This window comes from Anoplopoma fimbria, chromosome 13 (genome assembly GCF_027596085.1).
Source record: "Anoplopoma fimbria isolate UVic2021 breed Golden Eagle Sablefish chromosome 13, Afim_UVic_2022, whole genome shotgun sequence".
NCBI classification, from domain to species: Eukaryota; Metazoa; Chordata; class Actinopteri; order Perciformes; family Anoplopomatidae; genus Anoplopoma; species Anoplopoma fimbria.
This window is the reverse complement of record NC_072461.1, coordinates 8,683,530-8,927,322: the sequence shown is the minus strand read 5'-3', so window position 1 is coordinate 8,927,322 and position 243,793 is coordinate 8,683,530. Positions and strand designations below refer to the sequence as shown.

Here is a 243,793-nt window from a genome sequence, read left to right as displayed (position 1 = left end):
CTGATAATAGATTACTGACTGACACGTGTATTGGACCCGAGTTCATCATTGCAAGACATTTAGTACTAGGCCTGTTGAGTCTATCATATTTGAGAGCTATCAAAATACTCTTCTTGGTTTGGACACACCCCACCTATCTAGCAGCCAAGGCAGGCTGAAAATCTAGTTTACCCAGGTAACAGGTAACCTCTACCTCTAACAAATAAATAAAGCGTAGGCTTTGCTCTACTCATTCTAACTGTAACTCCCTTCAGATTGCTGGCCACTGGTGAGAAATATAAAAGAACTGGATCAAGCTACAGGGTAGGAATCTCAACTATGGTGTGCATAGTGAACAATTCAAAAGCAGCGTTCCAGGCTGCTAAAACGCAATTCCAATTAACTTTTTTCCCTTACAAAAAGACACATATCCTTACAGTGTATAAACTGGAATAAGCAAATGATAAATCAATTCCCAACCCTGTGTGTGGCTTTCAGCCCGAAGCCCATTGGTTCCTGCTGAAAAAGCAAAAAACTTTAAAAACAGGTAAAATAAATATGATTTCTGAAAAATAAAATGGCTACTGGGAAACTAACATTTGTTCGCATTCAGCAGTAACTTGAATTAGAAAGTTAGAAACACTTATTCCTCCTAAACTTAACTTACTGATATTTTAATAGCATTTGTGAATTTCATAATTAGTGTGTGTAACAGCTGCTTGTGTGACAAGAGTTTTGTTTTGATCTAAACATGCAATCTATACTCATTTCTTCTCTGGGAAAAGAGTTCTTGAGACTTAATGAACAAATATAAAATTGGTGCTCCTTTGAATATTTACAGCAGTAGGACGGTGTACTTGGTAATGATTGAAAAACGTTGGATGTTCATAGTAAGGAAAGGAACAGATGATATATGCACATTGCAATGAAACCACAGTAAGCATTTCAGTTTTTAAAACTTTTTTATTGTTTTTAAATTTTTTTGCTCATTTTTTAAATTATTTATATTATCTACAAAGTAAAAGTTTTAACTTAAAAGTTACATAAGGGTCAGGTGAGAAGTGGGATCTGATCACCTCAGCCATTATAATTTCATAAATAACATTTCTCCTGTCCTCTTGGCTGCTAAAACATGTTTATTTCACAGGAAGCTTCTTGTCATGTTTCTTTTTTAGTTTGGTTAGAAACCTGTCATGTAGTCTGGAAACAAACGCAGCACATAGCAGCAGCAATAAACAGTAAGATTAATACTGTCTAAATGTTGGAAGATATTTTTTTTTTTTTTTAGAACAAGGTGCAGACAAAATACAAGTTCCAGTTTAATTTTCCTCTCCACTCTCACTGATTAGTTTCTCTCATTCTCTCTTTCACGTCTTACTTGGCAAGATGACTCAAGTTGCAATTTGGGAACCCTGACAGCGTGTGTGTTTTTTGTTTGTGTGTTTATCTGTGTGTGTGTGTGTGTGTGTGTGTGTGTGTGTGTGTGTGTGTGTGTGTGTGTGTGAGTGTGTTTGCAGATGTCTGCATGTGATTGGGGGCTGAATGTGAGCAGTCTTGCCTGTTAAAACGCTCTAGCTTGTTGAAACATGTCACTGCATCAACCTGATGAACATTCTCTTATTGCCTATTCTGGGAGGGAAAGAGGGAGGGTGGGGAGGAAAGAGAAAAGCTGATGTGAAGCATGTCTGGTAAGGATGACGAAAGAGAGGAGAGGGAGGGCTCTAATTCTCTTCATCGCCTGGTTATGAAGGCTCTGTTTGAGAAGCGTGACGCAGAGCGGGTCCCTCAGCTCGCTGGTGCCCTCTATCTACAGCTGCTGCTGATGATGGGCTTGCACTGCAGAGACGAGACAAAATGGGGAAAATGCAGAGTTCATGGATTTAGAGATCATCCACAATCAAACAGCTAAGGATTATATGTTGGCGATGTGGCCAAATGATTACAATCGGGAGGCATCACTTTAAGTAATAGGTTCTCACTTGTAAATGTGTGTCTCCAAGCAATAATCATACACAAATATGAAAGATGAAACAGCTTTTACTTGCTGTAATCATTTCTCTGGATCATACTAGACATTAAGAGATCTTATAAATTAGGCTATGGATAGGTACAGACTGTAAAACCTTTTGTTTGGTCGTAAGGAAATACTGCCAGCACTAATTAGTCTTTCTTCAGTCTGTACAGGTGATTGTTAGATCCACATCCAGTAATGACAGACTCAAAATTGTGGCGAATCAGCACTTACTGCAACTTTTCTTGTTACAGGGACTGTCATGTCTTAAGACAGCTAATTCCTATTAGTTATATATGTTATATTACATTTTGAGTAAATGTGTGTACATTTAAATAATTGATTTTAACAAATTTTTAACTTTGTGCAAAAACAAATATTTGAAAAAAAAGAAAAATGTGTGTGTGCGTCACCTGTGACCTCTTGCGTCACTGGGGCCATGGGTCAGAGTCTGTTTGCATACTTTGACCTCAGAAAAATGGGCGCATGGTCAATCTTCCTGAAAGCAGCCAGTTTTGAATGGCGTGCAGACGTGATCCAATTAGCAACACATATATTCCTGACTCCACCCTGTAGCAGTGTGTTACTTGTTACTAAATAAACATACCTTGTGGATGTGCCAGGTAGGAGAAATGTGTGGTGGAGGAAACGGGTATGGGGTTGAGGGCAGTCTGGGGCATGGGTTGCTGCGGACCCCCTGGAGGACCTTGGGTAGCCATCAACATCATGGTGGGGTGAGTCTGCCCCGGATGGTGAGACTGCACCATACCAGACTGCATATGGGCCTATGTATGAGAGAAAGTGTGTATGTTTGTTTGTGACAATGAAACAAGAGTGTGACAGAAGGTGAGAATGACGGGGAGCATCGATACCACAACATCCACAGCTCCGGCCTGTATGTTACTGACAGGAGCAGCATGATTGGAAACGCTTTAGTTATGACCAGGGGACGATTTCAGGGTGTGGAGGATGAAATAAGGCATTAAGTACAGCATCCCTCTGACAAACACTATTCATCCCTGTTCAAACTAACTGAATGTAGAACTTAGCTCAAACTCTGGCTTCTAAATAAAGTAAAGGAAAGTTGGCGGTCGTTCTGCTGTTTTATACCCACAGAGGGAAAGATGCTGTGACGAAAGCTGTCTGAGGAATTTCGGCTTCAGTTAATGACATAAATACACGGTCTGAAATGATTCCGACTAAAAAGTTTAAATTTGTTTAAGGTACATAATAAAACTACAATGCATTTTTGTGCCACGTGCCAAGCTATAGCCTGGGTCGCATAATACGGTCAGTGAGCTCAGTGAGTTGCTATTAAGGATCTCTGTGCAGGCACAAAGGCACTAAATCTGGCAACCTCACTGATGACAAGACTCTGGGAAGCTGCACACAATCACTCTGTGCGACTGTTTGCCAAGAAATAGTAATACTACGTAAGAAACTGATCACTTGGCCTGAGCTAGTGTGGTTGTCCAGCAAGCTGAAAGCAGTTTGTGACCTACCTGCTGCACGTGTGCCATGTGATTGTGGTTGTAGCCGTGCTGCACCTGCTGTGGGTGGATATAGACAGTCTGCTGGGCAGAGGGGAACGATGCCTGGGGAGACTGGGGATTGGGCCCCGGGGTCATGGAGGGGGGAGTGGGGGCCAAGGCAGAATACATCTGCTGCTGTTGGGGCTGGTTGGCCAGATGGAGGGCCTGGGCTGCTGCTGCTGCTATGACACACAAAAACACACTAATAGAAACACAATACTACTACACATAATACTAGCGCTCCATTTGAAACAAGGCCGAGGCCAGATTTATACTCCTGCAACTGTGCGCCTATGAGCTCTGTGCGGGGTTGGTGCGGGCATCTCTAGCACCAGACGGTGTTTGCCAGGCCGTCTTTCCTTAAATTTGATTGGCAAGTTAAGTTTGGCCAAACACTACATAGCAGGAAAATAATTCATGTAAGAGTTGGATGTTGATGGGGAGCTGTTGTTGTAACTGATGTAAAAAAAAAAAGAAATCACTGTCGGATTTGATGACCATCTCTGCTTTTCTGCGCAAGCTTTGATGCAGAAGTATAAGTGTAAGGCATTAGGCAGGAATCCTCACCTGCTGCTGCCTGCTGGTGTTGGTGCTGTTGGTGCTGGACTGGGCTGGCAGCTGGGTGGTTAGGAGGACCCCCATGTTGTTGTGGACCACCCTGCTGGCCTTGGCCTGTAGGAGTGGCAGAGGGCTGGGGGTGCTGTGGGTGAGGGTGCAAGGTGGCGTTGTGGTGGGCGTACTGCTGAGGCATTGGCCCTTGAGACACTGTGACAGAAGGGATGAAACGTTTTAAACGGTACAAACTAAATTAGCTGCACGTTCTGGCCCTTCTGCAAATGAACATACACGGATGGTGTGCTGACTTACCATACATGGTGTGTGTCTGTTCTGGGTACTGTGTGGTGGAGGAAGAGACGAGCGTGGGTTGGCCGTGTGTGGGTGGCGCCATCATCCTGGCACCGCCCTGCATTACCGGACTGAACACATGCTGCGCCTGGAGAACACACAGACAGACAGAGTGACATCAGCATTAGAGCCCATGTGTGTGTAACCAAGACATTTAAACATACACTTCCCAAACTAAGGCATTTTAAGGAGTAAAAAAAAAAAAAAGGTCAATTATTTTTGTATTGGAACCAAACCTCAGCTTTTGTATTGTGTCAATAATAATTTACATATCTAGCCTAACTCAGTAGGCTTTGATGATTTTCTGGTGATTTTTTGTGCTTTGATAAAGTGCAGTGAAATTAGTACCTAATTAAATTGTTACCGATTAAGTTTAAATCTCTTTTTTCCTTCCCCTCTCATTATTTCATTTTTAACTTAATTGTAAAGTCAGATTCATTGATGTTGGGGGCAATAAAAACTGAATTCAATTCTCATCTCTTCTTAATATGTGGTTATTATTTTACCCTTAAGCAGCCTGAGTGTGTTCCTGCACTTGTTATATCACGGCCTACTTTCAAACAAAGGTAACAACACTTCAGGTCTAAGAGGAAGGAGCCTGCAGTCAGCTCCACAAATCAGATGTGATGACACACTGGCATTGTGCTGGCATTCTGTCAAGCTGCTGGACCGCGAGCATCTGTTAGACAAATGGCTGACTGGTGAACAGCTGGTAGGGATAAAGACTGCCAGAACTAACGGACTGTGCCAGAGTAAGTGTTATGGTTACATGTATTTCTTAACAGAAGAGCCTATTGTGGGGAGAACTGCTGAACAAGTTGCTTAAGGTTGCTCTGTTACAATACAATCTTACCTGTGACTGGTAATGTGTCATCTGCTGGACCAGTGGCTGACTGGTGAACTGCTGCGGGCTGCAGGTGAAGTACTGGGCAGAGTAAGCAGGGCTCTGTGCTACAATAGGGGGTCCTGCTGCCGACGCCGGGTGCATCATGGTGGGCGTGCCTTGCGGGTGGTGCTGGTCTGACCTTTGCTGGGGCATGTTGGGGACTGGAGATTCATGTAAAGGGATTTTATCAACACCCCTTAAAACAGCACTAAACAGAATCATGGAGGAGTCTAAAAAGGTAATACTGGTTTGAGGCTATTCTTTACTGAATATAAGACGACCCTTCTTTTTTTAAACTTGTCTTATGATAAAAGAAGAAAGCTGTCTGTAGATGAGTAGCAGTTGGTAAGATGAGTCCTGATGGGAAAATTTAGTGAGCTTATTTCTGTAGCCTCTCTCTTGTAAAAGTGAAAGTAATTAATGCACCCAATTTAGGTGCAACTATTTCTTCATTCAGTTTTAGCATTTAACATCAGTATCTAATACTTCTTGTACTTGTGGAAGCACTGTTGGTGCATTACTGCTGTATGTCTTTCTTCTGCCTGGGTGGTATGACACCATATATTCTGCCCTGTGTCTGACTGCTGCTGTGAATGTGTTTACTGTGCATGCTCAAGAGACAGAATGAGAGTGATAGAGGTGGGAGGAACATGAGAGATAGCAATGGTTATTCTCACCTTTACCTGGTCTGTAGGGTTTAGACTGGCTGACTGTCATATGAGGCATCTGAACCTGGTACATAGCTGGAGACTGGAGTGAGCAGGGGAACGAGGATGGCAGATGAAAAAAAAATACAAAAATACAAGTTTATATTCAATCTTCTCAAGACACTTCAGCATCATTTTCACAAGAATGTAAAACCAGCCCTCGACTAAAAAAAAAGGTGCATTATTGGTTATTTGTGTGGGACTACTCTTACAATCTGTGGGGCTGGACACCAACTATTCAGCTTTAAAACATTGGTAGCCAACCCCTCACCCAACACATACAAAAAGCATATATCAAAATGACTTGTGCGCATGTGAGATTGTGGGAATTATCTCTTACCTGGGACACATGCATTTTCTATGCCCGTCTATCATTGAGCAGAAACGGGTGTTTTACAGCTATGACCCAAACACTGCATGTCATCCTCCATTCCTTAACTCTTAAACATTGTACACCATGCATTTATATTACAAACAGTACTGCAGCAGAAACAAAAGAGGCTAAAACTCCCATTAGCTTTCAGCCATTTGTTTGTTAAACAGAAATAGAAATAAGCCAATAGAAATAAGATGAAGTTATAAGTCCTTCTGTGATGACAGTTTAGAATGAATTGCAATAAGAAGTTGGCAAACCAACATCTGATGGCATTTATTCAACAAGCAAGAAAAACATCTCAGTATTGATTGGGCTTAAATAAAACAAAAGGATTTAAAAAATTCACAAACCTTCCATATAATGCTTTTCTAATGGAGCGAGAGAGAGAGGAGGAGGGGGAGAAAAGGAAAAAGAACCACTCTTTAGTTGTTAACCAAGGTATTTTATCGTTTACACGTGTCTGATGTTGGATCACCAAGTTTTTCTTAAAGCAACACAGGAAAGAATATAGATTTACGACTAAAAATGTAATAGCTTTCATCCAGAGTATGCTAAAAACCTATGATGAGTGCTTTGAGAGTCTTTTGACATCATGATGTATACATATTCCCTCCTTTCTTTCAACATTTCTATGCTAAATATTCCACTTATAAACCTAAACATTTTTAATAATTCAGACAAATAACAGTGTCTGGAAGATGACACAGGAAAGAAAAGTGAAGTGATGACGAAGGGTGCGCATGTGTTGTATATTAAAAAGGTGCACAAAGAAAAGGAAATAACAAAATAATGTGTGTGAAGCCTATTAAAATGGAAATAAGGAAAGACATATGTTGGCATGCATTACAAATGAATCAAAGCCAGAAAAGGAGAGGAAAATACCAATGAGGACAAACATAAGCAGCCATGTTGGGAGACCTCATGGTGATGGTTGTTAGGGATTTGTTTTAATGAGCTTTGCATTTCATACTGATACTCAGGGTGATCTGCACTGAAAAGAAAGAAACGCATTCGTCTTGATACAACACATTCAATCATGCAGGTGTCTGTCTCACTTGCACTCCAGGGCTGACCGGTGTGAGAGGATACATCTGGGGGAAGCAGACCGTCTGGCCGTAGACAGTTGGAGGCTGCTGGACCACGATGGAGGGGCTGGGCTGGCCCTGAGGCCGGGGAGGCGTTGGGGTGTTTGCTGGTTTGGGCTGATGAAGGAGCACATAAATAGAGACAGGTATAGAAAATGAATTTAATAACAATCTCAAATTGTTGTAATTGAATGGTGTTGTCTGGCGGCAGCAGCAGGGCGTACTACTGACCTGCGCATTGAACCTGGGTTTGAACTCATTGGCATTTGGGTTCAAGGTTGATTTTCTCACTTGACTGCAGGAGGAGAAAAAACAGTTCAGTTGATTTCATTTAAAGGATCGGTCTGAAATTATTATTATTATTACAATACTCTCCTTGAAATATTCATAATTTTCCTTCATAAAATACTTAGTTAGGATCAAGCCTCTGTTCGTTTTGGTATCACAAGATTTATCCTTTTAATATACGTTCAGTCTTTTCCACTCACTCTTGTACTGCCTCCTTTTTCTCCTCCTTCTCTTCATGCTTGGGTCCACCGAATGAGGACGTGGCTGTTGTCTGAACTCCCTGTGATGTCACATCCAGTCCCGCCCTCTTTTGGTCAGGTGCGGATGGAGACGGGGACAGTGCAGCGGGGCTGCCAGGCTTACTGGCGTTTGTGGTGGATGGAGCAGGGGCACCAACGGGGGTGCCAGAAGCAATCACTACAACACCGTCATCAGTGCCCTCCCGCCCCACTGTGGAGGCTTTGTCCAGGGCAAGGTCTTTAGTCTTGTCTGCTGGATCTCTGGGAGGCTTGGTCATCATCTGGTCAAAAGCAGGGTCTGGGTTTGAACTAGACTGCAACTGAAAGCAGGAAGATGAAAACAAGAGTTTGAGGAGGCACATATAAGCTCTAGTGCCTTTAAAAACATGAGGTTAGTTATGTCAGACTTCCAGCACACTTACCCTAAAATCGACACTAAATTTCTTTAAATTATCTATTTGTATTCTGTGGTCTGCTGCAATAGAGGGTCCTGTAAGGTATGTAGAGAGAGAGAGATTAATCATTTAGGGTTTCAGTGATTACCAAATAGATTCTGTGAATACTGCTACCTAGTGTATACTGTACCTTTACAGACTGTTCTGGTGGTACTAGGTGAGCTTTCCAAGGGCTTGATGTTCTCCTTGTTTGCAGTGGGGGATGTCTGTCTTGTCTCCTGGACACGACACTCTTTTGCTGCAACAGAAATATTGCCTGTTGACTCCCAGTAACAATACAGAGCAAACAATTTGTGAACAGTTCTCCTACGCTGCAATGTCAAATCCAAGTACACTACAAACATACTTAGCAGTCCTCATTCCCTAAATCAATCTCAGTGAAAGTGTGGGTTAACTTTAACCCTACCGTCTCCTGAAGACGAGGCGACCATGCTGGGGGCGGGGCTAGCAGCAGTAGGAGAGGAAGCTGATGTTGCTGTAGCAACAGTTTCCACAGGAGCTGTTCCGGTCTGGGGTGCTGGGAGGGAAGAGGCTCCGCCCATACTATTCTGTCGGGGGGAGCGAGGTCTGTGAGCTGAGGAGAGAAAGAATTCATTATATTTCGGTGATCACATAGTGTTACACACAAACCAATTTTACAGTCTTGATTTACTGGCCAACATTAAAGGTTAAGTAGTGAAATGGTTAGTCTTTGACCCATGTTTGCGCCCATCAAACTATAATAAGGTGCTTTTTTAATGTCATGCAAGGCATAAAAAGTTGTTTTCAACCGCAATCCATGGCCCTTCAAAAAAGACATCGAGTGGTGCTAAAACAAATTATTTCTCATCTCATTTGCAAATTTGTTACTTTGTGCGACATCTTAATGAAGTAGAAATGTTAATGCAATGTATCAAAATATAAAACACACAAAGTGGAGAGAAATACAAATAAAAAGTAAGGAAATAACAAATTTACCTCCACTGACCACCGAGGACCAAGTCCCTCCAGAGGAACTGCTCCTGGTTGGTGGAGTCACTGGGACCTCTCCAGGGGCATTGTGGGAAATCATATCCACTCCTGAAGGGCCTCCAGTGGTCCTGCAGGGAGGCACTCTGTGAGAACGAGGCGTCCGCTGGGACTTTGGAGACATCCTGGGTGGGCCTGTAGAGGAAGAAAGACATACGAAGTCAGACAGACAACTCCATACACAGACAGCGGATGTGAAGTAAACACGCTGATCAGCATGTGTCTCCTACAATCCTGCAGTGAAGGTTTCTCTTTGAAACTCATCTGTGTCTCACAAAAGCTTAAAAAAACCCAACCTCTGCACTGATTCCATTTAAAAAATGTTTAAATGTCACATCACACAGTAATGTTATTTGGTGACATGCTTGTTAGTGGAGAAACCGCACATGATCCTGTAGAGTGATCAAACAACACACCACACTTTTCAAACCACAACCAGGTGAAGTGACAGATGAGAAATGAGGAAATAGATAGAAGGTGAGGTGAAAACCGTTATTTAAAGAATTAACTGTTAAGCAGAGTTCCTACAGTTACAAAAACTGTGTGTCTTACAGGTGAAAGCCCAGTGCAAAACCGACCTTTGGCTAAACATTAGTTGAATATTTTGCCATTTCACTGTAAACACATTTGAAAAGTATAAACATCATCCATAAGTATTTGGATAACAGCAGTTATTTTTAGCTCAGTACTCCAGCTCATTGGATTTAACACAGAACAAGGACTAAGTGTATAAAGGGTTCACTTACAGCTTTAACTGTTTGAGAGTGAACATAGTAGGATTCATTACTATGTTAAATAGTGCCCCGCCCAATTTTAGGACAATAATAAGAGCATCATCATGGAAGGTGGTGGTGAGTCTAAAACCAAAACACACCTTCTGATGTTTTATAATAAATTGGACTTAATTAAAGAGCAACCAAGTACTCCAGTGGTTGTTGTTCTCACCCTGCTGCACTAATGTGAGGCTTTCTTTACAGGAACAACAGACCACACTTGCTAAATGTCAGAGATGCAACAGACTTACAATGTTTTAAGAAAAATGGGTCAAACAACTAAATTGGAGATTGAGCAGTTATATAAAAGAAAGTGAAAATTCCTACAAATACATCCAATAAAGATATAATTAAATTATATCAAAATAAAGCTCAAAGCTGGTATTTTACCCTCATCTTTATTGATATTATTTAAAATCGAATGCGCTGGACTACAGAGCCAACACAACAGAAAATATCACTGTTAAGCACTGTATGTGAGGCCCAACTGATTAAGTTGTTTTACGTAATGAATCCTCTTTTAAAAATTGCCAATACAAACTTTTGCGTGCATCTTTCCAATGCTTCATTCCTTACTACACATAGTTTTGTATTTAAAAAAATAAATGCACCAACGTTGCAGCCTTTGAAATGTATGTGGTTATTATAGTTTTAGTCAAATTTGTTTTTCAATCATGAAACAGTCACAACATTCATAATGAGCTAAAATACTATGCCGTTTTAACTTGGTGTTTTAACTCTTGGTGTTTTAACTCTTACTTGACAGAAAGCACAGCACACATCATTGTGCAAACACATGTCAAGGTGAAACTGCCTGACTCACTGACAAAGGATCAGCTTTAAAAGGAAATCCTCACAAAATACATTTGTAAGGAAATTGAAAATCTGACCCCAAATCAGTCTGAAAAAGCAACTTCACCCAATTGTTTTGTTCCACACTAGACCTGGGCAAATTTATTTCTGAAAGTAGTTTTCTTATTTTACTTTTATGACGCTTCTAACATCTTTCAATCTGATTATTATGGGATATCACTTCCATATTGAGCTCATGCCTTTGCCCAGGTCTACTCCACACTGATGTGGGTACCTTCTGAAGACATGCGTTTGGGCAGAGTGGAGGCTGGCGACGTGGGCCCATGGTGGGAAAAGGAGGATGAGGAGGAGGGATAGGAGGGGTGGGATGAATGAGAGGGAGGCCTGGAAGGTCGAGAGGGGGGTCTGGAGGGTGGCCTGGTGGGCGTGGTCGCCCGAGGAGGCAGGGAGGAGGGGCCAGACTGGTAACGAGAAGGGGGGCGGGAGGAAGGAGACGGACAGGGTGAGGGCCAATGGGATGAACCTAAAAGAGGGAAGGACAAATGATCAAGGATGACAAACGGCAGATAACAACCAGTTAAAGTGGGGAAACAAAGGTATAGCAGGAATATAAAGACGGGGGATTAATAAATATGTGAAAGAATGGCAAGGCAGAAATAAAATAGGTACATAAGACACAAGCAAAATAAGATAAATAACTAAATTAATAAAACAGCAACAAATATAAACATCCCAGTTACCGCTGGCTTTAAATCTGTTACACAATAGAAGATAACAGAGGGGGAAAAAATCTGTGCCTCTTCACCTCTGCACGCATTTTGTATATAGGGTGTAGCAAGTAACCCCATAGTGTTGTGAGTGATGTACTTATCATACCTCCGTTAACTACCCTCTGGTCGGCCCCAGAGCTGGGGCTGTAGTCGTGAGGCCCCGGTCGAGGAGCTGGGGGTCCAGCTGAGCTCTGAGCCAGACGAGGTGAATTCTGACGTCCCGGTCCCCAGGACATCGCCTCCCTGTTCCTCTGACCTGGAGGAATGTACTTGTTCTCTCTACGCACACACAGACACACAAACAACACAGGCAGATGGTTCAGTTAAATATATCCAAGACAAAAGTCAAGATAATAAAAGGGAGAGTAATTCTACAGTCTATTACAACTAAGTACTTCTCATTAGCCAAAATGGGCATGTTTTCTTTAATTACCAAGGAAGTATTTGTTCTTGGAGCAGCTGCTGACTTACTAAATTTGCTGGAACTACTTTGTCTCCCTTTAAGGCTTGAATATGCTTCTCAAGCTTAAGCTTTTCTAATGCAGACCCACGCCATCTGCAAGCACTATGAACATAAATTATGTACTTGTGCTCTCATCCTTGCACTTAAATGGTTAGAGCTCAAAGTCCCTCAATTCTGATATGTGGTGTATGATATGCTGGAACAAAGAACATCTGAATACATATAGTATAGGCCATGCTGGTACATATTTTAATCTCTATGTAAAGTTTATGTAAAATACCAGGCTTTCCTATTCAAATAGACCTACAGGTGATGAAGAACAACATGGACCAGCCCCGTGAAATTGCTGTGTGCATATTTAAAAAAACAATAATAATTTCAAGTAGAAACTAAGTCCCAGTGTTTCCCATTTACAGCCTAGATTGTAGTGGCCCGCTTAAGTATTTACAGTGTAAACTATCTGCTTTGTAAAGATATAGTGGAGTAATATCTACCTGAGCAAAGAAGTAAAGGAAAATACATTATGTTGAATGGCCCATTTACAATAATATATTCAACCCTTTAACTACTTTATATTATAATAAATTACTACATAGTACTTAATAATACATCATAGTTTTTTAGTTGATTTATATTTTGTATTAAGAATTTGAATCTGCAAAGTAGCTTTACTGGTAACTAGTAACAAAAAAAAAATGTATTGAGGTTAAAAGTACAATACTTCCCTCTGTAGTGGTGTAGAAGTATAACATTACATAAAATGGAAATACTCAAGTTAAAAACAAGTACCTCAAAATTTGTAGTTAAGTATAGTACTTGAGTGGCCTAAATATACTGAGTTACATTCCACCACTGCTACATCAAGAGCACAAAATTGTTTATAAGAGCACAAAGTTCTTCAATTTTGCTCTTAAAGTTTAACAGACTGATATGTTTAACTTTAAAATAAATAAATATATATATATATATATATAATATAAAAAAAACTGAAGTCACATTAAGGGACTTTTAATATTTTAGTGTTGCGTTGCTGCTTTTTTAAAGGAGCGGGCCTTGCAGCACAAACTAAGAGCCAATAACCAAAAATGAGAATTAATGAATTTTGATAGAAACATGCCAGTTATTAACACAATCTGCAAGTAAATAATTACAAGAGCTGCACTGACCAATACAAGAACGATGTATTTACCCTGTTTGTGTGTGTCCTGGTCTCACCTGCTCAGTGTATGAGTCTCCCTTTCCCCTCGCACTACAGCAGTATATTTCTCCTCCTCAGAGCGTTCATCGTTCTCCAGGGCCACACGGGCCTTATATGTGGCGCTGGCCTCAATCTCCTCTGCCAGCTGGGCAGCACGGGCTTCTCTCTTGAGGTACTCTTCTGAGTTGTCTCGCTCCAGGGGGACCCTGGGAAACAAGCGCAGGTGAGACTAGAGCATCAGGCTGATGCAGTGTCTTGGGAAGACCTGTTATAAATGTTTTTCTTTTGTCACGTGAGGTCACCCAACAGATTAAAAGCATAATTAATTATTACCAGAAATATTCTAAATATCTTCAATAAACACATTCTTTAAAATTAAATAGATATGCTGTATGAGTGGTAGTACGTGTATTGTATTACATTACATCTATGCAGGAAAGTGCAACAAAAGTGAACATATTCCAACAGAGTATATACACAACGTGATGCGTACAGAGAGAAACACACATGAACATAGAGAAGCTTACGTATATGTGGACAGGCTGCTGTCATATGTAGACAAGACTCCATACTTCTCCTCATTGTACTTGAACATGTCATTAGGGTCCCAGCCATTTGACTGATATGAAGATAGAGAGGAGCAGAGAGAGAGAATTTCACAAAAGGGCCATTAACAGATTATCAATACTGTGGATCAGATGGAACAACCCTTGTTTACTTCTTTATCGTCAAATATAAAATCCTTCGTGTGAAGGCCTGTATGGATTCTATGTGCTCACAAGTGCAGCATCAATCCGTTTGTTGTATATTGTTTTCTTACCACATCTGTATCCAGAGACTCAAGGCTGTCAGAGTTGTGGGTCTCTCCTCCATCCCAGGGCTCTAGATCCTTCTCTTTATGCTCGCCATTGATCTTACCGCTCACTGCTGCATCTGTGAAGTTGTCTGCGGCACACACAAAGAATACATATTTATGTACAGTACGCACACAAACACACAGAAGCTCATGATGGTATGTAGTCAACTGGCTGCACTCTCATGCCTCAAGAGCCACAAGCTCTCACACTAAAAGGTCTATATGGAGGTAGTGGTGGTTCACCAGGCACACCCACTCACAACCAGACATGGGTCCGACTGGATTGGGGAAAATAAAATCCTTTCAAAAAAATTGAGCAATTCCTTGAGCAGTCCTTGGTAAAGCTAACAAGTATAAAATGTTCTGACAGTGGGAGCAAGATTATGAAAACAGCCTTGGGAAGAAAAGCAAAAAGCAGATCCGAATAACTATCTTCGCCAGTAACAAAATGTGCTAATTAAATCAACAGGGAGCCCTAATATTATATTACATTATCATTTTATTTTTATAGTAATTATCATTAAGATCTAATTTTTTTTGCTGGCAAACTTTCATCCCAAATTAAATGAAGGTTTCTTAATGCATTTAGTTTACAATGTCTGTCTTTTCCCCCAAATGTATTACACGTCACTATGGCCGTAGAAAAGTCTGGGGCTGATATTTGTCCATACTTTAAGGACCATTCATTGCAACTAAGAAAATGTTACAAAATACTTTGGTTGGAAAACTAAAACCAGGGACACTCAGAGAAATTACCCAATTATATTTGAAAGGACATCTTATCACATGTCGGCCCAGGTCTGCTCTCACATTCTTAGAACTGGCACCAATGGACTGCATGCATGAAGCATATCAGCCACCTTGAGTAAGCAGAACCTAGCCACCCCAACTCATCCAACAATACAAAGTGCATTTAAGCATTTCCGGCACCATGCAGACAGTTGGGCTTAAAGGCCTGAAATATATTAGTAGAGGTGGTTGGTATGCTCTATACATTCTGTCCATCAAGGAAATCATACATTCAATAAGGAACATTTACAAATCAAATGTGGGCAAAGTGAGGGGTAAACAAACATGCATTTAGATTTCAGTCAACTATATAACCTCAAAGGGCTTCAGGGGCAAACCAAATTAAAGATTCTGACATATCATTTTGAATACAATACTCAGAAAGCAATTGAAGGTGCTAGTGCTCAATATGAGTTTTTAATCTGTTGCTTTCAATGGAATCGTACAAATACCCATTTTCTATCTAGCTCCGATCCTAACTGAGCTTTGGTCCAGTAAGGTTGTAAATCAAGCAGAATGTCTAGGAAAATAACACAATGCTCTGAAATTTAAGTCAAGAAAGAAAAATTAACCATATCCTTCCTTATCATTGCTGCAATGGTGCCATTGCTGGCTGGCTACATAGAGGCTGCAATTGTGCTTGGCCCTAAGCCATCAAATAATTAGTTTAAACTATATATATAACGTGTTAAAACATAACTTTAAATGTCAGCTTAATACCAAAACTACTGTTAAAAAACATATATATATGTATTAGTTTACTACTTTACATTTTACACCATTAGCTGTACATCTCTCACACATGAGATTCCTCAAACGTGATCATAAAGCAATACATTTAATGTCCAAGACAATGATCACAATTGGATTTAGTATCAGCTTAACTGAGCTGTGTATGACAGAGAAAGTGGAAACTCCTCCACCAAAAGCAACATCCAGTGAAAATATAACAAAAGATCTGGTGAAAAGATGTAGCAATACTGACTTGGATCAAACATTTGATTCATATGTTATGTGAAAGCAGTGATCCCCAAAATTATATCATTAAATTGGATTCAAAGCAGCAAAAGATCAGACCCAAGCCTAGGAGACTCACAAATTTGTTTGAGTGCATACAGAGTTGTGCAAGATGAGAAAACAGACATATTACCTGTGTCAGAGGAGACTAGACCATTGGAGAGGAGAGAGACAGATGACAGAGTCAGAAGGTGGACTGACAGAATAACTGACTGGCGATCACACCAACAGTCGATCTTGTTTTTTACAACTTTAGTGTGGTATAAATGGATTTAGTGAAGCCATGTCTAGCAGACTCCCCACATATCCGTATTTCTAAGTTGATGAAATAAAATCACATGTACCTTGTAAACAAAAACGGCATTTCTATCGGCAGAAATAAACATACCTAAGTTAACCACCTTGTTGACTTCATAACATAGGATCACTAAAATTAGCAATAGTGCTTTAGATGTACTTTTCTGCTAAACATAGTGAAATTTCTAGTCAGAATTGTGAAATTTAACAACTATGTTATTTTACAAATGGCACCGGTGCACTCTTCAAAGCATGTGCCGAGACCTTCAATGCTTTTCACCTGTTCATTTTCAGAAAATAAAACCCTTCAGTCCATTATCATTCAAAGAAGAATAGTATGGGTCAAGATTAAGTAGATGAAGACTCCTTCAGCCTTTATTGAGTGTCCTTTCTGCGCCAGGGCAACCTTCGGACCGATCAATAGATCGCATTAGTCTTCAATGACTGGCCACTCAGAGCAGACACAAGATTTAACTCACGGCCAAGCCTCTGTGACAGCAAGGTGGTGAATACAGACTGAAACGGATCAAAATGTTGTGTGTATGCACTGGTGGACATTCACTCTGGCACGTTGATTCTGAATGTGCAATTAAAAGAAATGGACAAACTTGCCTATTTACATTGTGTGCTACATGGGTTTTCAGTATGTGCACGATTAGGTGTATATAAAGACTGCTATTCATGTGCCTAGATAATAATATCTGTCAACACAAAGGCCCTTAGTACCTTTCCTGGCGAAATTCAGGTCCACATCTTTGAAGGTCACCACTACGACATCTGAGGCCTTGAAAATGATGCTCTCCACAATATCCTCTTTCCTGGGAGCAATGCTTGGCTCTGGGCTCTTTCTGTGGGCTGCATCCAACACCAGGTCACACTAAGAGGGAAAGTTATGTCTATTATTAAAGGGGAATCTGAAATACAGCAAAAGCCAAATGTATCTACAGAAGTGACGAGCAACCATGGGACATGTAGGACATAGATTTGTTTGCGTTTAGTCCTAATTACGTTCCACAGTAGCTAGACAGACAGAAAATGATTTGGCAATAATTGAAATAGTCCATTCATTTTTCAAGTAAATGTTTCAAGCAAAAATGCCAAATGTTATCTGGTTCCAGGTTCTGAGGGAGGATTTGCTGTTTTTTCTACATTATAATATTGTGAGTTAAATATCTTTAAACATATTTATGAATATGAATTAAATCACTAATTTTGCACTGAAAAAAGGAAGAGGTCACCAGGGCAGACTTTTTCCCCACTAATTAATTTAAAAAAAAAAAGGGATAGATTAATGGATAATAATCCTGATGAGCACCATTACAGAAAAGAGGACCAAAATGATTAAATCTGTGTTAAATTGAAATATAAAACTTGCAATCTTGGCCCAGATGGAGGAGCTTGTGACCTAAATTTCCCCAAAACAAGAAGTTTTACAACAACTAGTACAATATTATAAAAGAAAATTGAAAACACAAGCCCTGCAACAAAAATACATTGTTGACAAAGAGTCAGTGTACAGAGGGGTTGTGAATATTTCAGAGTCTTTGACTGTTCAGCTAGCACACACTGTGGTAATAAAAAAACAAATGTGATACTTTGTTTGGGACTCAAAACAAAAAGGGGTGCGTTTGCCTGTGCAAGCACCAACTCTAGTCTATTTTGAAGTATCCTGCCAGCCTTATTCACATTTCAGTCATACAACCTCATAAGAGTCGGGAGATATAAGAGTCTGGTGTTAAAACCAGGGATAATGTATGCGTTATTGAGATCCCATCAAGAACTTAAAACCAAGCTTCTGCCAAGTGAACTGGACAGAAATTTCTAGCATTGCTCTTGTTAAGCTGTTGACGCAAAATGAAATTTCCCCCATAGGGCAAACATTGGAGAATATTTCAACCTAAAAAGGGAAAATGAAGGGCCACATATCTCTCCTCCTTGAGAGAAAAGCTGGAAAGGGCAATCTTTGCCCACGCCACCTTGGGGATGAAGCTGTTACTGAGTGCTGGCTCTGTACTTACTTCCCAGCATACTTAACCTTAATCAATAATGCTGCTACTAACGTCATTACACATCTAGCTCCATACAAGCACATATAAAGAACATTGTAGTATGTGTGATCCTTACCTCTGGACCGTACGTCTTAAATACTCCTTCATAGACAGCTCCATTTTTAACCTTCAGCTCACACTTGGTCCCCTATAAATAAATAGGCCTATCATTAATCATTGTCTGCAACCTTCATGCAATTAAAAGTGCCAATGTCAATTTACACATTCAATAAACAAGTTCAGGAAGCCATCTGCTACAAAAAAAGACAAATGATCAATCAATCTCTGCTTTGTTTATGCAACCAGCTGTCTCTACAGATAACACAGGCTTTGCTTATAGCAGCGTAGACATTTTGAAGTAACAGCATGTGGTGAAAGACAGTGCAGTACATACTGCTGTTACAAATTAATATACAGTAAGCATAATTCACATGTTTTATGCAAACAAATGTATTTCAAATTGTGCTTATTTCTCTATTCTTTATTTATATTATACAGAAGGAAAAAATGTTAACAGTTAACATACCACCACTGAAGTCAAGACATGGACCATCCTCATATTTGCATATACACCATTGAAAATGACCTAAAGAAAAAACACAGTTAACTTCTGATGTTCCCCATTTACAAAGAAATAAATGTGCCAAATAGGCTCTCAAATGTATGACACCTATTGGACATTTGTTCCATTCACAATTTATAACAATTAAAAGATATCCAACCACTGGATTTAGGCTCAGAGGCTTCTCAGAGGTCCATTATGTGAAACCTTTACACTATATTACATGCCTTACAAAAACAAGGCACTGTATTCAAATGACTGTCAAGAATTAACAAAAATAAATATTAATCCAATGTCGGGGGGGGGGGGTTCATAAAAGAAGCTTCCCCTTTCTGATAAATTACAGCAATCAGGTTCACTAAACTTCCGATGATACATGCCTTTGTTGTATTAAAGCTATTTTACACTGATTTATGAGAGTTAACCGATTACTTACTGCTGCTGGACCTTTGCCACTGTGTCTTCCCCTGAAAGGAAAAAATGGCATTGTTGTCAGACTTGCCATCATCATTAGTACTGAAGTTCTTGCTAGCATACTAACACAAGGCCCTCTATAATGGAGGCAACTGTAGACTGAATGTCAGAAATCTCAGGAGATGGTGGTGTAAATCTAGGATGGTGTTGAACTGCTGTTTCACATGTTAAAAGGGGAATCCCCAGAATCATCATCAACACAAATGATCCTATTGAAGCTACATAGAAATGTCTTGCATTTTTGAATGGAATGTAGATTCTGACATTTCCAAAAGACTCCAGCATATTTTTGCTGGATGGAATAATGTTCAATGGGCTGCCAGCCAAACACAACATGGAGTAGCCTACATCTTTTCGAAGCATGTCCTAAAATGCACCTTGTTCAGCAGCTGGCACAGGGCCAGGCCTTCACACTTAATTCAATGTAGGCATCGGCCACTCTCCCTACATCATGTCCGTTTAGTAGATGTGCAACGTGCTCACTTAAAGACAGACGGCCCTTCGATATTAAAATAAAACCGATCCAAGTAATGTCGAAATGAAATAGGTTGGTTTTGTGTGTCCAACTGGTCCAATGGTATTTTACTACATATCTGCCCGGCCCTAATGGATGAACCTACGCAATGAATGGGACGTACTGTCCTAGTGACCGGTGAATAGAAAGCCAGACCAAATTAACGTCACCGAAATGCACGATACGCATGCAGCTTCTGCCCTGACAGTATGCGTTGGCTTTATATCAGGACGACATGAGCAGAAATGTCATGCTTCAAGGACATTATTGCACGGGCAACAACGGCAACGTCAAGGTTGAAAGCCCGTCGGTCTACAATTCCCCCTTCTTCTCCTCCTCCTCCTCCTCCTCCTCCTCCTCCTCACCCGCCCCATTCCTTCATGCGCCCACACATTTATATCAATTCCTTGACAAACCCTTTGCAGCAATGTTGCAGTAACGTACCAACCTGGATGACTGTAGCGTGAAAACAAACCCCTGTTTTATCATATACCCCCTTCAATTGACAGCTCGCCAGACTGCCCCGTTAGCCAGCGTTAGCCTCGGTAAAAACTGAATTAGGCAAGTGCATTGAACCACCAGCCGGGCTGTCAGACGGCTGATCGCCGCTGTTAGGACACCGACACGGGCGACCCGGCCACCCGCCCCACCGCGACACGCGTCTGTGGGGACGCGTGTGTCCACTACACATCTCTAAACACACAACCAGAGCCCGGAGCATGGGTGTTGTTCAACATGCAGGAGGAGGTCGCAGGATGCCCACAGGGGCGCGTTACTGGGGAAAGAGCAGAAAGGCCTCGCTAGCTCCGCGGCTCCGCGTTACGCCAGAGGACCAACACGTCGCAAGGCCCTCACACCGTCCACACACACGTACTTCTGCCGGACCCTTAGCGGGAGTGTCATCTCTCCAAACGACCACTGTGGGGAGCAGCAGTGTGCGAGTGTGTAACACGAGTCACGGTAGCCCTAGCTGCTGTGTTTTTATTTGTCTAAATCGTCGTTTTGAGTCCACAGACCTGCCCAGGCTCTGTCGTCCCCCTCCGCTTCCTCCGGCACCGGAGGCGGCGGCACCAGAAGAGTTGCCACCGCCGGGCTTGCTGCGATTTCCACCGGCCTTCATTGACATGGTGATCCCATAAAACACGGCGTGTTAAAACGACCAGCTTCACACCGCAACGTCTTCACGATGTGTGTTGTGTGACAGCTCGCCAACGTTAGCGGTCCTCAGATCAGGCCAGCTAGCCGGGTAATGTCAACGTGCCTCTGGAGGGTGGTGCTGCGCTACGCTACGCTACGCTATGCTAACAAGCTAGCGTGCTAACAGATGCTATCTAAATTAGCAATCTGTACAATTCCTATTAAAACGGAAAAAAATGATATTTTAAAAAGACAACAAGCGCCAATTACTCTTCCAAACTAACCAAGGGTGCTAAACCTCTTGTCAATTTGTTGTGTAATCGTAACAAAAAAAAAGGTTTATCTCAAAATAGGGTTTACAGCTATCTCAGGTTCTTCCCGATGCTAACAGCGAAAAGACCAAAACAGTCTGAAAGGGGACAAAAAACAGCGGAGGGATATATGAAAGGCGTAGCGGCTCATGACATACAACGTTGACCAAATATGTATACACTGTGTCCTTTGACAACCACCAATCTGCTAAAAAATACAAACGTAGTCATATTTAATCTAGATCACCAAATAAAACATATAGATATTCGTTTGGCTTGTGAAATTATACATACAACATGGCACTATTTTCAGGAAGTCCCCGAATCATCGACGGCTGGTGGAATCCACGTGAGCCGGCGAACACACTACACACACAGGCGCGCACGCACAGCAGCCGTAGAAACACACAATTTACATGCTGCTTGTGTTTGCGTATGATGTCGATTCATACGTTACAGTAGGACTGCCTTATGAAGAGGAGATTATGTAAAAGGTTTAGCCATCTTGCAAATAATTGGTCTCACCTCGACAATCCTGAAGAATTGACGTAGAGATACAAGTAGATGGATGCACAGGGAGATTAATGAAGAAATAAATACTCATTGATGATTTTGTCTATACAAGATAAAATGTGTAGTTGTAAGAAAAGTAAGGAATTGTAATTTGTTGTAGGATCCTTTTTATTCACTGAATGTCAAATTAAATAACGTGACAGTTATTCCAAAAACATCAAATAGGCATGTCAGGCTCCTGATATACTTGATTTTAAAATGTATACTTTGTGATTAAATCTAAATCTAATCTAAAAACGAATTTTGTCAATTGTTTTCCCTGTCTTATATCTATATATATTTTTTACTGTATGTCTATGGTGCCCACTTTTGATGTTTCTCTTTTTCTTTAAAGGTGCTGTACATGGCATTCAGAGTATTTATATAGCACAACAAAACAAATATGCTATATACAGATATAATGGAGTTATGTCTACCAGAGCAGATATTGAAGTCACTCTTCCTATGTGAGTGTTGTTTTCGCAGTTTCTCCTAGCTTGGTTGACATAGCTGGCTGTGTGTACTTTTAGTTAATATTCATACATATGACCGTGCCCCTCTAGCTAGCAAATTTCCCTTACGCTAACATTTTAAGCACTGTCAACATTTTGCTGTAGTTTGCACTGTTAGCACAGTTAGCTGCGAGCCGCCGGCTTAGCCCAAGCTATGTTGAGACCTATTGAGAGGCAATAGAAAAGCTCCCAATGCTGGGTTTAGCCCCTATAAAGAAAAACTTTTAATATATTCTATTAATCATACAATAATCTTGTAATATATTAAATACATAATTAAATAAAAAAGGTCCAATTCAGTGACAACATGGGTCTACAAGCCTTCTTTTTTCATATGATCAATATTCCATTGTCCCATTCTAAAATTTCTACTTGAATGACATTTTCCACACTTCTTCCATCACTTCTCCTGTTTTTTTCAGTTAGTCTTAATTTAAGGATCGTATTAGCTGCACTTTGTGAAGGAAAAAGGCACACATGCCTTTTATAGTTTTCCCATTTATTTCACATCACAAGCACTACCTGTAACATAAATGTATACATTCAGTCAATATTTGTAGTAACATGAGACATTTAGATACCTACAAAATAAAATACCTACAGTGAGTATTTACATTTCAGAATGGACAAGCCCAGATGTGACCCAAACATACGGTCTATGGATTAGAGTCCGTAGATTCCAATCCAGACAACTTTTTCTTCTTTGCTTCCAGCTGTATGCTATGTTCACTGTCCTGTTGGAAGCACCACCATCTTTGGTCGGTGAATGCATTCCACTTGCAACACACATCCACAAATAAATTAAGTAAATTTTTCCAATGCTTCTGCCCTGATTTGTATTTTAAGTAAATAGGAATTCATGTCAATTCATGACTGTCCCCATAGTGAGCTACCAAGTTATGCCTATTAAATCGACAGTTAAGCATTGGGTATACGATTAACAAAAAATTGAAAGAAATTGAAAAATGTAAAATTGGTCCAGATGTAACTAAAAACTAATTTAAACATATAAATCTTGATTTGATTTGATTTGGAGAATTACTTGTTTTTTTGTCAAAAACTGCAAGCACGGTAGCATAATTATATTGATTTTAATATTTAGATGGTATGATCAATATTACATTTCATAACAACCGTTTTTGGTTTGGTCAATGTTTTCATGGAGATCTACAATAAATGGGTGTTATTGTGATTGTCTGGTATTGTGACTTCATGTTAAAATCTCACAGAAGCTACTTTTGTATCGGCAATTACTTTTTAATCACAACTTGCTGCCATGACACCTCTCTAAAGCAACAGATGTGTTGTGCACAGGAAAAAACAAACAACTCAACATTTCGCACGTGATATGATTAAACACTAAAATATTTTACCTTGTCATGTACTTATATATTTGCTTCCTGTGTTACTGATAAAGATGCTGAACTTATGATTAACTAATGAACCAAACATTGTTTGTCCTTCCTAAAACAAGATTTATCATCACAACTTTATACTTCATCATGTTCCAACTGTTTACCTACTGATTTGTTTTTAACTTAAAGGCAAGGCACCACAAACTTGTTTATTTCAATAAGGTATCCTACTTACATGTGTGTGTGTGTGTGTGTGTGTGTGTGTGTGTGTGTGTGTAATGCATATATATCAGGCTGGTTTGGGCTGTACTGTAAGTTAAGTTTGCCTTTCGTCTGTTCAAAAGGAAACTGTTAATAAAGTTTATTTAAAAAAACTGGGGCCTAATAAGGACCCAGTAGGGTCTGACCACTTCCAGACTTATTTCATCAAAATGTAAAACAGTTAATTTAAAAAATGTACAGACCAACACACTGTTTATATTTATAACAAAAATACACACCTACTTACAGAAAAACAATACAAATCCACAGATCGTCAGACTTTACAGAACATGTCGATGTTTTTCATCAGGCGTTCACCTCGGGGCCCTGGTTGTGTACCCCCCTGATACACAGTCCGTGGTATCCCCTCTGACAAGCAACTGTGGGATTAGCTAAATAGTGCAGAATGTGTGCATCTCCTTGGTCACCTCTGAAAACATTCTCCATTGACCCTTTCCACCTCTGAGACGGTGTCACAGCTCCGTACCGGCGCCGCTTTGTATCAGGCCCGCACGGTCTACCGGAAGCATGTTATCGTCTGAGGCTTTGAGTGGAGCTGGACCACGAACTTGCCAGCTAAGCTAACTCGCTAGCCCGTTAGCAGGCTCGGCTCGTCGACATAACAGGCGGCTGTGGGAACACCGTGTGCTCGTCGAGTCAGACCAACCCGGCGCTGGTCGAGGACCATACCGGCGATCTGCAGAGAGTGCTCTCGGGTCTGCTTTGTCTCCGCCGGTGGTCGTCGTAGTGTCATCGTCAGCCCTGATCCCGGGATGGAGTGTCACTAGCCGGTGTCTTCGCAGCTTTAGCAGAGCACTGCTCTAATTGCGCTGGCTAAAAATACACTTTGTGTCCAATGCTCGGTGTGCCTCCAAAAGTGGTGGCCTAGCCCACATTGGACTCGTCTTCGCCTTTTCCATTCACCTTGCTCGGAGTCTGGCACTCTACATGGTCACCACACTGAGTTTAGGACTACTGGAAGAGCGAGTCGGACCCCGAGGTTGTGAGCCCTGCTGGCCTGAACTAACGCTGCATCGCACGGGCTGGTGGACGTCAGGTCCCCGAGTGAAGGAAGCTCTGCTCTGGTTGATCGGTGGCCGAATATCATTTCGCACAAATGGCCTTTTTCTGTCATAAATAGTAGTATAAAAAGCCTTGGTCCAGCCCAGGGTTTTCAAGACCGAAACTGTGTGAAGGTCAGAGGAAAACCGCTGTGTGTCTGTCAACTGTGCGATTGGCGAGGCAGACTTCATCTGTCCGGAGCACAGCACCATGTCGGAGGATAACAACGCAGACAAGTTCATCAAGGTAATTTTAACAAAGTCAAATGTGAGTGGACAATGCAGTTATTTATACGTTTGTAGCAGTACTCGTCTTTGGTCTTGATTTTAATTAAGTTTGAAGTAAATAAGTGAAGCTGCAATCCAATGATGTTAATGGTAACCTTTGAAAGGAGACATTATTGCAGAGCTGGAGGCTGACTTCAATTCGATTCCTTATATGTTTTTGGTTTGGTTTGGTGTGTGTACAACATGATTGTCAGTGTTACTTCTTGCCAATTGCTATAGTATAGATTCCAATGAGGACTGCACTAAAAAGTACACCTGATATATTGGTATAACACATGGCAGCACAAGAGTTTTTGTGTAGCTTACTAGTAGTATAAATGTGAATCATTAATGTCTTATGTAAAGTTTTATTTTTGATAAACATGACTGTGGAACCATGAACTATCTAACACAGTCATGGTCATTATATTTCCATACACCCTGGCTCTGGGATTTGTTCCAGGCCAGCTCCCCTCAGTGTGTCACTGCCCAGGCATTTGTGAAAGCAGTAAAATGTGATCCCAAGTGGCCCTGGCCCCCTGCTTTCATAGTGGGGTCAGAATGTAACTAATGCTGAGTGGATGTCACCGAGAACTGGAACGCACTTGGGCCTTTATCGTGACGAAGGATTAGAGGGTTCGTTATCTAACTTTAGACTTAACCAAACTCTCTGGTATCAAGACCCTGGCACTCCAAACAAATTGTTTAATTGGTAAACACCAGCTTTGTTGGACCAATTATCCAAGATGTGTGGCGTAGTGAAGTCAGAACTTTCAAAGATATTAAGTTTATGGTACGACTACTGGGTAGTTGTGAGAGCTGAGATGCCCCGTCACTATATTACGTAATCATCATGAATCCCGATCAGTCTCTGTGTTCACAAGGACTGGACTGGTCAGTGACAGGGAGGAAAGAATATGGTGCCTGTTGGCAATGGCACACAATTTACTGCATTGTGCTGGCCAAGACCAATATATTCCCAGAAAAGGGATAATTTAATATTTTTCTGATCCTTAGTTTGGAGAAAGTAACTTTAAAATATGAGTGTAGGTTTGTTCACTTAACCATCTTTACTCAAATACAGCAGAAAGTTGGAAATATTTACAAAAAAACCTAACTATTCTAATCAAGCACAAGTCAAGTGCAATACTAAGAATTCCATTCTCATATTTATTAACAACTCAACCTACCCACTTTTTAATAATAATTTAATTTGTATAGCACCTTTTAAAAAACAGAGTTTACAAAGTGCTTTGACAGACAATGCAGCAGAAGTAACCAAATAAAACTACAGAAAGCTCAACAAGCTAAAAACATCAAGGAAATATTTTAAGCTGAAGTTTAAACTTATAAAGTTGACTAGTCTAAAATAAAAAATAAAAATGCTCAGAAAACTTTGGCGTTTGGACCCATCTTCGGCATCACTTATACCATTAGCGTTCAAGTGTGCAAGTTTGATTCATTGAGCTAGCTAGCCCGCCTTGTTGATTTGCACGCTAGGTCACAAGCTTTAGTCTTTAACATACGTGCTTGCTAGTAAACTAGTTTCAGTCGGTGTGCTGCTGGCCATCCAGTCGAAAGGGAGAGAAACGGACTGACTGCTAAATCCAGCCGCTCTTTGGGAAAGAGGAGAGGGTGGCACAATGCGGGCAACAGGATGGCGATAGTTGTGAGTCTAGACTTTGACTTTAGCAGTTTAGAAACGCCCATCTGAAAATGGATGCACGTGGGTCACCTGCCCAACAGGCCAGAGACGGTAAGGGCAACAGAGGATCCATTATCATCATAACCTCCGCACTGTTGGTTAGAGGTGTCCCTCTGCCACTTCATAGTTGCATGGATTGGTACATAATGCCGAGAATTGCCCAGAAATGATCAGCCAGGGTTCGACTATTGCACCATCTCCTCTTCCCAATCAAGTCGGTGTACATTGCTTGAGGAAGGAGGCGAGAAGTTACCTTCCCCCTGCAGCCAGATGAGAAGTTTTATTTTCAAAGGCAGATTTTTCTTTGCCTCTTCTTGTTTGGTTTTAGCTCTGCGAAGTGAGAACAAACTCATTAACAATAGATCAAATCCTCACAACAGACATTTTGTGTTAAGGTCAAAGCACTAAATGAACTCAGTCATCACACGTCATGTCTGAAGTAATACAAAAATAAAGAACAAAGAGAGGGAGGCACCAAATATAGCCTCTTATTGAGTGAAAGTGATTACACCTGAGGGGGGCGGTTCCTCTCCAGGCAGGAGAGTTTGTCTCCATCCTCCCAGGTGTGGTCATGTGATCTCTTCTTGGGAACTTCAAACAATACCAGCCCTGCACAAAAGTGTGTTTCCTATTTATTTTCAAACATCACTGTTTGGTGTGTTTTCTCTTCCCGACAGGAGACATCCATTCTAGACGAGTACAACATCAACTGGACACAGAAGTTGGGAGCCGGCATCAGTGGACCTGTCAGGTGAGTGTGAGAGTGTGTTTCAAAGTACTTTTTCTCCATGGTCTTCCTCCAGTCCGAAAATATTTTCTTTTCTACTGTGTTTGTGCTATGTCACGTTAATGTCAAACTTTTGCTGCCAGAACAGTGTTGCATTTGACAGAACTGGGAACAAAAAGAAGTCTGACATGTTGGGTTAAGCCCAACTGTGAGAGCAGAGCCAGCGTCAATTGAGATAGCTTTCTAGTTTTGTTTAGATCTGAAAATACTATATTGTGAATCCCATGAAAGGATTAAAGGGAGAGATAAATATGGATTTATTGCCCAGTCGCTGCAGTGCAATACCAAAACACAGTTGCGAATGCTGATATATATATAGTGTTGTTTTAGCCACACTTTGATTCAAGTATTATGTCAGAGCAGATGTAGAATATTTGCTAACTGAGCTGTCAAATGGACAAACTTTGACTGCTGCCAAAAAAACCTTCGTACATGTTACTCCTCCTGTGGTTCTATTACATCGTGTTCAATGTGGCACCATTTCACCAGCACAGTTTGACTTTATCCTTGACACATTAACACATATTGAGGATATGAAAAGGCCAGATGCTTGTCACTTGATGGGGAGTTCACTGACTGGACCAACCACTAGTGGGTAACCAGGGTCTGAAATGAATTATTTTCCTCATCTGCCACTGTGGCAGGCCACTGAACATTTCTACAGGCAACTCAATTCTTTTTACTGTCACTTCTAAAATCTATGTAGATTTAACACTTACACACTTTAAATGAGAAATGAAAATACTGAGTCAGCAGTACAAGACAGTAGAAATATGGAATATATCTTTCCCCCTATTTTAAACTTTTGTATATATAAATGATGTTTCTTTATATAAGAGAAATCTGGTATGGTGTCTGGTAACTCGGATTTCTTACCTGCCACAGCCAACACTTACCCTGTGATGGGCAGGTGTCAGATGCTAATTTCATTCCCTGTGCGTAACACCGTAACAACTCGAGGCTTAATATTGAGATGTTTGGCACCGGTTCTATTGTTTTTGTAGTATGTGGGGGCTCATTTGGCTCAGACACAATCCATGTGACTGTAGCATCCTGGGATTGAATCCATCCAACCCAAAACATTTTTGTCCCTTACCCTCCTTGAGTGGAAACATTTGTTCTTGTGCAAATGAATACATGTTAAGTGTATTTTTTTCCATTTCCCTCAGAATTTGGTCCACTTGATGCTATCGGTGAAATTTTGTTCAAAGCAACTACCCTGCTTTTGAGAAGCTAAACTCAAACCAAACAGTAGATTATTTTGGGTTGCATGAGAGATCAATGATACAACTCAACAGTTTCCAATATAACTTTGAACCCTTCACTTCATTCTTCACTCCAGTCTTTTCTACTAGAGCAAACATTTCTAAAATACTTACAGTAAGCAGCAATGGCTTTTACCCATTAAAAAACTACTTTTAAATCATGTTGTGAATCTAAAGCACAGACTGAGGAAGTCATCAGGCTTGGAAAAAATACTTTTGTCTGTTGCGAGACGGCAGATGCTGGCGACGTCACTCTGCTCTACACAACCAGACTTAGAATTGTTAGCCGTATCTGTTTACTCAGACATTAGCCAACAATGACAGCATCATGGTTTCACCTTTTAAACTGTCTGTTTGCAAATGTTGACCTCCGCTCTTCTTTCCTTGGCCAACAGTGATTATAATCTCTTCATTAGGATAACTTCTGTTTGTGTTTATATTCATTCAGTTACTGCTAAACGTTATAGAGGCAGTGGCTGCTCAAACAGCTTTTTAATTCTGTTAAATGCTATCGGATATGCTTCTGTCTGACTGCCCAGCTGATTCCAGCTAGCTTCGGGCTGTAATATATCAATTTGTGTCACTGATTCCTCTTCCACATTCTGCACTTTGAAGCTATCATAAGTCTGGATCAGTCTGTTATTTCCTAACGTGTAGTTTTGGCCTCAAGTGACAAGAATACTGAGAAATTGACTCATCAGTCCTCCATGTAAACACATTCTTGAACTCTATGTTTCTTTCTGGGCAACTATGCTTGCCTCTTGTTTTTCTGTTTCTGTGTTTCACCGTTATTATGGAGACTTTAGGCTCATATGAATCTTTTTTGATTCTCCTCCTCATTGAAAAAACAAATCTGTGATCCATTAGGTAAGTAATGCTTGCCAGTGAAGTGAACTTTGGCCGAAGCAGAATGTTTCTCGCAGTAATGCTTTAATAGTGTAATCTGAGTTTAAGGGACAGAGGTTGCTGTTTCAAGTAAATGTTTAAGTCATTGCTGCTGCGGGGATGAAGAAGTTGATGGGCTTTTCAGATAACGAAATGTATATTTGTGCAGTTCATATTTCATGTGTTCTGCTGCAAAACCTAAAAAGTAGAATTGAAGACGACCATAACCAGGAAAGAGTCATCCAAAAAATTTCAACCTTGAATATGAAATAATACCGCTCAGATGGCTTTACACTCATTACAAAGATGCAGACAAGATTCATATGTCCCATAACAAAGTGTGATGTTGACAAAATACTGTTCTTAACTCTATCTAGTTTGGCTGCTTTCTTGTGTCTCTGTTTATATCAGGCCAATTTTAACTTCACAGCACTTTCCCCTAGACTTTAACAACAGTATAAAGCATAATAAAATAAGAATAGAAATGAACCCCTAAACAAGCACCACAAACTCATGTTGTGCTGCCAAACATCATTCAAACTGTAGTCTTACTTTGTGACCAAGATAATTAGTAAGTAGGACATTTAAAAAGTAAACTGGCCAGCTCTCTCTGGTAGACAAACTATGTAGTGGAGACACTGTTTGTGAATAACCTTAAATGTAGTTGGACATTTCTGTACTGCAATTTCTTGTAAGTTATCGGCTGGCGTACAAAACAATGCTGATAAACGGGAATAAGCTAATCTTGGCCGATATAGCTCTAGTTCAAATCCCCAGAAATATTATCACTCAGCGTAAAAATCAAATGGCTTCAATTGAGAATTGAAACAAGCTGAGGCAGAATATACATCATACTGGCAGAAGACATGATTTGTTGTTTTTGGGCTGCATTAATAACATTGACTTGCTTTGACGATGCTCATGTTTCTTTATCATTAACGAGAATGGTGGCTGGCTGTGTATTTTCTAGTGATAACATTTTAGAGACAAGGATTCAGAACAGAGTACTCTGATAAGCCCAACATCTATGACGAACAGAGCAACTGTTTGGTGACCGAAACACCAGAAAATAAGAAAAAGCCCTGCCAGACTACAGAAACCACCTTGTTTAATCTTTGCATACATGAATCACATCTGTGACACAGGTCGGGTTATCATATTGACTGAGATGTTTGTTGACTCTTGTTTCCTCCCCATTAAGGGTTTGTGTGAAGAAGTCATCTCAGGAGCGCCTGGCCCTGAAGATCCTCATTGATCGCCCCAAGGCCAGAAATGAGGTTAGAGTTACTGTAGCGGTTTTGATTAATGCCTGTTGTCTGTGGCTGTATCAATATGCTTTGTTCTCTCTGCCTGCCTTTTATCAGTCTCTATTAATTCCTGTTCTTCTTTCCTCGTCAATCTGTCTCCTGTGCCTCCTCTGTTTGTTTGTATGAGTGTCTTTGTTCATCACATTGTCTTCCTGTGGTGAACGTGGTATCTCGCAGCCTCTCCATGTCATTAGCAGACTTCTTTTTTGATCAAGCAGCTTACATAGCAGTGAGACATGCAGTCAAAACAATCAGCACAGACTTGCTTCACACAATCTTTCGCCGCTGAACTGTGAAAGCTGTCACTGATGAGCAAATACACACAGCTTACTGCTAAACAATGTATTCTTCAGGCGCTTTTATCATCTTTTTAGAGGAGGGCTATTACTCACACATTAGTTGACTTGTGCGCTTAGTAAACCTAGATGATCCATAAAGGCATATAGCTACGAGGTGAAACAATTTCACATGAAATGTTGTGTAATCTTTGCTGTACTATAAACACACGTATCACTCCCTGTGGGATGCTGTTGTAATTATTTAGCAAAATCTTTAAATGAAACTCTAAACATATTTTAGTGAATTACAGTACGGTGTGTTTGATTCTCCTCCATTCAGGTACGTCTCCATATGATGTGTGCCAACCACCCAAATATAGTGCAAATCCTGGAGGTTTACGCCAATAGTGTCCAGTTCCCGCATGAGTCCAGCCCGAGGTAAAGAGCTTTGTGTGGGGATTTTTTTTTTTTTTTTTTTTGGAATCTCATGAATTTCTTCTTTCTTTTTAAAGTGTTTGTCAGTCTATTTCCTCTCTTTTGCTCTTTTCCCTGATTATCCACCCCTCCTCTCTTGTTTCTTACAGAGCGCGACTCCTGATTGTTATGGAAATGATGGAGGGTGGCGAGCTGTTCCACAGAATCAGTCAGCACAGGCACTTTACTGAAAAGATGGCCAGTGAGGTCACTAAACAGGTAAGTGAAGAAACACAGACTTTTTTTTTTTGTCCTCTGAATTAAATGTTCTCAATATTTAATCCTAGTCAGTCAGTCATTGACCACTAGTGTCTGTCTCCGTGTTGAACGTTTCCTCTGTGTGTAACAGCCCCCCCCCCATGTCATTACTGTCCACTGCTTGGATAAAGCAGCAAATGAGGTAGTTGAACAGTGAGAAGCAACACGAACCAGCTCAAATCAAGTGTTTAAAGGGTTACACACACACACACACACACACACACACACACACACACACACACACACACACACACACACACACACACACACACACACACACACACACACACACACACACACACAGAGAGAGAGAGTGGTGTCTCAGTCTGATGTCTCTTCCCCCTGTAGATCAGTCAAGCCTTGGAACATTGTCACTCCCTAAATATTGCACATCGCGACCTGAAGCCAGAGAACCTGCTCTTTAAGGATAACTCTCTGGTGAGTAGCTGAAGTTGCAGACATAAATACTTAGAAGTCACCACAACTGATGCTTTTGCTACAAAGGAAACTAAACTTTGCTGGACTCTGTGATTCTGTTTTTTTCCCCACAGGATGCACCTGTGAAGTTGTGTGACTTTGGCTTTGCCAAAATTGATCAAGGAGATTTGATGACCCCTCAGTTCACTCCCTACTACGTAGCACCTCAGGTAATAAAAGCTAATAGAAGTCATCCAAACATGCTTGTCAAATGTAAACACACAGATTGGGACATCTTAAATGCAGCAGTGATGAAAGGATTATTTTCACGACTTTTCCCTTCTGCTGTTATTTCTGTTCAGGTACTTGAGGCTCAAAGAAGACACCAAAAAGAAAAGTCTGGAATTATACCTACTTCACCTACTCCTTATACCTACAACAAGGTGAGACCCAAACCTTAACATTTTGCATGTTTTTAAGCTATGAACTAAATATGACTGTACTTTGATGAAACACATCAATGCTGGTGTTATTGTTGACAAATCTACGGAGGGACTGCAAGGTTAATTTCTTGTCTCATTTGTGTTCTGATAAACTTTAAATCCATCAAATTCCATCAAAAGTGGGCGTGGTTTCATCTCTTACCCTTTGCCCACTTTTTTTTGCATTTTTCTAAATTATGCCACATGTGGATTTAGGCTCAGACTTGGAGTTTAATAAATGTTTCTTTTCTCTTCTCAAACGTTCTTCAGAGCTGTGACTTGTGGTCTCTCGGTGTGATCATCTACGTGATGCTGTGTGGCTATCCTCCGTTCTACTCCAAGCACCACAGTCGCACCATCCCAAAGGACATGAGGAAGAAGATTATGACGGGCAGCTTTGACTTCCCTGAAGATGAGTGGAGCCAGATCTCTGAGATGGCCAAGGACATCGTACGCAAGTGAGTCATTTTCTTTGTCTCTGCGGTTATCTCATCTTGCTGCAGTCCCAGAACAAAGCATTTCCTCACTGCTTTTCTATAACATCAGTCATCCATCTTTTTTGACTGATAACGTGTTCTGCCTCCCGTCCTCATGGGCCCCCTGCAGGCTGCTGAAGGTGAAGCCAGAGGAGAGGCTGACTATTGAGGGAGTCTTGGCTCACCCTTGGCTCAACTGCACTGAGGCCCTCGACAACGTGCTGCCCTCCGCCCAGATGATGATGGACAAGGTGGGTGGGAAGTTAAAAGGTGCAAATTCTGGCCAATGTTGGTCATGCTGCTGTTCCTGAATGAATTGACCAGCTGAGGCCACTGTTGAAAGTTAGTCCTGGTTCTAGGATCCTCTCCTACCGTCTGTCCTTTCACCTTCCAGGCGGTGGTCGCAGGTATCCAGCAGGCCCACGCAGAGCAGCTGGCCAACATGAGAATTCAGGATCTGAATGTCAGCCTGAAGCCTCTAAACTCTGTCAACAACCCAATCCTCAGGAAGCGGAAACTACTTGGGTACGGTTGCTTTTTTGAGGTTTTTGTGTCACGTTTTCTCCGCATGTGTTTTAAAAAGTTTAAAAATAAAATAGTTTATTTCTGTGTTTTGAAGTTTAGATACATCACACTTTAAATTATGATTGCACTGATTATTCGGTGCTAAATCTAAAACAAAAATCTCATTCTCTTCATTTGCTTTTCTCCTAAGTGGGTCAAAGATTGAAATGTGTTTTGTTGTCAATGTTGCAGCCCCAAGCCCAGTGACGGTTTCTTCATTCATGACCCAGAGAACGGAGGGGAAGACTCCAACGTCGCGCTGGAAAAACTACGAGACGTCATTGCACAGTGTATACTCCCACAGGCTGGTCAGTAAACACACGCTGATGTCGAAATGTTAATTAACTAGACTAAAAGAAAACATAAAACTAGCCTTTTGCTGAATACATACTTTGTGCATTGTATTTATTGCATATCAGTAAATACTGGTTTAATTTGCTGAAATATATTACACCACAGACGCCTTAGAAGCATTAAGCAAGCAACAACAAAACAGGCTATAACTGAACTTTTGATAAATTATTATCAGTCATGCAGACATAATGACTAAGTGGGTAAAGGCAAATAATTAAATGGCTAGAACAGAAAATGACATCACTTTACTGTAATGCAGCCTTTAAAACCAGGAAAAGTCTACACTTATGTCATATTAAGATTAAAATCTATGATAATATCTAGTCTCGTATCACAATATCGATATAATATAGATCTATTGCCAAGCCCTAAAATTAGCTGTATGAATATGTGTAATGTAAAAAGACATTCTTTTTAAGTTGTTCTCTTGCCAATGTATAATAGCTCTGAGAGAAAGAGAGTAGCTTCTGAAGTGCCTGTTTTTGTTTGTCCAGGAGAAAACGAGGATGAGAAGCTGAATGAGGTGATGTATGAAGCCTGGAGGTTCAACAGAGACTGTAAACAGCTGAGAGACGGTCTGCAGGGGCTCAGCTGGGACGGTCAGTACCATTTAGAAATCTTTTGTATTAATTAAACCTTTAAAAGCAAAGAAGCTGTTTTTACACCTGGAAGAAATCTGTTCTAATTCGCTGTTGTTGTCATCCATTTTTAATTAATCTACATAATTTATTTTACATTTTTATTTTCCCTCACAATGTATTTGTATAGCTGTAATGACGCCCCACATTATCCAGCCTTTTTGTTTTATCTGCCTGCCAAAAAAAGCTGTTGCAGTTACAAACACAGCTCAGTTGTCCATCCGAAAACAAATAAAGTTGCCGAACATTGCACTGCAGTTCAAACAGGAAGTGATCTCGAATGGCCGAGGACTGATTGGTTATCAGTAGGGCTTTTCTTTGTTTTATGAGATAACACATTGAACATTTCATTAGTTTTATAGACCAATTGATATAATAATTTGCAGATTAATCAATAATATAAATAACTGTGCAGCACTGATTATTGGAACCAACATTTCTCCGTTTTCCACTAAACATCAACAGTAAACAAATGTTGAATATACTCTATTTTGAACAGTGAGTCACTGTTGTTAAAGCCTAATAGATAACGGATAAGGTGAAAAAGACAAATGATAAGTTTGAGTGAATTGGTTGATCAATACAGTCTTGATTTATTTATTTCCAGGTAAAAGCAATAAACATTTACTCATTTATCTGTACCTTTTTGGTTGTTTATGTAGTTGCCAGGTGCTTAACCACTAACTTTTTCATTGCAGGACGATCTTTCTCTGATAAAGTCGACCGCTTGAAGTTGGCTGAAATAGTGAAACAGGCCATCGAAGAGAAGACGAATCTCCAAGAATCTCATTAGCGAACGCTGTCTTTCTATCTTCTTTTTATATTGTTTAATATGACCCTTTTTAACCCATATCTGTAAAGAGGCTTTTTTATGTAAACTTATGCGCTAATTTTTTTTTTTTTTTCATGAATTCACTTGCAAGACCTATTGTACAGCTGTAGATATATTTCAAAGAGGACTCATTGGTACTATAATTTTTTTTTAAATGGACACTTGCAAAGAACATTGAAAAAAACTATATTTTCATTTTTGCAGAAAAGAAAAAAGAAGAGAAAAATCCATTTAAGAAATTATTTTCTGGGAGGGAATTTTTATTAGCTGATTGTCCAAGGCGTCACATGTTTTATCCCAGTTCTTTCATTTTATTCTGTTTTATTTTCTTTCAACCATCCTAAGTCTAATTTAATTTATTTAATACAGAGTTTCCATTATTTTATACCTCACTTGTAGCCTGGCAATGGGCTCTAAAGTCAAGACAAGCTGTCTACGATTGTTCTTCCACACACACTCTGATTCTGAGACTGCGTTTAAAATACAAGAATCTTGTTTTTGTGTAACTTTCCCATGACCTTTTTGTTGTGTAGAGGTCAAGGTAGACTGGAAATAGAGGTGAAAGAAAGTTTTCACGAATAGACTAATTGCAGCCCCAAATTAATTTTGTCACAACCGTTATTTTTTTAAGCTGGTAATAGATGGCACTTCATATATCGAAGCAGACTGAATGGGCATAAACACTATGGCACATTTAGATCAATGTGTTATGACAAGACCTTAACCTAAGGTCCACTTAGTAGCTTTTTTTGGAGCTTGTAACTGCCTCAAAATCTTCTTCAGAAGACGCAGTTTTTTAAAGATATGGCTGAACGCTCCAGTTAAGTTAATACTTCGTTGTCAAACGGTTTCAGAGGTCAAGAATGAAACTTTCAGGCCCAACAAGATCCATGTAGGTTTCACAAACTAGTTCGACTCCTACACATGAAGTGATGATGCTCCTGAAGTTTGTGTCGGGAAAATACAATGAAGTGAATTATTTTATATAAAGGCTTTTTATATGTCTTCCCATTTCTGATGTGATTTTGAAAGGTCTTAAGTTCGGTCTTCAGCTAATGTTTTTGAGCTGTGAAACTGGCACAACCGGAGCTGCTTTGACTTACAGTCGTATCTACTGGAATTCAGACCAGAGTCAGTTCATATTCAAGTCATTTTAAAAAGAAGACTGCTTGCTACTTGAGCCAACCGAAACACAAAAACACATCCTTTAACAGGTATATTTCATTCTGATAAAACGTGCAGAGCTATTGAATGTGCAATAGGGCAATAATTTAATCATGTATTCATAGTGTATGCATGTACATGGTAGTGAGATATGATCTATCAGTCAGTCAGTATTACGGTCTTCATTTCAATGGTCTGAATACCAGCAAATACTCCCTCCCTTCACTCATCCTCATCCTGTAGTTGTAAATAATGTCATTGGTTAGCCGGAGTGACATTTCCGCTGCACTGTTTTGCTCTAGCGCTCCATTCATATCTGAGTTTATTCCTCCAGGAGGGGTTGAAAGAAGGGACTCTTGTTTAGTGCCTGATTAGTTCTTCAATAAGGTTTTCTGTTTGTTTTGAAAATCTTCAGAAATCATGAAATTACCCTTTCGTGAGGTCATACATTTCTAAGGAACTTATTTTCATGTCAAGATTACCACATCAACCATTTTTGACCTTAATGAAAATATGTGTCTATTCTGAGTCATTAGCAAGCATTGGAACAATTTCTTATTGCTGTCCAGGAAAAAAACTTAAAAACATAAACTGAATAATCAGATGTATTTTTAGGGGTTATCCTATTTAATCTAAATAAACCATTAAAAGACCTATTATCTGTAAAATGCATGGTTACATAGCTAAAAATAAATGGCCAGTTCATGAATAAGTTGACACTGGAGACACAGAACAGTGATAAAATGTAAGCTGATATTTTTCACATCATCTGTAAGGGCCATGAACGAAAAGTGTTTTTCTTATTTAGGTTCAGCTTAAAAAGATTTTGCGAATATTTAATAATTACTAATGTGATTCTGAGGGTTTATTTTTTTTTATCTGTCTAATGATGGTTTTTCATTCAGCCTCCCTTAAAGTCTTAATGATAACCACGGCTTGTGTTTGAAAAGGCCTTGATATCATATTAATACAAATGTGCCTTGTCGATGGGCTGGCATCTTCATTCTTTACTGCTCTTATCAGAAAAAATGAATAACAGGATGAAGGGGACAGAATTATTGTATGTAGGGATATTAGTATTTGTCATTTTGGCTTTAATTGGCTTGTTTTCATGTAATGAAATGAAAGTCTTTATTCCTCAAATCATAGTAGCCTATTGGTTTGGCAAGATTTTGTTGACTGAATTTATAGTTACATATCTGGTCAAAAAAATCTGTCCTCTGAAAAAGGAAAAGGTTTATTTTTTGGCTTGTGTCTCAAGACAACACCTTATTTTACTACTGACACATTAGGGGAATAGTTCAACATTTTGGCCAATGCCCTTATTCACTTTCCTGCCGAGTGTTAGCAAAACTTGCCAATGAGCTGTAGCTAGCGGCCGGTTAGCTTAGCTAAACATAAAGATGGGAAACAATTGGCCTGGTAACAAAATGAGATCTCCAGCACCTCCATCACATTAATAAACACATAATCTATCAGTTTTTATTTATTTTTCTAAATCCCATTAAAAAATTGAATTGTCGTTACACAAGTTAGTTTTTTCAAGTTCCAATCTAGAAGATCTTCGTTTGTTATTTTTGGCCACACCTTTAATGGTGAAAAGCGGTAATGGCACCCCGACGCGCGTGCAGTGCGAGGGCCCGATCATCGCTGCTTGCAGCTTTAATTGTTTTTGAACTCAATTTGCAGTGTTGCCGATTGCGATTTTTCACGGTAATGCCACCACAGACAGCCAGTTCGTAATAGGCCTCCTGCAAATGCAAGGGCTTTCATCAGTGGACCGTAGGCTCAGTCTCCATTGTGGTATATAGTTTCAACATATGACAGTGAGATTTTTACATTTACAAGTTCATTCGTGAGTTTCAGAGGTCCTGGTTTCTTATATTTAACGTAAAGGTATGGTAGCGGTGTAAATCTTGTCCCCGCCACAAAGAAAATTAAGCGTGTTTGTCGAAATGTCAAACTCTTGTTTTAATGTGCAGCCGTCAAGTTTGTTAAAACTTAAACACAGATTTGCAGAATCAGCCGAGCTCTTTACTTTAAGTATAGCTAATGCTGTCGTTTAGTTTTGCCTTGACCATATCTGTGTGTGGATGTGTGACACTATGTAATTAATTGCCTGTGTGTGTGTGTGTGTGTGTGTGTGTGTCAGTATGCTGAACCTACCTTGTATTACTGGAGGCCTATAAATTAATCAGAACTGCTTCCTTTCAATCTCCTGCTGCACCCACAAATAACAGAATCCTTTGCTACCATAGTGAGCATTTTCTGTTGAAGGGCAGTGTATTTATTAGCATTTCGTACTGTGAAGTCAAGGCATAAATCTTGATATTGATACTTCTAACAATGAAAACCCCAAGGGAAACATACAGCTGTGCTCAGTCAACATTTAGACTGCTGCTCAGTCTGGCTCAGTGTCACTAAAAATCCCAGAGGGGCGGTTGGTTTTGAAAGTGCTACCTCCCTCTTCACATCCCTTTACTGAGTAGGTTCTGCTGCAGGATGCGCTCAGTATGACATTCAGACATATTTCACAAATATTATAAAAAACTTCAAATAGTCACTTCCTCTCTCATATCTGTTCAGTGAAGAGAGATCAGGTGTCTGATTTTACACCAGGAGAGGTTTCTTGTTCCCTACATGGATGCTGACTGAGGATAAATATAAATTGTCCTTTTTTGGTAAAATACCAGCACACTAACAATTACCTGAAAGGCAGTAAAACGGTTTAGTCAGCACTTGCTCCTCTTGATAAATACCAGTTGCTTCCGTTTCCTCTGCTGTGTGTGTGTGTGTGTGTACTCGTAAAGTATGGAGAGATGGTTTTTTATATTTTTTGAGCCATTCCTGGTAATGTAAAGTCAGGATGAAATGTCGAGGACATCGTTTAAAGGTTCAGAGCCTTTTTCACTGTTTTCTTTATTTCTCTGCTCTGGCAGTGATGTAGCATGTACCTGAATCCCTCGTGAAAGACTTGCTGTATTTCTGGCTATTATTTTGCCCTCTCTGCCTTCTTTGGAACATCATGAACATGCTGACTTTGTAATAAAGGAATTCTTTGACTTTTAAACAGACTTTTTTTCAATCGTTTATACTGTGCATTCCTACCCTATTTTATACTCCTCCACATATCAATTGAACCGAGGCCACGCCCTCCTAATTATCGGGGTCAGTTATGATCATCAACAAACACCAGAGAGCAACATATATTCATCCTGCAAACAACAGGAAGAATCTCTCATCATAACCAAAACGAAACTCAATACAAACATCATGCAACTAAATGAGAACAAAATTAAAAACGGTGACGCTAGAGGTTTTGCTACTTCATGCTAACCACAAAAATGTGTCAAGGTGAAAGTCGAAACTCCAAAGATTCCAACAGTATAAGTGTGATCACCCTGCGACCAAAACTCACAAACTTCACTTTATATAGCCCTAACCATGAATTATATGTCTTACCTTTACTGTTTTGTGATTAAAAGTTGGGTTCAAGAGAACATGCTGCTAGTTGCTACTCCGATGTCTCTGGATTGCCTTTGAGTAGATCCAGCCGTCTCTACTCGTTTGTGTTGTATGAAAGAGCATTTGCACACAGCTCTCCTGCATCAGGGAGGCTGTCATCCTCAGCCTTGCATGTAAAAACACGGTGTGTGTCTCGATCTCGCGGATTAATTGTGGTACAGCACCCATACTAGAGCTGTCCACATGGACCAATGGGTGGAACTCTTTGAATGGCCAGGTGTGCAGAGGTATGATTGATTGATTTTTTTCAAAACAAAGCCAAAAACAGTTGTAATTAGATGGAATTAATGCCTACAGTGACATGTTTATGAAATTAAACGAGTTTTAGAGTTAGTTGAGAAAATTTCAAATGGTACAGATTGTATCCATATGTACCCAAATAGCCAGTATGAAGATTAAGCCAGGATTAGCCTGTGCAATTTTGTACACCTTTTTTGGCCACTTACAGTAATGAGTCACGTGGTGTTTGGGATTGCAATGGGGAGATCAGCTGTTCACTAGTTCAGTTTGGTGAGTGGAAGGAGAGGGAGTCTTGTTTTTTTTCTGACCGCTAATTATTGCTATTTACTGTTGTTTGGACGCTTTTGACACTGTTTATCACTGTCGATCGCCTGTGTACAGTTACGGAACTATTCAGAATTTTTTTGAATGTGTGTTATTGAGCACACGTGTTTGTTTCCTGCGAATAAAACTACCAAATGTAGCTACTGGATCTGTGATTCATTGACAGACAGCGCGTCCACAGGTTAGTCTCTCCTACTTAGCCTCTCTGTGATTAGGTTTAAGTTGCAGATAGTCACCTACAAAGATCTTGACTTTAACAGTTTTGTTCGACGGGAATTAAATCTTTCATCAATGCTGTGTTCCATCTTCATTTACCTATAAACAGTAACATATATACTAAAGCGTACACCTCTGCAGAACTCAAAAGTGCTAACTTTGTTCAATATCTTATCCAAATAGACCTTGTTGTTGCAGAGATTCACTCTATTTATTTTTGGCATGTTATTTTGAGCAGGGGTCTGAGCCAGAGGGTTTAATAGTATACAGCCCCCAATGGTATTACTTTACATGTCAAAGGTTTGTTTGCACACTTGGTTAGTAATGAGAGGAATTTGGCTTACTGTGGAAAGCTTTGAGTAAAGGGTGGCTGTGGCGTAGTGGAGAGCAAGGTAGTTCTCCAATCAGAGGGTCGGTGGTTCGATACCCGGCTTTGGCAGTCGATGTGTCCTTGGGCAAGACACTTAACCCCAAGTTGCTCCTGAAGGCATCGGTGTGGACTGGATGTTGCATGAATGTTAGTTAGAGTCTGATGGTGGCACCTTGCCTGTCATCAGTGTGTGAATGGGTGAATGATATGTAATATACTACTGACTGTAAGTCGCTTTGGATAAAAGCGTCTGCTAAATGACTGTAATGTAATTCATTTATTTTTACACTTGGCTGGTGTGATATTTTGTAAAAAAAAAAATTCAGATTGACATTTTAAGTTAAAAATCTTTTATTGAAGACAGAGCAGATAGATATCTAGAAAAAAATCATCTTTAGAAATTCACAACCTCAGAAGACAAAAGCATGTTCACATTGATACATAACAAAGACAAACTTTCTGTCACACATATTTAAGGCATGTTAATATATCTCTTTATATATTAAATGTGAGGAAAAGCAGCAAAAAAAAATGAAAATAGCTCCCAGGATGGAAATCACACCACCAAAAATATGAAAGATGAAAGAGTAATTTAAAGTCTGTTTTACAGGAGTTGCATTTTTTTATTAAACTGAACTGATCATTAATAGCAGTGTAGGTGTTAGAACAGTTCGAAACCTGAAATAATGAAATATTAAGGCCATACATTCCCCCTATCAGGCCCGTTTAAAGCAGATAACACAGAAAAATATCTCATTGGGTCCCTCAGCAATTTCCATTTAAAGAGGAAATATTAAGGTTAAATACAAATGTAGCATTGCCTCCCAGATGTACAATAACAGATCTAAATTGTGCTTAGTTGTGATGACTGTAATGTAATAGCGCTCCAAGCTGTAGGACATAACGCATTTCCAATTACTTTTGGGTGATTTTGTGGTTCTTTAATTCAAGTGGAGCATTAAAACTTAACTAGAGACAAACCAGACCAATCTTTTAATCTGCACTGGCACTTTAATGCCCAGTGTAAATGGGTTAAACACAATCTGTATGTTTGGAATGCGTTTCTTAGAGCTTTGGCGCCTTCTCCATTACAACATATATTATGCCCCTCCGTCCCCAGTGTGCAAAATCCAAGACAAATCCCCTGCAGGTTGAAATGCATATGGCAAACTGTAAAACGCCTCAATTCAAAGCTTTGAGATTGACACTGAGGCGATGCACAAAATAATGGAACTAAAATGGAGTTACAGTTGGAAAGAGAGCAGCAAATCCATTTTAGGTCTGTAATAAAAGTCTCCGAGCTCCACGAAACCCCTCCCCCCCAAAACCAAACGGAAGACAGTGATGATGTTTTGACAGGGAGGGCTCAGTCCGAGTCCTCATCGTCCAAATACTCTTCAGCGTTGCTGTGTGTGCGTGTGATGTCTGAAACAAGATAAAATGGACAATTCATGACAGGAATATTGTAATATTTCAGTGCAAATATGCATTTGCAAAGCCTCTGCACTTTGTATTATTAGGGTCCGTTTGTCTGTTACATCTTTGGCAAAATAAGTTCCTAAGCATGAGTGGTTTTATGGAGTGTGTGGCCTGTTTTAGTGAAACTGTATGTGTGGGTGCTGCGAGACTGCCCCCTAGTGGCAGCTGTACTTACTGTTTCCCTGCTTCTTCTTGAGGAGTGAAGCACACATTGGGTTGGTGGACATCTCCAGAGCCAGCTTATTCTCATTGTTCCTGATGTCTGTCCTTGGATCTGAAACAAACATATACACACTTAAAGACTAGAATACTACATGCAGAAAGGCACAGAGATAAAATGGTGTGCATGTGAGGACAAACACAAAATGTGGACAGTCAGCTAGTTTTTGTTTCCTCAATTTGGAACCACACAGTCTCCTTTTATGGTCTGATAAAACCCTTTATGGAGCTTTGTCTCTGTCTTTTCTCTGCTCTGTTTCGATATCCATCCAAATAAAGTAGATCACCTGCTGGCCCAATTTTGTTTTTCATAAAACCAAATATGAGACGTGGATAGATACTCACCCTTGGTCAGCAACATTTCCACAATGTCAGAATAACCCTTCCAGGCAGCAGCATGCAGAGGGGTGTCCCCAAGTTTATTCTAAAAAAAACCAAACAAACGCTAAACTAAGATGTGAAACCACACACAAAAGGTGTGACCCAAACCACAGCTATATGAAACTAACGGTTGTTAGATGCCTGAATACAGATAGGGGACACATGCAAAAGAAAAAAACAACAAAAAGTGTCTAAGTAATACGTTGGGCACATTAAAGGCTCCAGAACAGCTTAAATTCATCTTGTCATGGAAGTTTTTTTTTACAATTGATCTAAAACATATTCCTATATTTAGTGTGGTGATGATGTTGGTGGAGACGTCAGTCAAACAATTGAGTGATCCCTTATGTGCTGTATGGGAGTATCTTCTTTATGAGTGTGGGAATTCTTAATGTTAAATTTCACTTTTTCTAGTTTGAATTTAACTGCTCAACTTCTCTTCTTTTTTTATTTTTTTAAGTGACATAAGATAAGATAAGATAAGATAAGATAAGATAATCCTTTATTAGGATTATCTTATCTTATCTTATCTTATGTCACTTAAAAAAAATAATTGATGATGACATGATTGAGATATCCAACATTACAGAAAACAATTCCTTCAATTTGCTTTGCTCCACATTACAGACTGTATATCACTTGGTAAGTATATTGTCAGGGATGTTTTTGAAAGGTTTGTACTCATAAAAATAAATCACAAACGACAGTTGGCCGATATAGACTATCAAGCCTGTGGGCTACTTCTTGCAGCTGTTAAGGCAACTGTATAGAATAATTGTATAAATAATTTATAGAATATTATAAATAACTACTGCATTTGCAGGAATATTTTAATCCTATTTTTAGAAATGTAGTTCATCATATTTTCACTTTCTTGCCTTGTCCTGTACTCATGTGGACACATAGGAGATGTGAGCATACACAATAAAACAAAAGGTTAAATGTTAATTTAAAAATTGTAAAATCTCCCTTTCTGTAACATGGATAGCTCCACTCGGCCAGTTGTTCCAAAACACTTATCCATAAAGTTAAAGAATTAGAATAATGGTTTAATAATCTTAAATCGTAATAGTGTTCATAAAAAATAAATAAATAGGCTAAGTAAAGCCCAGGCCTACTTGTCAGACTAAAAGAAAACAGGCGACAGTGAAAGTCCATTTTTGATTTCATCGTTGTTAGCACAATATTTGTTCTCACGCTGCATCTCTTTTATTAGATATCATTTTTAATTGTTTTATTTCAGGTATGTTCTATGGTCTACTGATAAAGTAGTTTTAATATGAGTGTGGCGATACATTTGGTTCAGTTCATTTGCACATTTTAGGATGAGAAAATAATTGTATTAAATCACCATAAGTCCCCATTCTGCAGATCTTGTAATAAGAGATGGGCTAGGAAATCAGGTAACAGCATCTTAATGTTTTCCACCCATTAGTAAATCTACTTTCATGCCTGAATGAGTTTTTAAACCCCACGTTACCTGCTGGTTGAGCTCCACATTGGGCTGGCTTAGCAACACCTCCACCACATCTGATACAGAAAGAAAAGAAAAAAAAAAGAGAAATTTGAGCAACAGATTGAGTGAAGAGCTACACATGTATCACATAATCACGTGGGAACAACGGAGGAACACAGAAAAACTGGAACACTTTCATAGATAAAGTTCCTGTTTTTCTGTACTTCACGTAACATTAATATGCCAGTGTGTCACAATTCAAAATTTATGGGATTACATTGAGTCACTGACTTATTAACAAAGTACTATAGACAATCTGTCAACCCAATCATCACTGCTGCCAGTCTGAAAATAAGGAGTTTGTTAAAAGAAGCTGTCATTTTTAGGGTAAATCTATTTTATGTTCATATCAAAAAGTAATTGTTAACATGTTTTAAGCACCACAATCATTGTTACCTTTATGTCCTCCGTGGCATGCCCAGTAAAGCGCAGTGTTTCCAGCTTTATCCAACCCGTTGATTCCAACCTTATTTTCCACACATTCCCTCAGCCAGCTCAGATTGCCTGTTTAAATACACAAATATGAGCACACATAAACCACACGGAGGTAAACAGAGAAGGCTGCCAATAATGCAACAGTGTAACACGATAAAGGTCGATGTTGTTGTTTTTTTTCTCCAGGAAGAGGGAATGTCTCGGATGCCTTTGATGACCATGTCGCAAAAAATAACTGAAAAAAACCAACATTGAAACACTGCGATGTGTAGATAGTTGTCGCACCTCGTTTGGCTGCTTCGTGCATTGGATTGTCAATAGACTCTGCCTGCTCAGCCACTAAAAAGACAAAAAGAAGACCATTAGTGCATTAACCTAAGATTCACAATAACGTTTATTCTAAGTTGGTCAGTCTATATTGCCTTCTCACCATAGTTACTTGGAATTAGTCCTGTCCTTCCTCGGCACGTCCCCTTCCACCAATTACTGTCACTCTGAGGATAATAGCAATGCAATATTCTTTTTATTTAAAATCAAAAATCACAAAGGCAAATGAGTGGAGACGAACAGGACAAAGCAACAAAAATGTAATGCAAGGAAAATAGTAGTGAAATAAAGAGGAAGAAGAAAGTGCAAATGAAGGGGAGGATATTTTGACTGAAAGGTGGAACATTGACACACAAAAAGGGAGACACAAAATGCTAAGAGTGCAACACTGAGATTCCAAAGAAAGAGGAAGAAAAAGTGCAAATTAAGTTTCAAACTGAATGGGACATGGAGAGAAAGACAGCCGCAAAACCTCTGAAGCTCTACTCACTGTGTCGGAGATGTACAAAAAGTCTCCTTCTTCAAAGAACAGCTCGTCTGGCTGAAATAAAAAAAATATACAAAGTGACTCCAGACTCATCAGTCAGTGTCAAACCTTCACAGTATTCTAAGACTTACTTTTTTGTTGCATTTCATCCCCTCTCTTCCCCTTATTGTTCGACATTAACTTAAACAATTGTGACTGCCAAATTTGAATGTGGTTTAACCTTAGCTATTGACAGAGGACATACAAAGAGGGATGAGTGACACAGTTTATTGGATGAGGAATTTTATTTTCCTTTCTGTTGTTTATATTAACATTTTAATATAAATGTATGATTTCAGTCATTTATTAATAAGCATCTGCGAATTGCATCTTTTTTTTCTTCTAATTTTTTAAAATCAGATTTGATAGCTAATTCAAGATCTAAAGGTTTTGGGCAATTGATTGATGTTCTTTTTTGGTGTTATTTTTGACAATTCATAGACTAAATCATTTAAGCTTGTGTAGGAAGTATGTTTTTGGCGTCACCATAATAACATTAATAACCTTTCAGTGTATTTGTAATATTTCATTGCAAACTGATCACACTGATTTGAGGCTCTAGCTAGCCAAAATATCTGCGAAGTGCTTCAGAGACGGAAAATAAATGCTAATAGTTTAGCCTGATGCTTAGTCGGTTGCGGCTAGCTTACGCCTACAGTTAGCTTATAGATATATATACAGTTGGCTTAACTATTAGCAACCTTTTCTTCGCTTCACCAATACTGACCAGTTTTATTGCGTTTATTGTCAGATTCTTTTCTTGATGAGTACGTCTAACCTGTGATTGTTTTGTGCACATTGAAAGTCTGTTCAAGCCCCTGTTGATTTAGTTTGTGATTTAGATTGTTTTGTGGCTTTTATTCTGCACAGCACTTTAAATTGAAATGCTGGCAAACAGGAGTTAGCAGCTGTTTCATATATTAATATCCATGGAAGAGGTATGTCAAATTAATAGAAATTGAAAATCAGCCTAGAAAAGGACTCAACAAAGGGTTTTCATCAATCATCAAATATTAGAAAAAACAATCCATCTAAACCATCAAAACTCTCTTACCGTTCTGGGGTCAAAGGTGAACAGTGCTCGGAACACCTTGACTTGGCCTAGTCGAGAGAAAACAGAGATTTCATGTTGGATTAATTATTTGCAGACTGTTATTGGAACGTTAACCTCATCCTTGTATGCAAAAGAGTGGTGAACAGAGAACATTGTACTTGAGAATATAAATAGAGAAAGTGAGGTAAAACCACACATGCTGCCATTGCACTGCTCTGTAGAATAAACAGCTTAGTTTGAATACAATGAAACCACAGGCAAGTGCAGATTGTAGCCATTTATGTGGTAAATTTCTCTCATGAAAGCTCAATAACTCTATAGACTGTATGAAGGAAGTGTGCCGTGGTTTGAATCTGCCAATCGCAAGTCTATTTTACTCTGATTGGGACCATAGTTTACTAAATGAACATCATACTGTATTGAAGAAAGTTAACTAGCAATCGAGACCATAAACTCATGTTCCCAATGTTCACTGAGGTAATAAATCAAGTGAGAAGTAGGGTGATTTTCTCATAGTTTTTCCAAACAATCAGACGTATTTTCATCCTCTGATAGCCAATTGAACGAATGCAAATTTAAGGCACTTCAACATTGGCTTCACTTTTCAGAAGCGGAGGTTGCCGACCTGAATTAATCAGATGAGTGCCAACACCATCAGTCGCCTCACTCAAGAGCCATTTGCATTCTGCCCTGCCTGAGCAACGCAACCTGCACTTAGACACAGAGCTCCTAATGTCTGCTCTCGAGCGCCTGTGTCCACCACAACAACTCTGCTGCAGCCAACAATAATACACATTTTTACATGCAGTGCAGGGACAGAAGCACTCACTGCTCCTTGTTTGTGCAACCCTTAGGTAGCTGCCCTAATGGGATGTCCCGCCCTAATGTAATGTGGCTGACAGCTGAACTATTTCATGGAGACCTACAGAAGAGCTTAAAGAGGCAGTGCCACGTTTCACAAATACTTGTTTGTTTAAATATTTCTACCAACTATTGATTTCTGGGACCAAAAAAAAGCCTGAAGTTCTTTGCAGTACTGTATATTTACTAAATATAATCAAGTTTACTAAACAGACTAGTGAGCTGGATACAGCTTTTGTTTTCAGTCAACTCCAAAAATGTCTGATGTCTGCAAATTTCTCTGATTTGTATCGGTTTTGTAGATAAACCTCAAATAAACAACTGACTTCCTTTTCAGAGATTTTTTTGTTCCGCAGTGCCTTGTCCATAACAATCACACATTAAATAACCATGCATAAAATCTAGTGAATCTCTATAGCAATTTTTATCCCGAATATGTTTTATCTTTTTGTTTTAGATATCTTAATGTGATTTTTTTTTTTTTTAAAGTCCTTCGAAGGATGAAGGCTCCAAATTAGCTTCATATATAATTAGCCTACATTATTTTGAAAAATGTTTTATTAGGTGATGCTTTTATATGCTGTAGAGTAGTTTTATTCCTCTTGTGTATTCTAATCAAGTTAGATAAACTAACAAATAAATAGACAAACATGTTCAAAAATGAACAATCCTCACAAGCTAGAATTTGAACAAATACAGAGTGATAAATACATGAAAGGTGTCCCCCAAAACAGATGCTGATTTATTTACTGATAATATGTGAAATGTTTTGATTCTAGATACAAAAGGCTGGTAAATGCTAATTGCTTGAGCTAACAGGCCTAAACATTGGTCAGCTGTAACACCTCTCTGCTGTTAGTCAGGGTTTCTGTTTAGCTAGCACACTGTCTCAGTGTCTCAGAATGACTGAGGCTGCACAAGCTGAGCTCTGTTCAACACACCAACCATGTCTGCTCTGCAGGCCCGGTCACGTCCTCTAAAACACACACAGAGTCCTGTGCAGACTAGTCCACGTTCTCTCTATCTAGAAGCCTTAGGCTCATACAAAGATTCATTCCAGCAACAAAAAAAACGAGAAAAAAAAGGTCCTCAGAGTGAGCAAAACATTGTCAGTATATTTTACTTTGCTTGTGGGCTTTTGACGATTTCCAGCTGTGTTATTTAATTGCAAGAGCAACTCCACAGTCTAGTCTTTGCCATTCCTGTGCAAAGCCCAACCCAAAAACCTAACCATCAAAGCCTCCAAAAATACGACACCAAGAGCAATTAGCACAGACACTATAATGTCTTGCACCAGAGAATACACACAGATCTCTAGTATTGCCCTCTGCATTCCTGGTTAACCCCACAACTGACACTACTCCTCTTACAAAGTACAAATTAGACAAAAGAAGGGGACATAAAGAAAATAAATGTACAAGCCAGGACCTGTTAGTTAGATTACATTGTTCTCAGTGTATGTGGCCATCCAACACTAAAAAAAGTGATCATGATCAAGATCTCTTCAAGTACCCACTGAAAAAAAGATTTTAATTGATCTTTGAAGAGATATTCTATTTTATCCTCAAAATGTCCATCAGAGGGACAGTTACAGATCAGAAAGGAAAGAAAGATGAATTCTAAATTATTTTAGAAGAATAAAAAACTGAACACATAACGGCATTAATAAATCTACTGTATGCCGCTCACGATCCAGTAAAGCTCATCAAGGCGGTGAATCCTCAGCCATGCACGTGAATACCGCATATATACATAAAAACTACATCAGTTGTGACCATGTGAGGCTCTGACTTTTCCTAATATAACTGAAGGCTCCCCCGCAGCACACCAACCAGCCATCTGTCAAGACAGACGGGGACACACGAGCTCACCTGCCGACACAACCAGGTGTGGTGTCATGGAGCTGACTCATGAATAAACATTACGAGTATGAATGATAATGACGCATCTGTCGTTTGAGTTTTGTGATCTTGTGTTCATAGGGCCACAGCTAGCAGGATAAACATGACATAATGTGCAGATGACTGCAGAAACTTGCCTGTGTGACTTCAAAGCATGCGTTTTTATATAGATATGCCCATTCAGATTCTTTAAGTTACTCTCTGACATCCCGTGCTACAAGCTTTTACTTTCTTTTTTTTAATATCTGCCATTGCCTTATGCACTGATGCATGTGACCTGAAAATAATACACGCAGCTGCCAGTTTACGAAGTACACTTTAGATAAGATCAATAGGGTGTTATACATCGACCCTGCAATAAATCCTGCCTTAAAGAAGTTTGTGATGCTCAGTTTTTTGTTTAGGAACTGTTTAGAAAAGTGTGGTCATTTTGGTCTGTTTCTAATATTTTGTCCATCTCCTTTAGTGTATATAAGTGAAGGTAGACTGAATACTTGGTGTTAAGAACCATATGTATGCGTATGTGTGTGTGTGAGTACCTGATAAACTGGCAACGGAGCATAGGTTTTACAGCAGATGTGCAGATGATATGTTGTTGTTGCTTCTCATATTCTGTTTATATAATTTTTTTACACCTGCCACGACTTGTGATAACACTTGTTGCACAGAAACGATCTAAAGAAATCAGATTTCTAACAAGGTAAGTGCTATTCCTTCACATTAATAGCCATGCACACAAACCATAAATGTGCTTTGAATTCACATGAGATTTTTTTTTGTGAGTAATAGACACATTTCCTAATCTCTGGGATGGAGTTACCAGAATAGCAGCACAGACTGATCTTGCAGGAAGTAAGGCTGATGTCACTGGGCATGTGGACTCATCGTCCCCAATAACCTAGGACCTAAAGCCACTGAATGATTGCACGCTTCTTGCATATGTGATGGAAATAGGGAAGTCACAGAGGCCTGCTGCTAAGAGTTGGGTCCCCCTGTCAATCAGCAGTGAAGGCACTTTTACCAACTCCACTGAAGTCCTGGTCCTCTCAGTAATAAAGTATATTTACATTAATCAGAGTTTATGAGCTTTCTGCACAATGTGTCATGAAAGTTTAACAGAAAAAACGACAGAAATCAGCATATTTCACTCACTCTTTAAGTGCTCACCGCCCGCCCATTAGGCTTACATCGCCAACAAGGTGTGTAGTCCTCGCAACAGACAGAGCTTAAGTTTGGGCTAAATTTGTACAACAAACCTTGGTAGGTTGATCTTACCTGGCTTGGCCGGCTTGGGAGGAGGCTTCGACATTTGCAAGGCTCAAAAGATGAAATAAAACGAAACCCGCGGTGTGTTATTTCTGTCTCAAACGTCGCTGGTGTGGGAACACTTTGCTCTCCCTGCCAATGAGGAAGTGCATGTAGCACTACAGGCTAGGCGGAAAAGTTATGTTGCGCATGCGCACAGCTAAACCTGTAAACGTGAAATACGTAAATACGTTTTTAATGCATTGCTTAATTGATGATAGATAGATAAACAGACAGACAGATAGATAGATAGATAGATAGATAGATAGATAGACATTTTATGTAAACTCTGTACAATATATTGTATTTGTTATATTACTTTCTCTTTCTTGTCATTTATCAAGATTTATTCATTTAGTTCTATCCCAATTTTATTAGGTTTTTGTAATCATCTTCTTTTAATTCATTTTACTCTTCATTTGATTTTATCTCATTATTTATCACTATTTATTAATGTATTTCTATTCAATTTTGTATATTTATCTTATATTTTTCTTGGTGTAAACTCTGTTAAATGTATTGTGCACACACACACACACATATATACATGTATATATCATCATTATTATTATAATTGTATATATACTTTACATATTTGAATGTGAATCTTGAACTTTTTGCACAATGTATTCTATCGATATTATTTTACTGTTTAATTAAGTTTTAACATTCTTTCACTTAAAAGGGGTTTTCATCAATAGAACCCTGTTGTAACACTATTTTTACTGTAGATCATGAACTAAATGTTGTGTTTTGACGTAACAGCTCCATCAGCGAATCAGAGCGTTCGACAGCGGAATGGCGTGAGTGAGTAGCTTACAGAGTTTTTGCAGCAGCAGTAGCCACGAACATGCCTGTGTACTAGTTAAGTCTGCTCATTCACTTGTTTTCAGCAGTTTAACATATGAAACACTGAAATGAAGACACTAGTCGTAGGAGTTGGAGGGTAAGTACGTCCTGAGGATTGTAAACATCAGTGTGTTGCTGTGTTGAGCTGAGTGCCCTGTGTTGTTGCCTCCAGATACCCTGTTGGACCTCAGATAACATTTTGCATGCTGTAGTATTTCACACCACATTTATAAGATATAAAGTGGAAACACTGCTCTTTGTTATTATTTCATACATACATTTAACATTCAGTTTTAGACTCTGAAATGTTGTTTGGTGGTTTATTGTGGAAGCCACGTGAGAAATGCAGGGAGACAAGACAGCATGACACAGAAAAGCACCGGGGAATGCGCACGCCCCCTTTTATTAAATGACATGTTAATATACTACATGCTGTCGGTCAATATAGCACGTGACACCATGTGTTAGATGAGACTTATGAGAGATGGTTAGGCCTACATTGCAGAGAAAAAGTATCGTGTGTCTAATGTGAAACAGAGTACAGAGAGTCAGAGAAGTGAAATTATCAAGGTTTTTGATTATTCTGACATTTATTCACAGACGTGCTGGCAAGTGTTAAGGCAGTGAAGTGTTAATTAGACAATAGGTTTTTAAAGGCCCTGAATCATTTTTTTTTTTTTTTTTTGCAATAATAGTTTGTTTGTAAATGCAAACATTCAGTAATAATAATAATAATCAATCCTTTATTAGTCCCACAATGGGGAAATTATTTCTCTGCATTTAACCCATCCCAGAGGAGCAGTGGGCTGCAATGAAGCGCCCGGGGAGCAACTTGGGGTTAGGTGTCTTGCTCAAGGAGACCTCGGCATGTTGCCAGTAGAGGGGTTTGAACCACCAACCTTGTGGTTACGGGACAAGCGCTCTACCTCATGTGCCACAGCCACAGTAGAAGGGGCACACAGATATCAGCTCATTCACACCCAGCAGACAGATGTGTTGATAAATGAAATGAGGGTGCCGGATGAAGGTCAATGACCAAGATGTTGCATTTTTAATAGATTTAGAGCAAACTGTGTGAAGGATTTCTTAACTTTAATTTGTAATATTTCCCAATGTTCAACTAGTAACTCAGCAGGTTGAAAGCAGTGCTCGTCTCTGGTTTGTTCTGACTACCGCCTTACTGATTTTTAAGGCAGATACATATTGACATTTGAGCATTTATTTACCAAAATATGTACTGAATGTGACATTTTACAATAAGAAAATAAACTTGTACCGTTCGAGTCCGACCGATGTAGGGTTTTTGAGCTGACACCAATGAGTACCGCTATAATGAGTCTGAGTCAGCCAATATTCTGTTTTCTTTAAATAAAAATAATAACATAAACACATTTTTTTGATGATGATGTGGGTTTTCTGTAAAAAAATAAATGTGACCTCGATATGGACTGGGCAGGACATTTCACATTTAAAAAAAGAAACATTTCTGTGCAGCAATTTCTTATTATTTATTGGCTGGCACATACGCCAACACTGACATATCTGTGAGAAGCTGATAACGGCTTATTGTTTTTTCTTTCAGGATGACCAATGGGGGAAAATCTACTCTTTCTAAGAGTCTACATCAGCTGATACCCAACAGCTGTCTCATTGCACAGGATTCATATTTTAAGGTGGTTACTTTAAATCATTTCATCCCTTTTATACTTTGGCAGTTATGCTTGACATATGAGAGCTTAAGTGTTCACAGTTGATGCACTTTCTGTTCAGGATGATTCTGTGGTTCCAGTGGACAGCAATGGGTTCAAGCAATATGACAGTAAGGACACTTTATTTAATGGTTCAAGCAATATGACAGTAAGGACACTTTATTTAATGATTTGTTCAAGACATCAAGATATATTAGGTGCAGTTTGAGTCTGTCTATTCATCTAAATAAAAGTAGTGGATAGATTTATAGATGAATGGGGGGATGCAAGGGAGTAGCTACCATTAAGAACACTGCAGCATAACATTTCCAATCATTTTAATGTGATAACTTCTAGGCCAAAAATAAATTTTAAAAAAAGATTGAAAGATATCTCCACCATATTTGGGGAAAAAAAGGTATTTGAAACAGTATTTAGACATTTGTGGTGGAAAATAAAATAAATGTAGAGAAAATATATAAACAAATAGTTAACTGAATAAATAAAATAAAATATCCCTGATATACAAAAAAGGGCCCCAGCTAGTGACTATTTTCATTGTATCTATATATTCTTTTTAAATCAATAAACCTTTTAAAATAATATATATACATATACAGTTGCAATCAGAAATATTCAACCCCCCAAAGATTTCAAGGATTTATCAATTAAAGTTTTTTCAAAGAGCAAGATTCTGCTTCAGATGACTTCTTTATGTGTGTAACAGTATATTTTGTTAAGCTAGCCATGTCACAATTATTCAACCCCTATATAATATTGTTGTTTTTAAAGCTGTCTGACAGTTTTTATGGCCTAAAGTGGAGTTGAAACATAATGAAGCCTTTAGGAACTCTATAATGATCCTTCATTTGCTTTTGTTAGGGATTCAGTAGAAAAGGACCCACTAGCAGACACACAGCTCTTGGTTCAGAGTAGATTTAATTTAGTTCTCAAGCAACAATCCAAAGGGCAAAAAACAGTCTCGTAGTCAATAGGCAGGCAGAGGTCAAAAATCCAAAAAGTCAGAACAGAGTCCAAGGCAAAGGTATCCAAAACACAGAATCCAAACAGGGCAGGTCAAAATCAGGCAAAGGTCAAAAATCACAGGCAGACAGAATATAACAAGATTAACGGAACGCTGGAAAGGCTCAAGTATTAACTGGCACGATCTGGCAGAGACTCCAAGGCACACCGGACTTAAATACCCACAAACCAATCACCACAAACAGAAATCAGGTGTGCACACAAAATGGCGGGAAAACAAACAAAGACAGGGTGGAGTCAGGGCCACATGACTTTTCAAAACAAAAACAGAAAACACATGACAACACCACATGATCAAAGTGTAAACAAAAAGCACATGTTGCTGGAAAAACAAAAACTCAACCAGCACAGTTACTAACAGCTTTAGCTGTGATGCATATATAAACCCCACCCATGAAGGTATTCAAGGTGAGCTGCAAACATGGGAAAGACAAAGGAGCTTCCACAAAAGCTGAGAGAGGAGATTATTTCATCACACCTGAAAGGCCTTGGGTATAAGAAGATTTCCAAAAAATGGAATATTCCAAGAGACACCATTGGAGCATTATAAGGAAGTTTAAAACTTATGGAACAGCTGCAAACCTGCCTGGCCATGGAAGAAAGCCCAACATTTCATCAAGGGCCCTTAGCAACTTAGTCAGAACAACTAAGAGGAAATCCCTGTGTGACTGCAAGACACCTACAGGATGACCTGATGAAGGCTGGTACTAGTGCTTCAGTGGCAACTATAAGACGTGCACTGAATAAACAAGGACTTCATGGCCGGACTCCAAGACGCACTCCACTCTTGACTACAAGGAACATCAAAAGTCGACTAGAATATGCCAGGAGGAATTTGGATAAGACTACAGAGTTTTGGGAGACAGTTCTATGGACTGATGAAACCAAACTGAAACTGTTTGGACATATGGACCAGCGGTATGTCTGGCGTGCGAAAAGCCAGGCTTATGACCAGAAGAATACCATCCCCACGGTCAAGCATGGAGGTGGGTCATTGATGATGTGGGGCTGTATTTCTGCGGCAGGAACTGGCAATCTTGATCGTGTACCTGGCATCATGGATTCCCAGAAATACCAGGCCATTTTAAAGAGGAAGGTGATGCCTTCTGTTGGCAAATTAAACCTTGGTGATCATTGGACTTTCCAGCAAGACAATAATCCCAAGCCCACCTCCAAGTCAACCTAAGCTAGGTTGAGAAAAATATCCTGGAACGTCCTGGAGTGGCCTTCTCAGTCACCAGATTTAAATCCGATTGAAAATCTTTGGTGGGATTTAAAGAAGGCAGTTGCAGCACGGAAGCCATCAAGCATCACTGAGCTAGAGGCTTTTGCACATGAAGAATGGGCAAAGATTCCGATCGAGAGGTGTAAGAAGCTTGTCAGCACTTACCGAAAACGTTTGTTAGAAGTTATAAAAGCTAAAGGATGCACCACAAAGTACTGAAGCTGGGGGTTGAATAATACTGCACATGCACATGTGTTAAAAGAGTTACATTTTTCATTTGAACTTCAAAGTTAAGTCAACTTCTGTTGTCAAAATAACTCAGATATGTATCAATAAATATTTTTTGTTGTTTAATGAGGTTTTTTTTTATCATTTGTCATTATCTTTCATCCACATCACTATAATGTCTTTTGAGGTGAGGGGGTTGAATATTTCTGATTGCAACTGTATATATAAATAAAATAGTGAAAATGATGTATTGCTGTTTGCCAATAAATGTTATAAAAACAGGGAAAATGTGCGAAGCTGGAACCACACAGTGATTGGCATTTTGCTGATGAATTACGTTAATATTTATTTTAATCTAATTTATTAATACTACATGCACATTTGTGACTGGGCAAAGAAAACCCTTCTCTTTGCATTCTGTTGAAGTGCTCGATGCTCTCCACATGGACACATTGATGAGCGAGGTCGACTCATGGCGAAGAGATCCGGAGTCGTTCCTGAGGCGGCAAGGCCTGAACCCAGAGCGCACGACACCATCAGTGGAGGAGGAGGTGTATGTGCTGATAGTGGAGGGCTTCCTCATTTTCAACCATAGGTACACGAGGGAGGTTTTAATAAAAAAAATTGTGTTTGTAATTCACGCTTTACCTTACCGGCCCATGAATTTCTAGAAAGTTCCCCAAAAATAACTATGTAACTTGATCAAACTTCTCTCTTAATAATAATAATAAGATATTCTAGGTCATAATGCTGTAACTAACTTGTATTTTTGTGTGCTTTACCTTTCCAGGCCTCTGAATGAGCTATTTTACAAAAGATACTTCATGGAAATACCTTACGATGTCTGCAAAAGGAGACGAAGGTGTCAGATTTTATAATCAATACACAATACACACTTTTCTTACCTTTTTAAATGGATTTTCTTTCAGTTTCATTTCCATGAGTTATGTTTGAGCTGCAGTAACCAAAAAGGAGAGAGGTAAGTTTGCCTTTTCATTTTGTTACATCTCCTGCTGCCTTTGATTGACAGTTCAAGGGTGTACACGCCTCCCGATCCTCCTGGATACTTTGATGGACACGTGTGGCCAATGTACCTGAAAAACCGGCGGGAGATGGAGAACATGGGGTCTGGATTTTGTGAGTGTCCAGTTGATAATGCCACATGTACAGTGTTTGATGCTGATGGGATAAAAACTGTGAAATATTGGCGCAGTTAGGGTATTTATGTGGTTGAGTCCATAAAAAGTATGTTAAAATAATAAATCTATTATCACTGTAGCAGATTAACTAGTTATTAAGATGAAATGACTGATTTATCTGTTTCTTCTTAGTATTTCAGGATGGTCTGAAGCCAAAGGAAGAACTGCTGGCCGATGTGTATGAAAATGTTTGTCAGGAAATAGAAAGGCTCAGGGGTAAGTTACAAACTATATAAAACAATACACCAACAACAAATCCTACTTGTTTTAAATTCAATGGTATGAAAATGAATTTGGATTAAGGAGAGACAGGCTAAAACTGTGCCCAAGTCTTCAAGACACTTTTAGTTAAGTTACTTGAAATACTGTATTTAAAAGAAAAAAAGAAAAACTTATTTTATTTTGTGTATTTTGTTTGCAGAGAAAGACTGATATGGTCTGAATTTAATTTGTTTGCCGTTTGAAGATGGTGACTGCTGCTCCAATGGATTTCAGTTTATTTTAAGATTATTGTGTGACTGAAAGGACCACAACAAGTGTTAATGTCTATGTAAAATGTACAATAGTTAATATTGCTGACAAAAAAAAAAAGAATCTGAAATTGTTGGTGCTGTAGACTTGACAAAGACCGGATGACTTTTAAGTCATAGACAGTATTTTAAAGTTAGGATGCACTCTGGGAAACTTAAATATGTGACGTTTTTCACAAGTTGATGCTAAATACAGTTGACTGATGTGATATCTTACAATGTTTTATATCTCTCTGCGTTGTTTGTATGGAGGATATTTACTCTTTTTTGTTTCTTTAAATCTCACATGTACATACTGAGTATATATATATATAACAATAACTTGTGATGTAACTCCAGTTAACCAAGTACAATAGTGTGCATCATTGTCAAATATCATTTCTCACTCATAGTTAGTATAACAAATAATAAACAACGATCATTTCATACTGTGGTTTGGTAAGCATCATTTTTTGTTTTACATGATTTGCCAAAGACTACGACTGTGAATTTGTACCATTGGTGGCATTTTGTCTCCACCTGGTGGTTCATTGTGATAAACTGGAGACAGACTAGGAACACACTTAAAATTGTTCTCTGAACAGTACGCTGAGACCTGAATACAAAGCTCTATTAAACTCTCATAAAATGTAAACGATAAACAAAAACACATCACAGCAGAAAATCTTTAACCCTTATGTTGAACCAGACATTTTTACTTTATTATCATAAAACCAGTTCAAATAAATGGTGTGCCTAATCGGCATGCCCCCAAGGCCCTCATTGACTCTCCCCCACACACAAAGGTCACCCCTTCACCTCCAAGTTACCATTAAGTACTGTGCACACAGCAGACTACACATGGATGCAGAGACCCATTAACAACCAGTACCATACTGGAATAACATTTTATAGAGTCAGATTTTTTTGCTGTAATTTGATTTCTTATTATTTAGGAATACGCACCATGTGAAGATAATTACAAAAATAAAAATATATTATCTCCTTTGAAAAACAGGGCCAAAACTTTAGTTAATAATGCAGGACCTGTGCGTATCGTACTTTAACCCAGTTGACATGCAGCTAATCTGGGACACCCGGGGCCGTGGAGGTCTGTTCATGAAGTCGTTTCCCACTCTGCCCAGTTGATAATCCAGCCTTGGTTAAAAGGCTTGCAATGATTTTGTACATTTAATGAAAAAAGACCAGATCTGACATAGTTTTTTGCAAAATCACTACAGTGACTGTTACCCTGTAGAGGATTTTACTACCAGTCGTGTTGAAGGTTTCATGGACTTGTGTTGTTTCACACTGGTGCTCTACCAACAGACCCACAAGGACCCACATATCTGCTGATTCAAGGTATTGCACTGTTGCATCTCAACGTGAAAACAGACTTGTTTGCTGTCAACATCATATGTGTAAAAATCTGTCTCTATTGCAGTACTTGCATTGGTTCAAGTTTTTTGTTGTTGTTGAAAGTATTACATTAGTGCTCGCCATTTTGCTCCCCTATGAAGATATGCACACAATGTTTCTGAAATAATAATAGATATTTTAAATATCTCCATTCATTCATTCATTCATTTAAAAAAAGACAGAAACCCCTGGAGCGATGTTTCAGCAGTCTTTGGACAGCAGAGCCAGAACCTTTTTAGAAAGTTTGGCCTCAGACTGCGCAAAACGCTCCCGTCCTATAAAATCCTATAAATAGAAAGCCATTTCCAGGCTGAAACCTGTTTGACGGCACTTTGAAAACTCAGCGTGCCGTGAGAACCAAGAGCTTCTTTCTGAAACGCACTTGTAATTTCCCTTAACTTTTGCATAACCCTCCTCTGACTAATGAAGCTGGGATCGTTTCCCACCACAATAATTGCTAAAAATTTACCAAAAAGTCCGTGCTGTCAGCAGAACAATTATGTTTACCTCAGCAGCCAACTTGCATGACCTGAATGTGCACTAGTGGAGTCATCACATGTAAATCTGGACATTCCTCACTTCCCTGTACTGACTATATCCTCTTCTCACTGGATATATATATAGATCTGCTGCAGCTCTCTCATAAGTTAACACTCTCTTAACCGCCTCATGGGATCTTCATCATATGTGCGTTTGTTTTTTGCCTGCTGCTTGTGTTGCATCAGAGCTATGCCGACTAAACTCAACGTGAACGACAGACCTGTGATCGGTGAGTGAAATGCACCACTAGAGATAAAGAGAAGTTCAGGGGATACAAACATACAAGAAATAGAACAAATGACTTTATCACTGCTACATTTTCACAGCTGCTGTGTTTTTGTCCCACAGGTATTTTGACGCAGATAGTTTCAGATGAAGTCATGAAACCGTTCGGGACGACCTACATACCTTCCTCCTATGTGAAATTCATTGAGTCTGGGGGCAGCAGAGTGATGCCTATCAGGTGGGTTGAGTCTTCTAATGCTGTTTATGATTATAAGGATAGACCACATCATACCATATACATTTTACAGGAGCTTTTTGATATGTCAAACAGTCAATTTAGGCACCAAAAGCAATGGCAATTATAGGAACAGTGGAAGATGTATTAACACCCACCTTTTTAATCTGCAGAATAAAAATGTGCATCCGAGTAACGTTGAGTTATGTAAAGGTGCAGTATGTTCGGAAATGTATACAACATGTGCATGGATTTTTTTGTGATTTTAACTACTGATATATTGCTTTTGTGGAAAGAAACAGGAGGAAGAAATAAATAAATGGATTTTCGGTCGCCTTTGACTTCTGTTCTGTCTAAACAATGTACAATAATATAGTAAGGAAGCATTTATGGTTTTGTTTGTCTTTCACAGATTGACTCTTAAAACCACTGAATATGAAAAGATCTTCAGGAATATCAATGGGTGAGCTGCATTTCTATCAATGAGTTGGAAGTGGAGGATACGATTACATTTATATCTTAAATAAATACATTTACATTGCAGTTTTCCTCAGATCTCAGTGGGTCACTGCTCTAACTGTGTGATGTCTGTTTAGCTTGCTTTTCATCGGGGGAGCAGCAGATTTGGAGACATCAGATTTTGCCAGGGTGGCAAAGATTTTCTACAGACTCGCTCTGATGGTTTGTTCAGCAGATCAATAATTCCATTGTTTCTCCCTCAAAGTGTGAATAATTCAGCTTTTACTCTACTACATTAAAATGGTTACTACTTGCTTTGAGTTCTTAGTTTATAAATACAAATTTGAATGCAGGACATTTACTCTTAATGAAAAGTAGTTTTTATGCAACAGCATAAGAAAAAGTTTTTGTTTATTGTTTCAGACACAAAAAAGTGACTGTGTGTGTGTGTGTTGCAGGCCAATGATGAAGGGGACTTCTTCCCCATCTGGGGTACGTGCATGGGCATGCAGCTGCTGACTGTGCTGGTGGCCGGAGAAAATCTGCTGGAAAGAACCACAGCTGAGAACGTAGCGCTGCCCCTCAACCTGACCACAGGTTAGAGCTCACTGCATTGTTGATGTTTATGTGAAGGTCTTTTTTATTTATGGCATTTAGTGAATCTGTTTTAAATAGATGGGATAGATGGGAACATTTTCTAGAAAACAACTTGTACTGAATCGTACCACTTGGTGTCAGTAAAAGCAAGGAATGTGTTTGGTGTTTTCATTTTATAATTTGAGTTTTCTCTAAAATATATTTCTCCCTGCAGAGGCCAGCTCTAGCAGGATGTTTGAGGGGTTCCCCGACAGTCTTATGAGGGCTTTGACCCAAGAACCACTAACTGGCAATTTTCACCACTATGGACTTGCAGTGAAGGTAAAGTTAATCTCTCTGGACAGTATGTTTCACTTCCTATTGTTCTTGTGCTGGGAAATACAATTACAGACATCAGGACTTCCAGGATTTCTGTCATAGTTTTGACCTTAATGAGACATACAGCGCAGAGATAAACGTCTTAGTGAACAGTTTTAACATTCATTACGCATCACGAGATTCACAAGTTTTTCTCCATGAACTGTGTGGTTAATCAAAGCTGGATTACTTCACCAAGGCCCTGAAAACCCAAGTGCACAGTTTCACATTGGTTTGTGGAACTGTTATTTGATTCATTATGTAATTTAAATTTCAGGTGATATCAAGCTTATAAGCCGCATATTCCTAAATAAATATGTGTTTAATCAAATTACCACTCAGCACGCCTTAGGCCATTCAATATTCCAGCACAATCAGACTGTACACAGTGTACAAAATTATATGAGGCCCCCCCGGCAAATTAATCTGTCCGTGTATTTAAGATTGAGAGATAAGATAAACTTAATTGATCCCATGCAAAGAAAAAAAAGCGTCACAGCACAAAAAGCAAGTACAAGAACACATATTTGTTATAGTCATGTGACCTTAAAAATCTTACATACTCTATACAATTTCTAACATTAAAATAATAACACAAGTTTAATACATAAATAATACTCTAAAGTTAATAAGACAAATATTTTTCAGACCCTTCAGGAAAATGAGAAGCTGCAGAGTTTCTTCTCCCTGCTGTCTACAAACGTTGCTGAGAACGGAATCCACTTTGTTTCAACCATAGAAGGTTAAAAGATTATTTTTTATATCAATTTGACCAACTTATAATTATTATACTATATTAAATAATAATATATTTTTTTGTTTCTTCCTTCTTGCCAGGTAAAAGATATCCCTTCTATGGAGTGCAGTGGCACCCAGAGGTGAATCGTTTTCAGTGGGGCCGGAAGCTGAACTTCCCTCACTCTGCTCATGCTGTTCAGTTATCTTCTCTGCTGGCTGAGTTTTTTGTCAATGAAGGTAAGATGACAAACACAAAATATTAATAATAATTTAGATTGTATCAACTTTTGTTGTGGGTTATGATTATATATTCTGTGAGACAATATAAATATAATTTTCTAAAATCTTACAATATTGATTTTGCATAAAAGTGAGAGACAGAGGTGCCGTCACTGACACAATGTTAAGGAACTGGTTAAAAAACAGTCCCTCTTTAACCAGGTTTCTGAATGCTTTAAGTAAAGCATGATAAAGGGTTTGTAAAGACAACTCAGAAGAAGGAGCTAATGGGGAAAACAGGAAAACAAAAATCTTTCCCAACTACAGTAAAACCTCAAGATTTGAAAAGTCAGTTTTTTCAAACAGGAAGTGTGCATAATTCACAGAGAAAATACCGCATACTGCACTGTGAGCGTGGTACGTCAACATTTATGGTCATACCGAATGTGCAGATCAAGCTGACAAAGCAGGAAAATATCTTTCTTTCATTAGGCTCAAGGCAGATGGCTTGGTATGCTTTTATTTGCGCTATGGCAACCTCCTCGATAACAAAGGAAACAATTTCGAGCATCTCATAAATTATGCGATGAGAGCAGTGCTTGATCAACCGAACGAATGAATAGATGATTGTAATATTTCCCTTTTTACCTTAAGCTTTAGGAAACAGCTGCAGCTTTAGTTCGTCATTCTTTACAAACAATACAGGCACTTGAACCACCCAAGTACAGCTACATACTCCTTAATGATGACTGGCTCAATGGCTTTTGTGACAGAGTGTCCTGCATTAAAAAAATAAAAGATAAAGTGACAACTAGCTCTAGCCTCCCTGAACATTACCCATTGAACTGCATCTGAAACTTTTGTGATTGTGATTTGAATGGGTTGGTGATGTGACTGGAGTAAAGCTTGGAAATTACCTAATGCTATTGATGTGTGGAGTTTAATGCTCTGCTGGTGGTGCTCAGTATCGATGTGGTGCTCCAGATAATCCTTCATGTAATGGAAAGCCCCAACCTCAACAAAGGGTCTCATTTTAGGACCATTTTTTATAGGAGGCCGGTGCTGCCTGCAAGCATGACAACACATCCCTAAAGAAGTAGAAAAGTAAATTAATTTTGCCAACCTTAGCAATTGTTACTTTCATGATCTACACTACATTATTAAAAAATACTTAAAGGTATAGTTATTGTATCCATAAACTTAATGGATTTTCCAAATATATATAATATCACAATATATATTGATATCCAAATTTAGATTTATATATACCATAATTGAGGCCCTTTGAGATTCAACACCCAGAGACCCAAAGAGATCTTAATTCAGCCGGAATAGACGAGAGAAGATATACATGAATAACATTTTGGCTTCAGAAATACAACATTTAACACTTCTAAATCCTATTTTTTCAATTGTCCCATAGAGATGATTTGTCTATTCTATTCTAATCGGATGCATCTCACTTTGTTTAGGAAGGAGAAGTTTACATCAGTTTGACAATCCTGAGGAAGAGGCCTCGTCACTGATTTACAACGACACGCCTGTCTACGCTGGAAACTTCACAGGATATGAACAGCTCTATTTCTTCTGAAATCCCCTACCGTCTCTGTCTGTGTGGTAGTCTGCTTGTACAACACAGCACTTAATATGCAGTCTCTAGTGATTTTAACCAAAGATAGTCCTCAAAAATAGTATGAGTATATGTTGTTATTGTGCTTATTTGAATAAATACACTTTTTTTTTGTCATTTTGGAGATAAACATCTTTGTAGTAAAACAACTGAATGGATCTTTAAGGGAAATCTGTAAAAAAGGGAAGTGGAAAGCTCCAGAAAAAGCTAGAAATTTGGCTTATGACTCTTTTGGTCAAACTAGTTTTTTTTACTGGGCTTTAGTATTCATTTTCTTTAGTTGCATATACCTTAATAAATTAGAGCTTATATAATTGACAAAACAACAAATTAATTACTACCAATAGAGAGCTGTAGGGGTAATGTATTCTTGACTGTTTCCTCATTAACTCACACAAACATGCGGTTATCTTGTGGTTTTCCTTTAAACTTGAAAATGTTCTTTAATTTACCGCACTTCACTTTTCATTTCATTACCGGAATTATTTAAGTTGTTCACCTCTCGGGCATGAAACACAACTGCACCAACAACAAAGACTAATTACCATTTAAAATGATGCAAAATTCCTGGTATTGACTAATCTATGGTCAGTTTCCACAGAAAGCCAAATGTGGCTTAATTAGTTTTTCAATATCGTGACCAAATTAAAGCTAGGCCAATTAGATTGAAACCCAGTGTGCTTCAATCACAAGCAGAAATGTTGAAACCCAACATGAACAACAATAAATAACAAAAAACAGTCTGTACCTCTCAATGAATTAGCCAAAGGAATAAGAAAACTCTCAATCCTGGCTCCCAAGAGGATTATAAAGATAAAGAAGGTTGAATTGCGGAGAAGTTGAGAAGATGACTGAAGAAGATGATGGCGGCAAAATTCCAGTGAGCTGTGATGATGATGAAGACCAGGAGCCTATGGGATGACTGCGACTGGGGCAACTAATAATATTATAAACTCAACAAATTTTTTTTTGCAGATTAATCATTTAGTTGTCCATGGCAACGGTACACTTGTGTTTTCTCGGCTCACACAAGATCCTCACATACTACAAATAACTCAATAAAAATACATTTTAACATTATTCACTTAGAGTTACACGTTAGCTTAGAACTTATTATCTGTCCAGCTTAATGAACTAGCTCACCAAGAACATCACATTATTTTTAGACATATAGCTAATCAAGAAACATCTCAAGGTTAGAAACAATAAGTTTGCAATCTTCAATCGTGCCACTAGGGCCGCCAATGGACCGCAATAGCTGAGGTGTTATTATAATATTGTCTGATCGCAATTACACACAGGACTGGTCGGCGGGATCACGTTTTATGGTCTCAATTAGCAACCGCCTTTTAAAAGACACATAAAAGCTTCAAACTGTATTAGAGGGGTATTTAGCGACATATTTCATATCGTAGCACAAAAAGTTTTTTAGCCACAGACCATATCTCAGGCGACTAACAAAACACCTTAAAAAAACAAGCATTGACTTCAAGACACGGAAACTGCACGAACAAAAATGCTAACAAAGTTCCAGGTTTTAGGACTCGTTCCTGCAGGATGTGGCTTCGAGATAGAGCTGGGTTACCGAAGATCGGAGGTTCAATCCCCAGCTCATCCAGTCTGTGCCGAAGTGTCCTCGGGCAAGACACTTAAGCCAAAATTGCTCCCGATTGCTATGCCATTCACTGTGAATGGCTGTGAATGTGAGAGGCACTATAAAAATGCTAGTCCATTAACCATTTAATAATTAAATAGTATTAGTATTATCTCATCTTGTTGTTTGGTCTCAGAACTAGCGGCACAATTATGAAACATGGCTATCATAATTTCAGAGCTTGTCCAAATAACATTCCAAAAAACCCACAAAATATTCAGATTACACCACAGCAAAAATAATTATATAAAACAAATGGGAGAAAGGTGGGGGTCCATAGGGGCCCACGAGTAGCCTAATTTTTGCCCCAAGGCCCACATAGAGCGGTAATCCCGTCCTGTAGCAGAGACGACTTGGACTCGCAAACTCAGTATTCTTTAAGTCTTGGCAATTAATTAGCCTGAAAAACAGGAGATATGATGGCAGAACGCACGCAGCCCGTCCAGCCAGGCCGTCACAACACGCGCCGACCCCAGGAAGCCTGACGATTGGTCCCCCAGCACGTCAGTACGCTTCTGCAGGGGGCGGGACTAGGTAAATCCAGCCAGTGCTCTAGTTTCTCACACAGATGCTGCTGCTGGTCAGTGTTATGCCGTCTATTAATAATAACGGAGTCGAAACAGCCCTAGCGAGGAGAAGAAGAACAAGGGGGGAATCCACATCACCATTTTATCTATTGTTTTCAGTCTAAAGAGATGAACCAAACAATGTGACATAGGCTAACCCCGCTTCAACTTTCGACAAAAAAACGTTTTGTTTTTTTTATCCACCTTTTTATTAGTCTTTTTTTTTTTTTTTTTTTTTTTACAGGTGCCATTGTCTCGGTCACACTGCTGGTAGACAGTCACTGGCTCTACTCGGGGCACTTTATTGCGGTCATCCATCTGCACGGGCGGCTGCGGCTTGTTGGTAAACACGAATCGGATCCCGCCGGCAAGGACTCCCTCTGGTGCATTGATGCACCCATTTCAGTGGTGTAACGGTGAGCAGTCTCTTTATATTGTTAGGCCTCTGAGATAATATGCAGTACAGCCTGTCAGTCTCTCGCAGCAGGAATATCATAGAGCTAGATAACAGTCTCCTAATCACTCCAGTGTTTTCTTACATTTAGACAGTTCTATTGTGAGAAAAAAAAAAGAAAAAAAAAGTGTTGCAACCTAACACTTAAAAAAAAGAAATCAAAATGACTCCTATTTAGCTTTGTTGTGCTTAACAGTGACATAAAATAGTTCTGCACTTTATTTCACAAGCAGTTTGTCAACATGTCATAAATGGTTTAAAACGCACTGTGATATAGTTATAGGAAGTCTTGTATACAGTATCAGTGTTTATTAATGTATTTGTCAACAACTTGAACTCCTTCTGTGAGCACCCATAGGTGGAGGCCCACAGGATTTTAAATGCCAATATAGTAAAACTGTATAAAATGTCTTGATATGAGAAGTAATAATAGCTGACACGTACTGTAAAGTAATAAACACTTTATTTATTTAGTTTATATCTGCCTATAACTTCGTTATTAGAGCTGCAACCATTAGGCGATGAATCGATTAACTAATAACAGCAACTATTCTGTAATTTATTATCCATTTGTCGTTTTTCATGCAAAACTGGCTCCTCAAATGTGAGGATTTGAATCTTTTCTTTGTCATATATAAGAGTAAACTGGACATCTCTATATTTTGGACGATTGGTCAGGTAAAATAGGCTGATTGAATAAGTCACCTTGTGCTGTGGAAAATATATTTTACAGATTAATAGATAAAGAAAGTGTTACCCAATTTCTGATTATATTTAAGTTACCATATAATGTTGTATAATATTCTTTAAATAGCTGATATACCTTTTTTGAATGATGTTAAAACAGCAATTAGCTTAATGTTTAATCAACTTGTGTATTGATTGGTAGAATAGGCCTAATCAATAGAATCCTTTATTCCCATTTTAATTAATTCCAGTTGAGAACCATACAAGGCCGGTCTTTGTGCTCTCTGTGTGACATTTTGCCTCTCTGTGTAATCTTGTTTACACTGACTGACTATCTGCAGCCTCTTACTTACACTCCTCACGGTCTCAACCAATTATCTTCAAAAGCCAAAAAAGTCTGAGTAACTTTCTGTGTCTTGTTTGAAAGCTGCCGTTTGCGTTCAGAATCGCATCTGTCATGCTTGAAACAAAATGAACCCGTTCATGGCTGTGGACTGGTGCGTCAGTGCTTCGTTGTCACGTTGAAACCTGGTGAAGATGATGGATTAGTTGTCTTTTTTTTTTTTACCTCTGGCTATGCCTATTTTAGAGCAGCAGCCACAGCAGCCTCCTCGGTGGACTGTTGGCGGTGTTCAGACAAGAACAATTACTCCCTTTGTGCTGCTCAACTACACTGCTATTCATAGTGGAAATAGCACGCACTCACACACACATACGCACACACACACACACACAAACAGACACACAGTATCAAAGGGTGACATTCTGCTGGAAAATGACGGCAGCCTCACAGCTCAGCTCTGTGTTTCTGTGATCAGGCCTACAGTGTTTATGCATGACACATGTAACACTTTCATGCATGTGAAAGGGAGATTCGGGCCCTATCTTCTCTGTTCTTCTTCTTCTTCCTCTTATTCAGCAGCAGCAGCAGTCATGCATGCAGGCTTGAGTGTTTCCCCCCCATGTGAACTGTTGAATATTTGATGGGAAGTTCTGTCTTTAATGCGAGCAGCAGCGGCGGCAAAAGCAGCTTTGTGTGAACGCAGCGTATATAGGACAAAACCCTAGCAGGCATCTCGTAGGAGCTGGCAGGGAAGCTGCCATAGTCAACGTATTTTACAACTCTGTCAAATCACGGAGGGACTTTCCCATACCTTTATGAACAACATCACGAGAATCTGTCTGGCGGCTGAAATCAAAACGGCCGACTCGGATTCTCTCAAAATGAGAACTTTTTTTGTTACAGCTAGCCTTCATCCCTTTTTCCCTGGCATCTGCTACTCTTGGCGCCATGGCAACGGGCGCCTCCTGAGTGCGCCAATATATAGGTCAGTGGTCATGCGGGGCTCCACCCAAAGCAAAATAGCACATATAGCTGTCTGCTCTCCATGCATACAAAGGTGGAGGAGGAAGACGTGAACACCCATCCATACCGACAGACAGACAGTTGGGACATAAAACACACAAACGCGCACGCACACGCACGCACGCACGCACCTGAATACAAATGACCCAGACTTGGTTTGCGAGTCTGCAGCAGCTTCACAGGTGATTTGTGCCATCAGCTGTGCAGTGACATGAATACAGGAACATGTGCTCTCTCTCCCCCACCACCCCTCCCACTGTGTCTCTTTGTCTGCTGGAGATCTTTGTGAAGCATTGTTTGACACAATGAAAAGATGGAGAAAATGATGTCTACTTCTACGTATTTGTTTGTTTGAGTGCATGATCATGTGTACTCAGTGATATTTGAATATGGAGGAGCTGACACCATGGAGTTTAACAGTTGTATATCGATATGCTATGCATGTTGATTCTGATTAAATATATAACATCGGACTGTTTTTAGGCAAGAGTAGGGACTTACTGGCACTAGTACAGAGTGCTGATAATATTTTTTGGGGGGACATTTTCCTTTCCCAAAAAATATTATCAGCACTCTGTACTAGTATCAAAAGTAAAAGTACTCATTCTGCAGAAAAAAATGCCCCTGTGACTGATATATTATTATATAACATTATTAGGTTTTTATTACAGAGCTGTGTAGATGTTCAAAGTGAAGCTAATTTTCTGTGCATTTTTTTTGAAATATTGGATGATTTTACCTCTTTGGTCTCCAATAGTTATTTCAATGAAACCATCTCTTTTGGGGATACTGTTAGCACCTCACAGAACAACTGGTTTATTGAACAATGTATTTTATTTTTTAAGCTCATCATTTGTTTTTTAAATGTACACTATGACTCTTGCAAAGTAACTAGTAACAAACCAAACATTACAGTTAAGAAAAAAGGCTTTGGAATGACATTTTGACCAAAATGTAGCAGGATTAGATTTACAGAAAATATAATTAAACAGTGTGGAATGTGCTATTTTGTGTTTTCTCTTTAATAACTGAAATATTTAACAGAGTTTGGTTGGTGGCTATTCAAAATGTTCTTAAGAGAGTCAGAGTTTTGACTGCTGACCTCTTGATTTGTAAGATCCTGGCTATGCGGCCCTGCACATGTTTAATTTACAAACGTTGAGGTCTCTGGTAGTGATCGTCTCTCGCTGAGTGAAGTCATTTAGCCGTGGAACTTGAATGTGCAGCAACCACGAGCCTTGATAAATGGAGCATCACTGCTCATACAGAGTGAGTGAAACTACGAGGCGCAAAGTATTGATCCTCTCACACTGCAATTTTCACTGTGAGGCGGGATAAATGTCAAATAGAAATGTCAACGTGTCACTTTGTCTGCAGGACGGACTAGAAATACCACGATCTATAAAAAAAAAAAAAAAACGGTTCCACAAGAAAACAATACCCATCACAGGGGTATGAAACTGGTAAAGGTCTCCATCCAACCATCCATCAGTTCGTTCCATCTGTTCATTCACACATATATATTCATTTGTTTTTCCATCCCCCAATTTGTCCATCCATCCATCCGTTTGTCCTTCATTCATCCATCCTTTGTTTTCATGAGTCTATACATCCCTCGGTCCGTCTTCCCATGTATCGTTTCATCCGTACATTCATCAGTCCTTCTATCCATCAGTTTGTCTGCCCACAGTAATCCGTCCATCTACTCATTCATCCATTAATCTATCTGTTCAACCGTCCAAAAACGTTATCATTGATGTTTTTTCGCCAATCCATCCATTCATCCATCCGTCCGTCCGTCCGCAAATACATCTGCCCATTTGTCCATCTAACCATTCATCCATCCGTCCCACAGTGGAAAGGGTGCCAGTCAGTCTTAGGACCAGTACACATAGACAGACACATTCACATGCCTTTGGACTGTTGGATGAAACTGGAGCCCAGAAACAGGAAGAACATGCAACTAATACAAAACACAAAAAGGAGTAACTGGTGAATGTTTCTGGCTCTTAACTGTGTCATTTCATACAGTACAGTTTGTTTCTACCATGAGATTAGTTGCTGGCGTGTCGCCTGGAAGAGTCTGGATTTCTCTATTATGATTAAACAATATACAGCAATTCTTTAAGTAATTCAGCCGCTGTAGTGTTCAAAATGAAAACCTGCAGATTCTCTCGGCCCTCTGCGGCACACTTCCTCCTCTTCCTGTTCTAATGTGGAGAGGTTCATATCAGCAGACTGTGATGAGTCCTGTGTTAGCTTCGAGTCCCTATCACTCACTGGGTTAGTGTGACCCCGATCTCACAAAGCTCCCTCTCACATGCAGATACTGACTCCTCATTACTCATGCAGACAAACAAAACACACAAGTGTGCTCTCTGTTTCTCTGTCTATCTAACCTACAACTGTTTCTCTGCGTTAGTTTCTCCCTTGAAATCTGGGAATTCGTGGTTCTCGATTAATATATACATAATAAATAACATAAGAAACATACCCGGTGAAATGCTGTAAACTGCACGCGTAGTGCAACATGCCCAATAGTCACGGCCACATTTGTCCTCCATCCTGCCCTTCCCCCGCCTATCTACCTGACCTTGACTCCAAATAGCCGTGCTACAGTGATAATCTATTTCATGGTAAAACAAACACACACAGCAGTGTAGCGTCACAGCAAGAAGGACAACACAAGGGGGGTGAGGGGGGGGGGCACCCTTAATGGAAATACCATCTGTTTGGATCGGAGCAAGCTGCGGAGTTCTTCCTAAAAGCACTCAGTTCAAGACATGAAAACAGTCATTGTTAGTTTCAATGAATGATTCTACAAGAATACAGATTACCTTTATTTCCATTTTAATGAAATTGCACTCGCTGAATCTCAAGAGTGTGGAGTTTGTTGAGTGTCTTAAAACTAATGAACTAGATTTCATCAGTCTCTTAAAAAATACATTACATTTTAATTCCACAAAAGATGGATGAGCAAATATAATCTTTTTCATCTGTAGCTAGCTGCTGTCGTCTGTCCACTTTCAAGCCTTTATATTACACTGACCTGTTATCAGACAAAAAAGTGTGGCTCTGTGGTGTTATAAGAGATACAGCCATGTTGCTTGGATACCGCATTAAGAGTGTTTTACTTGTTGAAGTATCACTTTGAAAAGGCCTCATTTGCCATCGCAGGAGAGTGCAGTGGTTTTCTTTCTCTACCTCTTTTCCTCAGCCTTTGTGTCTGTGCATGTGTGTGTGTGTAAAGCTTCAATTTCTGACTCCCATTAGAGGAGGACACAGCTGACCCTCAGCTAACGATGATTAGTAGAGTACTTTAAATGTGTGTACAGTTGCATTCAGTTGTGTTTTGAGATATATTCTTGCTTGTAGCAGTTTCAGGTCGTCATGTTTCTGTTTTTTCTAGCTTACGTCTTCATGTAAATGTGTCTTAAATCTTCCCCCCATCTTTGTTCAGGGTGCTTCTGTGGTCTGGGACTGGTTTACTCCAACAAGTCTTGCACCATGCCGCCCATCACCTTCCAGGACCTGCCTCTCAACATCTACATGGTCATCTTTGGGACAGGCATCTTTGTCTTCATCCTGAGTCTCATCTTCTGCTGTTACTTCATCAGGTGAGGGTCGACGGAAACAGAAATATGGGATTTAAATGTATGAAAAAAAACCCAACAAGACTAAGGCTATTTTCAGACTTATATATCCTTTGCTCTGATTCGAATCTGTGGACGAGTCGGTTAACTTCCTCTTGGTTCGGTTTCTATCCACGCAAAAAGCAAATCAAGCAAACTGAAATGCATCACCTGTTACTGCGAGACCTGTTGAGCCCAAATTTACAGGGTACGCCTTGTACTGTAGTTGTGTTGATCGAGGCTGGATCATGTTCTCCCCACAAACAAATAGTTACACAATGGTTTGTGAACGGACTGAGACCACTTCCTCTAAAGGGTCTCTTGTGTGTATGTTCTGTACGACTGCAATGCAACTTTCTTTCATCCGATTATGCCAGGATGGATTAACTGACAAGTCTGTACGCTCTGAGATAGGATTTTGCTTGCGTTAGGGTCCGATCAGCCAGACCACATGCCGATGAGGCCTTGGTCACATTGAGGTCAGATCTCACTGAGGAGTGGACAGTATTTGGGCACAATCCAAACAGTTTATCACACGTAGGTCTCCATCATCTTCCCATCACATTGAGTTACTCTACTGAGAGAGCAAAGCTAAGAGAGGAGGAACACCCGGGCTGGAGCGCAGCTGAGACCTGCTGCCAGTCTTGTTAAGTGACTTCTGATGAAAACCAAACATTTCCTAATTTTGCTGCTCCATAATAAAAGCTTTTAAATAACAAAAAAACGGGGCACTTGTATTGTGAAGAGTTTATAGGAAAATGTGCATCTCCAATTACGAGAATTACAGTTTTCTTAGCAGCTATTCTTCTTTGAAACAAGTCTACTATTGCTGGAGGGAGGAACAGTAAGCAGCTAAAATAACGGGGTGCTTTAATTGTTTAGAATTTATAGGAAATTAAATGGCTTTATACACCATTTTACAGCCACTATCCAATCAGGCAGCTCACATCTGTCATAAAGCTATGATGTTAAACACTCCGGTACAGTATGAGGAGAGGTACACCTCCAAAGTTGGTTTGTAGTCGGCCATAGAAGGAGGAGAAGAGGAAGGAGAAAAAGAAGAAGGTTGCATTGAAGTGCCAAGTGTGAAGTATTTACCACGGCTAAAGTTTACCAAGCTACGAAAACAAACCAGTGTGACAGGACAAAACAACACTTGTTTAGGCTTTGTGAATTGTGTGTTAATGCTAACGTCAGCATGCTAACATGCTCACAAGGATGATGCTAACATGCGGATTAAAAGGTACAATGCTTATCGTGTTCACCATCGCATATAGGGCGTTAGATGGTAAAAATTGCTAACTTGCATGTTACACAAAGCACAGCTCAGGCTGATGGGAATGTCAGGTTGTAGGTATTTGATCCTAAAAAAAAAAGTTTTAGACAAAGTTTAATTTTGACCTGATGATGCCGCTAGAGGAAACATCAGGAAATCACAAAGTAAATAGGATTCATCCTCTGGGGGACACGATTACATGTACAAACTGTCATGGCAATCCTTCTAATAATTGTTGAGATATATCAGTCTAGACCAAAGTGATGTGTGTGTAGGCCAGAAACAGCGAGGGGGGGAAGGAGGAAGGGGGAAGAAAAGAGGAACAGGGTGACCTCTCCCGCTGTTGACTAAACTCCCTGATGAGCTGAATGGACGTTTGTGTCTGAAGGGCGGGATATGAGGCAACAGGAAGCTGCCCGCCACAATGTGTGAGGACAGCAGCGAGGAAAACTGCAGAGACTCAGAATAACCTCGACATGAATAGCACACAGTGGGAGTACACGAAAACATCACACATGAACGTCTGCGGTGTACAAAATCTCATAAGGAAACGCCAACACCTGCCAAGGGTCTGTTTTTTAATCTTTGGATGACTGAGCATTTAAATTTGGAACTTTATCTGACATCTCATAATGTGCCATTTTTGTTGTTGTGTATGATTTTGAATTGGATCTTCTCGAAATGTAACAAAACAAACTTGTCTGTCGGTTGGAGACATACTGAGCAATCAGAATACAAATGCACGTCACTAACAGTTGGTAGCTGGTATCCAGTAGTTATCTGACGCCTTTTGCTCAATTTTGTGCATTTTCCCTCCTGTGCAGTTCATTCTATTTCTATAATTACATATAATTAATTCCCACAGCAGCACCAGGTAGAATAGATGACTGTGCCAACACTCTAACCAACTTCTAAATACCTTTTAAACATAGTTTACTCTTGACGTCAAAACAACAGTTGACAGAAGAACATCACCACAAGAAAATGTCATAGGCCAATTACAGTATTGTTACTATGAGTATATTCAAAGTGGCATTTTTAGCAGCTGAGAAGCCAGATATTTCGAGAAGGGTCGATCTGCAGAGCTAAGAGAAGTGAATTGTGTACGCCGGAGACGATCATCAGGATCCGATAGCATGCATTCATTATGTTTAAAAAAGTCACACAAACTCAACACCAAGACGAACAATACAACCTCAATATTTTTATAGAAATGTATCTCGCAAAGTTAGATAACATAATGTTAAGCAGCAAACAACTTGAGTTAACTCATGAGTTTGCTGAGAAAATTTATTTGACAAACATGAATTCCTTTGTTTCAACATTCAGGCAAACCTGAAGGAAATCTTTAAAAAGTCAAAAAACAGGCTTCAATTTTGAGAAGTTTTAAATCTCTTGGATACTTTTACATTGTAGTTTTCACCCAGAGAAAAAGAAAACCTTACTGGCATATTTCTGTAATCATTAATGTTTTGTTTGGCCTGGGCTCGGCACTAAATTGACCATCAACTCGGTCAGACAAGCTCGGCTCCTTCCCCTTTCTCTTGAAGCACTTGCCTGTGAATCATAACCAATGAGTCACTTCCTTTTGGATCCCATTAACATGCTGAAGGTAGTCTTGGGTAGGAGTGTGATTGTGAATTCATTTATAGACCGGGGTGATTCATCAGATGAATACTGAGTGATGAATGCCATTCTCTGTTGGGGGCAGGCTGCCTATTATACACTCAGACAGGCTCTCTCTAAATCCTGTATGTCTGGGATTTTGGAGTGTTTGATTTTAACATCAGGGTGACTTAAAAATCTGTCACTATTCATCTATGTGAGATTTCCTTTTTAATCATACAAAGCAAAAGGCAATTATATGTTTTCAGCCTTCATAATCAAACCGTTGCTGTTCTAATAGCGGCACAAACTGGGGGTGTACACATCAGTACCCGCAATGTACAACAGTGCAAAACCACAAGGGTGCCGAAAGCAAACGCCAAAAATATCACATCTTAATTATGCCCCAATGTGCTCTAACAGCAGCAGATCTGTGTTCAGTGTTTTCAGCATCAACATTTACTTAAGTACTGCATTCAAGTACAATTTTGGGTTACTTTTGCTCCAGTTGTGTATTTCAATGTTATGCTACTTTATACTTTATACAATGCATTTCAGAGGGAAATAATGCACAACATTCTTCGGATAACTTTTCAGAGGATTTTTCAAACAAAACACATGATGAATTAATAAAATATAACAATTTGTTCCACTAACCCTGTGAAAGGGATCTTGCTCCAATACCAAAGTATTTTAACTTTAATACTTTATTTTGCTGATAGAACAGTTGTGATTTTACTTTTAAGTGAAATATTAAATGTAGGACTTTGAAGTACAAGATATACTTCTTCCACCACTGCAATACAGTTACTAAGCGTAGAGATATTAAGCTGCCATATCCTACTGAATCATTTAATTTGCCATCAGTGATCCTTGAGACTCGACCTGTGAAATCCCCTGAAGGTCCAAAACCAGCTTTCAAAGCTCAACACAGTTGTTCATTAACGAACAACAGGAAACATGTCTGTGCCCAGTCAAACTTCTAATAATCAAAAATGCCTCAGAAATCCCCCTGCAGTAATATGACGGTGTACATGGTCATACATACCGATGACATCTTACCTGCAGATAATCAGCAGAGAAAGAGCTGACTGGAGGTCATCCTCCATCGCATGTGAACACAGAGAGTCATCAGCCTATCAGAAGAGAGAGAGAGACATCTGTTAAGTTGGTCACATCTGTTAAAAAAAGTTTCTTTCTAAGGAGAGACGTTTGTCTTATAAAAGTTTGTCTCTAAAAATCTCAAAGTAGGAAACAAATTAATTGCAAGATTGCATATTATAAGCAGTCACATTAGCAGCAAATCTTTGCTTGGCTAATATTGTTATCTAATTAAATGACAGTGTGTGATGTGCTAGAATGTTGTCCATTAAAATGCTTTCCTTCTAAGGAAAAGCAGTAGTTTGTTTGTAGTTGTCTGCACCTCTTGTTCACATTCATTGTTACTTCACACAATAAGAACAGGTCAGCAGTAGCTATATGAGGGTTTTTTTTCTATTCTTTCAGACTGGGCACAATAGCTGAACTAAAAGCACTGAAATCTCAGTCATGTCCACCTTTTCACCCACTTCACATCATTCTCCAGCATGGGAAACCGCAACACATGTACAACGTGTATCCTCACATTGTTCTGCGTGGAAGATTGTTAGCAGCAATCAGCGTAAACAATAAACCAAGTGACAAACACAGCAAATAACAGCCATTTCCTGACTTTAATTCTTATTTTTTTTTTCTTGATGGGGAATCAGATGAAAAACAAACATTCATCTTTCATCACACACGCTGTCACTGCATTTAGTTTCAGGCTCAAATCACAGACAGTGATAGACATTTGAATCTATGTTTAGTTGTGTAAAAGCAAGAGGCCAAAAATAACCGCCTGAACCGACGCAGCTCGCCAAGTGATAAAGATCTGCTCTCTATTGTTGGTTACGAGGGCGGTGCAGGGATTCAAAGACACACGGTACTCATTAACTGTGTTTGTGTATGTATGTGCATAGAAGTGTGTGTGTTAGCATTTGCGTGTTCAGCTTGTGAACAATGTGCGCAAGTGCTTGCAGAGGAACATGTATTTGTTCCTGCATGTGTAGCTCTTTGAAAAGACAGTTAATTATCAAAGCTTCCCCTGCTTCTGTTCTACGCAGTCCTATAATGTAACCACAAAAATGTAAAACCTCAGCCTGAATCAAAAACCTGCTGTTAAACTCAGCTGAGAATAAATACAGACATCTTTATCTCCTAATAGACTCATGGAAGTAGTTACAATGAGCTCAATGCGACCAGCAGCAACAATAAATTGCTGCTTACACTCTGCAAGATGAGTGAAAAATGTACAAAAGTAATGTACTCATCATGCAGAATAATGGCCCTTATGAGTGCTATATTATTTAAAATAATATTATTTAATTATTATTAATATAATAATAATGCTTTCATGTGTAAATAGCATTTAACTGTTGTATTGTACTTAGTTGGTAAAGGTTCTGAGTCCTTCCAACAATTTAAACAAGAAGTACATCAAAGAATGGTCGTAATTACAGCTATACAGGTTGTAAACAAAGTTATTTATTAATGTGTTTCTCTATTCATCCACAGCAAACTACGACACCAAGCCCAGAGTGAGCGGTTCGGATACAGAGAGGTATAACATGACGTTAATATTTATGCACCCTTTAGGTCAGAATAATAATAAATAAATAAATAAATCTCTCTTAAACATGTTTTTTTTTTTTTATTGCAGGTGGTTTTAAAAGGAGATCCAAAAAAGTTGAATCTTCATGGGGTAAGGATGTGATTTTCATGCACAATTGAAATTAACAACTTGAAATGCTTTAAAATATAAAACAAAAATGATGACGGATAATTTCATTAAACAACTGTCCTCACTCTGCCCTGTCTGTCACTCACGCAGCAGACGTGCGCCGTGTGTCTGGAGGACTTCAAAGTGAAAGACGAGCTGGGAGTGTTGCCATGCCAACATGCTTTCCACAGGAAGTGAGTACAGGAGAGCACGGTGGAGCATCTCTTTTTCTCTCTACACCAGCATGGACTCGTTAAAATGAAAATGACCGTGTTTGATCTGATACACAGACGGTTTTGGTTGATTCATTCATGACTAAATCACAGCATTACAGGGAGGAGTGATCAGGGCAATAGCGTATCCCAGCATGCACCGGGTAGACGGCACGTGGATATATCCGACTTAGTGTGCACAACTGGAAAACTTGAATTGACATGTGGATCACAGAGATTGTGGCAAACTAACTGTTTTAACAGAAAAACCCTCAAAGGCCCTCAGGCAGTTGATTGAGTTGGAGGCAGGAAAGGGAGGGAGACAGAGAGAAAATATCTAATAGAGTAAGCATTAATATGGTCTTCCAGATTGTTTGGAAACTAGAGGCCAGTTTAGACTGTCGCTCTCAAACTGCAGTTTCACAAGGTAAGATCAATTTGAAGTGTATAAAAATGATAAAGAAAAACTCAAGTGATTGGACTCAAGTGCCCTAAAGCTTCCTCTCTAAGCTTCGGCCCTTATAAAGACGACACAGGAAAGGCTCCCCCTGGAGTCTAGACACTGGTGGTGGTAGTGGTAAAGCCGGCAGGTGGTTGATTGGAACCATCAGTTGAATCTCCCTGAACATCCTAGAGGTGGTACGTTGTGCCGTAGCAGTAAGAAAGATTGGCTGAAGGAATGTGGGCAGGAAAATCAGATTTCAGAACTGTGTATGGAGGTACTTGTACAGCGCGGGGAAAAAATTGAAATAAGAAAGTCACTCAGAGTAATAAAGGAAAAACTTGAGACAAGAGTCTCATTCATTAATTAATTTTCACCAAACCTTCATATTAATTCAGGGCTCTCACATGCTCATGCACAGACAGCACTGAAAAGTAAACCACGTACATTCACTCACTTCCAGTTTTGAGGAACTTGTACTTTACTTACAAAATAAAAAAAACACCATTGTTATAGATAAAATGACCCCACAGTATATTGTTAATTAGCTACGAGCCAACCAGCTAAAACATAAAAATGTTTCTGAAAGTTGTACACTCATACTGTTAGAGGTACATTTAGCTGTTTTTACTCATGTAAAATCACCACCTTTACTCATAAAAGTTTTTTATAATGTTATATTGTTACTTTCCCTTTGTAAAAGATTCCCTACTGTCTTTGATCTTTTGCTAAGGTGTCTGGTTAAGTGGCTGGAGGTGCGCTGCGTCTGCCCCATGTGCAACAAACCCATAGCTGGCCCCCCCGAGCAGCACCACAGCATAGGGACTCTTCTGGATGAACTGGTGTAACTTCTCTAACACTGCCAGCCTGGGTGGGACGCCGGCACCCAGGCCAAACCAGCCGATACAAGGCAGCGACCAACAGGAAGAGAGACACTGTTTTGCTGTGAAAAAACACAGCAAAAGCACCAACATGGTGATAGTAAGTTGGGGTAACCTAGTTACTACCCCGGAGAAAGACTGAAGGATGCTGTTGCCTAGCAACCATCTCCGAGATGGCAACACGACACCTTGTGGTGTCTGAGATATTATCTCCAGCCACCCACACATCACTCCGCCACTCTTCAACATCCCCGCTCTGTCACATCTTTCTCTTGTTGCCTCGAGTCAGTTTAATGTCTCCACTGAAGAAGGGTTTTCATTTTTCACAACGATGTGGACAAGTGAGTTTCTAAGGATGACAGTGCTGGGTAAGAGGCACTGGTCCCCTCAAAGCAAGTATGAGTGTTATTTCCACTGATATGAAATAATGTCAATATCGGCTGAGGTCATTAAATCTTGAGCTAAATTCTTTCAGGCAAGACATTTTGAGACAGAGCCACAAACAGTGATATTTCAACATCCCCGACCGAGCACAAGAACAAATTGAGAGTTGAAACTTTTTAACGATTTGTGCTCGGGTATAAATTGAAGTCACACTGGTTAAAAAAGTGATCCAAAACATGGATTCAGGCATCATCAGTGGGACTTAAATTAATGATATTGCTTAGAACAAGCAGCTCAAGCTGTTGATTTTTTTGCCTATACATGCAACTGATACTGACACGTCCTGCCTTTAACTGTAACATTTTCGTTCTTTGTCAAAATATTATTATTATTATTTTATTTTTTAAAGATATTGCACTTTAAATTAACACAAAAAAAACAGCAATTGTTGTTCTAAAATATTAAGAGTAGGGTTTGGTTGCAGCACAGTGTTTCATGTGTCCAGCTGTGGTGAATCTTTTATAAAAGTCTGTGAAGTATCCGAGATGCTGCTTCATCTGAAGGGAAGGGATGGAGCAGTGCAGGCCCTCGGTGTTGTTCTGTGAATTCATCTGGGAAGCAACTAAATCTCAATTTCATACATTTCTGTGGCATTATTGCTGAGATTCTGTTTTTACATTCCTTGGTGGTGTTTCTTTCTTTTTTGTGATTTACAGCTATTCAGAAAGCGAAGCACTGCCTAATATTGAGCACAAAACTCACAAAGCACATTGTCCAGACACTGACGCCACCTGCACTGCAATTAAAAGCCAAACGCACTCGTGAGTGCTGTTGAATTCACATGCCAAGAAAAGAAAATGTCGAAGAGATTTGTTCACTCTGATTCTGGCCACATTCCACATTTTGTAAGATGTAAATAACTTGAAACAATAATAAATACAGTTGTCTGTTTTGTTCAGCTTCTCTTGTTTATCTCTTGGTTGTCATGTATCTGGCGCCATCATCAGGTGAAATACTGCATGAAAATGTATTAAATTATTCAATCTAGATCACTGGCTTTCAACCTTTTTGGCTTTTGCCTCTCTAAAGCCGAACAATGGCTCATGTAAGTTAACAAACAAACATAAGTTTAATGTGAATAGACTTCAGAAAGGAATACTGTTTTAACAGAAGTAAAATTTCGTCTTTTTTTTACCTTGTTAAAAGGGCTGGAATTAAACATTATTGCTGGTTAATCAAATATACGATTATTATTATTATCTAAAATGTCAGAAAATATTGGAACAGTTACTTTTTTGAATTACTGTCAGACCAACAGTCTAAATTAAAGTATTGGTTATCCAGTGAGTGTTAATTAAGAAAGATGATTTGGCCTTAAAGAGTCAGATAACACAAACAAAAAGTATTTTCCTGTAGTGGTATCTAGCCATGCAGATGTTTTATTTGCTCAGGGGTTTGACACATCCGTCTCTGAGATGTATCGATTTAAACTAACAGTAAGGCTAGACACCATGAAGAAAATTAAGACTTGTTTTTTTAAAGGGGGGGAAGTCTGAGGGCTACAAAATTGTGAAAGTACAAACAATGTTATATTAGACCTAAGGAGTAAGTTATGTTATTCTGGCAGGGTTTGTGTTTAAGTATTTATTTGATACTGGCTGAATACACACCAGTAAGACTGCTAGATAATAAAAGGCAAAAGTAAGACATAAATAAATAAAAGTAGTAAATAATATAGAGAACAATAGTAACACAAATATATAATAACTTATACTCTCTCTCTCTCTCTCTCTGTAACAATTTCCTTAAAACATATTTGACATGAATTTTAAGCCATGTCATTTCACTCATTAAGCACTTTTTAAATATGAATAATAACAATGAGTTATGAAGTGAATTATTACAGAACATGTATTCATATAGGACACTAAAAAATCTCTGAAAATAAAAGTGAATAACGAGGGGGAAAAGCAGCAAACTAAAAGATTTAGAGGAGTCAGAGCTCAGGAGTCAACATCCGAATGAAAACAAGGACCATCTGTACGCTGCCTCATTAAATGTGCAGGACTATTGGTGGGTCCGACCGGCACCTAGCTATTTCCCCTCAGCAGATTGCAGGTGGCAGAGCATCGAAAGTCTGAGGGGCATTCCTTACTCCGGATGCCTTCTAATTAGACTTATGGGCAAGGAGGAGCCTCGGGAGGACCTGAAAGGGGATTCAGGATGGAGGCAGATGGTGTGAGATCTCACATGGATGGAAGTGAACACTGGGTCTGATAGAAAGTGAGAGATGGAAAAAGAGAGAGGCGAGGGAAGTGCCGGGAAAAGGTGGAGACTGAGAGGAGAGAGATTGGGAGAGAGGAGGTACTCGGTTTGTCCGCTTTAACTTTCAATTTTGACAAGGTAGAGAGTTGTTATATCATTATTTGGATGAATAAACTCGTAAGTGCTGGCAAACACACCGATTTCCTTTCAAGACTACAAAACAAAAGCCTGCAAAAGAAGAGAGACTAAGGAGAGAGGAAGAGAGGAGCAGTTCAGGATGATGGAAATCTGGTCGCAGCTTTCCTTTGAGTCGTCGGTGATTATATCAAAATCTTTCCTCTGTAGAGTGTCAAGTATGTGTTGGTGGATGATGATTGCATGTTTCCTTCTGTGATCTATTTTTTTCCCCAGTCAGTTTCATCATAAATCTGATGACCCACTGTGATTTACCGCCTGTAAGGTGTTCGACTGAGAGAAAGGCATGATGAAAGCTTTGCAGTCATCTTAAATTGATCAAAAGTTTTTTACACAACCAACAAGATTACAGCCATAATATTTAAACCGAAAAAAACTATTGATGCTCTCAAAGGAATTCATTAGAGTTCGGATCCAAATTAGGTTGAACTTTTTTTATTACAAATTACCTGACTTAATGGTAGAATGCTTTAAAGGGGTCTGCATGGTATGAGCACATGCACACATGCATCAACACACACTCTGTCTTTCTAACACACACGCACGCACACACACCTTGGGTGGACCTAGAAACATAAGCAAGTCTTTCATGAGATCAGCCTCTACCTGAGCAATAAAGAGCCATCTGTGTTGTGAATGAACTGATGATGGCAACACACACACACACACACACACACACGGTGGAAAGACACACAGAGAAATGCTTGTTTCTGTCACTTCCCACCTTCAGCGTCGTGGCACTGCAGAGTGAATGTAAGGTCAGCTTATTTCTCTCTCTGTGCATTTTATAGTAGCCAGCCTAAACCTGACCAGCAGTCCAACAGCAGCGAGGCGAGGGCGCCTGAAACGGACTGCTAATATGAAATAAGCTGCTCACAAACCAGACACACATCAGGACGAGACTGACCGGGTTGGTGAGTTTACTTTCTCCAGTTGTCATTTGATTTGATTGATGCGGTAAGACTATCTTCATGTCAAAGCCTCTCCTACATCTGTGTCTTACTTTCTTTCAAGTCTTTGAGACTTCCTTGTCATAAAATGCTAATATATATATATATATATATATTATATATTAGTGTGACCTCTGTTGTTGCAGTTATTCTCACAATAGGTGAAACAGGTGATCAATAACATAAGATATGTCGTAGTGTAAAAGATTTAAGATTTGACTAATTAATGATTCTTGGTTAACATCGGTTACCAACTTGAGGGTCAGAAACCCCCATGAGGTCCTAAGATAAATCGGAGGGGTCAACGCACAACAAAAAAAGAAAATGTTGTTTATAAAACATTTAGATTAATTTACCCAACTTTTCTCCAGCCATACCAGGGGCGTGGCTCTAGGGCTGGCAACTTTGATCCAGACTGAAACGTACCAACAACTTATAGATGGACTCCCATGAAATGATGTAGCCAACACATATTCATTCCCCAGAGGATGAACCATAACAACTTTGGTGATCCTCTGGCTTTTCCTCTAGCGCACCTTGTGTTTTGTGCTAATTAGCTAATGTTAGCATACTAACAGACTAAGCTAAGATGGTGAGCACGGTAAACATTACACCAACATGCTGATGTTAGCATTTAGCACCGCTTAAGTCTTGTTTCCTCGTGAAATACTCGACACTCTGACCTGTCAAACTACTAAAATTCCTGAAATAAAATAATCGGAGAAAGTAAAATCCATTATTGGTTGAATTGCTCGCAGTTTGTGTCCATAACCTGTAATTAGGGGTCATGACCAGACTTTTAAAATGTATTATGTATTTAAATGTATTTAAACCTAACAGTTTGGGAACCACTGCTTTAAAATGTATATTGTTGTAACAGGGATCTGCAGTGCTCTGGTGATGATCTCTACATGCGCTGAACACCTGCGAAGATGCTGCCTGAGGATGTGACAGATGCAAACAACATGAGAAAACAAGAGGATGACTTTGTTAAATGCCATATTTATTAATCTATGGTTTTGGAATTATGGGTTGCTCATCTTTTTTGTGGGTGCATCTCCACGTCACCAAAGGAACAGTCATGATTCCATGAACCTCAAGCGTTAAAGGTTATTTTTAAAGACAATCCACCATGTTTAAACGGTGGCTTTTGGCCCTGTTGGCACGGGTCGGCCTCATTGTGCTGGGCCTCTGCTGCTGTCTGACCCTGTTCTACCTCCTCGCCTGTAAACCGACGTCTCACGGCAGCCAGCAGTCTCTGCTGTGGTCAGGAGGGGCCACCAGTAAGGAGGGATATATGGCCTTGTTGCAAGAGAGGGAGGACTCTCACAGACATTACATCAACAGCCTGACCAAGCAGATAGCCCAGCTGAAGGTGGCTCTCCAGGACAGGACAAAGCAGCTTCAAGAGTCCCTGGAAAAAGCTAAAACAAAAGGGATCCTGCCTCAAGGTCTGGAGAGTCTGCACAAAACCCCGACACAGACCGACCTGAAGGTAGGAAAACATGACACAGGATGGTGGCGATGCAAAATAGATGGAGGTGTGCTGTGTGCGAATGAATGAAGTGTGCCGTTGCAGACGTAGTTTTAAATGTTATGTAAATGTTATTCCCTCCAGGATTTCTTGCGCTCCCAGCTGAACCAGGCGGAGGTTATCTCAGGTGAACAGCTGCCCAACGAATACGCAGTGATACCTTATGACACTTTCACCCTGCGGAGGTGAGTGGGACCGTCGTCCATCGGTAAGGGCGACAGTAGAGCTATCAAAGCCTCCAAGAGTACTTCTGATGTCAGGTCTTACCTCACGCCTCTTCATAAAGTGTGGTTTCGTGTTGTCCTGTCACTCAGAGTGTACCAGCTGGAGACGGGGCTGACGAGGCACCCCGAGGAGAGGCCCGTGAGGAGAGACCACAGAGACGAGCTGATAAACACAGTGGAAACAGCTCTGCACATCCTGAACGGACCTCAGCAACACATAGACAACACCAGACGAAAGCGCACACACTCCCCTTCAGACTTCATAGAGGGTGAGTAAGATCGCCGTTCATTTATTCATCTTTGTCCAACGATTGAGCTTGGTGGACGGCTGGGAAACCTCCGGGAAACGTTCAAATACAAGTAGACAGCCTACACATTGATGCCTATGAGGTTTTTCATGTGGATTGATGAGAGCCAAGATTCAAGGGTTTTTGTTTCTGTAGATCGACTTACAAAACCCACAAGAACAGCCTCATCGATCTTGTCAACCCACGCTCTCATGATGTTTTTCTGGCTCTGATTGGTGGGTTGTTTTTACAACCAGGGGAAACAGCCGTCAATTAGCACAAAACCAAGACCCATTTGAATCAGCCAGTGAGTGATTCAGAGGCCTAGAACCAGGATAGGAAACAAGAGCATCAAGATAAAACTACAATGGGTGAAAAGGGTAAAACAGGCAAAGGTCAAGGTTCAAATCCAGGACATTCTCTCCTTTATGAGGATACGTGGTACTTTGTCATTCTACAATGCAGGGTTGCACAACGAGATGCTTTGCATATGGGGGGAAATATTAAATGAATATCCTCGTAAACATACCGTTTGTTTTTTGTAAATAGTAAGGGCCTCATTCTTACTCGTAACAGGTGATCCTTTATAAACGTTTTCAAACATTGGTAACGCTTTATTTTACATAAGTTCATTAAAGGTTGAATTATTGACAAAATTCACATTTTTGCATATTCAACTAACCTGCTGGGCACTAACTAAAAGACTTAAGGTCAATAATTGGCATTAGTTCATTGGAAATTCACTAATTAAAAACGGTGTCATTAGTCACATATCACTTATTTTTGAAAAGAATTATAGAAAGAAATATGAGACCAATGTAATAAAGTGCACGGTCTGTTTCTGTCACAGGGTTGACCCGTACCGAGCGGGACAGAGGAACCATTTACGAGCTGCTGTTTAAAGGCGACGGCCCGCAGGACTTCACACAGCTCGTGCTCTTCAGGCCGTTTGGTCCCGTGATGAAGGTGAAGAGTGAGAGCGTGGACACCCGCAGCATGCTCATCAACATCATCGTACCTCTTTCTAAGAGGCCGGACACATTCAGGCAGTTCATCAACAACTTCAGGTATCATTTGGAAAATGAAATAACAAGCTGGCACCCACTGTCACAAAATGTGATTATCAGTATTGGTGCATTATTGATCTCATGTTGACAGTGCAGAGTAAATCCTTGTCTTAATAGATCAGCTTGGTTGAAAGCCAATGAGAGTCCTCTCCACTTCAGATAAAATTAGATGTTTATAGATTTTAAAAGGTGTGAGTGTAATTGTTTTCCTTAACCTAACACATGTCTATTTGTATTGTGTTTTTGGATCAGAGAAGTGTGCATCCAGCAGGACGGCAGGGTTCATCTGACTGTTGTCTACTTTGGTCGAGATCAGATAGATCAGGTGAAAGCCATGCTGGACCAGACCACCAGGTAATGTAGTGATTTTACGGTTTAATCATCAGCGAATGTCACATTATTCATGTTTCCATTCATTCAAAAATGCCCTTTTTTGATATATCGCATTAGAAAAGTTGAATGGAAACAGCAAAATCTGATAAAATTTCCTTATTTGCATAAATATTCTCTAAGCAAGATATATAGCGCCGACCTCTGATCAAACTACGCAGTAGCAGAGTTTATTCACTACAAACCAGTTGATTGAAATGAGCCTTGTTTTGTGGCATTTCAAAAGTTTGCTTAAAATTAGCTTATCAATTAAATGGAAACGCAGCCATTGGCTTGGTGTGTTGACGTAACAATACTCATCTACAATATCTTCTCTGATCTCTTTTTCTCTTCTAGTCTTTAAAAGCTTCCAGAAATATTGAGTCTACAGATGTATTCTCTGCATCTCTTTTGTTCATGTAATTTAAGAAACTATTTTCAGTTTCTACATTTTGGTAAAGAATTATTTGTGGTCCTGGGTGACTTCCCTTTCTTCTTATGTCTTTCTTTTGGTATTCATTTTAGGGGGATTAGTGTTTTTGATTTTGTCAAATAAAAGTCATCAGATTTCAGTCATGACCTGAGTTGAAGTCATGTGACACACGTCCACACTTCACGCAGGACGATGACATGACATGATATCAAGAGCGTCAATATAACTACTGCAACGCTTATTGAAATCTGTCTCTTCTCTGCTCTTTTGGAATTCACTCTCACATGTGTGTCTAAAAAACTGATTCCAAGTATGAGAGCATGGGAGCAAAATCCTGTAGATCCTCAATGAGCTACATTTAACCATTATGTATAATGCTGCAACAGTGTGATGAGACTTTATGTCTGGTGGACGTTTTTTGATTGATTATTCACTTAACATTTCAAATGAAAAACACTCAGATGCATCAGATGACTGTTCATGTAAACGCAGATTCTGTTTTCCTCCTATTCTTCAGGGAGACTCGGTTCAGAAGCTTCACTTTGATCCAGCTGAATGAGGAGTTTTCTCGTGGCCGTGGTTTAGACGTGGGCGCCAGGGCGTGGAGGCGGAGCCAAAATGTCCTGCTCTTCTTCTGTGACGTTGACATCCACTTCACCGCGGACTTCTTAACTTCCTGTCGTCTCAACGCAGAGCCCGGTGAGGGAGAGGGCTGCTTCCTTTCAAGCATTTTTAGCCACATCTTCGAGATGTCCTACCCAGCCTGATTCCTACTGTAGTAGACTCTCCTACTAGAGTTTCTCCAAGAATAAAACAGCTTAGGTTAAAGCTAATAATTACAACCTTCGTGCTTTGAACTCTGATGCCAAGGTGCAATGACAAAGCGGCTGTACTTGACGCACTGGGAGTGAGAACAGGTTGGATCAGCTCATAAAATTCAATGTCACACCTACTGCCTCATATGCTTCCTGATCTCTGTTTCAATAATTCATTGTTGCACAGTGTTTCTACACTGCATTTATCAGAGATAAGTTAGCAATCAGTCATTTTTTTCTTTGTTCAGGCCTGGAGGTTATCATTCCTCATACTAAATAACCAGTTCTTACTCTTGTCACTCCAGTCAAACCTGTGCTGGACTGAAAGTAATGCAAAATGCATCACTTCCTGGCTGCCAAGGTCTTTAACAGAAAATGTGTACAATAATGATTGATGGTGTTTTAAATATGACAAATGTTAACAGTTAATTTATTATTTTTTACATTATCAAATTTATGTGACTGGATATTTTTCTGTTTTAACTGTTTTTGTCTCTAGGTAAGAAAGTGTACTATCCAGTGCTCTTCAGCCAGTACAACCCCTCTATTATCTACAGTAATCAGACACTTCTACCCGCCGTTCAAAAACAGCTGGTAAGTGGAAAAAATATATACAAATAGCTAAAGTGATTAAAATGTATTAGAATTAATTGTCAGGATGTGTCGTCAAGATGTAAGAGACTGATTTGTTTCCTGTTTCAGGTGATAAGGAAGGAAACTGGATTCTGGAGAGACTTTGGGTTTGGCATGACATGCCAGTACAGGTCTGATTTCCTTAACATAGGTAATGGAAACGTTTGTCATCACCAATTTCCCCTAATTTCCTGTTTTGTAAAACATAATACAATTAAATATTACAATACACATACTGTATAGCAATACAAGTACAGGACTCAGTGCATTTTTATATAAATTCTACTATTGATGACATTGTCCCTGACTGTGAAAAAAGCTATTTCACTTTTTCTCATATGTTGTTAGTTTACACCTTTTTTAGTTCTATGCCCCTTTCTTGTTAAAATACACCAAATTAAGGAAACAGGAAAGCTGATCCCTCCTGCAGCCCTGCCTACTGTGCCTACATGTAACAGGATGCACTGTGCGAGCGGCGATTTTGCTACGTCTGATTTATAAACAAAATAAACTAACAAACCTGCAGGAAATATTGTTACACCCAAACAGAAAAAAAGAACCGTACACTCCCTTAATTCAAGTGTCTCTTTTACACCGAACTAAGACGGACTTAACTGCCTTGTTAACTCATCGTAAAACACACGTGTGAAAATATGCCTGCTCCACATGCTGCTTAACCCCCTGCTGTTTCTCTGCCACGCTGCAGCGGCTCGTAGGCGGCTCTCCTTCCTTCGGAGGTAAACTACTAAATTCGAAAAATTCATTGCCCCAAAATCGCCTTGCTGGTCTTGGTTGTCTTTTCCAGTTTATCTACAGGGCCCTGAAGAAGTTCTCCAGGACATCTTTGTCCCAGTTAGGACAAAACTTTCATGCATAGAAACACACAAACAACTCTCTCTCTCTGGGTTGTTGACGGGGACAGCATCCAACAAAAATTGGCTTCGCTGACATTCATTACATCAGAATGATTTCGTTTCTGTTGGCATCAGAGGGCAATTGAGAAAAAGTCGCACCACGAGTCAGTGTTTGCTCTGCGCAGCTCAGATTCTGATGGATCTCCGCAGCAGCAGACTTGGCTGAATACATCCTCTTCGACCGTATTTTCAGAAGCTATTTCCGCAGAAAAGTTATAGATTTATATGCATCTCCCCATTCTCATTGCATACGTCTAAACTTCTCTACTTCCTGGCAGGTGGTTTTGACCGTAACATCAAAGGTTGGGGGTTGGAGGACGTGCACCTGTACAGGAAGTACCTTCACAGTAAGCTGATGGTGATTCGCTGTCCGTCTCGAGGGCTTTTCCACTTGTGGCACGAGAAGAACTGTGCAGACGAGCTCCCTCCGGACAAATACAAGATGTGTATGCAGACCAAAGCCATGAGCGAGGCCTCGCACGGCCAGCTGGGAGAGCTGTTCTTCAAACGAGAAATTGAGGTTCATTTGAGCTCCGAGAAGCAGAGGAACAGAGGAACATGATGAGGACAATATAATAGGGCTTTGGTGATGTTATTATGTTATGTTCTGGAAGTTCAAGATAATTTATGTTTACTTACATTAACTATTCAGCTTCAAACAACAGATGATTTACTGTGATTATTGTTCTCCATATGGACTCATAGACTCGTAAAAACAATGACTGATATATTTTGTGTGAATAAAACAATGTACTATATGATCTTTTGGTTTCGGTATGTTTCTTTTCCATGAAAAAGTCACAGTGGGAATGTGGCAAAAACCTTCTCTAAATAGTTTGTGTGGTTTAATGTGGTTCCCTTAAGGCCGGTGTTCCCAAACTTCTGCTGTAATGCCCCCCTCTGGAGGCAGCAAAAAAAAAAAAAAAAAACATTGCTAAGTTTATATCAACCGGTGAAATAACATTATCTATAGCCTAATTTGAATTGCATGTAGAGTCTCTTGCATCTTTCTCATTGATTTCTTTTGTGCAAATGAAAGTTATCAATCACAAAAGAACAGTGACCCTCTTGCTATATTTACAGTGAACTCAAGGGCGAGATACACTTGTTCATATTTTGATAACACTTTAAAATAAGGGTACAAATTAAAGAATAAATGCAGAATGTATCATACATTTCTGTACCTCACCATCAACAAAGGATTTAGTAACTATAACTGTATGTGATTAGTTCACACATAAATGATCATTAATTATGGATAGTTCTCAGTAATGTCATACATTAATTGTAGTTTAATAACATTAAAAGTAGGCTATATTTTGCAAACTTTTTTAATACATGAAAAATTAGATATTCAAAATGAATGACATTAGCTTGACAACGATCATCAGTTTTTTTTTCTGCACTGTCACCAGTTGAAAGGCATCAGAGTTCCCTGATTCATACTTTTATCACAACAGATACTTTGACCCGTTATAGCAAAAAAGTTGTGTTACACTGATAATATTACCCTGATATTTCACTTATTGCACATAGGTCCATCTTTTGTGTGAACACATGTGTTCAGCTCTGTAGCCTATTGTGTGATGAAGACACCACCTAAACACCATAAAGAAACGTTGAGGGAAATTCGCACTCAGTTATATCTTATCAATGAGGTGCATTGAGGATGATACAGTTAAGTCTCTTCTATTAATAGTGATACTGATATCTTCTGCAGACTCAGAGGGAGGAGCCACTCTGTATCAGCCGAGTGTCACCACAGGCACGCAATAGGCCCGAAACTCCTTTACCACTTCCCTATCCTGTGCTGTATTCAAGTACACCTCGTAAATTCCATCAGCTGTCCAATGATAGAAAATACTCCACAGTCACTCATCTTTCTGTTTGCTTGACAAACTAACAGGACCCGCTCCTGGGTGAGTAAACCTCGCTCTAGGTTTGGAAGGGGCTACGTTTTGAGTGCAATAACCATAAACGCATCAACACAGGTAAAGGCTACTAGTCTGTCTTTGAATAGCACAACAAATGCAACATTTACATGGATATGAAAACGAAAAACTGGGTATTTTAAATCAAAGAAATATGTCCTTTGAAGAAGCTTGGCTTGGTGATAACCTTAATTCATAAAGCCTAGTTGTCCTTATGTGGGACTAGCCAGTGCTTTAAGTAACTTCCAAGGCAGTGTCTGATGACCACAAGGAAAATTGGGGAAAGTAAACTTTGAGTTCAGATCAGATGGAGGTCTGATCTGTCAGAGTCTGATGAGTGCAGTGTCTAAGAAAATTGTATGTTTGTGGTGGTGACTGGCACCATCCTACCACAAAGCAGATAGTTCATCCAGCTGTTTCAGTGGCAATGTAGATCCAGGTCCTGAAAATAAAAATAAAAATCAAGCTAGGAGACTCGCCATCTACTTACACTTTAAACATAAAATACATTTCCCTTTAGACACAGTAAAATACTAGAATAGAAATAACTTTGTTGCTGACACACAACAAACTAGCATCATTGAACTGAGAAGCTAACATTAGCTTACCTGAGCATGAGAAGTTCAGGAAACTCAGAAGAAACTGAACCGTCCGTCTGTCTCCTGATGAATGCACTACCTCACTGACGGGTTTGACCTGTTTCCTGTTGTTTCTCAGTTTCTTCTTGAAGCACTTGAAGCACTTCTTCTACACAGAATAAACTCTGAGACTCGAGGGACTCTCCTCCGAATTTCGCGGGGTTTCGCCTCGGGCTCTGAAGAACTTCCGGTTCCTTTATAGCGATGCATGGGAATGAGTAAAACCCAAGATCTGACTTAGTTAGGACAACTACCGTGTTTGATAACAGAAATACAAAGATTGAGTTGAAACTTAAGTCAATAGTTCAATTGTTTAGAAACAAAAGTATTTCTATTTTAACCCCTTTTGTTCGGTTGGGTCACAAGGACTTTACTCAGGATAACGCTGGTCACAGGGGACCAACCAAGAGACTACTTTACTCTGCATATTCAGATATTATATGCCAAATATCATCAAAAAATGAAATGTGACCTAATATTATAGATGTAAATAGTACAATGTCAGCTCCATCTTCACGAGCTGCAACATTAAAGGAATACGTACAATAATCTATCTAACGCTATGATTATAGGCGTATACAATGTAATACATAGGTTACATTATTCTGAAATGTACCTTTCTGAATATTTCATTATTTTACGTGTCATACTTCAAGAATATTTTAATGCTAATACAGTAAAACAATTTATACAAGATTTTACTTGTACCAGAGTATTAAAGTCAAGTAAAGTAGTCTACTTCTCCCACTATTGGCTAAAACATACAGTACCAGTCAAAAGTTTGGACACACCTTCTCATTCAACTACTTTGAAGAATCTAAAATATAAAACATATTCTGGTTTGTTGAGCATTTGTTTGTTTACCACATAATTCCATATGTGTTCCTTCATAGTTTGGATGTCTTCAATATTAATCTACAATGTAGAAAAAAAGAAAAATAAAGAAAAACCATTGAATGAGAAGGTGTGTCCAAACTTTTGACTGGTACTGTATATATATATGAATAAAATATTTTAGATCCTGATGCGGAACCTGAACACAGAGGAGATGTATCTGTTTACCTATGAGAACTGGCTGTCAAAGACAAAAGGGCCAAAGAGGAGTAGGCAATTAAACAGAAACACATCTCATAGTTGAAACACTCGGTTGTCAGTTAATTGATTAGTATCGTGATGATTAATCTCCAAACCTCGGCCACATCAACGTCACATCAAACCATCTCAGAGTTTCCCTCAGAAATAACACGTCGCTATCTGCATTCAGCACAGTCCTTGTTTTCCCCAGCGTCACGTGAAGGCAGCATTCAATCACAGCGGTATCGCGGCGCTCGTCACACTGGTGCCTCACCGGTAACGTGTCTCACAGAGGACAGGACGGTATTATGAGCTGAAGAGAATCCTGCGGTGTTATGATGGTTTGTGAGCAGCTGGGAGGGTGAGCGTGCTGGTGTTAGACTAGATTATTTAGACTGTAGTTCAGTGGTATAAGAGTAGGATGTATAGTTAACCCCCTGTGGTTTGTAGCTTCTCGGACAGTCCCGGAGTTTGGTGGAAGCGCAAATGACACTGTTTTAATTTTATGCTGGAGTAGCGAGACATGTACGGCAGAAAGACTGCTCCCCGTGTCGCCTAAAAGCAGCCGGGACTGGACATTTTTTACGGAGACAGAGACCAAAAGAAGGAGACGCAACATGTTTGAAGCCGCGGGGATTCCTCTCATCGTCCTGGACGTTATCTGTCTCATCCTCGGTATGTAATCCCGATCCACCCCATCTGTTAAACCAAACCTTTAATCCGTTTTGTTTCTCAAGAATTGCAGCTTGTTAAAGTGGACTATCTTTCTCGTCAAACTTGAACAGCGACTATTCTGGTATAAAGACTCACTTCATGAAGTTGCCTTGCTGTTTGAAGCAAATCAAATGCTTTGCATATACGTCATACCCACACGGGAGGCTTGAGGTTTGAGGGAACCAGGCAGGAAGATGGAAAAAGGGCAACAGAGTCTGCGTGTGTGTTTTTCCCCAAAGCAAAGCTGTATTTTTAGCTCAGTGTTTGTAATGTAATCATTGAGCTGAAAATACTGCAGTAAAAAGCACATCAAAGAAACCTTTGTACTGCCACAGTTCAGTTTGGTAGCTGCCATAAAGATAGAGAGCTTTAAACACATAAATCTGTCCTTGTGATTGTTTTTTCTGCACTCACTCTTACTGCTCAGTCAGTGTCCTGTGGTCGCATGTGCTGCTGACTTGGCACCAGTTCTCCCATTGTGTTGTGGTGCTGGCAGCAAGAATCAAACTGGAAAGTGTATACTCCTATTTCCATCCACAAGTAGTCGTCCAAAGTCTAATTCCAAGTCTAGTTCATTATAAGTTTTTCTTTTGGGATTTGTAAATTCTATGTTAAAGTAAAAGTAAAAGTGGTTAATCGATAACAAGAAGAGGAAGTATTCAGATCCTCAAATTAAGCAAAAGTAGAAATACCACAATGTAAAGATACTTAGGTAAAAGTTAAATAGACTTAACCATTATGCATGACTGTTATATTACCATATATTATACAATTGGATCATTATTACTGATACATTCATGTGTTTTACTGTTGTAACTGGTTGAGGTGAAGCGGATTTTAACTCGGCCTGCTTCTTTTGTCAATTCATCTATAACAATGCATCACAGTTTATGTTTGATTTATATTCAGTTAAGTTAATATAGCATTAAATACAGCGCTCAAATAAATGTGGTGGAAAGTACAATATCTCTCTATGGAATGTAAAGTAGAACTATTAAGGAGAATATAACAGTAATACATCAAGTAAGGTATCTAAATATCTGAAAAAGTACTGTACTTGAATGTACTTAGTTACCTTCTGTATAAAACAGATTTTTAATCTCAGTGAGGCTGTCTCCTCGTATTAAAGTAATACCTCATCTATATGTCTGCCATGCTTAACTTACCACTAATTTATTATTTTTCTTTCTTATTAAGACAAACTCCTGGTTAAATACAATTACATATTAGTATGCAGCGCACTAAGGAATATCAAAGTAGTTGTCTGCTGTGTGTTTTAATATTATTTATATATCCAATACAAATCACTTTTCAACTCGTTATTGGAGACACACAGACAAATTTTACTAAAGAACTGGCGTATTCAACTCAGTGTTGAGTATGAGTATGTTTGTCGACTTGAAGGTCACAAAATTGTATTCTTACCTAATCTGAGTGCAAGACACAACTCTTTTGCAACAATTGCAACATAAAAGCACTCATACAAAGAACACACACTCAATGATTTAATACCTACATACAATCTTATCAAAAACTGAGACTAAATGTGCAAAGTTATAGATATTTACAAAGATCAAAAACCTTCAGTTACAGCAAATTGTCAACTGAAACACAGACACCTATAACATATGACAGCAGAGAATAAAGAATAAACAAAAAATAAGTAATTGTATGATGAGATCAGCATAGTCCATTTGAATTCATTCGGAATTTTAAAAGACTGCAGTCTGTGCAATTTGCCCTGTGGTAGGTTTCAAATGAACAGGCCTAACTCATTATCTGCAATGATCATAAGAATGCCTGGCATTGCTTAACTAACTTCAGGCTAGCCAAATGCATTTTCGTCTGTGAGAGGAAAAACACAAACATGACTCACGAGCAAGTTGAAGCACGATAACACCATAACAAATCTTTTCAGCTGATCTCACCTTCATAGTTCCAGTATCTTAAATCAAACAAACTTTTGCCAACATCCTCTGTTGTTACTCAGGTGTTTAAATTAAGTTATGGTGCAACGTTATGCACTTGGAAGGGAGGGATTTTTCTCCCTAGCATCTTAATAAAACCCTCAAGTCAACAGATTCTTCTGAAGGTGGGGAGCGCCCATGTGATGCCAACATTTCACGTTCCCTGTGACTAAAACGTGACCTTATAGCGTTGCGTAATAGTAGCAGTGGCTCAGACCTCTGAGTCACACAAGTATTTGCAACTGCTTGTAAATGTGATTTTCATCTGATGATATAACATAAAAGACCAACGGACAAAGAGATGGAATTTATACCAATTATCTGCCTCTTTCTTTGTTTAACAGTTGGACTTCCATTTTTCATCCTCACCCCTCAACACAACCCTTTTAAACGGGGTTTCTTCTGTGACGATGATTCCATCAGGTACCCCCTCAAAGAGGACACCATATCCTACCAGCTGCTGGGAGGAGTCATGATCCCCTTCACACTGATCGTGGTAAGTCAAAAGTCGTCTTATTCCATAAGTTCTCTGACCTTTAATTTTAATTTGGTAAGGTCACTTATTGTTTCTTCTGCTCCTCTGTTGCAGATCGTCTGCGGCGAGTGCCTTTCTGTTTACATGTGTCGCATCAAGAACCAGTCTTTGGGGACCAAGTATGTGGCCTGTGTCTACAAAGCTGTGGGGAGCTATGTGTTCGGAGCGGCCGCTAGCCAGTCTCTGACAGACATAGCCAAGTACTCCATCGGTCGTTTGCGGCCAAACTTCCTGGCTGTATGTCAACCAAACTGGAATAGCATCAACTGCAAAGCTGGAGGATACATCGAGAACTTCACCTGCTCTGGAGACAAGTTTCTGGTAGACGAAGCCAGGTAATGGTCCTGAACATGATGGCGTCAGCTTCCTTTTTAGGAGGAGAAATGCATACATACAGTATTCAAATTCCTTTGTCTAAATCATAACATTATTGGCTTTGTGTAATAGTAGAGTCTCTCTGGGAGGAGCCTGATCATCTAAGAGTGCCTGGTCATTTGCATTTCTTTGCAATACGTGTAACCTCTAAGCACCTATACTCCAGTGACTTAGTATAGCAATTTCATTAAGTTGCAGTATTTACAAGAGACAGATTAAAAAGAGAATAGTAAAAAAGGTATGCAGTTTACTGAGATATATCCAGTCTCTTAGTACCAAAAACTCTAAATCATACTTTCCCCAATGCAATTCAATAAGAAGATATTTTAAAAAATAACTCAATTGAGCTTTTCTGCAGAATTTAAATGTCACAACAACAGAAGTAGAAGAAAATATGCATATAAAAGCAGCTTAAAAATCATTTAAAATGTAGAAACTGGCTCCATGCATTTTGAACATCTATTTATAAATGAGCCATTAAAAAGAAGTACTAAATACTTTACACACCAACATTAATAATTAACAATAACGAGTCTTTTCATTAGACCCTCTATACCTGGTCGACGCCCACACTGTGCCTCAACTTTGTGCTTTTTGTCAAAAATGTGAAGTCCCACTATATTCATGACTTCAGTTATTTCCAGATGTTATATATTTGTTATATATTAACGGAAAGTGACTTGATTAAGCTGATGATATATCATTTAACATCTCTTTTTTATTTTTTTGTAGACTGTCCTTCTTCTCTGGTCATTCATCCTTCTCTATGTACTGCATGCTGTTCCTTGTAGTAAGTACATATCTTCTACCTCAAAACTATATTGCCTAAATGTGGCTTACATTTCAGTGCTAAAAATGCTTTGCTTGCTCTGTTTTACTGTATATTCCATTCAAATATACACTATAAAATACTAATTTATGTTTGCCATTGTCCAAAAAGTGTACTTATTACAGTATTCTCCTCAGCAAATGCCTAAGCTGCTGACACCTGGACTGTAAATATTGGCTTGGACTAAATAAACTGTTCTGTTCCTGTAGGTGTGACCCCCCAGATTCCTTGTCTAATATTTAATCATGTCCTTTTCTCCCTGTAGCTGTACATTCAAGCTAGACTGAGGTCAGAATGGTCGAGGCTCCTGCGTCCCACCATCCAGTTCTTCCTCATTGCCACTTCTGTGTATGTGGGTCTGTCCCGGGTCTCTGATTACAAACATCACTGGAGCGACGTGCTCACCGGCCTCCTGCAAGGAGGTTTAGTGGCCACTCTCACAGTAAGCATCATCAAAGACCTATTAGGATAATGGCAAAGCGAGGCATCACGTATTTTTATACCATACTTTTATATAAATGTCAAGTCAAGTAATTTACAAAGCACATTTAGAAATAAGAATGATGAATACATAATTAATTTAACAGGTAAACGTAGAAGATAAATAAGGCATTTTACACAGAAACACATTAAAGAGAATATGAGTGGAAGGCTGATGTACTTTAGTTATATTACATGTCTTGGTAGTACAATTAGGGCCGGCTATGGCTCAGGAGGTAGAGCAGGGTTGTGCTATAGTCACAAAATTGAAACACCGTTGGTGTAAGAATGTGTGTGTGAATAGGTGAATGAGAGGGAAATTGTAAATCACTTGTCCAGTAAGGTAGAAGGTTGCAATAAAAGTGCAGTTATAGAAATAACAGCAGAATGTTTTTTAATTGTGTTGCTTGTTTTTCTACAGGTGGTCTGTGTGGCCAATTTCTTTAAACAGCCAGTGGAGCCCGTAGTGTCACAGGGAGAAGAGGCCTCACACAGCAGTTTACAGGAAAATCCTCCCAATGGGAACCACTATGGCAGCACAGGCTGAATCTGAGGCCTCAAAGACAATACTCTATAGGACCTGTATACCTTAAAATGATCACGGAGGACCTAAAACATCATGAACTGCAAGTGTTTGATAATAGCTGCTTGCTGTTTCTGTACATTTCTTCAACATGGTTTGTCCGGTGGAGCCGACGACGCTGCCGGCTTTAGCTGCTACCTTTGGTGTGGTCGGTAAACTTTAATTAAAGGAAGAAACGTGCACTACAGAAGACAGTCTTGCACTGAGGTATATACAGAAGCAGATGTTTTGGGTAAATCAAACTTGATATAATTTATGGGATGACAAAACAAAATACAGCAAATTACCTTCGAAAAAGTTCCTTTTTTAACAGTGTAAGCTTGTTGTAAATGGGTTTGCTAGTGTATATTGGTCCAATGCTGCCATAATGAATGAATGGAATTCATGGAATTTTGACCAGAATATAATGAGCGTCAGTGTGCGCACTGCAAGCAGGCTTGTAGAGGGCCTGGCACCTGTGAATAAGAAAACCTGGACTGTCCTTAAACTTCAAATGGAGACGGAACTGAGAAATAATATATTTTATTTTGATGTTCTGCTCCCTGCTGTTATGTCCCTTCCCTTTATGGAAAATACACCTTTTTTTTACGTTATGAATGAAGCTCTGTTTTTGTCAGACGCTTTAAACAGCATTGTGTGGATCAGTTCTGGGAGTGGTTTTTACAAATAAAGAGTGCTGTGATTTGCTACTTTGTTAAAAAGAAGGGAAATGATTACTGTGTGTTTTGTCTGTAGAAAAAAACAAGCAGACATAATGCAAGTGAGCCTTTGACAAAATGCAGCTGTGGATTTCTCATTTGCTACAGCAAATTTGTTATACTGCTGTGTAAGGTATAAGGCATTAAGGAAGAGAAACCAAGGTTGTGATTCAGTAACCAACTTAATTCACATAAATGCAGACCTGAAGGAAAACAAAACACTGCTATGGTCCGTGTTGAGGTACCATGGAAACCGCAGGCATGCAAATATACCCCTTCTGATGTCAGTGGAAAAACGTGTAACCAGGTGGTATCATCAACAAGCAGACTATCGCTGCATATTCACGCTGGCTTTAACACAAAGAGGTCAACTTGTCTTTGCCAAAGCAAACTGTCAGCAGACAGGCGCTGATCCTTGGCTGCTAATGTCCGAGTTGAAGATCTGCTTTAGAGTTTAAATCCTATTACAGTGAACTAGGTTTAGTTTAACACACAGTGACAGCAATTTACCACACCCATCAATGTCAAATGAAGTCCTCAACGCAAAACCACTTTTGTATGAATCAGCAGGGCTGTTGTGATTCATCTGCACTTGTGTAAGTGCACAGCTACTATGCAGTAACTAAACACATCTTTCCAAAAGCCTACAGGTTGAAAAAGTCGGCCTTTGAAGTCTTAACTTGAAAGCAATATTAAGTGGGTTTTGGACAACAACTTAAATTATTATAATACAGAAATGTATTGTAAGTTGAATTAGTACAATAACAAGAAAACTGAATTCACAAAATAGACTCTAGCAGGCTACCTTTTAATTAAGCTCTCAAACCAAGTATCATCACTGAAAGATCAACAATAAAGCTCCGTGCTTGTCATATAAGAGTTATTGTAACGGATTTTCGACACAACTTCAACATCATAATGCAAGAGCTCCAATTTCTCTATCTTGTGCCTGAAAACCAAATAAACACACCTCACATCAGCCAAAGACTGATATGTAATTAAACACACGTTTAATTGATAAGATGTTAGGTTGCCTATGCACTGTTTTTTATTCTTCACACAACCAACTCTTTTTTTCCTTCATAGGACTAAATTCGGGCATCTTTCCAATCCCTAGTTCACAAAAGTAAAAGTGAAAATGATAAAATAGGCAAATAACAGTTGCTTAGAATGTTAGCATCACATTAGCCTCAGCCAGCAAGCTAAAGGCTAGCTTGGTCAGCAGTGAACTGAACAGAATTGACAGAAAATGCACCAAGGGTAATTGTTGAGTAGATTAAAGTTGTATTTTACTTGTGTGATCTTTGTTTAGATGTAACAATGACAGGTAAACTGGTATTATATAATGGTTGCTACAAGCAACAGAATGTCCAACTGACACAGCTGGTGACAGAATAGTGAACAAATTACATGATCAGTTTTTTTTCACTTCTATAACACGGGGCTTTGTTTCTCCCTGTTCTCTCGTGTGAAAGTTTCAGTTCCCAATAAATCTACAGTTATAACTGCCAGTTAAAGCCATACCTTAGCATGTAGTCTTTTAAGAAATGTGTTGATAGGAAATTCCCTCAGAGAAACTTACCATTGTCTCTTGCTTGACAAAACTTTGCTGACCTTATTGAGCAAATTAGATTTGGAGGCCAAACAGCACTAGTGCTAATACTGTAGGGCAAGATATGAATGGGTGTATTATAGATTCCTTTCGAAGCTATACTTTAATTTGAAAGTATGCATGCGAGCATAGCTGAGCTAGGATGTAGCAATAGGCGATTTAAAATGCTGGGGAAATTTCCTGGGGAAATTGCAAAAAGCTATTAAAAAAAGAGGCAGTTTACATGCATTAGGGGATATTCTGCTATCTGGGAAGACTATTGCTTAATCATTATATGAATGTTTCATGGATTCTGGTTCTTGACTCCAAGTACGTTTTGTCCATTCAAAAACTGCTCTTGTTACTGTAGCACCACTTCTACCTCCCCCACGTCTGAAATTTGACCGATCATGTTGTCTGTTGCTCCACAGAGCTCTCTCTTGTTGTCACGCTGACCTCGACAATAGTCTTTATTGACAGCAGCTCCATTCACTCTCACGTGTCACGACATGTCTCACTTTGTCTTGCCAGGCAGTGATGCCACTGGAGAAACAAGCGACTCAGAATGCAGTGGAAGGTTTTAAAGAATTGGCTCCGCAGCATCATAAATTTAATCCCCCTAACATCAGACTTACTTTTGTTCCTTACACATACTTTTCCAGCCCACTTTTCTTGAGAAAACCTCACACTACATGATCCTATCAACAGTATCAAAAAAGGGAGAAAATAATGGATGCAAATGGAGCCATTAGTGGTCTTGAACTCTACATTTGATAGAGTTTCAGATTAAGTAACCCAGAGAGAATAAAGCATTAAACTGTTTCAACACTTCTGTTTCTTATCTCGTTACTGTTTAAGAGGAGACAAAAAAACAGAGAAGTACAACATTGGGAAATGAGGAGTGAATAGCAGGTTGGAGTGTTATAAGATTTCTGTAAAATTATACAGAAGTAAATACAGCTATGAACAAACAGGCTGTTACACAAGAGCACTGCACCTGATCCCTCATGATAAAATTCATAGTAATAATGTCACGCACAACATGGTAAGACAGTTTGTTTTCTCTACTAAGCCTTTAAGTTCTTATTTAATGTTATAATTGGTGCATTAGTTGTGTACTTGTACATAACAGGAGATCATAGCAAGGAATAAGTGAGTAAACAGGAGAGAACAGCTTTGCTGCATCATCCTTCTTATATGATGTGATATTGTGATGGAGAATGACATGTTAGCAAGTTGGTAAAATTGATAAAAGCGCTATCAAAAAAACAATGGGCCACTCTAGCAACTAGATTCACATACAGTTCACCTTCAGTGAGAGACTCGTGGTAAAATAACATGTGGAAGGAGAAAGTCTGTTGAGAGGCTCAGTCTACTTAGTGGCATCTATGGCCACCTACTGGACATGAATGATACAAAGGCGCTACCATATTTACAAATGTCAAGTTAAATGCTTAGAAATAGAGAAAATAAATAAAATCAACTGAAATAAAATTAATTTACACATCTTTTCAGTGAAATACAAAACCTTATCGGGTCACAGATTTTGAAATTAGATGATTTCAGCTTTCTGTTTTATACAAGTGTAAATTGAATATCTTTTATGTCAGACAAAAATAAGCAATTTTAAGCACTTTGAGATGTTATTGTGCAATCCTCTTCATTTTTTTTATTATAAACATACATATAGCAGTTGATAAATATGCTGATTAGTTGATAATAGGATTAGTTTTGGTTGCAACACTTTCCATCAACTTTAAAAGAAAGGACTTAGCGAACCCTCGCTTAAGTAAAAGTAAATGTGCTTTGAGAGTTATGGAATGTAAATCTGATTTGATAGGCCACAAGATAAAACACAGGACAATACAAGATGGATTTGATGTGTGACATTGTCACTCAGTTTATTACCATAGTATCAAACATTTCAGTCCATCATTTCAACCACAGTTCAACTTCCTTCCATCCTCTGAAAACAGTGAAGAGCAAAACAGTGAAGTCTTAACACTCATTTGCCCTCTTAAATATAATGCTCTTATGAACAACTTGTTACAGCTAACAGAATTCAAGACTGCAGTGTGTGGATTGTTATGCATGTTACCAGTTTATTTTGGGACACTGAAATATCAGGCAAATTCAAAAAAAAAAAATCACATTAAATGTGTTTAAAGAAACGTATTGTGCGTTTGTTCTTCCCACACAAGTTCTTACTCCACTGCCATTGGTGAAATCGGCTCACAGGGAACAAACCTAAACTTACTGTAGTTAAGCGCACAATCAGAAGAATTTTACACCACGGTAGGGTTGTAAAATTTTATTTGGAGAAATCTGTACATGGAGGTTTTGGCCTTCAGTGTGTTCACATATAGAAGCGTAATGGGACACAGACAGTTAGCTCACTGAAGATCAAGGGAAGTGCTTTCCATTACTCGAAACTGGACAGGAAGGTCAGTACAATCTGCTTCAGTTTAGTATCTGATGCCTCTGAGATCATGCCGTCAACCCTGAAACAGAAAACAGCTCAAGTTAGCACTTTTAGGAAAATGTAAATACCAACTTTCATAGTTGACAGAGGACTATTTCTCACCTGATAGCTGAAAGCAGGTCCTGGTGCTGGCTGAGCACGTGCTGCAGGAAAGCCTTCTCGAACCTTGTGATCTTGCTGGGCTCCATTTTGTCCAAATGACCTCTGACACCAGCATAGATGACCGTCACCTGCTCCTCAATGGCCATGGGACCTGGAGGTGGAAAACAATTAACTCTGGCATTTAAAGACATACAATACCAGCAAAGCATTTCTATTCTACTTATTGGGAGACAGAAATAAGAATGTTTGAGAGTTGACACTCACAGTACTGTCCCTGCTTGAGCAATTCAGTGAGCCTGACACCCCTGCTAAGGAGCTGCTGGGTGGCAGCGTCAAGGTCAGAGCCGAACTGGGCGAAAGCAGCCACCTCACGGTACTGAGCCAGCTCCAGCTTCATGGTACCGGCCACCTACAGGGTAGAAATTGGATTATTTATAAAGCTGGAGATCCCAGGCTCTACTTAATGAAATGCAGGATTTGTTTTTATAAAAAGAACTGTTCAACAATATACAGTTAAACCAAATATGAAAGAAACAGAGCTGAGATGTCTGAATTTAAAAATAAAACCCACCTGCTTCATGGCTTTGGTCTGGGCAGCAGAGCCTACTCTGGACACAGACAGACCCACGTTGATAGCTGGGCGGATACCCTTGTAGAACAGCTCAGTCTCCAAGAAGATCTACAGCAAACAGATCAAGATATTACAACAGAGAAGCATTGTAACGTAGAATGTTTGATATTGGGGCCAAAACCACCCGACCAATAATATAAATGCCATCTTTGGACCAACCTGTCCATCTGTGATGGAGATGACATTGGTGGGGATGTAGGCAGACACGTCACCGGCCTGGGTCTCAATGACGGGCAGGGCGGTGAGGGAGCCGCCGCCGAAGTTGTCGTTCATCTTGGCAGCTCTCTCCAGCAGACGGGAATGCAGGTAGAACACATCACCAGGGTAAGCCTCGCGACCGGGAGGACGACGCAGCAGCAGAGACATCTGACGATAGGCAACAGCCTGAGAGGAAAAGGATGGAGGAAAAAAAGGAAAATTTACCATGGCTGCATTTGGGGATACTGATCAAAATTGTAATAATCATGCAGGATTTATTTTGTTGTTAACTGTAATTACAGACAATATTTATTAAAAATATACATGTAATGCTGTGATTTCTAGTTATGACCATTTTTACCAAATCTCACTTTTTTCATTTTACATTTAACAGTCATCCGAGTCCTCACCTGCTTGGACAGATCATCATAGATGATCAGGGCATGCTTGCCATTGTCTCTGAAGTACTCTCCCATGGAGCAGCCAGAGTATGGGGCCAGGTACTGCAGAGGAGCAGCATCAGAGGCGGTGGCAGAGACCACAATGGTGTACTTCATGGCGTCAGCATCAGTGAGCCTCTTCACCAGCTGGGCGACAGTGGACCTCTTCTGTCCGATGGCGACGTAGATGCAGTACAGCTTCTTCTTCTCGTCAGTTCCTTCGTTGAAGCGCTTCTGGTTGATGATTGTGTCGATGGCAATGGCAGTTTTGCTGAAGAATGAAAATCAATTTAAAAAGCATCCTTATCAACTTTAAAAACAGCACATAAGCTTTAGCTTCCTTTAATCCATGGAAAGACTCATAAGAACGTTTGTCTGTGTGTAAGTATTTACCCAGTCTGCCTGTCACCAATGATCAGCTCACGCTGGCCTCTGCCAATGGGCACCAGGCTGTCCACAGCCTTGATTCCAGTCTGCATGGGCTCCCTCACAGAGATACGAGGGATGATACCAGGAGCCTTCAGACCCACACGCCTACGAATGCTGGAGCCCAGAGGACCCTGAGAGAAAAAAAAAGAAAGAAAGAAAAAAAAAACGCATTTTAAAAGCTGACCCTATATATCAAGGTGCTGACAAGTTTCAACAAAGCTATTTAAAAAGATAAAACAAACAAACATTCTCTTGTGTTACTTTAACTTTGATCAAATAGGTAACTGGAGTTTAAGTATTGTTGGTGTTAAGACAGCTAATCAACTAATTAAACTGAAAAAAAAGGGTAATATTGGTCTTGCTTAACAGTTTTGCTCAAAACAAAAGTTTAATCTAGAGTAATATGATTTTCTACTTAAAACATAATTTATAGTGGCTCATGTCACCTTTCCATCGATGGCATTTCCCAGAGCGTCCACCACACGGCCGAGCAGCTCCAAACCAACAGGGACATCCACGATGGCACCGGTCCTTTTCACGATGTCACCCTCCTTGATCAGTTTGTCGTTACCGAACACCACAACACCAACGTTGTCGGGCTCCAAGTTCAGAGACATTCCCTGGAGGAAAAATAATTGTTTTACACTGGTTGCTTTGCCATATAAAAAAGGTATGAATTAAGCTAAACTCAAAGCTATTCAAGGTTTTTGAGCATTTCAAAAAAGGTACACAATGTTCTTTGACTTTGGTTAATTCTAGATGACTGCACTAAGGGGGAAAGACATTTTTAATATTATTGGGCAAGTGTATTTTACAAATCTGTGCATTTAGAACTTAGCTTGTCTTTTTATACATACCTTCAGTCCAGAGGAGAATTCCACCATCTCTTCTGCCTGGACATTTCTCAGCCCATACACTCTGGCAATACCGTCACCAATGGACAGCACACGTCCGGTCTCCTCTAGGTCTGCAGAGGTGTCAGCTCCCAAGATCTTCTCCTCCAGGATTGAAGACACCTCAGCGGTGCCTGTGTAAGACAAGGCATGCACATTAAAGGATCTTGCTTAGCAACAATGAAAAACACTTAAAACAGTCATGTTAATTTAAAAACGTTAAAACAAAGTGTTGGATTATCCCAGATTAATTATATAAATAGATCAAATTTAGGGAAAACGTATTGTCCTATAAAAACCTCTTTATACGAAACTGGATGACATTTGGTTTTAATACTGTGATGCATCTTATTGACAATTAAATGCATACAGTTTTCTGAACATAAATGCTTTTTAATTAATTATCTTTTGTTACAGACCCAAAAATACACATCTAGTTTATGATAAGCATTGTACAGGCTAACAAATAAAACAATATTGATTACAACGATACTGACGTTGCTCTGATGTTGTCAGTGTTTCTTCTACGCATTTTTCTAAATCTTTATAATAGCACCCCTGAATAGTGTAGAGCATATTTGTCCAATAATCTCAGATAAGCATGTAAACCTGTAGAACACGATTCTGTTCATTTGACACAGTAACTACAGAGACAAGCTCTTGAAACATAATAATATGATCAATGACCTTCATTAAATCACCTTTTAGGAGATGACCTAAAGTACAGAGGATAAAGTATCTGTCATGTTGTTTTTGTCTCACCTGTCTTCTGCAGCAATGGTCTGTGTGTGTGGAGGTGGTTGACCCCAACGCAGACGGCCGGTACAGCCTTGGACACCTGATTAAAACAGACGGTTTTGATTATGGGTTAATTGCAAATAATAGTTGCCCACACATATTGAAGCGACAGTGAAAATGTGCACTTTAAAAGCTGAGCTATAGTAGCGCTGTGCAGCGGGGACGACATGCGCTGTCAGGCTTCCTGACCTTCAAAGCGTGGCAGAATGAGCCGCTAGCTGGTGGCTAACATTAGCCTGCCTGCTAACTTTAGCGCAGCTGGCTGCAGGGCGGAGAATGTCGTTTCACAAGGGCAACTTCGACAAACACATTTAATGCAACAACAAAAAATAAATCGAGGTATATAACGCGAGTGGTTATACCAGAGAGCTTAGCTGGGCTTGAGGCCGCATTAGTAGTCAATGATAAGTGAGCTAGCGGCCTAAACATTACCCTTCACGCCCACAAGGTTCACTCAGATATCACATTAACTTGCTGCAACATTCCCATCAGATGGAGATATTTTAATTCTTATACTTACAAATCCAGACCTTCTGGGCAGGGCCCTGGCCAAAGCTGCTGCTACTCTCACGGTTAACATCTTGTCTGGTTGCTGATGACCTGTCCTCCACCACTAGCGGCTGCGACCTGGCTGTGAGTGTGAATGTAATGGCTGAATGGACGCTTCTTCTATTTATGTGACGCAGACGGGACATTTTCTGCTCTGCTGCTCGACTCTGCCCCCTGTCGGCGCGGAGATGTAGTGAATGCAACGTCACCCCGAGCGACTTCACTCTGGACGAGGCTGTTTTAGACTTTGTTTTATTATTTGTATGTTCAGTGGCGGAATATTTGTTTATATTGTTTATTAATATCTTATACCGCTCTTTAAAAACAAGTAAAGTAATAGTATTGCATTCAAGTGTGCACCCAAGTAAAAGTACAAAAGTATTGGCAGAGTGAAGCATTTCAGAGTGTTATAAGCCTTAATTATCCTAATGCTACAGCTGGACGAGCGAATTCAGACTTTAAATAATTTTGGATGGTTTAATCTATAGCACAGTATCATACGTCATGTTTATTTAATGGAGTATAAATATATAATACTTCCATCTTAAATGTACTGACGTTTAGGTTTAAGTAGCATGACATTTAAATAGTTACTCAAAATTGTATTTCAGTACAGTACTTGTCCAGTAATGTACTTACAGGATTACAGCAGAATAGATATAGTGCAAACAAGGTACATAGTAGAAAAAACAAACTCACTTACTTATTTAAAAAAAACTTGTTTGTTTTTTCTACTATGTACCTTGTTTGCACTATATCTATGCTGCTGTAATCCTGTAAATTTCCCCACTGCGGGACTAATAAATGATTATCTTATCTTATTTTACTTAATTCACTTCCACCACTGTGCATGTAAATTGGTGGACAAAACATTAATTGTCAGTATAATGCAGTCCATTCAACACAATACCCACTATGACCTCAACGAAGACACATCAAGTGCACCATAGCTGCAGCCCTACATGGAGAGTTGAATGAAATAGTGATTTAGGAGTCGAGAGAGAGAGAGAGAGAGAGAGAGGGGGGGGTCTAATGACACGCTGTCCCGTTGCATCATGGGAAATGTAGGAGCGACCTTCCTTTTAGAGCTTGAGCTTTATCTCTTATATAAAGTCCATGGCTTGGTCGGGATTAAAGTCAGAATGTGAATCAGCCTCACTGGACACATTTTAGTGCACACAGCAGTACTTTTGACTACATTCTCAGACACAATGGGTATACAGATGTTAAATGTACAATATACGGTTTTCTCCCTAAACGTTAAACAATATGACTCATATTATTTATATTATTTATACCACGCTCAACAGACGAGGCTTTGTAGGTTAACCGAGAATAAACCTCCAGCCCCGGTGTGTGGCGCCGCAACACCGCCCTCTTTAGCCCGGGACATCAAATGACATGTCTGCTTTTGTCAACGAGAGCCGCGCCAGTCAGACAGCGTCGGGTCTGCCTGTGGTGCTCGTAGCCAGCCAGCAACAGACCGCCGCCTGAATGTAGATCCGCATGGGCTACTGCTCCTCTTTCTCTCCAGACGACCAGCGGAACCATAAGATACGGATCCCAGGATGGTCTTAGTGCATGTCGGATATCTGGTTCTTCCTGTATTCGGCTCAGTAAGAAACAGAGGTACGGTATCACTGCTCCCATCGACCAGAAACATGTGCCCTGTTTATCTTAATATGCACTGCAGCTGCTGGCTAGCTAGCTCCAGTGTTAGCCGTCGGGTTAGCTCGCTTTAGCTAGCGTCACACTAATGTGAAATGATTCGCGAAGATACCCGTAACGTGACCCGACGTTGATTTGTGTTCACAGCACGTTGTTACAAACCACCCGAAGGTGTCGTATTTCAGACGAAATTCGATTTAAATCGTGTAAAAAGCTCCGCCGCTAAAGATAAGCTAACTGTGTCGTCGGCGCTGGCTATGTGCTGGAACGGAAACGTTTCTCACAAAGGATTGCACATCCACGGGGCGTGCTGTCCACCGTACCCGAGGACGAGCCCGGCATAGACAGCCAGATAATGTTACTCTGCCATGGACTTTATATAAGAGATACACACATTGCATGTGAGATTATTTATTCCGATAACATCATGTATTGTTATTTACCTAAAGGCGCTACCGTGTATTTGCACTGTAAAAATACCGCAAAATAGACGTAGCCTTTCTAGCCAGTCAGCTTATCTGTGCCTGGATGATGTCATTTGAAGATCATCTGCTTCTGCTAGCGCTCACCGATTTTTTTTCTCTTTCTCCCAGCGTGATTTCAGTAATTCTTGTCCGTGTCAGTCGGCCAATGCACTAATCGATACATGTCCGATTGGCCGGTGAGCGAGGACTTCCGATCCATTAAAGCATCAGTCGCCCTTTTTATTCGCTTATTGACAATTCGGCAGCTGTTTGTTTGAAGCTACCGAATTGCAAAAAAGACCCAAGTAACGTTATGTGGTCACAGTTAAACACAGTAAAGCTACAGTGTAACATTAATTTCATAACAGTGGCATCAATGATTTCATTGTGCTTTTATTTCTGTTCTTATTTCCCTGTTTCATAGTATGGAGGCTGGCTCTACATTCTGCATTTATCAGATCTTTGTCGTCCCCCCCATTGTGTAGCTAATGATCATCTGCTGCTGTGTGGTGTGGCGTGGCCTCTGCCTGTTCTCTGCATTTAGCTGTATTGTGAATCCCTTCTTCATTTCCTCTTTCCATCAGAAGACGACATTGGTATTAAAAAGCACCCCCCTCCCAAGATGTTCTCAGCCATAGACTTTCCATGTTAAGCAGACTAAAACAATAGCTAACACCTAGACCAGAGCACCTTTTTTGTCTTTTTTTCTGTCAAATTGCTGTAGCACTGAGTAAACATTTTAGCTCCTTTTTATAGAAAATCAGTTGAATGTCATTGTGTACTTCCCATCCAGTCTTGATAGACAACATGCTGTAAATTCCTGTAAAGTGGATACATTTTGCATGATCTTAAATACCGCACTGCATTGTTGAACACCAGAATTTGGCTCATCTTCCTTCTCTTCACACAAGGTGCAATGTACATGATTACAGTGACCTAATTAAAAAAACAACAACATGCAAATTGAATAATATGCATGCCATGTTTATTGTTAAAACTTAACATTCCAGCAAATGCTGTCATGTGGTCACTTGAAATTGATTGAAGGTACACTGCACCTGCACACAACAACCTGCCATAACTGTCTCCATTTTTGTGTAATCCTTTTGTTCCCCTTGCAAATTTCAAGCTTTGAATCACACTGAATTATCAGGGCTGCTTGCCCCTTACAGGCAAATGATACTTTAAACATTTTCGAAAGCAAAACATGCTCACTGGTGGTTCATCACTTTCCAATTTTCCCCACTAACATAAGGCCAAAATGCTATCCATTTCACAGGGATGCCTATTTTCCTGCACTGCTAAAGAGATCCTCTATTAGTAATAACGTCTTTATTGTTTGGTTGTGGTCTCTCTTTACCTTTTGTTCTGGTAATAGTACTTTCAATGCATGGTCACATTTATGATTCATAATTTGTTTGTTTTTGTTTTTTCTACATTGACTAGTGAAAATCCAATGTAATCTTTCTGTAGTAAAGATGTACCCTGCTGTACTGAAATCATGTGCTGTAGCCAACACGTCTGCTCATTGGATGCCGCTTTTGTTCTTTTTAACCCTATATGGAGCATGGTGGGCCTTGCCTTCAGTCTATGTTGTTTATTTTTGTTGCATGGATTTATACTATTATTACAAACAAAAAAGAAAAAAAAAACACAAATTCCACATATACTAATATTTTTCAATAAAGAATATAGTGATTTTCCTAACCTTCAGTGTGCTTCTTGCTGATTTCCATTTATTGTCCTCCCTCTCCCTTGTCCCTACCTGCCCCCCCCCCACCCCACCCACCTCCTCGCCCGCTGTGACAAAGATAGACAATTTCCACGCTTCCTCCATCACAGGGCCTGAATGAGTCTATCTGCTGTCATTCATGGTGATCGTTTTCACTGAGACGCTTGGAAACGCAGTGTGCTACTTACAGTCTAGACTTGAGCCTTTGACCCACGGCAGCAAGGTCATCTGTTGTCTGCCCGGCAACACTGACGACCTGAAAATATTGCTGGAAGGTCATACTGCTTTTCTTTTCGCTGGCTGTGTTTTTAAACTCATACTGCGTTTTTCAAGCGTACTCTTAGTAAATGCAATGTAGACTTTGCCTATTTCCTCATGATTTCTAAAAAATATTTTCACTGTTTACGTCAGAATTCGTCATCTCTTTTACACTGTCAAAGCAGATTAAAAATCAAAACGTACTGGAATTTTACTGCACAATTTCAATGTCTAAACTCTTTAAAATTCACTGCTTCAGTTTCTGCCAGATGGACATAACGGCGCACAGTGAATCATTCTCCACTGCAGACTAATCATGGCTCGCTTCAGCCAGGATTTTCTCAGAAGTTTGAAAAAGCTACATTTGTTATTGCAATTTCTCAGCCCGTGCATAATCAAAAAGGTCTTTTTGGCATCAGCACAGTATTAAAAACACATTGCACCACAGCACAAGTTAGTCTGTATTTTTCTCCCTGCTGAGTCTCCACAGCAGTCCGCTCACTGCAGTTGCCAAATAGCTGTGGTTGGAGAGGGTTTAAAAAGTATTTAAGCTATTTCCTCTCAACTCCTGAATGTTCATATGAGAGAATAATAAAAAAAATAAGGATACAGTAGGTTTCAGTGAAGCACGGATGTAAAAATAATGTGAATTTATTGTGTGGTTTTGTTTACAAGAAGCAAAGTATTGTTCTTTAATGCTATATCGATAGAGACTTGACTCCCAATACAGTTTGTGTATCTTATAGACAGGCAGGTACTAAAGGTTTTACTCCGACTGCACTGACCCAACTGTCAGCTGCAGAATTTACAAGAACCAAGACACGTCGAAGACCGTACACTGGTAGATTTCATCTGTTCTGATCCAGTTCGCTTGTCTGTGAATCAGAAGACCAGGAGTCGATCCAGCGGTCGGAAACACAATTTAAGAAATGAAAAGCTCGCGTATTGTGTGCAGGACCAAAAAAAAGTTTGTCATGTTCATGGTTCTTGTGGTAACCATCATTTCCCCACCCCCACAGAAGTATTTTTCACCCTAGGTAAGAGGTAGGGCTTCATTAACATGCTATATCACACACACAGTGACACCACATTTCACCCACAATTAATTCCATCTAATCTCTCCCCTCAGGTTCCTGACAACTTCTCCTTATGCTCCACAGGATCCCATTTCAACCGGCAGCAGCAGCAGCAGCAGCACAGCCATGCTACCTCTTGCCGGCACTTCCAGTTAGGTCCTCAGGCCCCGCTGCCCATGGACTTCCCCATGCCCCACCCAGGGCAGCCGCAGTCAGGCATTAACCCCCACCTGGCCCCTCCCGGCCACCAGCATGGCCCTCCGCTCCACCCGCCCCTCAACCCCCTGCCAGCTCCCCAGTTCCAGGACATCCCTGCCCCTCCCTTCCTACCTCAGGCATTACACCAGCAATACCTCCTCCAGCAGCAGATCCTCGAGGCCCAGCACCGACACATCCTGCCACCCTCCAGGTATCCACACAGGCTCTCTGGGGAATTTAAAAGCACAAGAAATATAAAAGACACAATTATTATGTTTACTGTCACGCTCTTGGTTTTGCAGTAAGATAGTATTTAAGACATTTTCCTAGGATTTAAAAACAATGCTTGGTTATGTGTCTTAGTAGACGCACCCCAGAGAGAGTTCCTCACCAGCCCCACAGACTGCGGCCCGGCTATGAGTTTGCGCCCCCTCTTCATGTCCCTCCTCAGCCTGTGGTGCAGCAGCCACGCTACCTGGCTGAGGGCACAGACTGGTAAGCAATACCTCTAATATATATAATACAGGATGCAGCACCACAGAGAAAAACAGCTAGGTATTTTTTATTTGTTAGAAGAAACACTTTTTTTCATGATGTAAGTTTAGATTTTAAACCAATAAATCTTAGTGAATGATACAAAACAATATAATGCTAATTTTCACGCCTGATTTTTCAATGAAAAAAAGTGAATCATTTCACGGAAAATTGGCAATAAACACTGTATACATTTCACCCAAAAACCCATTAATAGTTTCTTTTACATAGTATGCAGCGCTACAGAGGCAAACAATACCAGCTACTTTGTTTTGCAAGAAAAAAAAGCAATCGTCATAATGTAGGTTTAGATTTTATACTAACAGATATTTCACTGAGTTATACACAACTAGTTTCTGGACCAATGATACTTGAGACATCCTTTTTTGTCAGCTTTTCTTAGTTTGACTGCACCTGACCTTCCTCATATCTGGGTCAAGACCAGATGAAAAGGGTTTTAGGCCACGTTTAAAAGAGCATTTAATTAGACACTAACATTGGCAGTAAACATTGTACATGTCTTGCTAAATGCAACACTAATGCACAAGGAGTTTCCGATCAAAAGTGCAGTTATGCTTAGTAATGCTGGAGAGAAACCAAGGTAGAAAAGGTGAAGGAACATTTTATGAACATCTATACACTTAGAAGACGTATAGGAGAGAGTGCTTATTATTGAGATATGAGATAGTGATTGGCAAAATTTGGTTATTTTTCAATGTTTATCTGAGCAACAAAAACATAAACTTGGCGCACAGGTTATGGAGACGAAACCAACACAAGAACATAAGGGAATAGGCAAGACTAGGGTCAAGTACTGCAGCTCCAGTTCACACATAACTTAAGTCAGTGGTTTACAATCTCTTTTTGGCTTTAGCCTCAGACAGCTGACAGATTAACTCTAAAGTAGGTAGTATCCCTTCAACGACGCACCCTTTCATGTCAACCACTTATCCCTTACTTTTAGCTATGTTCATATTTATTCCATTACTTTACGTAATTGTTCAGACTCAATACAATTTCTATTCTTCCAATAAGATGATCTTATTTCACAATCTTTTCAACTGAAACTGACCTCAAACCTAAACATTAGTGTGTTAATGCACTTTATTTTAAGACAATTTGCCGGAAACATGGTGAAATAATGACTTGAGTGCTATTGGCTGACTTGTTTTTCGGTTTCTGTCCAGGGATCTAAGTGTGGATGCTGGGTTGCCCCCCCACCAGTATCACATCCATCCGCTCCCGCAGCACTATCAACACTACTTGACCTCTCCTCGGATGCACCACTTCCCTAGAAACAATGCCTCAACACAAGTGGTGAGCCGCTTTCTGCCTCAGTACAATCAATCATGTTTGTCTCGATAAACTCCCAGCGACTCTCCTCTGGGTTTCTGGGAATAATCTCTTCTACCAGCAACTGGGGATGACCTGTGTTCCAGTTTTTTCCTGCTGTATGCTGCAGAGCTGATGCTTGCTTCTTTTACCTGTCATCTTCCAGGTTGTCCATGAGATCAGAAACTACCCATATCCCCAGCTGCACTTGCTGGCTCTGCAGAGTCTCAACCCCTCCCGCCACGCGTCTGCCGTTAGAGAGAGCTACGAGGTTGGTACCACAGCGTCCTCTTTCTCCTCAGCAGACACACCAGTCTACACTCATTTATCACCGTTTTCTCTGTGACCAATGCTCTGGACAGGCTCCAGTGTGTAACTGATTTTCTTCTTTTCCAATTACGCTGACTTCCAGATGCCTCGAATGGTCCGACTTGCCTTTAATCTCATAGCGTTTGTTTTCATATAAACAAGATGCAATTGTTTTCTGAGAGGCTCTTTCCCGCTCCATGAAGCACCAATTTAATTGTATCATTCCACACTTGTATGTTTTTTTTTCAATATGAATATGTTTTTATACAAATGTTACTTTTGTTTATCTTGGCAGGCAAATACAGAAATTCATTTTGTCAGACTTTAAACTGTAACCTAAAAAAATGTTTCCTTTCTAGGAACTTTTGCAGCTGGAGGACAGGCTGGGTAGTGTAAACCGTGGAGCAGTCCAAACCACCATAGAGAGATTCACCTTCCCCCATAAGTACAAGAAGGTAAAAAAAACAAAAACAGTTCAGCCTTTTACCTGCTAGCTGAGTGATGGATCTTTGTTGATGTGGTCTGGTACGGACGGACGAATGCATCGGGCAAGGGTTGGTCAGAAAGACGTGGATGGAAGTGCTGGGTCGAAAGGATCAAAGAGTGAAGACGGGAGTGGAAAGAGGGTCGCGACTCTCCCAGTAGTTCAAAGGTCAAACTAATTTCAGTTAGCAGATTAGTGAGACAGGTCTGCAGTGTGCACAATTCAAGGCGAGGGATGAGTCATCCAGCTGTCTGCAGATATGTGCGTGGAATGAATTTTAAAAACCATCTACACTGACTGTGACCCAAATACTCTGGAAAGAGTGTCAGATTATTTGGTACATTGTGAGTGAGAAGAAGTTATTGAGGCGTTTCCATCTGATGTCTATTTTTTTTTTTTTTTCTGGGAAGCATGATTAGGTGACTCTTTTCTTCTTCTTCGTCTGGGCTGACTGAGAGACACCCTTGGCATAAACATATCAGCTCCTAACACGCAGCTTTAATAATTAAAGTCTGTTTGCCTCTCTCTCTCTTCCTTTTCTCTTTCTCTCTCTCTCTCTCTCTCTCTCTCTCTGCAGAGAATACCCCAGGACCTGAAGATGTGTCTGGATGATGAGGAGCTGGACACGGATGAGAAGTGCACCATCTGTCTGTCGATGCTGGAGGATGGAGAGGATGTTAGGTATAACTATACGATCATCTTTAACAAGAGGGAAATGCTGGTTATGCAGATGTGAACCAAAGCTGTGAATACAGTTCCTCTCCGGGGATACATTCATTTTACCTGTCCTGGTCCTCAGTTATATACAGCTTGTAGCAATTCTAAAGAACCAGTATGGCAATGTTGGACAGTCCATCACTTTAGTCATCACTTTTTTTTTTACAGACTTTCATGATCCCCATAGAATGAATCTTAATGACTTTTGTGATTCCCCTCACTTTTCCCACGGGTTGACATTGTGGGTTTTGAGTGACCAAGCAACTTTTGGACAGATGGTCTTAAAATGTTGTACAGGCAATCATGATCCCAAGAGGATGAATCCTTATTACTTAGGTGATCCCCAAACTGTTCCTATAGCGCCACCAGCAGTTTGACATTTTAAATTGTCTAATTTTGGTTCATAAGTAAAGAAGCAGCAAAACTAATGGCATTCCCAAAATCTCAGCTGTACTTTGTGCATTAGTCTTGTTCTCCAATAGAGAAATCTTTTGGTGAGTTTGATGGGGATTAGTAGAGCTTCCTTATATATGTTTTTTGCCCAATGGCTTTGAAATCCTGGAGACAGACATTATGAAATACCTCATTTGTCCATATTTGTTTTTATATCCTACCTCTACAATGCAGTTAACTTAAGCACAGTGTTGTGACCAACATTTTTATCTTAATGTTGTTAGCTGAGAGCTGTTTGAGGTCTTGTGTTTCCCAAGACAACATTTGCTTATTTATATCTATTTTCGCAACGCGTTCCTTCTGAACGGATACACAGTTTTTAATCCTAAATTGGTTCTGACACGCAAGTTCAAAGCATCAGGTTTGAAAATCCTGTCACAGGATTTCTTACAGTACCTCATCTTGAAAATACTGCCTGAGGGCACCATTAGCATTTCACACCACCTTAGGATGTGTGTCCAGTGTGGTGATCTCACTCACTGAAAAAGTTATAGAGGAAGTTATTTTAAACTGAAAAAGAAGAAATAAGAGCAGGTAGGGGACAGCTTCAGGTTTTTGATCCAAGTTGCGTGACATAGATCAAGATCCAAATGTCATTGAAACACAAAGAACAAATTATATATTATTATATTATCGATCGTATCGTGATCTAAAAGGTTGCTTTGATAAGAAAATACTTTCCAATGAAACAATGTATCTCCAAAATCTGATGATTAAGATTTTTTTTCAGATAATCTGAAGATTTGAGATTTTTTTTTCTCCTTTTGAAGATTAATAAACTATTGAAAAAAGCTTTTGGAATATCTGAAAAATGCACAAAACTGAAAACACGACTGTCCTCATAAGTAAATTTGACATTTCAGAGATTAACTATTTTTCAAAAGGCAGCGTTTGAATTTTACAGAACATGTTCATGAAGTGAATTCCTACATTTATGTTAAATCCTGACCGTGTCTCATCTGTGTCCGTAGGAGATTACCCTGCATGCACCTCTTCCACCAGGGGTGTGTGGACCAGTGGCTGGCCACCAGCAGGAAGTGCCCCATCTGTAGAGTGGACATTGAGACCCAACTGACTCCCGACAGTTGATAGCTCCTGTCGTCTCCTGCAGCTCTGGGTCTGGTCTTGTGAATTCTCCATCGCATCCCTCCGGGGGAAGCTCTGCCAAACGCCCCTCTCTTCCCATCTGCATCACTCAACGAGCCTGCCTTCTGAGACAGCTGTGACAGAGGGATCAACAAAGCACACTCACCTACAACACAACAAGGGATGGGGGTTGATGCATAGATAGGTGGCTGGACTGAAGGTTGGTTTGAATGCACTTGCTGGGTGTTAAAGGTAGGAGCGGACAGGTATGGACAGATGTGCTGAGGCTTCACACACAGAGTCTGTCAGATTGTGTACCCTGTGCGCATTTCTCCATACAGCCATCAAGAGAGGACACACTCTCCCCAGCTCAGTGTGGCGTATTAAGGCCATTTCTCTGTCACAACATCTAAACCCCCCCCACCCCACCCCCCCCCCTCGGCTTGTGAAAAAATCCTTTAAGCTGCACTCTGCCCAAGCCCTCAGCACATCTGTACAGAACATAATCAAATGATTAGCATGAGGTTGTTTGGTGTGAAATCTCGTAGCTGAACGCTTGTGGTGTAATGGCGTATAGTACTGAATAAGTATTCACAGAGTAACAGTGTTGTGTAGCAAGCAAAAGCCTTTTGAGAAATATGTTTGTGAAAAATAAACCTACAGAGAGGTCACATACGGCTCAAATGAGAGAGCATATTCAGCGTGTTAATTAATCATAGACAATGAAGAAAGAGCTAGTTGTGTGAAAAAAAGGCCAAAAATCCCTCTTTCTTGTCTAACATGGTTTTGGATTTACAGTTAGTAGATGCCATCAGAGTTGATGCAAACCCCACTAACTGCAGGCATGGCTTCCAGTGATCTGTGTAGTGTTGTAGTCGGGCCTCTATTATCTAGAGCAGAGGCCTCAGATGTGCATGCTGTATGGCAGGCTTGGGCTGTGTCGTTAATATTGTGGAGCAGTAGAAACAGGGACTGTGTGTGTCTGTGCATGTGAACCGTATACTATGACGATCCCACTCATTCATAGAGGACGACAGGAATGCACCTAATACCCCTTCCCCGCCTCCCTACACCTCCCCTCTCCCCCCCCACTCATCCCAAGTAGACCGAGTTGCCCTCAGACACCGATCTTAGACTAATGTAGCATTTCTCTCCTGACGTCGGAGGTTAGGATTCAAAGAGCTGCTAGCAGATCCGTGTCTAACTGCAACTCCTCTCTGTCGCCTCGCTCATGGCACGATCGTAAGACATGAGAGGCCGGCATGGGCTTGAGGATGCAGTGCCTGAGGTCTTTCCATCAGAGTGAATCAAATCTGACATTTGTATTACCTATAACCAGAACCTTATTGCCTATCAAACAAGCACATGTGATTTCTATATCCAGTGAATCGCCTCTGTTGTTTATCGGCTCCTTTTCATTTCAATATAAGTTGCTCCCACTGTTATGATTAAAAGACTGTGTCTGGTGTTACAGGGAAAATACAAACTAGTTTGCCTGTGAAATGTGCTAGAATGTGTATGATTGTCCCCGACCCCCTCCCCATGGTAGTAGTGTATGGTATTGCTAGAACAACTGTGACGCGTTCAGTGATAAAAGCCGTTTTCTCTATATCATGCATGAACCATGTCGGCGTAGTTCACTTGAAGGAGGGTGAAAGGGAGAAAAAGCCATCCATTTGAAAAATACCAAACAATTGTTCTTAACATTAATTTTATTTTCAATTGTCTTTTTCTGCCACTTTGCTTTTTCTTCTTGTTTTTTTTTTTTCTGTTGCTCACATGCCAATTTGGACATGGTACTAATATGCCGAGTCCTTGTCCATTTTAACCATAGTGAAGAAAAAGCTGCAATGCTGCAAAAACATATTTATTGTTGTTATAATGTAGCTTGTGTTTTGTAAATGCACTATAATATGGAGTTGCCTGATTTTTTGGTTTGGTGGTGTGGGTTCTTCTTGTCCTAGATTTTGTGTTTCTATTCAGTTCAAAGTATTTTCATGCTTCCTTGTGTATTATTGGAGGGTAACTTGATTGTTTGTGTTGCGTTTGTTTTTTTTCTTTTCGTATGAAACCTCCATCCAAAAAACTACAGATGGATGAAAATGGAGGTTTTGCTAGTTCACATAGAATGCTGTGATTAAAGATGCCTTAAGTATTTAACAATCATTATTTATTACTAACTGTAGCTAGCTAGCTATTGTGGTGGAATATTTAATGTCTCTATCTCATAACTTTGCAATTTAATCAATATATTTATTTAAAATAACACAAAATATTAAAAAAAGAATACCTCATTATGCATTGGTCGGTGGGGATGCTTTTGCATGCCGTCTGTGTTTTCTTTTTCAAAGGAGAAAAAAAAGAAACCTGTTGAAAAATTGAATTGGGAATGTTTTCCCGACACATTTTCTAGCCAGCATGGTGCTGTTGATCTGGATTACATTCCATTCATGTCACCTCTTGATTTTACTATTAAATCTGTTCATTTATTAAACATCACCGTTGCTTTGAACTGAAGCAAATGACTGGGTACAGCCTGTTTTTCGTCTTATAATGGCGCCACAATTGGCTTGCTTTTGTTATACGATACTACTTCGTTTCCCATAATCAGTCATATTTTATTTCATTTTTGATATTTCATTTATTTTGAACATGTTCATGATATTCCATCGTATCTGGATCTCAATTCTGCGCTTCTTATTTTAGGCCCCACGTAATGAGCTGTATTATTTGTCCTTATGTATTGCTGGCGATTGCTTTGTGTGGGATTTTGGGAAGTATCTAACATGCTAACTTGAGCCATTGGTCTTATTGAGCAAATTTCTGGTGTACTGTGGTTATACAATATAGATAGCGTGATTTACACCTGGGTATAATAAGCTAACTAGGTTTTTTCGGTGTGCATTTCTTATTAATACTCTACTAATCCTTCAAATTATTATAACATGTATTGGATTGGAACGAAGCTGGCTGGTCTTATTATTATTTCATTTCGTGCTCTCACTGGCCTTACCCCATGTCCTCCACAGTGTACCCCATTACTCCAGAGCGAACTGGACAGTAGCCATAGTATTAACTCAAGCTGATGAACCGGAATGAACAGTAGAACTTAAAGCACAAGCTTTTTAATGCATGTCCTTCTCAGGTTTTCCTATGTGTATGTGGGAGTAGCTCTGTAGATGTGTTTATTATGATGCTGTACCTTCTTGAATATTTCAGATGTTTCTTTGCTGCTGAAAAAATGTTGATTATTAACCTGCCAGTGAAAAAGGGAAGTGGCCATCTTTGTACAACACACTGCTGTTTTGCTGTAACCGCGCAATGTTTTATGATCTTGAGTATTTTATAGAAAAGTAGAAGTATGTATCAATAATATGAAAGCAATAGCTAAATCATAATGAAGAATAACATGATCAGTGAATATTGTGGAAAATCTTTAGATTCACTCTGGGTGGATTTTGTACTGTATTTATTACTAATGATGATGCAAAAAGTTGCATAGCTTAACCCAAACTGTTCTGTCTCTTTTTTATTTATTGTCTTGTATATGATCTTTTTGTATGTGTTTTTCAAATAAACTGCCTAAAAATGCTGAGAACTAATGTAATCAATGGTGTTCATTCATTCATTCATTCTTTTAGAAATACTCAACCGTCAACAGTTTGAATTCCATATATTGGACAATATTAGCTTATTACAGATATATCTGTATCGGTGTACATGTCGGCTTTTATGACAGTAAAGAAATGCAAATTATACGCTCAAGATAATTCAGAAACCGTATCCTTACACATTTTGGTCATGACACACAATTCTTTAAAAAACAAACTTAAGGGAATCCTTATCAAAAAATTTAATTAAAAAAATGATTATTAATTCAGTTGCCAATTTATGAGATTGTACAGCTTTAAAAATATGTTGTCTCTGGGCTATAACTTGACTTTGTGAACATTATTGTGATTATTTTGCTTAACGTGTTCCAAAACAAAGCCATTACATATTGGACAATCATAAACATCTACATTTTATTATTAAATAAATCCTAAAGAGGCTGACCAAAGAGGGGCAACTGTAACAGTTGGCACAAAATATAAAAAGACTGCAATGGTGTTTCCTTTAAAAGTTGACATAAAAGTACATTCTGGTCTGTTCATTTAATATCTTTCCTCACAGAACAAAACTTCTACAAAGGAATGCTCACCCACTATTTGCGTCATGCATCCTCCTCCTAATATTTGGGGTAAAGAACTCGCTGAATCTGCCCGTCGGCTTTACCAATATCCAGCCACTTTGCGCACTGGAAGATGGTTGTCACTGAGTTGGCTGTGTTGGTCACCTCCACACACTCTAAATACCACCCACAGTTGGAGCCGCTGCTGTCGTTCTCCACTTTGACCCTCAGCAGCTCCCCGAGGTCCAGCATTTCTAGAACAAAGCGGTCCGTTCGCCCTCGCTCGAAAAGGTTACGGAACTTCTGCCGCAGATGACGCCTGCCCGAGTCACCGTTGACGCCATAGATACTGATGAAAACGTTGGAGTCCGTGCCAGCTCCTTTCACATCCCCCGTGATGACGATGATCTCATACTTGACAGGGACCAGTTTGCGGACTTTGCTCGCGAAGCTCTCGATGGACTTGAAGCACTCAAATGTCAGGAATTGGTCCTTTTTGGCTGCTAGGGGGATTTGTGCATCACAGTGGAAGAAATACCTAGACAGAAGGGAAGGTTTAAGTCCCTCGCCTTGACATTTTAACATAATGCAGGATGTGTGAGGTTCAACTTACTTGTTTCCCAGCTCCCGTTCTGTCACCACCACCTCCATGACATGCCAGAAGGCTTCCTTCTTCACCTTCTTTCCATCTTTTGTTATGTGGCCGATGCAGATCCCAGCGATCTCCCCCAGGTGCTTTGACGAGAACTCAAACGTGTCGGTGGCACCGCTGTGAAAGGGCACACAAATGTTACGACCAGTTTGTGCGGGGTTTAATTCTGAGCATTGAACGGTTAAATTCAGAGGTCTGTCAGAGAGTTTTTCTCTTGTGCGTCTCATGGGATTAGCTCTCCTGAGAGCAGAGGCTTGGAGAACAGAAAGTGAAGCTACAAGATAAAAGAGGGTAGAAAAACAAAACGTGAGAGAGCGGAGATTATGTAAGGCCACATAATAGGGTTTTACCGTGAGCCGAGGCACCTAGACTCCCTTTGAAGACCTACCCTAAGAACTTCTTTTTCTTATTCTCCAGAACAAACTCCTTGGAACGAACTTTCCTTCCTTCCAACACAATCCAGGCGTTTTCTGTGGTGGAGGCATCGTCTGTGTTCGCAGTTGTTGTGGCAATTTCATATTCTGTAGCAAAGCAGAGAGACAAACTCAGCTGCAAGTCGCTCATCTCTGACAATCTTGTAATTATGCCCACAGAGTTATGCCCATTTTTACTAACTGGTTTTGTCACTGAGGTCTATAGAGTCATTGTTGGCACAGGCCAGCTCTCTCATTATCTGCTTGTCGTCTTCATTTTTGGCCAGCCAGCGGTCGCAGGGGAACCTAAATGTCTGATCCATGGCCTCATCTTTCACGTCAATGTAGTCCAGGTGCCAACCAGGAGCAGGGCCTGTTAACAGCACGAGCACAAAGGTTTTATCCGTTAAATACATAAACATTTTTTAAAAGCAATGATGTGTATTCTTCTGTTTAATCTTTTTACAATCCATTTGTTTTGATGGTACAAACAATATATCAAACTGGCTGAGGAACTCCTGAAGGAATAGTTTGACATCGAACCTTAGATGAGAGGATCGACTCCACTATCATGTCTGAAAGTGGTATTGAACTTCTCATCTAAATCTCAGCTAAAAAGCGAACAAGTGAATTTACCAAACAAGAATATTCTTTTTATGTTAAAACCCATTATGCAGAAAGGGTAGTTTCTGACACTTCATCCACATTTTTGGTGGCATGACTTCTAATATTTTTGTATGATAGTTCATTAATAACCATACCATAATCATACTGAGATTATAATAAAAAAAAAACTTTGTGACAAATCATCAAAATCAGGTTAAATATGCTGTCTTAGAGAACAAAGATCCTTCTAGTTGTTGTCTGTTGCTTCTTTCCTCCTCACCTTTGTTATCATGCCACACTCGAACCTTTGACAGTTCGCCCAGGCTCAGTATGTCAGGAAATCTGAACACATCTTTCATTTTACGCTCAAACTTGTTCCTGTTGGTGCTCTCCTTCAGAGGCAGCGTCCCAGTGTCTCCGTACTCCCCAAACACAATCACAAACACATTGGCATCAGTGCCGGCACCTGAAATCACAGACATTTAATGCACAAAACAGATTGTTATATATGCCTTATAATGTTGCATATATACTACTATAACATGGCCAAATACATGTGCAACTATAATACCCTGTGACCTTACATGTTGTAATACTATATATAAGTATTTTGCCTCAAATAGGAGTATTTTTGTTAATGTAAAATGCTTTCAAGGGCCAAAAAACGAATTTTCTTCTCCTTTTGTTCTAGAAATTAAATAAGGAACTTATGAGACCCACCTCCGGCATCACTTGTCTGGACTTGGATGATGTAGGTTGTTGTCTCCACCATCTCCTCCTCATCCACCACAGCTGCCAGCTCACACACCTTTATCCTCTTTGGCCCTTTTGTCTTTGACAGCCAGTTCTCATAGGTAAACAGATACATCTCCTCTGTGTTCAGGTTCCGCATCAGGATCTAAAATATTTTATTCATATATATATACAGTACCAGTCAAAAGTTTGGACACACCCTCTCGTTCAATGGTTTTTCTTTATTTTTATTTTTTCTACATTGTAGATTAATATTGAAGACATCCAAACTATGAAGGAACACATATGGAATTATGTGGTAAACAAACAAATGCTCAACAAACCAGAATATGTTTTATATTTTAGATTCTTCAAAGTAGTTGAATGAGAAGGTGTGTCCAAACTTTTGACTGGTACTGTATATATATAGTGTTAGTGAGTTAAACAAGATATGATTGTACCAAGCATAAAGGTCTGGTAAGCTGGCATTTTTTTAACTCCACACCAACAGATTTTTTGTACCTTCCATCTTGTAATCTTCAGACCAAATTTAAGGTGACTGAAGTCATTATCTCTTGAGGCATTTATAGTCACAAAAGGTTTTATATTAGCCTTTCTCAAGACCTATAAAAATACCTTTATATCTTTCTTTATTACATACTATATTTTGATAGGTGTTAACAATGATGGTGCTACTAGCAGTACTAGCAGTACTGGTAGTATTTACATTACCCTGTCAAGAAACCAGTCAGGTCGACTTCCAGAGCCATCAATCCGAACTCTGATCTTCTTCAGAGGAGCAATGTCATCAATCTCCAAACTGAACGTGTCTTCTTGGTCCCTTTCAAACCTAAATGGAAATAATAGATAAGAAGATTGATACCACTCTCATGTCTGAACACCAACTATCTAGCTACAGCCAGCAGCTAATTAATTTAACACAACAACAACCTACCGGCGCCTCTAAAGCTCTCAGATTAACATGTTTCATCTTGTTTGTTTAATCTGTACAAAAGTCTTGTTTAAACCTTTAATAACTGTTTACACATCCAGCCTTTATGGACCAACATTATCATTCATGTGGAGACGTGTTTCTGTCCACCAGATTAATCTTTGCCCAGTGTTCACTCTTTTAGCTCTGTTTTTGGTCTCTGTCAACTCCTGTGGGAAATATTTATAGCTAAATGCTCCAGTATGTTAAGTTATGTTATGTTGAGGACTAACCTGTCCTCATTTTTGGGCAGAAGCATTTCCTCTGTGCTCCCATTGGCTCCGAACACCGTCAGGAAAATGCTGGTGTCTGTCCCTGCATACTGAGTGTCACCTGTGACGACTGTTACCGAATAAATGACCTAAAATATACAGTAATAGATGATACAGATAAGGAAGGGACTAATTCTGTTTTTATACACCATATTAGCTGGAACTTTTCCAAGGTTTCAAATTTTAGGTGCTATGACTCACTTTGCGGTTAATGTTGATCGTGCTGGAGTCCAGCACATTGAACAGTCTGGCAGTCAGACCATCTCCCCTGTCTTTAGCCAGCCAGCACTTACATGGAAAGCTGTACTTGATACCTTTGGTTGGCACAGCAACCAACAGCTCATCCACCAACCAACAGCTCTCTGGTGTGACACCGTTATGGCCGAGCTGAGGAAGGGACGGAGGGAGGGAAGAGGAGGGAGGGGAGAGGGAGAGAGAGGTAGGACTGGGAATTTATATATCATTTGATTTTGTTTGATGTAGGTACCAGAAGGCACAGCTATAATTAATTATTGCCGAGCTAGAATGGCTTTATTTAAATTTTTAACAACAGTGCATCTGAGGAGGAAGCTGAGAGAAGACAGTTTCACAGATTTAGCAACAGAGACAGTCCTAGATTCTCACTTCCACCCTCTTGATCTCTCCTACGTCAGTTCCATAACACACAAAATGCTCCATGGTGCCAGCTTCGAAGGTTTTCTTTCCCTCAGGGAGGTCGAGCCACAGTCGGTCGGTCTCCATTTCGTTGGGGCCAAGGATGATGACATAGATCCTGGCTGTCGTGCTGGCATCACGCTCCATCGCAGTGGACAAGGTGAAATGATAGGGGATGACTGGTTGGAAGAGAAGCATAGGAATAGTTAAAGTTAAATTAACATTTGACATTTTGGAAAATGTGCTTATTTGGGTTCTTTCCAAGAGTTAGATACCACTCTTATGTCCTGACAGTAAATATAAAGCAGAAGCTGGATATCTTAAAGACTGGACACTGGGGTAAACAGCTGGCCCTGGCTCTGTCCTAGGGTAACAATAAGCACCTCTAAAACTCACTAATAAACACGATATATCTTGTTTGTTCAATCAGTGCAAGCGCACAAGTCTTGTTGTCATTGTGAGATACTCCAGAGGTTTACTACTTGCAGACAATAACAATAGATATGTAATAAAGATTGCTGTCTTTTCTCAATAAGGGATTTGAGAAATTTTGTAAAAGCACACTGTTCTCATTATACTCCAACCTTATCATGAATAACACAAAGAAAAGTTGTCTGGCCTTACTTGGACCCTCTTCCACCACTGCCACCTTTTTCTTCTTTTTCTTCTTGTTGGCATTTCTGTCTAGTCCCAGTTTGGCTTGAAGCATCTTCTTGGAATTTGGATCAATATTTCTTTCACCTTCATACCCCTGAACCAGACCCACAAGAGACAAATAATCTACTCATTTACATTGCATAATTCATTTTACTGCAGGTGCAGATAAAAGGAAATAAAATACAAAGACCTAACCATTACCCCAAGTTTAACAAACCTTGACGAAGAAGGTCCTCTTAATGCGTTTGTCCTCTTTCTTCTTTGACAGCCAGCGCTCACACAGGAACATGTACACCTCTTCTGTTTCACAATCCAGCACCTCGACCTGGTCAAGGTACCAGTCTGCGCCTATCATGGAGTTGTCATGACGAATAAGAATCTTAAACACCTGGCCCAAGTCCACAGCCTCAATTGTGAACTTGTCCACCTAAGAAGTAAAGAGAATGTGACACATTTTGATAACTTTAAACACCACTAGTGATGTGACACGCCTCACACCTTTTCTTACATACCTGTCCTCTCTCAAACTTGTTCTTGGTGTTCTCGGATTTGGCGAGTTTGCGCTCTCCTGTGTCTCCCAGGTCTCCGTAGATGGTGAGAAAAACGTTGGCATCAGTTCCTGCTCCATACATATCACCTGTCCGCACAGACACGTTGTACATGTGAACTGTGATGGTAGAAAAACACAAACATGAATTAAGTTAACATACACAATGTACTTGGCTGGACAAATTATATATAATTGAGAATTATTTCATTTTGACGGAGCGCTTCTTTTTTAACTGCTGTAGCTTTTCCAGTCTTTCCGGTACTCGTCCAGTGCTCCAGGAAACACACCGACCAATGATGGTTGTAAACCGCCTCACATGATGCTTCTTAGCCAATCGAATATGTGTATTCCGATATGCATTGAGAAATTATTAAAATTTACACACACGGGAGAGACGGGTCGAGAGACCGAAAAGTAAGTGAGTCAGAGAAGTTATTTCACATGGCTCGCTCCAAAAAGAGGAAAGTGGACAGTGAGACCAGAGCCTTCAACCAAGAATGGACTGATTCTTGTATGTTCAAAACCAGTATGTCTCATGTTCAGAGACCGCAATGATAATTAAAAGTGGCAATGTGAAGGTCTACTAAGAGACAAAGCACAAATCTTTTGAGCAAACGTACATACATATGATCAGAATCCTAACACATTAATTCACTGCCCAACAATGATGTAAGCGGAGAGGGGAACATGGCTGGAACAAGTGGTTTCAGTAACCACAGATATGGTCCTTGCACACAAATTTCTCTTTTTAGAAGATGAGATAATACCTTGGGAATTTTTGGTTGACATCACTTCGAACCTAAATTAACTGAATTTAAAGCTGCATGGCAAAGAAGATTCAGTTAAGTTAATTTCTAAAATGTAGTACTTTGTTTTAGGTTTAAACTTTTTCAAAAGCTTTCTGATTTGTACTCTATTCTTAAATGCATCACATATTTAACTTGAAATGAGAGAAGAACATTTATTTATTATGTAAGTATGTGTAATGTATCCAGTTAAACTTGAAAACTGACAATACATTGAGTGGAGATATTTTTCAATTGAACATTCTTTATTTGATTTACCAGTCAGTTGCTGACTACATACAGACATTGATACATTTACTAAGCTACTTCAATATACCTCGTTGAATATGAATTGTATAACCCTGTCCTAGAAGGACACTTTAGCATGTTATCCTCATTTTATCTACCAAAGGGGCATCCAAGATGGCACGTTTGCAGCAAAATTTGAATTACTGTTGGATGGTTTAATCTACAACAGTGCATCATACTTTATTAGGTTATTTAATGGTTTATCTTAATCTCTGCAGTAACTAGGGACTAAAGCTGAAATCTACACTTAAGTACAGTACTTCTAGTAAATGTACTTAGTTACATTGTACCATTGAAATCAGGGTAAACCTACTTTCCAAAGCGTCCTCCACCTCATCTTCAGTCCTTTTCAGCTTCCCATCCCTGAGGAGTTTCTCTGTGATGATGTCCGAGGGGACCAGCTCCCTCACCGTCTCCCCATCATCTTCAGACTTGGCCAGCCAGCACTCACATGGGAATATGGTCGTTTCTGAACCCTGCAATTAGAAAATAAATCCCTGAACTGAGCCCAGCTGTATCTGGTGTTAAGGTGTTACATTATTACCTGTTAATAATTTAATGAGGGCACAGACAAGGAAACTCTAAATTATGCAATTATCCAAGCAGATATAATCTCAAGTGGATTTTTATTACCTTTCCTTTCCTGAGCTGTCGCCTGATCTCCACTCTGTCGAGGTGCCATCCTGGGTTGGTGCCCCTGTTGTCGTGTCCTATCCTGATTTTCTCGATAACCTCGCCAACGTCCTCCAGCTGGGAAAGAGAGAACACAGTGTTTAGAGCTGAAGACGCCATCTTCAAGGATGTATAGTCCAAATCCACAAGCTCACCTCCACAATAAACATGTCCTCAGCTCCCCTCTCAAAGTAAAGACGTCTCTCTCTCTTGTTGACACACAGGTGTTTCTGCTGTGTGCACACTCCCTTACGTCCGTACAAGACTATGAACACATCAGCGTCTGTTCCCGCACCAAACACATCGCTGGTGTATATCTTTATCTCGTAGGGCACAACTGAGGGGAAGATGACAGCTTTGTTATACAAGTAAGATGGAGGATGTACATTTACAATTTAACTATACGTTTCAAATGCTTAGACTAAGAGTTATTGGAGCATTTAAGTGCAGTTTTGGCACTGAACAGAGACACTGAAGTCCCCAAAAATATATAATATCTAATGTGAGCAACATAAAAACATGTATCATATTTTGCATACGATATAGGAGCTCTGTAACACTTATAAATAGGACCTTTTCACAGCAACCACTTGACATGTCACTGCAGGGTTAGCACAGGTAGATGTAATGAATAACATGAATTATGGCCCTGTTCTATTAAGGCGGGCCAGGGCTATGGCATTGTGCATGCTGGATCATTGGAATGGCTGTGACATACTAAATGGCATTGGACCAATCAATTACACCTGTGTTTACCCTGCTATAACATGTCAAAATGGCTGCTGTGATGAGGGTATTTTGGCACATTGGTCATTTACATTTTGTAAAACTTTAGACTTTATTTCACTCCACAATAAACTTGGAGAGAAATATTGCACATATATAATTTCTGCTCTACTGTTTAATGTGATGGCTGTAGTTAGTGGTTGCTTTAATAAGGTTTTGTTTGCAACATACATTATAATCGAGTATAATAATATATGAACTAATTGCTATGCAATAAGCAATTAGGGCTTAGAGTAATTTTTGTTAATTGCAAAGTTTATATTTCTGAAGATGTCATAATAATAAAATAATATAAAATAAAATTGTCTTTATACATTTATTTTTTTGTGATTTTTGAATGTATTACAGTTAGTGAGTGTTGAGCGTAACTTTGGTGCAGTATTTGACCTCATATTCAAATATGCAATATTGTTTTTTAAAGGTGAAAATAACACATTATTTACAACTGCAGTGACTGTTTCACGTGTAATTAAAGAAGCTAAGTACTGTTGCAGTGGTGAAGTTTAAAATGCAGGCCTACCACAGTGACATTATGACACTTGTTAAAGGCAGAATCAAAGAGACAGTGATCTGACAAGCACCCTTCTTCAGATAGAGTGCTTTAGATACTTTTTACTGCTAATGCTTCCACACTTTTATCCGAGTAAAACTTTGCATAAAAGGAAGTTTTTACCCTCAGCACATTGCTAATTTCACTAATGGCTTTGAGTACTTCTTCCACAGCTGTTCACTCACATGGCATGTAGAGTTCAGTCTGTAACTCAGCGGGATAAAGATCTCTCACAAGCGCCCCATCATCCTCTCCTTTATCCAACCAGCGGCCACATGGGAAGCGTAGTCTCTGACCCTGAGAGGGGGCGTCAATCTCAACCCAGTCCAGGAACCAACCAGATGAACCCCCTGATTGTGAGAGAACAGTCATATGTTACTCAGTTTCATATCATGTGCTGCTTAATTTTGGTCTGTAGAGCCTTTTCTTTCCCCACCTGAGTTGTCGTGGCCAATTCGCAGCTTTTCCAGGTCGCCCAAATCCACTGCCTCCACGGTGAACTCGTTGATCATCCCCTGTTCAAACTTATTCTTATAGTTCTTACAAGCCTTTAGGTTGATGACCCCTGTGAGTGACATGAAAACGTTTTGGAATTCAGATTGGCATCATTTAGCCGATAACATACAGCATGACGCCACCACAGGCCTCCAGAATGCTGGTGAGTTATTGTACCTGTGTCATCATTTTCTCCAAATAGGATGGCAAAGACGTTGGAATCAGTTCCAGCATACTTCTTATCTCCGGTTTTTATTTTGATAGTATATGTAGTGGACATGGCTGTAAAATCAAATTAAACAATTCAGTACTTGAAACCTTTTAATTTTTCCACTAATACACTAGTCCCTCTTTGCTCTTGTCTACACCTGCTGTTTCACCAGTACTTAGATAAATACTGGAGCAGGCTTCCCTTTTATCTTGTCCTTCTACTAAGACATGAGCCAGTTTTGAAAGTATGTTACATTTCTGCTCGAGCCCCAGAGTTGCGCCTGTTCCCTCCTCGTCCTCATCCTTCCTCATGAAGGCCTCGTCCACAGGAACCAGTTCTCTTGCTATCTGTCCATCGTCCTCATCCACTGCCAGCCAGCGGGTACAAGGGAAATAGTACCTGTAGAAGAAGTACCTCTGATCAGCACTAACAACAAATTATTACCTCACTATCAGTTTTATTGATTACATGAAAATATTACTCTCACTGAAGACTAAGATATTTTCTCTTGGTAACTGAATGACTGAACAAAACCCACGCTAACTGCATGTTGGTTTCACCTACGTCATATCATCCTTTGTGTCCACTATCTCAACACGATCCAGGTACCAAGACGGATAAGAACTAGTATTGTCATGACGGATTCGTAGCTTCTTCAAAGGACCCAGATCAACAGCTGTCACGATGAAAACATCCTCCTGCAAAATTTAGCATACCGGATATACTGTTCTGTTACTGACAATAACATTTTCAAATATGTTGTGGGCATTTTTGCTTTACTAAGGTCATTGTTACATTGGTCGTTATGTTTTAAAATATAGTGAGAGGTGTTTCTATTTTTTTGTCCTCCAATTTAAACACATGAGGTTGGCAGAATATTAGAATGAAAACAGATATACACACTCAAAGTAGCCCCTGTTGCAAGGATTTTAGGGCCTGGTGCTAGAATCGTTACATGGCAATAATAATCCTTTTAACAGAAGCCACTTGGTGTGCGGATCTCTCTGTTTTAATTCTGAAAGATATTCCTATTGTTATGGGGCAGAATGTTATAAACACCTCATTGTTAAAATGTATCAATGAATTAACAAACTATGACAGTGTCAACAAAAAACTAAACATTTGAAGCATCATAATGAAACAATTATAAAAATGATCTTCACTGAATGACAAAAGGCTACTGCGAGCGCAAGGTTTATGTTCCAACAGAGCCAGGTGTAATGTATGGATTAATAATTCACAGGTTTGGATTAGGTAATGAGTAAAAGTAGGACAGGTTCAATGATACAGAGGACTCCTCACGGCTGCTCTCAGTCACAGCTGGCTTGCCTGCAGGAGAGCTTGTAATCCTACCAGAATATACGCCCACCCACACTTTGGTGCAAGGCTCATGTTGCGTCAAAGTGCTTGAGTTTTTGACGAGCTGCTGGTTAATTGTCAGCAGGAAACTGTACAACCCTAATTAAAAATGTTTTTTTGTGTTTGAAATCCAGGCCCAAACAAATATTTCTGCCCTTATCTGACGAAAATCTTTTTATGCTGCTGATTCGTGTATCTAAGTGAATTAAATAATATTTGTAAAAATGTGAGCCAGCCTAATAATAATAATAATATAATAAATAATGTGTTTTGCACGTTTATGAATCATAGTGACATTTTTTCTAAGCATATTTCAGCTTTGCTGTCTGCAATAATGAATTATAAATGATATACTTCATTTTATTCCTTACTTTTACCTGTAGCTGATTTATAAAGTAATGGCTATCTCTTTGTTTAACGCATCATACCTGCCGCCGCTCAAATTTGTTGATGTTGTCAGAGTTCTTCAGATAGCGCTCTCCGGTGTCTCCATTTTCCCCATAAATGTTAATGAAGACGTTGGCATCGGCTCCGGCACCAAGCATGTCACCAGTGAAGACGCACAGTTCATAGGTGTTGACTGTCAGACAATACAGTGGATGAATTACTGACACCTCTTTAACCTGTCGCATATGTGGGCCAGGAAACTGTGTCAAATCTAATCATGCATGTCTACAACATCAACACGGATTGCAAGATTTAAACATGTGTGAAAGAATGCAACAGTGACTTAAATTATATTAGTTTTTCATCCCTGATTCATCTGTGCAGAACTAGCATATCTACCAAGCTGTGTGTGGTATTTCTTTAAACAATTTAGGGGTTAGCAATAAGGTTGGTATTACTGTACAATTCAAATACTAGAAGAAAAAAAAATTGTTGTTCTTTAGCATTTTCCATTGTGCCGTTTACAGGGTTGTTATATTTATTTAATACCTTCCAGCTCCTCTGCATCCTCAGGCAGCAGCTCCACCACCAGCTCGCCGTCCTCCTCTCCCCCAGCCAGCCAGCGCGAACAGGGGAAATGGTAATTCAGGACCACTTCCTGCATCTCCTCTCCTCCCTCCTCATCCGCATCTTCTTTCTTTTTCTTCTTCTTTTTCTTGTCTTCCTTTTTCTTCTCCTTGGGCACCAAGGCCATGATTAGATGTTTGACGTCCACTGTCTCCAGGAACCAGCCAGATCCGATACCTGAGCCATCGTGACCGATGCGGATCTTGAAGACCTTCCCTACATCTTTGGCCTCTATCTGGGGAACAGTTGCAATATTTTAACTCAAAATATAACATCTTGACACCAACTTTTTTTGGGTTTCAGATTGAACTACTGAGATGCATTTTGGAGCCGACGAAAGAGTGATATTTAAGCTCTGATACCTTGAATATTTCTGTGGTGTTTCGTTCGTAGTTGTTGGATCTGCTTTCCAGCGTGATGATCTCTGTCTTCCCCTTGTCCCCGTAGATCTGGGTGAACACTCTGGCGTTGGTACCAGCAAAAGTCACATTTCCAGTCACTAATGTCACCTCATAGTTAATCACTGGAAAGTAAATATAAAAAATTGTCAAAGGAAGTAGTAATCCCAAAATTGGTAAACGAATATAAGAATAACGGCCCAAATGTTGACAATATTCCTTGAGAGGATATGACTGTAGCAGATCAGTTTTTGAAAAAACATCTAGTGTTTTATAATTTTAATAAAATGACTCCTGGATTTCTAAGTCTTGAAGTCTTAAAATACAGGACCAATTACAAGAATTCCACCATGTCAGCATGAATTTGCTGTGTTTGTTTGTGTGTATATGTAGTTTCTTCTAATGGTGGGAGGTTGTGTGAATATTGCCCTACGCTGTTCTATGTCCAGGACCTCGCTTGGATAGATCTCCACCTCTGTCTTGCCATCAGCCTCATCCCTACTTAGCCAGCGATGACTGGGGAACATGTATTGCTTTCCATGGACCGGAACCATAAGCAGAACGCTGTCCAAGAACCATCCGGCTCGCATGCCTTCGTTGGTGTGGCCAATCATCAGACGGTTGATCTAGAACAAGATTAAATGGATGACAATATCTAAATTTGCTAAATAAAGGATTACACGCACTTTGACAGCATATATTGTTAGCATGAGTCACCCTAGGATGGACAGAACACCAAAATATTTGACTGTGTTCTTTTAATCCATTATTTCTAAAGCTCCTCATAGTACTATCAACATCAAATCATATGTTTTTGCCTCCACTGTGTCACCTGTCCAATATCAAAAGTTTCCACTGTGAAGATGTCAACGCGACCCGTCTCAAAGTAGTTCCCCAGGTTGTTGGCAGAGACCAACAGCATCATCGTACTTGTGTCGCCTTTCTCTCCATAGAGCTTGACGAACACGTTGGAGTCGGAGCTGCTCCCAGGGACGCTTCCTGTCTTCACTGCGATGTGATAGTCAACGTCTGACACACACAGGGACACAAACATAAGCATCAAGGGGAGTTTAAGTTTAAATGTTGAAATTACATTCAAGATTCCTCTTACTTACTGTAAAGACGTTGTCCATCTGAGAACGGCACTAATTCTCTGACAATCTGTCCGTCATCCTCGTTGCGGTCCAGCCACCTGAAATGAACAAACTCTCACCTATTACATATATACACACCTGTGGTCGTAACAACGGTTCAGCACATTTTCTAACTAAGACTAATGCACCTGTTGCAAGGGAACTCCACAGCATGGGCCTCAGCCTGTCCCTCCTCTCTTACAATCACTTTATCAAGAAACCAGCCGCAGCCTCCACCTTTGCCATCATGTCCAATCCTCACCCTGCGAATCTGCCCAATGGCTCCTGCCTCCACTATAAACTCATCCAACTGGAGGGACAAAAAAATTTAAAATAATAGCATCACATTCAGCAGTAAATAAAACCATTGTAATTATTCAATATATGTTACCAATGTTTGCGCTATAGTTGTTTAGAGTTTACAGAACAGTATTCACATCAGGAGAGTCTAGTTTATACATATAAAACATTTTAATGAAATATACTGGTTGGGCAGACTCCATCAGGGTTTAATGCCAAATGATTATTGGGGTGAAGTCCATGTTTTTGACTGTGACATTTGTCACACCAGAAACAGAAAGCAATATGCTACAGGTACGGAATTGGAGGACAAAGAAATAAGTTTTCCCTCCTGATATTTCACTAAGCTTTAACAATGAAATTCTGAATGTACCCACGTTTCCTTTCTCAAACTTGTTGACGTTGTTTTTGCAGTTGACCAGCTGTCGATTTCCGGAATCACCCTGGTCTCCAATCAGATTTAGAAAAACAGATGCATCTGTGCCGCTGCCGCCGACCGTCCCCGTGCAAACTGTCACTCTGTATTTGATCACTGCAGAACAGGATAACATAATTCAATCAGGTTTTACGTTCTTCTCGATCTTTGGCAAAGTAGATTTCTGTTGCTCGTGGTGAAGACAGGTGCGTTCACGTACCAGGCAGCGGCTCAGCGACAAAGTCTCCTGTGGCAGTTAGCTCCCTCACAACCTCGTTATCATCTTCATTTGTGTCCAGCCAGCGCTCACAAGGAAACGTATACTTCTCTTTTGTTAATGTCTTCATCAAAGTTGCCTAATTGTAAAAATACAAAGCTTCAATATATGTAAGGGGAAGTCTGAATTATCATTTTGTTAAAGTCTTTAACATTTAACTCTCAAAGATGAACAATCCTTCATTTATAAGAGATGTAAAAAAAATAAAAAAAATTGTATGCACATAAATTATTTCTGCCTTGTGTTTGAATAAAATATATAAAACTCTGATACTCTGTTAATGCTTTTCCGTGTCTGTTATGAACTGAGGATAATACATCTTAGTATCATTGCTTTCATGTTCACTAGCATGCCTACAACTGTGCATATTTAGACATTATATAATTAATACAGAATCATACCAATATTAGTTAGAATGTGAATAAATTACTAACAGCAAATTACTAGCAACGTATTTATTTTCACCTTACTGAGATGCCATCCTGCAAAAGGATTTCTCTTCTCATGCCAGATACGGAGTTTGGTCAATTTTCCAAAATCAGCCAGCTCAACCTATAAGATCACATCAGGATAAAAAGTTTCCTACAAACCCTCATTATCTAATTGCTGAGAATAATGTGCTTGGTATGAACTAACCATAAACCTGTCCACTTGTCCCTGTTCAAAATTGTCTGTTTTGTTGTCCAGTCTGATCTCATCGCTTTTGCCCTTTTCTCCGTACACCTGGAAAGAGATACTTGCATCGCTTCCGGCACCTGGCAGGTCTGATGTCCAGATCCACAAGGACCACGGGTGCTCTGAGGAGAATCAGTTTAATAAGTGTTTCCTTGACAAATTTGGGGCCAGCAGTAACTTTGAGTATACGGAAGTAGTTAGGGCCAAGAGCGTAGCTAGTTTGGCTACTTCTACTCCTCAACATTTCAGTGCAGCCCCTGAAATGTCATCCTTGTTTGTGAAGTGTGAATGAATATAAATATAAGGCAGTAAAGGAAAACCTTTAGGTGGACAGAAAATAATTAATGCAATATAAGCAAACTCTGCTGTATATGTTTGTGGACCAGAAGAAAACAAGTATAGTACATAAAAATTGCGCTGACCATTTACCTTTCTTTAAAAGAGATGTTCATTTTACAAGTATAAAGGAAAAACAACTCATTTAATTTACAAAGTAGCTGAAGGTAGACTGCCCACTGAGTCATTATGCAAATGTATGATACATATGATGGAGCTTTAAATGGAGTTCTGAGTATGTTTGATAAGTGTTTCAGGAAATAAAAGGTGAAATGACAGCATTTACTGCTGCTGCAGACTAGCAATAATGATTGACATTCAACTTACTCTTCTGTCTTTTTTGCCTGAGGGAGACCATCTCATAGAGCTCTCTCTCTATCAGCCCATCTCCTTCCTTCTCATCCAACCATTTACTGCATGGGAAGGTCTGCTCTATCCCTGTGAACGGACAGTACACCACCACCTACGGGAGAGAAATAGATTCAGTTGAGTTATCTCACAGTAAATTGCCACATTTTAGTGTTTGCATGTGTGTGTGCATTTGTACCTTCTCGCAGTACCACCCAGCACTGACTCCTTCATTGTCGTGTCCTGTGGTGACCCTGCTGAGGGGACTGAGGAGCGCAGCAATTTCAACATTGAAGATGTCTGTCCGGCCACGCTCAAACGATCCTCCCTCCAAAAACACCTGGATACAAATACATTGAAGAAAAGATAGGGGAAACAGTGGTTCATCCAATGTGTGATGTACCCAGAAGGGATGTTATCACATTCGTAGGTAGTGGTCAGACCTCAATAGTTTGGGGTAATGCAGTCCTAATATAATACGAAAGCAATGACCATTAAGCACCAAAAGACATTGAAGCAAAACAAATAGTCTGGATTACTACAAGAACAAACATTACAATGTTAAGTCCAAGTTCTTTATCTACAGATTCTTACAAATGAAAACTAACTGCTGCAGCCATTGTTTTTCTTAAATTAAGTACAAATTGTCTGCGTTATCTTCTCATCACCTTGCCACTGTTCTTCAAGCCTTTCGAGCCGTTCATCACAATGTGGATTTTGGAGTTGGTCCCAGCACCTCGGATGTTTCCTGTGACAATCTGGACTTTGTACACAATACCTGGTGGGTAGAGTTACTTGTCAGGCTATCAGAGGATCTGCCAGCGGGTCACTATGGTTCATGGCACCCTAACACCCTACTGAGCAGGAAGCAGGAAGCAGATCAACTAGATCTAAACATTGATATTCACACAGGAAACACGAAAGAGAAATAGCATATGATCTGATCCTTGGGAGCAGTAATGTTATTGTCTTAAATTCCTTCCTTAAAGACCAGACAGGCGGATCATTATTCCAAAATGAGGCAAAAAAATCTGAGGAAATAGTCAAGTGTTGAGTACCTTTTTCATCCTTGCCATGATTGCATTAACTGACATGAAGACAAGTTTATGTAAGGATATTATTCCAGGCTCAGGAACACATTTCTCACCTGTGGGCTGGTTCCCCCCCACCAATATGTCTCTCTGGATCTTCCCATCATCCTCATCGATGGCAAACCAACGACTGATTGGAAATTCATACACTATTTTGTTTCCGATATCATCCACAACTACCTGTAAAGAAAGTAAATCAGAATGTAATAACAGCCAACGTGTGATTGTAGTAGTTGTAGACGTGTTTGTTGTAGATAATATTATGAAATATGAAAAGTTTATAATAATTTTTCTTATTAATGACATAATTTGATTGATGCTTCTGAAATTAAATGTATAATTGTATATCGGCAGCTAATTCATTTATGAACTGTATAAACTAAATACAATTTCTTTGCTCATTTTATTATTACTTTCTATACTGTAAGACTTGCCTGTTAAGAGTGTAAGCAACTTAAATAATTTACAAACATAACATATATATACCATACCATAACTGAAACATGTTTTAGCACCAATGATAATTATTTTGCTAACAGACCATATTTACTCCCAAATCCATGTGAACTTTAACGGCAGCACATGTGCAATACAAATGGGATATGATTCATTACTGTTGACATTACCGCTGATCTTTGGTGTCAGTCTGTGCTGCAGTCACCAACAAATCTACCGACTCATCTGTCTGTTTTCTGTAAGGCAATCCCTTAATGGGTCATGGTCTCTCTTTACACAGAGGGTAGAATGACAACATGTGTGTCCTGTGTGTGTTTGTCTGTTTGACTGAACTCATCTCTCACTTGAGCACAATGTATGTGATCACATATCTTAAGTACCTCTGCAGAGCTGAGCAGAATGTGGTATAGTAAGACACTATGACAGAGTCGTGTTTCAAGATCTTCTGTAAATCACTAAAGTAACACATGATGTAAACAGTGAAAGTGAGTTATTCTTGTTATTATTTATCTGTAGAAGGAATGTATTAATGCATTTTAAATGAATTAACTATTTCTACCTTCCTAAAGAAAAAGTCTTGTAAACAATATCTGTCTTACCTTGTCCACAAACCATCCTGCAGAAGAGCCTTTGTTATTATGGCCAATTGTGATCTTTCTCACTTTGCCCAAGTTTGGTGCATCGATGGTGAACTTGTCTTCTTTGCCCTTTTCAAAGTTATTTTTGTCATTGTCAAGTCGCCTTTCACCTTAAACAACGAAATTATTTGTCAATTCTATGAGATAAATGCCAAACTGGAAAAGAATCAACTGCATTTAAGCTGGAATTCAGTTTGGAAGTAAGTGCATTACCTGAGCACACACGTTACCTGTTGTGCTGTTATTTACCTGTGTCTCCAAACTCCCCAAAGATGTTGATGAAGACATCTGCATCCGTTCCACTGCCTTTTACATCAGCAGTGAAAACACTCACTACATACTTATTATCTGTAAACATAAAAATAAAAGCTTAAAAGAAAAATTTAAAAACAAACTTTATACAAAAAAAAGCTAAATACTACGTCAACCACAAGCAACCACTTTGTGAATTAACATAAAATAATATTGCTGTTTTTTTATTCACACCTTTTGGCTGATTCACTTAATAATCACTGGAGGATTTTGAAATGCTTAAAATAACAAACCTTCCAAAAAAGGGAATTTAGTATGTAATACTCAGGTTTTAAAGTGTAACGCATATATACTTATACTCATATCTGTGTATACATACATTTGGGAATGTCCATGGGGTCCATACTAGCCAGAAGGTCTCTGATATAAAGACAGTCTCCCTCCACCTTACTGAACCAGTTGTTACAAGCAAAGTAGAACCTCAGGTGAGGCCTGATCACATCCGTCACCACCACTCTGTCCAGGAACCAGTTGGGGCTCATGCCCGTGTTGTCATGCTCAATCCTGAAGCAACAGAAGAAGCTAGATTAATAAATCTCATTCTTCTTTTAAACAAATTCAGGGGAAGAAACAAATCTTTCCTGATCTGATCCAAGGCCAGCAGTGTTTAGTCTAGGTCAAGCTGAAAGCTGTCCATATCTAGTATGTGCTATTTTGAAAAACAGACAGTATCATGTATGAAACGTCTTCAGTCTGACATACCTTATCTTTTTCAAAGATCCAACATTGTGAGTTCTAATTCTGAACACATCAGTTCTGGCCCTTTCGAATGCCGTGCGACTCCTGAAATCAAAAGATACTTGAAATGTGACGACCAACATGATTTTTAGCATCTTTTCACTCATCAGACAACAAAAAAATCTAGACAAAAAATAAAATGTTCCACATGCACTAATAATGCAACACAAAGGCGAGGCAAACAAAATCATGCAGCAATCATGCAGTCATGCAAACCAAATGCAACATTAACTTCAAAATCACAGCACACAGTCAGCAGCCATTCTTTCACAACCACCACCACTGAATTAAGAAATACACACCTCTTTTCTGTGCTGTTAGTGGGGGGAAAAAACACAGTATTTACATCAAGTACCATATCAAATATTGGGTCTAAGGCCTCTGGCTAGAGCAGCTTGATAAATCAGATTAAATCTTTTTTGTTTATTTGACAAAAATCTCATTTCACCCCACAGAGTCATATTTGAACAGGACCTACTTGCTTGCCAGGTGGACTTTGGGGGTGATGCCATAGTCTCCGTACAGAGTGATAAACACGTTGGCGTCAGTGCCTGCTCCTCGCTCATCGCCAGTGACGGTCACCACCTCATACACTGGAGGGTTTATAGACATAATACAAATGGAGGTGCGTTTAACAAAAGCCAATGTACAGCATATATTAAGCAAGAGAAAGTGTGTTATAACAGGTGTGCAGCAGGATGCTAAGGTAAATATATAGGGTGATATCCAGTGACCAGCTATAATCTGAGTGTCATGTGTTTGTTGTAATAATACTTCTATTCTTATGAGAATTACATGTTTTAAAACTCCTTAGAAAATATATATTTTTTGTGACATACTTTAAAATTGGCCATTAAATTAAACAGACTCAAATTGAATACCTTAAATTTGACTCTAATTGACCATCAAATTCTATAATGACTATAATGGAGGCTACTTACATACATCTTGCATTAATGGCAAACACCATGACCCTCTGAATAAACCCTCAAACCCTTAAATAAGAGATATTGATAATAGTGTACTTTGTAAAACAAATGCATTCTCTCTTCCATTAAGAACATAAATTAATCATAGAGGGATTTTTAGATAAAACATGTGTTTATAGGTTTATTACAGAAATAACAATAGACAAAAGGTTTAGTTTGAATTGCCATGATTCCACTGTGATGATGGATTTAGGAAAGGCCTGACATTTAAAGGTTAATTTAGGGTTAGTGTAAGGAGTGCATGTTGCCAGTGTGTTTGTGTGTTAGTGAGAGAATAGTAGAGTGTGGCCTTAAAATAAGTTTTTTACATATAAAGAGTGAGAGTCTAAAATAAACTTTAGAAGACTGTGAAACCCCTCATCAGCATGTGAAACCACCACGTGTAAAGATAAGTGACAGGTAGGTGTCATATAGCTGTAGGTTGAAGAAAACATACTGGTGATACACTAGAATAGGTGTTATGTTACTATGAACATCAAACCAAAGCATGGGCCCATTACAGCTGGGGCATATCGTAATCAAGTTAATGCAATCAATGATTCAACTCTACTCTGAGTATTTCCTCGAACAGAACTCACATCAAATTGCCCTTGAATTTATGATGTAACAATAGCTCTCTCTATAGAGAGTATTTAAATTAAATGTATTCTTTTAATTCCACAATCAACCTTTTGTACAGGTTTTTTTACAGGTTTAGATAAAAACTTTTCAATTACCTTTCTTTTTGTGATACTCATCTTCGTAGTTTTCAACTTTTTCTGGCTCATAGTTGGAAAGCTCATTCTCATAGATCTCAACATAATTTTCAACCTTCTTCTTCTTTCCTTTTGTCTTCTTGGTGTCTTCATCACTATCTCCCTTAACTGACCCTTTCTTCTTCTTTTCTTTCTTTTTCTTTTTACCTTCCTCTTCTTCCCCAGCTGCATGCTCTTCATCTATCTCCGAGTTCTTCTTGGCTTTTTTATCCTTTGCCCCCATCTTATCTTTGACCGAGGACTTCCTTGAGCCTTTCTTAGTAGTCTCAATCACATCGGGTAGTTTATCTCCTCTCTTTTTACTCTTGGAGTCATTGTTGTTATCCTCATGATCAGAAATCTGTGAGTCATTGCTTAACTCATCCCCGCTCTCCTCTTTGGCTTTCTTTTTCTTCTTGACCTTTTCTTTATCTTTCCCCTTTTTTCTGATGCTCCTCACATCCGGCCCTGATGTGTCCGAATTGTATCCATCTTCATCGCTGTCTTTAAACTTCTTCTTCCTATTTAATCTTCCAGCGTCCTCTGAATCACGCACTTGCTTACTTTTCTTCTTGGGCTTTGGTTCCTGATCCACTGTGTCCTCGTCATTTACATCTTTGGTTTCCTCCTCTGTGCTCTGTCTTGTTTTTTTCTTTTTTGTGGGCATCTTTAATTTATTTACTACCTTGTAACCGTAACCGATTCCTGCCTGTTCTTGTGAAACTTGATTAAACTGACCCAAGCCTGCAGAGGAGTGACCTCCTGGCAGGACAGCTCATAGCTCACTGAGTGCTGCTTGGCAGTCTGCTGGGGGAAGCCCTTCTCTGCTGGTTGTCCTGACCTACACCTGCAGCAGATGCTCTGACCTCATTAAGAAACAATAATCTGCATGTTGTCACCTGACCAGAGGAGGAAACACTCCCGGGGACTGGAGAGCTGCTAGAATATTCAAAGTAGTATTGCAGTAATCAATCTTTTATACAATTAAGCTGTTTACAGCTATCTCCCTAAAAGTGGGACTTTATTAGATACTTTATGTGTATGGTGATAATAAACTGAATAAAAGGAAAAACATGTCAACACAGCTGGCCCGAGCCTGCAGCTGCACAGAACTCATGTGGATGATGATGACCTCCAAACAAACTTATCATAAATGTAGAAATGTCTTCAGGTTCTTCAACAAAATGTTATCATAATTCACACTTTCATGTTATGTTTTTTGTACTATTTTTTTTTAACTATATCAGGTTTTGTGTGAGGGAAAAAGGTGAATTGAGTGACTTTTGGCCACTGTGTAGACCACTTCAAAATAACCTTGAGGTAAACACAACATTGTTAAAATACTCTGTTACAAGTACAAGTCATGTACTGAAAATGTTACTTTAGTATAAGTACTTAAGAATAATTAGAACAAGTGCATATAAAGTATTAAAAGTTAAAGTCTTCCATGCAGAGAAAATGTCCCGTGACTATTAAACTATTAAACATTATCTCATTATATTATTATTAAAAGCATACGTAAAGAAAGATTTGACTGTTGCAGTTTGTTGAGTTCTTTTCAACTGTTTTGCTTTAATAATGAATATTTTCATTATTAATTAATTTGATGCCATCAGAATAAGTCATAGCCCAAAGTGACACAAAATTAATTTAAAATGTTCAACAAATTAAAAAGGAAAAGCAGCAAATCCTCACATTTATAAAACTCAAACCATGAAATCTTTAAGCATTACAAATGAATAAAACGACTATCAAAGTAACGGTAGTTACTAATACATTTTCCTGTCAATTAACTAAAATATTCACTGCTTAGCTTATCGTTCCTGCTGTAGCCTAACCTTAATTGTACTTAGCATTATTTAGAACAAAACGTGATATTTTAAATGATATTGCTGTAACACTTCAAATGTTTTGTTGGTAAAAATCTTAATTTGTAAAGTTACATTAGCTATTAGCAGTGGTATAAATGTAACGAAGTAAAAGGTGACGTCACAATGTTCCATCTGAATTGTAACGTTAGTTGAGTAACGTTAGAAGTAGAAAAGAAAATACCCAAGTAAAGTAGCATTACATTACAAATACCGCTACTTATTTAACGCTACATTCAAACACTGCAATTGACACAGAAGTAACGTTAATGTTTCCAACCACCATACTCATCGTTCAGCTCTTTTTGGTCGACTGTCTTCACCAGCTAAAGCTAGTAACGAGCTAGTTACATTAGCTCTGGGCTGGTTTTAGCTAGCAGCTAGCATACACCTGTTACTAGCTAGCCCTAGCAACGCGTCTGGGTGTGTTCGGCCCCGCACTTTTTACGTTGCAGATTCCATCTCGTATGCCAGCGCTAGGAGAAAAGTCTAAACTTCAAAGTCATTTGTGTGACTTCACAAATGTTTACTGTCTATTGGGGATGACACATTTTTATTTTGTTTGGTTGGAAAATGTAACACCCTGCAACTTTTTTACTCACTCACTGTGCGTATGGATGCTCGGCTAACGGCTTCACTACCCAGAGTAACGTTACACCAGGGCAGTTTGAGATGTGTGAAATCACGATAATAACTTCAAATATGTAAGCTGTTTCTGGAAAACGTGTATCTAAGTAAAAAGTCAAGCTCCAAGCAGGTTTTGAGGAAGTAATTTATTTATTTTTTTAATGCGCTGTTCGCCCTTCGAAGTGCCAAAGTCACAGGCTGAAAACAATAAGAAGTTAATTTGTCACTTTACATGGCCTCTACTGTTTGAGTAGGTAGATTGTGTGTTTGATAACGTTTGGTGTACTACACTGCCCCCTCGTGGCCATGATAATGAGCCATTGTAGACATACAACAAAATGAACTACTGCTTCACAATATTGGTCCGTTTCATAGTATAGAGCTTTGACTTAAGTAAAAGTAACAATGCCCCAGTGTGGTTAACTTTGTTACAAGTAAAAGGCCTCAATTTTATTTTTTCATAAAAAGCTTTAGGATGTAATGTGCATTTGTTGTTATTTTTGTCTCTGTCTTCTGCAGTTTTATTTAAAATTAATTAAAACTAGTGACACTTTACACAGTCATTTGTGTCCGAGTTATCGTAAATATTGCTTGTGTGTGTCCAGATTTTACCAGGTTATTTCATGTCAAACATATCCTCTCTATAAATGGATAGACCTTCCACTTACTCTCCTAGAGAGGAAGGTTTACTAACTGTTACTGTCTACAGGATTCATATCTGTGCCATTTTCTTTTTGTGTAGGCTTTATTGCAGCCAGCAGAGGGAGACACCTTCATTTGCATTTGGATTCAAAGTGTATTATTGTTTGCACCTATTGTGTTCACATTAATTCAACAGCGGATGGACACTGGTTGCATCATTCAGATTGTGACAGTCTTATCAAAAGACCCACAGCTGGTTTCCTCCTTTTCATGGATTTTCCGACAAAGCCCATTCCTCCTCAGTTGTTAGACATTTGATGGAAACCCTTTCATATTCTCAATTCTCTACACACGTAACTGATCAAGAGAACCAGCTAGGAAAATGCTGTATGTTTTTAAATGGGCTGGAAAAGTGAACATTACATTCAACCTATAAATAACAAGATACTGAATGTATTTACAAACTACATAATCTTTTCTGTTAGGCCAAGTGTTTTTGTCTCCACTTTCTGCAATGTTTCCTTTGGCTGTGCAGTAGACATTTTACTGGCATGAAATGTTCAGCCACAATCAATCCACTTCCTTGTCTTCATAATCCCTCTTCTGTTTCCAACTACATTCTCCCTCTGCCCCTCTGTCTGACTCCCTCTCTGCAGTGCTGCAGCAAACCTGATTCATCCAAACTTTGACCTATGTACGACCTCTGAACAATTTAACTGTTAATGTTTGCACCTGTGAGTGGTCAGCACCACCAAAGGTTTTATTACCGGAGTTCTGTTGTAACTTCTGATTACAATCTGATTAAAAATGTTTACTTATTTTTGCAGAATGTGGTTGAGAGTACGGTACCTCAGTTTTGGCTGATTGCATGTGTCAAATTCCTCCGCTGGAGTTATATTTCTTCATTTAAAGTCCCGTTTAGTTGTTGCTGTTCAGTTATGCAGTCACAACGCACACAACAAAGCAACCTGTTTACTGCTTATGCAGTTGTATGTAGATTCCAAGAGTAGATTAAAATGAATCACCATAACAAAAACACTTATATATTAAGCGAAGTAATGAATCCCAACAGGGTTTAAGAAATAGTATACTTCTAAAAAGCGAAGACAGCTGATACCCACTGCCCTGGTCTGTAACCTTTCTGTTTGGTAAGATGCATATCAGTGATGCATGCAGGAAAAAGGAGTTCCATCAGGTCTTTTAAGATGTTTGTCCTGACAACCTAAACAAACAGACTGCAGCAAATAATTTCTTTCATATTGAAATTGTTAGTGAAGGAAGCATTTTAGACTACAAAAGAGCAGATAATCCTGTCATGGGTGTACACGTCCATAGGGGCCAGATACTGGACTTCAGACGTTGCATTTATCTGTAATGTCTTTGAACGTAGATTCAAAGGGTTTGATTTCCAAAGTTCATGTCATCGGTCAACTCATTACCCTTGTAGATTATATACATTGTAGCAAACTAAAGGCCACAAACTATTTGTTCTCTTTGGTTCAGAAGAATTATCTACAATTTTTAACTGGGAAACTTTTACCAAAATGTTCATAGTATGCATGATGCTGTGCACATTATATGTATCTTTGTTGAAATATATATATTTTGAAATATCTTTAAGTTAACTTAAAATTACATGAAAAAGGTTGTGACTTCACGTCACATCTTTCCACTTTTATTTCATTCATGGAGCAATGAAATATCAATAAAGGTTGCATAAGTTCCGACATTCAATTAAATTGTATATAGTTGAATCTTACGATGGGTCTATTTCCCATTTTTAAGGCTAAGTCCAAGTGGTGTTACTTCTGACAGTATTTTTGTCTTAAACAATTTAGACTGCAGCAGTGATGCTGAAAGCAAACCCTAATAAGGAATTCATTTTTCTACATTGAACATGAAGTTCTGGTGATTTTAAATGAACAGTGGATTTATTGCCATCTCTGAAAAATGAACTGACAACCGTTGATTTATTTCAGAGATACAAACATCAAGTAGCATTATCAAATCCAACAGGACGGGAGTCTGAAATGTCTCCTTCATGCGACACTGACTTCAGATCCTTTCATAGCCTTTAGATATAAGCTTAATTGATTTCCCAAAGCTGAAAATGTTTATTTTCTATCCCGTCCACAAGGAACTTTGTGATAACATAGCTGCGGCTTGGCGACACAGAAGACACTCTGCAAAGACTCTTCAAACAAACACACTGGAGGGTCTTTTGGTTCACGAAGGACGCACAGAAGGAAATGAAGGGGGAAATAGATTGACAGAGAAGGATACGTGAGGAACACAGTCTCTGTCATGTTGCTCTGCCTCTGAGTCCACAATTGTGGTCCAGTGATGTTATGACCAAGGGATCAGATCGTGGTGAAACCTAAACACTGATTTATTTGACAAGCAATTTGTCCCTTTCACACAGTAAGTTGTCTTTGTGGTAATACAAAAATAAAGAGTTCGCAGCTGATAGTATGATTACTGTTAAACAAGTGATTTACTGAGAAGTGAGTGTGATGCTCAGTTTAACACAAGTTAAAGGTGCCATGCTGGCAAGAATGGAGTCCCCTGGGTAGTAAAGACCACAAAACTACACATATCTTTCATAAATCTTGCCCCTAAATTGAACAGTTTTCAAACACAAGAAAAAAATCCCCCTTTTAAAAAAAAGAAAGAATCCCTCTCTCTCTGTGCAGCGGTAAGGCAGATCAATTGTACGAAGGCATGATATCACACCGTCATGGAATTTGCACGGGATGTTGTAATAATACACCAATTTTTACTTTTTTTTGCATCCAGCAGATCTTGTTCCTTCCAACATGGATGAAAAAAGTGTATATTTTTGTAAATTAACCAAGACAGCCAAAGTTACTAAACACACCTGTGTGGGTGTGAAGCACCTTTAAAGGTTTTGTGTCTTTCTTAACAGATAAAGCAGATCTCAGTAGAACTTTTTAAGCATCAGAAAACAATAACTTCAATTGAGTCTGGTGCTCGTCCAAATCTAAAATGGCCTTCTTATCAATTAGGGGGTAAGTGTGCAATGCTGTGCTTGTAATATTACTGTTGGGTTTACAATGTTGTTGACACTTTTTGATAGCAAATAATCTTCTTTACCAATTTTGGTTCCTGTAATTACCATTTATGCTTTTCCCATTCAGAGCACAGAGCAGGTTGTGATGCAAAGTTAATGGTTTGACTCAACGCCAGTTAGAATGATGTCACAGCCTTTGAAGCAGAGCAGAGTTAAACAAGCTTTAGTATCTATTTCAAACTGCTATTTCATCTTCATAATTCAACCTTCAGTGTGAACTTCCTGTTATGTTTTAGTTTCTAATTAACCTCACAGAGATATGGGCACTTCAAGGGGATGACTCTCTCAATACAAGATGACTGCAGACCCACTGTAATCCAAGTGGGGTCAGAACAGATAACCAAATATTTTTCTGTCACTCTGTCGGATAATTTTTTAATTTATGATCCAGACAAAAGGTTTGCCTTTAACTCAAATTATATATTAGGCCTTTGCTAAACTCATAATAATGTACTGTACACTGTTCCACAAGTAAAGTCAAATAACATGGTTCATCTCAACCAAACTACCTACTAAAACACCTGCAGTGCACCTTAAATGGTTGGAAGGGATGCTTTAGTTTATAAGGCATGTGGAATAAACAGATTAATATTCCTCAAAATAATCTAATAAAACAATATGTAGGACAAGTACATTTGCACCAGCTGTTGGAGCATCACTTTAACCTTTATTATTTATTTATTAATCAGTAGTAATGCTTCAGTTAACAGTATACAGTTACTCGTCATTGGGCAGTATCTAAGTTGGCAAATGTCCTTTCCACAACATTCCTGTTCTTCGATGAACAAACATAAACACTTCAGAAAAAACACCTTGATCTGACAGAACTCATTCAGGGTGATTTATTTGTGGAGAAGTTTGCTGTCATTTAAAAATGGGAAGATAATCAGTACCTCTTCATACGACGTTGCCCAGCCCAGGGCATGTGAGTCAGACTGTTTAGCTTGCAAAGCCTGTTTCAGCTTGTGTAAGAACATTATGGTGAACTGGTGCCAATGTATAAGGAAGGGTGATAATTAATGGGAGAAGTGACAAAAAAGGTGCAGTCTATTTTGGACACAAATGCTGCAGGGGTGGCGGCGTCAAAAGAGACAGAGCACAACGGACACGGATCCAGAACAGATGCTCTCACTCCACATCTGCTCTCCTTGACATCGTGACGTTTTTGGACTGCAGAAAGTGCACTAAGCGGCGACATCTGATATAGTGTGTGCGAGTAAGCGCACTTGTTCTCTGTTCCCAGCAAAGCACTGGTAAAGCACTTAAATTCATGTTGATCCACGCCACCAACGATTAGTGGCCCCGGTCCTATTTGAAAAGAAGATGGCGTCTTGCTTCCTTTGGTGATGTGCAAGGAACTGAACTCAAGCATCACAAGTGGGAGAAACCTGAGTTGTGCAGGCGAGGCCTCTTCATGATGGAAACAAAGAAACAGACACATGAAACACACATTTATTATGATTAATATTCAGAATAATCTGCTCTTTAAATGCCCTGAAACACACTGTTCCCATCATTTCCATGCCCTTTTGAAGTCAATGACTTCATAAAACATTTCAGGACGACATGATTAGCTGATTTGTAGCCTGTAGCTCTAGTTCTTTTTTTTTTATCTTGGTAGCCTAAATGACCCCTCCACTAAATCAAGTTTCTCTAGTATATTGCACCTTTCACCAGAGGTTCCCATGCATGCCATCGGCTCAGAGGGCCGACTGACAAGATACGGGCTGTTTTCAAATAGCCCACACATAAAAAAATCTTAGCAGCAGTATTAGACAGGAAAAGAGCGCACTTACACACTCTTTTAAATGTTATGTCACATCATTTAGCCTAACTAACAATACATTTGAAAGTTTTTCAGGTAAAACTTGAGCTTGAAGTGTAAAAAAACAAACACTAAAAATGACACTAACACTAGATAAAAAAACAACAACTGATTAGTAATGAATAATCTAAAACCTGCCATTGCATCTGTTTTGTAACCCGGTGATTGGTAGTGTATTTTATATTTACTGCAGCATGTGCTTTTATTAACCCTATGATTCATTACCATATTTGCTTCCCTGCTTGTACAGTGTGTGATTAATGAATTGGTTTCATACATCAGTCACATCTAGCGCTGGCCAACAGAGCATCTGGGTTTGAGTTATGAGGTGCTGAAATTTGAAAAGAAATCAGGATATAAGCAGCATTAACACAATCAACTTTGTTTCAGAGCACCATTTGTAAGAAAACCTCAGAGTGAGGCGCAGTAATCTGATTCCTAGGCAGAGTAGCAGCTCAAATGACTGCATCTGGAGAAGCTCTGCCGACAACGTAGCCTGTTTCCAAATGAATGAATAGGGGTGCGGAGAAATGATGAGGGGGAATTCTACACAGCGTGTAATAGGTGATCACAGGGGATAATGATTTTTTGAGAAAAAATGCTGAGTGCTTCAAGAATTACTTACTGAGGAGCCGAGTTGGCAGGGACAGCGGTGCAAGCTGGGAAATGCTGTTGGCTTCCAGTATGTTTGAGCATGTGACTTACAGTTGGAACATCTCCTTGTAGACCTGAAACTGCGTGGTTACCCTGTTTTTCATCATGTTTATTGCTCAAAGCTGACACGAACAACTTTAAAACTACTCTACTCCGTCTGATGAGGCTGGTATGATGATTACTGAAGTGACTGTCTTTGTTTTTCCACCAATTTGTGCTGCATCATCATTAAATTCATATTAAGGGAATGGCTTGACATTTTGGGAAAACACTATTCACTTTCTTGCCTTTAGCTAGATGAAAAGATCGATACCAATCTCATCTGTCTGGAGCTAGTGCCAGCAGCCAGTTAGCTTAGCATAAAGACAGGAAACAGGCCACGTGCTTTTAGTGTATCTTAGTGCATGTGAGCGTGCCACCACTGGCAGAGGGAAATACTTTCACCGTAATTTGTATTGTTAGCACAGTTAGCACTGTAAGCTACGAGCCGCCTGCTAAACTGTGCCACGTCACGTTGATGTGACCCTCATGAATACACCCACACACATATTTAAGGACACACACACATATCATCACCGACCATCACCATATGCTATAATCCTCTCATTAAACCAGATGGGTAACTCATCTAGTTACTACAACTATTTCTCAAAGCAAAAAACACAAGGTTTATACATGTAGGTCTGTTTAAAAATACATATTTCTGTGTCTGATTTGCTTAACCACATGAGATGACAGGTCATCTCATGTGGTTAAGTTTTTCCTAGTTGCTTGCTTGTTATGTAACAGCATAGATCAAAGTCACCAATTGGCTGCTGATTTCATGGGAACTTGCTGGTGTGCAAAATTCTGCTCTAAAGACTTTGAAATAAGTCGCTCTACACATTGTATATTTGTGTAGGATTTAACAAAGTCAGCAGGGTGACTAATTCCTCGCCTGGAGCTGTTCGCATTGCCGTCCCCTACCAGACGGAACACATGGCCAGGCAGCACTGAGATAGATATAGTTGGATTGATAAAATAAGATGTGAGTAGATTCAAACATAGATGTGATAATAAAGCCAAGATTAGAGGGTTGACTGTTTGACCAATTTCAGCCAGGCCTCCCTTGCAGCACAGGTTTCCAGCTACAATTGGACTCACCTGGTTAATTTGTTAATTAAAATAAAATATGGAAAATATATAGTTTATCATAGGACATGGCAACAAATGTGAGGATTATAGAAACAGGAAAGACACAACCGTACCTGCTCTGAGGTTTCTTGTACTTCAGCTCTGAGCACTTCAGCATCTTAGTGTTGTATTTTCTTTAAGTTGGGTAGATTGAAAGAGACAATAAAATAAGAATGGTGGACATTTTCTGTTGAAATATTCAAATGAGGCATGATCTAATGCTAACTTTTGGTTAAATGAGGAGAAATCTACAGACGCAAATAGCAAATAGTAAAATAAACACCTAATTGGGTATTTTGGATGTTTTCTTTCCACAAGTCTGAAAGAAGACGTGTTTTTCAACAGAAAAAATAGTCCCAATCAAAACTGTTAGCATAAATGTCAGATCCTGGGAAAATTAGAAGTAGAAATGACCAGTTAACCTATCACCAAACAAGGCCTTGTTGTTCTGATAGTACAAAAGATCACTCTGATCATATTGCTCCATTGGCGTCACATGGACAAAGGATGATCTTGGCACTAATGTGAGATAAACACACTGCAGAGAATCATGTTTTCTCTTAGTCTCATTTCCTTTTTTTATCACCTAAGGGAAGACGCACATGGCCTGTCTTCCACCGTTTAGCATACTGTTTATCAGCGCCTGCATCAGTTCTGCTTTGGCTCTAGGGCATTTCCAGACTGGGATTGTTTAGTGTTCTCTCCAACTGAGTGTGAAAGCAGACGTTGAGGAGCAGCAGGTGTTTTCTGCTGTTTGTCAGTGAGCAGATGAGGGGACAGGGTGTCACTGAAAGACCCCGACGATGTAGAGCAGCTTTACAGGTGTCCTCCGGTGTCGTAATGACATTTCACGTGTTTATGATTGAGGATTCTCTTTCCCAAGCATAGGCACCTCTCACCTCAACATATCCAACAATACTAATCCTCATTTATCGCTGATTGAAAGAAAATACTTGCTTCTAAAGGCTGAGGTCATTGAGGCTATTCTCATTTGTACTGCATAGGAATATAAACCTGTTCATACAGACGGTAAATAGAAACATCATTGGTTGTCCATTTATAATTTGATTGGGTATATTGCAGACTCTGGTAAGGGGAAAAAAGAAGATCAGGTGTAGGGCTTGTTCAACGGATCATTGGGTCCCGCTACTGTACAATCCCATTTTTCACAGTTTTATTCAATAGATGTGTGTTGTTCCCAGAGTCTGGAGGATAATCTGACACTACTCCTGCAACGTGTTTGTCTAAGCCACTGCATTGCTTGTTTAAGCTTAATTGCAATGAATTGGAGCCTTAGGTTGTGTTTATTGTTTCAGGGGAGAAGCTCTCTCGGCCAGGTCTACATCCTGAGACACTGATATTTACCCCCCGAGACTAAGACTATCTGAGTCTTTGTGTGTCTTGCATTAGCTATTTGACACATTACCAAGATCCAGAGGCTTTATGTAGACTTGGAAAAATCAAAATTTTACGTAACCTGTAACCTAGTGTTAAACTTGCGTTTATTTGTGTAGAAACTGTTGAGAAGCCTGTTCTTCTCAGGGCCAGTAGTCTGTGCTAATGGGGGTCATGAGATGATCTCGACAAACCTTAGCAGGAAAAAGAGAGTGTGGGAAACTTGGTGCTCTTATTATGAACTTCCGTTTTATGTTGACAATATATGATAACATGAGAACGTTCATGTTTGCCGTTTAATGATAGCATGGACGTTAATTTACAGCTCCGGTATATAATGAACATATACTGTATGTCTTCCTGAAGTTCTCAGTTCTTACCGTTCAACTTTAGCACACACAAAGTCATGTTTACAGATATGGAAAGTGATACAACAGCAACTATAGGTCCAAATATTTAATTCCACAATACAATATAAAAGGAATACAAAATAAAGTGCATAATTTCAAGATTACAAAATAAATTAAAAGACCTTGTTGAATAGGCGGCTTGTTTGTCAAACTCCACCTTTAACCAAATATCATTATACTGTACAATCTTGAGGGGCGTGCTATGAAGCATTCATCCACACGAACAAGCTTGTCTAAAATGAACAGCAACAAGGGAAACAAGACAGGCAAAAATGTGATCCGTGACATGAAGCAACAATCTGGAGCTGATTTAATAACAGGGAAAAGGAGGCAGACTTTGTGCTTCAAGACATGAAGCTCATTTGAGTGGAAAAGCTCAAACAAACGGGGGTTCAAAAGTTCAGTCTATTATATATTGTGGTAAGAGTGCAGCTCAAGGTGTCAATTGACTAACCAAACATTAAAAAGGGGAATTCGGTCATTGGAAAAAATGTGGCACAGAATAGGATCGCAGAACACCTTTGTCCTCCCTGACCTTTTCCGTCATTTTGACTTGACAATTAAACAATTGTGTGAGAATGATCATCAGAATGACTGCAAATGAAGATGAACTGTTCTAACTGATGCAAAACATTCTGTAATGTCCTGATTTTCTGGGAATTATGAGCATGCATTCTGATCAAGCAAATACTTCTATGGTGTGGATAATCCCTTTAGAGTTGTGATTTATTGATTAGAAACTTCTCCTAGAGAAGAGTAATTTTATTTTTTATATCTAAAACATCATTTTTCTCAAGCTGACAGGTGTGTTGAAATATCTTCATCTTAGTACTTGGAGTGATTAACAGCCCATTTTCTGTAGCGGCAGAAAAAATAATATTTAGTGTTAATGACTTTGGACACAAAGGTCTTATAATTTGAGATGATGTGTGTGTGTATTCCAGAGCCCAGGAACAAAAACGTTGGTGTTCACCACATAGTAATACTGCACTGTATATTAGTCATGGAACTAACACATGTCCTTCAAAAGAGCTGTACAACAGAGTTTTTTCTTAAAACAAAATCAATCCTTACAATGGCAGCACACATGCCAGTGATTACTCATAAGTATCACATTCAATACTGTTTTCATTTTACATTTTGACCACAAAGTGTGTGACTAAATTATTCTAAATTTCTGGCTCCATCTGCTTTACACTCAAGGTTTTCCACATTTGATTGAACAAAGTAGCTGAAATTAGGAAGAATAGCTTTTCCATCACTGACACTGAGTCACGAAGTGGGTCGTCTCTGTTAGAACATCTGTTTGGGGCAAAACGACAAAATCTGCTCACACAGTCAGAGTTAGTCACCACTTGAGGTAGCTGGGTGCTGAAACAGAAAACAACAGGACGATCACAGCAGGGAAACTCAAGCATCATGTGCCCAACTTCACAAAGGCAGTCAGTTATTATTTTTATTTACCTTCCCCGATTTTTCACAGGGTTAAGAGTTCACTTTTGGAGAAGTCATACAGTAGACAATCTACTTCAGAGCAAACCGAGAACTTTCTCCTTCAGAGTTAAGTTAGATGCATTTCTCCTCCTCTGTGTCAGTGCTCAATGACACCTTGAGTGCTGGGTTTTTTGGGCATGGCAGAACTGAAAGGTCCTTGATTATATTTGGCCCTTCTCTACTCTGAACCTCAACACTGCACTGCTCAAACAAATAAGAAGCTTGCGAGTTCCTGACCGATGAAGTTTGTGAACCAGAGACTCTGTCCGCCTCGTGGCAGGTTCCTTTGTACACGTCACTTCCCTCTGGCAGGTAGAGGAAGGTCTGGGTGCTGCTGGTGAAGTCTCGCAGGTCGTGGGAGGCCAGGGAGTGTGAGTCCCGGTTCGAGATGGCCGAGGAGAGCTGATGAGTGTCCATACAGTGGCAGTTCCCCTGCATCTGTTGCCTCCGTGCTCCCATCTTGCAAAATAAGCACTTGATTTTCTCAATGAGCTTGAGGAGAACAGCCTTACGTAGCAGGATGTAGATCCAGGGGTCAAGAATGGGGTTGAATGAGGCAAAACGTATTGCTCGTAGGTCAGGGTTTTTCTCAAGCCTCAGCTCCACTGGAGTCTTATACAGCTGGTTGAGAAACACCTGAGCCTGCAGAAAAAGAGAGAATACAGATTGAGTTGATGAGAGGTAAGTGAAAAGCACACTAATGAAAACATGGAGCACCCAAGGAGAGAGAGAGCAGGGAAAAGTTATTAAATCCAAATAGAAATATGTTTGAACGTTTTCTCTAGTAACCAAGTCGATTTTAGATAAATTTCCATATAAAAAATAAATATTAAGAACCTTTCTGTGTAAAAAAAAGTCTTGCGTAAAACGTGCATTATGATTAGAATGAACAAAATTGTATGTATAGTGGCTTAAAAAGGGCAAGGAAAAGGTAATTAAGTACAACAATAATACATTCTTACTTCGCTTTCTAATCATCCACTTTAATTTGGATCGAAATGCATGACAAAAATATGTGCGTAAAAGACCAGTGCGTAAAGGACAAAAAAAACTTAATAACTTACGACAAGTGGTATGGAGCAGATAAGCACCACTGCCGAAGTGCCTATAAGCAGAATGACCATCTGGATCTCTGCACCGGCCAGACGTCCAAAGCTGCGTCCGATCCTCGGCGGCTCCACGGTGCCTAGGTCGGTCCCAAGCGACGTCCTGCGCACGAAGCGCCGGTGCATTCGGATCAAAGCGGCGCAGACCAGCACGTTACAGATAACAGTGGCGAGGATAAGAAGAGAGCTGAAACCCGCATACATATATGAGTAGGCGGCTTCGCTGGTCTTGTTGCTCCTCCACTCTAGAAAACACCAGGTTTGCGGGTATTGCTTCTTCACCTGTCCGAAGCCGACAATCGGCAGGGCGCAGAAAAGCGCGTTGGAGATGTAGATCGCCAGCAGGGTCAAACCCGCCAGTTTTTGGTCCACATAGTCGTTGTAGAAGTAGGCATGGTTTATAGCGATGTATCTCTCCACCGACATGGCACAGATGATACTGAGACCCGCCAGGGAGAAGAAAAGTAAGGTGAATCCGAAGTACTGGCACAGCGGGTCCTCTCCCGGCCACGATCCTTTCACGTAAGTGGCGATGGTGACCGGACTGGCCAGCAGTGTGCCCAGGAGGTCCGTGACTGCCAGTCCACACACCAGCGTGTAAAACGTTGTTTCCTTCTGTTCCTTGCGAGATTTACAAAGAACCACGATGGCGATGACATTCCCAACCACCCCGAAAATGAACATAATAGAGGGAATGGTCGGGACCATGATCCTCCCTGTCATCGTGTGATTATTCATTGCTATGTCCTTTAACCACAATTCAAGACTAGTGTAACTATTTTTTCTTAACGCCAGTATTTCCAGTCCAGACCAGGAAACTTATTTGCGCGTAAAAGAAACCGGGGCAACATTGTAAAAATGTGGGGAAAAAAAGTTTGCACCTTATCTTAAAACCAACTTCTAAAAAAAGATCTCCCCCCGGCAGAGCATCCTGGCTGCGGAACTATCAGTTCCTCCGCTCTGCAAGGCAGAAGCACATTTCACTCACCAGGGTAAAGGGTAAAGGCAGCCAACAGACACCAGTGGTTTCATTGACATCAGGCTAGTTTTCTGCAGGGATCAGTCCCTCCCCTTTATTTCTTTCCACAGCCCTCATAAACTGGTGCTGGGAAGGTCTTGGAAATATTTCGTAACACCATCACAGAGAAGTTAACCTAAAAGAACAACAAAAAATATAAAACACAACATTTTGTATTTTAAAAGAAAGTCACAAAAGTGACTTAAAACTCTTACAAGTGTAAATGTGTGCTTTTAAAGTTACAATAAGATTAAATTAACATTGTGTTTATTGTCATATTTTAGGCAATTAGTTGAGGCTTCTGGAGCAAAAGTGGTCAACAGTTTGATAATAGCACAGGCCAAAAATGGGTTCTTTGTTAGAACCGGCTTGGAACAAAGATAATGTTGGAAATAAAAACATGATAATAAAATATGATTCATATAAATACACTCCTGGTACTTTCTGTAACACCAAAAGAACAAAATCAGGTTTATTCTCAAAGGATTTCCTGACAATGGAACTTATTGGGTAAAAGGATTGAATTGTGATCTTTGTTTGCTCCATAATTATGGGTAATAATCAACAAAACATCAAACCATTAATAATTTGTTCCCGGTTCTTATTCTGATTGGTTTACCAAATGTCATGCAAATATATTCATAAACCTGTCCGCTATTCTGCTCAGTCTTAATGTTTCTAAGAAAACCAAAGTTGAAGAGCCTGTTCTATGACCATGTTGTGAAAAGAACATTTTATCAGGCCATTAAAATTCAGTCCTCTAACACATTTTGTCTCAATAAGAGCTTGTGTTAATGACAACAACATTATTTAATTTGTACCCGTCATTTAGGGGTGAAAAAAATAAACACTGTTCTGCACCAGTGTCCCTGACATGATGGCAGGTCTTGTGACTTTAACTAAGAAACTAAACATGTGATCATTCACTCTGTGTGGCATGGACAAGATCTATTTATAAAAAACTCCTGGAAGTCTCCAGTGAGACTGGTTCTACTTGAAGTTATAGGGTTGGTAAACTTCTTCAAACTGCTTGTTATGTTTGTAGAAATTCTCATTACATCCCGACAGCAATCAATAAATGCTCTGATGATGAAAAAAAAAGTAAAATCTGGTATCTGTGGCTGTAGCAAGACTGTAATAAGCCTGTCCACCTACGTGCATTCTACCTGTGGTAAAATGCCACTGTGGCTTTGGAGGAAGACCTGAAGGGACTGGCTGTCAGTGTTGCCGACTTGGCAAATTTCTCGCAAGATTTAGCGACCTTTGAACCTAGTGCTGCTTGCTAATTTTCATCAGAAAAGAGTTGGCAACAATGTGCTGTTTTTTTTTCAGTTGGGTAATTTTTAAAATCTAACATATACTCTTGCTAGTTTCTCAAGATCACAAACCCTGTCTTTAAGACCGGATTTGATACCTAAATGCTGCATTACTGTATTGGAACAGCAAACGATCCAACATTAGTATTAGCTGCTATATAGCCTCCAACCACAAATAGCAGCACAATGGTGCTGTGCAGAACCTCAGTTGGTTAGCGAGGAAGAAATCCTACGCTATCTTTGATTGAGCATGTCTTTATTGGACTATTCAAAAATAGCTGAAATGTGCCCATTGTATCATTTTTCAAATAAGTCAGAACAACATTGTTAAACACAGTGCTGTCTATTGAATACTATTGTAAAAAAACAGCTTGCACAGCCAATAGAAGTTATTAGCAGCAAACATTCAAGCAGATTAGCTTGTTAGCTCGGCTACCATCTTGATTCTTGTTTTTTGTTGCTTTCCCTTATGATTCCAACGAATGACTATTCCCGCTCAGGACTTGCTTTGACAAGCAAACCACCAACATCACCATGCTCAGGTGGGTGGGGTTTAGCTGTGCTGGTGATGTCAGCAGTGGGCGAGGGACACCTGTGGCTGTCATCAGTGTGTGATGTACCTAACCCTGCGCCAACAGTCAGTTGCATAATTTGTGAGAAAGCAGCATGTTTTCTTTGGTCAAAGCAGTAGGATTTCCAACACTTTGAATAACTTCAAAAAGCTCAAATCTGAGTGCGCAAAAACACTCATACTACTTCAGAGTGTTTCCTCCACGTAGCCAGACTGCGACTGCTGTCCCGTTGAACAGTGAGGAACCGAGACCCTGAGCCCTGCTGCTTGACGTCAGCCCACCAGACTGACCCTGTGCTCTTGGAAAACACACTTGTTGTTTTCTTTGTTGCCACTTTCTGGCATTAATTTAAACATAGAAAAGGAGGAAACCCTCTGTGATTATGGGCGCAGTATAGCCTTGGAAAGAAAACATATTTTCTTAAGCATGCCAGAGTGTAGACTGTATATAGCATGATTGGCCTTAACGTGTCAACCCTTTGAAAAACAGCCGTTATGTAATGTGTTTGCCACCCTGTGCATATGAATGAAATATAATTTCAACCTCCTCTTGAGTTTTTCTGTACATGTGTGTCTGCTTTCAATCCTCGCAGAATGTTCTGTAAGTAGATTTGAAAGATTAGACTTCACATGAATGTGCTTTTCCTGGATTTGTTTGTTGAAGTCAGATAACCTGCAGCGTGGTAACACTGCAATGACCCCTAGCACTAGTGAAAGAATCAATTTTCCCTGTAAATACAACTCACGCCTGTGTTTCGTGGATAGACAATTGCACAGCCTGTTTGGACATTTGTTTTTGTGGTGGACTTTGTAGTTTAAAGAAAGCAAAGAAAGAACAACTTCCAAAACACACTTTTTCCTCCATGGCTTTAATTCCTGTGCCAAACAATTACTACATTGTGAAACATTACTACATTCTTGTAAAGAATTTCGTTGGCTCTATAGACTCTTATATACTCAAAGGAGTGCCAAGTTTCTTTGGCACTCCTTTGAGTGCCAAAGAATCTGAATCTGGGTTCATCTGGGTTGCAAGACACGTGACTTTGTGTCTTGCAACCCAGAGAGCCATAACCAAGGGAGGAACACAAGAATTGCAATTACAGGTAAGTGTGCATACTGGATTGGCCACAATATTTAGGCGTACCTCTGGACAATTTCCCTTGCAACAATGTGTCTGTTTCGATTTAACATGTGGGTTGAACCTATGATTCCTCACCTGAGATTATGGTTTGTCACAGACCTTTTTGTTTAGAAAAACAACGGCTACCTTTAGAGTTGAACGTGATCTCTGTGGACATGTCCCGACACATTTGGTAGCTTATGGGACAAAGAAAACGGTCCTCGATCCAGGTTTACTGGACACACCCACATATTTAATAACTGACAAAACCGACTCTGTATAAGCACAATTTACATTTTTGTCAACTGACTTGTATAATGCTGATGATTTTAACTTTCACAATAAGAAAAGCAGACATGAAGACAATTTCAAGCTAGTTGAAAAAACAATCACATTTTTGGGTTACCATAATGTTTCCACATTTTTTAGCTCTTTCTCAAATATATCGGCTTAAAGGGACAGTTTTGGGACTTACACATTCACTTTCTTGCAGAGAGTCAGATGGAAAGGTTGATAGCACAAGTCTGTACAGCAGCTGGCTAAATTAGCTTAGCATAAAGACTGGAAACGGAGAGCTAGCCTAGCTCTTTTCTAAAGGAACTAAATCACATATCAGCACCTCTAAAGCTCACTAGCAAACATGTTACATCTTGTCTCTTTAAACAGTGAGCTTTTGCCAGGCAACTGGCGTACCTTGGGATAGGAAGTTGCTGGTTCAGCGTTTATGGTAAGCTAAGCTGCTTACTCCAACGACATATTTACACAGACACTGAGCCAACTTTGCCTAAATGTCAAACTAGTCATTTAAAAGAGTTGTTTATGAAGTCAAAAATAAACTTTTATCTCAACTTTCAATCTGTTTTTCATGTTCTAGTGAAAGAATCAAAGTAGCTACCTGGAAGGTTGCAAAAACACTCATTCACTAATGTGTAAACTAATATACGTTAAAAAAAATAAAAAAAATAAAAGCAACGTTGGTTCAGAAATTGTTTGGCAGTAAATTATAGGGGTTTACAATATGCAATAACATTGGTTCGGTTATTTAAGGTGGTTGCTTTGTGTCAAATACAAATGCATGTTAACAGCACTTGTTGTAATGAACCTTGATCTCAATATAGATATTTTTTTTCCACATTCCTATCTTAAGTGTTAAATTCTACTTTCCAATATAGCAGTTTACAGTAACCTAACTAATTATCATCCGTGGCGTCACTCCTCTCAACCTAAGTCTGGGATTCCCAACATTTTTGAGAATAAAGCCCAAGGTGGGAGGGTTGTTGTCCTTCACACCCTGCTTGCAGTCCTTTTGTAAATGGAAAGTTTAGAGAGTTTGGACGTGTTTATTCTGGGGTCTGGTAGATTTGTAGATAACATCCGTATGCGATCTCACTCAGCATAACAAAGAGAATCAGATGTAAACAGTTTGAACTGGCACAGAGTTTGATATGTGATGCCAACATGAAAACAGAAATGCTTTGTCTGCTTTTTGAAATTATTCACAGCGAGCATATCATTAAACAGTCTTTAATTTGTTTGGGCAGTCGACTCTAAGTCATCAAATGTAATCATATCAGATCTCTAACTCCTTGAAGATATAGATTCACAGTATGCAACCGCTGTAAATATGACCTTGAATGACCTGAGCATAAAACATCCCCCCAATGTCAACACCTCTGTTAATACAGTTAGCGAAAGTCATCTAACCCAGAGAGTTTAGTCTACGCTTGAGGCTTCAGGACTTTAAAGCCTGCCACAATACAAAAGCATGCAGGGACAAGCTCATTCAAGTCAAAATGACAAAGAGCACAATTATGCGCTTCGCATTTTGCATTAAACTTAACAGAATAATTTTCCTGACCTTCCAGCAGGACGGTTTATCCCTAAAGAGGGTATGACTCATATCATAGCAACAGTCAAACAGCAACATAATGGGAAGATGCTTCAAACGTGTTAATGCATCCAAACTGTTTAGTTTCCTTGGACAAACTGTGAGCCCTATCACTGCTGAACAAGTGGACCATTTGGTTGTAGACATTATTGTGGCAATCATTAACAAGGAGCAGAAACTCAAATCCAAATTAAGGACATTTACTGCTGATCTTTACATGACCAGGGTACCCTGGCTGCCCATTAGAGCACAATGGAAAAAAAGAAGAAAGGATGTTATTTTGCTGATGATGAATAAATTAAGGAAAATGATGCAAACCTACTTCCAAAGTGCCAAACAAAAACAAGAGAGCAGAACCCGACCGGCACGGTGTCTCATTTAATCAGCTCATTTATATTCCAACTACTGAGTTTGTGAATTAGTTTTGGACACACTGGATTCTGTCTGTGCCAGCTCACTGAAATGCAGGGGAACTTACAGCTCCATTCAGATTACTGACGTACAGTGTATGTTAGTGAGAAGGTGAGTTTTATATTCATGACCTGCAGTTTAAGTAACATCTCTTTCAATTTAATCTGCCACCAGCAGTTGGTTTCATTGGAACATCATGTTGCTATGGCAACAGCTACTGGCAAGGGTGCATATCAGTTACAGTTTAACTGTGACTTTGGTCAGATCTGTGACCAAGCAAATTTTGGCAGAAATATTTTATCTGCTTCCCAAATACCCTTGTTGTAGCATTATCTGTGGGTACACTGTTGGTTTAGCTGTTAATTGTGATCGTCAATTTGTTAATTTACTTTTTCTGCCAGTTTACTACTAATCAAGCTAGCCATAATATTAGCTGTTTGAAGCAAATATGTTGCTAATAAAACATTCTAAGTGATCTGGGAACCTATCGGCTATCAGTCTGACAGCAGATAATCCTTCTCTGATAAGTTCAAATATTTTGTACAAGTACAAAAATGATACCCAACATGCTTACAAGAGTGAGGAGCTGCATCTGAGCAGCCAGCAGATAGATTCGGCACCAAGCACCATGTTAAGTCAAGCACTATATTTACTAGATCAGTTATTCTGTTGTAATTCATTTTAAGTCTTTAAGGAATAGTTCAACAATTTAGGAAATGCGTTTATCCACTTTCTTGTTGACAGTTAGATGAGGACGGATTACTGGTCACGGGTAAACAGCTAGAATAGGCTTTGTCAAATGGTAACAAAATCTACCAATCTCCATTTTTAAAGCTCACCAACATGCATGATGAGGACAGAAAGTTAATTTTTTTCCTCAAAACCCAGTAGTAGCTTATCCCTAATTCAAATTTGTTCTCTCCTAATATTATACTTAATTAAATTTGATCCTTATTATTGTATAAGTATTGTATGAGTATTGTATAATCTAAATTTTAACACGTGCCTCGTTTTACTTCTATATTGTTTACAATTTGTATAGTCTTGAAATGTTAAAAAAAATGTTTTATTCGATTTATGCATGTAAAACCCCCAATAAAAATGTGTAATCGTTATGAAAAGCCCTTTAAAAAAATCTTGTTAATCTCTACATAAAAATAACAAGCTAAAATAAAAAATGTTGGATACTGATTGATGGGATGATTAAAGGAGAACAAAATGTGCATAACTGATTAAACTGATTAATCATCAATTTTGTTGGCTGCCTAACTGCAACATATGCTGCTTATATCTTACAGGATCATTTCTCTTTGATGATATATCAAAACAATCATGTGATACATTGTTCTCCTGAAGCAATCAGCCATGTTTTATCTTTTATCTTGTTGCTTTTATAAATTTTTGATCATGGCAGTGTTAGTGTTGTGCACAGAGTTGCAGTGCTGCTTCCAGAGGGACAGCTGTGATATGTCTCGCCTGATGGTAACGTCATCCCTAGACACTCAGACGTGATTTAGCCACATAACCTCAGCGTTAGGTCAATACTCACACGTTGTTGCACTGAGTGGTCAGAGGTCGAGAGAGATACTGGAAATGTCGGGCAGCACCATATGTCTAGTGTGTTTACAGTTACAGTTACAGACTCAGCTGCAAATTTTACATTATAAGTAACTGCTAAATGCAGTTGTAAGTTTACATCATGTCAAAAAAATCCCAAATGACATGCAATGCAGTAAATGCAGTTCATCTTATAGTAATGTTTGACGTGTCAGTTATTGAGCAAACATCCCATTACATGTTTTTCACTTGGCATTTGTAATGATCTACTTGAGACCATCATTAAGCTTAGTCTGAAACCTCCGCTCCCCTTACTTTTCCCATGAATGGATGGCTGCATCCCATTCTATTTCTATGGCTGCATCCAACAATATCTATTCAATTAAATTAAATTCAGTTTATTTTGTATAGCCCAGAATCACAAATTACAAATTTGCCTCAGAGGGCTTTACAATCTGTACACATGCGACATCCTCTGTCCCGGAACCCTCACATCGGCACAGGAAAAACTCCCCTAAAAAAAACCTTTAACAGGGAGAAAAAAGGAAGAAACCTATGGGAGAACGACAGAGGAGGGATCCTTCTCCCAGGATGGACAGAATGCAATAGATGTCATGTGTACAGAATGAACAGCATAACAGAGATACAACACATTCAATGTATATGACATAAATTATTTATATAATAAGACTTATAATAACAGCAGCAATTATTATAGTAGAATTATAATTATGAATATCTGTAACTTTCTGTAACAGACCTACTTTGTGCAAAAATTGGTTAGGTGTGTTGAGGGTTTGAACTTCTCTCTCAAGCTCAATGTTGAATATGTTCAAACAATGATGTCTGTCACTTTACATGTAACCGAGTGCAACATTACATCTTTCCCCTTTCTATGATGGTGGGCTTTTCACCACACTTTAGGGCCATTAGGGAACATGTATTTAAACACTTTTGCCATCAACTTGATTAACAAATAAGTTCATATTGAGCACACTAACAGCTTTGGCTCATGTGGCCAGGAGTTATGAGAACTTCTGCCATGCTACCTTACTTACTTTGTGACTATTTGCAACTGTTGACTAGCAGTTCAAGCAGCAGATACTATAAATCACAAATGCAAAGGAGTATTTATGTAGTAAACATAACCAATTACATAATATGACTCACAGTTTATATCAAGTTTTGATTTATACTGTATATCAAACTGACAAACATAAAAAATATAGTCACAGTTTTGAGACTGAGAAGGGATTTCAACATTGTTTGATTAACACTACAAACTACAAAGAAGATGTTTTAAATTGAAAAAATCTGCTTATTATATATTTATATAGCAGCTGATGATGACAAAATAACAAATGGACCAGACAGCAAATAAATCCAATTTCTAATTACGGCTGCTTGCCAGCCTAATTTATTACTGTTTAATATGTGAGCAATACAACAGTGTCAGGACGCATAAAAGCCACGAATACCCTCAAAGCAAACAGACAGACAAATTAACCATTATTTGTTTTCACTTATCTCTTTAAATGTTAAACATGAAGCAGCTGACTTTGATGAATAATGAAAGATTAATAAACACGTTTCACTGGAGCCAAGAGCAACACGAGCAGCAGCATTTTATCCTGTAATCCGTCTCAGACATAAATCACACCTACAAAATCAAAAATAGGAACCTAATCATGCTGACTTAAGTGATAGGAAATGAGGGGAAAGAAACACAGAAAGTTTGTATTTACATGAAAAGGATAAAAATACACAAAATCAGGCATTTTGTAGAAAGTATTGTTCAGAGTTGATAATACGTACTGAACCTAAAAGATGAGAGGATGTGCTGGCTTTATTATAAATTCTCTTACCAGCTGAAGTGCCTTTATTCTACTAATACGGTTTCCTAGTAGAAATAAACCTTCTATGTTTTCTAACTACAGTAGCAGGTGTTCTGTGTCCAGGCTCAACACTGATCATGTCTAATGCATCCCCTCTTCTCTTCCAGATTTTGTAATATTTACATATGTCAAATAACCCATGACACATATCCCTTACAAACCACTCCTCCCTCTCCATGAAAACACACAGAGGTCTTTAAAAACCTGGGCTCTGGGCATCAGATAACCACTCAGGTGAATGTCAAACTTCCTGACTGTTTGTTTCTCTCGCATCCCACCTGATTGATTTCATTGGCGGTGTTAGCACACCTGTTTGACTCTTGTTCAAACACCTGCAATGACGGCCAAAAAAACCACTTGTGTTACTTTTAAATCAGTGGTTTTAAGTTGAGTGTGAGGACAAAGGATGATGAATTTATTTTTCTTTACTGCGGATTAAAGCTAATTCATTGTCCACAGATTTTACACAGCCAAAGCTTTAACAGTGGGAGATTAGCATCACACAAAAAATGACCTTTGGAGATAAGCAATTATAAGATAAAAGACTTCATGTAAGGAGAAAATATAGTGGCACTTTTCTTTTGGATAATTACATTTTAGGTAAAAGTAATATTACAGTTTTAGGAGATCAAACTATGTATTTAACTTAACTGTTTCTGACCCTTTGTAAATGTAGCAATGACTATACATGCACCAATAAATATGTTTCAGAGCCACAGTAATGCTGTTCATATAGTTTAGAATGAATAAACTGATTTAATTTGATCCTTAAACCATTTATTAGCATTTTGTGACTCAGGCACGTGCGGTTTTGTGAGATTTCAAAAGTTACCAGTTACTTTGTTATAAAGCAGGTCAGATGCTTTGACCACATTCCATACTCTATAATCCAAACAGAGTTTACATTATTCTTTAATCTACTCATGTGTAAACCTCCATTTAGTTATAATACAGCCAACTGGCTCTAAGCGAGTAAGCTACGTTGACCCTGAGTTGATATTTGTGATCTTTCTAAGGTTGATAAAGTAAATAAAAGAGGTTGATATAAGTAACCCACTCCATATTGACACTTAGATCCTCTGGACAATTTCCCACAGTTATACACCCCTGCGCATCTTTTATTTATTAATATACAATACTTATATTTATACTTGTATGTAGAAGTTAAATGTTTATGCCTCCCTTATCCTACTTTGCTGTCCTTGTTTTCAGTCTATTTCTATATGTACGCTGAGAGCGACGGAAAAACCAAAGTCAAATTCCTTGTATGCGCACGCATACTTGGTAAATAAAGCTGATTCTGATTCACTTTGACACTTTTATTGTATACTTGTTTTAACGTACTCTTATTTGTATATTTGTTACCATTTTTATTGTACATTTTCATATTTCTATTTTTAAATGATGTCTTATACTTGCACTTTGTTTATTGTTTACTGTTATGCACAAATAAATCACCTAGCCAAATTCCTTGTATGTGTAACGTACTTGGCAATAAACAGCTTTTCCGATTATACAGCTTCTGATTTCGATTAGTATCCAAAATAGACAAAATATGAGTAATTATATAAAATGGCTAAATTACATTTCTAATGCTCATATATTAGAAAACCTTGAGAATGGGTGAAGAGCTGCTCTCAACAAAGCAGTCAGTAAGGAGCCTTCGTGTTTCAGCATTTTGTGCCGCTCATTCATCCCCAACTGCATACCAGGCTGTTTCCCAAGACCATGTTCTGAATACTGAATAGCTGCAACATAATGTTGAATGACTGCATTATGTGAACAACCACAACAACATTTTCTTCTCCAGAGATCTATTATCTTATCTTTCTGCTAAGTCTAAACAACTCAGGCTTTACTTGACAGTTAATATGCACAGATTTCCATGCATCAGCTGATGCTGCACTGTCATGTTATTTTCATACAGATGTTCACCTGTGTGTATTGTTATAGTTATCAGGATCTATACTGCATAATTTATGTTTTCCTTAGAGAACGCAAATGTTTTTGGCTATAAATGCATTCCTCTCCATGCAAAGAATCTGGTTCTCTCTAGATCGGCTATCAGCAAATCCTTCAGTGCAAAACCCCTTTCAATCCCTGTGAGAAAACTCACAGGAACGCACAGAAAACACACGAACACACACGTACAGACGACTGAGAGCAGAGGGGAAAAGGAGTGGGAGGATGTGATGGTAAGATCTTTTTGCTTACATGAGGTCACCCCACCATCAGGCTTAACAATTGATGTGTGCATACGTTCCAATGATATCATTCCAGAAAAACAAAAAATGTGAGAAAAAAATTCTGATACAAATGAAATGTGTTATTTTCGACAATATATTTTAATTTGCCCTGTTTAATTCTATAAAACAGAGCCATACTTACCTACATATCACATGAGCACACAATCATTGATATATACAAAAGTAACTAGTGACACGAGCAGATGACATTTCTCCATTTTAGAGACATAAAACTCCTGTTAAACAATTTTTCAATGTGCAGACGTGATGGACAGTTCAGAGATCTTGATTCAGCCCCATCTATGTCTGGTCTCTACGCCTGCTGGGCTGCAGCCTTGGCAGCTAACCGCTCCTGTTTCTCCTGCTCAGCCTTCACCCTCATCTCTTTCTCTCTCGCGATCAGCTGCCTATTCTCGGCCTCCCAGGCCTGCACTCGGCTCAGGTACTGCTCCAAGTCGGGTTTCTCCGCAGCGGCCAGGTTCTGCTGGGCCAGAGCGGTCACTGAGGCCTGGAAGGAGGCTGAGTCCACTTTACCCTCCGACTCCAGCTGGCTGCTCAGTTCCTGAAGAGGCAAGAAAACAAAAAGAAGGTTGAAGCACCAAATGGGGACCTCATCACAAGTTTATCTAAATATCTTGAGTGACTTAATAAATACATAAACATTACTGTTGTGAACCACAGACTTTAGTTCTGCACATGCTGTAGACCTGTGCATCTGTGAAAATGTTTTTGTAGTCCTGGCTAGTCAGACATTAAAAGACACTGACCTGTTGAGTTTTTGACCACTGTTAATATGGAGCAATGTTTTCATTCCAGAAAGTCACCAATAAAACCATCTCTCTGTCATTAAATGGGCATTTCCCTCTGCATTTTGACAAATCTTAAATTAACAAAACAGTATCAGTGAGAAGGCTGCTCCCTGCCTGCTAAATAGTTGTTTTATTATTAAAAACATGGAGATGGCCCAACCAGCTTTCTGCTGCACAGCTCACTGGCATGGACATTGCTTGAGGCTACAAAGTCTTATCTCAACATAGGTAACAATGACGCACTTTTAATGTCTTAACCACTAATGAAGACCATTTTTTAAAGCAGATAATTGTTTTGTTTTTCATTAAAAACACAGTAATTTAACTAAGACTATTGATTGTGTGTTAAGTTACGGTTATGTTTAGGAATCAATTAAAAAAAACCAAAAAAAAAAACCTAAGTACACTATCCACACATGTAAAACTCCCAGTCATGACAGGAAACACTGTTTATCACACGTTTACGTTTAAGGAAAACTGATGTAAATTCAGTTGCTCCATACAAAAAGCACACCTGCTGTACCCAACAAACACCCACCTTGAATCTGCTGACATACTGAGGTAGCTTAGCCTGCTCGGCCTGATCGTCTTCATCTATGGTGACTTCTTTCTTCTCCTCCTCACCTGCTGACTCGGCTCCAGAGGAGTCGCTGTCTGAGGTAGAGGACAGTTCCTGCAGCAAGTCATTCACGTAGTCCAGCTGTAGAACAATGAAAATTAACTTTAAGTATGCAGAGAGATAATTATTTTCCATTTATTATGTTCACAAAATCAATGTAAAGTGCAGTTGCGAAACAGCTGTTACTGCCTGAAAAGCGAATCTGAATTTATATAAAATGTCTTAAATAAAAGTTACACATTTTAGCAAGATGCAGTTTGTTATTTAAAGATTACAGGCATGACGAAAGAGGCTGAACACTTCACTTCTTAATCTTGGGAAGAAGTAAGATTAACTATCGCCTGAGGCGGCAGCACCTTCATCTGAGATGTAATATTTCCTCTCTGTCCTACGGTGTTATCTGCTCTGTCTACATTATTGCTGTGCCGCTGTCTGACATATGCCGCTGAGTTCCTACTGCAATGATTCTCACAGACGTCTTCTGTGCTCCAGGCTCTTCAAAATCTCATTAGACGTGGACAAAACTGGGCTATTGGACTGGACAGCACAGGCCGGATTAGAGGCGCCACACCCGACTGTGCATTGGTGCAAATATGTATAAATAACAATATGACAGCATGTGTGTGTCTGACACCCCACCTGGAAAGTAACAACTGTCTCTACTGTGTGTGTGTGTGTGTGTGTGTGTGTGTGTGTGTGTGTGTGTGTGTGTGTGTGTGTGTGTGTGTATCGATTATAAAGACTAGAACCAGGAATAAATGTCTAGCTTACATTCATCAAAAAAAAAAAAAATAATATGCCTTTCACTTTCTCCAAAGCCTATTTAGTTTTTTGTTTTCTGTTTCTTTGTGACATAAATCAGTTAAGGATGTAGCAATCCAACAGTATCCCATGATTCAGATTACTTCAACTCAGGCTATCTGTTGATACCCAGAACTGATCTGATACCAGTGCTCTCTTTTCCCCAAATTTAAAAAAGCTGTTTCCATCACTATGGTGTGTTTTATGTGAGGTTACATGATGCCAGGCAGGGATCAACAAAATAAAACAAGCAAATGATAAACAGCTTAATAATCATCAAGATCTTAAAACATACATTTTTCTATACAACAATTTCTTCTTTCAGACGATTTGTTTTGTGCAAGATGAGCATGCACACACACACACACACACACACACACACGCACGCACACACACACACACACACACACACTTTGAACTTGATTTTCTCAGCCCTTACTGTGTCTTTGGACAGCTTGACGTCACCAGAAGCAGTGGCCACTCTCTCCATGACATCCAGCGCTCGGCCCAGATATCCGTGGCCCCAGAAGAGAGGCATCCCTTTGAACACGGCATGTATGCCCTCTAACATCTCCACCTTGCCTAAATAGGGAAGGAGAAGGAGACTAAATGAAACAAATGGTGTAATGAAAGGATGGTGGCTGAATCTCATTAAAAAAATACAACAACACAGTGGGAGAAGAAACTCATATTAGCACCTAGCAGAGCATTGCCTAGTAGCTGAGCACTGAGGCCAACGGTGTTGTCTTGCTTCATTCCACAGATGAGCAGTGATGCTCCCAACGCCCGCTCCTCTGACACCTGAACACAGCGAGGAACAAGAGTGAGCATTATTAGAGAACACGTTCGATAGTCCTGCAGCGACAATCAAATGCTGATGTGTTGTGTTTCACTCACGGTGAGCTGTGGTCTCATTGCCCGGTAACTGCCCAAGGCGTACAGAGACAGGATCTGTGTGGAGGGAAGGTCGAAGGCCTCCTGAAGCATCACCTCTTCAACCACAGAGCATGCACCTGTACATTTAAAACAAAACACATTAAGTCATTTTCAGGGATTTCTTCTTAGTTATCATAATTTAAAATGAGATTGAATGTGATGCTTTTCAACTCACTGCGCAATGGTCACCTTTTACAAAACTAAAAAGTGTAGTATTATTCTATATTTTTCTAATTGTAAACTAATCCCATAAAATAGCCAAGACCCTTCAAGTTTAGTACAAATTTTTAAAAAGACATCCAGAAAATCTGAAGAAGATGCAAATGAATGCACATTTTTTTCATCCACTAAAGTCATTTGAATATTAGGGGTTAATAAACAGCTGGTAGCACTAATTCACCAGTCGGGTCTCATTAAACCATTGCAGTAGAGAAGAGCGCCAGTCAAACCATACACATTATCGCAAACAAAATTTGAGAACGTGATAAAAACATGGCATTTATGTTTGTTTAATGTACTTATCCGAGGAACGTAAATCTCCCTAATGGTCTACACAGAACTTCCACTTTTTTTTTTTTTTTTTTTTTTTTACATTTCCACTAAGGTTTTTTACGTGCAAAATGAAAATGTGCAAACAAACAGTTTCATTTTCAGAAACCACTAATTGACATAAATGTGAGTTAAATTGTTTTTGAAAAACAATGTACGACAAAGAAGAATAATATATATCAGTATTTAGCTACAGAGGATCAATTCATTAAACATAACGAAACAACAACAACTGATGTGAGTTGCAATACTTAAGTTTTAAGTACATAAGCACTAAATAAACAGTGAAATCATGATTTTATCTAGTGTAATCAGAACTTTAACATGCAAACTGTAATACCAACTATGTGCCTTCACTATCTGCCAAAAACTATATAGTGTTTACTTTCTCATGTTATTGCAGAAAAAAGACTCCCGCTTCCCGTTCACCTCTGTCTCAAACAAGGAAAAGACATGTTTGAAATATGATTTTAGCGATTTCACAGACTGCCTGTTCCCACTCCTCGAAATATTTAACATCAACAAGAATGTGTCAGCATAGATTGTACTTCATTTCAGTTCGTCTGAACCCTGTTTTTTCTAAATGTTTGATTGAAAACATGCTGAAAACCTTACTTTGAAAGTCTCCATCCATAATGTAAGAATCTATGAGCAGGTTGAAGGTGAAGTCATCTGGGAATATTCCATACTGGACCTGCAAACACACACATGTTTTTTTTACATTATTTATCCATGAACATTGACTTTTTACCATTCATGATTTGGTAATAACACGACACCAACCAACCAACACAACATCAGAGGCGGCCATACTGACGGAGTATGCTCCGTTTGTCCTCACTGTAAACACGTAATGGCCTATTGTATGTCTCTGCTTTTGGAATAATTCAGTGACTCCCAGATACTAGGACTCATTCCGGAACAGTACACAAGCTTTGGTGAAAATGTCAAACATGTTTGATGTAATTTGTGCTGCTCAGATCAGTTTGAAAATGCATCTGGGTGGTTAAGATTGGATCTGTGATCGCTCACATTGCTAGATAACTGCAGATGTCGGCCCTGGTCAGGAAGCTCTGATCAGATTTCCTTTCTGATTATAAAGATGAGTCTCCTTTACACTGACCAAAGAGTCTTCTGTGTTCAGTTTATGGTTTTAAATATGAGGAGGGTTTATAATGTGTTGTGTACCTTGTTTTTAACTGTGTGCAGGGCCTTCTCTCTGGCCCCGTATTTTAGACACTGCCTGATCCAACTGTGAATGGTCCAGTCTCTCAGGTACCAACAGTTTGGGCTGTGGCGAAACCTGGAGGGATGAAAAACATAATTTATTTCCTTTTTTTATATATTGATCACAGTTCTGCTTTATCAATGTGCAAGATGATATGATAAGAAAGACGCGAGGAAGAGGGCAGATGACATGCGAACAAATTTGAATGTCACAAGAAACTATTTTGGTTGCTGAACCAAAAAAAGGCTCTTCCTAAAAACTCTAGCACTTATAACCAAAATCCAAGAGTCTAATCACACCAAGGATAATTTAATCATTACGATTTACAAGCTTCCAAAGTGGAAAAGTAGTGATTCAATCTCACCCGATTAAATGAAAATAAATGTGCATTGAACAAGGGTGCGATTGGGAAATTTACTAAATCTTATAATCACAAGAATGGGTGCAGATTCCAGAGGAAGGAGTAAACAGGAAAGGTCTGGAGTTGCCTCGAACAAAGAAAAGCATGTGACTGAACATAAACCAAAACAGAAAAACCAAACAGACAATTCATTCCAAGAAAAGCCCACACAACATTGGTACCACGCAAAACCAAGGAAGCAGCAGAAACGGGTGCAGAAAGAGTAAAATGATCCCTCGTACTTGTAAAGGTAGTACTCCGCTTGATCAACTTCCTCCCGGGATGAAATGTTGTCAACAAACTGAAACACAAACAGAAAATATAAAGTTACGGAAAACCTTGTCCCCACTGTCATCAAATCCAAACTTATTTATTGATTTATGAGTGACAGGTTAACCAAAAACAAATAAAATACAGGCAATTTAAATCTAGAGCTTACCCGGGACACAGTCAGAGAACTAACTGGGAGATTCCTGTCGTATGTCCTGTCCATAGTGGTGGCCAGTACAGCTGTAAGGAAACCAACAAAAACAATAACAAGTTCATCATGTTCTATACAATCTAATCAGAGTGTATTTTACTGTATGGCTGTTTATATTTATACCCACACTATTGAACAGTTACCAATCAGTGCAGCATGAGAGCGCAGTGCTACACTGCCACCCTGTGTCGATCGAGTGCACACACTGTAACGTTTCGTGTTCGACTGTTGCATGCAGCTCAACATGCAACAAAAATATGCCTTCATTCTTTTTGACATAAAATCACCCACAACATTACTTCTAGGTGTGGATATATGTAAACTACACATCACATTTTATCTCAAGTTTAACTAGTTTATATTATAGCAGGACACAATAAAAAAAAAACCTTAAACAAGCTTTACTTCTGTCTTTAGATTTGTCTTAAGACAAAATGAAACATAATAAAATTACAGAATAGACAATCAGGTCATTCAATGGCAACTTTTGGATCTTGACATTTTTCAATACCTTCAGTCGGTAACCAAAAAGTAAGGACGTTCCCAATTTGGGGCTGCATCTCTTACAATTTATACTTTCCGACTAAAAAACCTCACATGCAGGAGATAAATGTGTCTCCTTTGGCCTGAATTTGAAAGATGCAACTTATACTAAACTTAACTTAAACTTATTTGAACCATTTTATAGCTTCTATTTTGTTTGGTTCTTATTTGCCTGCTTTTATTGTTAAGCAATTTGTAACGTGTTTGTTAATAGCTGTATAAACGCAGTTATTACTATTATTGTTTTAATCATTATTATAAACCATTATATTCAATATTCAACCTTTTTATTTCAGACACATGGGTCCATATAAAACAACAAAAAATACATACAATATAATACGGGAATACGAGAACACGAAGACACAGGTATAGTCATTGCAGTACAAAAGTCACCAACTGGTTAAAAGACAGAGACATCTGTTCCAAAGTTTCCACAAACAAGAGGAATACCTTGTGTCACATTGTTTTGGCATTTATGATTATATTTTAGAGTCAATCAATCGACATGTAAATTTGTAAATAAAATTCCTCAATACAGCATGAAAAGTGGGAACATTTCTAGTCACAAACATGTGACTTGCACTTGCCCATCTTGGGAGTTTGAGCAAGATTCTAAAAGCATCATTAAAAGCCACCTGAAGCTTTTTAATGTTTGCCTTACTGTAACTGCACCACCAGTGGGCTGTATGCAGTGGAGTACAGTAGGCTTTAAAGAGAGCTGTTTTAACATTATCAGTGCACATGGGAAATGTATCTGTGAAATATCTTACTATATTTAATAGTTCAATAGACCACTCAGGGTTACATGGTTGATTAATGACATTCTGTACATGGAATAGGTCACGAATTAGGTTGTTCTGGATAATGCCAACAAATCCTGACCTCTATCCACGTTGTAGACTGTAGTTTTCATTGTCTGGACCAGTGTATCTCTTACCCAGGTTCTGAGGATCCTTCTCTCTCGCCTCCCACGCTTTGGTATCTGTGTAAGCTGCTGAGAGTATCCATCTCCTGGCTGCGAAGACAAGCAATCAACCAGGTCATGTAGATACAAATAAAACATATCTATAAGGTGGTTATCATTACTTCAAGAGACCTCAACAACAGCAAACTGCGTGTTGAAACCTCAGAATGGTTCCCATAACGTTAGCTACAGTTAGCTAACAACATGAACTGGAGACATTTAGCTCTGAAACATCTGAATAACGACAATGAAAAACCATAGAAATAGAAGGTAAAGAACAAAATGCAATTATATACAACTATAGCTTTGTTGTCGGCAGATGCAAGATGTGTTTACCTGAAAGAGACGGTGATAAACATTTAACTTTGACAGCTGCAGTCACACATCGCTTCCAAATAGACGCGGCCATGTTTGGACGATACCAATTCTTAACCGGGACGGGGTGTTTGATATTTCCCTCAAATTGGCATTAGAGGGTTATACCAAAAGTGAGACACAACGGAAATAGGCTACTAAGAGGCACTAAGCCTATTACGTTATATATTTTTTATGAATTATTTGCACTCAAACAGTATATTGCTAAATATTCACGAATAACGTTGTAAAGGCACAACTTATTTAATGAATTAATTAAATAATGAATAATAATTACACAAGCAAATCTAATGTTTATAACAAGCCTTATCAGATGAGAGGTTTGGCTTCGGAGCCTGTTTATATTGTTTTATGAATGTAAAATTATGCAGAAAATACAAGGTACAACATCTCATGATATACAAGAGTTAATGAGCATAATCAGCAAATGAAAAATAAGGATTTCCCTTTCTAAATAACAAGAAAGTTTAAGTCTATATTTAGCCTAAATCTTTCCAATTTAGAAGGCTTTAAGCCTTAATCATTTGTAAGAAGAGTTATCCCTTAAAGTTTAAGGGATAACTCTTCTTACAAATGATTAATCCCTTTTCTTCTACAAAAAATGTTCTTGGACAAATTGTTTTCAGATTGATTGACATCAGTAAAATTCACACCTAAATTGGAAGGCTGGATAAAGTATCACTGTTTTAGAAGTGTTCTCTGAAATGAAATTAGGAGGAATCTATTGAATATAAATGTAATTAGGGCTCTACACATTACAGTAGAGATATTTCAACAATAGAGGGCGCTGTTTATGTAAAGAGGAGACAAAGACCTGGCGCAGCTTCACATCGCCCTGTGGCACTGCACATAAAGCAATGAAAACTCTCACTGTTAGATACTCAGCATGAAGGATGACTGCTTCCCAAGGCTTGTAGGGACATTATATGTATGCAGTCATGTTTAAAAGATAGCAGACAATCCTTGGAATAATAACACACTGTCAAAGTAAAGCATGAGGGATGGTGACACCCTAAATTTGGACGAGAGCTGTTTTATTTTCCATAACATTCCTTTAACGTATATCTATATTTTGTTGCGCCCAGCAAGGCCTGTGACCTGTTGTCCTTTTAACTCGCTCATTTGTTTATGAAGACAGCCCTCAGCTATTATTACAGCAAGGTTTCTTGGCTGTGGGTCAAAGGAGGTGACAGGTTGAGACTGGGGTGGGACAGTGTTGTGAAACAAAACATGGAAGAATTTCAGCACCATCTCGTTTTCTCATTTGCCAGCAAAACAGGAAGCTCCTACACGAGCTGCACTAGAGAGAACTGACAGGAAATAAACATTTCTACACGCACAAGTGGGGATATAGCTTTCTTTTCAGGAATATCCTCTATTTTGTTCTATTGTTGTGATTCGTTTGTGAGCTGCTGTGTCCTCTTGATGGTTTTGTTGGAGACAATACTTAGTGCTCAATCACTTTTCATCAGAAGTCCTATCTGAAATGTCTTTCTACTCATTTCTACTCATCTGAAAAGGTGTTTGTTTGTTTGTGGACGTTGTCTAGTGATGCAAAGAATCAGATGTATTTGTTTTCAGTATCTCAGTTAAGCGGCCCTCCTGTCTGCTCCTTTTTTATTCCATAGCTGTAGCCTCACATAGTAAAGCACATTACACAGTAGTATCTGGATAGGTAAGTGAGACAGAAAGGCATGTGACACACAAACACACGATGACAGTTTGTTGGGTACTTTTTACCAGCAACAAGAACACTATTGTGTACAGTCACTGCCTATGACTGTGTTGTTATGCAATCAATCAAATAGGAGAATCACCAGTATTATGCTGCTTATCATATTGATTTGGAGTTTTATATATTTGCAGTTAAGTTGAAAACAAATAGCATATTAATGATGTGCAGGAAGATGGAAAAAAGCCCCTCAAGTGCTTATAATTGGCCTCCAGTGTAATAGTATAAAAAAAATACTTGGCAAACATATATATAAAGGTTATGACCTTAATTACAAAACAAAATTGTAAAACAGTGGTTTAAGTCTTTTATAAGGAATGCACTTAAAGGAAGATGTAGCTTTAACCTTACCTTGATATATACAGCGGGTAAAATAAGTATTGAACACGTCACCATTTTTCTCAGTAAATATATTTCTAAAGGTGCTATTGACATGACATTTTCACCAGATGCTGGTAACAACCCAAGTAATCCATACATACAAAGAAAACCAAACAAATAAGTTCAGAAATTAAGTTTTGTGTAATAAAACGTAATGACACAGGGAAAAAGTATTGAACACGCTTACTGAAATTTATTTAATACTTTGTACAAAAGCCTTTGTTGGTAATGTCAGCTTCAAGACGCCTCCTGTATGGAGAAACTAGTCGCATGCATTGCTCAGGTGTGATTTTGGCCCATTCTTCCACACAAACAGTCTTCAAATCTTGAAGGTTCCGTGGGCCTCTTCTATGAACTCTGATCTTTAGTTCTTTCCATAGATTTTCTATTGGATTCAAGTCAGGTGATTGGCTGGGCTGTTCTAGCAGCTTTATTTTCTTTCTCTGAAACCAATTGAGAGTTTCCTTGGCTGTGTGTTTGGGGTCATTGTCTTGCTGAAATGTCCACCCTCGTTTCATCTTCATCATCCTGGTAGATGGCAGCAGATTTTTATCAAGAATGTCTCGGTACATTTTTCCATTCATCCTTCCTTCAATTATATGAAGTTTGCTAGTGCCGTATGCTGAAAAACAGCCCCACATCATGATGTTCCCACCTCCAAACTTCACTGTTGGTATGGTGTTTTTGGGGTGATGTGCAGTGCCATTTGACCTCCAAACATGGTGTGTATTATGGCATCCAAAGAGTTCAATCTTGGTCTCATCTGACCAGACTATATTCTCCCAGCATTTCACAGGCTTGTCTAAATGTTGTGCAGCAAACTTTAAACGAGCTTCAACATGCTTTTTCTTCAGCAATGGAGTCTTGCGTGGTGAGCGTGCATACAGGCCACGGCGGTTGAGTGCATTACTTATTGTTTTCTTTGAAACAATTGTACCTGCTAATTCCAGGTCTTTCTGAAGCTCTCCACAAGTGGTCCTTGGCTCTTCTGATAATTCTTTTCACTCCTCTGTCAGAAGTCTTGCGGGGAGCACCTGGTCGTGGCCGGTTTATGGTGAAGGATGTTCTTTCCACTTCCGGATTATAGCCCCAACAGTGCTCACCGGAACATTCAGAAGTTCAGAAATCCTTCTGTAACCAATGCCATCAGTATGTTTTGCAACAATAAGGTTGCGAAGGTCTTGAGAGAGCTCTTTGCTTTCACCCATCATGAGATGTTTCTTGTGTGACACCTTGGTAATGAGACACCTTTTTATAGGCCATCAGTTGGGACTGAACCAGCTGATATTAATTTGCACTGACAAGGGGCATGATTGCTTTCTAATTACTGATAGATTTCAGCTGGTGTCTTGGCTTTCCATGCCTTTTTGCACCTCCCTTTCTTCATGTGTTCAATACTTTTTCCCTGTGTCATTCCATTTTATTACACAAAACTTAATTTCTGAACTTATTTGTTTGGTTTTACTGGATTACTTGGGTTGTTACCGACATCTGGTGAAAATTTCATGTCAATAGCACCTTTAGAAATATATTTACTGAGAAAAATGGTGACGTGTTCAATAATTATTTTACCCGCCGTATATATCATATGTATATATACACAAGATACAGGATATTTTGAGCCCAAACATCATGAAATGTGGTAGATAACGTTTTGATTTATATATGTTTAAGGTTACCACAGTGGTTGTAACAGTAAATGTGTAACATCCACTATATATTTACAGCATTATGTGAGTTTAAAGGATTCAAACAATCTCTGTGTGACTGATTCGTAAATCTTAATAATTTATTATTATCTTTCCATCTTGTAGGGGTTATGATTGTTATGTGTTTACAAAGCAGAACAACCAACTGCTTCTTGCCACAGGATTCATGTTTCCATCAGTATCTACCTGTTCTCCTGTGTGTCTGTGTCTTTTCATTCTCATGATCTCTAAAGTTTCAGTTCGTTAAAAACACACAGGAGGGAAACATTATCCTTCCTGAAGTCTCTGAGGTGTGGTCGGTTTTATATATATATGTTGTTCCTCAGAGATTGCACAACATGATGCTACTGAGAGGAGCTGATTCCAGATATTAGCGGGTGATAACAAGCTGTGGGTTCCACTCCGAGCCAGTGGTTGGGATTGAAACGTGTAGGTGAGGAAAGGAAAGGAGAGGAGGATGTGAGAACTTCCTCAAACTGTTTGCAGTTTCGCCCTGTAGGACACGGTGGTCGTCACTGGCAGAAATGGAGAAGCTGCTGTTCTGCATTTCATCTGACAAGAAATGGCTCGGTGTTTACCTGAACTGACACTGCAGGGTGAGGTATAATGTGATACCACGGCCTAGTGAGCTCAGTTTTATTCTGAAACACAGTGAAAAAAAGACTGTTTGCTATATTACTTCATGAGATATAACAAAAGATGTATTGTATGATAATGTGCACTCTTTGTCAAAAAAAAATCTTACATTCCAGGAGAGTTTCTGTTTTCAGTGAGGCTTCTGCAATGAGCGGAAACAATGCTTTATTCTGAGTCACACAGACATATGAAGCCTTTGTCTGGGACACCCACTGTGTCCGTCTCTGCTGTTTGATCGCAACCTAAAAGAGAGAAGGGGAGAGGTGTTTTCTCTTCCTCTTCCTCTGCTTTGAAAGAGAAGCAGGAGGAGAAAGGCAAGCTTTTTGAAACTCATGGCAATCACCTCTGGCTTTGTAGAGTATGTGTCAGACGGAGAGGGTTGACATTCAATGTCTGGTTTTATATTCTTAAAACGCTCATGTTTATAGGATGTCAAAAAGCACAAACATTCATTTAACATTCATGCATCAAAGCTTTTATTGTTTTATTAGCAGAATCACATTCAGATGATCCCCATTACACTGCCATACAATTAAAACATCCACCAAAATTGACCTTAAAAAAATCTAAACGTTAGACATAAAAAACAAAATCACAGTTTATTTAATTAAACACTAAAAATTTGAGAAACTCAAGCTTTGTTATATCTGTATCTGTCAAAAAAGTGTTCCACAAACAAACAAAAATAAAAAGATAATGTCAACACATGCACAATGGTTTGAGCAATAACACATTTTTGATTTTGAAATGATAGATTCTTACATTTAAAAGACAAAGACAAAGTCAAGGTTAAGCAAGGTTGCATATGTCAGTCAATATTGCAAAATTATTCTAAAAAAATGATTTGCAATTTGTTCACTCTCAAAAAAAATCATACAAAAAATATTCATACTTTTCGACCCATAAATGCACATTATCCCCCTTTCAGTGACCATTAATCAGTGTATGATATGTTCTGTACATGAATTACACTTCACAGCTTTGTATTTCAGTTACTTCACTGTTATTTTCTGCTCAGTTAATAAACATGATATGTTCATCTTTCTTTTTTTGGTTCTAAGCTGCTACCACATTATCAGTTTCAGTTAGACACAGACACACTTTACTTCACTTTCCTGTAAAAAAAAAAAAAAAAAACTTCTTCCCTAAAACCTGCATCTTGTACTCTTTCTTTGTCTGATTGTTATCACTCTTCTTCATCCTGTGGACCCGTATCTCCCATCAATTCACATGTGCGCGAGTGACGCACTATTTCATCGGTCTCTGATCTGCTCTGGTATCTCTCAGTTGCATCCATCTTCTGTTTGCTTTGCTCTGGCTCGTCTAGCTCTTGGTGATCAACTTCTAGTTCTGCTATCTCGGATGTCTCTACTGACTGTAAGTGCTGCGCCTGGTCACCTCTGGGATCTACAGAGTGTCCCTTTGCTGCTGCCTCCCTCTGTTCATCTAAACTATGCGGATACATTTCTTTCTGGGTCTCCTCTGGCTTTTGCTCAGCTGGAGACCCCTGCCCTCTCTCCTCCAGCTCAGCGATGTACTGGTCCTCGCCTGCCGGCTCATGTTGGTCCACCTCAGGGCTGTACTGGCTCCTTCTGTACAAACTCTCCTCGTCCTCCTCCTGACACGAGCTTCCAGGGACGCTCTCACCGTCTGACTGGGAGAGGCGGAGGCTGGGCAGGCCCGGGGGCTTCTGGGAAAGGTCAAACGGTTCCTCTTGGCTGAAGCGGGTGAGGAGGCTCATGGGAGTGCAGAATCGCCCTCTTCGCCTAAACACTGAAGTGAGAGAAATTATTATTTGCATCGAGCAACTTTTGCAGCAAAAATAAAATGAATAAACCATCTATAGTATGTGTATCCTTACATCTCTCATCCAGCCCTCTGTCCATGACGCCGTGTTTGACCTTCATGTGTCTGGTGAGGTTTCCCTTCAGCGTGAACTTGCTCGGGCAGTAAAGGCATTTGAAGGGTTTGCTGTCTGAGTGGAGATGCATGTGGCCCATTAGGTTGTGCATCCTGTTGAACTCCTTACTACAAAGCTGAGAGATAAAGGGAGAGAAGTATATGGAGCCACATGAGTAACTTAAAACTTTTACATGACTAACGTAAAAATTTATTGCAACTCAGCTGAGTGCAGCAGCTTCCTGTCGCTGATGCTAGCGATTTCCCCGTTTCTGTTCTTTATGCTAAGCTAAGCTAATTAGCTGCTCGCTCAAGCTAAAGATTTACCATACAGACGTGAGAGTGGTCTAATCTATCTTACTCCCGCCCAGAAAGCTTTGGACATATTTCCCAGAGTTCCCCTTTTCAAAGTGTTATTTCATAAAACTATATTACGCATTGGCTGTGGTGCTGCTAATTTTGACTACCTTATATACTGTTAGCAATTTAGTCAATGATCATGTTGAGGCTGATTATATGTTTTGTATATCAAATTTCTATCTGCATACTAACTACTAACTGGCGAATAAATGTAGCTGAGTGAATGAAAATGTTCCCTCTAAAATGCAGGGGTGTAGAAGTAAAAAGCAGCTCAAAATAGCATGCAAACACAGTCCTTGATTACGTTCCTCCACTGACTGTAAACACTATTCAAGGATATAAAAACAATAGACGAACACCATACACCTATTATTTTTCATTCTCTGCCAAATCTCCTTTGTTAGATGGCTAATTTGCACAGACTGAGCTATACGTAATCATGAATGAATGTGCAGGCAGTCAGATAAACAAAGACACACACCCTTTCTCCCTCCTCCTATCCTTGTTTTCCTCCTTTCCTCTTTGTCTTCCCCCTCTGTCTCTCTCTCACTCTCACACACACACACACACACACACACACACACACACACACACACACACACACACACACACACACACACACACACACACACAAGAAAAACAGAAAGAGAGAGGAAGCAACATCGAGACAGGGCCAGGAGGAGAACAGGGAAGGGCAACTCCTGCGCTGTCCTTCCTCTGCATTCTTTTTTATTAGGGTGGTCCTTTCCTTCAGGAGGAGAGAGGGACTGTAAACTGTCCAAGAGGACCGTGAGAAAACAGGAAGCTCCCTCCAGCAGCAGAGAAAGCGAGATGAAATCTATTTGAGGGCCCTGTACTCCGGGGAGGCTGGGGAGCCATTGTTAGAGAGGCAGTTTGTGCTGCGATATCCTTCCTATGGACAAGGAGGCTCCTACTGCCAAAAGCCTCTCTGCTATCTGGTCATGTTCTCAGTCCAGACTCTCTAGAAAAGTGGGAAAATCCTTAAATAGCAGCAGCCACTAAATGTTAAAGATTCTTGGCTGTGATTATCAATAAATGCACATTGGCAAATTGAGTTTGCGATGAAGGTAGCACCTGGAGTCTCAATGCCTATATCCAACCCCCACAAAGTAGAAACTGAAAATATTAAAGGAGTAGCATGTTGTTAAAATACACTTATTCGCTTTCTTGTCTAGAGTGAGATGAGGATTTTTTTTACCATTATTATGTCAGACGCTTAGCATCAAGCTTAATATTTTACATATTAAGATTACCTGGCTGCTGGTTAGCTTAGCTTAGCACAAATATTGGAAACAAGGGGATAGAGCTAGCTTGTCTCTGTCCAAGGGTAACATTATCTGTCACATAACCACTGTAATACCAGAAAGTATTAAGTTTGCAGTTTTATTTATATATTTAAAGACTTGTGAGCTTTAGAGGTGCTGATAGGTGTATTTTTCTGCCTTTGGACGGAGCTAGGCTAGCCGATTACCCCTGTTTCCAGTCTATATGCTAAGCTAAGCTAACTATGTGTGCTAACTATTCCTTTCCTCAGTAAGTGAGAGATGAAATGAAGGCCAAAACACTACTTAAAGATCCCCATCCGACATGAAAGATTTGACCAACCTTGCATTTATAGGGCTTGATGTCTGAGTGGACGATCATGTGGGCCTTGAGGGTCTGTTTTTGGACGAAACTCTTGAAGCACATGTGGCACTGGTAGGCCCGTATGTTGGTGTGGATGAGAACGTGGCGCTTCATGTTTGCCAACAGAGTGAACTCACGACCACAGATGCGGCACTTGTGCTCCTTCACCCCCTGAAGAACGAGAGAATGTAGAAGTAGCGGCGTGAGAAATGTGGTCAACTGTCTGTCTGCTGCTTAAAATCTTAAGTTCAACCCCACTGATCTTTATTTTAACATCTTTATTCAATTTATTTATTGGAGATCTCATAGTTTCCAAAGATTACAAATTTGTTTTTTGTGAGAAATGTGTATAAAATGATACCAAGAGATCAGAAGTCTTGGGTTTCAATATGTAATTCACATACTCCAGTATATTAAATGTGTTAAGCTGTGTGGAATCAAGTTTCTATGCACCTACAGTTGAAATAATGATGAAAACTGGATGTTAAGGGGGTAAATTGCTTTGAGACAGCTGCCAAAACAACCTGTTAGGCTAACATCCAAACTATTTGAAGCATCACGACACTATCCAAAATGTGCACATGGTATAATGGAAATGTCTTGATTTGACAGTAAAATTGATAACTCTGTTTGATGCCAAATATGCATGCCTTTGCCAACAATGGCTGACAAAAACTGACAAAATGCTGTCTTTATTTTTGTCCTCCAAATTAAACCTACTTTGTGCGTGAGCGTGTGCTGTTTCAGGTGGTGTGACTGGATGAACTCCATCCCACACTCGCTGCAGATGTACGGCCTGATGTCTTTGTGTTTCATCATGTGGTTCTGAAGCTGGCTCGGGTACTGGAACGTCTTCTGGCACTCTGCACACCTGCAGAACAACATGTAGCCAATAAAGGTAACTTCCTCAATGAGACAAATAAGAGATAAAGCAGTAGTTCATCATTTTGGGACATGTGTTTGCTTTCTGAATTAGATGAGAAAATCGATATCTCTCTAATGTTTGTACGGTAAATATGAAGCTACAGCTAGCAACCTGTTAGCTTAGCTTAGCACAAAGACAGATAACAGGGAAGAACAGCTGACCAAATGTAACAAAAGCTGCTTTCCAGCATCTCTAAAGCTCACTAATTAACATATTACATGTTACTTGGTTAATCCATGCAATAATAAAAGTGTATTTTTAACATATTGTTGTCTTGAGGGGGATCATGTGGTAAATTGTATAAGCATCTGACTGAGCCAGGCTACTTAATTCTCGAATTCCATAATTATGCTATGCTAAGCTAACAAGCTGCTAGCTGTAGCTTCATATTTAGTGTACAGACATGAGTGGAGTCTATCTTTTGTTAAGAAAACAAAAAAAATAATTGTATTTCCCAAAATGTCCAACTATTACAAATACATTCATTATGATATTTCAGCAAAGGGAAGAACCAGTTTTGTGCTCACCTGTACAAGGTGGGGCCGCGATGGGCGGTCAAGTGCCTCTTCAGCTGGGCCAGCGTGGGGAAATCCAGCCCGCACTCCACACAAACGTTCTCCTGTCCTTTGTCGTGCTTCAGCTCATGAGCGCGAAGCTCACTGGGGTAAGCAAAACCTCTACCACATACACTGCAGCTGGAGAGAAAGAGAAAGTGTGAAAATTGAGCGTAAAAAGAGGACGGTTGAAAATAAAAAAGCACCTGCTGTAAAACATCTACCTGTACGGCTTCACATCACTGTGCTGCATCATGTGTCTCTTCAGGTGGCTGGTCTGAGTGAAGGCCTTCTGGCACACCTGGCACTTGTGGGGCCTCATGCCCTGGTGGGTGAGCAGGTGTGTGTGCAGGTGGCTCAGCTGCTTAAACAGCTTCCCACACAGGTGGCATCCATGTGGTTTGATGCCGTTGTGCCCAAGAATGTGTGTGACCAGGTTGTACTTAGAGGTGTAGGACTTCTCACACATGCGACACTTCCATCTCTTCTGGCCTCCACCCACGTCGACATAATAACTGTCATCCACGTGGACGTTGAGACCGAGCTTTTCAGCACTTGTCGTCCCGACCCGAGGAGGTCCGTCACGGCCGCGATGCCCGGGGCGGAGGTCCTCTCTTGGGTAGAAAGAACCAGGGGAGAGGTGCATGACGGGGCCGGGCATGAAGAAGGGGTATGGGAGAAAGCTGTGGTGGAGAGGTGGGAAGAAGGAAGGGTGTAGGAGGAGAGGAGAGGGAGGCCAAACAGGGGAAGGACTTTGAGGCTCCTGTTTCACCTGCACAGGTAGATTCATACCTGGTGATCTGTGATGAAGCTGCAGTGTGTTGAGCTCGATCATACCGGGGATGGGCTTAGGAGATGGGGAGGGAATGGGGCGAGGTGGGAGGGAGAAGGTGATGTGGGAGAGGTGCACCGGCTTCTTACTGCTGCTTTCGTCTGCCTCCGCGACTCCTCTGTCGGGAGATTCACCTCCTTGGGCGTCCATTTTGAAAGGAGTTCTTTTGCGCTTTTGGGATCCTTCCTTTTGGGTGTAACCTGGACCAAGCATGGGAAAGAAGGCGGGGGGGCTGAACGCACCATAGGTGTCTCTGCTGGGTGATGTGCTGGGGTATCTGGGAGGGGAGAATTTGGGGGGCTTAATGTAGAGCGGAGGTGGGCTTAGGTAGAAACTCTGCTGGGATACTGGTCTTAGCTCATCTCTGAGGGGTGGACTTCTTGCTGGTGAGAAATTCATTCTGGCTGTTTCCATCTTCTCTCTGCATTAGAAAGAGCACAAAAAGTGGTTACAATGGTGAAGGAAGTATTCCGATCAATTACTTAAGTAGACGTAGCAATACCACCGTCTAAAAGAACTCTGTTTAGTAAGTATGTATTTAATGGCAAAATGTAGAGAAAGTAAAAGTCTCATTCTGAAGGATAGCTCCGGTGGCTGAAATAGTATAATTTATGACATTATTAGATTATTTACTGTTGATGCTGGTAAAGATGAAGCTAGTTTAACATTGTTTCAGACGCAGTTAGGTGATGTAGTCCTTTGGTTCCCAACCTATAGGGGGCCGACCCCTTTAAAGAGTTACAAGATACATCTTAATGGGTGATGATTACATGATTTAAATTAAACCTTCTGAGATTTTAGAAGCAAAAATGTTTCTTTGATAAGGGGCCCCTTTTTGGTCCCAAATTAGGAATAACTGATTTAATCTTTAACAATTGTATATTATAAGATCGTCAAATGTCTTGTTTTGTAAAAATGTAATCTGAAAAGTAACTATAGCTTTCTGTAACGTACATTGTTTGGAGTGAAAAATACAGTATTTAGAGTAGAAGAGTAAAGTATCATAAAAAAGAAATACTCAAGTGAAGTAAAAGGGCCCCAAAACGGACACAAACTTGGACAAAGGTTGTCCAAAGACTCTGTATCTGGTTTCTATTTCTGATATGAAACTATGTCTCTGAAGGTGTCTCTGGAAGGTATGTAACTGGGCACACAAACAGTCTTTTGTCGACACCCACACCTTTCAGTGTTCAACCTGAAACCTTTCACTTCTGTCTTTCTCACAGATCTCCTCCTCTCCTGAAAGTAGGAAGTTATCTGTGAAATGTTCACCTCTACCTCCCGCACACTTTTCGCTTCTCCATGTCTTTTTTTCTATGCTCTGTTCATCTTTTTTTTTTTTGGTGCTGATAGCCAGGAAGAACTTCCCCTTTTCTCCTCCACTGATAATGCTGTACGTGATGTTTTAATCTGTATCTCTGTGAGCAGCCTGAAGTCAGTGGTTAATAAGATAACTGATACGTTTAAAACTGTGAAATATGAAGATGTCATAGCTATGAATAACATCACCACTGTAATGTCTACGTGCAAATACTTTTGTGTAAATTATGGTTGAAAAGATGACACTCGGAGAGGAACTGTTTACTTCTGCATGACATATAAAATGTGCGCAGCAATGTTGTGTGTATCTATTCTCTTCCTGTAAATAGCTCAGTGCTTATCAATGAGAAACTACTGAGATCAATATCAATCCACTGAATCATAGTTCTACTTTGTTGTCTGCTACCTGTTTTATCTTTGTTGGTTGCAGCAAATTGCAGCAAATAGGCTCAAATAATCATGTAATTGTTTGGTCAGAAAACACAAGTTAAAATTAAAAGCGAAACCTTGCTATCATTGTCTTGTTTTGTCCAACCAAGACCTAAAAGAAAAGCAAAGAAAAGCTGCAGATTCTCATTTAGATGCTGAAATATGGAAAATGTAGGTATTTGTGCTTGAAAAATGCCTCACTTGATTGATCTATCACCAGGATAGTACATTTTCTGTCGATTGACTGATCAATTAATCGACTGATTCAGCTATGCGTCCAGATTCACATACAGACAGCATAATGTGATGATGACAACAAGTGAGGATGATGAAGTTTGGAGAAATCCTGAGATGAAGATAAGTGCAGAGATTACAGAAAAAAAATCACTTTTCATATAATTCAGTGTCATATTGTTTACGCAAAATCAAAAAACATCTTTTTGAAACAAGAAATCACCCATCAATATAAATAAAGGAAATACAAGTAACGGGGACACAATGTGTACTTGAATATAAATGAATGATATATAGCAAACATAAACCGCATGCAGAATGCAAGAATAATGTTATTCTGCCTCTTCCAAAGATCTTGCTAAACTTTCAGATGCACATGGAAATTTTCAACGATTCCCTTTCAGTCAGTTTCAAACGCTCCCCTGGATATGAACCTGGTCTCTTATCCATTTCCCACTGAAGGTGCACCGTGCAGAGACCCCCAGCTACACTTTGCCACACCATGCATTCCAAACCACCCATTAATAGCTGAAGCCCCTCCTCAAATGCCAGCCAGTGCCATGTAAGTGTGTGTTTATGTGAGGCTGCAGCGAAGTCTCGGTGTGTGAGTGTGTGTGTGTGTGTGTGTGTGTGTGTGTGTGTGTGTGTGTGTGTGTGTGTGTGTGTGTGTGTGTGTGTGTGTGTGAAACTCACCGGTTGAGTGTAGCAGAGTGTGTTTTCTGTGATGCTGTTTGGCTGAAGTGCTGCTGCTGCTGCTGCTGCTGTTGTACCTGTACCTGCGTTTCTCTCCCTCCTGCTCGCACTGCAACTCTCCTGACAATGAGCCGCCCGTCCACGGATAGCATTTGAAGTGACTTAAGAAAGAGAACAGGAACAATCACTTTGTTCTCATTTTTCAGATGAGTACCTTCGGAGAGAAGGAAGGAAGGGAGGGGAGAGGAAGTCAACAAGCCTAGTGCCTTCCTGCAGAAAAATAAGGAAACACTAGATAGACATCTCCATTTCTCTATGAAATAGGGATTTTGCAAATTTTTTGGAGGAATGGCGAGATGTGATGTTGCAGAAGGAAAAAAATGCATTTTGAATGTTTAGCAGCAATGGAAGATGATCTCAGTCTGTTGGATGCAGCTCTTTCTCTGAACACAGCTCAAAGAAGTGCATGTTTGGAATGACTGATTTGACATGTAAAAATGAATGAAATCATTTTAAAGAGATTTTAAACACTAGAACATATCAGGTATTTTAGGTTACAGCAGATAAAGTTTATGGTTTGTCAGTTGCATATTGTTTATAATACAGTGGCTTAAACACCACCTCTGTAAAACATTTGATGTTCAGTTCTTCTTTCTTTCTTCTCTACATGGTCAATTCTGGAACCGTGTGTGTGGTGTTTCTGTTATTTTGTCCACCCCCAGCATAAGCATGACAGATAAAAACAGTGACAATCGATGGAAAAGGAATTGATGGATGGGTTAAGTGTGTCAACACAGTCACTAGGAGGCAAGAGTGTCCCATTGTCTGAGTGACACATGACAACACATAAGAAATGTGTAATGTCAGACTTCGTCTCAATGTCCCGCTCTCCTCTCTTGGCACAGAAGTTGGCCAACACAGACTACGTTTTGAATTCTTTTTTAATAGAGATGAGGTGGCAGTTAGTGGATCGGGAGGGATCGGCAGTAATTGAGCTCATATCATTGAAACGGGGAAACTGTCTTTTATGGGCTGTGGCCGATCATTAGCTGTGTTAATTAGCTCATAAGACCAATTAACCTCAGACCTGGACAATGTGTTCCTCGATTCCTGCAAAGAATTAAGGACTTTATTAATAGAAAGGAATATTTGTAGGTGTGCGTGTGTGTGTGTGTGTGTGTGTGTGTGTGTGTGTGTGTGTGTGTGTGTGGTGTGTGTGTGTGTGTGTGTGTGTGTGTGTGTGTGTGTGTGTGTTTGTTTTAAGCAGGCCGAGATGCAGAGACAAACTTCTTCTCATGACCTTTAAAACCAGTTTTTAACAAATTACTAATTTAAAGGAGACCTATCATGCTCATTTCTAGGTTTGTACGGGTATTTTTGGTTTCTACTAGGACACATTTATATGCTTTACCCTCATCACGTCTGAATACACCTGCATTCACCTTCTGTCTGAAACGTTCCGTTTTAGCGCGTCTATTCAGAGTTGCGTTTCTAGGTACCAGCTTGGGTCCATGTTTACTTCCAGTCAGATTATGTAATTTATCTTAACTGCAACTGTATAAAAACATGGCCGCCTTTAGAAAGTTTTAGTTTAAAACTGTAAAATGGTATGACATCAAAACTGTACAAAAATCCTGACGGCTCGTTTAAAGGCACAGTTTATGAAAACAGGCTGTGTGTATTTCTAAATGGATTGAGCGTTTCTATAGTTTCACAATATTTATACAGCAATTAGACCTGCTTTATGATTAAAAAAAGACATGAAAGTCACACGTTTTGCAATATGGGACCTTTAATGACTTGATTTAATTAAATGATGTACATTTATCAGTGAGCCATAGGCTCAATCACCATTATTTTACCTCCTTTAAAGATATGGAGCTTTAAAAGATATTTATTAAAACGAAAAATCTTTGAGATTGCCTCTGTAATTGAAAAAATTGTTATAATTGATCTCCTTTATAAAAAAAAGTTGTACTACACCTGTATCGACTCATGCTTTGAATAATTCAATCTCCCCATTCACTTCGTGACCTCTCTGACCTTCCTGTCATCTCTAACATGCATGGTCACGCACCACAAGCCCTCCTGTAATAATTCTCAATAGTAAAAACCAAACCAGGCCACAGAACTGCCTGGCCCTTTTGACCCGGCCGGTCCAGTGGTCAGCTTAATTTCCGGAGGTGATAGTAACTAAACGGCCTCATTAAGGATCTCTAAGTGGCTTTTGGGTTTCTGTGTCACTCTCAGAAGAAACTCTGGAAGTATATAAGACATGTCCGAGGCACCAAGAACAGAAGAAGCATCAAGGAGCATCTAGAAGCAACACTTCAAATCTACTGCACCTACATCAAGAGATTAAGCAACAAGTGAGTTTTGTTTCTCCAGATAAGTGGCGTGATTTTGAGGACAGTGGATGTTTCTTTATATTTGGGTATTAACTACTATCTTTTTTCATCTTTCTTTCACTTTCTCAACAGAAATGACTGGAGCTGCTGTGTCTGTGTGCCTTCTTTTTCTCCTGTCTGTATGTTCAGCGTGTTACATCTCTAACTGTCCAATCGGTGGGAAGCGGTCTATCATGGATGCACCGCTGCGAAAGGTGAGCTGCTTTTACCTCTGTTATACTAAAAAACATAAACTTAGATGCAGCAAACTGACAAAGGTCTGCTAGATTCAAAGTTTATTTTATTCATACATCCCAAAAGGGTGTTATAATCTAAACAGCATACAACATCCTCTGTCATTACACTTTTGATATAGATAGGGAACAACAATTAAATAAACCGTTGTTGGTTACATGTCAAAGTACCTCCTAGAGTTTGGACTTGTCATGCTCAAACAAGAAAAAGGGAATAACAATCTCCAATTTTCCCTTTAGGGACACATAGCTCACATTAAATGCTCTACACTGTGCTAAATAGCATCGACATATTTTAAATAACAGCTATAATAATCAATAATTTGCCCCTCCAGTGTATGTCATGTGGCCCTGGAGACAGGGGCCGCTGCTTTGGCCCCAGTCTCTGCTGCGGTGAGGGCCTCGGCTGCCTGCTGGGCTCCCCGGAAACAGCTCGCTGCGTGGAGGAGAACTACCTGCTCACCCCCTGCCAGGCAGGAGGGAGACCCTGTGGATCTGAGGGAGGACGCTGCGCTGCTTCAGGAATCTGCTGTGATGCAGGTCAGGATGTTTTGAAGTACATTTGGGCAGTGGAGGAAGAAATATTCAGAACTTTTACTAAAGTAAAAGTAGCCCTTTGTCAAAAAAAATCATGCATTCAGAACTTTACTTTAGTGAGTAAAACTACAGAGGTACTATCAGCATATTAACTGAATGTAAGGCAAAAGGGCTCAGTCAGAGTTATTTATTATACCATTAGATCTCAGTAACTGCATTGCATTACTATGTAATGTTGTTGTTGACAGCTTATTCTAGTTATTTCATATAATATTGGGTGGTTTAATAGACTGTATAACAATGCATTGGGATTTATATGCTCGTTATAGGTGTTTAGGATCTGAATCTGTAAAGCACCTGTAACTAGTTATCAAATAAATGTAGTGGAGTAAAAAGTTACATATTTCCCTCTGAAATGCATTGGAATAAAAGTATAGAGTACCATTAAAAATACCTTCAATTTTAAGTACATTACTTGAGTAAATGTACTTGGTACTTTCCCACCAAATAGGATTGATATATGGAATGTTCAAGTAGTTTCTATTCTATTCTTCTGTATTACAAGCTTTGTTTCAGCTAAGTTGAACAAATCACTGCAAGTACAAGTAAATAAGCAAAACGCTGTGTCATTTGAGGTCTCTGTGAACTTTTCTTCAATCATTTGCCCTCTTGTACTGAAAAGGTTCACGGTCCTGGGTCAAAAAACCTGATAACGACATGCTGTAAAGTCTGTAGTAACACACGAGTTCTTAGCGATAACATGTCTGAATACACTTCCTGTAAGTCGCTTTGGATAAAAGCGTCTGCTAAATGACTGTAATGTAATGTAATGTCATTTATTTGTTTTTTTCTGAACCATTTTACAGAAAGCTGCACCACAGACCAATCCTGCCTCGTCGATGAGGAAGGAGACGACCAGACCGGCCAATTCGATGGCAGCGAACCCGGTGACATCATCCTCAGGCTGCTGCATCTGACTGGTCTCAATTCTCCTCATCGAGTTCACCAATGAGCAGCTGCTGATAGCAAGGTCTCATGGGAAGCTTTTCAGCCGTAGAGACGACGTGGGACTTGTAGTTGTAGTTCAGATAGTTGTACCTCTATGTTTGTCCCTGCTGTTTCCCCTGGAGTATTTCTGTAGAGGGCCTTTGTCGATATATTTTTATGTATGAAAAGAGGGATGAATATTGACAGTGTACATCCAGATATCTGCATGTTGAAATAAAGTTTTGAGAGACCTTCTGAACTGTTTTCTCTACGCAGTAAAGGACAAGTCAGCATAAAGCTTATCAGGCTGCAGCGTTATACTATATTCCACTATCACCAAATGTACAAAGCCCACAGCCGTCTTTATCTTTTGTCATTTTCTCGTGTGTGTGTGTGTGTGTTAGTTATCGTGGCAACTTAAGTATCTCATTATCACTGTTGCAACAGTTATGATGGTTATCTTGTACAATAGTCACCTTTGATCCATTTCTTTTTAAACTTTGTGGTTAGAGCTGAAAGCTGAAAAACGAATGAAACACAGCAGGTTGATGAGTTCACTCAGAAATAATGACGACAGGTTACTGACATTGTGTTTGATTGTCTCACTTTGTATCATGTTATTCAGCACGGATAGCTCTTTTTTTCACAAATCAGGCAAAAAATATTTTACCAATAACATTCAGCTCTCAGAGAAAAACATCTTTTCTTACACTCCAGCTTCTGTGAAACTCTTAGAGGGGCACTGAAAAAAAGACAAGACAAAATGTGTGAAAGGTCATATAGAACAAAGGACAGTAGGAAAGATGTGAAAAAGTTGGCTGAAGGAGAGACAAAAGGGAGAAAAACTGAGAGAAAAGGGATGGAAAGAAGGAACAGAAAGTGTCGGACAGAAGAAGGAAAGCAGCTAAATGAAACTTGACAGCAAAAGTATATCCAGTCAGCAGCTTCTGGAGTATGATTCATGTAATGTCATCAGATGCTGGGACTTCTGATGACATCAGCACATAATTTTTCTATGAGTGAACCCCAAGTAGCGGGCATTTTTCTTCTCCTCTGCTACCTTACTTTAGATTAGTCACCGGGTACGTCTTTTATTTCTCTGTCCTTATTTGCGGTGGTGGATCTTCAAGTTGACTGGAGTTGCCTTCATTTCGGACACCTCTGGTTAATGATTGCAGCACTGGAGTTTGAGAGTATAAAACAGGCAGCCAACCACTTCTCTCTCACATCTTCTCTGTCTGACACCATGTCGCTCTCTGGAAGGTACCAGCTGGAGTCTCAGGAGAACTTTGAGCCTTTCATGAAGGCCATTGGTGAGATTGCAACTCTCTTTCCTAAAGGTTGTTGACCAGAAGCTTAAAACCTTGTTTGCATAGGGATTTTGAACGGGTTATTTGACAACAACAAAAAAAAGTTGGAACATAAAAAGTTTCTCCAAACAAATGGTTTGCTGACTTGTCTAGCCGTGATAACTGTAATTTATTAACCAGTTGCTTTTCTCGCTTGAGGTCTCCCTGATGAACTCATCCAGAAAGGCAAAGACATCAAGAGCATATCTGAGATCGAGGAGACTGGTGACAACTTCAAAGTGACCGTCACCACCGGCTCAAAGGTCATCGTCAACACCTTCACGATAGGAAAGGAGGCAGAGCTGGAGACGGTCACCGGGGAGAAGGTCAAGGTACGGCAGGGCACTAAATTTAAGGATGTAGGAACCTGAACTCCAATGTAATAAAATGGCACGCTGTTACCTAATCCTCATGCACATTGAGGAATAACTGCTTAACTGTCCCAGATGGAAACTCTGGGACAAAACTGGGATAAAACTCTTTATGCCTCTTTAAGGCGGTGGTTCAGCGTGATGGCGCCAAGCTGAAGGTCTGCCTGAAGGGAATTGAGTCTGTCACAGAACTGGTGGATGGAAACACAATTGTCAATGTGAGTACATAAAACTAATTGTGTGACGTACTGAATGACTCTTAAAAAATGTTTTTAATATGACTTTTTTTTTTTTTCTCGCCCCCAGACTATGACTCTTGGCAGCATTGTGTACAAGAGGACGAGCAAACGCATGTAAATGTCTGCACTTGGGATAATAAATGTTTAAAAAAGGCTCAAATATCTCGGTTTCTTTGGACTAAAATGATGAATGTTAAACCTGATGCAGGCAGGAAATAGCACTAACATTGTCTGTAGTTGGCTTCAAAAGGACTTTTAGAAATTGCTTACATTATGTACTGGAACATAATGAGCAACATATGTAGTCTGAATACATTTTTCATGTAGCTTACCCCAATTAGTCATATAGAAACAAATGACATCTGGCAGTCCAGTCATGGGGCATTAAATGTTCACAATAAATGTTTACATAATATTACAAGATTTATTAGAAGAACAATATGGCCTCCACTCTGGCCTTAAGTACATGAGGATAGCCAGCTGTATGCTTGAGCTAATGTCTGCAGGATCACCAATGAACAGCAGGGGGAGTCTGACTTTTTTTTCTAGTTTCATGTCCATATCCAACATTTAGAATTTCACAATCTCTTACAGTATAGATTCTCTTTGAAATTGTCCTCCATTATGCTGACCACATTGTGCAAACACAGACTGCTATCTTGTATCAAACCAGACTATAAAGGAACAATCATACTGTATTTTTCACTGGACAATGGACAATGTGCATTACAGTATTTTACTCACTTGTTGCAGAATTTAACTCTTAGTTTTAAAACTCGACACACAAGCCAAGGAGATGAGCGTATTAAAGTCTATGTTGAAATGAAACACTGCAATCAAAACCAACATCCTTTTTCAAAATTTCAAATGAATGCAACAAAATGATACACACAGACCCCATATGTATTTTTCTTTCAAAGCAGCAGCAACACACTGATGTACTTCATACCAAACACTGCTGTCTTTAGTGCTTTTAATACCGTTTTAATTTCCTCATGCAGGCACATTTCAGGAAAAAATGGATACAACTTTTTTTTGCCATTGCAGGTTTTTACAACAAAAAAAGACAAAAGTAGAATTAATCAATTCCTTATTGTAAACTAGTAAAATAACTGTGCAATGGTAAACAAGTAGCATTGTAAAGGATGGTGGATGGTTTTGGACCCGGCTTTCTGCTGGGCCTGGCCACATCAACTCATCCATGGCACAAGCAATGTCATCCCTATTCTCACTAAAGATGGAGGTAACCTGAGATCTATTTGTAGTGCTAAGGTTCGACCCTGATTTGTGTTAAATTAATGTTTTCATGTGTGTCTGTGTGTTGCCAATTTCAAGGTGTGTTTTGCATTTTGGATAGAAATATTAACCCAAAGATTGCAACAGCTATCGTTCTTGAAAGTGTGTTTCCAATGTAAGAAACATTGTGTAGTGTTTTGTAAGAAGTGTGTTGCAGAAGTTAAACAAAGTGCAACGCAGAAAATGTGTTTGTAATTTCGGTGCTTTTGTTTAAGATGTGAATACAAGATGGTTAGGCTTTGATGCTCTTGTCTCAGCATTCACAGTAGCAAAAAAACTGTAAAACAGCAAGATTGGATTGTCTTTTCAAACAAAAAACATATATTACAAAAAAAATATCACAATGAAAAAACAACATTCCTCAACTTGTGTTCACCTTTAGCTTCGAAACGTTTCTTATTCATGGTTAAAGTATAACATCCTGGTAATAAATGACTTGTTCTGGTACACAATGGGAATCATTACCAAGAAACAAAACCATTCAGTGTCACATTATTTGTCTTTGAGTTAACCTGTTGAACCTGGTTAAAATAATAATAATAATAATAATAATCAATCCTTTATTAGTCCCACAATGGGGAAATTATTTCTCTGCATTTAACCCATCCCGGAGGAGCAGTGGGCTGCAATGAAGCGCCCGGGGAGCAACCTGGGGTTAGGTGTCTTGCTCAAGGACACCTCGGCATGTTGCCGGTAGAGGGGTTTGAACCACCAACCTTGTGGTTACGGGACAAGCGCTCTATCTACGATAAAATATATCTGACTTCAGGAGTGTGGCTAAAGCATTGATGGCATATTGATGGCAATAGAGCTTTCACTGCATATTTAAAAAAAATACTACTTCTACTTCTGATTTTATTCTCTAACAATATGATGAATCTCAGGCACTTCCACTGGCTTTGGAGTATTGAAAACAAAATGCACAAGTACAACATGACATCTTTTTTAATGAAAAGCGTGACTATAAAAGTGAGTGAAACAGAAAATGACCGCATGACCAAAACGTGTAGACTCACACACATCAACGCTCAGAAAACTGTCAACAGTAAACACCAGGATGGTTTATTCTTGATCATATTTACTTCCTCCGGTGGAAGAGATTCTTGATTCCCTCCTCCACAGACTTGGGTTCATGCATAATGGACATTGGCTTGTTCTTCAGAGCTGCCTCTCTCATACTGTGGTAAACGTACTCGTTCTGCTTGAACATCCTCAGCTCCATCTCTGTCTGCATACGCATCGCCTGCAGAAATATCAGTAAGGACACATCAGCGCCTCAAATGTTCACCAATGAGTTAGTTATATTATATGATAAGTAAAAAGAATCCAGATTATGAGAGGAGTTTACCTCCAGGTCCTTGGAGATGGGATGTATTGGACCGTGGGTGACCATGAGAATGGCGTAGGCCTTGCAGATCATCCCATGGGCAATCTCTATCTCCCCAGCTTGCCAGTGAGTCACTCCTGCTCGCATGGCCGCCATACCCAGAGCGGCATTGTTAGGGTGGTACAGTTTCCTTTCAGGGGAAGAAGTTTTAAATGTGATTTTAGTCTGTGTTTTTTAATCCTAATTACTGGATAGAAAAAGACGTGCATGTGTATCGCAACATGCCGCACAACATCTCTGTACTCACAAGTATCCGTCCACCATTTTGCGGGAGTAATCTGAAGCATCATTAAAGAACTGCAGGTAAGCCTGCACCTCACTTAATGTGCTCCATATCCTCAGCTGGTAGATGTGAGTGTCGGCCAAAACTGGCTCTGTCTTCTCTAAGCAGTCCTTGCAGATTTTTACAACCTGAAGAGGGAAAAATAAAATACAAATAGATACATTTTTTTAAAAACATGGAAAGTAGGATTGAGCTCTGGTATGATCGAAGAAAAACCAACACATTCTTTATTTGATGTTGTAGGTGATCTGATAAAATACCTCATGGTAGTTGCCATTTAGCCGAGCGTTTTCCATCTTCTCCAGCATTTGAAAGCAGTAATCTGTTGCCTCTTTCACCTGTTCCTCTGTAGGCTAAGAGATAAGGATGGGAGGTACTGATCAAATCAAGAATGAACACACGAATAATCATGTAGAAATAGACAATCTTCTCTCTGATTGTCTCATTTACTTTTGAAGGTCATATATAGACATCAGTGTTAAATTGAGACTGTTACATAACCAGTTGAAAGGTCTTCATGGTAACTTTAAAGACATAAAGGTGTTTTCTTTGTCTAGAGGCCCATGAAGGCAAAGGCCTGGATATTATAATTTTTCTTAAATAGACCTTTGACCTGCTGAATAGGCCCCTTTCCAAGACATGAATGTTTTTTTCTTCACTAGTCACAAACAAGATATCCTCTCATATATGATTAAAAGACACTTCATAGTTATTATGGTGATTATCAGACTGACAAATCCCGTGTATCATAACAGTTTTGGTCAGAGTGTCAGAATCATATATACAAACATATACCTTCTGAACAACACATCATTCTACACTAAACAAGCGTGTGTGTAACATGTTCCACAGATTAAGATCATGTGAAGCGTTATCATTCATTGTCACACTTGGTTTTGGTGTGTAATGCAGGGATTTACATATTTTACTGATCTACTGATACTGGTAGATTGAAATGGGAAGTTGAATGTAAACTATATAATATAATATAGAACACATAATATTATAATTCCTGTTATGTGGTGGATCATATAAATACAGTTTCTACCTTTGAGTAAATTAAGACAATTAAATACTTTTTCGCTACCTCACATGTTTGAATGCACACCCTTATACACAGTGAATACATTAGGAGTTATCTTTGCTTAAAATAGTCACTGCGGCTCTGCTCCTCATGTTTCCGGGCTGTCCTTATCACAGGGACTAAATATAGTGAGAGGGTTTATCCCTTGTCTGCCTTCTGCATTATTAAGATGATTCTCTCGCTTCATGAGAGGCGACATTAAAATCAACACAAGGACAATGGACACACACCTTGACTCCGTCCACCTCCGCGCCCCCCATCTTCAAGTCGTCTTTGATGTGGTTCTTGCAGTTCTCGCATGTGCAGTCAAAGAAGTATTGTGTTTTCAGCATTCTTCGTCTCTCCTCTGACAAATTCAAGAAGTCAACGTATGAGACTGTCAGCTCCTCTCCCTCCTCGATCTTACCGAGAGAACGCAGCTCAATCCTGAGGAAGAGGAGCACAGTTGAATGAAAGCAGAAGTGACTTTATTTTATCCTCTTTCATTTACAGTTTTTGATTGATGGTGATATGCAGTGCCATAGTGTGGCTTTCAGTTCAGTCAATCCAGTTGAAGGATTGAAGGAATTAATGTTAATGAAGATTATTTCACACTTATTATTTTGCAAAAATAAAAGGCTTAAAAATGAAATGATTTTGAATATTTACATGGAAAAGTTGTTTTTGCCATGTTTTAGCCTGGTGTAACATGGTGTTAGAAGTGAACTAACAGGAAGGAAAGTTGTTACGAATGAGAGAAGCTTCTAACACACTTTCTTGATGATGGACAGATGCACGCTGCAATCACACCGACAAACACACTAAGTGATAAACCAGCAGCATACGAGTGAAAGATGTGTTGACATGACAAACAGTTAGATAAATATTTGTGGTTGAAATACAAGCTTCCAACAGGTAAAGAAAACCATACCAGCCTTTAAATTAAGGTTAGAGGATTCAAGATGCATTTTGACATTTTGATGTGAAGTCTGAGTCACATCAAACCTACAGTGCATACTACAGGGCACTACCGACAAAGAATAGTATTTTCTAGAATGGATGGAGTGGAAGGGAGGATGGCGGTTAAGCGTGGTGATATGTTGATTATGTCAAAGTCTCAATGGTGCTCTAATAAATAAGACTTTGAAAAGGCTTAGGCTGAGGTAACGCACCTCCGTTGAGAATGAAACATAGTATTCACAGCCGATTGACTGAAAGACAAACAGGAAGCAGTTTTACACCAAATGCAACCTGACAGACACGCATTCACACACAATTCACAACAGCACGCAAACACACACCAACTCTGAAAACATTTCACATTTTATAATCAAATTCATTTCAGCTGAATAAAAAAACAAATTCCTTCAAGGACAAAATAGAAATTGAAGAGGCTTTTTGTTTGTACTTACTTGCCGTGGTTGAGGATCACGGTGCAGTTTGGCCAGCAGTCGTGATTCACCAAACACAGATTTGGGAAAAGACCAACTCCGACTGCCTGAAGGCCCCTCTGGTCGCTCACAGAGAAACCGTTACAGTTAATCTGAGAGAAAGAGGGGAAATGTCGATAAGAACAAAGAGATGTTGAAAATTGAGGAGAAAAATAGTTGAGGAGTTTGTGCAATTTGTGAAAGTTGAGAATTTCTTAAGTATTATTGGAGGATACAGCTGTGGCTTTATTAAACCAGTATGTAGTTCCAACTGATGTTCATTGAGTCACAAGATAAGTTTGAGAGGTCTCTTTGTTGAAAGAGAAAAAAAAAAACGTTGGAACCGCAGACTGTTTCATTGTGCCAGTAGCTCTTTAATTTAGTTTTCTTTAAGGTCTGTTTAGGAAGTTTTTGTCAACTCATGAGGTCTATCAGATACACTTCATGTTCACCAGGTCAGTCACTTGTCAATACATCTCATGATCTAAGCTGCAGGGGGTATAAACTGTTGTTATTGTTACTTGTTGCTGAGTGCAGGATTTCACAGATAGATAAAACTTTTGTGAATAATTAACTTTAACTATTAATCTGGTACATTGTGTACAACATCCCACTGGTTTATACTGCTTTGTGCTGCTGGCAAAGATTCATTAATTTGTGAGTTGATAAGGACATGCATTAGTTTTGGTCTCTGAGAGTCTGCACTGTCTAATTTGGTGAAGGGAGGTACGGCCAGCTAACTATCAGGCCTGTCCAAAAAAAAGCCCTTGATTTTGGATAAAACTTAGAAAAATAAGGGATGGCCAATAAAGGGATAATGCATATAAACATACCACTCCAAAAATGTGTGAAATGTCGTCAATTGTGTGCTGCTTGCTGGTGCGGGGCCAGTAGTCCAGGAAGTTGTGGATGTCCACTTTTAAGTCCTTCAACTCGTCCTCTTGCATGTCGGCTATGTGATCCTCCAGCTCCTCCAGTGTGGTCAGCTGCATGTCTGACATCACGCTCCCCTCTTTGTCAAGGCGCCACATGATGCGGGCCACCAAACTGACCACAAAAACAATAGAAGAATAAGACAGATGACTTCGAGTATCACAGTAAAAGCAGATGCACATTACCTCAAGACCAGTGGCAGCTGGGGCTTGAAGAGCTGTGCATACAAATAATGTTATTATTCATTCTCAAAGGTTAATATCTGCTTCTATGTATTGTCTATGCATATAGCATCTTCCTCAATAGCAAATATTTGTGTTATGAATATAACTGGGCTTACTTGGACGGGTAGACGTCGCTGCCCAAATTAACATTACAGCATAACAGACAGGTGGAGGAAAACAGGTAGATGCTCAGTCCGATCAGGTAGATGCTCAGTCCGATCGTTACATGGCATGTATTAAACTGTGTGGAAAATGTTAAAACAACACTTTGGAGCCACGACGAGTCGGCAAAATATTCAAATGGATTTTTGAGACTATCTGAATAGTTGTCTGTGCACTTTGTTGTTGCCTTCAGTGGAGTTGAGCTTGAGGTTTTTGCTGTTCGCTTCAGGCTCATTTGTTCTGAGCTTCAAGCTCCGAGCTTTATGGCAGTATTAAATGTCTCTTTTTATAAGCCAAGCTTTGAATGATGTTTCGAGACAATGACACACACAAAGAGAGAGTGAGAAAGAGAGTGAGAGAGAGAGAAAGAAAGAGAAGTTGGACTATTGCATATGATGTTCCTGTTAGGTATAAATAATAATAATTTGAATGTTAAAGGAATGCAATAAACAACAACTTTGAACTATTCGGAAAAGCCGTCTCTCTCTCTCTCTCTCTCTCTCTCTCTCTCTCTCTCTCTCTCTCTTTCTCTCTGTGTATGTGTACAAGACATGGACACTATATTGGTTAGTGCCTGATACTGTAACGGACGGAGTGACATGTAATGTCAACCTGTTATGTGTGTTATTGTGTTTACAGGAAGAAGTTGTTCAAGATAAGAGTAATGGTTATTGCATTTACTGAGTTCAGGAGGTCAGTGAAGGTCTCATGACCTGTGTAGCTGTTAAACCTGTCAATCCTTCTAGCTAGAGTCTAAATGCAGCAGCAGATTGTTAAGCTGTCCAGAGAGCTTTTTAGTGGGGTTGTCTGTGTTTTTGGCTTATTTGATAAGAGAGTAGAGAGACGTCAAGGACTCAGCCTTGATTCATGGGGCGCACACTTAACCAGGTGAAAACCAACATTTCTTTGTTGTTGTGGTGAAATATGTTGCGTCATGGCTTGAGCAGATTTAATAGAAATTAATCATGAATATCAAAAGATGTAGAAATAGTTAATAATCTTAAAAAAGATTGTTGAAAGTCTCATTTCATTCTGACAGCAGTCAATAAATCAAATGCTCTGACGAAAACATTTTGGTTGCTGTTGCAGGACTGTGTTAAGCCCGTCCGATCCTTTCTTTTGGAATTATAATTTCATGATTGGATGGGCTACCTGCCTGTCTACCACCTGCCTTCCTGCACATATTCATGCGCTCATTGCTCGTCAATGGAGTCTTCCACAAGCTGCTATATTGACAGCTGTGAGTACTAACAATATTCATGTTCGTTCTTATGATCATTTTGGGGGGAATCGCTTTGGAGGGAGGCCTGAAGGGACGGACTGTCAGTGTTGCCGCCGTCGTAACTTACTTGCTAGATTTAGCAACTTTAGGAGCTAGTGCTGCTAGCTACTCTCATTAGAAAAATGTTTTTAAATCGTGCAACATTACCAACCCTGCCTTAAAGCTCTACTAAGTAGCCACAATCTGCAATTTGGATCTTGTTGGAGAATATTAAAACTAAACAAAACAAAAATGCTAAAAATAACTTAACTAGACTAACTAACTAAAGGGTAGCCTGGTTCTAATTATGTTATTTAAGTTACCGACATCATTTGAAATAAGTCAGTTTGAATTTTGGAAAAAATAAAATCCACTTGACTGTATCTCACTTGATTGCAGGTGGCTCTATGCATTTATGTTGTCTTGATGAAAATCAACATTGCACCAAACCAGCCGCTTCTTTTCTAATTTGGTAGGACGGAGTAACAATAGTAAACTGTTAAAACAAGTCTCAGTCTTAGTGTGTGGACTCCTTACTTTTGTTTGGTCTATGCACACACACACAGAAAAAAAAAAAGATGCATCATGTAAAAATGTATTTCCTTTTCCCTCCACTTACCGGATGTTCTCGTTGGGTGCTTTGGCATAAGCTTTGATGGCACCACATTCTTGCTTGTGTTCGGCCCAGCCGGCGCGCTGGCAAGTCCGGTCACAATAATGAGCAGATTTGCACTGGCCGCATCTCTGTAGCTTTTCTTGTCTGCGGAAACAGCTGTGGCAAATACGATCTGCTAGACTGCAGAAGAAGAGTGGAAAGATGTTAGTTGAGATAGACGTCAATGGAAGAGTTGAGCCTGTTGGCTTATTACTGGTGCCCAAATGCTCTGCTATACTAAGATATTTTTTTTTATTGTTTAGTTACAGTAAAGTAGAAATATTCCCCTGAGAATGAGCTTTCTACACAGGAATCATGGTTGTCTCTTTGACATTACCTAAAAATAATGATTAGGTTGTAGCGACATACTATTAGAATATAGCACTTATGTTTCATTATCTAACCACGTTAAAATCAGACTCTATGGACATCCCATGGATACTGTGGATAAACTTTAAACCTAGAAAAAGAATTTACAGAAAATGTTTTGTCCACCTGCCCAAATATCCCCATAATGACCACATCTGAGCACACCCCCACTATTAAGCGTCCACATCCCCAATTGGCATCAACACACGGTACCTGTCAAACACAACAGCTGAGATACTGGGCTCGGCAAAAATGACGTCTCCAGCCCAAAACTCCTTGGTCGCCTTAAGACCCCTTCCTTTTCCAGGTGAGTCAAATATCGCCACGTTCTCCATGGTTCCTGCACTGGTGCCTGAGGTGCTGATGAACAGTGAGTCAGTGGTGAACCGATGAGTGCTTCAGTGGTAGAGAGAGGCTAAATGCAGCGATGGGGTAGTTGAGGAACTCAACCAATCTGTGACCTCTGTGTTCTTCAATGACAACTGCACATTCCACACCCGGGGTACTAAAATAGCCGTCCTCTTTAACTGTACCAACAGTCACAGAAACATGGGTTGATGGTGTTTTGTCTCATTAGTCCACTGATAAATTAAATGTTTTGTCCTGTCAATAAAGCCAACAAACTTGTATGAGAGTTACACCACTGAAAGTAGCTGACGTTCTCTCAGATTCTTCAATTTATTTCAATTTGTGGTCACAATTTTGGCTTTTTGTCCTAAAGTTCCCCCCACCCCCAACCATGAATTGGTAGGTGCCTGGGCCCTGAGGTTTATTTTGGGCCCTCAGTTGGGGCTGTCTATCAAGTGTCTGTGGTGACGTTAGACAGCTGCGAGGAATTTGACAGAAGCAGGGCTGATCTAACTCTCTGTCTCTACTCTGTTCTGGTACTTTCTATAACTTACTCTATTTCTCTCAGTACTTCTGTATTCATTTATGACATTTGAGGGGTAGACCAGCTTTAGGGTCTCCAGAATGTACCCTGACCCCACAACATGAGTGGATTAGCAGGTCTCGGCCCCCACTATGTGCTACAAAGAACACACACACACACACACACACACACACACACACACACACACACACACACACACACACACACACACACACACACACACACACACACACACACACACACACACACACATACATCCAACCTCACATTTTCATCTACACCTCTCATATTTGGCGTGAATGGCAGTGCTTCACAGACCAAGCCATTATCAAACCACAGTTTGTCGAACCCTTTACCGTTCAATATTTCAGTTCTCTGCCATGCAGTGTATCCAGATTATCTTTACATCAGCATTCTCTTTCTCTAAAATGACCACAATTTCAACAACAACAGTTTAATTCATCTATAGATGTATTACATGTGTGTATCACTTTTCATAGTTAAGCAGTAAATGAATGTTCCGTGTTATGCTAATAAATCATTCAATGCGAAAGGCTTATACAAGAGTGATTTTATTTTATTACTGCCCCAGTTTTGAAAACCATCATGGTTTTCTTTCCTTTTTAAAAAGTAGTTAGTAGCAGTCTATATCCAAATTAAATGCTTATTTCACATAGAATGTAAGAGCAATACATTGACTTAAAAAAACTATTCAAATAAATGATTAATTTATTATATTCTTTGGTCTTTGTCATTAAGCCTACATATATTCATGATAGTTACTGGGTAAAATGTATGCCGACGTTGCCAATCTATTATCTATTAGATCATGTGAAGAGAAGTCACAATAACAGTAGTTAGTTATCGGCCATGGCTCAGTGGTAGAGCAGGGTCGTCCTTCAATCAGAGGATCAGCATTTCAATCCCTGGCTCCGCTAGTCCATGATGATGTGTCCGTGGGCAAGACACTTAACCCCAAATTACACTTAAGCCCCTGCCATCCGTGTATGTATGGGTGTGAATGGGTGAATGATTAAAAGTAGTGTTAAAGCGTACCCAGTCATTACATGGGTGTATGAATGGGTCTGAATGATGACATGTAGTGTAATAGCGCTTTGAGTGGTCGGAAGACTAGGAAAGCGCGTCACAAATACAGTCTATTTACCATTTAGTTTAGCCCAAAAATCTGTCAAGACTGACAAGCTGATCACTTTGGATAAACTGAGCAACCAGTCGAGCCTTTCAAAAATAAAGGAGGCAGTAAGTAACTACGGCCTACCATAAGAGCTGATCCCACTGGACTTTCTTTTAGGTCATTGAACAACAACATTCGGCTTCTTTAACATTAATCCCAGACACATAAAATGTTGGCAGATAAAAATAAAATATGACATTAAAGTAAAATAGTAAATCACGGTAGACATAAACGTTCCATTTCCTATGTTTTAGGCAAGGTTTTACATTTGTTACTACTTTGAGTCAGCACACAGACTTAGCTGAGTTGGGTGGTAGAAATCATAGCGACTCATGGTGGCCAAAGGGGGCTATGAAACAGAGAGTTAAAGCCATTGTCTTTCCCCAACATGCTTACAGCAGTGTTGCAGCTGCAAAGGTCCCAGTGCAGACTGTCAGCAAATACACAACACCACTGCCCCCTCATGGACAGTCAAGCAAGTTAGAAAGGCTTTGCAGCTTTGGTGTTTAATTAATGTGTGCCGTGGGCCTTGGATTTTCCTCTCCCATCCTTAAGGGGGCACACTGTTGCTCCTCAGCGATTAAAACTAAGGACGAGAGAAAGAAAAAAATAAGCTCCCATACATGTATAATAAGTGATGGCAGGAGAGGACATGAAAACCATAAACATAGAAACATCTTCCAATGCAAATCATGAAAGAACAGACAATAGTATAAATTTAAGAAAATGTTACTCACAGGAGGAGAAAAATCCCAAACCAAGAGAATACAAAGAATCTCAGATGTTATCTGAGATGTTATCCTATCATAATGATAATAATAATAATAGTAACAGGAACAAGAGCTCCACGCTGAATGGTTGCACACTAGATAAAAAGCTTTGAGTAAAGCGTACCCAGTCATTACATGGGTGTATGAATGGGTCTGAATGATGACATGTAGTGTAATAGCGCTTTGAGTGGTCGATAAAGTGGTTTTGATAAAGCGTTAAAGTCATTTTTCATGCAAAACATTTATGGTTCCAGCTTGCTTCTTTTTTTAAATTATTCTAATTATTGAGATTTTCTTTTCTGAAAAAAACGAGGTTTGGACTTGTGATTGGACAAACACGCATAGTGAAGGTGTGGCTTTGGGCTCTGAGTAAACAATTGATCGATTCATAGGGAAAACTAATCAGCAGAATAAAATCCATAATGAAAATTGTCATTAGCTGCAGTCCTACAAGATAATAGTTTTTTAAAAAAGCTCCACCTTAACCAACTAGAGGAGTAAAATGCTTTTTCTACCTTAATGCTTGAGTAATAATGGTCTAGGGGCTATAATGTGAACTTTTTTTACAAGGTGATATTATTAGTTTTACTTAAGTGAATGATCTGAATACTACCTCCACCACTATATATTTAAATAATGTCATGCAGCATCACTACAGTCTCATCCACCTACAACCAACTAACCAACTAACCATCCATCCATCCATCCATCCATCCATGGGACTGTATATGACTCTATAGGCTTTTCCCGAGGGAGAGCACTGGATGAATGCCAAAAGGGGGCGTTTGTCTCATGCGGCCCGAGGGGCGGGGCCAGAGGTGGGTGTGTGTCTCTCAGCTGATGCGCGTATCAACCGACTCCATCATCAGCATCCGACGCTGACAGCGGTCGAAGACAGCATCCCTAATATTACCGACCCACGGTAACAACGCAGGATAATTCACCGGGACTGACGTTTCCTGGCTTGTGACAATATTATTTATTGAGGCTGCCATCTTGCAAACCGCCGAGCTGCAAAACAGTGAGTAGCCTTTGATGATGGACCGCCAGGATGCTACAATCGGTAAATCAAAGCCACTGTCGTCAATGTCAATGACGCTGAGCATTTTAAATCTGGATGTGTTGGTTATTTGTTTGTTTTTAATTCAGCGAGGGTCGTGCGTTTGATTCTCGTCACGGGGCCTAGCGAGTCATTTTTTGGGGGGGGAGCGCAGTCGATTCAGGGCTTGATGCGGATGCTGCTAAAGCCGCCCTTGCCGCCCAGGGATGCAGAGGAAAAAGGGAGAGAGAGGGGGGAGTCGTGAGGGGAGGGGACTGAGGCAGAGCAGCAGATAGATAGACAGTGTATTTTTACTACTACTACTATTCACCCAAGTGGAAGTAAACCTCTAGTAAATGGGCTGAGACGGGGAGGTGCATGGGCATGACTGCATCTCTATCTATCTATCTATCTATCTATCTATCTATCTATCTATCTATCTATCTATCTATCTATCTATCTATCTATCTATCTATCTATCTATCTATCTATCTATCTATCTATCTGAACCAGGGTAACATGCTACTGTGTGATTTTGGTGAGGTGAATGTTCATATGCGAGCACGTTCTTTAATACTGAATGGCATATAAACATAACTGCCTGTATACAAAATACTTGCCAGCTTATCAGGTAGGCCTGCACCTATCTATAACTATCACAACAGGCCTGCACTCAATCCTACCTTCACAAAGTTTATGTTTTCAGTTTTAGTCATTTTGGAGGCTGCAGTGTGTGGTAATGTTGATTTGTACTAGGTTACACTGAGATGTCTCTCTGTGCATTTTTGTCTTTTACAAGGAGACAGTGGAGGGTTATCAAGGGAAAGACATCTAAACAATCAGTTGCTGGTTTATTAAGTATGCAAAGCTAAAAACCTAATTCAGTCTAAAACAACAGCCATGTAATAAATCCTAAGCTGTTTTAGAGAAGCGTTGTCTCAACTTTATGGCCATTTTGGAGGCTATGGTTTGTGGTTCTGTTGAATTGATTTCCATTATAATGATAGGCCTTTCATATTTTGTCCACACCATTCATATCAATAAGGGTTGACTAGATGAAACACCTCCCTGTATAACCAGGGACAGATAAACCAGATAGGAGTCTCTATTGAGCCTCCCTCACTCCCATTACACCCAATCCAGTTTACCCAGAGCCCCAGAAACCAACCAGTGTACCTAAACTGTCTGTTAGCTTGCGATTATTTGATTAAACACAAATATGCTTAAGCATATACATAATATCAACTGGGAGTACAGTAAATAGTAAAGGCATCATAGTAGATTTTGACACAGGGCAGCAGTATAACTCAATATACAATTTAAAAGCACCACAAACTACATCCTCCAAAGTGACCGTAAAGTTGAATCTCTTATTAAAAAACCTTAAAACCTTCATGAAGGTAAGATGGATTGCAGGGTTCTTGTATTAGATTACATTAATTTAGGCTAGGTGTAACTTATAAACTGGCAACAGAGTGTAAACTCAGAGGGTTAGAAAGGAACAGGAATACCTGTGAACTGCAGCCTCATGCAAACTAATACAACAGCAGTGCAATGGATTGCTCTTTTGGGTTGATATGTTGATATTGGGACTGCGAGAGATGTTGACAAAGCCTTCCGGCCCTAGTTTGGGGTATCTTTGCGTTGACTCTTACCTCACTTTAATGCACCGTGTTCCAGTTAATTTGTAAAGCCATTCAATACACAACCAATGATTACAGCTTAGAAAGTCACCATGGGCCTAAAAAGGCCTTAAACATCCCAAAAAACTAAATTTACATTATTTAATCAGCTTGATACTGCATGACCTTTTTCAAATTTCACAAAAGTTGCTTATGAACCTGATCTGTTTGGATTTCTGTTAATAACTTTCTCTCTCTGTCCATATTTGGTTCATAATAGGGTAAAAAGAAAAAAAAGCATATCAAAATGAAAAAAAAAAACTTTTAACAATTATTAGTAGTATTATTATCATTTCAACACATGGAGCATTAAGGAGTAAAGCAGCATCTGATACAGACTGAACAAAAACTGAACATTATAAGCTTCACAAAAGTTGTATTTTTTGCAGGGCTGTTGTTTACTACTGTATTCAATTGCATTTTTATGCACTTTAATGCTGTTAGCATCCTCACAAAAAATGCTAATAACCCCCAACAAAACAAACAAATACCCTCATCCATGATTCTAATGGACACAAAATCCAGTGTAACATCTGTTTTGTACTGGGTCTGTGGCAGTGACCTCTTCAGCCAGCATCACCTAACTCATGCACAGAAACAAAATAGTCCAAAAATAACTCCCTCTATACCTACAAAGTGTAAACATGATGAAAACATGCCATAAACAGAGACTAACACTGTGATTTATCATTTAACTGGAGGGCAGTCTCATTATAAGTGTCCAGACTCATCTGTCGGACCCGTCTCGTTTTTATCATGGTGGGAGGACTACGTTGCCCCTGTATGTGGGTTGGGATCTACTCTGCATTAGCTATTATTGTATAACCAGTCATTATGCAATTATAATATTGTATAACCCCTTTCGTTTTTCTGTGTTCCTCTAGTGTGTGTGCCCCCACTACCTGCATTAGGTTGTGATGACCCACACTACTTCCAAATGTTTCTGTGACCCTCCCCAATCCTGACTCCTAACCTCTAATCCCTGACCTTTGACCCCCACTATGGGCAGTGTTGGCAGTGGGGTGGCAGGAGAGCAGGAGTTTGCCATGAAGTCTGTGGGTACGAGGACCACCCTGCCAAGAGCCCCTCCTCTCTCTCGCCGTTGCCCTGCTGACCGCAGCTGCAGCGCAGAGCGACTGCCCCGCCCACCGGCGACTATATCAGACGGGACGGCTTCTAGTGATGAACGAGGGAGTGTTAGTATTGGGACTGGGACCTGTACTGGGACTGACCGGCCCACCGAAACAGCCTCCTCCACCAACACTGAGTGTACCATGACGGCCCCGTCCAACAACAACCAGTTGGAGTGTGCCAATGGAGCAGGCAGGCGGGAGAGGGAGTGGGAGAGGGAGAGGGAGAGGCAGCGCGAAAGGGGGAGAGACAGGGACCGGGACCGAGACTGGGACAGGGAGCGGTTAGAGAGGGAGCGCGAGAGGGAGAGGAACCGGGAGAGGGAGCGGGAACGAGTGGAGAGGGAGAGGCTGGAGCGAGAGAGGGAGCGCGAGAGGGAGAGAGCCAGAGAGAGGGAGAGGGAGAGAATAGAGAGGGAGAAAATAGAAAGGGAGAGGGAGCGAGAGAGAGAGAGGGAGAGGGAGAGGGAAAGAGAGAGGCTGGAGAACGAGAGGTCGGAGAGAGAGAGAGAGAGGGAAATGCAGGCCACAGGTCTAGATGTTTGTGGGAACATTGTGGGACGAGGATCGAACGAGAAGAGCAGCGTTGGCATGAGCCAACACCAACACCAGCACAGAGAGATGGCATCCGCCAGAGCTGACAGTGAGAACAACCCGGGCAGCCACAACCCTCCCAACCACAACCCGCCCAAGATCCTGCCAGTTTCCGGAAAACTGGAGCAGGTACTTCAAGAGTTAGGACAGTGGCTCCAAACCTGGGGGTCAGCACCCTCCATGGTTGTAAAGTGAATCTAAGGGGTCATGACATGATAAGCAAATAGTGAAAAACAAAATTCTGCCTCACAAAGTGATCTTTATTTTACAGACTTTTATTTAACCCTTGCTTTTTTCTTGTTAAAATGTTTACTTTAGTTTAGCTTTACCTCTACAGGCCCTTAAAACTATGAAATAACACAACCTGAGAGGGACGTCTCTGATTTAGGAGATCAGGGTGGAGAATATATTACTAGATGTGGTGTTGATGCTCCTCTCCACACTGGCCATGTATTGACCCCTTCATGCAACTTACAAGAAAGCGACGGGGGACAAAATTCTTTGTTTTGTGCAAAAACTGCATTCAAAATTTCAGCCAAAGCTGTTGTCAGGCTTCACCCTCCTAAAACTTTTTAGTAAAAAGTCTTCTCTTTGTGTTGCTATCTCTCCACAGCTTATGAAAGTGTCCAAACGCAAAGAGGGAATTTCCTACTCAATTTGATTCACTTTTTGTATCATCCAAAATGACTATTTGGGGTAAATTCCCCCTTTCCCAAAGCAGTGTTTCCTTGCTAAACTGCGGTGGAGGGCTGCTAACACAAAGGGGAAAGTTTAACTAAAAAGACTGTAACTTTGGCCGCTTCATTTGGTCTTTTGAGAATGCTGTAGCTACAAATAATGCATTTTTCCACAGAGGGAGAACTGCAAACCTTCCGAAATCTGTCACTTTAGAAAGGGATTGTCTCAAGGCCAGTATATATAGGGGGAATGATTTTAGCCATCAAAAAGTAATCATTGACGTTTGAGTTTTGTAGCAAGGTAGCCTTGATAAAAATCTAAAACACACCCTTAATAAACTTGATTTATGCCATATGGCATACACCTGTTTGTAAGGATTAAAGTGCATCCAGAAATAAACCAAATGAATCTCAACCTTCCTTAAATATAACATAATAATTATAATTCATCTCCAATATTGTGTTATTATGCTTAACACATCACAATACTGAATTTCATTACGAAACTTCCACCACGGTGTAATTTTCTCTTATTTCTCTGTCTCTCTTCCCTCCTCCCTCTCTGTCGTAGGCGATGCAGAACAACTCAGGCCTTGTTCGTCCCTCTGCCTTCAAGCCGGTGGTTCCCAAGAGCTTCCACTCCATGCAGAACCTGGTGGGCCAGGCAGGAGGGGCTGGGAGCGAGGGCAAGACTGAGGCAAGGAGTGAAGGGTTCAGTGAGAGCAGAGGAGGCAGGAGAGGCAGGGATGGAGCAGGAGGAGAGTCAGGAGAGGTCCCAGAGGCCCTGCTCCTGGACCAGGACAGCCCAGTGAGGGTCAGCAGAACTGAGGGCGGGGGAAACGGTAATGAAGTGGTTCAGGGAGGGATGTCTGACTCAGGGAGGAACTCCCTGACCAGCCTGCCAACCTATACGGGCTCGGGGTCCGGCTGTGGGCCCCCAGCAGTCCTGGGGCCTCTCAGTGCTTCCACCAGCCACATCAACAGGTTGGGCATGGTTGGGGCAGCTGCAGGCCTCGACAAGCTTGAAAAGCCCGGGTACCAGGTACGTCCACCACCCATATACTCACTTAGTCTGCTGCTTTACGCACCCTGCTATCATCTTTAATGTGTCCTGATGTGGTCCTTTCCTGCAGAACGGGCTCAGCGCCTCAGACAGCGGCCGGTCCTCCTCGGGGAAGAGCTCCTCGTCCTATCAGAGGCTGAGCCACCTGAGTGACGCCCCAGCACCTCTACGCCCCTCCCCCTCGTCCGATGACATCATCCAGGATCTTGAGGACCGCTTGTGGGAGAAAGAGCAAGAGGTCAGAGGTCACTCTGACATGTCTGACGTGCAACTGTTTTTACACGTAGTGGGCTCTCCGTTGACAACAAGGAGGATACTTTTTTAGCGCTTAAAGGATCAGTTCTGATCTCGAGTAGTTTGTTTGATAGTCCCACATTTTATCATCCAAGTCAGATTTCTTGTACTTTTACTGTTTAACTGGCTGTTTTGTGGCCTCTTTTTCCACCAGGTGCAGCATATGCGCAGAAACCTGGACCAAAGTGAGGCAGCAATCATTCAGGTGTTTGAGGAGAAGCAACGTGTCTGGGAGCGACAGATGGATGAGCTGAGACAGAACTACGCCTCACGTCTGCAGCAGGTGAACTAGCTTCATATTTTGATCCTCAGGAAGTGACTGCACTTTATTTTTGCCTAACTCGTATCTTAGTACAAATGCAGTCTTGGAAGAGTTGCAGAGTGAAGCATGTGATCAAAATACGATACAATGATGATACTATTTTTTTGCTTTTGTCACACCTACTTGTTTTATATAACTTTTGAGGAAGCCATGTCTTGCTACATAGTAGTTGAAATCTTTTCAAGGGGTTTAATGATATATTTTGGAGTTAAGATGTGGGTAAATGCAGTATCATCTGAACGGCATTTACATCAAATCTGTCCCTGAAATACAACACTTAATGGGTCATGGCAGGAACCGTACATATATGTATGTGCCACATATACCTGGATACTGTCAAAACTTACATCGTATATGTATATTTTATCTGTAGGTTACTCGTCGTGCTCAGCGCTCCCAGACAGCCCTGCAGGCCCAGATAGGCCGTCTGTCCCAGGACAAGAGGAGGCTCCAGGAGGAGATGGCGGCCCTGTTGGCCCAGAGAGAGGAGCTGGAGAGAAAGTGTCTGGATTACAGAAAGGAACAGGCTGACATCTTGCCTCGCCTGGAGGAGACCAAGTGGGAGGTGAGATATGAGTATATGACTTGGTGCGCTTGACTAGCTCAGTAAAATGTTATCAGGGTTCCATCATGGTAGAATGAGCAGTGGAGGATAAGGGTGTGTGTGAAGCTGCCTATGTCTGTAAGTATGTGTGTACAAGCAACCTGCTTACATGCAATGGGAAAGGGAGTATGTTTACCACAAATACAAAACACTACTAAATACAAAATATTATACTGCTCACCCACTCGCTCGTTCTTTATGTGGCAGGTGTGTCAGAAGGCGGGAGAGATCTCCCTGCTGAAGCAGCAGCTGAGGGAGAGTCAGGCGGAAGTGACCCAGCGAGCTGGAGAGATGGTGGCCCTGAGAGGCCAGCTGAAGGAGCTCAATGCCCAGCTGAGGGAGCGGGAGGAGACCATGCTGGGCCTGAAGGACTCCTATAGCACCAAGAGTGTGGAGCTGGAGAAGTGTGAAGGAGAGCTGAGGAGGACTCTGTCAGAGGTGGGTTTTCAATCACACGTTAATTAATACTCGCTGAGGATTAAAAATTACAGAAAAACACAAACAGGTGAATGATTCACAAGTTTACAATCCATTTAAACAGTTTCAAAACTTAATGTTAACATTTACTATTACTCAGGTTATTCACCAGATTTTTTCTGATTTGGCATTGCATCTAAAACATATGGCTTCCTGGTATTTCAACAACAGCATCATACATATATCCGCTTTAATCACCAGTCAGCCAAAATTGATGCTAATAGGTGCTCTATTAATATAAGTAATATTAAAACAGCATTAAAGCCCAATAGTTTGTCAGAGTATCTGGTAGGAAAATGGGATGCATGTCATTAGTGTAGAATTGTATATATTTATGGACACTATATTACTGCTGCAGCATTTTTTTCCTTTGTGCTGTATGAGCTCATGAGCAGCTCCCACACATACAATATGTATAGATAATATGTTGTGCATTCCATTACTAAATAGGCAGTATGTTTATAAGCAATATTATTCTCATTTCAAGTACATTACGCATTTATCACAAGCTCTTATCTGTGGCAACTTACAAGTGCCATGGAAACACCACATTGATCAAAAAACGTTATGGACAAAAGTTTGTAAGCAAGTTTTGATGTTAAGATTTTGATATAAAATGTCATCAGAAAACAGCTTTAATATGCTAATTGCCTTGCATTCATGCATGTATCTACACCAAAGACGGCTGGGTGTAAATATGTTTAAATGGCTGTCTTAATGCGTTTACACATTAACTGTTTTTATGTATGTAATTATGTACACTATTTAAGCTTATTGTGTTTGTATGTCTTTTTGCTTTTGTTCTAATGTCGGAGACACCTTGTGTGATTAGGCACCTGACTTGATTTGACATTTAGAATACATTTAAATGAATTTTAAAACTGAATGATATTTTCCTTTGATATATATTTTCCTTTCTACAGGTGTCCATCCTGAGAGAGAAGCTGGGTGTATTCGAGGCAGAGGTGCTTAGTTTAAAGCGGGCTCTGAATGAAGTGAGCAGAGGAGCAGAAGTTGTTGTGAGCCCTAACTTAGCTGCAGCCGGACTCTTGCCACCATGGGGACTCGTCCACTGCCCACGAAACCCCACTGAGCCCTCACCCAACTCTCTCACCCCAACATCTGACACCCTGCTGAGTCTTCAGAGTGATGAAGCCAAAGCCCAAAGGCAAGAAGCTCAGAGGCAGGAGAGGCAGCAGCGCGAAGAAGCTCAATGGCGCGACGTGCAGCAGCGGCAAGACGCCCACATGCAGCAGGACATCCGAATGCGCCAGGATGCCCAAATCAGACCAGATGCCCAACTGCGCCAGGAGGCCCAGCTTCGTCAGGAGGCTCATCTCCGCCATGAAGCCCAGCTACGGCAAGAAGCGCAGCTGCGCCAAGACGTTCAGCTCCGTCAAGAGGCCCAGCTCCGTCAGGAGGCCCAGCTCTGCCACGAGGCCCAGATGCGCCAAGAGGCCCAGCTACGCCACGAGGCCCAACTCTGCCAGGAGGTGCAGCTGCGTCAGGACGGCCACCAACCCCAGCGAGGCCAGGAGGGTCACTGGGAAGAGGCGGGGAGCTGCGCAGGCAACTGGAGCAGCTGCAGGCCGCATTGCGCCTGGAACGGCAGCAACGGGAGCGTCAGGCCCTCAACTTCGACCAGGAGCGACACACCTGGCAGGACGAGAAGGAGCGGGTGTTGAAGTACCAGGCACAGCTGCAGCTCAGCTACGTGGAGACGCTTCAGAAGAACCAAGCTTTGGAAAAACGTATGAGCCAGCTGGGAGCCAAACCAAACACAACGTCCACCACCACCACCATCACCACTACCACCACCACTTCCCCCACCTCCTCCAATTCTCCGCCCCCACCACCTGCCCTCTTACCTCTGTCTCCTCAGTCCCCACCCTGTCTCCCTGGCCCCATCGCCCTCACCATCTCCCCTCCCTGTGAAGACCAGAAGGGCCCTCCGTCTCTCCACCAGCTCGCCAATCCCTGGGCAGGACCCTCCCGCCTGGAGAGGATAGAGTCCACTGAGATATAGAGACAGCTCCACGACGAATTGTCCAGTTCAATACAAGACCTCTCACACAAAACCACTTCAGCATACAGTTGAAAACAGTTCAGTCTACAATTGAATAAATCAGTACAGTCTGACATACTTTTCAAAGCAACTAAAGACACTAAACAGCAACAACAGCGACTGCATAATCCAACATTGTCAGTAACAAGCAGTTGAACTCAACTCAATCTATCAATGATTTTTCAACCTCCTAAGCAGCCTTTCTCTCACTAGTTGCACACTACTACATCATACCTTATCAGTGTTCATGAGAAGTGTGCCACACTAATGGATGGTAGAAAACCGAAACGTTAAATGACAATGTTTAGATGACAGCACTAACCCGGGGGGTCATTTAATGCCCATGCTAGAAAAGGACCAAGACAATCAGGGATATTGTCAGAAATTATCAACCAGAACATAAAGCGGTATTTATTCATTGTAAGTCTGTGTCACTGGTAATGTAAAAGTAGAAATAGTGGTCGGAGTGTGTGACGTTAACTTGCATTTTTGGCCAGAGAGCGCCTTACTCCATTTTTTCCAGCATGTATACGAGAATAATGCTAATACTGGGAACAGGTAAAAAAAAAAAAAAAAAAAAGAATCAAGAGAGTGATTATCAGTTTCAGTGCTTTAATTATAATATCAGCAAACCAGTTAGACAATATCATTCCACATGGCTGGACTATTTCATTTATATCCCAGCAGATATCGACGTCGAAGGTCAAACAGACAGATTCTTGATTCAGATTTCAAGTAATTTCATGCACAGGGTCCAACATGCATGACTCATTTAAATGCATCATCCAGACCAACAGAGTTTATATTTTCTACAAACCGAATGAAATAGATATGTTTAGTAGATAATCAACCCCAACCGTATATAAAATATGTTGTTAAGATGTGGGAGAACCTGATTTGCCTTCACTGCAGATCGTCTGCATTGACTAAAAACAAACACTAGAGGTCATCAGAGGGCTTTCGCGGCGCTCCCAGCTCAAATTTCTTCTCGTTGAACTGCAGGGAGAATGTGAATGGAAACACACAATTTGAATTTGGTTATTATGATAATTGTGTTGTTCACTTCGTGCATTTACAGCCAAGCGATCTGAGGAATCAGTCAGTATCCCCAAAGTTAAAAATGAAATTTATAGAATGTATGATATAATAGAAATAAATACTTATAATAGTTATAGATTGTACATGTGTGCGTGTGTGTGCGTGGGAGAGCGGGTGTGTGCATGTGTGTATACATATGAAAAGCTTCAGCTTATGAGATTGAGGATAGAGGGACTAGTGGCAATACAGCAAAGGAAGATATATTGAGAGCAAAGGGATTTTTATTTGTTTGTTTGGCAGGGGGGTGGGATTAAAGTACAGTAAGATGTACATCAAAGCTTGGTACAACGGCACTGAGATGGAAAATTGAGGGAGTCTTTATTACCTGGAAACTCTACTTTCTTCTGTATAGTTTATTTCGATAAAACGGGGGAGGAAGTAAAAACAAAAGGCTGAAAAGTGGAAAGTCTGTGTCTTTAAAGGGAGCATTCAGGCTAACTGCACTATGTAGTGTCCTACACACGAGTTATGATGTACAGTAGACTCAGATGTGAATATCATGGCTTTTATATGTGTTGTTTACGCCAGCATACAAAGATGTTTCTCAAGAATATTAACTTATCTCTAAGGTATTACATAGTATTATCATCTTTATTACTGTTATTATATTATGGTGAACTGACAGAGAAAATATGTGCCATTTGAGCTTTCCTTTATGTGTTGTTTTTTTTTTTAACTGTGTAGATAGCCTATCGGCCTGGTGCAATCATAGCAACCCTGTCCAAAAATGATGTTCCTTTTGATGTAGTTGATAAATGTAGTTACAGTATTGCATTGTTTAGAGAACAAAATGCTACCAATTTTATACATGTTTCAGGTTTATTGTTTGCATTTATGTTACTAGTACTGTTCTGGCTTGATTAAAACCACCCCTTTGTTAAAATTCAGCAGAACTAATAAAGATATGTGAATAATTCAGCACTTCCTGTCATTGAGAAAATCAATTGTTCTATGGTTAAGACTTAGTAGGAGTTTAAGATTTGATTCTGGTTATCAGTTTTGAAACGATTCACCAGATGAAATATTTGGAGTCCCCTAAATATTAGAATACAGGATTTTTATAGGCACATATCTTTTATCACAGTGGTTCCTAACCTAGGGTTCAGGACTTCCTTAAGGAATAATTCTCAGGGGTCATGAGACAATTAACAAGAAAAAAAGAAGAAAAAACACATTTTTGCCACACAAAGTTGGGCTTATCTTTACAGACTTTTGCAAATCACCTTTTTCTTTTTAATTAACTCCACAAGACTTGTAAAACATCTTGTCCTTATACAAAACTGTAAAAAAAACAAAATTACAAGTAAAAGTATTGCATAGAAAATCTTGTACAGAAGTATTATCAGCAAAATAAGTATAAAAAGTAAATTATTCTGAAAAAATGAGTGCATATTTAATTAAATTATCAGCACTGCTGCATTAACATCTGAGCAGCATTTTAATGTAGAAATAGCTGGCCTAGGTAGAGATAATGTGAACTACTTTATGTGCTGTTGCGTATAGTTTAATCTGTAGCAATGCATCTTAAAAGCTTAAACTGCCGCATAACAATAAAATAACTATATCCGTCACACAGTGGAGTACAAAGTACCATATTTCCCTCTGAAATGTAGCAAAGTAAAAGTATGAAGTAGCATAATATTGAAATTCTCAAGTAAAAGTATTTCAAGCAGTAAACTGTATGTGTACTGCTATATTAAATGTATATTTTCACCATTGGGCCTGGCTGTATAAGATGCAACTTGTGAGGAGGAGTGGTAAGTAGACAGAGCATTGGTTTAAGAAAGGTGGTTATTGTGAGATGCATAGATAGTCCTCAAACCAGAGAAGTCTGGGGTCTTCCATGAAACACACTGAGGTGTCCTTCAAGTGTTGCAATCTCTTAAGATTGCATTTTGTGAAGCTGAGCAACCCTGTTGACCTTCATGTGGAGGAGGAAGAGATCTATCTCTGAAAAGTTAGACAAAATGCATTTGTATTGGAGAGTTCTAAAATGTAATTAGAGATGACCAAATTAAAGGTTATTAAATTTCGAAAGGGCTGAGCTGAGCTAAGGAACACACACATGTCAGAGGATATGCAATTAAATGAAGACGATTCTTACTCAATACCTGTTGCGTCCCTTGATTAATTTCGCATATTTAAATTCGAAGCATGTCCCTCCTGGGTTTCCCTAGTTGTGCCGGCTATGCTAACTAATGGCTAGTAGCTGTTAGCTACCTTCTAAAGTTGGTCACAGGAGTCAGAACAAAGAGTCAAAACAGCTGAGTTTGTCTACGACCAAGCAACGTAAGCTCTGTATGCTTCAGCTAACCATGCTAATGTTAATATTGTCAGTGTGTGTCAGTGTCTGAATTAGCAATGATACCCATTAGCATATTGCTAGCTACGTGTAGCGTATTTGAATGTGCGTTACTTGTATTCAAAAACTAGCCAAGCTATGAACGAGGCTACACGTAAGCTTTCGTGAAAATACACAAGTTAATGTGTTTAGGTTTTTATTGATACGTTATTTGGCCCAGAGCCTCAAACATTTGGGCCAAGGATATTATCTTTAAACTTGATTACAACATGACGTTACTTAGTCGTTTCCAGTAACTTGGATTGGGAAGAGCCATCAGAGGACTCGGCTATTTGTAAATGTTTCTTGACAGAGGCTTACACTACATTATTTCCATTACCTGATTGTCTTCCAGTTATTTTCTCCATTAATAGATCGTTTTCTCAATTATATGTCAGAAAAGCGTGAAATACTCCATTACAATTGCAGGTGTAACGTTATTCAGGTTGGTTCTTATGTCTGACCAACAGTTCAAACCCCATAGATATACAGATAACTATCCTATATGATGAAGTCATCATCTTTGAATAGCTGGAACTGTCAACTGCATTGCAGATTAATCAAGATGAATCTATTATTAAAGTAGTTGTTGTTTAATTTTCTTTCAATCAACCAAAATATTAATTCCTTAAGCACTTGTTCTTTTTTTATGATTATTTGAATAATTGTTTAGTCCAGAAAATGTCGGATTCTAACATCACAATTTTTTAGAGCATTTTTTTTATTCCAAAGAGCAGCCCAAAACTAAAAGATATTCCACTTACAGTGATATAAAACTAACAATCACATCTCACATTCGAGAAGCTGTAAACGGAGAATGTTTGGCAATTTATTTAAGATAATTTATGATTTTATTTATTTGATGTTTGACAAATCAGCACTAACCTTAGTGGCAGCCACAGAGAATTTATGTTTTGTGTTGAGCTATATTTTACTATTTTATTGAATTGTAAATAGTTGCCCAGATGGCAAACATAAGTGGAAGTCACCATCTTTCTTTTTTGAATCACTATGTTACTTAACACAATACTGCATGAGTTTACGTTGCTGAGCGCACTGTAGAAAATTGTTGAGAGATGAGTCAATCGTCATAAGGTCAAAGGTCTTGTGTAGGTGTAAAAACACAAACGAATGTGATTACCTTCTAATACTGTGGTCAGGGTTGTGTACTGGTATGAGTCTGTGTTAAATAGTTGTTCTCACTGACTGCCTCATTTTGCCTTGACCTATAAACTATATGTGTGGCTCTACACTCAGTTTGTTTTCGCAGGTTGGCGATCGAATATGGTTTTGAATCTCTGTCTTCCACCCTTTCATACAGCAGTTCAATGCAACAAGGTGCGACACATTTCATGCACCTATCACGTAACTGTACCTTCCTCAGGCTACTTTTGTATCTAACACGCACATTGCTTTTCTGTCAGTATCAATAATTCTGGAGTACAAAACTGCTGCTGCACCTACGTGACATGTAACTAGTGTAAGCAGTCGTTAGTACGGACATAGACAAGCTAAAACCCTAATCTGGACACTCTGTACACTCTAGTCGTCTTTTGTGAGGGCACCATTTATCTTAAGAATAGATCCAACATGTGGTGAGACAAAAAAGGAGGAAACAACGTAGATGCACAAAAAAATACAGATGGAGGTCGAGTTCATGCTGTAGATGTGAAAATAAAAAGCAGAGGGACAAAGTGGTGTGTGGGAGACTGAGTCATACCTGACCTTGCTATGTTCTTTTTATTTGTATTTTATCCCAACTGGAGAGGAAAGATGTTAAATTATATTTTCTATTCATACCTCACCCTTATCCCATTGTATTTATATTGTCCCCCCCTCGCCACGTGCATTATTGTTTAGTCTCACTTGAACTATAATGCATGTTATGGCACATTTCTACAAGATAAGCCCCTGAAACTTAGATAGTTTTCCAGAAAACATTTTGTGAAGTATTGTCTAAAATCAACACTTTGTAATTTACCAATTAAATTACACAGACACATTAGGTTTGCTATGTATTACAACAGAAAAATAACATTTATTTCACAACTGCAGCTGTGTGCAGATGGCTATGATGTCACAAACCTTGTGTCAGCCGACCCTGCTCTCCGGAGGCGTGGCTTCAAGCTGGAGTACTTCCTACGGCCGCCTGTACAGGTAAGATGCCGCTGTCATACTTGAGCAGAGGTTTACTTTCTCGCTTGAGAGTTAAATGAGAAGATTGCCTAGCAAAGCTCAGGATTATCATTTTTCACAGAGGTGGCTACACTCATTATGTCCTGAAAATGTAAATGAATGAATGTCATTGCAGTCTTGAAAATATCACCTTATATTCAAGTTACAAGCCAAATGCGTGAGCACTCTTAAGGCAGAATACAGTATCTCTTTTAAGTATAGAAACACCCATACTAAATTTCTTAGCATCTTAATATTGACAAAACTTTTAAAAGTGTGTAGGATCTCTGGCAACACTAGTAATACATCAATCTCTATAATTAATAATTCCTTTATTCCTCTCAGGTGACATTGAAGTTTGGCTTCCAGGTGGAGCTGTGCAGGGTGGATGTGGAGCTGTGGCCCTGGGGTATGGACCGAGGACAGGCTTGCAAGAGACTGGAGATCAGCACCAGCTCTGACACATTACACACCTGGAATTTTGACCAAGGCCACAAACGTGTTCAGCAAAAAAAACAATTGCAGGTGAAGGACCAGAAACAGAGTAGAGAAAAACAACAAGAACATGACGTTAAATATGGCCAAAGTACCAGCAACCAGTGGAGACTTCAGGCTCAACAGTGGGGTGAAGAGACCCTAGATGAGCCTCAACAAAGAGGCCATGCGTTCAAATCAAACACTGAACCCAGTAATCCTGAACCAGACTTTAAACTGGTAGGTCGTTGCGAACTCAGGGAGGACACCCAAGTCTGTTTCTCACGTTCAAATTTCAGTCCCCGGCCCCCGTTCCTCTCCCCTCTACCGCCGCAACCCGCAAACTCTCATCAGGAGGAGCTGTGGAGTCGGGGTTTGCTTTCATTGGGCGCAGTGACGCAACTTCGCGTGACCGTGCCGTTCGGCGGCGCAGCATCTGCTCTTGGGCTCAAGTCTTTGGCCGTGTGGGGACAACCTGCTCGCTGCTGCCCTGCAGAAGAAGTGGAGAGGATTAAAAGAGTCCATGAGGACAGCCAAAGACAGCTGTCAAGACCTGTGTTTTTTGGCCCTTCTGTCAGCAGGATGAAACCACGGCTGCAAACAGCTACATCCCCAAGGTAGGTGTTTATGAAGCTTTAAAAAAAAAAAAAAAAAAAAAAAAATCACATTTCAGTTAACCTGCATCCTGAAGGAGAGAGTACATAAAATACAGCTCTAGTGATAACAACGGATATTAATTGTCTTGCACTGTTGGTAATTATCTGTTGGCTTTTTATCTGACTCCAGCAATCTTTCCATCCCAGAAGAGTTCCTCGACCAGATAACTCAGGAGGTAATGCTGCTGCCCATGCTGCTGCCCAGCGGTGTGTCAGTGGACAACACCACCCTGGAGGAGCACCAGAAGAGGGAGGCCACTTGGGGGCGACCCCCCAACGATCCCTTCACTGGCGTCCCGTTCACTTCCACCTCCCAGCCCCTTCCTAACCCCCAACTGAAAAGCCGCATTGACCACTTCCTACTGCAGAGAGGGATGATGAGGAAGGACGGGATGTTGGGGAGACAAGGAGAGGGAGAGATTCCACAGGCCTCAAGACTCATAGCCTCCAAGGTTGACGGAGTGTCCCCGTACTCTCCCTGTCTCAGTGAGAGCTCAACAAACAACACTGGTATTCAATATAGTGCTGCCACCAGAACCACAAACAGGAATACAAAAACAGAAGACACTGGATTAGGACATTCATCAGATTATGTAAATCACACATTTAACACCCAGCCTCTTACTATAGATAGAAAATCTGAGTTGGGCCGAAGAAAGAAACGAGACCTAAGTGGAATTTCCAACGAATCATCAGAAGATTTGACAGCTGAGAAACAACTACTACCTCAAACAAAAAGACCAAGAAATGATGCAGTTTCGGGTAAATTTAACTTTTTTTGTAAGATTAAGATCCTAAAACGTTTTTTCTCCTGCTAACCTGTCCGTTGTGTCGACGTTTACTCCTTTACCATACTGCTTTAGTCCCCAGCTGCAGCTCTCATGAGCAGCGTTTGTCAGCCAGTCTGGACGAGGCCCTCCTCTCCGCCCTGCAGGGACGACCCTCCTTCACCTCGAACTTGTCTCAGCAGAGACGGGTCGGTCCTGACTCTGAACCACTTAACACCTCACTGCACTGTCAGACTGCAGGCACTCCAAGCATGCAGCCAGGTAGGATTTAGAAAAGTCCATTTTGGAACACTCAGAGAAAACACACTACCCTCTGTTAATATGAAAGGTTGCATCTTGTGTAAAAAACTGTGGTCAGGAGCACAGCTCTGTCATTGCTCACTCAGTGTCTAGTCTGGTTCCGCAATTCCTGTAAACAGAATTGAGAGGTCAGGCTTCAAAAATAACCCTTTTAAATGACGTTGTTCATTTAGTCTAGATGGACCCAAATTCACAGCAAACACAAGACATGTTGCGATTTTCCTGAACTGGAAAAAATGTTCACACTAAACACTCTGCCATTTGATTGTTGAAAGGCATTCTGGTGTGCAGGAAAACTGAGGATCTAATTGGTTGGGGGAAAAGGAAAAAAGTCTACTGGAAAAATATCAAATTAATGAGTGTAGGAGTTTTTAAATGTTTCTGATGTGTTACATCAATATACATCCTTTGACCATTTGATTAATCTTCTCTCGCATTTGCTTGCCAGGTGAGGAGACCTGCTCTGCATGTTCCTGCTCAGTGTCTATGTACTCTAGATCTGCATCATCCATCTACCGTCTAACCTGCGGACACTTGCTCTGCCGTTCCTGCGTGCGGAGGGATCCACCACCACTTAACTCTGTCACTGCATCTACATCCAATCACATCTTGTGTCCGGCCTGCCAAAGCCCTACCCCACGCAGTGATGTCATACGGGTGCATCACTGACGGATGCCGTCAGAAATACAAACCTACGTCTAAGAAACCCTGTGAAGAAAAATAATTAAAACATTTGCAGCTGAAAGTCAAAGATCCTGGTGACATTTTATTTGCCTCCGTCCCCCTTCTTGATATACAGTGCATCTTCACATGTGTTGGATTATATGATAACGTTCTAAACATTTGCCAAATGTTTCTTACCAACAGTTGCCATGACACTATTCATTCCTCATTTCTAACTTTTTGGGGATTTTTTTCTATATTATTTCTTATTCACACACATTTAAAGAACTGCAAGTCTTGCTGTGGATTATATTTCTTTGAATTTCCTTGGACCTGTGACGTCACAAAATAAAAGTTCTTAATAAAAAGAACATCAGTGAAAGCAAAGACCTTTACAAGAATCTTGAGTAAAAGAATGAAATTAAATTGTCTTCTTCCCTGTTCCATCCTGTCCCTCTATTTTCATGGAGCATTGAGGCGCTGCTGCAGCCTTGGTTCGAGGATGTTGAGAAGGCACAGAGTAGCAAGAGGACAGAAGAATGAAAGTGGATTTCGAGTGGACACAAGGCTGTGTGGTCATTGTGAAGAAACACGCCGGGACACGCTCGGCCGTCCCCTCTTCACTCTATTCACCACATTACATTCCCTACACTCTTGCATATCGGTTGTTTGTCTTTAGAGAGTAAATGCAGGAAGAAAATGTAAATGACGACTTCTCAGGACTGATTATGTAGATTGATATGTTCATATTAAACTGTATATTATTGCATGAATTCACGCAATGGCAAGTGTTTCTCAGGTTTTATCGGAAGGCTGTATTTCTTTAAAGTGTGTGTAATTCAAACAAGTTTCTGACTGACGGCGTACGTAGTTGTATTTCCTATTACTGCTTTTCTTATAAGGTGCATTGTTGGGAAATAAATGTGTGCACGATGTCCAAGTCCTCCCGTGTCCTTGACCACGTATTCATCCTCTTCCACTTCACTTTTCACCCTAATTGCTTCTTGTGTTTGTCATTGCAAGCATCAAATGGGTTAAATGGACCAAAGTCAGGAAAAAAAACCCAAGAGTGTTTATTGGGCTTCGCCATCACAAACAGAACAAGTTATGTGTTGGTTTCCCTGACAACATTAAGCTTAACCAAGGTCATGATCCTGTATCCGCTCCATACGAGCAAAGGCTGGAATCAGTTGTTGTGCATATGAAATGGAGATGTCAGCTTCTCTGTTTGAGCTAAAAGTCAGGGATAAAAGCCCTTAAATGATACTAAATCAGAATGTGTATGTCTGAGTTGTACTAACTACTGCGTCTGCCTTTCAAAGTGACGTTTTAGCTTATTTTTCTGCTTGGTACATGTCATAAAATGCAAATCAACCCTCCAATTTAAATTTAATTTCACTACTTGTTTACCTCAAGGTTCATTACAGGAGTTGTTTCTATTTCTGAGAAGAAGTTTTTTAAAATATTTTTTGTTAAACTTTTTATTTTTCATTGTTCAGGAGTACTATAATCTAAAGGGCACGTTTTGTGTTTATTGAAAAGCTTTAAGTTTGAATGCTAAGATGCTAATCAAAGAAGTCCTTCACACCTGCTGACGCTCAGGTTTGCCATTTAGCATTTCCTTGTTAATTAGCATCGGCAGCTAATGGGTGAGATACAACCCTAAGCATGGAATAAGGTTGTTGTGTTTTCTTGAAATGCTAATGTTGTTGTGCTCATCTATAGTTTTAATCAGGAGGATAATGTGTGTGACCTCGAGGTTGCCATGATGCTAGCAGTGTGCTTCATGTGACAAAAGTTTAGAATGTGTCTGTTGTGCAGTGATGGACAGTGGGTGACCATGACAGCTGAATTGTGCATGACCAACATGAAATGTACCTAATCAGCGTGCTTATTAAATTAGATGTAATTAGTTGTACACAAGCCTAAGTAGTTGCTCATGTCTGCAATTTCCAGTGTGTTGCCCTCCTGCCATCCGCCGCGTGGGCTGAAATTATGCAGAACAAAAGTTACTCCCGATAAGTGTGGCGCGGTCCTGAATACCGAAAAGGCATCTTCTGCTGTCAGAGCCGTTGTCTTGTGTAGATTTGTTAGATGGCACACATCTGATGCAGAGCCATATCTTCTGCGACCTCTTGCGCGCACGCACGCACGCACGCAGGTGGCCTTCGGGTGCATTGTGGACGGCGGAGCGACACTGACGTCAGATAGCAGTGTCGGTCGCTTTTGTCGGGGTCCGTGTCCATCTGCTTATAAGTGAGCAGTCTACCAGGACAGCAGTCACACATCCACCCCAGGAGGACATACCGGCTCATCCAAAACCAGCAACGATGCCTCACTCCTTGTTCCCCCTGTGCGTCCTGGGACTGCTCGCCATCTCATCCGCCTGTTACATCCAGAACTGCCCCCGAGGAGGGAAACGAGCGCTCCCGGAGACCGGGATCAGACAGGTGAGGACCGTTATCTTTTTGACTTTTACTTTATTGACATTTTTTGAAATATTGACATTTCCTAATCTGCCTTTGAGCCTGTTCTAATGGCATTTAAGTAACTGGATGAAATAAGGAAAATGCAAATAAAATGAAAGACATTTTAAGTATGAAATATGATTTATTGCACAAACATTTTTATGAGATCAAATTTTATATCATTGTTTAAATGATTTGGGTTCAGATGTTTAAAGAACAACCATAGCATTTAACTTTCAAAAATGTGGGGGGGGGAAATTGACCATAATACAATTCAATAATGAAAGCTATAATAAACAAGAACAGACAAACTTTAATGTTGTGCATGAAATGTTAAAGATAGAAACAAATCTACCATTTATATATATTTTATTTCAGGAGCATGACATTTGATGCCTTTTTTTATGTTAAAGTAGTGTGTGTATTTGATAAACTTCTATATTGTAGCTTATAAAGGAAACAAAAACTGTATGGTATGATGCATCTCAAGTGTTTTTATATTCTTTTTAATTCTCATGACTTCCAGATTAGAAGCAAGTTGATAAAAAATATACACAAACATATACTGAACCGAGTTAAAGCTAGGGTGGGTAATTTCTTTACTGTAATATTTGGCAAAACTGTCCTAATAGCCAGTCAGCTATATGTAGGTGAAGTGCTCTGAGAATATCTGCTCATAACTTTGCTCTCCCCTGCCTCTGTGGGCCGCACCCAAAAATTGCCACCGCTCATGTACACTTTGACCAATCAGAGCGAGGCTCCGATTCTCCGTTCTTATTGGCTGTGGGAATCGGACATGGTGTTTCGTCTTCCTATCAATGTAACTGAATTCACATGAACGCGCATAACTGACGTTCGGTGGGAGGAGCTACAGCAGGTAGCGTGGCAGGGAGAGGCCAGAGAGCACGCGACGGAATCTCAACGGCTGTTTTCTCCAAAATCGCCCACCCTAGCTTTAAATTTGCAACAAAAATCATGTAGCCATTTCCCAGTATTTAAGTCAGCTTTTCTAGAGCATGGCCATTTCTAATGTTGTTTGAATTAAGAGGGAAGGTGAAAGTATCGTCTGTTAGTATGGATAATAAAAGTGACAATGTTCCAACAATTATTCATCTGATTAATGCTTAAATTCATCCCAATTCTCCTTCAGTGCATGTCGTGTGGCCCCGGAGACAGGGGCCATTGCTTCGGCCCCAGTATCTGCTGCGGTGAGGGCCTCGGCTGCCTGCTGGGCTCCGCGGAAACGGCTCACTGCGTGGAGGAGAACTACCTGCTCACCCCCTGCCAGGCAGGAGGGAGACCCTGTGGATCTGAGGGAGGACGCTGCGCTGCTTCAGGAATCTGCTGTAACTCAGGTTCAGTACGGTTTAATGTTTGTCACGTTCAGATCGAAAAAGTCCAATGTGACATGAATTGTATTTTGGGAACAACTTGAATAAAGTCCTCTCCCCGTTCTCAGAGAGCTGTGCGGTGGACCCTGACTGCCTGGGGGAGATCGAGGCCTCAGATCCGGCCCGTGGCTCTGCAGGGAGCTCTGCCGCCGAGTTGCTGCTGCGCCTTCTGCATGTGGCCACCAGAGGACAGACTGAGCACTGATACTGATACTGATACCTCAGCTTCTCGGGGCCCTGCAACAGAAGGAAGATTTCCCCTGTTCCACCACAAGCCTTGAGATTTGAACCTTGAACCAATAATGTGCCAAATCAAACTTTGTTCTCTCTTAACCCCCGCTGCCATGATATTTATGTATCTGTAAAGACGGCCACAGACAGAGAACTATCTTTCACTTCAGTAATTGGCTATTTACATCCACAGAGAGGGACTTTGCTCATGAAAAGTAGATTTCATGTTTGTTCCAACCTTAGAAATGTATATACTAATGCACATAATGTAAACACAACTGTATTCTACATGAGGAGATAAGACACAGCTCCATTTCAAATCAGAATTATAGCAGAAAACACTGTAAATAAGTCAGAGATCAGATATTAAAGACATCCACATTAAACAGTTAAATGACGATGCTAAAGTGGTTCCTTCTTGTGTAGTCGACTTCTTATTGTATATTGAAAATAGGAGAAAACAATACAGAATGTATCATACCAAAAAAATCTGCTGTCTGTTTTCATTATTCCCACGCTCAAAATAATTACACCTTTAACTTACTATTCACTGACAATACTTGTTTATTTTCCCGTCTGCTGATGTGTGTGTATGCGTGTGTGAAAGAAACTCGTTTGAAAGGAATTGATAATTAGCAAACATGGAGAACTACTTCCCAGAAATCAGTAGTAGTATTTGACTCCACACAAATCTCGGTTGTGTATCAACATGTCCCATTTGCGTAAAAGAATCAAAGTGGATTCTAATCGTCATATTATTTTATGTTCGATGATTGAAAGCTGACATGTCTGCCAGAATGACAGTTAGTGATGTTTTCCAGATCTGGAACAGCATGCAGCAACTCGCACACTTTGACTATAACCTGTTTCGACTGATTCAATACCCGTTTGGCATATTGGAAGAGCTAGATCTTGATTTTTTTTAATTTATTATTAATTATTTCTTGTAAATCTAACTGATGCATCTTGTGATTCCTTTTACCGCCGTAGCCTTCATCGCCCCTTAGAGATACATGATGACATGGTGCATTAGATAAGGTGTAGAATAAATTAACGTAAAGTAACAGCACGGACCCTTTTGGGGCCCTAATTTTTTTTTTTTTATATTGTAAAGTTCTGCTTGAATTGCTATTCATGTACACCTTGAAATGTATCAATTGCAAAAAGCAGAGTAACTGATCAGATATACTGAAATGTCAAACTGTCAATTTTATAAACCAGCCAGTGTAGCCAAACCAGACCACAGTGGCTGGTTTTAAAGAACAAAACATATCCTCCAGATTTACAGGGTATTATATCCATCAGACAGAAGCAACAAATGAACTCTTGTGATTTGAAGGCTTTATATGGGATCAGGTATTTGCTGTTGCATGTTAAAAAATGAAATGCAAACAAAACACAGACGCTGCATCCGTTTGTTGGTTTTTACTGCTGCCACATCTCCAACTTTCACACCCAAGTAGTCAGCCTGTCAATATTGCTTCTGAGTTTCCCCCCAATAATTATATTGTCTGGTTGGCACGCTCAGCTGAATTTCACAACATGCAACGGACGGTTTTTCCGATCACACCTGAGCAAACAATGCATGGGAAAGTTGTTCTTTGCCACTGAGCTGCAGCTTCAACAATAATATCTTGTCTTCAGATCAAAATATCAACACGGCTTGTCAATCATGCCTTTATCTATCAGTACTGTGTAAGTCGCTTTGGATAAAAGCGTCTGCTAAATGACTGTAATGTAATGTAATGTAATGTACTTGCAACGATTTTCTCCACAATGTTGCCAAATGTCAGATTTTCTCTGTCCCGGTATGTAAATAATTTTTTGAGCGCTTCACTCTGCAGTGAGGTCAAAGGTCAGGGCCATCTACAGATGAAGAGTCTTGCTGACAGATGCTAAAACTCTGGTCCTCTGTGTGCGATTGTATTTACATGGTTTACAGAATGATTTATTCAACATAGCTACACAGCCTTGCATTAAACACACATACTAATTTGTCACGAGTCTTTAAAGATAATATTCCGTTTTACTCTGATGTTTCACAGGGCTTTCCAAAGACCTTTGACAGTTGATCTTAATTAACTTTAAATTTGCTCTTAATTTAATTTCCATTTGGTCTCCATTGCTTTAACTATGTATCATATCCATCGTGACTCTGGGTGTGGCATTAACCGAGCTTTCATTCTTAACCAATAGCTCATTAAAGCTCCCGTTAAAAGAGGGGTTATTAAACATGTCATAGCCTGTCCGAGCGCCGCAAGCCTGTACCACACACTCCTCCAGTTTCAGCAGTTTAAACAAAGAGTTAGGTTCAAAATGAAAGTAACTTCTGTTTTTATAAGGGCATCAAATTTACCGTGTTTAAATGACTCAATCATCTCTGTTTTGTGTTGAGCAAACATTGAGAGTTGCCTCTCCCTGTGGTTGGGTGTGTGCATACCACTGTGTGTGTGTGTGTGTGTGTGTGTGTGTGTGTGTGTGTGTGTGTGTGTGTGTGTGTGTGTGTGTGTGTGTGTGTGTGTGTGTGTGTGTGTGTGTGTGTGTTTGTTTGTTCAGTGCCAGTATTTAAAGAGCAAGGACAGACCCCGTCCCATCATTTTCTCTGTCATCATGGAGCTGAAAGTTGCGTTTGTGATTGTCTGCCTCTGCGCTTTGGCCATCACCTCAACTGAAGGTAAGAATGGCATCTTCATGACGATGTTAAAACCAAGACAGTGCTTGTTGAGGATAAGTAATGTACACTCTTCAATAAGTCAGAGATGTTTAGATCCATGGTGGGAAGTAAAGGCGTGTGGGAGCTATTCACTGTATGGTGCAAACATGAATACAGCTTCAAAGGGTTTTAAACAGTCATTGAGTTGTATATTTATGTTCACATTAACCCAGAAAGTTTAAAAGGTGCATGCGTAGTAGGAAGAGCAGAGGATGTAAAAATGTTTTCGTTACAGCTGTTTACTTATTTTATCCATGCTGCTTTTCAGTTTTACAACCTTTTTTATTTTATTTGCTATTTTCTTTGAAACCCAACCAAACCCAAAGTCAAACCCGAGCTATAAATTGTATATTGTGTTCCTGAGAAGAAGGTAAACCACTGAAATTGTTAAATGTTAATAATCAGGTATCTTTTAGACTGCGTGGCACTGATAGCACAAAGAAACAATCCATATGTCTAGAACAAATCTAAGAATATATATTTTTGTCAGTTACCATATTCTTTCATTCTATATTATTTTATTTTCATCATCCTTATAATGTATCTTAATCCCACATTGCAGCTGGCATCCCAAAATGCTGTATCAAAACACAAAAGCACATCCCTTTCGGACTGCTGCTGAAGGTTCAGAGAGTAACCATGCAGCACAGCAGCGGGCCCTGTGACATCCCTGCCATGATGTGAGTGGTGTACATCAACAATGAGTCAAATCCTAACGGTTTTGTATTAAATTTCTTTTTTTTTTGTTATAATATAAAACACTTTTCTGCCCTTGTGGGTCCACAGACTGTATTTAAAAGGCAGAATGAAGCCCATCTGTGCTGATCCCAAAGTGAAGAAAATCCTGAATCGGATAAATCAGAACAAGTGGAGACCAGCCTACTGAGACGTCGTGTTTTACTACAGTTGGTGTTTTAAGAGCTTGTGTCATACAGAAAGCAATTATGGATCCTTCTTTTTATTCATTATGATCATTTAGAGGTCCTTGTACTTTGATATTTGAATTACTTCCCTATAATTCTACCCCACAACATTTTAAAGGGAATAATTGTTACTTATCACTCCATTACATTTATTGAACAGCTATAGTTTCCCTCCAGATCAATATTCTAAATCCAAAACGTACCATCGGTTTATAAAATGTGATGCAGTGTTACTGTGTAACTAGTGTAACTACCCAACAGTATATGAAGTGATAGAAATCCGCTCCACTTTGACTGTCTGCAACATTAAAGTGCAGCTTGTTATGTTATGTTAACGCATCCATAATAATGATACAATAACAACTGACAGGAGCCGTTCTGCATTATGATTTATTTTACTTTGAGTGTATTTCATTGCTAATACTTCTGTACTTTTATTTTTATAAAAATTTGGAGTTCTACTTATAATGGGATTTTTTTTATGGTGTGGTAAATAATGTGAATATTACGTCTACCTTTGCATTCATACAATCATTGTATACATTTGTAACCTCTGAGAAATGTGACTTAATAAATGTGTTATTATTCATATTACATATGTTATTCATATTTGTGTCCCCGGATTTGGCAGTGATGATTGTCTCTCAATAGTCAAACTATGAAGAGAGATACGTTTTAGATACGATTCTGCTCTTGGCAAAGTCATATCTTAGTCATCTCCAGCGGCAGGAGACTCCAGATCATTCAAAAACCACACATGGAGACTTTATATATCTGAGGAATCTATTAATACTGTAACCTAACCTTGAAAATGTCACTCCAGGTCAATATAGAATTCGAGTAAATTGGTGTTATAGCAGTGGATAGCACTGTCGCCTCACAGCAAGAGGGGCCCGGGTTCAATTCCCGGGCCAGACAACCTTCTGTGTGGAGTTTGCATGTTCTCCCCGTGTCAGCGTGGGTTCTCTCCGGGTTCTCCGGCTTCCTCCCACAGTCCAAAGACATGCAACTAAGGTTCATTGAAGACTCTAAAATTGCCCGTAGGTGTGAATGTGAGTGTGAGTGGTTGTCTGTCTATATATGTCAGCCCTGCAACAGGCTGGTGACCTGTCCAGGGTGTACCCTGCGTTCGCCCATTGACAGCTGAGATCGGCTCCAGCACCCCTGCGACCCTTAACTGGATAAGCAGGTTACGGAAAATGAATGAATGTCCTTGTTGTCCTCTGAGGATCAAAACCCTGACCTCTGATCCCTCCTTTGTCATGACTACTGACACAGAGACGAGCAGCTACACACAGAGGCTTTAAAACATGTTGGAAAGCATCACTGAGCTCATACATGTGATTTAATTGGTTTCATTCCAATTTGATTGATCCTCTTAAAAAACAGAGACACTCACTCACTGAGTGGCTTTTTAATGTACTTTTTATGCCTTTAGAGACACCCAGCAGTAAAACGCCACATTTAAATCATCAGCAAATACTGATACTGCTTTTAGAATTTAGCAAAAAGTTCAATGCAAAAAAGTGATTGACTAATTTTGTTCAATTTGCCAACAAAAACAAGCAAAAGGAACTAGAAAAAAACCCCTCTTGTCTGGCAACGACTCAGTGTGTAACACTTTTCAAGCTTATCATTTGACCTCAGGCAGCATCTGACACTGCTGTAGTATTGTGCAGTCTTCCAGGTTTCTGTCAGTTTAGTAAACCCTATTGTGAGTCCTTCTGCTGGCACACTTATACAGTGCATCTCCGTAATTTTGGACTCAGAAAGTGGACAATGTGAAAGTCAGGTGAAAAATATGTTGAATTCAAAGTAAACAGTAATCCACCGGTTCAAAATATCTAGCTGTTAATCAGGTGAGGACCCAAGTCCTCAGGCTTTTAAGATTGTGAATTACTCATACCTTTAAAACTGCAGTAAAACACCTCCAGCTAATTACAGTAATCTCCCTTTTGAGTCACTCAGGCTCTACTTTCTCAGCATACTTTCTCATATGTATCTACTCAAGTCAGAGCAGGTTTCTCCAGTGCTGGAGGACTTTTGTGTGAAAAGATTTCCTCCTTCACCATTTAACAAAGAGCTCTCATCTTTTACCAAACCACATAAAAGGAATTACCTTAATCCCAGTGCTCAAATCCAAACAGTTCAATCAGCCAATCAGCTGCACAACTTTAGAAACAGTGTAAGATAATGGTGTCAGATAGGACCGCAGCTACATTACATTACATTACAGTCATTTAGCAGACGCTTTTATCCAAAGCGACTTACAATCAGTAGTATATTACATATCATTCACACACTGATGACAGGGCTACCATGCAAGGTGCCACCATCACTAACATCCAGTCCACACCGATGGCAAGCCTTCGGGAGCAACTTGGGGTTAAGTGTCTTGCCCAAGGACACATCGACTGCCGAGGCCGGATATCGAACCACCGACCCTCTGATTGGAGAACTACCTTGCTCTCCACTACGCCACAGCCGCCCACAGCTAAACTTAAGGTTAAACACAAACAAAAACATGTCACAGCTGTGCAATGTTGAATGAAATCATGTCATGAAATCTGTCATGGTGAGTCTCCAGGCTTTGATTCATCAGCACTCAAACTGTCAGCAAAGTTTGGCTCTGGCTCATCTCGCCTCAAAGGGGCAATATGTTGAAAAGCTGCTTTTTTTTGTTGATAAAATAAGACAAAAAACGTAGTTATCGTTTATGATTTCAATGTGTGTTGAAAAACGAGGAGAGAAATAGATAGCTCTAAGCAAGCGAGAGTATTACAGAGCAGACTTTCATAAACAGTCAAAGTGTTGCAAGTAAAGCTGAGGGAGAAGGTTGTGCTTGAGGCCACTTTGTCAGAAGAAGATGTTAGAGACTGAACAAGCTTGTCAGGAAGGCCAGCAGTGTGCTGGGGTGTCCACTGGATACGGTGGAGGTGGTGGGAGACAGGAGGATGATGGCCAAGCTGTCATCCCTGATGAACAACACCTCTCACCCCATGCAGGACACCCTGGCAGCTCTGTGCAGCTCCTTCAGCCACCGGCTGCTTCACCCCCGGTGTGTGAAGGAGAGGTACCGCAGGTCCTTCCTTCCTGCTGCTGTCAGGTTGCACAACCAACTCTGCTCCCAGCAGACCACATGACACATGACAGTAAAAACACTGTGCAATAATAGTTAAAATAGTTTGTCTGTAAATATTATATTTCAGTTATTGTGTTTTTCTACTGTTTTTATTGCTTATTTATAATACTTGTTTTTTTATTTTTATTTTTTATTTTTTTCTTGTCTTTCTTTACTATGTCTCTTGTGTGCACTTTAACTCTATGCTGCTGTAAGCCTGCAAATTTCCCCGCTGCGGGACTAATAAAGGATTATCTTATCTTATGTTTTATTTTCCACTGGGGAGATTTCACAAGTCTGATGCAACAGCGCCTTCAAGTGGAGACACTGACAGCAAATAGAGATTGGAACTAGTGTGCACAGTGGTGCTCTGTACAACAACAACCAGTGATTTATCTTGACTGCTGACTCCTCAGGTTTACCAAAGTGAGTCTGTTCAAAACAAAGGGGCAAATGTTGGTCTGGTTTTGTACTTTGCATGGCTAGCAAGCAACTCCACGTGCCCCCTGGAAAGCAGCACCACATTTTGTACTCTTCCTCCTTTTCAGAGACACGATTACGAAATTGTACATCCTGCTCGAGTTGGTATATCATATCCACACAGTTAGCTTGTTACGGCAGTTGACTCTAGGAATGTCCCATGAAATGTAACAACTAAGTACGACTCTTCTTCCAGACAGATCTATTGACAGCAGAATATTGACAGACAGACTGCCTACTCCGGCAAACTAGCAAACACAGAAAGTACTTTTGCCTACTTGCCCACTGGAGCCTCAATGTGACTTCAAGTCTAACAATGTTTAACTCGGCTAATGTTGTTCTTCTAGTTATCTTTGTAGATTTAAAGAGCGTGGACTGCTTGGGTGATCTGTGAAAGAAAATCCTGACATATTTGGGAACACTGCTGTATTATGCAAATTTAGGCTTCTTACTTTAAATGTTTTTTGTCAGGGTGGGTGCAAGTACATTTTATTAACTTGAAAACCACATCACAAGTCCTTCTTGTAATGCTAAGATATAAACTAAATTAAAGACAATTCTAGCCTACTGCCCTGCAGAATACTGGTGGGGCCTGTCTTTGTTTCAAAATCAACCAAAACCTTACAAATGTTTGTAATTGTAGGCTAGACATTGGGCAAACTAGCAGTACAGCTCGGGTTCCTTCTGTTGCAAAATCAAGGATAAATCAATCAAGAACGTTTATTTTAGATTTAGATCTTTACATTAAAATGAGCCAGAAGTGGTGGTAAAGGCAGAAAAGAGACTTGCTTCAGTGTTGGTTAGTAACTTCTTTAAATAAAATGTGCACATGGACACGGACGAGCGTCGAGATTGACGCTTGCCATGTTGTGTGCAGCCGGGTCAGGTTGTCATGGGCAGAACCTGAACCTCCCACCAAAACCCGGAAGTAGCCGACTCCACCTCCCGCGCTCCGCCTGTTAGTGGAACGTCTCTGAAACTCCCAACAGGTGTCTGTATACGATGAAAACGATGACACCCAATGTCGGCCAAGACCCCGTTGAACACTCCGGACTGCTCAGGTTGTACTCGGCCCTGTTTTACGCCGGCAGCTCGTTCCTCATCACGGTGGTGAATAAAACCGTGCTCACGAGCTTCAGGTAACCTTACTATGCGGCGCTGCCACCAAGTCTGTCATGTCAGGTGGGAGACGTCGCCTTAGGCTAAGTTACTAAACGTAGCACCAGTATAGTGAGGTGGAAATACTCTTACAAGTCAAGAGGCATGCATTCAAAGAGCTTCGCTAAGTACAAAAGTATTGGCATCAAAGCATATCCTCCTTAAAGTATTAAAAGTAAATGTTGGCCCACTCGTTAAGTAGAATAATGTTATTTCTGGATTATATGTATGTATTAGGCCAATGTGTGTCACTTTAATGTTGAAGCTGGTCAGGGTGGAGCCGATTGAACTACTTTGAATACATTATTCGCTAGCTAGCTATTGAATAGTTGTATCTTAATCTATATTTTGAATACGATTATGCAAAGTAGCTAGTAAATGAAGGAATCAGATTAATGTAGTGGAGTGAAAATAGAATGGGAATACTAAAGCAAAGTATTAGGAAAGTATCGTTAGTACTTCCTCATTCATAATGGTGTTAAAGGAGAAAGCTCACACATAGAGGCAGCCTTTTAATAACACTAAATAAGTCATTATTGGATCACACTAAGTCCTTAACGGTTTATGTGTTGGTTTTGCAGGTTTCCCTCCTACATGTGTCTGGGTATTGGCCAGGTAAGTTGTCCAGGTGTGGATGTTTCTGTGTGTGTGTCAGTCATACACACACACACGTTTCATGGTCATTTTTGGTGCTTTCAGATGATCGCCACTCTTGTTGTCCTTTATGCTGCCAAAATGAGTAAAACAGTCCAGTTTCAAGATTTTGACAGAACTATTCCCTTAAAGGTGAGCATTTCTTATTTTAAGACATATCAAAATATAGTCATCTTTATTGAATTGCTTTTTATTTCAAATCTATTGTACGCCTTTATTCTCTTGCTAGATTTTCCCCCTTCCTTTGCTCTATGTTGGGAACCATATAACAGGACTGGCAAGCACCAAAAAACTCAGGTTTATCCAGTTTGTTTGTTGTCTAATATAGCAGATTTAATCCTCAAGTCTGTCTGTGCTCGTTCATGTGGTTTTTCCTAAAAACATGTTTTTTTTTTTTTACAGTTTACCAATGTTTACAGTATTAAGAAAATTCACCATATTGATGACGATGATCCTGGAAGTATATATACTAAGGTAAGGCATATCTCTGATTTATATATTGCTGTTAGAGCTTTGAAACAATTGATCTCATCAGAATTGTGACACAACTGGTCTGAAAGTACTGTACGTTATGTATCATGAGGAAGTTTTACACGGAGTTCATCAGGCTAATTAAACAAGTTGCCATTTTTGGTAGTTTTGATCTGATTGTTTCAGTGTTCCTTTTTCCAGAAAAACATTCCCAAAACGCCTTGTGTACAGTGTTGTGACCATAGTCCTTGGTGCCATGGTTGCTGCAAGGTATGGAGTTTTTTAAGGTAAATGAATTGTATTGGAATTGTTTATTTATCACTTAAGAACTGAACACCTTCGCTTCCCCTCCATCTCTTCCTGTCCTCTAGTTCTGACCTGGCCTTCGATGTGGAGGCCTACTCATTCATTCTGCTCAATGATGCGTTCACTGCTGCCAGCGGCGTGTACACCAAGAAGAAACTTGGCACTGAGGTAACTTTCCCTGCGCATTCTGCCCAAACAGACTCTATCTGTACTGTATTTTACTTGTAGTTTCACTGAAGTTTGTGTAGGTGTGATTAACGGCTTTATCTGATATTGAATAGCGAAAAAGTATATGGATGAGGAAGATTGTTTTTCTACATAGTTCTCCTACCAAAGGAGGAAGATGAACTTTGTCTCCCAGTTAAGTTTATTGATTACTTTTATTTCTATTTTACATCCATATCTTTTCTGGGAAACAATGGGTTTAGACCGCTTATATGTCCTAGATTTTTTACTTCAACAATGCAAGGTGTGAACAATGGTGAAGGCTTTGGTTCGGTCATTCACCCTTTAAGTAAACAGGATTTTGAACACACGTGATTGCATCATGTCCACAGTAGTATAAACTAACAAAACAGCATTTTTGACCATCATGATTTAAGATGCTGACATCTGTCGACCTATTTGTCATATAGAAGTAAAATGTGAAGAATTATTAATATTTCAATGTTCAACATCCAGTAAAAGTAACTGTCTTTACGTTTGTCGTTTAGTTACATGTGCAAGCGTTTAATACGTTCTTTTTTTGTTAAGGGCCTCGGGAAGTATGGTGTGTTGTTTTACAATGCACTTATCATTGTCATCCCCACTCTCTTGGCAAGTGCATTTACTGGCGATCTACACAAGGTACAGATGCTAACTGTGATCCAGTGTGTTATTTCTGGGCATTTTTTGCCCAAAACTGTATGCTTTTCCCTGCCTGACCAATTTTTGTGTTTCGATTCATAGGCAGTGACATTTGAGGACTGGCTTGAGGCTACTTTTATTTTTTGTTTCCTCATGTCCTGCTTCATGGGGTATGTCCCTCTAAGTCGGTTCAAACAGCTCAGTTACCGTCACACCTTTGTGGCAATTAAAAAAAACAAATTAGTTATTACATCACTGCCTAAGCCAACCCTGTTTTTGTAAGACTCGGACTCTTGTTTTTCAGGTTTGTGCTGATGTACTCCATAGTCCTGTGCAGCTATTATAACTCAGCACTTACTACAACAGTAGTTGGGGCAATAAAGGTACGAACAAACTGATAAGATTACTATTTTAGGCTGGAAAGCTAACCCTCCAAATTCATTACTTATTATTAAGTATATTTAATATATTATTAACAGACGATGCGTACAATTCTAATCTTTATGTGGATCTGGTTTCGACATCACACTGCACATAGTAAACAATCATAAAACATTGAACATTGTCAAAGTGGCCTCTACTTGCAATGTGCAGTGGATCTGGATCTTCACCAAATTGTTATGCTTGTTGAAATCCTCTTTAGAACCTAATGGAAATCAATTAATACATTGCTCTAACAAAAAAACAAAAAACTACTAGCAGGACAGCTTTGATTAATGACAGTATCCATGTTTGTTGTTTGCGTTCATGATGATCATTTTGGGGGAGGGGCTTTGTAGGGAGGACTGAAGGGACGGGATATCAGTTTTGCCAACTTGGCGACTTTCTTGCTAGATTTAGCAACTTTTGGAGCTAGTGCTGCTAGCTACTTTCATTGGAAAAGAGTTTGCAACACTGGGCTAAGTTTTTTCAGATTGGTGTTTTAAAAAATCTAGCGTACTCATGCTGGTTTCTTCAATGTTACCTTCCCAAGCTTTCATTTTTTAGGCAAGATTAACAGACACAGATAATATCGAAAACCATACAGAAATAAAGACAACTTCCTTGATGGAGGTAACTTGTGTGTTGTCACATTTCTGTTAACAAGATCATCACTTACCTACATAATCTTTTTTATTTATTTAAGAATGTTGCAGTAGCTTATATTGGCATCTTTGTGGGCGGAGACTACATGTTCTCTTGGACCAACTTCCTGGGTCTCAGCATTTGGTAAGAATTATTACTTTCCATTCCAGTTTAATTTTCATCCTGTTATTTTTATAATTACATGTTTTGTTAAATGTGTGAGTTTAATGTGACCATATGAGGCCGAAAAACATCTGAGTAAATTTACATTTCT

The 243,793-nt window shown here is 39.8% G+C and overlaps 22 protein-coding genes across 38 annotated transcripts in view; 14 read left to right on the top strand and 8 right to left on the bottom strand.

The window, feature by feature from the left end:
* Positions 1-922: 922 nt before the first annotated feature.
* Positions 923-21,811, bottom strand: atxn2 (ataxin 2). 12 transcript variants are annotated; one of them, XM_054610732.1, is made up of 26 exons: positions 21,789-21,811; positions 19,495-19,525; positions 19,023-19,082; positions 18,573-18,644; positions 17,175-17,325; positions 16,285-16,299; positions 14,310-14,434; positions 14,017-14,108; positions 13,507-13,695; positions 11,935-12,107; positions 11,333-11,581; positions 9,422-9,607; positions 8,871-9,038; positions 8,595-8,702; positions 8,432-8,499; positions 7,971-8,329; positions 7,714-7,777; positions 7,453-7,599; positions 6,748-6,765; positions 5,992-6,064; positions 5,282-5,475; positions 4,390-4,516; positions 4,090-4,287; positions 3,493-3,704; positions 2,598-2,775; positions 923-1,815 (listed from the first exon to the last, which is right to left on the bottom strand). In XM_054610732.1, exons 1-26 carry the CDS (start codon positions 21,791-21,793, stop codon positions 1,787-1,789), a joined length of 3,291 nt encoding a protein of 1,096 aa, XP_054466707.1. In that variant the 5' UTR covers positions 21,794-21,811; the 3' UTR covers positions 923-1,786. The 12 variants fall into 12 exon arrangements, with proteins under 12 accessions (XP_054466707.1, XP_054466698.1, XP_054466701.1 ...); XM_054610723.1 differs by lacking the exon at positions 21,789-21,811 and adding an exon at positions 21,063-21,575; XM_054610726.1 differs by lacking the exon at positions 21,789-21,811 and adding an exon at positions 21,063-21,575 and having other exon boundaries at positions 3,493-3,701.
* Positions 21,812-24,547: 2,736 nt separating this feature from the next.
* On the top strand, positions 24,548-40,434 carry mapkapk5 (MAPK activated protein kinase 5). Its single transcript, XM_054610797.1, has 14 exons — positions 24,548-25,482; positions 27,885-27,958; positions 31,346-31,421; positions 32,070-32,167; positions 32,314-32,422; positions 32,810-32,899; positions 33,013-33,108; positions 33,241-33,321; positions 33,631-33,818; positions 33,967-34,087; positions 34,231-34,361; positions 34,593-34,708; positions 35,249-35,353; positions 36,091-40,434. Exons 1-14 carry the CDS (start codon positions 25,447-25,449, stop codon positions 36,183-36,185), a joined length of 1,416 nt encoding a protein of 471 aa, XP_054466772.1. The 5' UTR covers positions 24,548-25,446; the 3' UTR covers positions 36,186-40,434.
* A 1,962-nt stretch (positions 40,435-42,396) lies between these two features.
* On the bottom strand, positions 42,397-52,188 carry ostf1 (osteoclast stimulating factor 1). The gene is made up of 10 exons (XM_054610770.1): positions 52,038-52,188; positions 48,001-48,047; positions 46,911-46,961; positions 46,524-46,587; positions 46,379-46,432; positions 46,055-46,162; positions 45,623-45,672; positions 44,107-44,185; positions 43,718-43,816; positions 42,397-43,488 (listed from the first exon to the last, which is right to left on the bottom strand). The coding sequence occupies exons 1-10, from the start codon at positions 52,069-52,071 to the stop codon at positions 43,430-43,432; spliced, it is 645 nt and encodes a 214-aa protein (XP_054466745.1). The 5' UTR covers positions 52,072-52,188; the 3' UTR covers positions 42,397-43,429.
* Positions 52,189-52,857: 669 nt separating this feature from the next.
* Positions 52,858-59,244, top strand: nmrk1 (nicotinamide riboside kinase 1). Its single transcript, XM_054611398.1, has 8 exons — positions 52,858-53,013; positions 54,499-54,589; positions 54,687-54,735; positions 57,528-57,696; positions 57,892-57,963; positions 58,132-58,238; positions 58,433-58,516; positions 58,722-59,244. The coding sequence occupies exons 1-8, from the start codon at positions 52,985-52,987 to the stop codon at positions 58,730-58,732; spliced, it is 612 nt and encodes a 203-aa protein (XP_054467373.1). The 5' UTR covers positions 52,858-52,984; the 3' UTR covers positions 58,733-59,244.
* A 1,621-nt stretch (positions 59,245-60,865) lies between these two features.
* On the top strand, positions 60,866-65,345 carry LOC129101020 (gamma-glutamyl hydrolase). The gene is made up of 9 exons (XM_054610601.1): positions 60,866-60,997; positions 61,117-61,231; positions 61,641-61,691; positions 61,825-61,909; positions 62,146-62,284; positions 62,499-62,605; positions 63,290-63,383; positions 63,479-63,616; positions 65,071-65,345. Exons 1-9 carry the CDS (start codon positions 60,898-60,900, stop codon positions 65,187-65,189), a joined length of 948 nt encoding a protein of 315 aa, XP_054466576.1. The 5' UTR covers positions 60,866-60,897; the 3' UTR covers positions 65,190-65,345.
* Positions 65,346-67,153: 1,808 nt separating this feature from the next.
* rnf122 (ring finger protein 122) lies at positions 67,154-82,137 on the top strand. 2 transcript variants are annotated; one of them, XM_054610603.1, is made up of 6 exons: positions 67,154-67,864; positions 73,416-73,572; positions 79,064-79,109; positions 79,209-79,250; positions 79,383-79,462; positions 80,656-82,137. In XM_054610603.1, exons 1-6 carry the CDS (start codon positions 67,840-67,842, stop codon positions 80,768-80,770), a joined length of 465 nt encoding a protein of 154 aa, XP_054466578.1. In that variant the 5' UTR covers positions 67,154-67,839; the 3' UTR covers positions 80,771-82,137. The 2 variants fall into 2 exon arrangements, with proteins under 2 accessions (XP_054466578.1, XP_054466577.1); XM_054610602.1 differs by having other exon boundaries at positions 79,380-79,462.
* Positions 82,138-85,729: 3,592 nt separating this feature from the next.
* LOC129101019 (chondroitin sulfate N-acetylgalactosaminyltransferase 1-like) lies at positions 85,730-91,435 on the top strand. The gene is made up of 9 exons (XM_054610599.1): positions 85,730-86,092; positions 86,216-86,316; positions 86,446-86,624; positions 87,493-87,709; positions 87,962-88,063; positions 89,029-89,210; positions 89,826-89,920; positions 90,029-90,110; positions 91,152-91,435. Exons 1-9 carry the CDS (start codon positions 85,730-85,732, stop codon positions 91,433-91,435), a joined length of 1,605 nt encoding a protein of 534 aa, XP_054466574.1.
* A 3,333-nt stretch (positions 91,436-94,768) lies between these two features.
* LOC129101378 (phospholipid phosphatase 1-like) lies at positions 94,769-100,680 on the top strand. The gene is made up of 6 exons (XM_054611171.1): positions 94,769-95,191; positions 97,542-97,693; positions 97,787-98,067; positions 98,840-98,897; positions 99,202-99,378; positions 99,838-100,680. The coding sequence occupies exons 1-6, from the start codon at positions 95,134-95,136 to the stop codon at positions 99,961-99,963; spliced, it is 852 nt and encodes a 283-aa protein (XP_054467146.1). The 5' UTR covers positions 94,769-95,133; the 3' UTR covers positions 99,964-100,680.
* A 3,479-nt stretch (positions 100,681-104,159) lies between these two features.
* Positions 104,160-108,926, bottom strand: LOC129100996 (ATP synthase subunit alpha, mitochondrial). Its single transcript, XM_054610574.1, has 11 exons — positions 108,782-108,926; positions 108,226-108,301; positions 107,428-107,597; positions 107,017-107,190; positions 106,535-106,701; positions 106,112-106,412; positions 105,663-105,887; positions 105,444-105,551; positions 105,137-105,281; positions 104,873-105,023; positions 104,160-104,789 (listed from the first exon to the last, which is right to left on the bottom strand). The coding sequence occupies exons 1-11, from the start codon at positions 108,839-108,841 to the stop codon at positions 104,711-104,713; spliced, it is 1,656 nt and encodes a 551-aa protein (XP_054466549.1). The 5' UTR covers positions 108,842-108,926; the 3' UTR covers positions 104,160-104,710.
* Positions 108,927-110,200: 1,274 nt separating this feature from the next.
* Positions 110,201-119,545, top strand: ark2cb (arkadia (RNF111) C-terminal like ring finger ubiquitin ligase 2Cb). Of its 2 annotated transcripts, none has more exons than XM_054610849.1 (8): positions 110,201-110,439; positions 114,093-114,417; positions 114,573-114,701; positions 115,928-116,057; positions 116,239-116,343; positions 116,741-116,836; positions 117,443-117,546; positions 119,007-119,545. In XM_054610849.1, exons 1-8 carry the CDS (start codon positions 110,379-110,381, stop codon positions 119,122-119,124), a joined length of 1,068 nt encoding a protein of 355 aa, XP_054466824.1. In that variant the 5' UTR covers positions 110,201-110,378; the 3' UTR covers positions 119,125-119,545. The 2 variants fall into 2 exon arrangements, with proteins under 2 accessions (XP_054466824.1, XP_054466822.1); XM_054610847.1 differs by having other exon boundaries at positions 114,570-114,701.
* A 3,507-nt stretch (positions 119,546-123,052) lies between these two features.
* On the bottom strand, positions 123,053-144,507 carry loxhd1b (lipoxygenase homology PLAT domains 1b). Its single transcript, XM_054611020.1, has 43 exons — positions 143,823-144,507; positions 142,596-142,710; positions 142,420-142,431; positions 142,082-142,162; positions 141,699-141,883; positions 141,317-141,415; positions 141,029-141,177; positions 140,030-140,153; positions 139,551-139,660; positions 139,082-139,222; positions 138,862-138,997; positions 138,160-138,320; positions 137,989-138,075; positions 137,467-137,602; positions 137,209-137,363; positions 136,681-136,841; positions 136,514-136,590; positions 136,231-136,427; positions 135,832-136,024; positions 135,363-135,523; positions 134,923-135,235; positions 134,415-134,566; positions 133,192-133,325; positions 132,881-133,026; positions 132,594-132,698; positions 132,358-132,486; positions 132,107-132,271; positions 130,741-130,922; positions 130,547-130,663; positions 130,227-130,389; positions 128,782-128,936; positions 128,487-128,696; positions 128,237-128,363; positions 127,583-127,791; positions 127,160-127,345; positions 126,920-127,047; positions 126,428-126,545; positions 125,684-125,861; positions 125,244-125,429; positions 124,560-124,730; positions 124,333-124,465; positions 123,906-124,061; positions 123,053-123,830 (listed from the first exon to the last, which is right to left on the bottom strand). Exons 1-43 carry the CDS (start codon positions 144,505-144,507, stop codon positions 123,350-123,352), a joined length of 7,209 nt encoding a protein of 2,402 aa, XP_054466995.1. The 3' UTR covers positions 123,053-123,349.
* Positions 144,508-155,556: 11,049 nt separating this feature from the next.
* Positions 155,557-159,155, bottom strand: ptger4a (prostaglandin E receptor 4 (subtype EP4) a). The gene is made up of 2 exons (XM_054610413.1): positions 158,084-159,155; positions 155,557-157,661 (listed from the first exon to the last, which is right to left on the bottom strand). Exons 1-2 carry the CDS (start codon positions 158,861-158,863, stop codon positions 157,092-157,094), a joined length of 1,350 nt encoding a protein of 449 aa, XP_054466388.1. The 5' UTR covers positions 158,864-159,155; the 3' UTR covers positions 155,557-157,091.
* An 11,074-nt stretch (positions 159,156-170,229) lies between these two features.
* Positions 170,230-177,907, bottom strand: mrps27 (mitochondrial ribosomal protein S27). The gene is made up of 11 exons (XM_054611369.1): positions 177,817-177,907; positions 177,454-177,531; positions 175,929-175,999; positions 175,732-175,790; positions 175,050-175,164; positions 174,477-174,555; positions 173,274-173,389; positions 173,075-173,177; positions 172,816-172,958; positions 171,495-171,656; positions 170,230-170,709 (listed from the first exon to the last, which is right to left on the bottom strand). The coding sequence occupies exons 1-11, from the start codon at positions 177,887-177,889 to the stop codon at positions 170,461-170,463; spliced, it is 1,248 nt and encodes a 415-aa protein (XP_054467344.1). The 5' UTR covers positions 177,890-177,907; the 3' UTR covers positions 170,230-170,460.
* Positions 177,908-182,787: 4,880 nt separating this feature from the next.
* Positions 182,788-191,323, bottom strand: znf366 (zinc finger protein 366). Its single transcript, XM_054611363.1, has 7 exons — positions 191,207-191,323; positions 187,923-188,951; positions 187,672-187,839; positions 186,940-187,090; positions 186,199-186,390; positions 184,175-184,349; positions 182,788-184,086 (listed from the first exon to the last, which is right to left on the bottom strand). The coding sequence occupies exons 2-7, from the start codon at positions 188,942-188,944 to the stop codon at positions 183,500-183,502; spliced, it is 2,295 nt and encodes a 764-aa protein (XP_054467338.1). The 5' UTR covers positions 188,945-188,951; positions 191,207-191,323; the 3' UTR covers positions 182,788-183,499.
* Positions 191,324-193,688: 2,365 nt separating this feature from the next.
* Positions 193,689-195,402, top strand: LOC129100790 (isotocin-neurophysin IT 1-like). Its single transcript, XM_054610274.1, has 3 exons — positions 193,689-193,808; positions 194,183-194,387; positions 195,251-195,402. Exons 1-3 carry the CDS (start codon positions 193,689-193,691, stop codon positions 195,394-195,396), a joined length of 471 nt encoding a protein of 156 aa, XP_054466249.1. The 3' UTR covers positions 195,397-195,402.
* Positions 195,403-196,460: 1,058 nt separating this feature from the next.
* On the top strand, positions 196,461-197,508 carry LOC129100789 (fatty acid-binding protein, liver-type-like). The gene is made up of 4 exons (XM_054610273.1): positions 196,461-196,684; positions 196,880-197,052; positions 197,217-197,309; positions 197,398-197,508. Exons 1-4 carry the CDS (start codon positions 196,540-196,542, stop codon positions 197,446-197,448), a joined length of 462 nt encoding a protein of 153 aa, XP_054466248.1. The 5' UTR covers positions 196,461-196,539; the 3' UTR covers positions 197,449-197,508.
* A 2,196-nt stretch (positions 197,509-199,704) lies between these two features.
* On the bottom strand, positions 199,705-206,728 carry smyd1b (SET and MYND domain containing 1b). 2 transcript variants are annotated; one of them, XM_054611507.1, is made up of 10 exons: positions 206,607-206,728; positions 205,989-206,165; positions 203,623-203,836; positions 202,772-202,902; positions 202,532-202,570; positions 201,611-201,806; positions 200,557-200,649; positions 200,261-200,424; positions 199,975-200,143; positions 199,705-199,869 (listed from the first exon to the last, which is right to left on the bottom strand). In XM_054611507.1, exons 1-10 carry the CDS (start codon positions 206,726-206,728, stop codon positions 199,705-199,707), a joined length of 1,470 nt encoding a protein of 489 aa, XP_054467482.1. The 2 variants fall into 2 exon arrangements, with proteins under 2 accessions (XP_054467482.1, XP_054467483.1); XM_054611508.1 differs by lacking the exon at positions 202,532-202,570.
* A 6,892-nt stretch (positions 206,729-213,620) lies between these two features.
* lzts3b (leucine zipper, putative tumor suppressor family member 3b) lies at positions 213,621-219,158 on the top strand. The gene is given in 8 exon segments (XM_054611637.1): positions 213,621-213,824; positions 214,944-215,414; positions 215,506-215,673; positions 215,884-216,012; positions 216,425-216,616; positions 216,863-217,093; positions 218,056-218,683; positions 218,686-219,158. Coding segments are annotated over 8 exon segments (2,496 nt in total).
* Positions 219,159-222,477: 3,319 nt separating this feature from the next.
* ubox5 (U-box domain containing 5) lies at positions 222,478-228,610 on the top strand. 3 transcript variants are annotated; one of them, XM_054611136.1, is made up of 7 exons: positions 222,478-222,584; positions 223,907-223,974; positions 224,692-224,793; positions 225,157-225,902; positions 226,072-226,703; positions 226,805-226,990; positions 227,478-228,610. In XM_054611136.1, the coding sequence occupies exons 2-7, from the start codon at positions 223,921-223,923 to the stop codon at positions 227,696-227,698; spliced, it is 1,941 nt and encodes a 646-aa protein (XP_054467111.1). In that variant the 5' UTR covers positions 222,478-222,584; positions 223,907-223,920; the 3' UTR covers positions 227,699-228,610. The 3 variants fall into 3 exon arrangements, with proteins under 3 accessions (XP_054467111.1, XP_054467109.1, XP_054467110.1); XM_054611134.1 differs by having other exon boundaries at positions 223,894-223,974; XM_054611135.1 differs by having other exon boundaries at positions 222,478-222,593; positions 223,894-223,974.
* A 1,087-nt stretch (positions 228,611-229,697) lies between these two features.
* On the top strand, positions 229,698-232,184 carry avp (arginine vasopressin). The gene is made up of 3 exons (XM_054610471.1): positions 229,698-230,142; positions 231,311-231,515; positions 231,620-232,184. The coding sequence occupies exons 1-3, from the start codon at positions 230,023-230,025 to the stop codon at positions 231,754-231,756; spliced, it is 462 nt and encodes a 153-aa protein (XP_054466446.1). The 5' UTR covers positions 229,698-230,022; the 3' UTR covers positions 231,757-232,184.
* Positions 232,185-234,383: 2,199 nt separating this feature from the next.
* On the top strand, positions 234,384-235,381 carry LOC129101850 (C-C motif chemokine 25-like). The gene is made up of 3 exons (XM_054611801.1): positions 234,384-234,456; positions 235,058-235,175; positions 235,282-235,381. Exons 1-3 carry the CDS (start codon positions 234,393-234,395, stop codon positions 235,379-235,381), a joined length of 282 nt encoding a protein of 93 aa, XP_054467776.1. The 5' UTR covers positions 234,384-234,392.
* A 4,484-nt stretch (positions 235,382-239,865) lies between these two features.
* slc35d2 (solute carrier family 35 member D2) overlaps positions 239,866-243,793 on the top strand; it is a 5,253-nt gene continuing 1,325 nt past the window's right edge. Inside the window, exons 1-11 of the mRNA XM_054610980.1 lie at positions 239,866-240,158; positions 240,759-240,792; positions 240,877-240,963; positions 241,061-241,128; positions 241,234-241,305; positions 241,504-241,572; positions 241,674-241,776; positions 242,362-242,454; positions 242,557-242,624; positions 242,759-242,837; positions 243,581-243,663. Of these exons, the coding sequence (XP_054466955.1) occupies positions 240,022-240,158; positions 240,759-240,792; positions 240,877-240,963; positions 241,061-241,128; positions 241,234-241,305; positions 241,504-241,572; positions 241,674-241,776; positions 242,362-242,454; positions 242,557-242,624; positions 242,759-242,837; positions 243,581-243,663 (893 nt within the window). The 5' untranslated portion in view covers positions 239,866-240,021. The remainder of the gene's footprint in view (positions 240,159-240,758; positions 240,793-240,876; positions 240,964-241,060; positions 241,129-241,233; positions 241,306-241,503; positions 241,573-241,673; positions 241,777-242,361; positions 242,455-242,556; positions 242,625-242,758; positions 242,838-243,580; positions 243,664-243,793) is intronic.

Bases quoted from the DNA above. Each gene is read 5' to 3' on its own strand.
- avp (XM_054610471.1), top strand. From the start codon at position 230,023: ATGCCTCACTCCTTGTTCCCCCTGTGCGTCCTGGGACTGCTCGCCATC. The intron at 230,143-231,310 runs GTGAGGACCGTT...ATTCTCCTTCAG, and splicing joins CGGAGACCGGGATCAGACAG to TGCATGTCGTGTGGCCCCGG. The intron at 231,516-231,619 runs GTTCAGTACGGT...CCCCGTTCTCAG, and splicing joins AGGAATCTGCTGTAACTCAG to AGAGCTGTGCGGTGGACCCT.
- ptger4a (XM_054610413.1), bottom strand. From the start codon at position 158,863: ATGAATAATCACACGATGACAGGGAGGATCATGGTCCCGACCATTCCC. The intron at 157,662-158,083 runs GTAAGTTATTAA...CTTTTTCTGCAG, and splicing joins TCTGCTCCATACCACTTGTC to GCTCAGGTGTTTCTCAACCA.
- rnf122 (XM_054610602.1), top strand. From the start codon at position 67,840: ATGCACCCATTTCAGTGGTGTAACG. The intron at 79,110-79,208 runs GTATAACATGAC...TTTTTATTGCAG, and splicing joins AGCGGTTCGGATACAGAGAG to GTGGTTTTAAAAGGAGATCC. The intron at 79,463-80,655 runs GTGAGTACAGGA...TCTTTTGCTAAG, and splicing joins CAACATGCTTTCCACAGGAA to GTGTCTGGTTAAGTGGCTGG.
- LOC129101020 (XM_054610601.1), top strand. From the start codon at position 60,898: ATGGGATCTTCATCATATGTGCGTTTGTTTTTTGCCTGCTGCTTGTGT. The intron at 62,606-63,289 runs GTAAAGTTAATC...AATATTTTTCAG, and splicing joins ACTATGGACTTGCAGTGAAG to ACCCTTCAGGAAAATGAGAA. The intron at 63,384-63,478 runs GTTAAAAGATTA...CCTTCTTGCCAG, and splicing joins CTTTGTTTCAACCATAGAAG to GTAAAAGATATCCCTTCTAT.
- LOC129101850 (XM_054611801.1), top strand. From the start codon at position 234,393: ATGGAGCTGAAAGTTGCGTTTGTGATTGTCTGCCTCTGCGCTTTGGCC. The intron at 234,457-235,057 runs GTAAGAATGGCA...CCCACATTGCAG, and splicing joins GGCCATCACCTCAACTGAAG to CTGGCATCCCAAAATGCTGT. The intron at 235,176-235,281 runs GTGAGTGGTGTA...GTGGGTCCACAG, and splicing joins TGTGACATCCCTGCCATGAT to ACTGTATTTAAAAGGCAGAA.
- mrps27 (XM_054611369.1), bottom strand. From the start codon at position 177,889: ATGGCCGCGTCTATTTGGAAGCGATGTGTGACTGCAGCTGTCAAAGTT. The intron at 173,390-174,476 runs GTAAGGTTTTCA...TTAAATGTACAG, and splicing joins TATGGATGGAGACTTTCAAA to GTGCATGCTCTGTGGTTGAA. The intron at 172,959-173,074 runs GTGCTAATATGA...TTCCCTATTTAG, and splicing joins ACTAGGCAATGCTCTGCTAG to GCAAGGTGGAGATGTTAGAG.
- nmrk1 (XM_054611398.1), top strand. From the start codon at position 52,985: ATGAAGACACTAGTCGTAGGAGTTGGAGG. The intron at 53,014-54,498 runs GTAAGTACGTCC...TTTTTCTTTCAG, and splicing joins CTAGTCGTAGGAGTTGGAGG to GATGACCAATGGGGGAAAAT. The intron at 54,590-54,686 runs GTGGTTACTTTA...CTTTCTGTTCAG, and splicing joins CACAGGATTCATATTTTAAG to GATGATTCTGTGGTTCCAGT.
- LOC129101019 (XM_054610599.1), top strand. From the start codon at position 85,730: ATGTTTAAACGGTGGCTTTTGGCCCTGTTGGCACGGGTCGGCCTCATT. The intron at 87,710-87,961 runs GTATCATTTGGA...TTTTTGGATCAG, and splicing joins CAGTTCATCAACAACTTCAG to AGAAGTGTGCATCCAGCAGG. The intron at 90,111-91,151 runs GTAATGGAAACG...ACTTCCTGGCAG, and splicing joins GTCTGATTTCCTTAACATAG to GTGGTTTTGACCGTAACATC.
- LOC129101378 (XM_054611171.1), top strand. From the start codon at position 95,134: ATGTTTGAAGCCGCGGGGATTCCTCTCATCGTCCTGGACGTTATCTGT. The intron at 95,192-97,541 runs GTATGTAATCCC...TTTGTTTAACAG, and splicing joins CGTTATCTGTCTCATCCTCG to TTGGACTTCCATTTTTCATC. The intron at 99,379-99,837 runs GTAAGCATCATC...GTTTTTCTACAG, and splicing joins GTTTAGTGGCCACTCTCACA to GTGGTCTGTGTGGCCAATTT.
- znf366 (XM_054611363.1), bottom strand. From the start codon at position 188,944: ATGGAAACAGCCAGAATGAATTTCTCACCAGCAAGAAGTCCACCCCTC. The intron at 186,391-186,939 runs GTAGGTTTAATT...CTCGTTCTTCAG, and splicing joins AGCACACGCTCACGCACAAA to GGGGTGAAGGAGCACAAGTG. The intron at 184,087-184,174 runs GTAAGGATACAC...CTCTCACTTCAG, and splicing joins CAGAGGGCTGGATGAGAGAT to TGTTTAGGCGAAGAGGGCGA.
- ubox5 (XM_054611136.1), top strand. From the start codon at position 223,921: ATGGTTTTGAATCTCTGTCTTCCACCCTTTCATACAGCAGTTCAATGC. The intron at 224,794-225,156 runs GTAAGATGCCGC...TATTCCTCTCAG, and splicing joins TCCTACGGCCGCCTGTACAG to GTGACATTGAAGTTTGGCTT. The intron at 225,903-226,071 runs GTAGGTGTTTAT...ATCTGACTCCAG, and splicing joins CAAACAGCTACATCCCCAAG to CAATCTTTCCATCCCAGAAG.
- atxn2 (XM_054610723.1), bottom strand. From the start codon at position 21,172: ATGTCAATGAAGGCCGGTGGAAATCGCAGCAAGCCCGGCGGTGGCAAC. The intron at 18,645-19,022 runs GTATGTTAACTG...ATTTATTTATAG, and splicing joins ATGTCTTGACTTCAGTGGTG to GGGACCAAGTGTGAGCTGAA. The intron at 13,696-14,016 runs GTAAGCTTCTCT...CTTGTTTCCCAG, and splicing joins AGCAGCCTGTCCACATATAC to GGTCCCCCTGGAGCGAGACA.
- LOC129100996 (XM_054610574.1), bottom strand. From the start codon at position 108,841: ATGTTAACCGTGAGAGTAGCAGCAGCTTTGGCCAGGGCCCTGCCCAGA. The intron at 107,191-107,427 runs GTATGTATAAAA...TTTTTCCTCCAG, and splicing joins AATTCTCCTCTGGACTGAAG to GGAATGTCTCTGAACTTGGA. The intron at 105,888-106,111 runs GTGAGGACTCGG...TTTTCCTCTCAG, and splicing joins ATGATGATCTGTCCAAGCAG to GCTGTTGCCTATCGTCAGAT.
- mapkapk5 (XM_054610797.1), top strand. From the start codon at position 25,447: ATGTCGGAGGATAACAACGCAGACAAGTTCATCAAG. The intron at 31,422-32,069 runs GTTAGAGTTACT...TCCTCCATTCAG, and splicing joins GCCCCAAGGCCAGAAATGAG to GTACGTCTCCATATGATGTG. The intron at 35,354-36,090 runs GTCAGTACCATT...TTTTCATTGCAG, and splicing joins GCAGGGGCTCAGCTGGGACG to GACGATCTTTCTCTGATAAA.
- loxhd1b (XM_054611020.1), bottom strand. From the start codon at position 144,507: ATGCCCACAAAAAAGAAAAAAACAAGACAGAGCACAGAGGAGGAAACC. The intron at 141,884-142,081 runs GTATGTCAGACT...CTGTTGCTTCAG, and splicing joins GGATCTTTGAAAAAGATAAG to GATTGAGCATGACAACACGG. The intron at 137,364-137,466 runs GTACGTGAACGC...CCTGTTCTGCAG, and splicing joins TGTCGCTGAGCCGCTGCCTG to TGATCAAATACAGAGTGACA.
- smyd1b (XM_054611507.1), bottom strand. From the start codon at position 206,728: ATGGAGAACGTGGCGATATTTGACTCACCTGGAAAAGGAAGGGGTCTT. The intron at 202,903-203,622 runs GTATGTTTATAT...TCTTTCTCTCAG, and splicing joins TTTCACACATTTTTGGAGTG to ATTAACTGTAACGGTTTCTC. The intron at 200,650-201,610 runs GTGTGTGTCCAT...CTTATCTCTTAG, and splicing joins CGGAGGTGGACGGAGTCAAG to CCTACAGAGGAACAGGTGAA.
- ark2cb (XM_054610847.1), top strand. From the start codon at position 110,379: ATGGTCTTAGTGCATGTCGGATATCTGGTTCTTCCTGTATTCGGCTCA. The intron at 114,418-114,569 runs GTATCCACACAG...TATGTGTCTTAG, and splicing joins CACATCCTGCCACCCTCCAG to TAGACGCACCCCAGAGAGAG. The intron at 114,702-115,927 runs GTAAGCAATACC...GTTTCTGTCCAG, and splicing joins CTGGCTGAGGGCACAGACTG to GGATCTAAGTGTGGATGCTG.
- LOC129100789 (XM_054610273.1), top strand. From the start codon at position 196,540: ATGATTGCAGCACTGGAGTTTGAGAGTATAAAACAGGCAGCCAACCAC. The intron at 196,685-196,879 runs GTGAGATTGCAA...TTCTCGCTTGAG, and splicing joins GCCTTTCATGAAGGCCATTG to GTCTCCCTGATGAACTCATC. The intron at 197,310-197,397 runs GTGAGTACATAA...TCTCGCCCCCAG, and splicing joins ATGGAAACACAATTGTCAAT to ACTATGACTCTTGGCAGCAT.
- LOC129100790 (XM_054610274.1), top strand. From the start codon at position 193,689: ATGACTGGAGCTGCTGTGTCTGTGTGCCTTCTTTTTCTCCTGTCTGTA. The intron at 193,809-194,182 runs GTGAGCTGCTTT...TTGCCCCTCCAG, and splicing joins TGGATGCACCGCTGCGAAAG to TGTATGTCATGTGGCCCTGG. The intron at 194,388-195,250 runs GTCAGGATGTTT...ACCATTTTACAG, and splicing joins AGGAATCTGCTGTGATGCAG to AAAGCTGCACCACAGACCAA.
- ostf1 (XM_054610770.1), bottom strand. From the start codon at position 52,071: ATGTCGAAGCCTCCTCCCAAGCCGGCCAAGCCAG. The intron at 48,048-52,037 runs GTAAGATCAACC...TCTCTCGACTAG, and splicing joins TCCCAAGCCGGCCAAGCCAG to GCCAAGTCAAGGTGTTCCGA. The intron at 44,186-45,622 runs GTAACGTGGGGT...GGTTTTTTTTAG, and splicing joins ATGTGGAGCTCAACCAGCAG to AATAAACTTGGGGACACCCC.